General features: G+C 38.5%; 2 protein-coding genes across 2 annotated transcripts in view; both read right to left on the reverse strand.

Annotated features, from left to right (window-relative positions):
* Positions 1–10,986, reverse strand: part of LOC122805307 (latent-transforming growth factor beta-binding protein 4-like) — a 348,095-nt gene extending 337,109 nt beyond the window's left edge. The window contains exons 1-2 of the mRNA XM_044075395.1: positions 10,821–10,986; positions 9,868–10,011 (exon numbers count right to left, since the gene is read on the reverse strand). Coding sequence (XP_043931330.1) covers positions 9,868–10,011; positions 10,821–10,986 — 310 coding nt within the window. The remainder of the gene's footprint in view (positions 1–9,867; positions 10,012–10,820) is intronic.
* Positions 10,987–112,650: 101,664 nt separating this feature from the next.
* LOC122805308 (latent-transforming growth factor beta-binding protein 1-like) lies at positions 112,651–242,584 on the reverse strand. The gene is made up of 4 exons (XM_044075396.1): positions 242,454–242,584; positions 202,376–202,582; positions 169,162–169,236; positions 112,651–112,871 (listed from the first exon to the last, which is right to left on the reverse strand). The coding sequence occupies exons 1-4, from the start codon at positions 242,557–242,559 to the stop codon at positions 112,651–112,653; spliced, it is 609 nt and encodes a 202-aa protein (XP_043931331.1). The 5' UTR covers positions 242,560–242,584.
* Between the last annotated feature and the right edge of the window lie 14,575 nt (positions 242,585–257,159).

The following is a 257,159-nucleotide window of genomic DNA, read 5'->3' on the forward strand; positions in this document are numbered from 1 at the left end:
GGAGACAAAAGCACTGTTAATATCTAAGGAAACTATAGTCAGGTCTATGCATCAGAATTTACAATGATCAGTTAATGTTAAGATTATTTTAATATTATCATAGGTGTTTCTCCCTTTTATAAAACCTGTTTGATCTTCATGCACTAGTAAGGGGAGCAAATGTTTGATTCTGTTGTCGTAAATTGCCATAAACATTTTATAGTCTATATTTAGTAAGGATATGGGCCTGTATGAAGAACAACATTTTTCATCTTTACCAAAGTTTATTATTGGGGATATTAATGAATATTTCCAAGAAGGGCGTATACTTATGTCTTCCTTGGCTATAGTGCATACTTTTAAGAGTAAAACAAGGATTGTCCTGTCAAAAGTTTGTACAATTCTGGTAAGATATTGTCCAGACCAGGGGCTTTATTCATTTTAACTTTACTAATTTGTGATTTTAGCTTATTCATAGTGATTGCTTTATTAACAATATCTATTTGCTGCTGAGTTAACCTAGTGGAGATATTTTTATTAAGAAATGATTTAATATCATTGGTTGAAGAATTATGTGTATTATAATGAAGTCTGAAGGCTTCTAAAATGTTATTTAGATCAGTTACTTTCTTCATTGTGTATGGGATGTAAATTTCTTTTGTCTAGATTTATTTTTTTTTGTTCTATTTGCTAATTGTCTTTGGTTAACAGGATTTATGGAGTAAGAGTTTAATTTTCTCAAGATTGGTCATAGTTTTGTGATGTATTATTTCAGAATATTTATTATTAGTTCATACGAGTTCTGGTATTAAATTCGAATTGCCTTTTTGTATTTCTAATTTAAGCTTATCAAGTTTAATTTTTAGATCTAACATGTCTTTGTTCCATGTTTTTTTCTTGTTAATATACCAAGATAGTATTTTACCATAAATATATGATTTTAAAGAGTCCCATATATATATATTTTTGAGATCTCTTCAGTAGTGTTTATTTCAAGAAATGTCTTAATTTCATTTAGATAGAATTCTTTAAACTCTTTTAAGTTTGTTATATATTATATATATAGGTTTGTTATATATGATGGTATTCTAGTGACAGGTAAGAAATGAATTAGGATAAGATCTATTTCAAACACTAATGTGTTGTGGTCTGATAAAGGGCAGGCTATGACCTTAACCCCATCTAATTTTGTTATTTAGTCATCTGAAATATATACATTATCAATTCAAGAGTGAGAATTATGCCAATGTGAATACAAGGGAAAATAATCATTGATATCTTTAATAATTGCTGTGTCAATGAATTTCAAAAGTGCTCTTGACAGGGGAGATTTCTTTCGCTTACAATATGAGTCAGTATCTTTGTTATCCATGATACAATTAAAATCTCCCACCAATATTAAACTACCATTGGCAAAATGGGTTATATCTTCAATTTGATGATTAACTGTTTTAGCACAACTCCCGGGATCCAGTATATGTTAATTAAGGTATAAATGTTCCTGTTTATTTCAAGTGATACTAAGAAAAAATTACCAGAAGAATCATATCATCACTCTAGGAGAAAGAGTACTTTCTCTGAATAAAATAGCTACCCCCTTTTCTTCTGTTTAAATTAAGAGCTTGCTAATACTGTGTAATCATTAAAAATGTAACTTATGTCTTCATTTAGAAGGTGTGTTTCTTGAAGAAATACTAATTAAGGTTTATGTAAATTGAGGGTACGTGAATAAGCTTACATAAGCTTACATACATACAAATATTTCAAGCAGGGGGCATTAATGCTCTTCTAGCTTGTCAATATACCAAAACACTTGTTCCCATAATAAGTATCCAGGCTGTTCTTAAAAATATCTAAACTAGTACCTGCTTTAATATAATTTGGTAGTCTCTTCCATGCATTAGCTATTCTACCTGAGAACCAATTAGTACACTTCTCATTTCTATAGAATCTTCTACATAGGTTGTCTGATGATTCTCTAGTACTTTTTGTTAACCCCAAACATTCTCAGAAGTAGTTGTCACTAAATGCCTTATATAACTGAATAAGATCTCCCCTTAGATATCTGTAAGAGACACTGTACAAGTTCAGATATTTTAGTCTTTCATAACTTAAATGTTCATATCCATGGATACCCTTGGTATATTTTTGTTGTCCTCTTTCCAGTTTACTCATGCTTGTTTTCTTATAGGGTTTCCATATTGTTATTCCATACTCAGGTTTGGGTCTAATGTAACTAACAAACAATGACTTCATTATTTTTGATTTCCTAGACTTTATAAATCTTTTTATACAATTTATAGTTCTATAACTATCATTAACCAATCGGTTGATGTGATTAGAAAATCTCATAGCTGAATCTACCCATATGCCCAGGTCCTTAAATGAGTCTACAGTTTCAATATGTGTGCTGTATTAAACACTCACCTTTCAATTTATATCTAACAAATCTCATATGCTCAGGTTTTGAGTTTTTGATGTATTTATCAGCATATTGCTCTCCTGTGCCCAAATGGTCAATTTAGTCAAGTTATTTTGCAGACATGCCTTATCTGTAACACGTAATCAGTTTAGCCAATTTCAGATAGGGTGGCAAAAGCCAGGTTATCTTTTTGGCTAGGCTTGCATAGGCCCTAGGGTTGATAACCTAATACCTACCTATGAACCTATGAAATTTGCATCATGAAAATGCAGAGTAATAATAGAAAAGTACAGATCCATTACAAAAGCTTTGGTATATAACCACATCGGTATACAACACAGCATTATAAGTTTTATAAACTTAACATTTCAGATCTAGTACAGAGGCATTGTCTAATTCTCTAGTCTTTGAGTTTGTACTGATGAAATACGTCAAACTCAATTTTGCATAGCATTAAATTTGTTCTTTATGACAGACTGTGGAAATAGGTATAAAGTCAAAAAAAATTGTTATATGTTGAAAGGTCTAGTAAGTTATGTTTGCTATTCTGAACTTTCTAAACGTTTTTAATGATGGTTACACTGTAAAAGTGTATGCGTTCAGTTATAAAAGGACATTGCCAATAAGAGACACAGCACTTGTTCATGTTATATTTTGTCTAAACAAGTCATCAGCTTGTCACATAACAGTATGCTTCCCATCCAATAATTTAGGAACCAAATGTATTCATATAAGATAAAACTGAAAGGATTGAAATCTTTGTTGTTAAAAAAAGCGTACTTTAGCACTATGACACTTAAAGGTGTCCTATTTATTATGTTTGTCAGAACCACTAATGTAGTTATCATGTAATGTAGATAAATATAACTTTAAGTAGTGTTTACAAACAACATGCCATCCTAACACTGTGCATGAATACTAATGCAACAAGTAGTGAATCTGTATATTAGAACCCCTACCTATTTAACCCAATACACAGAGTTAGCCTTAGTAAGTATATGTTCTTTTCCTCCATTTTTACTTTTTTCATTTCCCTTTCCCCTCTTTATTTCCTTCTTTTCTTTCCCTTCCCTCACCTTCCTCTTTCTCTTCCCTTCTCCTTTTTTCTTTCCTCCCTTATTCAGATTGTGCTAATAATATATTAAGGCAATCCATGTTTAAATATCTGCACAATATTTTTATCTTGCAACTTTACTAAGGCTTAAACAATTAATAGTGATAGTCTGTACCTGAAGAACTGGAGGTGTAGTTCACACAGGGAGAGTCACTGCAATTGATACAATGCATTTCTCAATAACAAATAAAGCTAGATCATTTCTAATGCAATTAAAATTTAACATAGGGGAGAAAATTAACTGTTCTGTTGAATAAATCCTTAATTGCATGAAAAGCTTGACTTCTCAGCTTCACCACTTGATCCTTAAGCTGATGTCACTTTTGGAATGACTGAAACATCAGTAGAAGATCGTTGAGGCACTTTTGCAGCAAACTATTGTAATAGGACTGTAAGATAGCTAAGAAAGTGTCATGAGAGCATGGCAGTATGAGGGGCTCTAAAGAATAGAAAAGAGAAAAAAAAGACAAGTCTCTTGCAGACAAGGCACAGAAAATTTGTAGCTTGAAAAATAATGCAAACAACAGAGAAAAAAACAAAGGGCTACGGCCCAAATACTCGGAAGGCAGAATGCTCAAGACATCAGATCTACACATAGCAAAGTAAACAATCTGCTGAGGGCATGTCACCCTATAGATCGCAGATCTTGTCAAAAAGATAAAATACTAATTTAGAACATAAAATATTAAAAATTAAGTGAGTCCCCCCCAAAAATAAAAACAATACCCAAGGATTTAGCTCCATGCCCCACCCACATACAGAGGAGTGGAAAGACAAAATGAGAGTCTATGGGTCTAGAAATAAATCAGGAATATAATGATCCCTGAATTTAAGGCCATCAGCACTTTAATTTGATAATTTAAGATAAACAGAAGTATCTCATGAATCCAAAAACGGAGGGTATCAAGCATTAATAAACAACTATCACTGCTCATTTAACAACTCAAATAAATCCATGCACCAATAGACTGTATATGTATACCTATTTTTAAAGGAAGAGAGAGGGAATTAAATACATGCTTTTAGATTTTAACTGTATTGGCTTATGATAAAAGTTTCAGCCATTTAATAAATAAATAAAGATAAAAAAGATATCTGTATTAAATGATGATTACTAGAGAAGGAGTTTTAACAGTAGTACAATGTCATGGTAGGAATATAAACATACAGAAATTAAATTTTCATTTTTCCTTAAGTTTTTTTTCTTCTTTTGCTCTACAGCTTTCCATCCATTTGTTCAGCATATATTTTAGGTGTACTGTTGGACCAGTCCATTGCTTTCACTTGATCAAGTATATTATTATTAAGTAAATATTTTGTTGCCAAGTCCAGTGAGTTGAATATTTTGATGCCCTCAGGGATTTTTAGTCTGACTGGGAGCAATAAGTGTGTTTTTAGTTGTTTTTTATAATTCTTTTATGGGGGGGTCTCCTCTTTTTGAGACCACAGCTGAGAAGTAATCATGATCAAATCTAATTACAGAACTTTGAAATTTGACTAGAGGGTTAGCCCAGGCATTTTTAAAATAAGTTCTTTATACTGACTGGATAATAGTCTCACAGTTATAGACCTTGGTTTGTTTTTTGTTGAGATAAATGTTTCTGAAGTAATTAGGGTTCTGTGGGCTCGTTCTATGCTAAAAGAAAATGATTCAGGTAGTTTTAGTGTAGAAGGAATCAAGGATGTAAGAAAGTTAATTATGTTTTCTCCTACAGTTTTCTCAGGAAGCCCATAGATTTGAAGGTTGTTCCTCCTAGAACTATTTTCCAGGTAGTCTAGATTGTCTAATAAGTAGGTGTTTTGTTTTAATAGAAATTCTGTTTGATGTTCTTCAGAAAGTCTACTCTCCATGTCATTAAGAGATTGTTCTATGGCTGAAATCTGAGACTTTGGCTGCATGATAATTTCTTGTAGTAGTTCCAGTTGATGAGAGCATTTGTCTTTAAATGAGTCCAGTTTATTGTCCATTTTATCAATTTTTAGTGATAAATCCTGGATGTTTGACAGTAAAGAATGCAGTTCCTTTTTGAGAGTAGAATCCTGTGAAGAGGTTTTTGTATGACTCATTCTGAAGACCTGAGAGAATTGTTTTTGTACAGTTGAAAGTGAAAGGAATTTTTGGATGTCAAGAGATAAAAAGTTCTTCAATAGAACTTCTGATGATTTAGTATTAGATTGATGCTAAAATATACAGCCGAATATCATTTAGAGCAGAAAATTCCTTTCAGAAATAGTTTTAAGGTCATAGAGCTAGAGAAGTAAGCTGCTATTAAGTCACCATCTTGGCCATACTGGTGAGGAGATTATTAGGGACAGCGGGGTACTATAGAAAGTTTGTCCCCAATTATAGGGGTCTATATTAAAATTGCAAAGAGGAGTTACATCAAACGCCTCTTCAGCGACACATAAAGACCGAAGTCTGAAAATAGCGAAGGCTCAGGCCAGCGATTTTTTCCCAGGGAAAAAAAATCACTTGGCTTGAGCCATAGCATTGCCCTTTACCCCACTGTAGTGCAATCTTGGAGTTGGTATATTTAGTTAGGGAGGGTGTGGGGGAAATGAAGCACCCACTTATTTATGTTTTACATAGTGTGTGTGTGTGTGTGTGTGTGTGTGTGTGTGTGTGTGTGTGTGTGTGTGTGTGTGTGTGTGTGTGTGCATGTATGTGTTTGGTACTAGTAATTTCTTTCCCAGGCTGTTTTGACCATTTGTGGTTTAGTGCGTTCGGTCTTTATGTGTCGCTGAAGAGGCGTTCAATGTAACGCCTCTTCACGATTTTAATATAGACCCAATTATAGTACCATAGCTATATAGACCCAATTATAGTACCATAGCTGCTCCCCTCATAGACCTGATTAAGAAAAACAGGCCAGATAAGGACCCCAGCATGTGAGCAGGCATTCCAGAAGCTTAAAGGAGCTTTGGGAGGACCCCCTGTGTTAAACAGATTACACCAAAGAATTTGTTGTGCAGGTGGATTCTTCAAACCATGGGATGTGGCTGTACTTAGCCAGGTTTTCTCAAAGGAAGAAGAGTACCCAGTGGTATATCTCAGCTATAGACTTCAACCCGAGGAGGATTGTTATGCAGTTGTAGAAAAGGAATGTATAGCCATAGTATGGGCACTGCAGAAACTTCAGCCTTATCTATATGGAAGGAAATTCACTGTAGTTGCAGACCACAATCCCTTAACATGGCTACATAGACCCACCCAGCAAAATGACTAGTTATTAAGGTGGAGCTTAGGATTGCAGGCATAGAAAATGACAGATGGGCTCTAAGACATGGAATGGGGTAACATATTCCCAGATAGGCTTATTTCTCTCAAGCCACGTTTCTCAGGGGTCACTTAAAAAACTAGCTCAAGTCTTCAAAAGTGGGGGAGAGATGTGCTGCCAGAGATGGAGGTACTGCCAGCCATGTCAGGGAGAAGTAGGGCAGTGAATGCATGACTTGTGCCAGCACACCTAGCTGGAATTTTATAAATAATTATATGTATATTTGTATATCAAGTTGATTTGTACAGATGCTTGTGCTGAAAATGTATTTGTGAGCTATGCTTGTGTTAATTGTGTTAAAATGTATCAACAGTGCACCTTGCTGAAATGAGAAAAAAATGTACATGTATTATGGTATCAGAATCAAATGTATATGTTTTAACAGAGGACACTGACAAAGCAACAGTTGACCAGCTGGTTTATTTTAAGAAAAAATAAGGGAAATGTAAGTGAGCTGTTGAATCATTGAACATCACCCCACAGTGCTGAGTAAGCACAGAGATGGTAGGTCTGGGAGCAGATAGTATCTGTTAGGTTTTGTAAAGAAGGGGGGGAGTGTTGTAAATGTTTCTGGCTCCTAGGCATTGCCATAAAAGCTGTAGATGTGTAGTGTAGCAGTCTCCTAAAGTCCTGTCTCAAACTTCAGAAGGAGCTATTGTGGGAACCTAGTGTCAGATGATCAGATGAGGTCATTCTGCAAGTCGTCTTGAATATTATATTTTACAGGGAGTAATCTCGGAATAGAGAGTATTCTGTTTGGGAGCCTGACTAGAAAGACTGCTCACATATTTTGTCTTGCCTATCTAAGTAAGTTATTAGGGAACAGTATAATTCTCTTAGATTCAGTCAGGAATATAGTGAAGCTTAGTTTAGAGATTGTTTTTCTTTATTTGTATGAGTCTGTCTATCACTGTTGCCGCATATCCTCTAACAGTGAATGTGATACTTCCATTACTGCTGCTCTTCCCTTACACTGGTGAATGTTGTGAATCTCAAGCAAAGTCTGGTCCTTGATATCCCTAGCCTTCGGTTGAAGATTGGACCCTTGGGCCTGCCACCTATCCTCTAGCAGTGAATGTATGTGCACTAGTTTTTAGCATAGCTTATTAAGTTGTCTCTGTATCTCGGTCTCCCACTATGGTTCCCAGTTGTACAGAACCCCTCCTGCCTCCCATCCTCCCCCCAGTCTGCATTGTTCTATTTCCCCTGACTCTCATCCCAAACCTTCCAATTCCCTCTAACTGACTGCCTTAGTCTAAAGCTGATGCACCCTCCCTTATAATATTACTCTCCCATTTCTAGATGTCCTATCCTTCCACTCCTCAGGGCACCCCATCCCTTAATCAGTTTTTTCTTTCTGACTCTAAACCTAATCTGTTTGCCCCTCTGCCTCTGTTCTAATACACTGTGACACCTTTTATTCTTCAACTCTTGTATGAATCAGTTTGATATTTACAAATGGCATAATTATTTACAAAATTCCAGCTAGCTGTGCTGGCAGTAGTTTCTTTCATCAGAACACCAAAAACTGGGAACTTTGTATAGACAAAAATACTTCCTCAGCCACTCCACAAAACTATCTCTAGCCTCTTCCTTCCTACTGCCCTCTCTTCTTTATGGTGCATCTCTCCTGACCACTATTCAAGCCTCTCTCAAAGCAAATCTAGCCTCATGCTACAATAACATCACAAAATGCGTAACAGATGCAAGCTATTCTTCTCACCATTGCTCATCTCTGCACCAACTAAACTGGTTGGAATTATCACATCACCTGTCACTTATTCAATTAACCACTGCACACAAAATTATCAATAAACCATCTAACTGCCCTTCCTTCTCTTCCCTACTCACACAATATCATCCAAACAGACCTCTCCAAACCATTAACCAACTGCTCCTAAATGTAGTGAAACCAACCCATGGAGCAGGACAAATGCACTACTCCTTCACTGTAGCTAAACTATGGAATAATATCCCACAATCAATAATGTCTATCAGCAGTGCCCCTCTCTTTAAGAAAGCCCTGAAACAACACCTCACCTCTCCATGACAGTGTAACTGTACTATGGATGTAGTTCCTATAACTTGAACTCCTCATCTCCCTGTTCCCACCCCAGACTCTTCCCTTTCTTGTACTATATATCACAACCCATAATATGTTCTGTTCTGAAACCCTTTCCTTTTACATGTACTATCAAAAGTAAAGCTATACCTTTAGCTGCTCTTACCTCAAGACAGTGTTTCTCTATTCCTAACTTTCTCTTAAAGTTCAACCTTCTGGCATCTGGCCTAAACAAACTACCTAGTACTATCTTACATCATGTGTAGATATCACAACAAGCTCTTCCTATCACCAACTGGACCTACTGCTAAATGTATTGTTATGAGCCATTATCTACCTCTCTAAAGACTGGTCTTATATTGCTCTCCTCTGTATAGTGCTATATTGAATTTGTACTATGCTGCTCATATGTAATGTACTGCTTTATAGTATTTTTACAACGTTGTGCCATATGATGCTATGCATGTACTTTGTATTAGTTATACTATGTCTGGAGCTTTTCTCCCTGGGCCTCCACTGAAAATGGGCTCACTTAGGCCCAGCGAACTATATTGGTAAACAAATGCAAATAAATAAATAAATATGTTCATGTTTCTTGTGAAGTCCTGTTTAGGTCAGATCTTTAAAGTCTCTTGTAGATATCAAAAATCTCTACTTAATCTGCTGAAAATATATCAACATATGAAACAGAGACGTATACAAATGTTGCAGAAAATCAGCTCCAGCTTTTTTCCAGCATAACATTTTTCTGTCTTTTCTAATGACATGTAGCAGAATTACAATAGATTTTCAAAGAACCACTTTCATATTTTGCATTTTACAGCATGAAATTTTGCTGGTCATTTCTAATGGCACATATCAGAATTTCAATAGGTTTTCAAACAGTCACAGTTTCAGTCTGCTAGAAATAAAACACCGCTTCACAGTAGAAATGTACATCATCATGACTGGATAAAGCAAATATCCAACAACCAAACATCATGAAGGTATATACATTTAAAGTTTAATTTACCAAGAGTCTCAGTGGTGTTGGTAACGCACTTATGTTGGGAGCTGTCTAGAACCAGTGGTGGTGTACAGGTACAGTAATAGGATCCAATGGTGTTTGAACAACGGCCACCCAGGCAGGTATTTTCATCCTGACATTCATCATAATCTGTAATGGAGGAAAAAGGTCACATTTTACTTACAAGAGGTAACACATTTACTACATATAGCAGCATTTCCAAAAAAACATTTCTAGGTCACATTATATTTGTTTGACAAAAGGAGTCAATAACCCTATATAGTTTGCCTTTTAAGTGCATTTAACATTGCCCCAAAATTCTACACCACCTAACCATTCACTTTTTCTGCCCCTGTTCAATGCCTCTCTGAATTTTCTCTCCATCACCCATTTTAGTAATCCATCCATTGGATTCAAAACTCTTTATGAAGTAGTAGTTCTGGAGATGAAAAGGAGTCCCTACAATGGGTAGGCTGTACCCCATTTTTTTTCTCCTCTCTCTTTCATTTTTAAGGGATGCTCCCTTTGCATTTTTTGACATGATCATGTGCATGTACACATATCTCCATGTCTCTTCTCACCTCCAGTGAGATGAGTTCCATCTCCTCCTGTCCCTGATTGAGGTTTTTCCCCTGCATCCCAAGCAGTTTTACAGTGGCTGACGTTTACACTTCTTCCACCAACTGGATGTTCCTTACATTGTATTACATTCAGAAGTGCTCACAGTTTTCTAATTGAGGCTTAACCAGTACCAAGAACAATAGGAGCATTACCACTTTGCTTCTGAAATTTATCACCCAACACTCAGTTTGCTACTTCTACTGCCATCTCGTTTTGTTCCTGACAGTTCAGTCCAGGTGTCTTCAGTATGCTTAAATGTTTTCCTTGTTCTGTTGAAATCACTTCCATTTTCCTACCATAGACTTCATTACATGGTTGTTCTGCCCTGAATGCAGTACCTTGCTTTTGTCTGCACTGAAATTCAAATGTCAGATTTCTCTCTACGTTGTCCATTGCTTTTTCTTTCTCCAAATACTTCCTTTGACTATCTCCCATATCAACCGCTGCACTTAGCTTTGCATGTTCATTAAAGATGCAGGTTCTCTCTTCTTCTGAAATAAACATTCTATAGAAAACTGGATCTAGGACCAATTCCTGTGGTACTTCCTAATCACTTTCCTTATTCTTGACATTGCCTATTTTACCTGAACCTTCCATGTTCTACCATTCACTTATGCAGCTACTACTGTCTTATGCAGTACTGCCCTCAGCCCCATACATGTGGCTGACAGGAAGACTGGAGGAGTTGAGTCACAGTTTTTGATTATGTCTTGTTAGAACATGTCTACCGGTGTTCTCCTCTGAAACTGATCTGTAACCACTCATAAAACTATATCAAGTTCCTCCTTCTGGATACAAAAGAATTTTAGTTGCTCTCCTGGAGATAGTTGACCTCTAGTTGGAAAAACAGTCTTTATCAGGATTTTCTCCATGACTTTCTTTGACACTGCTGTTAAGCTAATAGTTACCCATTTTTTTCTCCTCCCCTGAACAAAGGAACCAGATTTGCTGCTGTTCAACCCTCAGGCACTTCTGCACTGGCCAGGGATCTGTTGAAGATCTTAGCTGGTGATCTGGCAGCAAAATGACCAGATTTATGCAGACTCTAGCAGGTAGGCTTTTGGCCAGTTGCTACCCCATCTACTCCCTCTTTATTCTGATGTCTACCCACTATCCTTCCACTTCATAATAGTTTATAAAGTGCATGCAAAGCACTGCAACTAGCAGATTGGGGAATATAATAATGTCATAGTTTAAGAAACAAAGAGGTAAGGGCCATTTTGCTATGTAAAATAGTACTATTTGATATTATAGCTGAGGTATAGTGCCTTAATATCCTGAACTCTAGTAATGTACAATGCTAAATACATCACTGTCAATATTATCACAACACATACATTAGTGTATATATTATCAGATCACAGATATCTGTGTATGTATTGTCATACCACATACAACAGTGCACATATGATCACACTACAGACAATGTACAAATTATTACATGACACAAATCAGTGTCAATATTATCACACTACAGACAACAGTATATATATATATTAGTACACCACAGGCATTCTTTGTAACAATTATCACACCACAGAAATATCACACCATAGACATTAGTGCACATATTATCATATCACAGTCATCTATTATCATGCACATCAATGTACATGTTATCATACTGCATATGTCAGTATAAATATCATTACACCACATGCATCGATTAACATTATTACCACAAATGCATCAATATACATTTTATCACATCATTGTCATTGTGTATAAATTAGTACACCACAGGCATTTTGTATAAATACTATCACATCACATACACCAATGCACATATCATCAAACCAAATACAGCAGTGTCAATATTGTCACACCACATGCAATAGTATTCTGCATTATCATACCACAGACATCAGTATACATACTGGCACATTGGGTACATCAATGTACATGTAGTGCACAGAGTACCCTTCTTATATCAGAAAGGTACTTTACAAATTAATATTTTTCTCTAGTTCCAAGCATAATTATTGCACTCTGTGCACTACTAGAGAAAAATATTAATTTGTGAAGTACCTTTCTGATATAAGAAGGGTACTTAATAAAGCTGAATTAACCACCTTTTTGCATCGTTAGGGCAATACATCAGCTGGCTCAGAACAATGTCCAAAGCATTGTCACAGCTTTAGAAGCTATCTCACACACACACACACACACACACACACGCGCGCACATACACACACACACACAGACACACACACACACACACACACACACACACACACACACACACACACACACACACACACACACACACACACACACACACACACACGCACACACACACACACACACACACACAGACACACACACACACACACACACACACACACACACACACACACACACACACGCACACACACTCTCATTTTCCTCTATGAGGAAAGAATGGAACCGGTTGCTAGGTTTATACAGACATGATTTATTACAAGGCTCCCCTGACTCCACAGAAACAACTGCCATGACAGAAAAAGATCAAGTGCATCACTCTTGATATTGTGGTTTCTAGTAACCCTTACTATTACCCTATTATAAAGAACCCCTTAAGGAGTGGGTGGTACACTCATCTTGCACACATACTACATAATATTTATTAGGAAAAATAATGCCTGAGTGATGTGAATATTTACATCTCGCCAAATAAGATGTCACATCTAACAATAGAATTTTCATTCTCCTACTCCTAAAATGGTCTTGGTGATAATACATTGCAAAAAAAAATGTTTTCCTCTGGTCTAGGCGCAAATGCGGCTATGGATCCTATCGCTGAACTTAACAACTAATTTCATAGAGAGATAATGATCTCAGCATTAATTAATTCATTTGGTGGTTTTTGCAATATTTGCCTCCTGCTGTGTACATTATTCAAGACATTCATATTATTGGTGCTTGTTGATGTCTTGGGTGACCGTCTCAAATTCTGTTGTATTGATATTTTAGAAAAGTATGTGGATTGTTGAGTAATTCGCCAGCCACCCACATGCTCGTTGCTGAGTATTGGTTCTTGTTGTCATTCTTCGATGTCGCAAGACCTTTTAGCTGTTCTGACTCTTATCCATTTTTGATGTCATGTTCTCTTTCAGCTTTCTCCTGTTCTGTGCTTCTGACCTGATTCAACTGGGGTTCTATCCCCGTGACCTCACTTTTTCCTGATCAAACCTCTTTTTGATTTTCCCTCATCTGCCAAGACTGAAACCATAACATTCCATCATGTCTTCTTCAATTCTGATGTTTTTCACCGGCCGTTTGACTTTGCCTCACTCAAGGTTTATATCCATGGCCCATTTTTACACTTTTTAATCACACTGAGAATCTACCACTGGCCCATAAACCGCTCTCTCGCATATCATAGCTATTCTGTCACCTCTAACAGTGAATCCATATCTAACCCTTATGAAGGAAGCATCTGTGAATGCAGTTTTGGCTAGAAATGCAAGAAAGACGATATTCTGAAGAGCCCAGCAGTTGAGAAGTGGGCTTTCTTCCCACTGGACTTTAAATATATTCTAGATTTTTCCCAGAACCCCATAACAGTAATGTTGCGCTTTCAGTGAACAAATTTGAGATTGTTTCATACGCCCCTCTCATGGCGTTAACCCAATGTTATGGGTTTGTGACAGGAACCCCATTAAATGCTTATGCAGGGGTGCGCAGCTGGGGTAGCTGCGGTCTGTCAAAACAACACAATTCAACACTACAAACATTGGAAAAGAACAACACAGAAAACAACACAGATGGAAATGTTCCACAGGAAAACAAGATTGTATTTTGTAGATGATATTTTATTTTGGCAGGGCACCAGTTTCCCTGAACCTTTTCGTTTCCTTTCATACTTTTAGATTTTTCATCCTTCTTTACCTTTTCTTAAATTCTCCATGACTACTGAGAAATATATATAATCAGTACTTTTAAATGCCCATAGGAAAAATGGCATATGCTAATGACATTAACAAAAGAAGGTTGGTTGGAATATTGATAGTCATGCACCCCGATTATATGTTTCTATATGTTTCCTCAAATGAGTGTTAGCTAATTCCACCATATGTCTAGATGATAAGTAGATTTTAATAGTTTTTCTAAGAGAGCATGGAGAGACACAGAGAGGTTTGAGACTGTAGAGAGGTTGTAATATTACAATAAAAAATTCTATGAAAAAATCTTCAAAAACTATAAGATCAATTGATTGACCTAAAGTCAAATGTCAAACTAAAACAGCAAACATCACTAGAAAAAATAGACATGATGGGGCTTATGATTTATGTTAGCGTGAAGATCAAGGATAGAAGAAATTGGAGAAGGATAATTGATTATAGTAGAATTCGAATGCAGACCGCTATAAACTGAAATTAGGCTATTTGGACGCATAGACTATTAAGAGATCTAATATACTAAGCGGAAAAAATCAGCCTCTGGTAGAAAGTCAAGATCAAGAAAGTATAGGATACAAGACATGCGTGTAAACATGCATGTAAGGCACATCAGTAGTATCAATATTTTAAACATCCAATCACAGCCAATGTATTTGAGGGAATTTAACAATAAAGTCACAGATGTAACATGTCCATTTACTCATCCTACGAAAATGTACAGTGTGTCCGTATGTATATTATGTAGGGATGTGAGGAATACAATGATAGGAGATCCTATCAGTCTTCACTGTCATTAGAAATAAAGATCACAATGCACAATGCAATTTATAGATATAACAACCCCACACACAAATCCAAATGGATTATAACATTGGGATCACATAGATATCCAGGCATTAATGAAATTGTTCCTTTAAAACCTGCCTTACAAAACAGGCGGGTAAGGTACTAGGAATGCTTGTTTTTGATTGGTTGTTAGTATGTTTAAATGTAAAGACCAGTGATATTTTATTTGTCTGATGAAGGTGGTGGTGAAAAAACCTTTTACCACTGTTTGGAGTTGCTGTTGTTTTTATTAAAACAGTATTTGTTTTTACAGCCTTGTCTTGCCAATCTTTCTTTCTCAAGTTTACATAATATTTATTGTGTGTGTGTCATGGAGCTAGCAGGTAATTTCTGTCACCTAACTGATCAATTTCACTGAGACAGTAAAATGGTACTTATTTACTGTGAAGAAACCCACTTCCTTTGTAAGCATTTGCACAGATGTGGATAGGTTTCTGATATGACCGAAGGCAAGCATCCTTAAGCCTCAATGTGAGATTAGTACCAGGATTCAATTTCCAGATATGAGGTCACATTTGTTTGCTGCATAGTTACATATTTTTGCGTTATGGATCTTATCCAGTATTGTATATCATGCACAATTGTATTGATTAATCAACATTAAAAATAAAGTGGTTGGTAAAACTGTGTGCAAACTTGTTTGTATGGTCAAAGATAACTTCAAGGGATTCATGCATGAATTGTACCATTTAATTATGCATTATTAATGCTCTAAATAAGGTGGTGGGGCTCTTGGAAACTTCCAAAACGTTTATCAAGTGGACAAAGGATGTGTTCCCTGAAGGAGGTACAGTTGATAGAAGAGGAACAGATTACATACTTTTCCATGCCCAGGGGATAGTTTTGTTTAGAGTTAAATGACTGGATTCTGTATAAAGTATTGTTACACAAGTTAAGAGTTTCTGGTATGCACGCAAAACCTGCAGAATATAAGGCTTCTTGCTATCTTCCTATAGTAGATATTCTCCTTCAGGTGGTTTAGGGTCCATATATATTTTTGTTGTTCTACTAGTCTGCACTGTATTTTTCCATCCTTCAAGGAGCAGACTACTAAAATTAGTGGTTATATGCTGATGGTTTCTGAATTTCTAAGACTCTTAGGATGCCTTCCCCAGTTTTTATCTTCTATACTTCTGGGGCTGGTGCCCTGGAGGATATTAAGCTTTAAGTTTTCTATTATGCAAAAAAATCTCTGTGATGTGCCTCAATGTACCTGGTCAGTACTACAGGATTCTTACTGATGTACACTGAGCTTTGTATTGAAGCTATACAAGCTGGTTAAATCCATTCTGGCAGTAGCAGAGGTGACATGCTACTCTTTGTGGGAACATAAGATTATACTGACAAGCAGCCAGAAATACTGGGGGTCCACCTTCCTAAGAAAGCCCCTTTCACATTGGTTCCTTTACACCAGGGTGTTCTGGACATTTCTCAGAGTGTATTACAACAGTATGGAAACTAGGTGAATCCCCAGAGCTCAGTGATATCAAGTTATGTAGCAATACTATCTAAAAGAAATTGTGTCTTGTACGAAGCAAATTAACATAGCAGGATGTTCATGTTATCCAGAATGCTTATAAACTACTTATGGTCACTGATAATGTGACATCCCGACCCTATGTAAAAAACAGAAAAAAAGAGAGTTGATGCCATTGTCAATAAAGTTAATAACACACTAGAAATGAAATGACAGTATTATTAGCTTTGCTCATATGTATAAATATACACAACAGAAAGGGAAAACTAGTTGACTGCTCTAGATATTAACAAATTAATTACTACAACATGCTACTGTCACAACTTCTAATGTAAGATTATTAAAGATAAAAAAAGGATTCAAGCTGGAATTGCTTGTTTAAACTATGGTTTATTAAGTTAAAACAAGGGATGAGCACTTCGCCTTTGTCAGAGCTTCGCCAGATCTAAGTTATACATAGTAGTAACAAGTAATATATACTTTTCTATTTTCAGTATACATAGCCATGTAAATTACAAAGAAGGCTTTACTCCAAGAACACTTAAACTGATCACATTCCGTGACAGTGACTGGAACACTGGTACATTCACAGTTTGCATCTTTATTATGATTAGTGCTGTTAACTCCTTATCTAAGTAAGTACAAAGTCACTGTATATCTATCTGGCTGTTGATCAGTGTGCTAGGTGTAATGTCAAACACAATGCAGGCGTCAGATCCTGCATTTTTATTACATTAATATAATATATAATGAAACAGATGGCAGTGAGACTGTACACTGTTTAAAATGCTGTGATGAGAGAGGGGAGGAGATTGATGGTTAACAGAATTCAAAATCAAAGGTTTGATGTTGAGGTCAGAGCAGAGATGCACTTAGGATTTATTGACTGTGTGTGAATCTAGGAAGTCTCAGTCAGCAGAGCAAAATGTCCTCAGGGATAGTATTAAGACAAGCTAAAATTAAGTGTGTGTCTGTGTGCGTGTGCGTGTGCGTGTGTGTGTGTGTGTGTGTGTGTGTGTGTGTGTGTGAAGGCTCCCAGAATCAGAAAACATAGGGGAAGGGAAAGATCAGAGCTGGGCCACATAACAAAGACAGAGTCATGCCAAACCAACAAATATGTAATTTGTATATCCATCTATCTTGATATATCTATGTAGATATATACACACAAACACAAATATATAGAAAGATACATACATACCTACACACATAAAGATAGATAGATATACATACATATACATAAACAGACACATATATCTACATAAAAGCCGTGAATATGGTTGCATTAAATACATACATATGTCAAACTTGTGCTCACCACAGAATAATTATTTTAAAATGCTTTAAAATGATTCTTTCTGCTAATAAAGTAAGGGGTTTCCTCAGATCTCTTTAAGCTAACATGTACCAGCATTTAATTCATACTAGTGATCAGACATATCATAATATGAACAATTCAACTTCACATTAAATTAATCCTCAAATTTCACATATGAATAAAAGAGCTGCAGTGGAAGTAAAATGTAACTTAAGCGTCATATAAAAAATAAACTAAACAATTAAACTTCTAGTGCTAAAGATAAAAAAATAAAACTTAATCTCAAGCATAGATATCAAATACTATAGCTATAACAAAAAAAATATTTGTATTTATTGTGCTTTAGTAAAAGTTGCTTTGTTCCAGTTTTTTAACTCTAGTATGCTCTTAATGAAGCATGTTTGATTGAGTCCAGGATTCCAATAAGTTTTAAGTCAAAGGTGCCATTCAAGCACTTTTTTCATCATCATCCTCCTCCCTTTTCCCATTTTCTACATGGGGTTGAAGTGTCATGTTAACTGTAGCTATCTCTCTTGATTCAATGCTACACTCCCACCCTCTTCGACACTCATGCAGACATTTGCAGATCTTCTCTCACACACAATCCATTCACCTCTTTTCTGGGCACCATCATTTCCTCTTATCTTCTTCCTGTCTTTCCCAAATCTTCTTCACCAGATTGTCTTGTGCATTTCTGCATATGTGCTTGAACCACTGTAATCTGTTCTTTTTGATATTTTCTTCAATTGGAACTACTTTGGATTCTGCTCTTATATCCTTGTTTTTTATCTTTCCCACAATGTGCATCCTATCATCCTTCTCAGGCACTTCATTTTCATCACCTCTAGCTTCCTCATCTGCTCTGCTTTCACTTCCCCAATTTCTTTGTCATACAGTAATACTGGTTGCACCACTGTTTTGTACATCTTACTTTTCAGCTTCTTTGGCATTTTTCTGTCATGCACTACACCTGACAGTCAATGCCACTTGGCTGCAAGCCCCTGTAATTCTAGCTTTGACCTTTCCATTCAGACTTCCTTTCTTGTTATCCAACCCTCCCAGATAATGGAAGTTATTAACCTGTTCAGCTATCTTCTCTTCTGTCTCAGTTCTTAGCTTCTTCTGATTTTCCCAGTTTGCTGCCATTACCACTGTCTAATCTGTACTTAGTTTCATACCATGTGCCTTTAGTTTTGTTTTGCATTCCATTCCCCTATCCTTTGCTCAAGTTTTTGCTCAGAGTCTGTCTGTAATGTCACATTGTTTGTATACACCAACTTTGTTGATCTGTCCCTTTCAAATTGCTTGCTAATGTAGTCCATCACCAGTATGAGCAGATCAGAACCCTGATGTATACCCACCCCCACTGGGAACCCCTCTGCGAGACTGAACAGTGCTTGTACTTGAATCATTGGCTACTTGTACATAGCTTGCACTAATCCTACCAGTGTTTCTGGGACTTTGGACCACAGCGGTATTACCCAAATCAGCTTTCTTGGGACCTTGTCATATGCTTTCTCAAAGTCTGGAAATGTCCAGCTGGAGTCTATCCTCATCTCTAGCTTCTTCTCAACTATTTACCTCATTGCAAACATTGGGTCAGTTGGGCTGCATCCTAATCTGAATCTGAACTGCTCATCACCCATCTTACTTTCTGCTACATTGCGTTTCCATTTATTAATCACACTCTCCAGAATTTTCATGCAATGTGAAAGGAGTTTGATATCTCTGTGATACCCCTGCACTGGCTTAGTAATCAAGGGCCCTCAATCTTCATCAATGGCAAAAGCTAGGGGGTGTACATACTGGAAGGATGACAAGTACACACACAAAGTGCGGAAGAAATTTACTGACCTTTGTTACTTCTTGGGTTCAGTTACTCCCTTTCCCATTACCTCTATGACTCTGGCGAAGAGTCAGCATGTCCTTTTCATGTTGCCTCTGCCTCTCCTTCTCCTCCACCTCTAGACATCACAGTTTCTCATTTTCCTCAGCCTCTAGATGTCTCAGTTTCTCTGTTGCTTCTATTTACAAATGCTTGGCATCCAGGTCTAGTCTGTTTATCTCCAGATGGATTTTTAAGTCCTCTGTGGAAAGGTTGAGCTGTCCATTTTCTGAGAGTTGTACATCTCCAAGGCCAACTTGGTTGTCCTCCTATTCGCTGGTCTGCGATGCAGCTGTGGCTAAAGCTACAATCATTTCTGCCTTAGTCAGGTTGGCATGCACCATTCCTTTAGCCTGGCACATCCCAACCAACTACTTCTTTGTCAGCTTGCCATACTCCTCTGTTGACATGCTTGCCTGGTCTCCCTGACTAACGTAGCATGTGAAACTCTGAATTTTCACTGCGTGGCTGATTGAGAGTGCAAACATCACTATACACAAGCTACAGGAATTCAATATCTGCACCACTACAAGCCAATTAATATGTTATATGGCTATCCCTCCACTGTCCACCAATTAATATGTGGCACCCCTGCACTGGCCCAATATTCACAGAGCCTAAATACTCACCACAGGCAACAGCTAGGGGATGTACACACTGGGAGGATGACAAGTACACACACACAGTAAAGTGCAATATCCCTTAATAGCACACATAGACCACAGTCAGTCTGGGGCTGGTTTCTCCCTCTTTCTCCAGATCCCCAATAAGATTCACCACTGGCACAGCTATAGGTTAAGATATCAACTGAGGGTCCAAGCCAAGAACCCCATCATCCTCCCTGTCCAACCAGTGCTTTGTGTCCCTGCCCAAGTAGCTGACACACACATGCTTTGAGATTTGGTTTATATACAAACACACACACACATACCTGAGGAAGGCTGTCACTGGTTTACTAGCTATGCCACTTTTCACCCAGACTATAACCCCTACTTATCAGCTACTATAAGGCCCTTACAAAAGGCATTCAATTCTACTGTGTAATGTTACTGTGAAGGCTTCCATCCTAACTAGATAGAATTTTGTAGATAATTCTGTGTCATCCACAGGCTTGTTTTACAAATGTAAAGAGAACTATATGTTATGATTCAACTATATGTTGTACTGAGCTTCAAAAATGTAACCACAGTGCATCCTGCTGGAAGAAAGCTGTTAAGTAAAGAATTACAACTGTGTTTGATCTCAAGCATGGATACATGATGTCTGGGCTAGCAAATTCTTTCTATTGCCTTAATGTAGGAGACAATTACTAAGGTTTTACATGTAAAAGTGTCTTTTATTGCTGTGGCTTCCTGGCCATGTGCAGCTTACAGAGAAATGTAACGTTTCAGTTTCTGTTAGCCTGGGAACTAAAAGAGAAGTGATAAAAATTATGTAATGTGAAATGACTCAGCAGTACTGTGTGTTATCAATTTAAGACTTTCTCAGAGAGAAAGACTGAGGATTATGTATTTGTCTTCAGATCTGACAACATCACCAGCACTTGCTTGCTCTGTATGTAAGTAGCATTTAGAACAGTGATTTCTCATCTCAGATTAGCCTAGTTGTTTACTATATTTATGTCAGACTATCCTACAATATTGTTTTAAAAGTTTCCTGTGATTTCTGAACTCTTGATTAGCACTGTGTTGAATTGATGAACTTTATCTTGTGGTTTTATTATTATTATTAAATATTTTTAAACCTTCAACTGTAGCTGTTTTGTGTAGAGATAATTTAAGCTCTAGAGTACTTGCATGTATTTGGTGATACTGTCCAAGCCACTCTAATAGTCTTGCTGCTCAGTCATACTTACTATTTGGATAACAGTAACATTACACAGTGAAATTGGTCATCTTTTGGGAAGGGCCTTATAGTAGCTGATATTACTGATTGGTGTCAGTTGGTACTACCTTATAGTCTGGGCAGAAAGGGGACACAGCTGGAGAAACTGTGCCAACCTTCCCCAGGAGTGTCTGTGTGTTTGTATACAACTGATATCTTAAAGTGTATGTCAGCTACTTGGGCAAAGCACTGGTTGGACGGAGAGGGTGCTGGAGGTTTTAGCATGATCACTAGGCAGGGATCTGGACCCTATAGCTGTGCCAGTGGGGAGTCTTATTGGGGATCTGGAGAGAAGGGTAGAAACCATCCCCAGACTGACTGTGATCTCTGTGTGCTGTTAAGGGAAATTGTACTTTACTGTGTGTACTTGCTATCCCCCCAATGTGCATGCCCCTCACTGGTGCAATTGGTGAGTACTGAGGCTCCTTGATTACTGGACTAGTGCCTGGGCACCACAGTTACTATTATCCAAATTTCAGTCTGACCAAGCAAGGCTATTGGAGTGACCTGTACAGTGTCACCAAATAGATATGTAAGTACTCTTAAGAGCTTAAATATGTCTCACAAATATCAGCCACAAAGATAAGTTTAAATATATTTAATAATAAATAATAAAAGAAGAAGACAATACTCAGTAAATCAACACAGTTACTTCAGAGTTCAAAATTAAAGGAATTATTTAAAACAACAATCCAGAACAGTTTCAAATAAATACAGAAAACATCTAAACTAATCTTTACTATATTCCTAACTGTATCTAAAAGAGATACTATGGCCTAAGTCTTACTTACAGCAAGACAAGTGCAGATGGTGATGATGATGATCATGATGAGTGGATGTTCTTGTTATATCCAAGACAAAATACAAAATGCACAGTCTCTCTCTGAGAGAGGTCTTAATTCAATATCAAATATCACTGCTGGGTTAGCTTGGATGATATCACCTTTTGTCACCTGACTTCAGTTCCCAGGCTAAAACAGAAACTAGCAGAATTTAACATCTCTGTGTTAAAAATACATATCTCTCAGATGTTTGCTCAGAACTTAAAGTCATAAAACAATAAAACACTTTGACATTTTAAACCTAGCAATTACTTCTTGTTCAAGAAATTACAAAAACTTCCAGTTATAGACATTGTGTCTGCTATACTGAAACTGAGAGAGAACATTTGTAGCACAACCGTAAAGCAACTTAATTTCAACTTATTTTCTTGAAGTTTTGTAAGTTAACTCTGTATGTTCTAGTTTTTATTGTTAAACCATTGCACAGGTATATAGTTTATATGCATTTCTGTTCTAGGTCAGCAGGGAATTCCGTGGTTACATTTTAGCTCAGTACATAACATACAGTTCTGTATAAATCATATCAATATTCACAAATGACACAGAATTATTTACAAAATTCTAGATAGCTGGGCTGGCAATCTTTCCCTGTATCACAACCTCTGCACTGCCTACAGTTGTGGATGTCCCCTTTGTTTTTGAACAGTGGCATGAGTATGCTTATTCTGCAGTCAGTTGGATATGCCTTTCTCTCCACACTGCTCTGAGAACCCTTAGGAGCCATTTCTCCCCTATCTCACCAAGGATCTTTATCATATCTGCTGTGACCTCATCTGTGTCTGCTGCTTTCCCTGACTTAATTTTCCTTACTTCTGTTCTTACTTCTTCTAGGGTGTGCTCCTTTTCTCTCATTGTAGGCTGTGTCTGGGACAATACAGATTCTGTGGGTTTTTCTTCATTTAGAAGCTGTTGGAAGTACTCTTTCCATCTCCTTTTGATGTGCTGTGGACTGCTGAGCAAGCTGTTGCTGGCATCCCTTATGAAGGGTGTCTTAACATCTTCTTTTCTGTCTGCCTTTGCCTTGCAGCCTGATATAGTTTCTTTGTGCCACCTACTGAGTCCCTTTTCAGAAGGTAGTAGAGTGCCTCTAATGCCCGATTGTTTGCTACTGCAACTCCTTTCTTAGCTTCTTTTTTAGCCAACCAGTATTCCTTCCTAACCTGGTCTGACTTTTTCCTGACAGCTTTTCTTAAGTACCTTGTTTCCATACATGGCTCAGCCACATATCTGTTCTGTAGTCCTTACACATGCTGCTTTGAGGCACTGTCATTCTCCTTCTTCAGCTCCACCTATTTCTTCATCTTCTTGGTGTGCTAGAGCCCTCAGTAATTCCTTGAACTGTTGTACTTTCCCTCCAGTGATCATTCAGGTCTTGAGCCTGGTCTCTGTTGACCTTACAACCTTCTCTGACCACTGCTAACAGATGATCATGACAACCAGTGGCTTATGCTGTGGGCCAACTGCTTCACTGGGAATGACTTTGCAATCACTTGATTCTACCCCAGTGCCCTTTCTATACTAGAAGGAAGTCTACCTGAGTTGCATGTTAGCTACTCTTGTATGTGATCTTGTGACTGTCTCTTTTTTTGAACCATGTGTTGGCTACTATCAAGCAATTTGTCAGACAGAAGTATAGAATGGCCTCTCTTTCTTTATTCCTGTTGCCCTCACCCATGTGCACCCAGGCAGTCCTCATATCCTGTTCTGTCTGTCCCAACATGTGCATTCAAGTCACTCATTATCAAGACCAATTCATGTTGTCCTGCTTTATTTAGTAGGTCCTGCAACTGTTGTATGAATTAAATATTTTCCTTACTATCACAACCATGCTGTAGGTAATATGGAGGCCCAAAATCTGGCCAGTCTGCCAAAGACCCCTGTTGCTTTAAAGGTACATCAAATGTCACCCAAATGCTCCTTGCATAGCGTAGGGCATAAAGGTGACATTCAGGCCTACCACAGTCAGAACGTCTTTGCTGCCAGTCCAAATGCATCTTTTCACTATCAGTTTGTTTACCTGCATCAATTTTCTGCCAGTTGAATACATTTTTGTACTTCAGTGACTACATATGCCTGTTTGCTAACTTTTTTGCAGTTGCAGATAAGTACCCCAATTGGGGTTTTTGTTGTTTCTCATCTTGTTTTGTGCTCTTTGGGGTTACTCTCAACCAGGAAGGGTAAATGCCAGTGTGGGAGATAGATCCCCCATAAACAGCACCATAATAAGAGTATTTTTTGTCCAAGAGCTTCTCATGACCAATCATCTTGTTCAATTTGTCAGGCATTCATCCCAAAAACCCTTTCCTTTTGTCTTGAAAACCGGCGTATTAAGCTTCTCACTACTAAAGATACAATGAAAGGAATCTCCTGCCCTGAGGGTCAGCTGTTAGGAAAGGAAAAGGTGAAAAAGGTACAACCAGAATCTTCCACTGTCCAGCCTCTGCCAGATGTTTCTCCTGAGATTGTCACAAACCCAGAGGCTCACCTGGTTGTGTTGTCAGATTTCTCTGCCATGACTGTGTTGGAGTCCAGTGATGATCCAGCTGGTAGAAAGTCCGAAGAGGCTTTGCATATGTCTGTCCCGGATGCTCGGCAGGAACCATTGTTGATTTTTTCTGAGGGATCTAGGAGACTTCCTCCACTTTTTGTTGGGGAAGAAGTTCCTACTGTGGTTCTCGACTGTTTTCCCTGGGTCTGAGCCTTCTCAGTTTTTTGGAGGGGACATTCACTAAAAATGAAACAAAAACTTAAACATGTTTCTTCTGCTCCTAGGGATCCACAAAGTGACTGGCAGAACTTTACTCAGGGGCTATTTACTGCTTTAAAACACATTGAGCCTCCTCAAGGGTTTCAGTTCCTGCTCCTCTTTAGAATTCTACGCCCCTTAAAATGCCTAGACAACAGGATTCTTCTGAGGATGAGTCAGAGTCTAATGACGAATCCCTGACTTATTCTACTCAAATTCCTTCTCCTTTGGACTATGGGTCAGAGAAGGAGGAATCTATTAATTGTGATGTTCCTTTTGAGGAAATTTTCTTTGGGAACACACTTTCTAGCATAATGGATTTTTTTTAACTGGGATTGTGCTCAGGTCTCTGATATTCATAGGAGGTACTATGAATTGCTGCAGTTGGAATCTCCTAAGCCTGCAGCTATTTCTCCTGCTCTGGCTGCTTTGTTGGATGCTTTTTCCAATGCCTCTCATGTGCCTGATTCTCTGCCCCCAAGAAATCTGACAGGTTTTATGAGGTGCCTGAGGATTGTTATTTTTCTATATAAATGTCCTGCTGCTGACCCCTCTGTATTGTCTGCAGCCTCTGATAAGCTCTCTCAATTGCTTCCTTCACCAAAGTTATTGCTTTCTGACAAGGACAGCAGAGCTATGAAATGCTGGTTAAGAAGGTTTAACACTTCTGCTACCCTAGCGTTTATGGCTATTAATTATCTGTTAGCTCTTCTTTCTCAGGCCTGTCAACTTATTTCTGATTTTCCAGACTCTGAGGGTAAAACTTCTGTTCTTTCTTTGCTAGGGACTTCCTCTCAAGTTGTTCATCAATCTATTAAATGTAGTTATGATGTGGCACATAGCTGTTCTAGGGCTGCTGATTTTGGTTCAGTGATGAGGAAGCATTCTTGGATTAGGCTTCAACCTTTACCTGATGATATTAAGGCTAACTTGATGGATGCTGCTCTGGATTCTAAGCTTTTGTTTGGGGAAGCTGCTGCTGGTTTGTTTAAGTCCCTTCAGGATAAGGGTAAGGCCTTACAGGAGTTTAAACGTGTTTGTTTCTCTTGTGCATAAATTTCAGAAAAACTACCCTGCTAATCCTGTCTTTGTTCATAGGCAATCCCGCCCTTCTACTAAAGATGCAAAGAGCATCAAACGGGCTTCTCCTGCTAAGGTTCCTCAGTTTTCAGGGACTCCAAAGCCTTTTTTTCCTGAAAAAACAGGTGCTGAATGACTATCCATCCCTTCCCAGCCACATTCCTTTCTCTTTGCCTTCAGATCACTCAGGATTCTTGGGTTCTGTCAATCATTTGTCAGGGGTACTTCATGGTGTGGAAATCCTATTCTCATTTTATGGGCATTCCTCAGCCTCCTTGGGAACAACTTCCCCTTTCTTCAAAATATCTTGACTCATGGTACTATTCAAGAGGTGCCTGTGTACCAAAGGGAGAAAGAGTTCTACCTAAGAATGTTTCTAGTGCCCAGGAAAGAGGGCACTTGCAGACCTATTCTAGACCTCTCAAACACTTTTCTAAAAGTGCTTTTCTTTTGGATGATGTCCCTTCAGATTCTGTTTTCTCTCTTGCTTCCTCAGGCCTACATGGTGTCTCTGGAGCTCAAGGATGCTTATCTCCATATTCTGATCCATCCCTTTTCAGGAAGTTTTTGCATTTTTCTGTTACTTCCTGGCATTTTCAGTTCTCTGCTTTGTCCTTTGGCCTTTCTACTTCCCCAATGGTGTTCACCAAATGCCATGCTCCTGTGATTGCTTTTTGCAGGCTTCAAGGGATCCAGATATTTCCTTACTTGGATGACCTGCTAATTCAGGCATCCTTTCCAGAGATCCTTTTGCAAAATATTCATTTTGCCGTTTCCCTTCTTCAGAGTCTGGGGTTCACTAGAAATTTCAAAAAGTCTTCTCTGACTCCTTCTCAGGATCATGTTTTTCTGGATTGCAGGATTCAGATGGTGCCAATGCTGGCTTCCCTGCCCCTTTTAAAGGCCTTAACTCTCATTTCTTTCTTTCACACACTTCTTCCTCTGGCTTCCATTGCCACCAGGGAGTTTCTAACAGCTCTAGTTTTCATGGAATCCACCATTCCAATACTCCCACTGGTGAAACTTCACACGAGGAAGTTTCAGTGGTTGCCAAAGTCAGTGTGGCTTCAACATGCACAACCTCTAGACTTTGTAGTTCTTCTTCTTCCTTGTCTCAGACAGGAACTGCACTGGTGGATTCAGCAGTTGTCTCTGAATCCAGAGATCCCTTTTCATCCCCTCTTTCTTCTCAGAAATTGTTCACAGAAAACATTTGGCTCCCTAAAAGTTCATGGTGTGTGGTCGCCTCATCAGCAGAAAGAGCACATCAATGTCAAGAAATTAAGCTCTTCTGCTGGCTCTTCAGGCCTTTTTCTTCTCTTTTTTCTCCAGCGTGTCTCAAGGTATTCATAGATAATACCACAGTGATGTAGTACATCAACAAACAGGAGGAACAAGATCCTATCTTCTTTGCTGTTTGGAACTTCTGTTATGGGATCTTGCTGTCAAGTATCAAGTGACTCTTCAGGTAGTTTATATCCCTTTCAGTCAGAACATTGTGGCAGACAATCTGAGCAGGTCCTGAACTCAGTCCCATGAATGGATGCTTTACAGGTGTTGCTTGTCCCTCTATACATAGAAGATGAAGCAGGCATTGTAGTTCATTTAATATTTTTTATTACATAGAAACACATCAGGATGGACAGCAGCTTCAGTAAATATTGAAAACTTATTAACAGACCTTACATACATACCTGCTTACATTTCAACAGCTTACTACAAGACTTGCATGTGCTCAGTATTTATACACTTGTGCAAGCCCTTGGATAGCTTCTTAAAGAGACATGCATACATTGATCTACATCCTCCCTCTTAAAAGATTGCCCCTTAATCTAAATGACATTGCAGTTAAACATGCATCGATATATACATTTAGAAACAAACCCAATGTTCATTTCCAAGTTGCCATGTATCTAGAACATGGTCTGGAGATGTGACTGGATCTTGTAACATAACAATCAAGACTGGATTTAGCAACAAGGACGGTCTTTGGTGAACAACTCATATCAGGAACTTTGGGATTCATCACAGGAATGGGAATACTCTCTGGAACTTCTTCTGGAACTGGAACACTGGGCAACTCAGTCTGAGATAAAGAGTTTTTCCTCACAGGCTATGTGCTGTAGTATAGGCTCAGACACCAGTATCAAATGCTTCCAATTCTGCCTAAAATGAACTCCTTGTGATTCCACAATGTACAATCTGAGCTCTGGGAAAAAGTTCTTTATGACTCCAATCCGATCATAACCTTTGGACGCTTGCATCCTTACCACTTCTCCCTCTCATAATGGATTGAGCAGTTTGCTGGTCTTATCATAATAGGACTTCTGAATTAAATGCTTCTTCAACAGATTAGCTTTCACTGACCTGTTGTTCTTGACACATGGAACCAACAATTGACTACTGATTGGTAATGTGGTTCTGGTTTGTCTTGACAGAAGTCTCTGAGCAGGTGGACCAAGATGTTTATCATGAGGAATGTTTCTAAGATTTAAGAAATTCAAGAAAACATCACTATTGTCTCATTTCGACTTCTCTAGTAACTGCTTTGCACGTTGACCTGCGCATTCTGCCAAACCATTTGACTGCGGATACTCTGGGCTACTTATGACATGAGTAAAGTCCCACTCTTCCACAAATCTTTTGAATTATTGGCTTGTAAATTGCGTGTCATTGTCAGAAATAACTTTGTGCAGACTACCATGGACTGCAAATGATGCTTCATCTTGGTAATGACATAGCAGATGATAGATCGGGAAGTAGGTCAATCTTGAACCAATTGGTATAAGAGTTTACCAGTACAAGTAATGTTGATTATTCCACTTGAAAATGTCAATGGCTACTGTCGATCAAGGCAGTTTAGGAATCTGGTTTAGCTGAAGTGGTTCTTTCTGTTGATGTGGCTTTGTACTATTACACACAGAACAAGATGAAAGTACTATCTCAATATCTTGTGACATAGAAGGCCAAAATACTAATCCTCTTGCCCTTCTTTTGGTAGAGTCTACTCCTGGGTTATCACAATGTAAGATAGTAATATACTCTTGTAGCAAAGACACTGGGGCAATAACTTTAGGACCTTCATAACGATACCATTGTCTGACAAAATCTCATCTCTGTATGGAAAATAATGTTGCATTTCTGGAGGTAAACTAGACTGCTTTGACCCTTCTTTGAGGAAGTGGTTGAGCTTCTGTAAAACTGGAACTGCATCTGTATGATCTCTAAGCTCATCAAGACATGTGGAAGAAAAAAATTCTCACTTCCATGACTTCAAAATCAAATCTCTCATTCTCATGCTGTTCAGTGGTTATTCTGGGTGATCTGGACAATATATCAGCAAGAAAAAGAAGTTTGCCTTTCTTGTAGACAATGATACTTTTGCAATCTCAGCATCATGCATTGCAATCTGATTGGAGATGTATGCATAGGCTTTCTCAAAATAGTAACTAGAGGTTGATGATCTGTTTCAATCTGGATAGGTCTACCATAAACATAATCATGGAACTTGGAACATGCAAACACAACTGCCAAAAGTTCCTTCTCTGTCTGAGCATACTGCATTTCAGCTTGGGTAAGAGTTCTGGATACGTAAGCAACAGGTTGACCCTCTTGTAAAATGACTGCATCAAAACCAAATTTCCAAGCATCCCAAGAAAGAGTAACTGGCTTGTGGATGCCATAGTATCTAAGAGTAGGTGGACTGGCAATTCTCTATTTCAGGACATCAAATACTCTCTGGTGTTGTTCTAACCAAGACCAAGATACATCTTTATGCGTTAGCTCTCTGAGTGGTGCTGATATTTGACTCAAGCCTGGAATGAACTTGCCTAGGTAGTAGACCATGCCAAGAAAATGTTGCAGGGCTTGAACATTGTCTGGGGCTGGCATCTCAAACATGGCTGTTTGTTTAGAAGGGTCTGGAAAGCCTGAATTGATAAATAAGTGAGCAACAAAAGTGACTTCTCATAGCCTGAATTTGCATTTCTGTGGGTTCAGCTTAAGATTCACTTGACATGCCCTTTCCAGAACTTTTCTGAGGTTTTTTCAGCATTACCTCCTACTAGTTTGTCGTCTACTATAATAGCACAAGGATACCTGGAAAAAATTTGCTGCACTGCATGTTGAAAGACTTCACTTGCTGAATGTATCCCAAATTCCATTCTCCCTACCAATCAAAGTACTGAAAGTAGTGAGCAATGAGGATTTTTTTGTCAAGCTGAATTTGCCAAAATGAACTCTTTGCGTGTAAGACAGAAAAAAAAAATGGCATAAAAACAGTGACTTCTTCGACTGTGCGCATTAGATGATAAGGTCTTTTTAGTACTTTCTTCAAATCTTGTGGGTCAATACATATTCTGATGTTGTCTGAGCTTTTCTTATGAGCTACCACCATGGAAGATATCCACTCGGTCGGTTCATCTACTGGACAAATCATACCCTGTCACACCATTTTGTCTAGTTCAGCTTTAACTCTGGTCTGCATAGCTATTGGAACTCTTCAGGCTGGCCTGATAACTGGAGTGACATCTGGGTCTAACTTCAAGTAGTACACAACTGGAAGCTTGACTAGGTTGTCTTCGAAAAGATCAGCATAGGTAGAAAAAATATACTGGGTGAAATTAAAGTAATGGTCTTTTAAGCTAACATGGTGGACTTCCTTGCTAAATGAAAGCAGTCCCATTTTCAAACTGTCTCTGAGGCCTAATAATGACAGGACATGCCTCTTGACCACATAAAATAATAAGTCGTAGCTTCTCCCAGCACAGTAACATGAAAGCATTACTGAGCCTTCCATCTGAATATCTTCACCACCATAAGCAACTTTGCCAAATCAAGCCTTTCACTAGCACATACTCTAGTAAATGTTTCTGCAGACATAATATTGCACTTTGAGCCAGTATCATCTTTGAGGTCTATGGGTTTGCTATTTATCTGAACAGTACAAAATACTTCATTCTTGGCCCATAAATCAAATGCACTGACTGTTTCACTAAGCACTGACACACCATCAACATGAAAATTATGAGACCCTGGGTCATGGCTTTCTAACTAATCGACTTGTTTCTTAAAATGTTCCCTTTTACAAAACCTTTTGAAATTATTCCAATTATTACATTTGTTGCATTGTTGACCAAAAGCTAAGCATTTCTCCCTTTTAGATTCATAACTATTACCGCAATTACGACAGTTGGTAATGAAATTGGGTGGGTAGGTGCCAACACACTTATGGTTACTTGGTGACTCACTCACTGAGGCTGTGTGAGCTATGGAACTTGCTAGAAAGCTTTGGGGTTTACCAGTGAGTGTTGCATGGGCTACAGTTGCTGCCATGTGATGGGGCATGTTTCTTTTAGCCATGTGCTGCATGCTATCAACGTGAGCTTTAGAAGGTAATGGAAACATACCTCTTTCATTTGTAAGCATATTCATATGCTCTTTTGTGAGCTCATATATCTAACAAGTCTCAGTGACCTTATTCAAAGTTAAATCACTGTCACAAAGCAAATTCTTTCTCACTGCATCATCTTTAAATACCACACACAAGTCTGTCTTTTATTAACTCATCCCTTAAATCACCAAAGCTGCAAGTTTTAGCCTTATTTCTCAAGTCGGTTATATATGCTGCAAAAGTTTCACTTGGCATTTGATCTCTTGTGTAAAATAAGTGCCTCTCCATTGTAATGTTGGTCTGAGGGGGGTTACATATTTCTCTAAATTTACATTTTAAGCACTCAGGGTCCTCCCTTGACTCAGCTGGTGCAACAATATGATGATCCCCCCTCTCCAGCAAAGATAGCAGGTGCATACACAAATAAACGCTCCCTTTCAATGGCTTCTGACCCAGGTAAATTAAGCAGAATAAATGCCTTTAAATGGGCATCTTTGTCATAAAATGCAGCCTGTATTTTGGACTTATCCACCAGTGGGGTACTCCTGAAGTGGATCTTTTTATCTCTCCTCTGAACAGACAAATTCCTCTGTTTTGTGCCAAAGTACCAGGTCTTCTGGTGTGGATGGTGGATGTCCTCTCATTTTCTTCCTCTCATTCCAAAAGTCCTGTTCAAATTTCAACAGGATGCTCCCAAAATCTTGTTGGTGACTCCCTTTTGGTTGCAACAGCACTGGTTCCCTTTTCTTATGCATTTAGCCAGGGGCAATCATCACAAGTTACCTCACAGGGTGGATCCACTCTCACAAGACAAGGGATCTCTCATCTATCTCCACCAGTCCATGCTTCAACTGACACTGTGGGTGATAGGCTTTTGATTCCTCATAGACACATTTTTCTGAGGATATGCTGCAAGTCCTTCAAGAAGACAGGAAATCTATTACTAGGAAATCCTACTTATCCAAATGGAAGAGATTTTCTATTTGGTGTCTCTCATGCAATCTGGACCCACTTACTGTGGATGCTCATTTGGTTCTCTCTTATTTGTGTGAGTTGCTCAATGCTGGTTTGGCCTATTCTTCTATTAAAACCCACTTATCAGTTATCTCTGCTTGTCTGCTTTTTTCTCTTCCCTTAGCTTCTAGATTTGAATTGAAACAATTTCTTAAAGGCATCTTTAATATTAGACCTCCCAAGAAGCCTGTTCCTCCTCTCTGCAATCTTTATTTTGTTTTGGAGAAGTTGACTCACTGCTGCTTCAGCTTCCTTGCCACATTGCTCCTAGAAGACTGTTCTTTTATTGGCGCTACGTTTGCCAGACAGGTGTCTGAGTTACAGGCCCTTATGGCTTGCCCTCCTTTTTTGATCTTTCATGAGGACAGAATGTCCTTGTGCACTACCCTTTCTTTTATGCCTAAGGTGGTTAATGAGCTATCACTTAATCAGTCTATTAATCTGCCTAGTTTTTTCCCTCTCCACAAACTGACAACGAGTGACTACTGCATACTTTGGATGTGCATAGGCATCTCAAGGTTTATTTGGATAAGACTGAGGGCATTAGAAAATCTGATCAGTTATTTGTTTCTTTTCATCCTAGATTTTTGGGACTTGCTGTATCCAAGCAGACCATCTCTTCTTGGATTTCTAAGGCTATTTCTTTTTGTTACACTTCTCATGTCAAGATCTTTCCCTCTTCAGTCAAGGCTCATTCTACTAGAGCTGTGGCTTCCGCTAGTGCTTTTCTCAAGGGCTTAGATACTAAAATTCTATTACTGAAGCAGCTACCTGGACTTCTGTGCATACCTTTACCAAGCACTACAAGTTGGATGGTATCTCTAGAGTTAGGGCTGGTTTTGCTAGTGCTGTTCTTCATGACTTTTTAGGGGACTGTTCTGCCCCCCCAAGTTTCCTCTTCAGCTTTGTCACTCTCCCATATGTTAAGAATATTGTAGCAGTGAATGTAAGGACATATTACAGGTTTGTAAAACCTTGCCATAATGATAGATGTCCTTGCTATCACTGCTGCAGTATTCGCTCCCTCCCTCCTTCCCCCCTAGTCCCTTGCCTTCCTGGATGTACAGATTACCTCTCGGGTTCCTTTAATTAGTGTTCCCACTGAGCCAATCAGTTCTGACTATACTAGGCCTGAATGTCACCTTTATGCCCTATGTTACACAAGAAGCATTTGGAGTCTTTGGTAGACTGGCTGGACATCGGGCTTCCCACAGCAGGGAATCCCATATGTTAAGAATACTGCAGCAGTGAAGGCAAGGACATCCATCGTTATCGTAAGATTTTACACAACTGTACTTTTGAATTTTATTTTAAGTACGACTAGCCCTGAGTTGGACAGATGTTTCCATGTTAACCTTATTGAAAAAGAACAGAGGTGCTAAACCATGGGTGAATTTACAGTTTCCCATCCATTCATGCAGATTGTCCTTTAATAGAGTAAGAAATGCACTTTGCTTTATGAGGACAGATAGACAATTCTAGAGAAGTGGTATTCTCTGTGATAAAGATCTGTACTTCCATTACTTTCTACTTATGTTGCAGAAGAGATTAAGATCTTTGTATGGGTGTTTATGTCAACATTGCATTTTCGTTAGAATAAAGACTTCCTTAGATGTATGCATACCTCATAATTGTGCCTCTTTTACACTGCTAGGTTTGAGCACTTTTATTTCTTCAAATTCTGATTTTGTTCATTGATTTTGGGAAGATGAAGGAACCACCTGATACTAGAAGTGATGGAAGAGAAAAAGGAGGAGAAATGAGCCAGATCAGGAAAATGATTGGCCAATTGACACAATTGATTGACTTACTCACCCTGGCCTGCCAATCAGTGATTTTGCTGGCTTCCAGCTTGCCTGGAAACCAGGAAATGTTTACTAATGGTGAAAATAGAGTGCAGAATGAACATAACTGCAATAGAAAAGAAATACCTTTAGGACAACACATTATTGGCAACAGAGCTGAATATGAGGGTTTTCCAAGTATTTTAATTGAAAACACAGGTGAAAGTAATCACGGAAGTGGATACGCTAATCCAGGGCATTCTAAAACAAACAACGGGTAAGGTGACTGTTTTATTACTGGTCTACAGCATACAAACATTGACTTTAATGCTGTCATTTCCAGAAAATATTTGTTTAATGACATGGTGCAGAATGAAGCTGCTTTGGACAATGATACTTATGCGAATAATTTGGCTAAACTAGATGATTTGTTGTACAAATATAAAATGTTAGATTTAGAGAATACATACCTTAGGGAATGTGTTAAATTAAACATTGTGCCAAAAGGATTAAGAGTTTATAAATATCCTTACAAAGTTAGGGAAGAGTCTGATTTTCATAAAGAGCTAAATCAAATTTTGGATAGATGTGGGACTGAAATAGTAAAAGCTATTATTAGGGAGAATGAAAAGGAGATGGATGAAATGTTTAGTAAGTTGGAACATGTTGACCAGAATATTATTAGTGATTTGATGTTTACAATTGACTAGGAAAAATTTAGATAGTATGCTATTTTGGAAAGGATTGAAGGGAGATGTAAGACTGTATATAGTAGAAAAATAAATAGAGATTTAAAAGAATACAGAGAGCAAAATATCTATCCCAGACCTAAGGAATATTGAAACTCAAACGTCTTATTTGAAAGAGAAGGGAGGGAGTATATTAATTATATATTAATTATAAAGAGCAAGAGCAGAATGAAGGTCATGCTATGAGAAGACCTTCTTATGATATATATGACCCTTTAGAGTTTCCCCCTCTCCGAAAGTCGGAGAGATTGAAAAACAGGCAACTAATTCATTACAACTACAATAAAGGGAAGGGGAAAAATTGGAGCACCCAATGGAACAGATAAATCATGGTTTTACAGGACAAGATAGTATTGTAAAGGAAGGATGCAAATTTACTTTTAAATGTTATCATATTTTTAACTACAGTAGTATAATATTAAATGAAACACATTTTTAAACTATTTTCAAAAGGTTTAAAGTTTATCCCTTGGAAGAAAGCTGACGTAAGTAAGCTTATTATTGATTTCAAAATTTTTTTAAGAAAAAAGAACTATTTTTTCAAGGACAGGGAGGAACCTTAATGACTGATAGTGTACTTAAAAGGAAAAGTACTTTAACCCACCTCTTCATCCACAGCTAAAGAATTTTGAGGCTTTATTGGAAAAAGAGTTAAGATTAGGTGTAGAACAGAGTAAGGTTGTACCCAACCTTTAGAGAGAAGAGAGACTAATATTAAATTAACTTAGAAACAATACATTTTTAAGAATAATGAGACCTGACAAAGGGGGTGGTACAGTTTCTATGGACAATATAATATATGAAAAAAATGATGGAAATATTAGATGATAGTACTAAGTATATAAGAGTTTCACTAAATGAAATTAATATTGCTAATAAAAAAAAATCTTTATTATTTTGAATGATTTATTGTTGGGAGGGGACGACTGATATTAACACATTTAATTATCTTCATTTAGAAAAGCCAAGGGTTCCCTCTATATTTGCTATCCCGAAGGTACATAAAAACATACTTAACCCATTTTGAGACCCATAGTGGCTTCTGAAGGTTCTGTTACTGCCCCACTTGCAAAGCTTTTGGATTCCAAATTAAAAGAAATATGTTTGATGAGAACTAGTGAACTAAAAGACTCTTGGGGGATTTGTTGTCAAGCATAAAACCAAACCTACACAGTGACAAAGTTATTTATATTATTATTAATATAGTGGATCTATTTACCTCGATACCACATGAGTTGGTTTGAGGAAGCTTTGGTTATGTATGGGATGTTTAGTAACAATGACTTTCACATGATTTTAACACTTATGGGTGTAGTTTTAAGAAACAATTTCATACATTATGAAGGTAAATTCTTTCAGCAACTCCATGGTGTAGAGATGGGGGCTAGCTGTGCCCCCATTTATGCCTATATTATTCTTTCCCATTAAGAGGAGAAATATATACAGAGGTCACAGTAAGCAAAATTCTGGAATGTTTACAAAATGCTACCTGGATGATATTTGTCTATTTTGGGTAAATACGGAGGAAAGATTCTTGGAATTTTTTAATTGGATTTCCAGATCTCCCTCCTTTTTAAGATTTACCTATAAATTTGACTATGAACAGATAACTATTTAGATATTACTATTAGAAAGAATGAGGGTAGCTTTGTTTTAACATAATATAGAAAGGAAACATTCTCAAACTCATATCTGTTTTACACTAGTGCCCAGCCTAAAAGGGGTATAGTGAAGGGACAACTTGTGCGAGGGTGCAAAATGACTCAAAATATAATGATTTCTTAAAAGAATGTGAATTTTTGACTTACATGTTTAAAGAGAGGGGATACCCTGACAGTTTAATAAAAAAAATAGAACAAAAAGTTGTAGACGGTAGAAAATATAGATTTGCACCTGTTCTAAGGAGTGAAAACACCCTGTCATGGATTCCAGGGATACAGTAGATATCAAGAATAATGAATTCAATTATGCCTTTTTTACTGATTAGAATTGAGATTCAGCTGTGATAATGCGGTATTATAGAAAAAGAATGGGATAGATTATTTCATACTTGGAGGTGATTTTTAAAAAAAAAAAAAAAACTTTTAAGTTTATTTATAAGAAAGGATTTTAATATTAAAAATATTCTAGAAAAAATAATGGTAGTCAAACATTATATAAGGAAGGAAATGTGGGCACTTATAAATGTGGCTGTTGCCCACAGTGTCCATTTCTTTACAAAGGGGAAACTATATATTTGATTAGTAAAGGCAAACTGATTAACAGTAGAAAATCTTGCAAATTGTAATACAAGTAGATTGGTGTACATAGCACTTTGTGACGTGTTCATCATTTTATATAGGAAAATTTGAAAGGAAATTAAGATCCAGAGTATACGAACATGACTATGATATAAGGAATAAAAAAAAGTATTAATAATGCATTATGCAAACACAAACTATCTTGTCAAGAAGCTTGTTACCATTTTTTTGTGCTAGAAGTATTACCAAAAGATATAAGATGGGGCCCATGTGAGACAAGACTCAAGTATAGAGAGTTATTTTGGCAATTAACTTTAGAAGCTATAAAGCCACCAGGGTTGACTGAAGCAGTGTCACTAGCCCCTGTCTTAAAGTTAAGAGCAGCAAAGCTGTAACATTATTATTTTCATTCTTGACCACTAGATGGCATACAATGATAATGATGAAAGAAAGGAATACTTAATTTTTTTAAATGTTTTAATGCTATCCATATATATTTGTTATCTTTAGTGTACATATTACTTTGTATTCATTGTATTGACTACTGAATAATTTTAGGGTTATTTATTGTAACATATAAGAATTATCGTTTTATTTCTATAGTGTTTTAATTATGTACTAATTGATTGATTAATTTATATAATTGGTAGATTTTTGTTGTTTTGAGTATAAATAAGGCACAATTATGAGGTATGCATACATCTGAGGAAGTCTTTATTCTGACGAAAACACATTTTGAAGTGTGAGCATTTGTGTGTGTTCGTTTGCTGTATTTCCAGCTTTTGCTGTGGATTTATTACAGGATTCTAGCTCAAAGTTTGGTGTAGCCTTCTGAAGTGCTCTTTTAACATGTTTTTATGTGAAGAGAGTTAATAAAATGTGGAAACTGAACATATAAAAGGGGGAATTTTTAAGACTGAAATTTTTACATAGTTTTCTCTAAGGACTCAAAAGATGGCAGATTTTTCAGATCACAGAGACGTGTGGGCTAGAAGAGGGGAAGACAGTGAAATAAAGGAGGGGAAGTGATAAAGCAATGAACTGCAGAGTTTAAAACAGAGGAAGAAAGGATAAGAGAAAATAAATATTATGGAAAGATCATACAACGAGTCCATTTTATAAAAACAGGATAGAGTGGTGGGTAGTATATAAGCAGAAGTATAAAAATATACTTGGAAGTGGAAAGAAGAATAAAAAGAAAGATGAAATATAAAGAATTTTTACAGAATTATGAGGAAGAGATAGAAAAAGAAAGTGACAAAATAAGGGAGATAGCAAAATGTATGCATAAAATGACTAGAGAAAAAGGAAAAATGATAGGGAAAAAATAATAATGAGAGAAGAAAGAATGGATGGATGCTATTTAGATGGCAGAGGAAATATAAAATGCAAACAAGAAGATATTATGGAGGTGGAAGAAAATATGGAAATTAATAGGCAAGAAGAATGGAAAATGAAAAAAAATATCCAAAAAAAAAAAAACTAAGACATTTTTAGAAAATTATATAACAATGGAATAAATAGAGAAGGCGATAAAAGAAGGTAAGAATGAATCAGAGCCAGGATTAGATGGTGCAAGTTATGAGTACTGAAATGAAATGAATAAAGATGAAAGAGAATTTTTTTAAATATTACATAAATGGATGAAAGAAGGTATAATGGAAGAAGACATATGTGGTAGAGTGATACAATGTATATGGAAAAGGGGTAAAAGGAAAGATATAAAAAATAGGAGGACAATAACATAGGGAATACTGACTATAAAATAGTTATGAAAATACTACAACAAGTGGATAAATTGCATGAGGTAGTAGGAGAAGGGATTTATGGTATAAAAGGAAGAGAGGTGAAAGAAATGTTAATTAATGTGAAAGATGTAGTACACATGATAATGAAAGAAAATAAAAAGTAAGAGTGATAACGTGACGTAGCTAAATCATTAGATAAAGTGAGCAATGAAGCAATGTGGCAAATTTTAGAGATATATGACAGAGGAAAAAATTAATATTAATGCAATAAAGAAATGTTGAAAATTCATGGGTACAAGTTATGATACATGGATGGATGGCAAAAATAAGAAATAAGAGAAGAGTACAGCAGGGATGCCCAATGAGTATGTGCTTATTTGTATTAATAATGAATACAGTAGAACTAACACACATTTATGAATTGAAGGAGGCAAGATGTGAGATGGAAGGAAATGTTATATTACCAATGTATATGACATATGCAAACAATTTAGTTCTAATAACAAAAAAGGGTTTATAAGTGAGGTTGTAATAACGATTGAAATGTTGCTAAAAAAGCTGGTCTGCAGTTAAACAAAATGAAATCTAAGGGATATGGTGAGATAAAGGAAATAGAATATATTGCACAAGAAAGGAAGTAAAGGCTTTGGGAGTTACATTTGATGAACATGAAAGTGTGATAAGTCAATATAGAGTGATACTGGAACAAATAAAAACATAAATGTTAGGTTTAGGGGAAATGTTTTACTCATCATTTTAGAACAAGACAGATATGCTGAATACTTAAGGAAAAACTGCAAATTTAGGGATCTCTCTCTCTCTCTCTGTATATATATATATATATATATATATATATATATATATATATATATATATATATATATATATACACACACACACGTATATATATATCATCATCATCGGCCCCCTTTTTCCATTTTTTTCTACACAGGGTTGGGGTATTGTGTTAACTGTTGCCAACTCTCTCGATTAAGTGCCACTCTCCTGCCTTCTTCAACACTCATGTCTGAATGCGCAGATCTTCTTTCACACAATCCATCAGCCTCTTTGCTGGACATCCTTGCTTGCTCTTACCTTCTTCCTGTCTGTCCCAAATCTTCCTCACCAGATTGTCTTCTGCTTTTCTGCACATGTCCAAACCACCGTAATCTGTTCTCTTTATCTTTTCTAAAATTGGAGCCACTTTGGCTTCTGCTCTAATGTCCACATTTCTTCGTCTGTCCCCCAGTGTGCATCCTACCACCCTTCTCAGGAACTTCATTTCCATCACCTCTAGCTTCATCAAATGTTCTGCCTTTACTGCCCAGGCTTCTGTACCACACAGCAGTACTGGTCAGACCACTGTCTTGTACACCTTACTTTTCAGCTTCTTTGGCATTCTTCTGTCAAAGACTACACCTGATACTCTATGCCAGTTGGCTGCAGTTACTTTGATTCTACCTTTGACCCCTTCATTCAAACTTCCCTTCTCCTCAACCACCCTTCTCAGATACTTGAAGCTGTTTACTTGTTGTTTCCCAATCAAATGGAAAAAGAGTTGTTAGAGATTTGTTTACCTTCATTTGGGGCTCAAGGATGAATTTAGTGAGTACAGGGACAATATATAATTAAAATAAGAAGGGGGTTGAATTTGAAAAAAAATTCAAGTGGTGCATTTAGCATCTCTGCTTTTTTTTTGGATAACGAGAAAGCAAAAAGAAATGATAGGTAAGATGCTAAGTGAAAAATATAAAAAGGGAAGAAAAATAGGGAAAAGAAAAGAAAAGAAAAAAAGGGACAGGATAGAAGGCAAAGAATATGACAAAACATGAAATTATGGAAGTTAAAAGTAAGTAAGGCTTATGAAAAAATTGTATAACATGAATTTAGAAAAAAAGAAGGTGTACCAATGGAAGGAATTAAAATAATATGAAAAAAGGCAATAAAAAAACAGAAAAAAAGTATGACTTTTTATGAAGCAGATGATTTTTTGTGAAAATTTTTATTAGAGAAGTTACAAGTAAAAAAGAATATGAAATAAAAGGTGATGAAGAAAAATGTGTTGCCTGATGGTTTTTTTTTTGGTGGAGAATTTTATTGGACAGGTTACCAGTCTTCTTCTTCTTCTTTCGGCTGCTCCTGTTAGGGGTCGCCACAGCAGATCAACTGTTTCCATTTCTTCCTGTCCTCTGCATCATGCTCTGTCACACCAACCACCTGTGTGTCCTCTCTCACCACATCCATGAAACTTATCTTAGGCCTTCCTCTTTTCCTGTTACCTGGCAGCTTCATCCTTAGCATCTTTTTCCTAATATACTTTGCATCCCTCCTCAGCACATGTCTAAACCAATGCAATCTTGCCTCTCTAGCTTCGTCTCCAAACCTTCCAACCTGGGCTGACCCTCTAATATACTTATTCCTAATCCTGTCCATCCTTGTCACACCCAGTGTAAATCTTAACATCTTCAACTCTGCCACGTCAAGCTCTGACTCCTGCCTTTTTGCCAATGCCACTGTCTCCAGCCCATATAACATAGCTGGTCTCACTACCCTCTTGTAAACCTTCCCTTTCACTCTTACTGGTACTTGTCTGTCACAAATCACTTCTAACACTCTTCTCCACCCACTCCATCCTGCCTGTACTCTCTTCTTCACCTCTCTTCCATACTCACCATTACTCTGAACTGTTGATCCCATGTATTTAAGCTCATCCACCTTCGGCACCTCTACTCCCTGCATCCTCACCATTCCTCTATCCTCCCTCTCATTTACACACATATATTCTGTCTTAGTCCTGCTGACCTTCATTCCTCTTCTCTTTAGAACAAAGCTCCACCTCTCCAGGGTCTTCTCCACCTGTTCCCGACTCTCACTACAGATCACAATGACTTCCGCAGAATATGCATTGCTATTAGAAAGTAGTTGGAAGAAATCACCCATTGCCACTCCCTCAGGACTTCTAGACACAGGGGGTAAGAGCTGGTTTCCCCCTTGTTTGTTTATGTACCAACCTGCCACCATGTTGTCTGTTTGGATTGCAATTGTTCTGAAAGAGGTTTGGAATGCTTACAACTCCAAAAGCAGTGCTCTCATTTCACTGACACTGAATGCAACCTGGCCTCTTCAGGGGACCATGAGCCTTGGACTATCTTCCCCAGAAAATACCCCCCCCCCACACACCCAGTTTGGGAAGCATCCTTGGTCATTATGGCCTTTGGTTGAGGGAGAATGAAAAGACAGTCTAGCAACAGTTATTGTGAATGGATCCACCAGGAAAGATACTGTTTGCATACCTGAGTTATTCTTAACTTGGTCGACATAGGTTGAGAAAGAACTGACCATTGTGTTTGTAGTATCCACTGCAGAATTCTCATGTGATATCCTGCTAAAGGTATTAATATTATTGCTGCTGACATTGATCCCAGGGGTTGCAGAATCAATCAGGCTGAAATCCCAGTATGACAAATTACTTTCCTGACCTTATTTCTTATTGTTTGTACTCTGGAAGTGTGAAGAGATACTACCGCAGGAACTGTGTTGAACATTGTACCTATGAATTCCAATGTCTGAGTAGGCTGTAATTGTGACTTGTTATAATTAATGGTTATTCCAAGGTTTGAACAAGTCTGTAACACTTGGTCTCATGCTTGTACAAGCTGATGCCTGGTTGGGGTAGTAATGAGCCAGTCGTCTAAGTATGGAAACATCCGGAATCCCTGCAGTGTCAAATGAGCTGCTACTACTACCATACACTTGGTGAACACCCTGGGGCTGTGGTCAGGCCAAAAGGCAGTGCTCTGAACTGGTAATGACTGGCTCCCAACTGGAAGCGTAAGTACCTTCTGGATTGTCTGTTCATTTTTATATGACAGTATGCATCCTGAAGGTCTATCAAGCACATCCAGTCATCCTTTCTCAGAAAGGAAAGAATGGATTGACCAGTGATGATTTGGAACTTGGTGTGTCGAACCAATTTGTTCAACATACTGAGATCTAAAATTGGTCTCCAGTCCTCTTATCTCTAAAAAGAATCTTGAGTAAGCTTCAGATTCTATTTGGTCTGGAGGGATCTCTTGGATAACACTTTTTCCTAGCAGCTTTTGGATTTCTAGTGCTGCTGCTTCCATCTGATCGGGTGGAACACTGGGGGTTTTCCTGGGTAATGGAGGTGGTTAGAAAAAGGGAATAATATAACCTCTGGAAATGATTCTCTGCACCCAAATGTCCTTCGTTTTGTCAAGCCAGGCTGCATCTAGAGGAAGACAATTGGGCCTCCCTTCAGGAAAGCTGAAATTGTCTGTCATGAAAGGTATCTCTAGACCCTCAGTTTTGCAGGCCTCCTCTGCCATGGGGGCATCTTCTGCCATTATCACTTCCCCCTCTGCTAAGAGGGGGAACTACCTTCACGTGTGTCCTGGAAAGGACCCTGAGACTACCTGAACCACATCTTTTGACCTCCTCTTTGATCCCTGGAAAAGGTCCGTTGAGGGGTCAAAAAACACATACCCACTGTAGACGGGATCTTTTCACCTGTAGAGTATCTCCTTTTCTGTGGGACCAAATTGAGAAGGACCATGAAAGGGAGCATTGATGAAATATGCCTTGAAGGACTCCCCAAAATCATACATATGCATCCAGGCATGCCTCCTGATGAGAATGCCTGAACCCACAGCCCTTGAGGCACCTTCTGCAGCATACGAGATAAACCTCATGGATGAATTTGCAATAGATTGAAGGGTAGCCAACTGTGAGGATACAGAAGTTTGAGCCTCTTCAGTAGTGGCCCCTGAAAGGGAGTTTAAGAGTTACTTAATCAAATCCCTTTGCAATCTCGTGAAGTGTGCCAAGTAATTCAGCGACTGGAAAGCAAATATCGCTGAAGCATAAACTCACTTCCCAAATTTGTCCAGAGCCCTAGATTCTTTATTGGGGGGATGGACAGTAGAACTCTATTCTGTGAGTTCCTTCTTGGCAGCTGCCACTATGACCACTGCTTCAACTTGTACATCCCTACTTCAATGTTCTCTGCCTACCGGTGGAGCCAGAATCCTGTCTGGTCTCTTAGGGATCGGCCTAATCACATCAGGTGCCTTTCATGCCTGCTGAAAAACTAAATCAATAAGTTCATTAGTGGATGGAGTGACTCAGGAACTAGATGAGCCAGTCCCAAAAGTTTCCAGAAATACTGACTCCTCAGGAGTTGGGTTTTGGGCAGACCAACTACCATTCTTTTTAATGATTTCAAGGATGTCTCCAAAGGAGACATCATCAAGTGGTGATTGGGAGACTTTTCTCCTTCATCAAAGTCAGTATTCCAAGTGACAGACTCCTGGGGGAGTCCAAATGCCTCCTCTTGCATGTCCTCTTCCTAGGGATGTCTTTGGTGGGATGATCCAGAGGAGTATCATAATGATCTGGATGCTTTGTGCTGGCTGTCTCCCTGGAGAAGAATGCTGAAGATCACGGTGAAAAGTCAGCTGAGATGTCAATGGAGGACTCGAGGAGGAATGACCCACCTGACCTGCCGTAGCAGAGAAAACCCTCTTCACAACCTTGAAAGCAGACCGCTCAGGAGACAAGGAAGGCAATGGAGCCAAGAAAGCTAGTTTCTGTCCTGCCAGCTTCCTCCGTTATGACAGCTATCCACCTGAGATGGAAGCTGGAGCTGAGCTGTCCAATGCCAAAGCTCTGAGATGAAGAGACAGTTCCAAAAACCTTGGAGTCCATCCTATCCTCTCAGATCCTATGCGGAAGCTCCATCTCCAACAGCCATCTGGATCCGAAAAGTCAGAGTCGGTGTACAAGGACTTCACAATGCATAATGAAATAAGTAAGAAAGTAAATGTATAATAAAATATTTCTTCCAGATGGAAGGAATGTATTTTTCAGATATAGATTTCTTTATCAATATTGAGACTGAAATAAATTGCATCTGCAGCAATTTTTTAAATAGTCTGAGGGGAGATGGTCAGCAGCTAAGGTGACTGGTTTTAGCGTACATAGGAGTATTTTATTGGTGATGGTAGGTAGTGGGCTGAAGTCAAATAGCCGAGGACATTTATCAGGGGTTGCAGGTACTGATAGGGTGGTGAAGTATTAATATTCTGTATAAAATAGTTGTTAAACTTTGCGGGAACTGATGCAATAGGATTGCTGGATGTAGGGGTGGGAGTGGTAATTTGACCTGGTTGTAAGAGATTGTTTATGCATGTCTAGAAGAGTTGTGGGTTGTTTTGATGTTTATTTTGAAGGATGTTATGTTTGCTCGTCATGCTTTATTTGGTATTCTGTCCTGTTCCTTAGATTTCGTTAACTCCTATACTAAGTGTAATTTTCACACAATCTGTATTCAGGAACATTCCTACCACATTTTCTGTGATTTCGACACACTCAAAAAGATAACACTAAGTGTACATGTAGTCTATATTTTGTGGCAACCTTTATAGATCCTCCCCCATATTTAAGGCAGCAGGAAAATCAGTGAGAAAGCTAAAATGAGGAGGAAGAAGGTGTGAGTTATGCTTGTGTTTGTTCATTCAGATAGATCTACACTTATTGCAGGTGTTAATGAATCTAGGAAGAAGTAGATTTTGTCTTCCATTTTTGAGCCACTCTTTCTGGACTTTATCACACTGCTGCATTCATTTCTTAGTTTCCTTTGTTGGCCACAGTGCAAGATTGGATTTATCCCTTTTAGTATGAACTGGGGAAAGGTTATTGAGAAGTTTTAGGAATATCTCATTGAACTGTGAGACTACAGAGTCTAAGGGCATAGAGTTTAGAAATTTCCTGTTATATTCCATTAAGGATCTGATAAAAGTGTTTGTCAAAGTTTTTTGAATTACGAACTTGGTTGTAAATTATATCCTTAGCTTGGATATTATAACTTCTCATAGCATAACTAGGTTGATGGTCAATAATCCACACAAAGCTGAGAAATCCCTGGAACTGGAACAGAAATCCAAGCAAAGAACAAACAACTGACCAGGAAGCCAAAGACCACAGCAAATGAATCCAACAATGGTAGAAACCACTCAGTTGTTGTAGAAAGAAACAGTCCATTATAGGTAAAACCACTGCAATTCATGGTTAAGTGCCTTCGTCTAAACATAGACTTCTTCAGAACCATGAAAACTCCTCTAGACTCTGAATTTAAAAGCTTAGAGAAGCAAAATCACAACCCCAGGAACATAGGCAGGCTGAACAAATCCCAGGAAACTTCTTAAAGGTGTACACACACTAAAACACACTTGCCACATAAAACAAGTATAAATAGCTAAAAACAAATTTAGAATGTCAAAATACTACAGAAAGCCATAACAATTTTAAAATTTTGTTCAAACTATGTTTGCTTTTTTTTTAAGTTCACTAGCAATGGAAATATAGTCATTCAATCCTTGTGGATTTGCTGCGTCTAAAGCCAGCTGCCAATACATCTGTGGTACCATGATGGGAATGGACCCCATTCCTAAGTCAATGTATGATTAAAGTTCATAATATTAGTATTGTTTCAATCTTTGATGTGAGCCAAAAGTGCTCTTCAAAGCACCTACAATGTGCCCAGAACTGACTCCGTCTGCAGTTCATACAGAGCTACATATATTGGTAGCATATCTAAATATGACAGTAAATTCTCTTTTGTGAGACGAGACCCATTGTTCCTACTGCAATTGGAACTATCTGTATATCCTTTTTCCACACTACCCTTGTTTTAGTCTACAAATACTGGTATTTTATGACTTTGTGTCTTTCTCTGTACATAAAACACTGTAATCACTGGGTATAGGAATTTTAATGTTCAATACTAATTTTGTTTTCTTTTCAGGGACTGCTATATCTGGTTTTCTTGCATCTATTTTTGAACTGCCAGTAATGGGAGATCCCATGTGATATAAATGTCATCATTTTCTATAATGCTTTGTGGCTCATGTTTCTAATAGTTCTCAGCTATTTCAATTTTGTAATGTTTGCACAATCTCCAGTAAAACAGTCTTGCCACATTATTATGCCTTTCAGTATGCAGGCCTTCTGCCATTAGTGTGTCACATCCAGCAACAAGATATGTGACTATTTCCAGTACTTATTTACTGGAACTGCATTTGTCTGTTTCTCCCACATGCTCAACAGACATTGTAAACCAACATGTACGTAGTCCACCAACCTGGGCCACCTTTCACCTCTGGGTTAAATTAATTTCTCTCTCCTTTACCATTCCTGCATTACTGATCAACATAAGGTTGTTCCAGGAATTTTCTGTACTTGCAACTATGTTTATGTCTTAGCAATAATAGATCCAAACTGGAGTCACCACACGGAAAAGCCAAGTAAAAAACGTCCTTTATTTTTCCATAAAAACACAAGCGCTTTCACGTAGATGTACTACGCTTCTTCAGGTGTAAATAACATAGAACAAATGAACTGTTTTTATACAAAGCCTTTCGGCGCGAAAATCAAAAATCCAAGCAGCAATTAACCAATAATTAAATTAGTTATTGTTGTAGTTAAATCGGCAATGACCAGTATCTGAAAAAATGAACTGTATGTCTAAGCCTGCATTCAACTACAAACTTATCAAGAAATCTACAGGTACATTGTATTAAATAGACAGTGCATGACTAAAATATAACAATAACACTGTAGCGCTAAAACGCTGCGAACCATGTTGACAGACTGCTACTACTGAATTATAACTCATCAGGCTCCAGTCGGGATATGCTAACACTATCTTCCTTGTATTGCTTAATAATTGAACAATCATATATACTTCAGCAAATATATTACCCACACATTATTAAATTCAAAATGCATATTCCCACATTCATAAAAGCTAAGCATTAAGAAATAACAAAATTTTATCACTTTAAAGCTATACTTCATCCGCTTAGGTGGTAGGCTTAAAGCAATTTAATTGGCTACTAAACCTGGTTGATTAGTATTCTTTATAAGGAGTTATTAAGGACTCCATGGAGACAGAAAACAGAAAAAGTAAATATATCAAATAAATTCAAGGGCTCAACATTATATAAAATGTCACTCGCATCCTTGACCTATTACTAATGAATACTCGTGTACACAATAAATAATAAAGCGTCGGAGATTTCATCACTAATATGCATCTCTGTTACGTCGCAATTAGCAGCATTTGAGAATCTAAAATCAAGATGTTACTGATCGTGCAGCTAATTCTTATTCGACCAGACGCATCAAAACCAAAGGAAAAATACAGGATAAATACTATTCTGTCTCCAAAATATATAGCAGAAGAAAACTGATTCCTCATATATAGTGCTCAAAAAATATCGCACTAATTCACGAATACTAAACTGTGATGATGTCATAAAAATACATCCAGTAACTAAGGAACTGTTATCAAAGAAACTAATTTATAAATGACTAGTCGCTTGTAAATGTTGCTGAGAATAAGGCAACATTAACACCGGATTCTGAATATTATAGTAAAGCCGGATGTCTTTAGCTCTGTGTTCTATAACCAGGGACATATAAATGATTTACTGACGATCCCCAAGTAGCTTCATCTAACGCTGGTAAACGATATGAAAATGTGAATAAATGTGAGTATAAAAAATAAAAATGTATATATGCAACAACAAATAAACTATGACCAAGTTCACATTTACCTATTCTTTAAAAGTTCTATAAAACAGAAAATCATCAAATTAACTTTATGAAAAATTGAAAATTACAATGACAAACACAATTCAAAACCTTCCTTATAATTGTATTAGTTTAAAAATGTTATCAGACCAATGATCGAGTACAATGCCCCATTCGGGATGTATCTCACCCGACATCTGCAGCAATTGGAGAGACCCCAAAAGTTCCTCACCAAAAGGATAAAGGGACTCCAAAATCTGTCATATGCTGCCAGATTGAAGAAACTCCAGCTCTATTCAGTCGCATACCGTCTGCTCAGAGGTGACATGTGCCTGACATACAAGGCCATGTCCAACCCGGAATTAATGGACATGCTCCACCTCAAAAAATCCAAATCCACCAAAACCACTAGAGCAAGCGACTTAAACCTTAGCACGGATATAAATGGACGTGCTGGAGGGATAGATTTATCACTCAGAGACTCCCTATGCTGTGGAATAAAATCCCGGTCCATGTGAGGCAGAGCACCTCGCTGACTCTGTTCAAGAGAAATCTAGACCTGTGGATGGGAGATCGTAGGTTTACCCCAGGAATCATCTCTGTGTCACTGCTGGACAGAGGCACAACAAACTAATGGGCACAGTATTTTTTCATATAAGGGGTGGCGTAAGCCACAATAATTTGGGCTAGGCTTATAAATGCCTTAGGGCAGATAGCCTAGTATAAACCTATGAACCTATGAACCTATGAACCTAAGAAAAAATATATAAAAGACTAATATATCTACTATTACCTAACATTAACTAAATCAACTATTAATTTATCAAAATAAGATATCAAATTTAGTAATTCTAATTATTAATCAATATTTCTTTCGATTATCTAAAACAGGTTTAACAGATACTGATTGATTAATCCCAGGAGATATATGTGCTTTTAGGGTCAAAATCCACTTTAACTCTCTGATGGCTAACTGATTATTGTTGTCTCCTATTCTGGGGTTTTGGGGTACCAGCTCCAATACTTTAAAGCAAAAACTATGGTTGTTATATTCTATGATATGTTTGGCTAATGCACTCGACTCTTTTTCTTTCCTGATATCGTAGCAGTGGTTATAAACCCTGTCACGTAACCGTCTCTTAGTCAAACCGACGTAGAATACGTCACACTGGTTACAGGTAGCCAAATATATCAAATTACTACTATTACAATTACTAAAAAATCTTGGAACAAATGTAAAAATACCTTCTGGATGTGTAAAATTAATGCATTTGGATATATATGGACACATAGAACAGCCACCACAGGGAAAAGTACCCATCTTATCATGGTTTATAAAATTATTTGAAAATGTACGTTCTAGACAGAGAATTTCTTTCAGACTCTGAGAGGTCTTATAGCTAAACCTAGGAAATTTGCCTACTATGGTCTTAGTAAAAGGATCTGTGACCAACACATTCCAGTTTCTGGCAATAATTTTGTTTAAATTAAAACTGTCACTAGTGAATTTAGTGACATAACTCAGTTTATCAGTGAAGTCATCTTTAACGGTGTTAAATTTTCTATAACCAATAGTATTTTTAGCTACAACAGTACCTCCAGTACCAAATAACTTATTAGAGACTTCTTGTTTACATTCTATAAACATCTTGGGGGGATATCCCCTTTCCCTGAACAAAACCTCTAATTTATTAAGTTCCCTATCCAGGGTATCACTATGTTTACATATTCTAAAGACTCTATACAATTGACTAGATATTATGCCTTCAAAGGTATGTCTCGGGTGCATGCTGCTAAAATGTAGCAGTGTATTCCTCCAAGTGGACTTTCTATATAAAGATGTAACAATTCTTTCATCTCTGAGTTGTAATTGTAAATCTAAAAAATGTGTCTGATTATAAGAGATGTCCACAGTGAACCTCAGAAAAGAAGAGGTCGTTTCCAGCTCTTTAACAAATTTGATACAGTCTGACTCAGTACCATCCCATACAAAAAGGACATCGTCCACAAATCTTTTATAGATTCTGATTTTTTTGAAATCTGGATGTTTAAATAGATGTTCCTGTTCCCAATTATACACTACAAGGTTTGCATAACTGTTCGCGCAGGGGGTGCCCATGGCAACCCCCCATTTCTGCAAATAAAGTTGACTCTGATACAGGAAAACATTATTATTAAGTATTATATGTAAAAGATAATTAATAAGAATTTTCCTGTTGTTGCTATAATTAGACAGAGTAACTAATACTTCATCTATCGCCTGTAGTCCTTGTTCATTGGGGATACAGGTAAAAAGGTTCTTAACATCCATAGTCACTAATAACAATGGTACATCCCTTCTACTAAAGTCAAAGTCTTTCAAAGAATCTATTAGTTGGTATGAATCACTAAGAATATGTGGAATACGGTCCACCAAAGGTCTTAAAACACTTTCAACAAATGAGGATATGGTACAAGTTACCCAGTTACTACTGGAGACTATCGGTCTCATTGGTATGGGACTAAGGCCTTTATGTATCTTGGGAAGGCCTTTAATCAAGGGGGTGGTAGGATATTCTATATGGAGATATTCATACAATTCACAGCTAATCTGCCCTCCTAGCAAAAGATCATAAAGGTCAGCATGTACAGTTTTAATAATCTTCTGATATTTTATGTCGCTAATCTTCTCATACACAGTATCTTCTGACAAAAGATCTTTCATAGTGAGACCATAGTCTAAGGAATTCATTATAACTACGGCTCCACCCTTGTCTGCAGGTTTAATGATAATGTTGGTATTTCTCTTTAATGCTAATAAAGAATCATGTTCTGCTTTAGTCATATTAAAAAAGCAGCATCTCTTCTTGTATTTAGTAAACCAATCATAAAAATCGGTCTCACACATTCTCAAAAAACTCTCAACGTTATGTGGCATGTTAGGTATAAAGCTGCTCTTCGCTCTAAAAAAATTTTTTACCTCATTGGTGTTGAAAGCACAGTTGTTCTTAAACAAAATTTTAAGAGAAACATTGCGACAGAACAGTCTCAAATCAACCAACACATCATTAAGGAGACTGGTTTGAGAAGGTATAAAGTTAAGACCTTTTTCTAAGAGAGAAATGTCCGAATCTGATAAGCTGTATGCTGAAACATTATATATGAGAGAGTTCAGTTTCGCTGTTTCCTTGATGTGGTGTATCTTTCTCCGGATCCTTTTCTTTTTCTTGGTCCTCTGCTGTGAGAACGACCTCGCCAGCCCATCTGTTCCTTCACTGGAAACGGTAAAAAAGTGTTCAATATAGGAGCAGAGTCCTTTGGTTTTGCCCCTGCCGAAAGAAAAGCAGCAGCTGCTTGTTGGTTAGGTGGGGGGGTGTCATTGGAACAATGAACGTCACTCGTGACAGCTAAAGAATAGGGGGGTTGATTATTGTGTGTTTGTGTTTTGTTCCTATGAATACTGGTGCCAGATAATGATGGCAACAAATCTGAAGGAGCAGTGTTCAGAGTCATATGAACAGAAGGCTCTGAAGCAGTATTGCTGTCTGGATTATTCGATCTAGGAGCTCCTTGTGAATGAGAATTACTGTTCCTTGGCCAAAGAAAGATCTGCCCTGTAGCAAAGTCATTGGCATCTCTCTGAATCTTTCTCTGTTTCACCATTTTTAGACGTTCGCTAAAAGAGTGGACTTGAGTCAGGATGTTGTCAAGCCTTTTAACAAAATAATCTGTAGAGAATTTGTCTAAAATATCTTTATGTTGTGCCTCTATCTTCTTCCTTAGTGCTGCTTTTAAAGGAGCAAAATATTCCAATAATAGATTGATGTAATTAAAACCAAGCTGTATATTTAAATCTTGCCACTTCCTCAACAATACTGGGTGGGAGTCACCATAGGAAGGCATACAGAAGACACGCATGCCTCTTGGAATAATTTTAAAATGAATGCATGCCTCTAGGTGCAGTCTCTGCCATGCGTATCTCTGCAATTGGTATAAATCATCTTGAAACAATCTCGTCAATTTGTTAAATTCAACTACAGACTCACCAGTAGAAGATTGTGGAGCAGCATTAACCGGGTTATTCAATTCCAGAGTCAATAAAGGATTCTCGGTATTGTACTTAAGAAAGTCCCAAGCAGTTGAAACTGATGTCCTCGTCTCTGGAGTAAAGTCTAATTCAATTTCCGTTTGTTCCATGAGTCAGAGTCACTGGCAGCACCAAACGAAGAAGAAAAAGTGTAGAAAACTGCAGCAACAAAACAAAGACTCCGTCTAGGAAAATATAAATAACGTAGCAATAATAGATCCAAACTGGAGTCACCACACGGAAAAGCCAAGTAAAAAACGCCCTTTATTTTTCCATAAAAACACAAGCGCTTTCACGTAGATGTACTACGCTTCTTCAGGTGTAAATAACATAGAACAAATGAACTGTTTTTATACAAAGCCTTTCATATGTTTATGTCTTGTACACATTTCTCAACTTCTCATCTGATCCTTCTCCTTATATTCTTTCTTTTGTTTTTTGGGCACATTCAGTTCCCTCCTGATTTTTGTCTGCTTTTGGTTTGATTTCCATTCCTGCTTGAAACTGACATGCTTCTGCTAAACTAAGCAGGGAAGTAATCTTAGATTTGTTCTACTCATGTTCTAAAATTTTCACTTTGTTTGGTTCTGTTTAAGCCAGCAGATATGTATGCAGTTGGGTCCACTTTTTAATTTCGAAATTCCACAATCCTGAAGTGCACAATAACGAACTCAAAACCTTGAAATTGTGAAATCTTGAAATTAAAAAAAAAAAAAAAAAAGGAAAGGAAGACATAAAAATATGGTTTTGCAAGGGAGTAAGCCCTTCCCCCGTACCCCCCTCACCCCCTGCAACTTAAATATACTAACTCTGAGATTGCTCTACAGTGAAGAGAATGGTAATGGAGATCGATATACAGTGTGGAATGGGAACATTACCCTTCTCTTCACTGTAGTGCGATCTTGGACTTAGTATATTTAAGTTGCAGAGGGTGCATGGGATGCAGGAAGGTTTGCCCTCCTACAAAACCATGGTTTTTATGTCTTCTTTTTCTTTCTTTTTTTTTTATTTCGAGATTCCACAATCTTGAGGTTTTGAGTTTGATATTCTGCACTACGGGATTGTGGAATTTCGAAATTAAAAAGTGGACCCATGCAGACCTATGACTGCAGATCTATACGTGTAATCAATTTTGAGGAGGCCCATACCTCCTTCAGAACGACAAGTATATAAACTTGGTATACATTGATTTTTATATATCCATTATGATAAGAATGAGGCATTTTGATTGTTTTCCTGTCCAAATGATCCAATACCTTTCAATCAATCACCCCAATACTGTAAGTTAGAACAGGAAGAGCAAATTGGTTTATAACGTGGACTCTGTTCCTAGATGTCAGGGCTGTTTTCAGTATTACTTTTAGTCATCTAAAAGACTCCTTTCTGACTTTTGCTCACATTTATTCATGTTTTATTGTCAATCCTTCATCATTTCCAAAATATTTATGCTCTGTCTCCTGCTCAAGTTCCGTTATATCACATTACTTTCTCAGACTGATATTTTCTTAGTACTGCAACTTTCCTGCTTTAAATGTTGCTTTTGCACATTTAGTGAGACCAAATTATATTCTTATATCATCTCTGAAAGTTTTAACCGCTTGCAGTTGTGCTTTCATCTCATATACAAAAAGAAGATGAGAAATCTTTGCACTTTGTTGTTTTCTGGGAGCCAAATTATATCCATGACCTAATCTGTTCAGTGGACAGCTTAATGGGTTAAAGGCAAGACAAAAGAGCAGCAGTAACAGAGTCACCCTGGAATATCCCCCTTTGAATCTGTATCCCTGGAATAATTATTTTTTCCTTTATCATGGCTTAGCTGCAAAGTGGTTTGCCACTGTTATTCAATTGATCAATGTAGGGTGTATCTTATATATTTGTAATCACTCCTTTATCCATGAACGTGGCATACTGTCACAAATGCTTTCTTGCAGCCTATCCATGCCATACTTAAAATTCTTCCCATTTTTTAAATTCTCCATTATGACTTTATTTAACAACAAATTATCCTTTTGTTACCCTTTTGTTCTACTGCCATGGTTGCTGTTTTCTTCTAAATGACTATAAACTCTGTCAGCATCAATTACAGTACATAGTTTATACATCGTAGGAAGTTAAGTTATTGGTCTATAGTTTTTAGGACAGCTTGTAGGTTCACTCTTAAGGACTAGTATTGTTTTTCTTGTTGTTAATCAGGTTGGCATCTGCTCAGGATGGGCATATAATTAGGTCTTACTCAGAGCTAAATCTTTTTGTAAAGATGTTAATACTTTTAGCCAGAGGTTACATGTGGACCTGAGGTTTTCCATTTAGTAGCTTTTCTTAATTTTCTTTCAATTTCTCTGGTTGTTACTTCATTCCATTTCACATCCTGAACATTTTATACTGTTTCTTTTACTTCTTCTATCCATTCAGCATCTTTCTTATGTTCCACAGGGTCTTCATGGATATTTTTTCCAAAATTTGTCTAATTTTTTTGCTGGTGTTTCTATTCCTTTTGCTTTGTTTCCTAATTCTCTATAAAACTTGTTAGGGTCATCAATGAATTCTTTATTTTGTACTCTTCCTTTATAATTTTCTGTATATATTCTGTTTTTCTGTCTATGCTGATATCTTTAGTTTATTATTGCAATAGTGTATGATAGAGCCTAGTCTGTTCTGATATTGTTCATTGCTTTTATCGCTTCTATCCTAAATATTTTGTTGATCTGCTCCCTCTTCTATACTCTTCTAACAGTGACACTTGTCTAATTTGCTAGTTTTCTCTATTCAGTGCTTCTATGATGGCATTTGATTTCTTCCCTAACTTTCTCTTATTGCTCTGTGTTCTTGAGGTAAGACTTTATCTGTTATTAATTTAGCTGCATATCAGTATATCCTATTTACTATCACATGATTTTCTGTTAATAGGCTCAACTACTGTGCTCATCTGTTTTGTCAATCTTCTAAAATTTTGGGTCTTATTTACTTTCTGTGATCTATTTCTTTCATCGATGTTAATATGTCTATCCATGTCTATTAAATAAAGCAACTCTTCCCTTAGAACATTTTCTTCTAAACTGAGGGCATATTCTTTGTACTCCATTTCCTGCAGGCATTATACAAAAAGTTTCAGAACATCTTCCTGTGACATTTTCTCTTCAGCTGCATCCTGCATCATCTGCTGCTCTTTCATATGGGAACTCACTGGCCTATCATTCCACAACATTGACAGCTTCAGACTTGCCACTGTTTCCCTTTCCTTCCCTTGCTGTGCAACTCCAACTGAATGTTTGTACTGGTTTTCTACTGAAGGCTCCAGAGCATTTTCAAGTGGCAATTGATCAGATGCTTCCTGTTCCACCTGTTTCTCCTTAATCTGGGACTCATTATTCCATCATGCTGTGATATTACTAGAGTTGGATTTTCTACTGTAAATCTTTGACTTTGTAGGGAATCCATAACTTCAGCTTCTATTTATTATTTGTTTATTTACATTTGATTACTGGGTAGTGTCCAGCTGGGCCAGTAGCCCATTTTCAGTGGAGACTCGGGGAGAAAACCTCCAAAGAAGTTACAAAGTTAAACATTTAGTACAAAGAATGTGAGTGAGAACCATCTAAAAGCAAAAAGAGGTTCAAGTAGTTATGTACGATATATCATTAACAATCAACATTAAATAAGAAAAATGCATAAACAATCATTAATTAAGACAATTCAAATAATTTTTACTATATATATATATATATATATATATATATATATGTAAATGTAAATGTGAGTATCAAAGGAAGGTGGAAGTCTCATTGCCAAGAGGATATGAGGTTAAGTGAGAGAATGCAGGTAGACAGTAAAGAAGGGTAAGAACAGATTAGTCTGGGGCTGAAAAGGAGCATAGCCAATGATTTGACAAGTATTCTTTTAGAGCCTGTTTGAAGTTATGTGTATCAGTGATGGATAGAATATGCTGGGGAAGAGAATTCCAATATTTGTCAATTTTGTGACAATATAAGGAGTCTCTGTGTGAGTTATGGGTTTTGATAACTTTAAGCAACACTTTATCAGCTGACCTAAGTGACTTAAGGTTAGTGTAGGGTTGAACAAGATCAGCTAGAGCTGGACAGCTGTCAGGTTTATACATGCCTGCATGGGCAATTAATAGTTGATTTAGCGTTAGTAAGTAAGGGAGTTCTAACCAGTTCAGCTGGTGAAGGGCAGAACAATGATGTGATCTTAGAGGCTGGTGTGAGGTGAATTTGGATATTTTGTTATAGCAAGATTTGAGGTTATTCAAATCTGATTTATGAAGGTTGGTAAATATTTGCGAACAGTAAGGTAGGGAAGATAAGAGGTGGGTTCTAGCTGCTGCAGTTCTGGCATGATTGGTGAGATCGGATTTGGCCCTGTAGAGAGCACCAAGTTTTACATGGACTTTTTTAATTGTTAGTGCTATATGTTTGTCAAACTTCCTTGCATTGACAATAGTGACACCGAGACGTTTTGTTTGTTTGATGGGTTCTATTGTAGTGCCATTGGAGGAAAAATTAGAGAGAGGTGGTTGGTTATTTAATACAGAGGTATATGAAAAGACAATAAGCTTGGTTTTATTGGGGTTTAGTATGAGTTGATGGACTGCTAAGTAGTTATAATATTTTGGAGGACAACCTGAGATTTTTCTTGAAGTTCATTGATAGTGGGGGCAGAGCAGATGAGGGAGGCATCATCAGCATATTGTATGACTGAGACAGGTTTAGTGGCGGAACTTAGGTCATAAGTAAAAATAATGAAAAGCAGAGGGCCAAGGCTCGATCCTTGTGAGACTCCTACAGAGATGGGAAGCTAGGAGGAGAGTTTATTCTCCCATAAGGTGGCTTGTTTTCTATCTCTAATCTCTATTTCTTTAACTTCTCCATTACAAATCCTCTTTTTTATTTAGTTTTCTTCTTATTTATTTATTTATTTATTTATTTTTGCATTGTGAAATTCTTTATCTGGATGCCTTTGTCTATATTTCTTTTGAAATATATTTGGTGCTGCTTTTTGTATTGATTAGGTGTGCTTTTTCCTTTGCATAAATATTGCACCATATTAAATCTCTTTTTCTTTACCATGTCCATATTTCTTCTTCAGATGTTTCCCATTCCACTTGTTTCCTCTTCACATTGGGGACTCATTGTCCCATCATGCTTTGACATAACCTGTGTTAGACTTTAACACCACAGGTATTCCATAATTTGTTTAACTTCTGCTTTACTAAACTTCTATTCTACATTCCTCCTTTGTCATCTTATTTTTGCTATTGTGAAATTTTCCATATCTTTTTTCCTTTTTCTGTACTTCTCTTCAAATATCTTTGAAGCTGTTTTTTTTTGTATCAATTAGTATGTCTTTCTATTTGCATAAATAGTGCACCTTATTAGATCTCTCTCTGTTTTACATGTCCATATTTCTTTTTATGCTTTTCAAAATTCTCTAGGTTTTGTTCTTTATCCTTTTGCATTTTTTCTGTCGCTTCTTTTTCCAAGGGGGGCAAGATTTCATTGTCTGTATAGTGGTTTTCATAGGGGTCTATATTAGATATTCGAATGCTTAAAAGTTTGAATCACTAAAGCTCAAACTTTAGTGATCGAACTTGCAAATGTTGGAATATAATTAAAAATTAAAAAAAAAAAAAAAAACTAAAGGGTGTAAGCAGGGGGGGGAAGCCCCCCCACCCCTGTTACTTAAATATATCAATTCCGAGATTGTGCTACACTGCAGGAAATGGAAAATTTTTCATTTACGCACTGTAGCACACTGAACTGAGATCTCGGAGTTGGTATATTTAAGTAGCCAGGGGTGTGGGGGTGCGGGGGGGGTTGTCCCCCTGCTTAAACCCTTTACTTTTTCTTTTTTTTTTTTTAAATAATCTGTTTTTTAGATATTCAAACATTTAAAAGTTCAATCATTAAAGTTCGATCTTTAGTGATCCGAACTTTTAAGCGGTCGATTATCTAATATACACCCTTGGATTTGAAGTATTTAACAGTTTTTGTTTTGTAAGTCTTTTTTTTTCCTCTAATTTCTCTCTTAATCTATTTGAATATCTTCTATCTGGGAATGCTGGGTTTCTTGCATAATAAAAATAATACATAATTTCTTCCTTATCCTCAGCAGTCCATAACATCATCTTTATGGCTCTTTTTTGTGGACTAATACTATTTCCTTCTACACCGGGGGGGGGGGGCATCCTCCCCCTGAGCCTGGGCTAACCCCATTGTAGAAATGTTTCCATGACTTATGGATTCTACACTGTCATTTTTCCAGTTCTGGTACTAGTGTGCATACCAGGATTGGGCAATTGTTTATCCTGAGATTTGTGCACCCAGCTGTCTTTTTTATTTTTTAACCTACCTCTGCCCACAAAACTATGCTATATATAATCTACTCTTGTGCATATGTGGTTATGTTTAGGGAATTCTTATAGTTGATGGCAGTTCCATCTGCCTGCCTACTTATTTGTCCTGTCAAACCTAATTATACTGAAACCAGGTAGGGTGATTTCATTGTACTTAATGTCTTTTTTTCAGCTAGGTTTCTGTAGCTATGATTTCATCTGTGGTATAAGTGGCAATATGAGGAGCAGTGCTGTAGAGGTTAGCATTGTTGCCTCACAGCAGGAGGTTCTCTGGTTCAATTCTTGGCTGGGTATCTTCTGTGCAGAGTGTATATGTCCTCCCTGCATTTTTGTGGGTTTCCTCCCACAATTGAAACACATGAGTCTGGAGCTTTCTCACTAGGCCTCCAATGAAAATCTGCTCTGTCTCAGTCAGACTTTTCCCAGTAAACAAATGCTAAAAAAAAAAAAAGTTTGTATTGGACTTTATTGCAAAAGTTTGGAATTAGGTGATGTGAGATGAAAAGATAATGGTGCATTTAATACTGTGCTACTTTTTTTTTCTGTTTTGTGGGGCTGATTTTTTGGTGGAATGTTATGAAGGAAAGTGTGTAGCCAAATGCATTAGTTTTATTGGACTTTATATGGTAAGCTACTTAGATTTAAGATACCTGTAATTGTAGACGTTTTCTTGGTACTTGTGGGTGCTGCGGTGATTGATAAGCTTAGTAACTGTTGGTATAGTGAAAATGGGTTTGCAGGAGTATTAATTATATTTATTTGAGTGGTAAAAGCCCTGATATTCACTTTGTAAATGTAAGTTGAATTCCCTCCAGTATTAGAAAATCACCTTTATTATATAAATAAATCAGCTTATTGTACACAATAATTAGGCAGATATATGCTATAAACAATGTTTTATAGAAGTCCACCTTCCTACTCTCACAGTTCTTGGTAATAAGGGCTACCACTTTCACTGATTTAGCCTTAATATTCCAGACATGGGTAGGCATAGAGATGATGATTTGCTCTGACTGGAGGCCAGAAGCTACATAAAAGGCATGCATTCAGTGTGAATTCAAAGATGGTGCCTATAGGAAATGACAGAGTTCAGAGGGATGGCTGGCTTTATTTATCTATCTATCTATCTATCTATCTATCTATCTATCTATCTATCTAAATATCTATTCATCCATCCATCTATATTTTACAGGAAAGTCCAACTGGATTGACACCATTTTCAGTGAATGCCTAGGGAAGAAAAGCTCCACAATTATTACAGATATAAGTACAGAGAACATTACAAAATACATACATAAAAGTAACATAGAAGGAATTTTTCATTGTACAAGGAGAAAAAGCTGTACAATTTTCACAATAAAATATAAAAGTTATTCACTTTATATACAAATCATTAAAAATGAGTAATACAGTACACAATTTACAAAAGAAAAGGTAAAAAACAGCATGTCAGTAAGTATCTATCTAAGGATGTTGGAATGCAACCTGTCCTTTCACTTTGCTGTGTCCTCCTCGTAGAGCAACAATTTCCCTTCCCCTCTTGTCTTTCTATCCAACCCATATTACTCTCACATTCTGCAATAGATCCAACCCATATTACTCTCACATTCTGCAATAGATCAGTCTCAGCATGGCACTGCTGCTTTTGCCTTTCCTTTGTGAAGTCTAAAATAAAAATATCAATTGAGTTCCTCTGCCCACATGCTGTCTTTTGTGCTGTTCCTACCATCATTACTCAGTCCGGCCAACTCTTTCCCTCCATTTAATTGGTCCTCCTTCCTGACCCACTCTGCAGGTTCCCTTTTAACACATTTGTGCTGTGCTCATCCCTTTGACATACTACAACACACCATCCTCTCTAGGTTTTGTATGACATCTCATTTGCACCTCATCATTGGCATCACATTGCTGTGCAGCCAGACTAGGCCTTTTTCTTTTTCCATCCTTCCCTGTTCCACAAACTCTTTTCCATCAGACTGAGTACTGCATCTCTGACCCATTCCCTTAGCTTGGTCGTCAAGTTCCTTTGCTGCCAGTCTGATAATTCATCTCCAGCCCTCTTCAGTAGTTCTAGAAATTCCTTATGCATATGGATGCTACCAACTTTGTGGGGTTTGTATTCTGAGTGCATCACTGGTCTCCTCAGAGACATTTGTCTGCATCTCTCTAACAGCAGTAACAACTGTATGTTTTTAACGTGTTACTGTCATTAATGCTTCTGCCTCCCCTGTGTTTACTGTAAACAAACAGTGCACTGACGTAAAATAAATGCAAACTGTATCAAAGATACCTCTCAACTGTCCAGACTTTTGCATTGTGTCTAGACTTTTGCCTCATATTTTTGGTCTGATCCACATAAAATGTGTGGTTTTCTGATAAATTATTAAGGACTAAATTCACTAAATAATGGTAGACATTTCAGCTTCTGACTCCACATCCTTCAGAAAATGTATGCTAATGCAAACCTATTATTCTTGCAACGTCCTTAATTTAGAAGAAAGATATTTAAAGTCTGTCCCTATTTTGAGGATTTTGTTTTCACCCAAAAAAAAAAAATGGCTTTACCCAGATTTCTTAAGAGGTTGAGAGGAATGGTATCAGCACTTGTAAATACTGAGAAGTGTGTGTGTGTGCGTTGCATGTACAGTCATGTGTCTCTCTGTGTATGTAATGCATGTGCACTAGTGAGGGTGTGTGTGTGTGTGTGTGTTGCTTGTGCAGTCGTCTCCTTTTGTGTATGTAATGCGTGTGTGTGTGTGTGTGTGTGTGTGTGTGTGTGTGTGTGTGTGTGTGTGTCTGTGTATCTGTGTCTGTGTGTACACGCCTGTTTGTAGGGTTGTGAGAGCCTGGACTTTCATGAGTGTCACAGCCTCAGCACTCAAGTGCTGTCTACTCATTGGATTCCTCTTGTTTTCAGACAAGTCATTGATCATCTTCTGTTTGTTACATCTGTGAGCAAACAAGCTGGTCTATATCACATCAGCGAATGCTAAAGATAGAGGACGCTGATATATCGAACTGAATTCCGAAGGCTGAAAGTGGCAAGGGAATAGATCAATGATTGTTTTCCTAGGGAAAAAAATTCGCTGATCCAAAAAAAAAAAAAAAGAGCATACAGTCAAACTTAAGTAGGGGGCTTTGCCCCCCCCCAACTTAAGTATACCAACTTCAAGATCGCACTACAGTGGAGAAAACAGCAAAGCCCGGAGAATGGCCCAGCAACATTTTTCCCTGGGGAAAGAATTCACGGATCTGTTCCTTTGCTGTTTTTAACTTTCGGACTTTGAATTTCTTTATAGCAGTGTTCTCTATTTTTAGCATTTGCTGATGTGATATAGACCCCAAACAAGCATATTCAGATTACAGGCAGCTCCGTGTTGTTATTCCTTGACAGAATACGTAATACTTCATTCCTAGCTTCAAGCTCTACCTTTAAGCGGCTGCTTTCATCCTACCATTTTTTTAACTATACAATATCATAGAAATATATTTCAGGTGCACAAATGGTGGAGAAATAATAAAGGTGCACTCATATAATGCTGTAGTTGTGAATATTATGCTAGTCCTACAATCATATATTATATAGAAATAAATGTGTATAATATACATGCTTATATAAACCTGCATTACAGGCAGTTATTTATCTTCTAGTAGAATGTGTTCCAGTGTGACACAGACCAAAATCTCTGTAAATAAGTATCACAACCTCCCCTTAAGCTACACAAGCATAGTCCAAAACTCTTGTGAGGCCTTACCTTTAGAGTCTGATACCAACTGATTATATGGGCTTAGCAGCCTTATTAATGTTGATGTTACCTCCATAGTAATAACTGAGGTGACAACCACTGCTGACTGTTGTGTGATAAGGTGACAACCAAGTCATTTTATCCGCTTCATTTTATAAACTTTAAGCAAGAAAAACAGCTTTGTTTACTTGCATGTAATACTGGTTATAGTGCTGACTGTCAAAAACCAGGAATCACTACGGAAACCAAATGTGAATCTCCAAAAATGGAATTCACCTAAATTAAATATTGCAAACTAAATATGCTTTTCACAGGGGGACAAGCCCCTATGCAGACCCGTCCCCAAATGAGAGGGCTGAGAACCACTACTTATTTACTCCCAATTCCAAAATTGTGTCACCCCCTCAAAAAGTTAAAAATGCAAAGATTCCTCAAAAGTCTAAGCTGGCACGACCTCTGTCCCAGGAATCCTGTTTTGAATGTTTATATTCTTAAATTTCATTTCAGAATTCTCAGTTTCAGCAAACTCAGAGAAAACATGTAATACTTGTTTACTAGCCTACAAAATCAGAAAATCATTAGTCCGTCTTCTTGTTTTTCCTATTGCAAGGAATCTTTTCTTCCAGGGTATCACCTAAAAATGGACCTTATTCCCAGTTGAGCTGGTGTTATATATTTCAGCAGGGACCCTGGGACAAAAGCTCCATAATCACAATATTTCAAAAATCAAGCATGGATATTTTCTGTGTGTGTGTGTGTGTGTGTGTGTGTGTGTGTGTGTGTGTGTGAGTGTGTGTGTGTGTGTGTGTGTGTGTGTGTGTGTGTGTGTGTGTGTGTGTGTGTGTGTGTGTGTGTGTGTGTGTGTGTGTGTGTGTGTGTGTGTGTGTGTGTGTGTGTGTGTGTGTGTGTGTGTGTGTGTGTGTGTGTGTGTGTGTGTGTGTGTGTGTGTGTGTGTGTGTGTGTGTGTGTGTGTGTGTGTGTGTGTGTGTGTGTGTGTGTGTGTGTGTGTGTGTGTGTGTGTGCGTGTGTGCGTGTGTGTGCGTGTGTGCGTGTGTGTGTGTGTGTGTGTGTGTGTGTGTGTGTGTGTGTGTGTGCGTGTGGTTACAGTATGAAACATTGAATGCTCACATGAGCAAACAGCTTTTCAGGCTGTAAATAACAGCGAATGCTCATATGGGCAAATGTTTTCAATGGAGTTTACGCTGGCAGCATTTTGTATGAGATCATGGTGCAGCAGGGTAAGGGAATTTGCAATCTCAGAATTGGTATATATAATTATCAAGGGGTATGGGTGCAGGGGGGCTGCCCTTACTCCACTGTAGTGTGATCTCAGAGTTGGTATATATAATTTGCAGAAGATGTGGGGGTGCAGGAGGGCTGCCCTTACCCTACTATAGAGTGCTCACACAGTTGGTAAATATAATTACCAGGGTGCGTCGGGTACAGGGAGGATTTGTTTCCCACAAAAAATAGTTTTTAAGTTTTGTTGTTTTCAATCATTTTAGATTAGATCTGAAATTACTGTTCTTTTTATGGTCAGTGTGATGTCCCCTACTCTAGGCCAGTAGTCAAGGAGCCTGAAAACTCACAACTGACACTGGAAAGGGATGTTCACTTGGAATACAAATGGATACACTCAGTATTTAAACATGCAGACATCTCTGCATCAAGAACAATTTCCCTTAAGAGCACACAGGGCGTACAATCAACCCGGGGGTCTGGGTGTCTCTATCTGTCTCCTTTCAGGTCACCAGTAAGACTCCCCACTGGCACAGCTGTAGGGTTAGCTCCTCAGCTGAGTGTCTATGTCAAGTCCTCCATCCTCTTTGAAAGTAGTGCTCCATGTCCCTGTTCCAAGTAGCTGAAACACGCAATCTATGAGATTTAACACACACACACACATACACAGCTGCCACAGATTTACTAGCCAGGCCACCTTCTGTCCAGACTATAAGGTATTGTCACTGCCACCAGTCAGGTATTGTAAGGCTCTTAAAAGGGTATCTAATTATGCTGAGTGAAGTTAATGTTAATACAAATGGCAATGTTGAATGAAGAGCAAGTGTTTCAGGAGTGGCCAGAGTTATCACCAAATGCAGTGCAGTGGAGGAGTATTTGCCCCTTCCTGGTTTCATATTTTTTGCATGTTTGTCACACAAGGGTGTTTCAGATCATCAAACAAACTTGAGTGTTAGACAAGGATAGCCCAGGTAAACACAGGATGCAGTTTTTGGGTGATGATTTTGTTTATTAAGGAAAAGACTATCCAGACCTACATGGTCTTATGTGAAAAAGTAATTGCCCCCTTGGTAAATCATGAAGTAACTATGATTAGTCACATTTTTGGGAAAGCTGAGTTCAGTTTCACTAGCTACACCCAGGCCTGATTACTGCCAGACCTGTTGAATCAAGAGATGACTTAAATAGAACTGGTCAGACAAAGTGAAGTAGGCCAAAAGATCCCAAATGAAGACATCATGCCACGATCTAAAGAAATTCTGGAACAGATGAGAAACAAAGTAATTGACATCTGTCAGTCTGGAAAAGGTTACAAAGCCATTTTTAAAGCTTTGGGACTCCAGTGAACCATGGTGAGAGCCATTATCCACAAATGGAGAAAACATGGAACAGTGGTGAACCTTCCCAGGAGTGGCCGGCCTACATAAATTACCCCAAGAGTGTGGCAACGGCTCATCCAAGAGGTCACAAAAGAACCCAGAACAACATCTAGAGAAATGCAGGCCTCACTTGCCTCAGTTAAGGTCAGTGTTCATGACTCAACCATAAGAAAAAGACTGGGCAAAAATGGCATGCATGGCAGAGTTCCAAGGTGAAAACAACTGCTGACCAAAAAGAACAAAAACTCTCCCCTCACTTTTACCAAAAAAACATCTTGATGATCTCCAAGACTTTTGTGAAAATATTCTGTGGACTGATGAAATAAATATTGAACTTTTTGGGAGGTGTTACATCTGACATAAAAGTAACACATCATTTCAGAAAAAGAACATCATGCCAACAGTCAAACATGGCGGTGGTAGTGTGATGGTCTGGGGCTGCTTTGCTGCTTCTGGACCTGAATGACTTGCTGTGATTGATGGAACCATGAATTCTGCTCTGTACCAAAAAATCCTGAAGGAGAATGTCTGGCCATCAGTTTGTGATCTCAATCTGAAGCACACTTGGGCTCTGCAGCAGGACAATGATCCAAAACACACCAGTAAGTCCACCTCTGAATGGCTTAGAAAAAAAGAAAATTAAGGTTTTGGAGTGGCCTAGTCAAAGTCCGGACTTTAATCCAATTGAGATGTTGTGGCATGACCTTAAAAAAGTGGTCCATGCTTGGAAACCCTCCAATATAGCTGAATTAAAACAATTCTGCAAAGAAGAGTAGGACAACGTTCCTCAACAGCAAAGTGAAAGACACATTGCCAGTTATCGAAAATGCTTAATTGCAGTTGTTGCTGCTAAGGGTGGTACAACCAGTTATTAGGTTTAAGGGGCAATTGCTTTTTCACATGGGGCCATGTGGGTTTGGATAGTTTTTTTTTCCTTAATAAGTGGGGTCATCACTTGGACTCCATTTTGTGTTTGCTTGGGTTGTCTTTGTCTGATGTTTGGGATCGTTTGGTGATCTGAAACATTTGGGTATGACAGACATGCAAAGAATGTGGGAAATCAGGAACAGGGCAGATGCTTTTCCATTGCACTGTAAATATATGCAATTATTCTCAAGACTTAAATATTTTTCTAAAAGGACCAGCCACAATGAGAAGTTTAAATGCATTTAATAATAATAAAAGAACATGAACATACTAAATATCTATTTATAATAAACACCAGAGTGTCAGTCACAGGAAATATTAAAAATAACACGTCTGGAAAGATTCCCACAGTTACAGAAAAATGATACTAAACTATTCTCACTATATTTTCCTAAGTGATTTAGAGAATTACTTTCCTTGGTCACTTACTAGTACAAGGCAAGATGAAGTACGTAGGTAAGTTATCCTTCTATGTCAGGTTTCAAAAACAGACTGCCCCCCGAGACTTCAGTCTCCTCTAATATTAAAACATTATTTCTCTACAGAATGACATCACATAGTTTCATAGTACTAGGCTATCTGCCCTGGGGCATTTGTAAGCCTAGCCATAGTGATGTGGCTTTTGCCACCCCATGAAATGGTACAAAAATGTACAAAATAAATTTAGAATACTGTGCCTCTGTCTAGTAGTGACACAATGAACGTCCCCTTATATAATATAATTAGTTTACTGTGCCCCTGTCTAGCAGTGACACAGATGTGACCCCTGAGGTAAACTTACGATCTCCCATCCACTCATCAAGATTTCTCTTGAAGAGAGTCAGTGAGGGGCTCTGCCTAATACGAACTGGGATCTTGTTCCAAAGCATGGGAAGCCTCTGGGTTATGAATCTATCCCTCCAGCATGTCCTATTCATACTTGTGCCGAGGTTTAAGTCTTTAGCTCTTGTGGTCCTGATGGACTTGGATTTTTTGAGGTGGAGCATGTCCATCAGATCCTGATTGGACATGGCCTTGTACGTCAGGCAGAGATCACCTCTGAGCAGGCGGTGTGCTACTGAATAGAGCTGAAGTTTCTTTAGTCTGGCAGAATAAGACAAATGTTGGAGACCCTTGATCCTCTTGGTGAGGTACTTTTGTGGTCTCTCCAGCTGTTGCAAATGTCGGGTGAGGTACATACCAAATGGGGCATTGTACTCAATCATGGGTCTGATGAGGGAGGAATATAGTGGTACAATGACATCCTTGGATCTGGATGTGAATCCCTTCATGATGAGGTGTACAAGGTAGAATGTTTTTCTAACCACTTTGGCAACGTGGGTATCAAATAAGAGGTCGCTGTCGACTTGGGTCCCTAGGTCTCTGATTACTTTTTCCATACTCAGTGGGTTGCTGTCTATGTGATAATTTGTGGGTACTTTGTTTTTCCCAAAGGGGATGACTATACATTTTTTGGCATTTAGTTTAAGGCCGTGACTCAGGCACCATCTGTCTGTTTCTGTGAGGCCTTTTTGTAGGGTGTGTGTGTCTGCTGGTGTATCGACTATGGCGCCTAGTTTGCAGTCATCTGCGAACTTTGTCAGCCACAGCCCTCCCATGTTTGCTTTAACATCTGAGAAATAAATGCCGAAAAAGAGGGGTCCCAGGACAGATCCCTGTGGGACACCACTTGTGACTGGCTTTGAGTCTGACATTGCTCCAGCGATTTTAACTTTATGTGTTCTGTCCTTTAGCCAGTTTGCAACCCATCTAGTGACATAAGGGTTTACTTTTAAGCTGTTGAGCTTATCTATGATGCCTGAGTGGGGTATTGTGTCGAAGGCCTTAGCCAAGTCCAAGTATGCTGTATGGACTGCTTTGCCCTCGTCAATGGCTCTAGTGACTGTTTCGAAAAAGTCAACCAGGTTTAAAAGGCAGGATCTGCCCTTTATAAAGCCGAACTGGGTGGGGTCAAGTGTCTGTAGGTCCCCTATGTCTCTGTTTATGAGTTCCATAATGATTCTTTCCATAGCTTTGCAGACCAGGCTGGTTAAGCTTATGGGGCGGTAGTTTCCAGGGTCTGTAGAGGCACCCCCCCTTGTGGAGTGGGACCACCACATCTGATCATCTGACTTTTGGTTGCTAGAATCTGTCTAGAGTTTATCACCTATGTGCTACCATATGCACAGATAGAGCTTTTCTCAGATCTGCTGCTGCTCCTGGAAGTCATAAAACAATTTCAAACCTCTACCCTCTCAGAGTAGCAATTAGCTCCCTGCTTAAGACAATAAAGAAGGCTTAACAATACTTGGTTTCCCAGACATCTTATCTATGGCTACAACCAGAACTGTAAGATACAGTCTTTATGGCCTAATTTAATTTTAGCTATTTTTCAAAGTTTGCTGCAGCTGGATTGTGATTAACCTATTCTCTTCCATTATCCTCTGTTAAAACATATGCATTTAATTCAGTTTTAATAATACATGTACATTTCTTTTCTTTCCAGCAGAGCACACTGTTGATGCATTTTAACACAATCAGCTTTACAAATGCCTTTTTCAGCACAACCATCTGTACAAATCAGTTTGATATACAAATGACATAATTCTTTACTAAATTCCAGCTAGCTGTGCTGTCATATGTTACACATTCACTGATCCATTTCTCTTGGCATGGCTGGCAATAACTCCTATTGTCACAGTCAGCATACTGAAAGTTCAGTGTTTGATGTGTGTGTGTGTGCGTGCATGTGTGTGTGTGTGAGATTCATCCAGATGTTGATAAGGAATCTTGTCTATGCATTATAATAGCTTACTTGATATTGTCCAATTTGTACTGCTTATTAAAATAAGTGAAGGTAAGAGCTCATTATGTAAGTTCTTTAATACTTATGAATGTGAATTTATATTCATATGACAAAAATCCAGGGGATCATCAGATACTGCCTTGTATCTAGCCAGTGACATTGTGAAAAGAAACAACCATAACCAGTTAATGAATGTTAGAAAATCAATTTCAGACAAACTGTCATAATCCTAATTTAGCCTATCCAATTCCCCACTTCCCCACCCAAGTCTGGTTTTTATTAGTTATTCCATGGCTGACACATTTCATCCAGATCCTTAAAGTACTGATTAGCATCTGGCAGCACATCACTGGTGTTTGTGTTATGAAATGCAACAAAGCTATATCAGAACTTGGGTATGAACCCTGTAATTTTCAGTCATATACCGAGTGACAATGAAAAGGCCACTCATTCTGATCAAAGCTTCTGAAGTACCTAAGTTTACATTCAAAAGAATTGCATTTAACTTACTAAGTTAAAAATAATGTCATTTTATCATGAATACACATTGCTGTCCTGGCCTGAAAAACTCTTAAGAGTGATTGTGACTTGAAAAACAATAAAAAAGCATATATACTGCACATCCAGAGTTAACTGTATAAAAATAATTGTATTACTTTAGTTCCACTAATAACTATCAAAACATTTGTGTACCACAGTTAAGATGGGATATCTTAAAATGATTTAAAAAATCATGCATATTTAATGCATTGTATCTGCTTATTTACTTCTCTGTTGTCTGTGTGCCTGCATTGATGCAGTACAGACTATTTTCAAGACCTGAGACTCAAGCACATCGAAAACAAAAAAATTGTATGGAGAGGGGAGTATGTAATTCAGATTTACAATACTGAGATATATAGCTTTGTCAGTTAAAATGGAGAGACGTTTGGTTTGTAGGTTAATAGGTATGTAGGTATTTACTAGGCTAAGAACACAAGGGCCTTTTAAAGTATAGCCATGCATCCCAAATCTCTGGCAACTTCTGGTACCCATGATAATTGTAAGCAGGGTCTTGGGAAACATCCCTCTCATCTGTACAGATTTTTGCAGAATGTCTAGATTTTTGCCTCATATTTTTGGTTAATTTTTCTTAAAATTTAGGTTTTTCTGTGAAATCATTGGCAAATTATTGAACATTGAAGTCAGTAAATAATGACAGATATTTTAGTTTCAGACTTTGTACCCTTAAGAAAGTTCATGCTATTACAAAACCTGTTACTCTATCAACTTTCTAAGTTTGTAAGAGCTATATTTAAAAATTGTCCCTATTTTGGGGCCTTTGTCACCCCATTATTTATGGCTTTGTCCAGATTTCTTGCTTTAAGACAATCAGAGGTATGTTGGGAAGTGAAACATTTATAAGCAGGGGCCTCAGAGATTAACCTTTTACAGGCCGTGTCCATTAGAGACATAGGTACCAAACCAAAGATGAATTTCCTGTTCCCCATCCAATTGTCCAAGTTACACTTGACTTGGGTGAGGGAGGAACTCTGCTTCACATGGATAGGGAGCCTTTTCCAGAGAAGGGGTAGTCTCTGGGATACATACCTGTCTCTCCAGCAGGTGATAATTGTATCACAGCAAGGTTTAAGTCTTTAGAGCATGTAATTGTGGTGTTTGTTTAATGGATATGCAGGAGGTCCATCAGAATGGGGTCTGACAATGCCTTGTTATGGCATACCTAGATCTCCCCTCAACAGCCTGTTGGAGACAGAATACAGGGATAGGGCCTTGAGACAGTCTGCATAGGACATATTAATTACGTCCTATATTCTTTTAGTGAGGAACCTTTATAGATGTTCTGATTTGTTGGATATGCCTGGTTAGGTACATACCAAAGGTGACATTATACTCAATGGCAGGTGTGATGAATGCTGAATACAGTGGAATAATGGCTTCCTTGGACCTAGATGACATGCCTTTGTTTAGAAGTTGTGCAACACGGAATGATTTCCTTACTAGTGTAGAAACATGATGGTCAGTGGCTAGATAACTGTCTATTTGTGTCCCCACATCCCTGACTACTGAGTCAACTCTTAGGGGTGTGTTGTCAATATGATAGTTATCAGGGGGTGGATGATTTCCTGAAGGATGCTATTATGCATTTCTTGGCATTAATTTTAGTCAATGGCTCTGACACCAGTTGTCTGTATGTGTCAGACCTTCCTGGACAACATTTGTGTCAGTGGGTGATTCAATGACAGCTCCTAATTTGCAATCATCTGCAAATTTAGTCAGCCAGAGGCCACTGACTTCAGAGAAGTAAATGCCAGAAAGGAGTGGTCCCAGGACCATTCTCTGAGGGACTGACCTGTTGTAGAGTTGGACTCCCCAGTTCTAACTTCCTGGGTCCTGTCTGTCCACCAGGTAACATAAGATTTTATACCTGACCTCTTGAGTTTGTCAACAATGCCCTAGTGGGTTATTGTGTCAAATGCCTTGTCCAGGTCAAAGTAGAGTGTGAGCCATTTTGCCCTCATACATTGTTTTTGTGATCTTCTCAAAGAAGTCCATCAGGTTAAGCCTGCATGGCCTACACTTGAAGAACAAACAAATTGAGTTAGGTCTAGTGTCTGGAGATTTCCTATGTCATTATTGCTCATTTCCATGATAATTCTTTCCATGGCTTTGCACATGAGACTGTTGAGACTTTTGGGTTTGTAGTTTCCAGGATTTGTAGATGGCCCACCTTTGTGGAGAGGGATGACTGTTGCTGTTCTCCATTCTTGAGACACAAAGCCTGTTTTGAAGATTACAGTTAAAAAGCAATTCCAGAGGGCCTGATAGGTTGTGATTCATGCTATTTAGAATGCATCCTGGGATATTGTCTGGGCCCATTGATGTGTTCTTGGCCTTGGATAGAGTATTAAGGACCTGTTCCGGCATTATATTTGATGGTATTTCCTGAGGGAAGGAGAAGGGGGAGAGGGGTAAAGTTGGAGGTGAATCTGCTGGCCAGCAGGTTTGCTATATATTCTGACTCAGTATAGGATGAGTTGCCTTTTGAGGTTGCAGACATAGCTAAACAATGCCTTGTAGATGTCCATAACCTGGGAGGTCAAATATACCTCCTCTGAGTTGTTTGTTTAGTTTGATGAGAGTGCTTTTATCCTGCTGTGTGCTGCACCTACTAATTTTTGCCATGATTTTTTTCCTTCGGTTATACAACCTATTGATTTTGTGATTCCACCAGGGTGGATTGTTTTTTGAGTTAGTTCTGTACTGCTTCCTTGTGGGTACAGCTGGCTCTATGCAGCTATTAACATGCTTGTATAGGGTTTCTGTGAACAGTTCCACATAGGCAACAGTGTTCTCAGGGTTTATCAGGGCTTGAAATTTTGCCAGGTTATCACTTAATTTAGTTTAATAATCTCCCAAACATCTTTCCTTCTATTCAATAAACACTAGGAGTATTCTGAACAAAGTAAGTGAGTTACATGCTTGGATCTCCCACCATACTCCTGATATCCTTGTTCTGACTTAAACCTGGTTGAAATCCCAACACCCAGACATAGAGATCTTGCCTTCTGGCTATAGCATACACCGTCTAGATTGACCAAAAAGGAAAGGTGGAGGCGTTGCTATCCTACACGCTAACCACCTTACCATTTCTAACACTACGTTTACATCCCATGCCTTCTCCCCAGCCGGAATTTTATTTGTAAACCTAAATATTAATAGCTATTCCACTACCACCATTGTAGCAATTTACATTCCACCAGGTGATAATATCCCCCTACTGGAAAATATGCTTGCTCATATCTCCCAACACACCCCAAATGAAACTATCATTCTTGGGGATGTCAACATTAACTGGCTATGCGTCTCCTCTCGAACTCCTCACAACACCTTAATCTCTATGGCTTTACTCAACTCATCTCTGATCCCATTTATTTCAATAACTCCCATTCAGCCTCATCTCTCCTTGACTGGATTCTTGTCTCTCACCCTTCCAAATACCATAACCCTGAAATGCTACCAAATTCCCTAAGTGATCATTGTCCAGTAAAAATACTAAGATACACACCCCATCAAGCTAAACCTCAAAGGTTTATCAAACACAGACAACTAAAAAACTTTAATCCTGAAACTTTCAAATCTTTACTATCAAGAGTGAACTGGAAGCCCTTAAAACTACTCCCTTTGGATGAAGCTGTCCACTTTTTTATCTCCACTTTCCTTAGTATTTTAAATTCTGTAGCACCCAACAGTCCTCAAAGTCTAACATAGCCCCATGGCTGACTGTAAACACACGTGCACTACTAAAAAATAAAGACAGAGCATGGAAAATTTGGACTAAAACTAAACATCAACCAGACCTCCAGAAATCTTGCCAAAAGTCACATAAATAAAGATAAGAAAAACTTTTATAATAATCCATCTTCTACTTTTAAATCCAACCCTAAAAAGTTCTGGCACTCTGTAAATCAAATACTACACCCAGGTACGCAAGCCTCCCCTAACTCTCATCCTGACAAAACACATGAGGAAACTGCCTCCATATTTAACTACTACTTTATAGACTCAATATCCAAATTACTAAATCAAGACACAAACCATCCCACCAACAATAATAGACCTAATAGCTCAAACTCTTCCATCAGTAGTAACCCTACCACTACCTTCTCCCTCAAACCTGTCTCCACTAACTATATTAAAACTCTGCTATCTAAATTAAAACCTTGCTCCACATCCGTAGACAACATTCCCTCCGCAATCCTTCAGGCTGCTGCTGATGTTTTTGCTTTCCCAGTTTCTATTCTAATAAACCGCTCCATTATGGAATCCACAGTCCCTTCCATCTGAAAGCAATTTTACACCCTACCAATACACAAAGGAGGAAACTCCAGATATAACTAATTTTAGACCCATAGCCATACTCTCACCACTCCAAAATTCTGGAAAAATGTATACACAATCAAGTCTTACACTACCTTCTGCAAGAAAATCTACTCACACCTACCCAACATGGCTTTCGTCCCATGCACAGCACTACAACAGTTCTCCTGTCTTTCCTAAACTCTGTATCACTGGCTAGAGACAGTAACAAACTTATTTCCTGTCTCTTCATCGACCTCTCTAAAGCCTTTGATACAGTCTCTCATACACTTATTCTCCTTAAACTAGCAAACTTGCACTTCTCTCCATCCACCATATCTTGGTTTAACAGCTATCTCTCTGATAGACTCCAATCAGTCAAATGGCTTTCAGCTTTCTCCCCTCTTCTTCCTGTTAAAACAGGTGTTCCACAAGGCACCATCCTTGGGCCCCTTCTTTTTAACATCTTTACTAACCTTCTCTACTCTTCCTGTCCTGGATCCTCACTGATACAATACGCAGATGATTCTGCACTTGTCACTAGCGCTGAATCACCAACTCAACTAAAATCAGACACACAGTCGTCTTTTAACTCTGTAGAAAACTGGCTATCTGAAAACCAACTTATCCTTAATCCAAAGAAAAACAAATTACTACTCTTTCTACTGAAAAACCTTAACCACATAAAGTACTCCTTCTCATACTGTCACAAAATAATACTCCAATACAGGTGGACACCAGTACAAAACTCTTAGGTGTTACTATTGATGATTGACTAACCTTTGATTTACACATCAATAATTGTATCCGAAAAATACATCTGAAGCTAGGTCTCCTCTATAGAAACAAAAAATATCTTACCAAAACAGCAAAACTAACACTTTCAAACCTCTTACCCACTTTACTTTATAGCTCCCAAATTCTCACCAGCCTCAACACTGGACTACTAAACAAGTTAGAAAGCACTTACAACAGGATTGCCAGATTTGCTGCCCAAAATTCTTACAAATCTCATCACTGTCTCTCACTAAAAGAACAAAATTGTCTATAATTACCTAACCTGCTTCGGTATAATCAGTTTCAGATTATTCACTCCGTTCTCTACAAACCCTCTTTCTGTCCAACTATCTCATCTCTAATCTCTCATTACCTATCCACTAGATTACTCTGCAGCTCTGAACAAGGCCTACTAAAAATCTACAAACCAAGGACCAAAATGGGTCACCTAGTCTATAGCTTTAACCCTTCCAAGGCTTGGAACAGCTTACCACTAGATATAAGATCCCTTGAACATCCCAATCAATTCAAAACCACTACAAAAAATACCTTCATGAAAAATGGACCTGCCAATGTAATTATCCCCCGTAAACACCCCCCTATAACCTTCTACTTCTCTTCTCTCTTCCTTCCCTTCAATAAACAAACTTACTACTTTATCTTCTCCTCTTGGTTCATCACTGTACAAACATAACTAGTAAAATATTTCAGCTATGTAACTATTGCACTAATATGTATATAATATGTAATTATGAATGTATCCCTCTGATGAATGTATTTCACTTGCCACAGTTTAATGTACAACATTGTAATGCAATAATCTGTGGTACTGATGAATGTGATGTGTGGCACTGTAATGCAGTAATCTGTGGTACTGATGAATGTAATGTATGACACTGTAATGCGATAATTTGTGGTACTGATGAATGTAATGTATAGCACTGTAATGCAGTAATCTGTCATACTGATGAATGTATTTCTATATGTATTTAAGATGTAAAATGTCTATTTTCTGTTGGAGATTTTCTCCTCAGGCCTCCACTGAAAATGGGCATTTGTAGCCCAGTCAGACAAACCTGGTCAACAAATATAAAATAAATAAATAAAAATAAACTTATATTAAAACATTATGGCAATCTGCGGTGGTACAGCAGTAGCGTTGTTATCTCACAGCAAGAGGTTCTCCTGTTCGATTCTCAGCTGAAGTGCCTTCTGTGTGGAGTCTGCATGTCCTCCCCGTGGTCGAGTGGCCTCTGAAAGACATGTGTGAATGGGTGTGCCTTCGCTGAAGGTTGGGCATCGGGCTGGCAACTCGACACCATAAATATCGACTGCCAATCATTAGTGGACCGGCGTTCCACTGTGGCGATCCCTAACCAGGAAAAGCCGAAAAAGACAAACATTAAAACATTATGGCACTTTTCCTTGTGAATCGAATATGTATGTACATTAAAAACAGCTGAAATGATAATTACAATATGTACTGAAACTTAATATGTACGGTTTCTAGAAAGAGAGATATATGTTTACAGAGATATGTTATAAATATGTTCAGATGTTATATGATTTAACTACTTTAAAAATGAAGTTTTCAGGAGTAAAATAAGTAGATAAGAGTTTGTAGATGAGGTTTTAGTTTTGGATGTTAGTATGTTTGGTTTATAAAGAATATTTAGTATGCAGTGAAACATCAGACAGGTACATAAACAGAGATGTAGATGATATAGGGAAGGGGGAAAGGGAGGCTGGATTATATGGGTTAGAAGAAGGTTAGCTATATATAAGAAGGAAGGAGTGTTTATGATTATTATGCATGTATTCACACACACACACACACACACACACACACACACACACACACACACACACACACACACACACACACACTATTCTGGAGTTGTCCACAGACACAGACAGTTATCTATTAGGTGTTTTTAGTGATGTTTTAAATACATGCAGTTTATCTATTTCCCTTAGTCCAGATATTCAGAACACATAAGATTAAAGTTAGTCGGTTGATTTTATGATAGAAAGTAGTGCTTTGTTGCTGGAAATGAGGGTTCTGGTTGTACCTTGTAGAGATGGCCATTTTTCAGGGCAGTATATTAGTTTGTGGGCTAGTGTGAGTAGTGAGCAGTTAAGATCAAGCCAGTTTAGATCTTTTAGGGGCATGCAGTGGTGAGTCTTTTTTTTTGGGGGGGGGGCCATATTAGGAGCAAATCTGGCAATTCTGTTGTAGGCCATTTCTATTTATTTATCAGCATTTGATTTACCAGGAAAGTCTGACTGGGTTGGGGCACATCTTCAGTGGAGGCTAGGGGGGAAAAGTTCCAAAGCATTCTAAAACATGTTAAGAAAATACTTTTACAATTTTATAAATAACTCAAAAACAAGAATAGTTTATATAATTATACCAAATTAGATATAATATGAAAACATTGGTTAAGAAGAGATACAAATTATATGATAATTATTTAATATTTAGAGAAATTTTAGCCTGTTTATAGAGAAATTAAAGAAAAGTTTGTATAATACAAACAGGAATTGTAATATGAAGTGAGAGAAAAGCAGGTTTATGTTATATTTAGAGAGAAAGTCAAGGAGAGAGAAATTGATAGAAGCAAGTATATAATTTCTAACCAGTTTAGGCTTTTAATGCTATACAGTGGTGGGATCTGAAAAAGGCATTTGTAAATTTAGCAACTTTATTATATGAATGCTCAAGTTTTGATTTTTGTGATGTCTGAAGGTCAGTAAAGATGAGAACACCATAGAGATGTGTGGGGAGGATATAAGTAGCATCAAATAAAACTCTCCAACAAATACAATACTTTTAAACCACTGCTTAAACAAAATCTCAACCAGTCTTGGTCCTGCCCATGCTCATCACCAGGTTAATATGTTGTGCTTACCTGTAATAACTCTCCAAATACTCACTTTAAACAGAACACTCAACCTCTCACTGAAATTACAAAACAATCCATTAAGTTGCATGTGGGCTTCTTCTTTAGTAACGTCTACCTCTGTAAAATTTTAGAATGTATAAATGTAACTGCTTTTGGTGTATAAATGTAAATAGAACTATAACTACTTTGTTTTAAACTGTCACTAAGTATAATGCAACATAAGCAAATGGAGTGTTTCTCCCCAGACCTCCACTGAAAATGGGTACTACCCAGTCAGACTTTCCTGGTAAACAAAAACAAATAAATAAAGAAATAAAGTGTAGCTTTAGTTGCAGTGATGAGCAGTTATGGGCTCTATGATGCATCCTTAGTTTTTGATGACATTTTCTTATGTAATTTTTTATATGCATGTTGGATTTAAGATTATCATCCACTATCATCCCTAATAATTTGCAATGAGAAGTCACTTCAGTGGTTGTATTATCAACAGAGGATTTTAAATTTTGCTTTTTCATGAGAGAGGGATAGGGGGGAAAATTAGAAGGCTTTTTTTTAAGTTGAACATTAGTTGTGAGTTACAAAGCCATGTTTCAGGGGCTGTTAAAGCTTCCTGAGTTATTTTTTGGAGGTGTGCTTTGTTGTTAGGTGTGCAAATGAGTGTGTAGACATCTGCATACTGTATTAGGGAGGCCTGTTATATGGATGTGTGAGGGTATTGGCGAAATTGTAAAAGGGTAGGGGATGAAGGATAGAGTCCTGTGGTACACTGGTAGTGACTGGGAAGTATGAAGAGAAGGGAGAATGCCATTTTACTGACTATTACCTATTGGAAGGATGGGCAGAGAGAGAGACTTAATGAGGGCAATTTGAAGTAGATGTTTTCTGTGACAAATTTTGTTGAAGGTGTGACGCCCGTGCCCTAGCCCAGCAATCAAAGAACCTCAATCCTCACCACTAACACCAGTGAAGGGTGTCTCATATAGGAGGAAAGGATAACAAATACACACAGTAAAGTGCAATTTCCCTTAAAAGCACACATAGATCACAGTCAGGCTGGGGCTGGTTGTTCCCTTGCTCTCCAGGTCCCCAATAAGACTCCCCACTGGCACAGCTATAGGGTCCAGATCTTAGCCTAGCGGACAAGCTAAAACCTCCAGCACCCTCTCTGTCTAACCAGTGCTTCATGTCCCTGCCCAAGTAGCTGACACACCCTGACACACCCTGACACACACACACACACACACACACACACACACACACACACACACACACACACACACACACACACACACACACACACACACACACTTTGAGAAGAGTTTATATAACCACACAGACACTCCTGGAGAAGGCTGGCACAGGTTCTACAGCTGTGCCCCTTTTTCCCAGACTATACAGTAGAAATCACTGCCACCACCCAGCTAATAATTATCAGTTACCCAAAGGCCCTTAAAATGGTGTCCAATTATTACTGTGCAATATTATTATCCAATTGGTAGTATAGTCAAGGCTTATTAGAGTGACTTGGTACAGGATCACTAAATACATGTAATGCACTCTTAGAGCTTAATTTATCTCTACAGAAAACAGCCACAGTTGAAAGGTTTTAAAATATTTAATAATAAATAATAAAAACACAAGACAATACTTTTTACTACACAGTGCTAGTCGAGAGTTCAGAGATCACAGGGAAATACTTAAAATAATTCAGTAGTACAGTTCTGACATCACAGAAAAATACTTAGTCTAATATTTCTAGTTTCTAACTATTTCTAAGAGAAAAAACAAATCTAAGATAAACTTACATATAGAGCAAGACAGAGCTGGTGAGTTGGATGGTCAAGACAAAAATGTTTAATGCTCTCTGATCCTCTCTGTTTTTAAAATCACATTCCTGGTTCATATTACATCATTCTTCATACTTCCCAGGTTCCCAGGTTAACAGAAACTACATTTAGTAAGCTCACACCAGGTCAGGATGCAAAGCCATTAAGGACATTTATGCATGCAAATTCTGGCCATTAAATCTGGCCTTGAAACAATAGCAAGAATTCCTTCATCTAGACCAGCCGGAGACATGTTTACATCAAAGGGTCACAACATGCTTTACTTGGTCAGAGTGCACTGTTGTTACATTTTTTCTAGTTCCACATGTAACACTATTTTTACCATTTAAGACAACAAGCCTGTGGTTTACATTAATATTTAAATATGACAGAATTATCTCCAAAATTCTATCTGGCTAGGCTGGCAGCCTTCATCTATCTTCACCCAATCTTTTGGTTTTGGTAACAGGTGCAGACCATGCCTGAATGGCTTCAACTTTGGCAGGTCCTGGCCTTATCTTACCACTCCCCACTCTATGTCCTAAGTAGGAGACCTCTGCCATACCCACTTGACATTTGCTCATCTTAATGGTCAACCCTGCCCTCTGAAGTCTGCCCAGCACCTCACTGACATGCTGAAGGTGCTCTGGCCAGTAATGGCTGTAGATGGCAATATCATCTAGGTAAGCAAGGGCAAACTCTCCTGCTCCTGCTAGGATATGATTTACCAGCCTCTGGGAAGTTACTGGGGCATTCTCCATCCCAAGGGCATATTTGTGAACTCATACAAGCCACAAGGAGTCACAAAGACTGACCTTTCTCTAGCACTGGGAGTCAAGGACACCTGCCAGTAACCATTGGTATGATCAATGGTTGTAAGATACTTAGCCCCACCCAGCTGCTCTAGGGCCTCATCTGTCCTAGGCATGGGGTAAGCATCTGACTCTGTGTGACTATTTAATTTCCTGTAGTCCACACAGAACTTGGTGCTGCCATCCTTCTTTGGCACCAGCACCACTGGGGAGGCCCAGGGACTGCTGGACTCTTGAATCACCCCTAGTTTGAACATCTCCTGTACCTCCTCCCTCAGAGTCTGTTTGACTCTGTCAGGCACTCTATAAGGGGCCTGCCTAATAGGCCTTTGGGATCCTGTATCCACCTGGTGCTGCCCCAGGTGGGTGCACCCTGGTTTCCCAGTGAACATGTCCCCAGATTCTTGCAACACTGCTTGGATTTCTCTAACCTGGGTAGGAGATAGCTGCTGGGACATTGCTACTCCTTCCACTGAGGTGTTAGCCCAAGTCTCACTGAGATCAGTCCCCAGATCTCCCTCAGACACCTTCTGCAATCCACTGCAAATGCTCAGCACAAGGGCCTCCCTATCATGGTAAGGTTTCATCATGTTAACATGGTACAATTTGTGCCCTTGCCTTCTGCCTAGCAGTTCCACCATGTAATTAACACTTACCTTTCTTACCAACTTGTAGGGTCCCTCCCAAGCTACTTGCAGCTTGCTGTGTCTGACAGTAATGAGAACCATTACCTGCTGCCCCACAGCATACTCTGTAGCTTGAGCATTCCTGTCATACCACACCTTTTTCTGTTGTTGGGCTTCTGCCAGGTTCTCCTGGGTCAAGCCCATGAGTTCCCTTGTCCTGATGTTTAGGACGTATGCCACAACAGACTCCTTGTGAGACTTGCACTCACCTTTCCACTCAGCTCGAATTAAGTCTAGAGGTCCCCTCACCTTATGTCCATACAGCAACTCAAAAGGTGAAAAAACTGTGGATTCCTGGGGAACCGCCCTGTAAGCAAACAACAGATGGAGCAAATATTTGTCCCACTCCCTCTTAAACTGATCTGCAAATGCCCGTAGCATGGACTTTATTGTAGAGTTTAACCTCTCAACAATACTATTAGTCTGGGGATGGTAGGGGGTGGTCTTCATGTGCTTCACCCCACAGGACTTCCACAGATAAGCCAGCAGGTCTGACATGAAATTGGCACCTCTGTCAGTCAGCATTTCTTTTGGGAAACCTACCCTGCTGAAAATCTCTAACAGAGCATTTGCCACCTTCTCTGCCTCAATGGAGGACAGAGCCACTGCCTCAGGGTATCGTGTAGCGCAATCCACTACCACTAGGACATACTTTTTCCCTGTGGAACTTGGCGTACTCAGAGGACCCACAATATTCATAACTACCCTCTGAAATGGCTCCTCAATCACAGGCAAAGGCATCAAAGGAGCTCTCACCTTGTCTCCTGCCTTGTCCACCTTTTGGCACTGTTCACAGGTCCTGCAGTACCCTGTTACATCTCTGGAAATTCCAAGCCAATAGAAGTTCTGCATAATACGCCTTTTTGTATGTTTTATGCCCATATAACCTGCAAAGGGAATATCATGCACTATAGCTAGAAGTGCCAGACAGTAGGCTCTAGGCATTGCCAACTACTGTACTCTCTCACCTTCTAGCCCTCCCTCAGAAGTCCACTCTCTGTATAGTAACCCTTATTCCCAGTATACAGATTCCCCCTTTCCTTGAGACTCAAATGCCTCCCTAGCTACCTGTCTCAAGCCTTGCAATTTAGGGTCTGAGAGCTGAGCCTGTCTCGACTCTCTCCTTGTAACCCTTCCCAGCTCCCCTTCCACAGGAAGTCTGGCATCCTCTGACAGTGGTGCCTCACTGTCAGCCTGTGTACTCCTACTCACCTCTACCTTTACAGTCACTCTGTCCAAGGGACCATCAGTACCTACAAGCAGCTGTGGCTCACATTTAGTCTCCCTGCTACAGAGTCGCTCCCTCCCTGAAGTAAGCACATCACCAGTCCTGGCTGCAAGTATGCAGTCTTTCTGGGTCTCTCCCCAGGCTACTAGACCCACATGCTTGTCTCCTTGTGTGTAACTGCATAAGCACATGATACTGTCTCATCCAAATCCTTCCCTATCAGGACATCTGCAGGATGGTAGTTCGGTACCCCTGTTGTCTCAAGACAACCTACTATTGGCATTTTGTCTCTCCTACTTACTGGCTCCCTCACCTTTTGTTTCCCACCTTGCCTCGGTGGACATCTGTATGCCACATGACCCCACTGATTGCATTCAAAATCATTTAACCCTAGCTCCTGGATGTGTACCTGGACTAGTGGCTTCCCCTGCTACTGGTAGATTCTGTTGGGGCAGTCTGTGCTGCCCACCCTGGGTTCCTTTAGACCCATGAGCAGTACTGGAGGTCCCTTTGCTGTGCAGGGCTGCCCTGCTTGACAGGTATAGTTCTCCCTTCTTCCCCAACTCATCTGAAATAGCACATTGTCTATCAGCTAACCAGATCCTCATGTCCTCAGGCAAAGTGCTAAGGGCTTGTTCCCTCACCAAAAGGTGACCTGACATCTACTCACCCACCTATGGAAATAAGTGCTCAGTTCAGCAAAATATTCACACACACACTTTCATCTGTCTTGCATCTATGCTCACAAAACTTTTTCCTATACGTTTCAGGTGTTAGCTTAAACAATTCTAACAAGTGATTTTTAACAGCAGTATAATCATAACATGCAACGTTAGACATTTTTGACAAAACAGGTACAGCTTTACCATGGAATAAGGGGGTCAGGAACCGTACCCAGATCCTTTGGTCAACACTATACTGTTTGCATACCCTCTCAAACATATGAATGAAATTATCACCATAAAAAGAACCACAACTTCTGCTCCAAACGGATTCACAAAGCACCAGCACTCCACTGTTCGAAATTCCAAATTCCAATGTACTACTTTATTAATACAAACAAATAAAATGAAAGTTAAGCGCTTTCATCTGATTAAGACTTCTTCAGAACTCTCTTTCTACATCTTACATTCACATTTTATACCTATAAAATATTAAAATATACATTTAAAAACATTTATCAGATAAATCAGAATACACTATGAGAGGGGGAATTGTAGGTCTACCAATTTGGTGTATCTGGCCACCTGCACACAGTGCCCCTGTTTTTATGTAGGGATGACCACCCGGTGTTTAAGGAACAGGATATACGATCACATGTATAGTATTAGGAAGGAGGATAGCAATAATGCCTTATGGAAACATCTGAATGATAATACAACATGTACAGGTTTTAAATTTGGAATTTTGGAGATAGTGAAACCAAATATGAGGGGTGGGGACATAAAGAAGAAGGTGCGTGAAAAAGAGGCCAGGTGGCAAATGAGGTTAAATGCATCTGAATATCCTGGGATCAATGAACACGTGTCAATTAAACCACTACTGGAAATTTAGGCTAAATAAATAAATATTTAAAGAACGTACAATGGGTTCTGTTAGATAAGAGTTTTTAAATGTATTAGCAGGTATAAGGAGTGTATAGTAGATGTGTATGTAATATAAAGTATATAGGTGTACATACATTATTTAATTAATTGTAGTTCAATAATAAATGTTTTTAAATGTATATTTTAATATTTTATAGAAGATGCAAGAAGGACATTATCAAATGTTTTATAAATGAAATATATGGGTATTATGTATATGAAGGAACTTGTGTATGCACTAGCACTTTAAAAAGGAACTGTTGGAATGTCATGTGATTATTAAATGGTATAAAATGTGAATGTAAGATGTAGAAAGAGAGTTCTGAAGAAGTCTTAATCAGATGAAAGCGCTTAACTTTCATTTTATTTGTTTGTATTAATAAAGTAGTACATTGGAATTTGGAATTTCGAACAGTGGAGTGCTGGTGCTTTGTGAATCCGTTTGGAGCAGAAGTTGTGGTTCTTTTTATGGTGATAATAGTCGGCTGTTCCAGTATAATTGTGATTGGTTATATGAATGAAATTATCAAAATTATCCCCCTCTTTAAACTGTGGAAGAAATTTACTGACCTTTTGTGCTTCTGGAGTCCAGTTACTCCCTTCTCCATTACCTCCATGACTATGGCAAAGAGTCAGCATTTCTCTCTCATGCCTTCTCTACCGCTCCTTTTCCTCGGCTTCTATCTCCAAATGCCTGGCCTCCAACTCAAGTCTTTTTAGCTCCAGATGAATTTTTAAGTTTTCTGCAGAAAGGTTGAGCTGTCTATTCTCCGAGGGTATTATATCTCTACTGCCAGTCTGATTGTCCTTCTGGTTGCTGTTTTCTGATACAACTGTAACCAAGGTTGCAATCAGATCTGCCTTAGTCAGATTTCCATGCACCAGTCCTCTAGCCTGGCACATCTCCACCAGCTGGCTCCTTTTCAGCTTTCCATACTCCTTTGCTGACATGCTGCCTGCTCACCCTGACTAACTAAGCTAATAAAAGAAATAAAACAATTGTGATCTGAACTCTGAGTATTCATTGTGTGGCGGAGTTCAAAACACCTTCAAAGCTCACTGGACACAAGCTACAGGAATTCACTCTATCCACGCCACTACAAGCCAATTAGTATTTGCCAACCAATTAATATGTGGTGTGGATATCCCACCACTGCAGACAATTAATATGTGACACCCGTGCCCTGGCCCAGCAATCAAGGAACCTCAATCCTCACCACTAACACCAGTGAGGGGCATCTCGTATAGGAGGAAAGGATAACAAATGCACACAGTAAAGTGCAATTTCCCTTAAGAGCACACAGAGATCATAGTCAGTCTGGGGCTGGTTGCTCCCTTGCTCTCCAGTACCCAATAAGACTCCCCACTGGCACAGCTATAGGGTCCAGATCTCAGCCTAGTGGGCAAGCTAAAATCTCCCGCACCCTCTCTGTCCAACCAGTGCTTCGTGTCCCTGCCCAAGTAGCTGACACACACACACACACACACACACACACACACACACACACACACACACACACACACACACACACACACTTTGAGAAGAGTTTATATAACCACACAGAGGTTCTCCAGCTGTGCCCCTTTTTCCCAGACTATATGGTAGAAAGCACTGCCACCACCCAGCTAATAATTATCAGCTACCCAAAGGCCCTTAAAAGGGTGTCCAATTATTACTGTGCAATATTATTATCTAATTGGTAGTATAACTAAACAGTCAAGGCTTATTAGAGTGACTTGGTACAGGATCACTATATACATGTAATGTACTCTTAGAGCTTAACTTATCTCTACTCAAAACAGCCACAGTTGAAAGGTTTTAAAATATTTAATATTAAATAATAAAAACACAAGACAATACTTTTTACTACACAGTGCTAGTCGAGAGTTCAGAGATCACAGGGAAATACTTAAAATAATTCAGTAGTACAGTTCTGACATCACAGAAAAATACTTAGTCTAATATTTCTAGTTTCTAACTATTTCTAAGAGAAAAAACAAATCTAAAATAAACTTACATATAGAGCAAGACGCTGCTGGTGAGTTGGATGGTCAAGACAAAAATGCTTAATGCTCTCTGATTCTCTCTGTTTTTAAAATCACATTCCTGGTTCACGTTACATCATTCTTCACACTTCCCTGGGTTCCCAGGCTAACAGAAACTACATTTAGTAAGCTCACACCAGGTCAGGAAGCAAAGCCATTAAGGACATTTATGCATGCAAATTCTGGCCATTAAATCTGGCCTTGAAACAAAAGTACAAATTCCTTCATCTAGACCGGCTGGAGCTGTGTTTACATCAAAGGGTCACAACATACTTTACTTGGTCAGTAGAGTGCACTGTTGTTACATTTTTTCCAGTTCCACATGTAACACTGTTTTTACCATTTAAGACAACAAGCCTGTGGTTTACATTAATATTTACATATGACAGAATTATCTCCAGAATTCTATCTGGCTAGGCTGGCAGCCTTCATCTATCTCCACCCAATCTTCACAGAAGGATTTAGAGAAGTCTTGAAATAAGGAGATTAGTTTACCATTATCACTAGCTTTATTGACAGTATCTATATGGGAAGAATTGAAGCCATATTATGTGGCAGATAGGAGTTCCTCCTGCAGAAGATATTTTAGCATTTGTTTTTGAATATGTTTTTTCCAAGTATTTTGGAGAGGGAGATAATGCTAATATAGGTCTAGAGTTAGTAATGTCAGCAGAATTTCCTCCTTTGTGCAGAGAAAGAGAATGTGTAATTTTTTTTTCCAGAGAGAAGGAATGCAGGATTCCTGGAATGATTTATTTATAAGGACTGAGACAAGATAGGCAATCCTATTGGTTGCTATTTTAATGTACTTGCTTGGAAGGTCATCAGCTGAAGTAAAGCATGGTTTGAGTTTGTATAAAAGTAGTTTTACATAGGATGTGGGAACAGGTTTGAAGGTGAAAGCGGATGTAATTGATATGTGGCTTTTGGAAAGGAGTTGGGATTAGAATTTGGAGAATCCTTGATTAGAGATGCAATACTATCTACGAAATAAAACTTAAATTATATTGTGGTTTCGAGTGCTGAGTTATTGGGAGAAAAGTTAGGGTTGAATTTATGACCTGTTTGCAAGATTTGTTTAATGGCTGTACAGAATTTTTTAGGGTTGTATTTACTATTATTCTGAAAATTATTATTATGTTTTTTGTCTTCATTAATTTGCCTTTTAGTACAATTGCAAAGCATTCTGATGTTTTCAGAATATTGTGGTGTTTTATATTTTTGCTATTCTTTCCATGCTTTTTCTCTATCCTGCATTAGCATTCTACTCTTCTGGCTAGCCAAATTGCATTATTTATTTTATATAATTTCCTTCTAATAGGTGCAAGACTATTTAGGATATTCAAGAATTCATTTATAGCATCATCTAAGGGGAGGATGTTTAGGAAGTTCCAGTTAGATGGCAGGGTAGTAATGAACATTTCTGGGTTAAACTTGGAAAGACTGCAATTTGTTTTATAAACATGCCGTTTAAGTGGATGTTTGAGATGTTTGGTTGTACAGATTGGGAGATGATTGCTGAGACAGTCAGACATTGTACCTGTGGTGGTGCATTTGTTAGGGTCTGATACCAGGGTCCAGTATAGTAGAGATTTTGATGTCTTATAATGTGTGGGGCTATTAATTAGTTGTGTGAAACCAAATAAGTTCATGCTAGATGTAGGAGAGTTAATGTCTAACCAACAGACATTTATATCACCTAGAAGTATTTTTTTCTTGTGGAATTGTTATGGATATCCAGTGTAGGATATCTTGCATTATAGCTGTATTGTCACAAGGTGGGATGTAAAGAACAGTAATACAGATTTGTTTATAATTGTTTAATTGTGAGAAAGTAAGAAGCTCCGCTGAACTGTATTTTGGTATTGGTGTGTTGTAAGGGGAAATGTGGTAGTTGTGAAATATTAAAGCAATGCCACTACCTTTACTCTTTATACAGTCATTATGGATGATATTATAGCCAGGAAGGTGTAATTACAGAGTCATTTATGGTAGGTGTAAGCCAAGTTTCAGTTAAAGCAAAAATATCAGGGTTATGTTGTGTAATCCAGTATGTAGTTCAGCAATTTTATTTCTTATGCTTCTAACATTTAAGGCAGCAAAACATAGATTATCAGGGTTGGGGTGGACCATTGTAATGTCAGAGAAGTGTGTGGGAGAGAACTGTCTTGATGTTCATTGTGTCCAGGATTAGGCTGAATATCTCCACCTATGAGGATTTTAGTATATTGAGGAATTATGGATACTTGTTTTTGTAGAGTATTTTTCCATTTAATTTTCTTTTGGATTGAGTTCACCCACCCTTGGGTCAAATTATAACACAGAATAATAAGTTTATAGCCAGTAGAACACAATTAACAGAGAGATACAAAGTAGAAAATGTTTCTTTCATTTCCTGAATGCAGAAACCTGGCAGCCAGGCAGACAAAGTAACTGACATGCACAGTGTAAGCTAATACTCAAGAGAAAGGGCAGTAGCCAATTTAATAATTAATCCTTAGAGTGCAAGGACTACTCTGTTGGAAGGGGGATTTTAAAGCCAATTTCAAGCACAGGCAGACATGCATTTGACTATAGGAAGTTAATAAACAGCAAGGGTCCTCAGGTTAAATTTGCTTACACAGTACAATGACCAAATTGTCAGGGAAAACATTTGGGAGTTGGCCCTCGTGACAGAATTTGTGTGGTATTGGGGCAAGATATAATGAACACAGGCTATTGTACAATGAAAAAATTCTGCGTGAACACGTTTATGAGTTGGGCCTTGTGGAAGAGATCCGACAGCATTGGAGTCAGAGGTAGTGAGACCAAAGTATATTGTACAATGACAAAATTCTCAGACAAAATGTTTGGGAGTTGGTCCTTGTGGCAGTGTTCCTGCAGTATCTGGGCAAGATGTCGTGACCACAGACTACTGCACAATGACAAAATTCTCTGTGAAAACATTTGGGAAATGGGCTTTATGACAGACCTCTGGCAGTATCAGGGTTGGATGTAGTGACCAGAGGCTATTGTACAAAGAGAAAAATCTCAGTGACCAGTTTTGGCAGTTGGCCCTGTGGCAGAGCTCTTTCAGTATCAAAGTCAGATGTAGTGACCACAGGCTATTGTAAAATGACAAAATTATCTGTGAAAATGTTTGGAAGTTGGTCATTGTGGAAGAGATCCTGCAGTACTAGTGTAAACAGGAGTGACCAGAGGCTAATGAACAATGATAGAATTTTCATGGAAAATATTTGAGAGTTGGCCCTTGTGACAGAGTTGCTGCAGTATAAGGGGTGGATGTTATGACCATAGGCTACTGTACAATTACAAAATTCTCAGTGAACATATTTGAGAGGTGGCTATTGTGACGGAGCTCCTGCAGTATTGGGGTCAGATATAGTGAACTCAGGCTACTGAACAATGAAGAATGACAACATTTTCAGGAAAAATATGGGAGCTGGGAGCTGGCCCTTATGGCAGAGATTATGCAGAATCAGGGTGAGATGTAGTGACCAGAGGTTATTTTACAATGACAAAATCTCAGTGAAAACATTTGGAGTCTGCTCTTGTGATAGAGCTCCTGCAGTACTGAGGTCAGAGGTAGTGATCAGAGGCAACTATACAATGACAAAATTCTCAGTCTAAATGTTTGGGAATTGGTCCTTGTGGCAGAGCTTCTGCAGTATCGGGGTCAGATGTATTGACCAGAGGATATTGTACAATGGTAGAATTCTCAATGAAAATGTTTAGGAGATGGCCCATGTGACAGAACTCCTGCAGCATTAGGGCTCATATGTAGTGACCATAGGCTATTGTACAATGACAAAATTCTTAGTGAAAATGTATGGGAGATGTTCCTTGTGGCAGAGTTCCCGCAGTATCGGGACTGGATTTACGGACCACAGGATACTGTGCAATGAAAAAGTGAGCACGTTTGCAAGTTGGTCTTTTTGGCAAGCTGCTGCAGTATTGGGTTAGGATGTATTGATCAAAGAATGCTGTACAATGCCAAAATTCTCTATGAAAATGTTTGCGAGATGGCCCTTGTGGAAAAGCTCCTGTAGTATCGGGTTGGATGTAGTGACCATAGGCTACTGTACAATGACAAAATACTCAGTGAACATTTTTGGGAGATGAACCTTGTGGCAGAGACCCTGCAATATCAGGGTCAGATGTAATGACTGCAGGCTATTGTATACTGACAAAATTCTCAGTGAAAATGTTTGGGAGTTGAACCTGCTGGCAGATCTCCTGCAGTATCAGGGTCAGATGTGGTGACCACAGGCTATTGTACAATGACAAAAGTCTTAGTGAAAACTTTTGGGAGTTGGCCCTTGTGGCAGAGATCCTGTAGTATCAGGGATGGTCATAGTGACTGGAGGCTATTGTACAATGACAAAATTCTCAGTGGAAATGTTTGGGAGCCAGATCTTGTGGCAGAGCTCCTGCAGTGTCGGGGTCAGATGTAGTGACCACAGGTTATTGTAGAATGACAAAATTCTCAGTGAAAATGTTTGGGAGCTGGGCCTTGAAAAGAGCTACTGCAGTATCAGGGTCAGATGTAGTGACCACTGGCTATTGTATAATGAAACATTTCTCAGTGAACATGTTTGTGAGTTGGCCCTTATGGCAAAGCTCCTGCAGTATCATATTCAGATATAGTGACCACAGGATATTGTACAATGACAAAATTCTCTATTCAAATTTTTGGGAGATGACCCTTGTAAAAGAGCTCTTGTACTATCGAGTTGGATGCAGAGACTTCAGGCTACTGTACAAAAAGAAATTCTCAGTGAACACACTTGGGAGTTGGACATTGTGGGAGAAGTCTTGCAGTAGCATGGTCAGATGTAGTGACCACAGGCTATTGTAAACTGACACAATTCTCAGTGAAAATTATTGGGATTTGGCCCTTGTGATAGTGTTCCTCCAGTATCTGATCAGATGTAGTAACCACAGGCTATTGTACAACAACAAAATCTCAGTAAAAACATTTGGGAATTGGACCTTGTGGCAGAATATCTGCAATATCAGGGTAGGATGTAGTGACCACAGGCTACTGTACAATGACAAAATTCTCAGTGAATATGTCTGGGAGATTGCCCTTGTAGCAGAACTCCTGCAATATCAGGGCCAGATGCAGAGAACACAGGCTCTATGGCCTTTGTACAGGCACAGTACAATAACATGCTTGCCAGTGAAAACATTTGGGAGATGGCCCTTGTGACAGAGCTCCTGCAGTAGCAGGGTTGGATGTAGTGACCAGAGGCTGTTGTACAAAGAGAAGTTTTTTTGTAAGCACATTTAGGAGATGGCCCTTTTGGCAGAACTCCTGCAGTATAGGGGTCAGATGTGGTGACCACAGGTTATTGAACAATGGCGACATTCTCAGTGAAAATGCATGGGAGTTGGCTCTTGTGGCAGACCTCCTGCAGTACACAGGTTGGATATCATGACCATTGGTTTTTGTACAATGACAAAATCATCAGTGAACATGTTTGGGAGATGACTCTTGTGGCAGAACTCTTGCACCATCAGGATCAGTTGCTTGATCAAAGGCTTTTGCATAATGACAAAATTCTCAGTGAAAACATTTGGGAGTTGGCCCTTGTGCAGAGATCCTGCAGTATTGGGGCCAGTGGTAGTGACTACAGGCTATTGAATATTAACAAAACTCTCACAAGAAAATGTTTGGGAGCAGTGTTCCTGCAGTATCTGGGTCAGAAGTAATGACCACAGGCTATTGTGCAATGACAAAATCTCAGTGAAAATGTTTTGGAGCAGTGTGCCTGCATTATCTGTTCAGAAGTAGTAACCACAGACTATTGTACAATGGCACAATCTCAGTGAAAATGTTTGGGAGCAGTGTTCCTGCAGTATCTGGGTTAGAAGTAGTGACCACAGGCTACTGTACAATGACAAAATTATTTTTAAGGATATTTGGGAGTTGACTCTTTTGGTGGACATCCTGCAGTATCGGTATCAGATGTAAGTGACCACAGGCTAATGCACAATCACAAAATTCTCAGTGAACATGTTTTGGAGTTTGTCCTTGTGGCAGAGCACCTGCAGTATCAGTGTCAGATATAGGGACCACAAGCTACTGTACAATGACAAAATTCACAGTAATCATGTTTAGCAGTTGGCCCTTGTGGCAGAACTCCTGCAGTATTGGGGCCAGTGGTAGTGACTACAAGCTATTGAATATTAACAAAACTCACAAGAAAATGTTTGGGAGCAGTGTTCCTGCAGTATCTGGGTCAGAAGTAGTGACCACAGGCTATTGTGCAATGACAAAATCTCAGTGAAAATGTTTTGGAGCAGTGTGCCTGCATTATCTGTTCAGAAGTAGTAACCACAGACTATTGTACAATGGCACAATCTCAGTGAAAATGTTTGGGAGCAGTGTTCCTGCAGTATCTGGGTTAGAAGTAGTGACCACAGACTACTGTACAATGACAAAACTATTTTTAAGGATATTTGGGAGTTGACTCTTTTGGTGGACATCCTGCAGTATCGGTATCAGATGTAAGTGACCACAGGCTAATGTACAATCACAAAATTCTCAGTGAACATGTTTTGGAGTTTGTCCTTGTGGCAGAGCACCTGCAGTATCAGTGTCAGATATAGGGACCACAAGCTACTGTACAATGACAAAATTCACAGTAATCATGTTTAGCAGTTGGCCCTTGTGGCAGAACTCCTGCAGTATTGAGGTCAGATGTAGTCTCTACAGGCTACTGTACAATGAAAAAATTCTCATTGAAAACATTCAGAATTGGCCATTATGGCAGAGCTCCTGCTCTATCGGCGTCAAACATACCGACTGGAGGCTATTGCACAATGACAAAATTCCCTATGAAAATATTTGGGAGTTGGCCCTTGTGCAATAGCTCTCAATCTCTTGGAGCAATAAATCTGGACAAAGGGAAAATAGTGGGGAACAAAGACCAAACAATAGGGAACAATTTTAACTACTGCACTTATAAACTTGGAAAGTTGCTAGAACAATAGGATTTGTGTTAGCATGTATTTTCTGAAGGGTTTGAAGTCTGAAACTCAAATATATATCATTATTTTGTGACTTCAGTCCATAGTGATTTGTCAGAAAACCATAAATGAGAAGCAGACCAAAAATATGAGGCAAAAATCTGATCATTCTGCAAAAATCTAGACAGTTGATAGGTATCGCTTCTACAGACTCTTGGTCAGATGTAGTGACCACAGGCTATTGTACAATGATGAAATTCTCTGCAAAAATATTTGAGAGTTGGTTCTTATGGCAGAGCTCCTGCTGTATTGAGATTGGACAAAATATGAAGTGAAAACGTATCAAGATTGGATGTAGTGACCCCATGCATTTTGTACAATCATAAAATTCTCAGTGAATTTGTTTGTGAGTTGGCCCTTGTGGTAGAATCTCCTGCAGTATTGAGTTCGGATGTAATAACCACAGTCTATTCTATAATGGGAAAATTCTCACTGAACATGTTTGGGAGTTTGCCCTTGTGGCAGAGCTCCTGCTGTGTCGGGATTGGATTTAGTGACCACAGGCTATTGTACTATAACAAAATTCTTGGTGAACACATTTATGTGTTGGCCCTTGTGTCAGAATCTCTTACAGTATCAATGCTGGATGTAGAAAGATCACAGGGTATTGTACAGTGCCAAAATTCTCAGTGAACACATTTGTGAGTTGGCCCTTGTGGCAGAGCTTATGTCAGATGTAGTGGAATGAAAAAATTCTCACAGAAAAATTTGATATTTGGCCCTTGTGACTGATCACCTACTCTATCGGTGTTGGATGTAGTGACCATATACTCTTGTACAATGACAAAATTCTTAGAGAAAACATTTGGGAGTTGGTCCTTGTGGCAGAGCTCCTTGTAGTATTGGTCAGATGGAGTATTTACAGGCTATTATTGCACAATGACTAAATTCCCAGTAAAAACATTTGGGAGTTGGCCCTTTTGTCCGAGCTTTGACAGTATAATGGTTAGATGTAATGACCGCAGACCACAGTACAATGACAATATTCCCAGTGAAAATGTTTGGGAGTTGACTGTTGTGATAGAGGTGCTGCAGTATTTGGGTCAGATGTAGTGATGACAGGGTACTGTAAGAAAGCACAATTATCAGTGAAAATAATTGGGAATTGTTACAAATCTTCTGCAGTATCAAGGTAGGATGTAGGGACTACAGGATATTGTACAATGTCAAAATTCTCATTAAACTTGTTTGGATATTTGCCTGTTTGGCAGAGATTCTGCAGTATCCTGATGTAGTAACCACGGATTATTATTGTACAATGACAAAATTCACAGTGAAAACATTTGGGAAACAGTCCTTGTGTCAGAGCTCCTGCAGTACTGGGGATGGATGTAGTGACCACAGGCTGTTGTACAATGAAAATGACTTTGTGGGAACACGGGCAAAATTCTTGGTAGCTTATAAGTGTCACTGGGCCAATAGCCTAGTATCATCCTATGAACCTATGAACCTATGACAAACTTCTCAGCGCAATTGTTTGAGAATGATCCCTGGAGTTTTGTAAAGAATTATATGCTTTTTGAATATCAAACTGATTTATACAAGATGCTTGTATTACAAATGTATTAGAACTGTATGGCATTTGTATATCAAACTGATTTTGTACAGTTGCTTGTGCTGAAAATGTATTTGTGAGCTTTTCTTGTGTTGAAATGTATCAACAGTGCACCGTGCTAAAATGAAGAGAAATGCACATGTATTATTGTAGCTGAAATGTATATGTTTTAATAGAGGATACTGGCACAGCAGAGGTTAACTATAAGAAAAAATAAGGGAAATGTAAATGAGATGTTAAGCCATTAAAAGGCACCCCACAGTGCTGGCTAGGACCAGAGATGCTGGGTCTGCAGAACAGCCTTTGACCATTAGCTCGGTGAAAAGAGAGGTGGCCCTAGGCACTGCCGTAAACATTTGGATATGTATTGTGGCCATCTCTGCTAACTTCCTGTCTCAGATTCAAAGGGGAATACTTTGAGAACCTCGAGTCAGGTGACCAGATGAGGTCATTCTGCCAGCCCTCTTGGAACTTATATTTTAGATATTATAAAGAGAAGTTTCAGAGTATTGAGTATTCTGATTTGGAAGCCTGACTAGAAAGATCCTCACCCATAGCATCTTCCCCTGTGGTAGTAAGTAACTTAACTAGGGAACAATAATTCTTTTAGATTAGTTAGGAATGTAGTGAAGCTTAGTTTAGATATATATATTTTTAATTTGTCTGAGTCTGTCCATCAATGCTCTTTTCAATATTTCCTGTGATCTGTACTCTCTGGTTTACTGTGAATATATATTCAGTATTTTCATGTATGTTTATTATTTATTATTAAATATATTTACAACTTTTATTGTGGCTGATCCTTGTAGAAATCACTTATATATTTTCATGTACTTTTATTATTTATTATTAAATATATGTAACTGACCGGTGGCAGTGAATTTACCTTATAGTCTGGGCAAAGCTAGTAGAGTAGATAATCCGTGCCAACCTTTCCCAAGTGTGTGTGTGTGTGTGTGTGTGTGTGTGTGTGTGAAAATTAAATCTTAAAGAGTGTGTGTGTCAGCTACTTGAGGCAGGGACATGAAGCACTGTGTTTGCAGAGAAGGTGTTGGAAGACCTGGCTTGGACACTCGGCTGAGGGCCTACCCCTACAGCTGTACCAGTGGAGAATCTTACTGTGGACCTAGAGGGAGATAGATATAGAGACATCCAGACCTCAGGCTGAGCGTATTCCCTGTGTGCTCTTAAGGGAATTTGTATTTGATGCAGAGAGGTCTGCATCTGGAAATAGTGAGTACAACCATTTGTATTCCAAGTGCACATCCCTCTTCAGTGTCAATAGTGAGGATTCAGGCTCCTTGATTACTGGCAGAGCATGAGGATGACACATATTGGTGCCAATCACATATTAGTAGCAGTGGTGGGCATCACATTGATCGGTGGCAGAGTAGGATCATTACATGCTCACATATTGTTGAGCAATGGTATGGATATTAAATTCTTGTAGGCTGTAAGCAGTGGTAAAATGTTTGTACTCTCAAGCAGCCACATGGTAGACATTCAGAATTTCATATCATAATAGTTTTATTTACTTTTTGTTAGCTTAGTTAGTCAGTGAGAGCAGGCAAGGATGTCAGCAGAGGAGTATGGCAAGCTGACAAGGAACCAGCTGGCTGAGATGTGCCAAGTCAAATGACTGGGGCATGCCAACCTGACTAAAGGGGAAATATTTGCAGCCTTAATCACACCTGCATTACAGACCAGCAACTAGGAAGACAACCAGACTGGCACTGGGGATGTACAGCTCTTAGAAACAGGACAGTTCAACTTTTCCTCAGAGGGCTTAAAATGCCAAAAAGCAGGCAAGGCAGGAGAAAAGGTCAAAGCTCCTTTAATGCCTTTGTTTGTGATACAGGAGCCATTTCACAGGGCAGCTATGAATATTGTGGGACCTCTGAGTACTGCAAGTTCCATAGCGAAGAACCATATCCTAGTAGTAGTGCATCATCCTACTAGATAACCTACGGCAGTGGCTCTGTCCTCTATCGAGGCAGAGAAGGTGGCAAATGCTTTGCTAGAGATTTTCAGCAGGGTAGGTTTCCCAACTGAAATACTGACTGACAGACATACCAATTTCCATGTCAGACCTGTTGGCTTATCTGTGGGAGGCCTGTGGGGTGAAGCACATAAAGACAACCCCCTACCACCCCCAGACTAATGGTCTTGTGAAGAGGTTAAACTCTAAAGACCATGCTATGGGCATTTTCAGACAGGTTTAAGAGTGGGAAAAATATTTATCCCCACCTATTGTCTGCTTTCAGAGTGGTGCCCCACGAATCCACAGGTTTTTCACCCTTTGAGTTGCTGTATGGGATAAGGTGAGGGGGCCTTTAGACTTGCTTCATTATGAGTGGGAGGGTGAGTGTGAATCCCACAAGAAGTCTGTTGTGGCATATGTCCTATACCTCAGGACAAGGCTTAGGGAGCTCATGGGACCTGGCATGAACCCAACAGCAGAAAAGGTCTGATATGACACAAATGCTCGAGCCAGGGATTATGCTTTGAGAAAACAGGTGATGGTTCTGATTCCTTTCAGACACAATAAACTGCAGGCAGCTTGGGAGGGACCCATCAAAGTGGTAAGGAATGTCAGTGATGTTAACTACATGGTAGAACTGCTAGGCAGTAGGTAGGGACACAAACTGTACCATGTTAAAATGATGAAGCCTTACCATGATAGAGAGGCCCTTGTGCTGACTATTTGCAGTAGATGGCAGGAGGAGTCTGAAGGGGATCTGTGACTGATCTCCTCAGTGAGGCTCAGACTGACACCTCAGTGGAAGGGGTAGCAATGTCTCAGCAGCTATCCCCTACACAGCTTTGAGAAATTTGAGCATTGTTACTGGTGTTTAGGAACATGTTCAATGGGAAACCAGAGTGCACCCACCTGGTGCAGCACCATGTGGATACAGAGTCCCAAAGACCTATAAAGTAGGCCCCTTACAGGGTGCCTGAGTGAGTCACATAGACCCTGAGGGAGGAGATACAGGAGATGCTGGAGCTAGGAGTAATCCAGAATATAGCAGTCCCTGGGCCTCCCCAGTGGTGCTGGTAACAAAGAAGGATGGCAGCACCAGGTTTTGTGTGGACTACAGGAAACTAAATAGTCACACAGAGTCAGATGCTTACCCCATGCCTAGTACAGATGAGGCCCTGGAGCAGCTGGGTGGGGCTAAGTATCTGACCATGACTGAGCTTACCAAGGGCTACTGGCAGGTGCCATTGACTCCCAACACTAACAAAGAGGTCAGCCTTTGTGACTCCTTTTGGCTTGTATGAGTTTAAGAGGACTCCCTTTGGGATGAAAAATGCCACAGTGACTTTCCAGACGCTAGCATATTGTATCCTAGTAGGAGCATGAAATTATGCCCTTGCTTACATGGATGATATTAACATCTACAGCCATTCATGGCAAGAGCACCTTCAGCCTGTCAAGGAGGTATTGGGCAGACTGCAGAGGGTGGGGTTGACCATTAAGCCCAGTATGTGTCAGGTGGGTATGGTAGAGGTCTCCTACCTGGGACATAGAATGGGGAGTGGTAAGATCAGGTTACCACTGAGGTCAGAACCTGGCAAAGTGGAACTCATTCAGGCATGACCTGCCCATGCTACCAAAAGGCAGGTGAGGGCATTCTTAGGGACAGTGGGGTACTACAGAAAGTTCATCCCCAGTTATAGTATCATAGCTGCTCCCCTCACAGACCTGACAAGGAAAAACAGGCCAGATAAGGTAGTGTGGACCCCAGCATATGAGCAAGCATTATAGGAGCTTTGGGAGTACCCCCCATGTTAGCCAGTCCAGATTACAGCAAATAATTTGTTGGGCCTGTGGATGCTTCAAACCATGGGCTGGGGGTTGTGCCTAGCTAGGTTATGTCAGAGGGAGAAGAGCACCCAGTGATACATCTCAGCCATAGACTCCAACCCAGATAGGAATGTTATGCAGCTGTGGAAAATTAATGTCTAGCCATAGTATGGGCACTGCAGAAATGCCAGCATTATCTGTATGGAAGGAAATTCACTGTAGTTACAGACCACAATCCATTAACATGGCTATATAGAGCCAGCCAGCCAAATGTCAAGTTATTAAGGTGGAGCTTAGGACTGTAGGCATATGACATGACAGTACACCATCCTAGTGGGGTCAGCAATGCCAACGCAGGTGGGCTCTCATGACAGGGGAATGGGGTAACATATTCCCAGATAGGCCTACTTCTGTCAAGCCATGTTTCTCAACGGTCACTTGAAAAAACAGCTTAAGTCTTTAAGGGGGGGAGAAATGTGATGATATGGGCAAATGCCAGCATAGCCAACTGGAGTTTTGTAAAGAATGATATGTTCTTTGAATATCAAACTGAGCTATACAAGATGCTTGTGTTACAAATGTATTAGAATTGCATGTCATTTGTATATCAAACTGATTTTGTCAGATGCTTGTGCTGAAAATGTATTTGTGAGCTTTGCTTCTGTTGAAATGCATCAACAGTGCAATCTGCTGAAATTAAGAGAAATGTACATGCATTATTGTAGCTGAATTAAATGTATATGTTTTAATAGAGGATACTGGCACAGCAGAGGTTAACTTTAAGAAAAGTAAGGGAAATGTAAAATAGCTGTTTAGCCAGTAAAGAGCACCCTATAATGATGACTAGGACCAGAGATGCTGGGTCTGTGGAAGAGCCTTTGTCCATTAGCTCAGTGAAAAGAGAGGAGGCCCTAGGCACTGCCATAAACATTTGGATGTGTATTGTGGCCGTCTGTGCTAATTTCCTGTCTCAGCTTCAAAGAGGAATACTTTGAAAACCTAGAGTCAGTGACCAGATGAGGTAATTCTGCTAGTCATCTTGGAACTTATATTTTAGATATTGCAAAGAGAAGGTTCAGAGTATTAGGTATTCTGTTTTGGAAGCCTGACTAGAAAGATCCTCAAACACAGCATCTTCCCCTGTGGTAGTAAGTAACTTAACTATGGAACAATAATTATTTTTAGATTAGTTAGGAATATAGTGAAGCTTAGTTTAGATATTGCTTTTCTTTATTTGTCTGAGTCTGTTTATCAATGCTCTTTTATTTCCTGTGATCTGAACTCTGTGGTTTACAGTGAATATTTATTCAGTGTTTTATGTACTTTTATGATTCACTGTTAAACACATTTAAAACTTTTATTGTGGCTGATGCTTGTTGAAATTACTTAACCTTTGAGAGTGCCTATATTTATCTGGTGACACTGTGTGGGACACTCCAGAAGGCCTAGCCATCTTGGTGAACTACTACCATTTGTATTAGTATTAATATTACACAGTATAATTTGATACTCTTTTATGAGCCGTATAGTAATTGACTGGTGGTAGTGAATCTACCTTATAGTCTGGGCAAAGCAGGTAGAGCAGGTGATCTGTGTCAGCCTTTCACAGGTGTGTGTTTGTGTGTGTGTGTGTGTGTGTGTGTGTGTGTGTGTGTGTGTGTGTGTGTGTGTGTCTGTGTGTGTGTGTGTGTGTGTCTGTGTGAAAATTAAATATTAAAGAATGTGTGTATCAGCTACTTGGAGGAGAGACACAAAGCACTGCCTTGGACACTTAGCTGGGGACCTAACCCTACAGCTGTACCAGTGGGGAGTCTTACTGGGGACCTGGAGGGAGACAAATAAGAGACATCCAGACCCCACACTGAGTGTGTTCCCTGTGTGCTCTTAAGGGAAATTGTACATGATGCAGAGAGGTCTGCATCTGGAAATACTGACTGTATCCATTTGGATTTCAAGTGCATGTCCCTCTCCAGTGTCAGTGGTGAGGATTCAGGCTCCTTGATTACTGGCCTGGCATGAGGACAACACATATTGGTGCCCATCACATATTGGTAGCAGTGGTGGGCGTCACACCTTGCAGCATGCAGTATTGAGGTTGGATGAAGTGAACATAGGCTAGTGTACACAGACAGAATTTGCGGAAATGTACTGACCACAGGATATTGCCCAATAAAAAAATTATCAGTAGAAATCATTAAGAGTTGGCCCTTGTGGCAGAGCTCCTGCAGGTTCAGGGTCAGATGTAGTGACCCCATGCTATAGTACAATGGCAAAAGGCTCAGTTAACATATTTGGATTTAGGAGTTGACTCTTGCGGCAGAACTCTTTCAGTATCAATGTCAAATGTAGTGACCACACAGTAGTGTACAATTACAACATTCTCAGAATAAATGTTTGAGATTTGGCTGTTGTGGCAGAGATGTTGCAGTATCTGGGTCAGATGTTGTGATCAAAGGCTAATGCACAATGACAAAATTCCCAGCAAAAACATTTGAGAGTTGGACCTTGTGGCAGAGCTCTGACAGTATCATGGTTAGATGTAGTGACCACAGGCCACTGTACAATGAAAAAAATTCTCAGTGAAAACATTTGGAAGTTGACCCTTGTGGCAGAGCTGTTGCAGGAACTGGGCCAAATGTAGTGACCACAGGCTATTGTATAATGACAAAATTCTCAGTGAACAGGTTTGAGAGCCTACACTGGTGGCGGACTCCTGTAGTATCAGGGTCAGATGTAGTGATGATAGGCTATTGTACAAAGACAAAATTCTCAGTGAAAACATTTCGGAGATGGCCCTTGTGACATATCTCCTGCTCTTTGGGGTTGCATAGAGTGACCACAGGCTATTGTAGAATGACAAAATTCTCAATGAAAATTGACTGTTGTGACAGAGCTGCTGCAGTATTGGGGAATGATGTAGTGACCACAGGCTACTGTAGAATGACAAAATTCTCAATGAGCATGTTTTGGAGTCGGCCCTTGTGTCAGAGGTCCTACAGTGTTGGAGACCGATGTAGTTACCATGGGCTATTGTATCATGACAAAATTCTCAGTGAAAATGTTTAAGAGTTGGTCCATGTGGCAGAGGTCCTGCAGTGTCCTGGTCATGTGTAGTGACCACACATTATTGCATAATAGGTTCATAGGTTCATACTAGGCTATCTGCCCAAGGGCATTTATAAGCCTAGCCCATAGTTATGTGGCTTTCGCCACCCCTTTAGTTTGAATAAAAACTATGCCTATCATTTTTCTGTGCCTCTGTCAAGCAGTGACACTGATGTAATCCCTGGGGTATATCTGCGATCTCCCATCCATTGGTCAAGATTCCTCTTGAACAAGGCCAGCGAGGTGCTCTGCCTCACATGTACCGGGATTTTGTTCCACAGCATAGGGAGTCTCTGGGTGATGAATCTGTCCCTCCAGCACGTTCTATTTATAACCGTGTCAAGGTTTAAGTCTCCCACCCTTGTGGTTCTGAGGGATCTAGATTTTTTGAGGTGAAGCATATTCATCAAATCTGGGTTTGACATGGCCTTATATGTCAGGCACAGGTCACCTCTGAGCAAGCGGTATGAGACTGAATAGAGCTGGAGTTCTTTCAGTCGGGCAGCATAAGACATATTTTTGAGACCCTTTATCCTTTTGGTGAGGAACTTTTGGGGCCTTTCAAGCTGCAGCAGGTGTCTGGTCAGATACATTCCAAGCGCGGCATTGTACTCAATCATAGGTCTAATGAGTGATGAGTACAGGGGGACGATGACCTCCCTTGATCTAGATGTGAATCCCTTCATGATCAGGTGGGCGATATAGAAGGTTTTCCTAACTACTTTAGCAACATGAGTGTCAAACGAAAGGCTACTGTCAACTTGGGTCCCCAGATCCCTGATGACTTTTTCTGTGCTCAGTGGATTGCCACCTATATGGTAGCTAGGGGTAACCTTGTTTTTCCCGAAGGGTATGACTATGCATTTTTTGGCGTTTAACGTCAGGCCATGGCTCTGGCACCAGTTATCCGTTGACTTATAATGACAGAATTATAAGTGAAAGCCTTTGGGAGTTAGACCTTGCGGCAGTACTCCTGCAATACTGAAGTTGGATGTAGTCACCAGAGGCAATTGTAGAAAGTGAACATACTCAGTGAGCACGTTTGGGAGTTGGCCCTTGTGGAAGAGCTCCTTCAGTAGCAGGGTCAAATGTAGCGACCACAGGCTATTGTGCAATGACAAAATTTTCAGTAAAAATGTTTTGGAGTTGGTCCTTGTGGCAGTGCTTCTGCAGTATCAAGGGGTTGAATATAGTGACCATAGGCTAGTGTATAATGACAGATTTCTCAGAGAAAGTGTTTGGGAGCTGACCCTTGTGGCAGAACTCCTGCAGCACTAAGGTTGAATGTACTGACTATTGTCCAATGATAAAATTCTCAGTGAAAGTCTTTAAGTGTTAGTCCTTGTGGCAAAGCTCCTGAAGTATCAGGGTCAGATGCAGTGACCACAGGCTATTGTACAATGACAAAATTCTCAGTAAAAACATAGCTAGACCTTGTTGCAGAGATCCTGCAGTATTGAGCAGGATGCAGTGACCTCAGTCCGTAGTACAATTGCAAAATGTTCACTGAACATGTATGGAAGTTGGTCCTAGTGGCAGAGATCCTGCAGTATCGGGGACTGATGTAGTGACCACAAGCTACTGTAAATGACAAAATTCTCATTGAAAATATTTGGGAGTTGGAACTTCTAGCAGTGGCACTGCAGTATCAGGGTTTAATATAGTGACCACAAGTTATTGTACAATGACAGAATTCTCAATGAAATTCCTTTGGGGGTTAGCTCTTGCAGCAGTGCTCCTGTAGTATCGGGGGTAGATGTAGTCACCACAGGTGATTGTACTATGACAAAGTTCTCAATGAAGACGTTGGAGAGTGGGCCCTTGGTGCAGACCTTCTTCAGTAGCAGGTTTGGATGTAGGGACCACAGGCTTATTACTGATATAATAATACGATGACAACATTTTCAGTGAAAAGATTTTGGAGTTCATATTGTGGCAGATTTCTTATATTTCCAGGGTCAGATGTGACCACAGGCTACTGTTTAATGAGACATTTCTGAATGAGCAGGTTTGGGAGACGTCCCTTCTGGCAGAGCTCCTGCATATTGGGGCCAGATGTAAAGACCACAGGCTCTTGTACAATGACCCAGTTCTTAGTGAAAACATTTGGGAGCTGGTGTTGTGGAAGAGCTCCTGCAGTATCGTGGTTGGATGTAGTGAACATAGGCTATTGTACAATGCGAAAATTTGCAATGAAAACATTTGAGAGACTGCCCTTGTGGCTGAGCTCCTTTACTAGTGGGGTTGGATTTAGTGACCAGAGGCTATTGCATAATGACAAATTTCTCAGTGAAAAAGTTATTGAGTTGGCACTTGTGGCAAAGCTTCTGCAGTATTGGGGTCAAATGCAGTGACCACAGGCTATTGTACAAAGACACATATAATGACAAAATTCTCTGAAAATGTTTGGAAGTTGGCCTTTGTGGCAGTGCTTCTGCAGTATCGGGGTCAGATGCAGTGACCATAGGCTAGTGTACAATGACAGAATTCTCAGAGAAAACATTTAGGATTTGGCCCTTGTGGCAAAGCTCCTGCAGTATCAGGGTCAGATGTAGTAACCTAAGGCTATTGTAGAATAACAAAAGTTTCAGAGAAAACATTTGGGAGCTGAACATTGTTGCAGAGCTCCTGCAGTATCTGGGACTGATGTAGTGGCCGCAGGCAATTGTACAATGACAAAATTCTCAGGGAAAATGTTTAGGAGCCGCCCTTGCAGCAGAGCTCCTGCAGTTATGGGTGCAGATGCAGAGACCTCAATAACAAAATTGTGGGTGGAAATATCTGGGAATTGTCCCTTGTTGCAAGGTCCTGTAGTACTGGGGTCAGATGTAGTGACAGCAAGCTATTGTGCAATGACAAAATTTTCACTGAACATCTTTGGGATTTTGACTTTGTGGCAGAGCTCCTGCAGTATTGCATTGGATGTAGTGAACACAGGATATTGCACTGTGACACTGCCAGCCCAGTTATCTGGAATTTTGTAAATAATTATGTCATTTGTGAATATTGATATGATTTATACAGAACTGTATGTTATGTACTGAGCTTTAAGAATTTAACCACAGCATACCCAGCTAGAACATAGAAGATTAACTTACAAAACTTCAAGAAAATAAGTTGAAATTAAATGCTTTACGATGTGCTATAAAAGTTAATTTCAATGCAGCATGAAGACATGATGTCTAGAGCTAGAAGTTTTTCTATTGTCTTAGAGAGAAGTATTTACTATGTTTAAACTGTAAAGTGTTTTATTACTGTGTGACTTCCTAGCAGCTGCACATCTGAGAGATATGTATTTTTGACAGAGTTGTTAGTTTTTGGTTTAGCTTGGGAACTAAAGTCAGGTGGCAAAAAGTGATGCCATCCAAGCTAACCCAGCAGTAATACGTGGTATTGATTTAAGAACTCTCTCAGAGAAAGACTGGGCATTTTGTATATAGTCTTGGACCTAGAAATCACCATCATCACCATCATCTGCACTTGCCTTGCTAATAGTAAGTAAGTAGGGAAAAGTAATTTCTCTTAGAAATAGATAAGAATATAGTAAGGATTAGTTTATCTGTTTTCTGTATTTATTTGAGACTGTCCTGCAATGCTGTTTTAAAATATTTCCTGTGATTCTGAACTCTGAAGTGACTGTTTTTATTGAGTACTGTTTTGTTCTTTTATTATTTATTATTAAATATATTTAAACCCCTTAATTGTGGCTGGTTTGTTTAGAGATATTTAAGCTCTTACAGTACTTGCATATGTATTTGGTGACACTATAAAGGCCACTCCTAAATAGCCTTAGTCTTGGTCACACTTACCATTTGGATAATAGTAACATTACACAGTAGGATTGGTCATCCTTGGTAAGGGACCTAAAGTAGCTGATAAAGAGCTGGCTGGTGGCAGTGATAACTACCTTATAGAGTGGGTAAAAGGGGAATAGCTAATAATCCTGTGCCAGCCTTTCCCAGGTGTGTGTGTGTGTGTGTGTGTGTTTGTATATAAATCAAATTTCAAAGTGTGTGTGCGTCAGCTACTTGGGCAGGGACATGAAGCACTGCTTTGACAGAGAGGGTGCTGCAGGTCTTAGCTTGGCCACTCGGCTGAGATCTTAACCCTATAGCTGTGCCAGTGGGGAGTTGTACTGGGGATCTGGAGAAAGAGGGAGAAGCCATCCCCAGACTGACTGTGATCCGTGTGTGCTCTTAAGGGAAATTGTAATTTACTGTGTGTGTACTTGTCATCCTCCCATTGTGTACATCCCTCACTATTGCCAGTGTTGAGGATTGAGGCTCCTTGATTACTGGGCCAGTGGAGGGGCATCACATGCACAATGACAAAATACTCTGTGAAAATGTTTAGGAGTTGGCCCTTGTGGCAGGGTTCCTGCAGTTTCATGTTCAGATGTAGAGGCCACAGGTTATCATACAATGAAAATATTGTGAGTGAAATCATCTGGGAGTTGTCCCTTGTTGCAAGGTCCTGCAGTATTGAGGTTAGATGTAGTGACCACAGGGTATCATCCAATGAGAAAATTCTGAGTGAAAACATTGGAGAGTTGGCTCTTCTTGCAGAGGTCCTGTAGTAATGGCACCTGATACAGTGACCACAGGCTGTGAACATGTTTAGGAGTTGGTCCTTGTGACAGAACTTCTGCAGTATCAGAGTCAAATGTAGTGGCCACAGGCTATTGAACAGTCACAAAATTTTCAGTGAAGATGTTTAGAAGATGGCCCTTGTGGGCAGTGCTCCTGCTATATCAGGGTTGGGTGTAGTGACCTCATACTATTGACAACGAGAATGTTCTCAAACAACATGTTTGGAAGTAGTTCCTTGTGGAAGAGCTCTTGCAGTATCAAGGTCAGATTAGTGACCATAGACAATTGTACAATGACAAAATTCTCAATGAGCATGTTTGGGAGTAGGGCCTTGTAGCAGAGCTCCTGTAGTGTCAGGGTTGGATGTAGTGACCACTAGCTATTGTGCAATGACAAAATTCCTAGTGAAAACATTTGGGATATGTCCCTTGTGGCAGAACTCCTGCAGTATCAGCATTAGATGTAGTGACAATGACAGAATTCTCAGTAAAAACGTTTGGGAGTTGGTCCTTGTGGCAGAGCTCCTGCAGTATCAGGGTGAGATTTAGTATTCACAGTCTATTGCCCAATGAGAACATTCTGAGTTTTAATATTTGGGAGTTTGCCCTTGTTTAGATGGTCTGCAGTATCAGTGCTGGATGTAGTGAATATAGGCTACTGTACAATGCCAAAACTCTCAGAGAAAATCTTTGGGAGCTTGTAGTGGTGTCAGAGCTCCTACAATATTCAGGTTGGATGCAATGACCACTGGCTATTGTACAATGACAAAATTCTCAGTGAATATGTTTGGGAGTTGGCCCTTGTGGCAGAGCTCCTGTAGAATTGGGGTCAGATGTAGTGACGACAGGCTATTGTACAAAGACACATCAAACAGACCCTATGTAGTCTCACAGAATCAGGTCAAAACATCACATTCCAAAGAGCAGAACGTCAATCCAAAACATTTAAGCAAATGAGTTTATTGGCAACTCCATTGATAGAATAAAAGACTTGTTAAGTGTCTCTCAACATAAGCAAGCTCTTCAGAACAGCCATTACAAAACAAAAACCTTCCTTTTATACTAGATCACTCACCTAATTAATTCACCCAATTCAATATTTAAAGTGACCAATGCATTTATACCTAATTCTTCACAATAATTTACATAAAAAACTACCCAAAACTTTGACTAAAAACCAACAAAAAAATGCACAAAAAATGTTATATATTGTTAAAATCAATAATAAAATTTTGTAATAAAATTTGTATTTTTATAAAATGTTAAAAAGTTTGTGCTGAAATGTTTATGCTAATATGAAAAGACCCCAATATTGAAGTACATACTGTACTATAAATGACATACTATATAATTGCATAAAACTTAGTATATTCTGTGAATTAACTGAAAACAGCCAAAGTAGATAGTTACAAATTCCAACAGGAAGAACTTGATATTTTTATAATTTTAATGCCCCATTTTGGAGTATTGGTAGTAGGGAAATATTGTTGTTAATACCAGGGGCATTAACTGCGTTCAACCTAATTTGCCATTGCAATTCAGTCAAGTCTAAATTCAATTTAGACCCAGGAGGTACTGGGGTTGGTAAACAGCGCAATGTATTGTCGGAAGTATTAACTAATCAGAGAGACTTCTCTGTGTCATCATTTGAATGAAGGGAAAGGCCAGAGGTGAACACTGCTTCCAGAGGACGCCAAGCAGAATTGGGACTTTGCAACAAAGATGGTTTTAATTTCAAACAGTGGGTTAAAATGGCCATTTATTTTTCTAGCCATAAAAGTATGAGCATCAACAGGCAAGTGGCTAAAACTATTGACAACAAAATGAAAGATTTTGAGAGCAAACTGTTTAAAATGAAAGGGTTGCAATGTGACAATTTGTATTTAACTGAAAGCCTCAAAAATAAATGGGTTCCTAGGGGATTGAGGCTTTATAAATTTCCAACTGGTTTGAAGGCAGGAAGTGTGGAAACTTAATTACCATGTTTGATAGATTTGAATATGAATTAATGTCCTTTATTATAAGGAACAATAATGTGAAAATTAATACATTACTAGCTGAATTAAATGTGCTTAGTGATGAAATTATGAACGCTCTAATGTTTGATCTTAATGTTGCCAAATATGATAATTTGGTCAAAAAAAGTTGAAAATTATGTAAAGGTTAATATAGACAGGAGAAAGAAAAAAATGGCTAGGGATGAAAGTGAATACAATAAAAAGACAGCATACACATTACCGAATTCACATTTTGAACAAAACGGTGTGAAAATTGATTACAGTAGGCCGTATTCTGAACAAGAGTAGGAATATGAAGGGAGAAACAATTTTAGGTCTGATGAGGAGATAGATAAATATGAGAGGGAATATCCACCTTTAAGAAGGTCGGAACGGTTAGAAAATAAAAATTGACAAAATAATTTTTTTCAACTCCGGTCCCTGGTGGGGGGGGGGGAGGATCAAGGTTTGTGAATTAATAATGAATTCAACCTTGACGTGAATTATGTAAATGAGGAGAGGAGGAAAGTGTGTTGAAGTATGGAAACTTTAACATCTTTAATTAGACTGGTTTAAAGGTGGACAGGAATGTTTTTACTTTGTTAAATAAAGTGTTTAAGTTTGTACCCTATTATATGGCTAGTTTAGTAGATGTCATGACTGAATTAAAATTGTTCACTAGGAGGTTAAATTTGAGAGCATTTTTTAAAAGACGAAAAAATTTAGAATTCAGGGATTAACGTAAAGAAGAAAAGTTGTTTTAACCCCCTATGCGCCTGACAATATCAGCTTTTGAAGGGACATGTTCAATAGATTTGTATTTTTTAATGTATGGTAAAGCCAGTAAGAAGTTAAAGAAATATTATAATATAACCAAAGATGAAAGTGAACTTATTAAAATGTTTCATAATAATGTTGAAATAAGAGTGATGAAGCCTTAACAAAATAGATTACATAAATTGTTTACTTTAGATTTTTTATGACTGATAAATATCATGAGGTCTTCAAGAGTAAAATATACATAGCTCACAGGAAAATTCAACTACTGTTGGAGGACTTTTTATTTGAGTTTCTAAAGAGTGAACACATACTCATTCCGGTGGCTTTTTGCCATACCTAAGGTTCATAAAAGTACAGTAAACCCCTTTTTAGAGTAATAATATCAGCACAAAATGGTCCCACATATTCACTGAGGGTGTTTATAGACAGGATAGTTAAAAATGCCATAGCGCTGATTGATTATATGCTTAAGGATTCTTGGGACCTATTTTCTAAAATAGAAAATGGGTGGTACAGTGAAACAAGTAGGTTTTGTGACAATTGACATTATTGATTTATTTACATCTATCCCCCATTAGGAAGGTTTACATTTGTTCAAAGAAGCAATTCGGAGCCTTACTAGGTTAGATGAAACTCTGATTAAATTTATTATTCTGGCTATGGAAGTGATTTTGGCTAACAACTACTTTACCTTTGAGGGAGTTTATTTTAAACAGCTAAAGGGAGTGGCTATGGGTGCAAGTTATGCACCCATATTCATGAACTTGGTTTTATATGGATGGGAGGCCAGATAGATATTTAACAGTAATTTTTCTGACAAATGGATAAGTTATTTTCGTTTACTGGATGACAGTCATATAATTTGGAGGAATAAGGATGACAATAATGAATCTTTTTTAGAATATATTAATATTCCATCTTTTCTTACGTTTACGGGCAATTTTAATGATGAGGTTATCAGCTATTTGGATATTACCCTTAGTAAGGACAACACAACGTTATGAAGAAATTTACAACAACAATGTATAGAAAGGAGACCTTTTTAAACAATTATTTAGGTTTTTAGTGCTGTCACCCTGGGTATACAAAGCAAAATATCTATAAGGGACAATTAGTGTGCTCTGAGTTGGAACTATTTGAAACAGAAATAGCTAAAATGAGTTCAATGTTCATAGAAAGAGGATATCCTAGAAAATTAATAGCTGACATTAGTAGAGAGTTAAAAAGTGGTTGAGGAACAAAATTCAAGCCACTTTTAGGTAGTAGGGAGTTAGTAAGAATAGAGAATAATCCTGACAAAGAATTGCAGTATACAAAAATGGGGTTGGTGATCCCCTATGTGTCAAATAGTAAGGAAGTCAAAGAAATAATGGTGAAAAATTGGACTATTTTCAAGGGGAACTTTTAATTATGAAATATGTTGATGGGGAGCCTAATTTTATATACAAGACAGGTAGGAATTGTAAATCATTGTTCGAACAAAACATAATTAGAGACATTGTACCTATCAAGGATTTGTGGCGCTTGTAATCAATGTGAGTATATATTAAAGGATAGTATTTTGGTTCTAGAAGGGATACTCTTTGAAATAAGTTTACAAAAGGGTAATTGTAATACGAGAGGCATTGTGTACATTGGAATATGTGTAGGATGTGGGCAGTATTATGTTGGTAAGACAGAAAGACAATTTAAATAAAGAATATATGAACATGTGTATGCCATGCAGAGAGCGAACACTAGTAATGCCCTACACAGTACTGAATGCACAAATTTTCCTAGATTTAAATTTGGTATATTGGAGGTAGTCCCTAAACACCCTAGAGGTGGATGGTAGGAACTGAATTTATAGTTGACTGAATTACAATGACAAATTAAGTTGAATGCAGTTAATGCCCCTACTACCAATACTCAAAAAGAGGACATAGGTTCATAGATTAGTACTATCTTCTTCCTGTTGGATTTTGCAGCTTATCTACTTTGGCTTTTTTCAGTTGATTCACAATATGTACTACGTTTTATGTAATTATATATATATAATGGGAGGATGGCATAATGGTTAAGGTGTTTACTTTACAGACACAAGGTGCAAGGTTTGATTCTCCCATGGAGTAATTGGCTAGGCTTGAAATGGCCCAGAAGGGTAGTAAGCCTAGTACTAATCTATGAACCTATGAACCTATATCATGCTATTTATAGTACAGTATGTACTTCAACATTGGGGTCTTTCCATATTAGCATAAACATTTAAGCACAAACTTTTTATTTAAGCACAAACATTTTATAAAAACACAAATTTTATTACAAAATTTTATTATTGAGTTTAAGGGACTATATCATGTAGTCGAAATAATGTAAGTTTGAACACCATATGTTCAAATCTATATGTTTGAACTTACAGAATTTTGAAGACGTAAAAAAAAAATAAAACAACAAAAAAGAAAATAAAGGGTTGTAAGTAGGGGGACAAGCCCCCCTGCACCTCCCACATGGGGGGCTGCACCCCAACCCCCCAGCTCTTTAAATATATCAACTCCAAGACCGCACTACAATGCGGTAAAGGGAATTTTCCCTTTATTGCACTGTAGCATGGCTTCGGAGTTGGTATATTTAAAGAGCGGGGGATGTGGGGGGGCACTTAAAACTGTCAGGAAGTTGTTCCTGTTTTTTATTTATTTATGTATTTTTTGAATTTGAAGTATGACAACTTCGAACATATGGTCTCGACCATATAACGTTCGAAGTTGTCATACTTCGACTGTAATATAGACCCAGTTTAACAATATAGAAATTTCCTGTGCATTTTTTGTTGGTTTTTACTCAAAGGTTTGGGTAGTTTTTTATGTAAATTATTGTGAAGAGTTAGCTATAAATGTATTGGTCACTTTAAATGTTGAATTGGATGAATTAATTAGGTGATTGATCTAGTATAAAAGGAGTGACAAAAGCACTTAACAGTCTTTTATTCTATCAATGGAATAGCCAATAAACTCATTTGCCTAAACGTTTTTGCTTCAAGTTCTGCTCTTTGGAATGTGATGTTTTTGACCTGATTCTGTGTGACTACATAGGAGGTGTTTGCTGTTTGATGTGTTTCTGTTGCCTCCTTGTTGCTGGTATAGTGGATTGTATTGTACAAAGACAAAATTCTCAGTGAAAATGTTTGGGAGTTGGTCCTTATGGCAGAGCTTCTGCAATTATTGGCTCAAATGCAGTGACTTCAGGCTTTAGACTGTGAGGAAGTGGGTAACTGAGTAAAACATGTTATCTTTCTCTCATTCATCCAATTATTTTTTTCTACAGTTATCTGAAAGTGTAGCTAATGACATGTAAACCATTTTCCTATCTTTGAGTCACCTCTTTGGTAGGGCACATCATTGTATCAAACAGCACGGCAGCCCTTAGAAATATTATGCTAATGCTATACATTCTTCAGGTGCTTCAAGCAAAATGCATAGCCTGAGAACATATCACACTGAGATCTTTATAGAACAAGTTAACATAAGCAATACAAGTACAGGAATATCAATACTTGATAAGGGCTTGATGCCCTTGTTTTAGACAGTGACCACGTTGTTTGTCAGACGAGTCTCTTTAAGAAGATTTACAGTGCATGCTATGATTATGGTGATACTGGCAGTCTCATTACCTTTACATTCTAAAAGCAGGCTGTTGTAGTAGGAACCAGTAGGGCAGTAACAGCTATAGCCAGAAAGATGGTTCACACAAATTCCACCTTTACAGAGTGTAGGATGAAACAGTTTGCACTCATCAGCATCTGCAAGTGAAAAACACTAAGTATTAGTAAAACTAGTCTGCACTCATGATGTTTGCTTTGTAGCAGAACTGTATTAGATTGGTACATGCTAGTTATGCACAAATAATATGTCAGAAATACCGAAGTGTGACAACAAATTATATAATAAAGATCACTAATGCATGAAGCTGCACCACATACTAAGAGATTTATGACTGATTTTCAAAATGACAATATTTAACTGACTGGTTGCACTGCTTATTCGGTGTCCATAAAAATACTTCATGCACAGGTCATAACATGTGCATGCATGCTGACTGCATTAACAAATAAATTAACGTGATCCAAAATTTAACATTGATACTGATAGTTTCATTCCTTGTTATCTTTTCTGCTACACCCTGCATTCCTTATAATGGAGTTATGAAGACATATGCAGTATTCATGACAAACTACAATCTTTTTCACAAAAGGCAAACAGATATAACAAAAGGTGGGGAATTCCAAATTCCAAATGCCATGCGTCTCATTCTGCAAAAAAGTAGGTGAAGGCAGGCTGCAGTCTGTCTTACCTAGGTACAATATTAGGAAGCAGACAGACTATGTATTTATTTTTTTAGAAAATTACTGTACACTTCTTGGGGGGGGGGGGGGCACAGCAACCAAAACACAACTAATGGCCAGTTTTGCAGTATTATCATATAAAGGAAGGTTTTCAAATGCAAATATAGCTCCTTTCCTCTCAGATTTACTGCCCAAGAATTATAAGATTTCCATGTTTCTCCAGCCATCAATAGGTCTTCCCTACCATTCTTTGAGGGCACTTTGGTCAGCATCGAACATCCTGATCACATTGTTTCAGTTATACATGAAAGCTTTTTATATTGTAATGTATGCAGTATAGCACTGCTGTTTCTGTGAGTTCACTTTGCACTTTATTACAGTTTCCACCCTGTTGTATGACAAAGGAGTTAGTAAATATTTAGGTGAGGTGGGGCTCGCCACCTACACAATCAGTGTTTAGAAGATGTACAGATAGAGTGTGGATGTGCTCCTAATCAAATGCAACTGATGACCGCGTCTCAGCTGATTATAGGTGAAATGATTTCTTTCAGCACTGCACCATAAAATGCAATGAATGTTGCCAGATTTAGGAAAACAAAATTACTGTTATGACAAATATTCATAAAGTAACCACTCTCAGCACTTTTGGCCAGTATTTTTCAAGACATCATTTTGGTCATGTCACCTAATGAAATATACCTGGGACTTGGAGCACTTTGCCTAAATGACTGATGATACATTTTTACTGTGTGAAGTTACCTTTTGAACAGTATTTGAAAGCTTTTACCAGCAAAACTTATTAGAGGAAATTTTTAAGATTGCTACATTTAAAAGTCAGGGCATAATACTGAAAACTCATGCCTACACGGAAACACAGACTTTACACCATTTAAGTACTACTTGAGCCATAAAGCTTACTTATTTATTTGCCTACTCATTATGCCTTATGAATGCTAAGAAGATATGGTTAATTTGTTAAATGTGTTTGTAATTTCAAAACCTCCAGTATTTTGGCACAAAAAATATAAAATAATAAGTTATCTGGTTAATTTCACAAGAACAGTAGCAGTCATAAGTTTTTTTGGTTGATACCAAAATTGTGCCCCTCTACTTATCACTCATACATCACTCATCAGACCCATCATAGAGTACAACGCCCCATTTGGGATGTACCTTACAAGACACTTGCAACAACTGGAAAGACCACAGAAGTACCTTATCAAGAGGATCACTGGCCTCAAACAGATGCCCTATGCAGCTTGACTGAAGAAACTACAGCTGTACTTGGTTGCATACCGCCTACTCAGAGGTGATCTCTGCCTGACATACAAAGCCATGTCCAACCCAGAATTGATGGACATGCTCCATCTAAAGAAAACCTTATCCCCTTCATGCCACATGCTCTAGGGATCTAAACCTCACCACAACAATAAATAGAACAAGCTGAAGGGATAGATTCCTGTCCCAGAGACTTCCCATGCTTTGGAACAAGATCCCAATCTACATTAGGCAGAGCTCCTCGCTAACACTCCTCAAAAGAAATCTTGACGAGTGGATGGGAAACAGAAAATTTACCTTGGGATCACTTCAGTGGCTCTGCTGGACAGAGGCACAGGGAACTAATCTAAGGGGGCGGCGAAAGCCAACACATTCTGACTAGGCTTATAAATGCCTTCGGGTAGATAGCCTAGTACCTACCTATGAACCTATAATATGACTGAAGAAAGAAATAGCATAATAGGTTCATAGGTTGGTACTAGGCTATCGGCCCTAGGGCCTATGCAAGCCTAGCCATAACAATTCCCTGGATATTTCTTCCTACAATATTTACTTCTCTGGAACCCTGTCTAGCAGGGTGACTGACATGATCCCCGGGGTGAATTTCCTATCTCCATTCCAATCATCACGGTTCCTTTTGAAGAGGGCCAATGAGGCGCTCTGCTTGACATGTATGGGCAGTCTATTCCAGAGTATGGGGAGTCTCTGGGTCAGGAACCTATCCCTCCAGCATGTTTTGTTCATTGTGATGACAAGGTTTAGATCCCTGGAGCATGTGGCTCTGAGGGATTGGGATTTCTTTAAGTGGAGCATGTCCAACAGTTCAGGGTTTGACATGACCTTATATGTTAAGCAGAGATCGCCTCTGTGTAGACGATATGCCACAGAGTATAGCTGGAGTTTTTTTTAGACGGTCAGCATATGGCATCTGCTTTAGGCCTGTGATTCTTTTAGTGAGGTATTTCTGTGGCCTTTCCAGCTGTTGCAGATGTCTTGTGAGGTACATACCAAATGGGGCATTATACTCTATAATGGGCCTAATGAGGGATGAGTACAGTGGGGCAATGACCTCCTTTTTTCTGGATGAAAAGACCTTAGTGATGAGGTGTGCCACATAGAAGGATTTCCCGACTGCTGTGGCGATGTGGTTATCGAAAGTGAGACCACTGTCCACCTGTGTCCCTAAGTCTCTTTTCACACTTTCGATGTTTAGTGTCCTGCCACCTATGTGGTAATTCATGGGTACATGTTTTTTTCCAAAGGGGATAACTATACATTTCTTGGCATTAAGCTTGAGCCCATGGCTCTGGCACCAGGCATCTGTTTCTGTAAGGCCCTTTTCTAGAATATCCACATAATTTGGGGATTCAGTAATGGCTCCCAGTTTGCAGTCATCTGCGAACTTTGTTAGCCAGAGTCCCTTAGTGTTGCCCTGTACTTCAGAGAAGTAGATGCCAAACAAGAGTGGTCCCAGGACTGAACCCGGAGGTACTCCACTTGTCACTTGTCTGGAGCTGGATTTGGAGTCGGCTACTTTTACAGTGTGGGTTCTGTTAGTAAGCCAATTGGCAACCCATCGAGTGATGTAGGGATTTATGCCCAGCTTAGTAAGTTTATCTATGATTCCAGAGTGGGGGATGGTGTTGAAGGCCTTGGCAAGGTCCAGATAGGCTGTGTGGACTGCCTTACCCTCGTCCACAGCTCTGGAGACTGATTCGAAGAAGTCAATCAGATTCAGGAGACAAGATCGGCCCTTCACAAACCCAAACTGGGTGGGGTCCAGTGCTTGAAGGTTGCCAATGTCTTTGTTTATAAGTTCCATGATAATACGTTCCATGCCCTTGCAGATCGGGCTTGTCAGACTGATGGGATGGTAGTTTCTGGGATCTAAGGTGGATCCTCCCTTGTGGAGCAGGATAACTGTAGTTGTGCACCACTCAATGGGCACAAAGCCTGAGGTGAGGCTATGATTAAACATGACACTTAGGTGAGGTGTCAGTTCATTTTGTAGTTCATGTAGTACACAGCCTGGGATGTCATCTGGTTCCATGGATGCTGTATTCTTAGCTTTGGAGAGTGCGGTTTCTATCTGTGTGGCCGTGATTACTGGAATTTGGCAATCTTTTGATATTGAGATGGGTCTTTTAGGGCGGTGAGAGGGGAGGGGTGAAGTTGGCACTAAATCGATCTGCCAGGATATTGGCAATATCCTTGGGATCAGTATATTTAATGCCATTCTGTTGTAGCTCAGAGCAGATCTGAGCGTTGCCATTTAGATTCTTGACATAACTATAGATTGCCTTGTGGTTGTCTTTGGAATCTTTGGCAATTTTATTTTCATAACTAGCTTTTGAGGATTTTATGAGGGATCTCAGCTTCTTACTGAGGCTGTTGAGGGAGTTTTTTGCATCTTGGGATTTTCCTCTTTTCTGCAACAGTTTCTTCCTTCTGTTGTATAGTTTGTTTATATCAAGGGACCACCAGATTGGCTTCCTTTTTCTGGAGAAGAGCATCTTGGTTCTATTTGGGATGGCATGATTCATGCACAAGTGGATGTGTTCATACAGTGCCTTTGTGTAGGATTCTGCAATCGAACTTCCTGATCCCGTCTGCGTGGGTGTCATGAAGTTTGTCACTTCTGACTTCAGTAGCATGAAGTTGGCTTTGGAGAAGTTTTTTTAAGGAGGTTTCCTTACTGGGGAGTGGGGGTGGGATGTGGATGTCAAGGGAGATTTGCTTATGGTCAGACCTGACCAATGAGGGGGTGACTACTGGTGAGAAGCATCATCTCCCATGTTGGTAATGACCAGGTCTAGGATACTGGAGCCCATGGGAGGGAGACTCTAGGCAGAAATTTAGTATTCAGAAGTATACATCACATTTGGCAATTGGCTGTAGAACTATTATATATATCAAAACACAGGACACAACATATGTTTTTCTATACTAACCTATTTTAAGTCCTTAGGTAAATAAAATACATAGATATGTTTTGGAAAGCATTACAGTATGTGTTGAAGAAAAAAATCTGTAAAGTGCTTTCCTTTGTATGTCATATTTTACAATGCTGTTTGAAGTATTATAATATCGGTACAATGAACATATCCTCAATTTATATTGCTTAAAATTGTGTACTCTACTTCTTAATATAGTTTATGATTGATTGCTTCTACTAGTGATTGTTATGAGCCTAACATCAAAATATCCCTACAGCATTTCCTACACACACACATACACACAGAGTCCCAAAAATCATAATTTTACTTTTATATAGAATTACTGTTGTATTTTACTTAAAAACTAAAAAGTAAAAAATAAAAATATAAGTAAAAAAAGATATTTTAATAAAGAATGCTTTCTATTCAGTCACTCTAAAACGTAAAATATAAAGAACAGTGAACACTTTGCAAAAGTAACACAGACAAGCTGATTTCAGAAAAGCATTTGAGGTTGGTTTTGCTGATTCTGGTGATAGGGTAGCAGAAGTAGTATCAGTAATCAACAAAACCAACCTTGAATGCATTTCTGAAATCAGGTTGTCTGCGTTTCTTTTTTTTGGCAAAGTTTTCATCTTCTTCCTTATTTTTTACTTTTTAGAGTAAGTAAATAAAAAATAATTCTTTATAAAAAAAATATATATTTTTTACTTATATTTTTGTTACTCCAGGAATTTTATTAGCCTGCCAGCAGTCTAGAATGTGACACATACTTAACTGACTGCCTGTAGGCATTAATGAGTTAAGAAAGGAATAATTCTTTAGTAAACTGGAGTACATATTTGTTGATCATCCAGTTTAACTGTCTAAATCCACTATGTCTTGATGGAGAGCCTTCTAGGCCCATGGGATGTGAAAGACTTATGTCCAGCCTCAACTGTGATGTGATGAGATGGACAATGCTTAAAGGGTTGGGCAGGAACTCCTCCAGATATGTACACTAGTTACCATGTTATGCTCCCTTTTGTGGATGTATTAAATAAAGTGTTTTACTTTGTTGGTGGTTTTCATGTTCATCAATCTTGTTCCAGATGTGCTGCAACTCCCTATCTGAATACTTTACCTAGATGGTTGGCTTGATCTTCAGACCAATAGGCTTGTGTACATACAACATACTCCAACAAGATAGATTTTATGTCACATTATGTAAGAGTTTAATTGTACAATGCATTCTCATTTTTTATGGCTGCAATGTCCTTCAGTACTTTGCCATCAATAAAGTCGGTCTAATTTTATTAAACTGCCCATGGATCCTACTTGTGTGGGCACCTCACTGAAAGAGTCTAAACAAGCTACTATGCCTTCTAAACCCATACTCTTGGTTTTCTGACATGATTAATGAAAATAACACCTTAGGATATGAGTAACAACTGACTTATTTCACTGGGTTAAACTATAGTCGTACTATGAAGATGAAAAGAGGGATAAAAATGGCACCCCTCAAAAAAACAAAACAAAAACATGGAGATCTGCAAAGACAATTCTGATTCCATGCTTATTAGTTATCACATCACTCAATAAGTGACCAAACCCAATTTTTAATATTGTTAATTTATTTTTAATATTTCATAACCAGGTCAGAAATGATGTGACATGACATGGGACATTCCATGCAAGAGGGGTCTGAATGGACAGGTGATTGGGAGTACAAATGGACTGATGATTAAAACAGCAGGAAAAGAAGATTGGTATTTCTGAAACTGAATTCATCATCAAGTGTTGGTGCATACCTTCATGTGGGGGACCCTGTTTTCACAAAATCTCACTAAAGTGACACTGATATATAGACTGTATTGTATATACCATATATCATGGACAGAGGTAGGTTAAAAATAAAAAGACAGCTGGATGCACAGGTCCAAGATAAAAAAGTGCCCAATCCTGGTATGCACATTGGTGCCAGGGCTAGAAAAAATGTCAGTATAAAATCCTCAAGGTATGAAAACATTCACACAACAGTGTTAGACCAGGCTCAGGGGGAGGATGGCCCCTCTATTGTTCAAGGAAATATTAGTCCAGAAAAAACACAAAAACTGACAGGACAAAAAAGAACCATAAAGATGATAGAGTGGACTATTGAAAGTAAGGAATTAATTATGCATTGTTAATATTATGCAAGTAGTCTAAAATTTCCAAACATGATATTCAAAAAGATTAAGAGAGAAATTAGAGGAAAGAAAAAAAAAACTTGCACAAGAAAAAACTGTCAAAAGCTTCAAATGCAATTTTGTGTTCATTAATACAACATATCAATGAAAAACATGATATAGACCAAAAAAGTTTGGACCATTTGGAAGAAGAAGCAACAGAGGAAGTGTGAAAATATAAAGAAAAAGTAGAGAATTTTGAAAGGTATAAAAAAGAAAAATGGACATGGAAAAGAAAAAAAAAAGATCTGATGTGGTGCAATATTTATGGAAAGGAGAAAGCCAAAGAAATCAACACAAAAAGCAGCTACAAAGAAATCAGAGGCATCCAAATATGGAAAATTTCACAACACAAAAAATGAGATCACAAAGAGGAATGTAGAACAGAAGATCAGTAAAGCAGAAGTTAAATAGAAGCTGAAGTTATGGAATACGTACAAAGTGAAGGATTTAATGTAAAAAGTCTAACACAGGTTATGTCACAGCATGATGGGACAATGAGTCCACAAAGTGAGGAGAAACAGGGGGCATGGTAAACATCTGAACAAGAAATATGGACACAGGAAAGGAAAAGAGATTTAATATGATGTAATACTTATGCAAAGGAGAAAGCAAAACTAATCAATACAAAAAAGCAGCATCAAAGATATTTGAAGAGAAATACAGGAAAAATAATCCAGATAAAAATTTTCACAATACAAAAATATAAGAAAACAAAGGGGGAAAACAGAAAAAAAGGATTAGCAAAGGAAAAGTTAAACAAATAGAAACTGAAGTTATTGATTACTTGCAAAGTGAAAGAATTAGTATAAAAAATTCAACTTTAGTAATGTCTCAACATGATGGAACAATGTGTACCCAGATTAAAGAGAAACAGGTGGATCTGATCAATTGCCACTTGAACATTCTTAAGAAACCAGTAGAAAAGTTCAGTTGGATTTGCACAGCAAGGGAAGCAATGGAAAACAGTGGCAACTCTGATGTAGTCAATGTTGTGGAGTGATAGGCCAGTGAGTTTCTATATAAAAGAGCAATGGATGATGCAGGATGCAGCTAAAGAGAATATGTCACAAGAAGATGTTCTGGAACTTTTTTGTAGACTGCCCGCATGAAATAGGGAAAAAAGATTGTGCTTTCATTTTAGAAGAAAATGATCTAAGGAAAGAGTTGCTTGATTTAAAAGAGATGGATAGACGTATTAAGATTGATGAAATAACTAGATTACAGAAAGTCAGTAAGACTTCCTTTCTGCACCATATCCAGCAAGAACTAGCTTCACTGTTGAGCACCCTATTCAACCACAGCCTAAGTACAGGCTTTATTCCAGCAGAGTGGAGAACTGCCATTATCATCCCCTTGCACAAAGGTGATGCCACTACAGATCTGAGAAACTATTATCCCATTAGCTTGACAAGTCTGATCTGCAAAGCCATGGAGTGTATTATTATGGATCTCATAAACAAAGACATAGGCAATCTCCAAGCACTTGACCCCACCCAATTCGGATTCATCAAGGGCAGATCTTGCCTGTTAAACCTGGTTGACTTCTTTGAGACTGTCAGCAAGGTCCTGGATGAGGGAGAGTCAGTATATACAGCTTACCTTGACTTGGCCAAGGCCTTTGACACAACCCCCACTCGGGCATCATCAAAAAGCTAACACGACTTAGCATAAATCCCCATCTCATCAGGTGGATGGCCAACTGGTTCACTGATAGGACCCACAAGGTCAAAATAGGCACCTCCCCCTCTGATAGCAGACCTGTCACTAGTGGTGTTCCTCAGGGATCTGTCCTGAGACCCCTACTGTTTGGCATCTACTTCTCAGAGGTCCATCAAAGACAAAGGGCCTGTGGCTGACCAAGTTTGCAGATGACTGTAAGTTGGGTGCTGTCATTGACTCCCCAAATGATGTTAACGTACTGTAAGAGGGTCTCACAGCAACAAATGACTGGTGAAAAAATCATGAACTTAAGTTAAACACAAAAAACATATCATCATACCATTCGGCAAATACATGACCCTTACTGATTACCACATCAACGGCAACCCCCAAAGCATACAACCTGTGGTGAGAGATCTGGGTACACATGTTGACAACAATCTCACATTCCACCAGCAGTGGTCAGAAAAGCCTTTTACTTGGTTCATCTCATAAGTAAAGGGATTACATCCAGGAAAAAAGAAGCTTATTACCTCTCTGTACTCCTCTCTCATTAGTATAATGCTCGGTTTGGTATATGTACCTCTCCACACAACTGCACCAACTGGAACAGCCACAGAAATACCTCATAAAGAGAATCCATGGTCTCTAACATCTGGACATGTGGACAGGCTCAAGTCACTATCACTCTACTCAATATTGTATAGATTGCTCAGAGGTGATCTGTGTCTCACCTACAAGGCAATATTGGACCCTGCCCTACTAGAGATGCTCCATATCCATAAGTCTAACTCCTCACACATTACCCACTTGAAAGGCCTAAATCTAATATGCAACATCAACAAACTATGTTGGAGAGACAGGTTTGTCTCCCAGAGGCTGCCCAGTCTCTGGAACAGACTTCTCATACATGTCAAACAGAGTACCTCACTGACCCTCTTCAAGCGCAACCTTGATGAGTAGATGGGAAACCACAAATTTGTCCCAGGGGTTCCACCTGTGTCCCTCAACCCCCTGTGTCCCTCAATGAAAGGGGTGACAGATGGTAACTAATGTTTCTTTTTTGGGGATAAACTCTTGGCTAGGCTTGTAAGGGACCCAGGGCCATTAGCCTAGTAACCTGCTATGATCCTATGAATACCCAAAATATTAGAAGTTTATAAAACATGAACACAGTAATTGAACCTGTTAACAGGCAGCAAACAGAATATACTACTGTGCAGCTAAATTAATAATAGATAAAGTTTTACAACTAGAACTCAGAGCAATAAGGGAAAGAAAGGGATGAAATCAATGCCATTAACAAAAGAAGTGTCACTGTTAGAAGAGTATAGAAGAGGGAGCAGATGAACAAAAATACTTAGAAGCATAGTCATGATAAAAGCAATGTGCAGTATCAGAACAGATCGGGATCTATCATACTTCTAAATAATAAACTAAAGCTATCAGAACAGGAAGAAAAACTTCAAAGATATACCGATAAATATAAAGGAAGAGTCAAACTACAGGCTGTAGGTCCCCCAATATGACCCAGGAAACCCATACAATGTATTTAAACTTATTGAAAACACTCACCATCCAACCCAATACCATATTTATGAGTGACTTTAATTATCCCACTGTTAACTGGGAATCATATACAATACCAAATGTACAGGCACAGTGATTCCTGGATTTTGTAAACACAAACTCCCTGGACCAAATACACCAACAAGGGAAGCTGCACACCCCCTAGTGTAATGTCCTCTCTGGTAAGGTCAGACCACAAAATGGTCTCCTTTGAAGTAAAAATAAAACCTGGAACCCCAGCTAACCCTGGAATATTCAGGAATTTCTCTAAGGCTAACTTCCTACTATTAAGTGATAACCTAGCAAAATCTCAAGCCCCCCAAAACCCTAAGAACACTGCTGCCTATAAATAAATGTTTACAGAAACCCTGTACATGTTAATAGCTGCATAGAGGCAGCTGTACCCACCAGGAAGAAGTACAGAACTAACTCAAAAAACAAGGCAACCTGGTGGAACCCCATCAGTAGGCTGTATAACAGAAGGAAGAAAATCATGACAAAAAGTAGGAGGTGCAGCACCCAGCAGGATAAAAGCTCTCTCATCAAACTAAACAAATAACTCAGAGCACAAATAAAGTCTACCAAAGCCAAACTTGAGGTAAATGTGGCCTCCCAGGGCAAGGACAATCATAAGGCATTCTTTAGCTATGTCTGCAACCTTAAAGACAATACACAATTGTTTGCAGAGTTCATTGTAAATAGAGACACCTATATTGAGCCCAAAGATATAGAAAACCTCCTGGCTGATAAATTCATTTCCATGTTTACCACTCTCTCCCTCTCAACCTCCCCTCAGGAACTATCATAAATATAACTCCCCCTGCTATCACTAGAGAACAGGTCCTTAATGCTCACTTTAAGACCAGGAACACTGAATCAGTGGGCCCAGACAGTATCCTGGGACGTTTTCTAAATAGCATAAAACATGATGTACCAGACCCACTGGAGTTGCTATTTAACTGCAACCGCCAAACAGGCTTTGTGCCTCAGGAATGAAGAACATCACAAAGGTGGGCCACCTACAGACCCTGGAAACTATAGACCCATAAGTTTCAATAGTCTCATATGCAAAACCATGGAAAGAATTATCATGGAAATGATCAGTAATGATAGGAAACCTCCAGACACTGGAATCAACCCGATTTGATTTCCTCAAGGGCAGATCATGCCTACTAAACCTGGTGGACTTCTTTGTAAAGGTCACCAAAGCAGTGGATGAGGGTAAAATGGTTCACATTGCCTATCTTTACCTGGCCAAGGAATTCAACACAATCATCCACTCAGGCACTGTTGACAAACTTAAGAGGTGAGGTTCAAACCATTATGTCACCTAGTGGATAGCCAGCTGGCTCACAGACAAGACTCAGGAAGTTAGAATTAGGTAGTACACCTCTAGAAAGGGGCCAGATTGCTCCTTTTTGGCATTTCCTTCCCTGTAGTCAAGGCCAATATCAATGACCTCTGGCTGACTAAATCTGCAGATGATTGCCAATTAGGAATTGTCACTGAAACACCCACTGACACAAATGTTCTCCAGGAAGGGCTTACACAGAATGCAACTGGCGCCAGAGCCATGGACTAAAACTAAATGCCAAGAAATGCATAACAGTATCCCTCAGGACATCATCCACCCTGGAAACTATCATATTGGCAACATACCCCTAAGAACTGATCTGGTAGTCATGGACTTGAGGACACACATGGACAGTAATCTAGCCTTTGATCATTACGTGTTTACAGTAGTGAGGAAATCATTCTGTGTTGTGCAACTTATAAACAAAGGTATGACATCTAGTCATCCAAAGAAGTCATTGTTCCACTGTATTCATCATTCATCAAACCTATCAGTGAGTACAATGCCCCAACTGGTATGTACCTAACCACGCACATCCAACAAATGGAACACCTACAGAGGTTACTCATTAAAAGAACACAGGGAATAAGTAATATGTCCTATGCAGAGAGCTTGAAGGCTGTATCTCTGTATTCTGTCTCCTACAGACTGTTGAGGGGAGATCTATGCCTGGAATACACAGCATTGTCAGACCCCACTCTGATGGACCTCTCACATATCTCCAAAACAAACAGCACCAGAATTACTAATTCTAAAGACTTGAACCTTGCCTGTGATATAAACAGGACCTACTGGAGAGACAGATATGTCTTCCAGAGACTACCCCTTCTCTGGAACAGGCTCCCCATCCATGTGAAGCAGAGTTCCTCCCTAGTCCAATTCAAGTGTAACTTGGACAACTGGATGGGGAACAGGAAATTCATCCCTGGTTTGGCACCTATGTCTCTAACAGACACAGGCAGCCTGTAAATGACTCATCTCCCGGGCCCCTGTTTATAAATGTTTCACCTCCTAAGCCCCTGTTTAGATTTATCAAGGGTATCAGAACTTGTCAGAGATTTGGGATGCATGGTTAGGCTTAAAAAGGCCCTTGTGGTCATTAGCCTAGTACACATCTATGAATATATGAACCTATGAACAAAATAAGGAATTCCCTGAAGACCCAAGCAAGCTTTATAGAGAATTGGGAAACACAGCAAAAGGAATAGAAACATCTCAAAACAACAAGAAATAGACACATTTTGGAGAAATATCTATGAAGACCCTGTGGAACATAAGAAAGATGCTGAATGGGTCTCAGAAAACATTCAAGTGTAAAGACTTTTCATTTTCTTTTTGTGGGTGATTTAAAACTGTATAGTCCATAAGATGAACTGAAAGCACAACTGCAAATGGTTAAAGCATTCTTAGATGATAGAAAATGTCATTTGGTCTTGATAAATGTGCAAAAGCAACATTCAAAGCAAGAAAGCGGCAGGAAAAGAAAATATCAGTCTGGGACAGGATTGTATTATAAATGAACGTGAGTAAGGAGGAGTGTATAAATATTTGGGAACTGATGAAGTATTGTCAATAAAGCATAAGCAAATGAGAACAAAACTCAGTAAGGAATATCTTAGAAGACTAAAATTAATACCGAAAACAGCTCTGATATCTAGGAACAAAGTCCAAGCTATAAACTCCTGTTCTAATTTACAGTTTTGAGGTGATTGACTGGTCCCAAAATGTATTGGATCAGTTGGACTAGAAAACAAGTATAATGCTTCATGCTTATTAAATTATATATGAAATCAGTGTATACCAAGATTATATATTCCTCATTCCGAAGGAGGTATGGGCCTCATTGAAATCCATTACATGTACGGATCTACAATTGTAGAACTGCAAACATATCTGATGACTTCACCAAATCCAAATATAGTGACATTTTTAAAACATGAGGAGAACAAGTCTAAGCTGACTTCCTTGCTTTGTTTAGCAGAAGAATATCGGTGTCCAGTGAGAATGGAAATCAGCAGATAAAATCAGGCAGCAACTGAATGTGCTAAAAAAAAAAAAAGAAAGAATGAGACGAATTATATGAGAAAGCAAGAAATGTGGACAAGGGATAATACAGATGCAAGTACAGAAAACTCCTGAAACAACCTCATGTTGATCAGGATCTGATACAGGAATAGTTAAGGAGAGGTGAATTTTAATCCAAAGATAAAAGGTTAATATTGTCATCTCAAAATAGTGGACTACAAACACATTGGTTTACAAAGTCCACTGAACATGTGGGAGAAACAGACAAATACAGGTTCTGGAAAACAGAACTGGAGCAATCTCACATCTTGTTGCTGGGTATGATACATTAATGAATGGCAGAGTGCCTGTATACTGAAAGGCATAATAAAGTGGCAAGACTGTTGCTTTGAGGATTGTGCAAACATTACCATATTGAAGTAGCAGAGAAGCATGGCAACATGAGCCACATGAGATCACACACTACCAATAGTTCAAAAAAGTAGATGCAAGAAAACCAGGCATAGTAGTCCATGAAAAGAGGACAAAAGTAGCATTGATCATTGAAATTACTACACACAGTGATTATGTGTCTTATGTACTGAGAGACACAAAGTCATACAATACCAGGATTTGCAGGCAGAGATGAGGGCAATGTGTGGAAGAAGGATACCAAGACAGTTGCAATGGTAGTAGGAGAATGAGTCTCAGAAGAAAGAATTTACAGTTGCATTTAGATATCCTACCGATACATGGAACTCCATATGAATTGCAAAAGGAGTCAATTCTTGGCACACTGCGGGTGCTGTGAAGAGCACGTTTGGCTAACTTCAAAGACTGAAACAATACTAATTTCATGAACTTTAATCATAATTTGACTTGGGAATGGGTCCATTCCTGTCATGATACTTGAAACACAAAAGACTTGGAGAAATTAAAAAAAAAGCAAGAGATATAGCATACAGTGTCAGAAACTTTACAAGGTACTTCGGTATTATCGCAACCAGATTTTTCACGGCAGTATCGGTTTCTTCCTGATCATGAAATTTGTTTATTAATGTTGGTAAAATGTTATATAGCATGTTTTCTTTACCTCTTCAGTTTGTTTTCTGGAGTGTAATCCAAAAAATGTTAACAACATAGTGTTGTTGTTTGTTTTTCCACTTTACTGACAGCATCTCGCTTATTTTTTTTTTCACGACACAGACTTTGTAAAGGTGAGCAGTGCAGTAAAGAAGTCAGAGCAAGACCTAAAGGAAACTAAATCTCTTGTATTTTACACAGGATATGCAGTCAGAGAGTGATAGTGTAGTGTTTAATTCTTAATGTAATAAACTATTAAATCTGATGTGCCCAAGTTGCAGTTGGGGGAACTCAGTAAGTGCTGGAAGTTTGCAGTGGTGCACTCACTGATACTGACAGAGCTGCGACTCACTGTATTGTTTCAGACATGCAGCCCAGCACTTGTTAACCAGTATTTGAAGACATACATTGATCAATTTATGAACAGTACACATAACTTGCATTGACATACCAGGCTACATACATCTCGTTATAGCTAGTTATTCATACATGTAACTAGCTTTCTTTTTAGTAGTCCATGCCAGCGTTTCTGTTCTTCAGAAAGAGAGCATCCATGACAATTCAAGTGTGTGTGTGCACATAAAACTGGTTAGAGGTTTTTTCAAATATTTGTCATCCTGAAGGTAATCCAAACTTAATTTTTGGCAATAACAACTTTGAATAACACCTAATAGTGTTTCCTGAAGTTGTCTGGATTCCAGGATGCGAATTTTGCAATTGCGAAAATCTGGTCGCAATAATACGTAAGTACTCTTTACACATTATGTAAACACTATACATAGATAACACACTGGTCCAAGTAAAATGTAATATATGTATTATGTAAGGATTTATTTATTTATTTCGGTTTGATAACCGAGGAAGTCCACTGGGCCAAGAAGAACCCATTTTCAGTGGAGGTCCGGGAAGAAAAGCTATAGTAACAATGAGAATTACAATATAAGTAAAAAATATTTAACAATAACAATTAAAACATACATATCAAGCAGAGCATGTAAGACATGATGACAGTACAAGTAACAAAGTAGGAAGAAAATCAAGCATGAGTATATAGAGTAACTGTAGTATATAGAGTAGTCTGTAGCAACTGTAGATAAATATTCAGTATGAAAATATACATTCTGTAAGAGAAGTGATACTTGGTAAGAATGTACAGATGCAGGCATTGTGCATCAATGAAATGATGGGAGTTCAGATGACATTCAGGCATAGGATTTTGTCCCATGATGGGGTTAGTAAGTTAATTACATAAGAAGAGAATTCTGTTGGTATAGGTTGGTAGTAGTGTTGATAAGCAAATAACTTGTAAGGAAATACAAGCACACAGGGAATTCCACAGGTGAGTAATTTCAAGACAACAGTAAAAGTGTTTACATGGAAATTAAATAGCAGGTGGTGGGATGAGGGTAGGATGCAGTTCTTCAGGTGAGCCATTTCTAGATATGAGTAAGAGTATTTACATGGAAGTAAAATAGCAGAGAATGGGATGAGGGTAGAAATGCAGTCCTGCATGTAATAACATGAAGGTAGAAATGTAGTTTAGTAATGGTTGCAAAGTTGTGCAAGACAAGAGAAAGGTCAGATGGTGGTATTAAGCAGATTTCAGGAGTTGAAAGGGAGTGTCAAAGGGATAGGCTAAAGGGTTCAAGTAGGGAAAGAGCAGGGACAAGTCCATTTAGAGGACAGGTAGGAGTGTAGGAGGGATTTAAAAGTGGGGAGGTGCGGAGTAGTTCGAAAGGGGGAGTGGAGTGAGTTCCAAAGTTTGGCTAGGGAGTATAAAAGCAGAAAGTGGCCTGGGGGTTGGGAAGGTTTATGGACTTGTAGGAGGTTTTGGTTTTCAGATTGTAATGGATGGTTTGGAATATAAGGGGTTAAGGTGGTGCAGAGAGCAGGGCAGCTGGATGGCCTGAAGATAAATTTGTGGGCTGTGGTGAGTTTTAGGAAATTAAGGTAGTTAGGCAGTTCTAGCCATTGTAGGGGTTGGAGGGAGAGGCAGTGATGGGAAGATGTTTTGGAGTGTGTGGTGAATTTGCTTATATTATTGTAGCAGGATTCTAGTTTGGACTGTAATCCAAGTTGAATGTTGGTGAGCAGGGGGTGCCGTATAAGAGAGATGGGAGAAGGTTGGAGGAGGCTAGGGCTTTTCTGGTGGATGGGTGAGGAAGTGATTGTGTTGGTACAGGAGACCTAGTTTTTGATGTTTTTTTTATGGCAGTTTGAATATGGATGTTGAATTTTGTGTGGTTATCAGTGATGACACCAAGCAGGTTTGTATGTGATACAATTTCAACGGGGATGTTATCCTGACTTAGTATAGTGAAGGAGGCTTTGTCAATGGTGGTGGCTCTAGAGGGGGTAAAGATCATTAGTTTAGTTTTGGTTGCATATGTGCATCCAGATTTTTGTTTTAGTAAAAGCTGACTGTTTTTAACTATAGGTCGGAGGGGGAGTCAGCAGTGCAAATGATTGTAGAATCATCTGCATACTGAATTAGAGAGGTGCTTGGGATGGAGTGGTGGTAGTTGTTGATGAATATGTTAAAGAGTAGGGGGCCAAGAACAGATCCCTGGGGGATGCCATTGGGGGTGGGTAGGAAGGCAGAGATAGAAGATTTCCATTTTACAGCTGGATGTCTATTGGAGAGGTAGCTGGAGAACCAGGCTAAGGAAGAGGGAGATAGGTTGGGACAGGATAACTGAGATAGGAGAGGTGGTAGACGGTGTCAAAAGCTTTAGAAAGGTCAAGGAATAGGGTAGATACTAATTTGCCAGAGTCACGGGCATGGTTGATGCATTCCAGGAAGAATAGAAGGACAGTGATTGTGCTGTGGCCAGGACGGAAACCATGTTGAATGGGGGTAAAGAGGTTATTGTGTGTTAGATATGACATCAATTGAGTATGTATACATTTCTCAAGGATTTTTGATAATGGGGAGAGGATAGCGATGTGCCTGAATTCAGAGATTATTAGTATTATTCAGAGATAATACATTAGTGCAGGGAATAATACAAGAAATAGATAATTTAAATGTAAAAAAAGCAGAAGAGTGTTGCACCACAATAAAATCACTGGAGCCAAATAGAACTTCACAGTACGTTGTTCATGAAAAAGCATAAAAAGCTTATAAGAACCCTTCTTGTAGAAAAACAGATGGACAAGTGCTTTCAGCTATTCAAGCCTTCTTTAGATCTGATAAATCATCCGGGTTCAGGTGTTTAAAAGCTATCTGCATCCAATGAGGCTGACTCCACGTAATGATAGAGTCACAGCCAACCAGAATGGGTCAATTTGTACACACCTCCAAACTATAGCTGCGAACATATTTTCATAGAATTTCCTTATGATCTTTATTGATCATTCATTAAAATTCCTTTTATTAAAAGTTATAAAAAGACAATCAATATAGACCAAAGCATAACTAGATAAAAACCTAATCCATAGTGACGAGCCCATTCATAGAAGCAATTACACAATACTTCTACTTTTCTTTTCTCCTTAAGGCGGGATCAATCTAAAACCCATGACAAACAAAAAACCATGAAGTTGCATACTTGTAGTTACTACAAATGGTCTGACGAACAGAACTACAAAGAAACATATTGAATAGCTCTCCGATTCTTGAGAAAATGTTTTAAAGGAACACATCCATTGAGACCAGGAAGGCAATCAGCTCTCAGCCTCATTATCCATTTAGCTTCTTCCCTTTCAGTCAAGTTAACTAAATCTCCTTCTCTTGGAGTAAGCTGTAACAAAGAAATGACCATGAAGATAAAACTATGTCCCTCGTGGTCACAAATGTGTATAAATAGAGAGTTGGTTTCCTTACAAATATCAGAATGGTGTTTACCAATTCTTTCTTTAAGTCTCATGTTCGTTTTTCCAATATAGAATGCCGTACATGAAGTACAGGTAGCAATGTAAACAACACTGGTGCTTAGGCAATTGGCTGATCCATGGAAAACACATTTTTACTTAGTAACAGGATGTGTAAATGTATTGGTGCAATTAATAACGTTACAAACTTTGCAAAAACCACATTTCTTTGTTCTCAACAAGTTGGTATAAACATAATTGGTATGTGAACGTGTGCCATCATTCTTACGTAGTATTCTTTTAAGATTCTTTTTATTCTTAAACAAGAAACTTGGGGCATCACCTACAATTCCTTTGATCTTTTTATCAGAAGTCAAAATCGGACAGTACTTTTTGACTACCTGGCAGACGTTGTCATGATCCATCGTGTAGATTAAGTTAACCTTCATAGTAGATGTTTTCCTTCATGTGGCAGAAGGATGAGATACACTATCACCTTCAGGAATCCTAGAAGAGTAATATGGTCTGCATTTTCCTTTTCGTATACCTATAATCATATCATTATTCAGATCCAACTTCTCCATATCATAACCACGTTGACTAAAGTTGTTAATAAGTCTCTCTTCTTCTTCAAGAAAGGTTTTCTCTTCTGTACATAATTTAGATATCCTGCCAACCTGATTTATAACAATGTTATTAAAAATATGCTTGGGATGCATACTAGAGAAATGAAGCATATGGTTCTGCCACATAGACTTCCTATAAAGACTAGTTTCTATTCCTTGGTCGAATCTAGGGATAGTCTTACATCAAGAAATTCAATAGTTTTTCTAGATGTTTTTACATCAAATTTCAAAAAAGTGGTTGTCTGTGATAAGAAGTCAACAAAGGACCTCAGTTCTTCTTCTTTTTCTTTCCGTACAATAAAAGTATCATCCACAAACCGGTTGTAAAGGATAATCTGGTCATTCCAATTATTGTTTACATCCTTTTACCATCCTCTCTCCCACATTGCCAGAACCAAATCTGCATAACTAATGGCAAAGGGGGTCCCCATGGCAAACCCCCATCTCTGCCAGTAGTAACTGTCATCATAGGTGAACACATTGTTTTCCAGCACTATCTCCATGAGGTCACAAATCAAGTTTGACTCCATCTTCTCTTCAATTAAAAACTCTCTTATAGCCTCAATACCATAACCATTCGGTATAGAAGGGAAAGGACTGTTGACATCCAATGTAACCAGTATTAGGGTATCAAGATCAGCTCTACCCTCCATAGCTGTATGCAAATGCTCTAGAAATTCAGCAGTATCTTTGATAACATTAGAGGCCTTAGGTAGCAACCTTCTTTAGTTCTTTTTCAATGAACGTAGAAATAGACTCAGTCAGCCATCCTCTAGCAGCCACCATACAGCGTAGAGGTGGACACTTAGTGTCCTTATGAATTTTCGGTAGTCCACTGATAGTTGGCAAAGTAGGGTGGTCAGTAACGAAAAGATCATATAATTCCTCATTAATTTCTCTTTGTAGCAACATGTCATAGAGAACACGATGAATTTTTTGTTTCAGAATGTTGATTTCATTTTACTGATCAGTTGGTAGGTCTTCCTATCATTTAATAATTCTTTCATCCACTGCACATACATTACTGCATCCAGTACCACTACAGCTCCACCTTTATCAGCAGGTCTAACCACAATGTCATTCCTTTCTTTAAGCTCTTTGAGTGCCTTGTTCTCTTCTTTTGTTAAATAAAGTAGGATTTCCCCTTCATGAGCCATTCTTATTTTTATTATTTCGTTTTCACCAGCATGAATAAAAGAATCAACAGCTGGATGATTAATGGGAACAAAAGTACTAAGTTTCTTAAACATAGTGTTTCCCTTTGTGAGAGATGGATCATTTCCATTGCCAAAAATATATTTCAAAGTGAGATTTCTACCAAATAGTTTGAGATCCAGTGCAAACTCATCATGTATAGACCTGGCAGCTGGAATAAAACTGAGACCTTTCTCTAGTAAATCTAGCTGGGATCGAGTAAGCTGAATATTCGAAATATTAACAACCAGAGAATCTATTGTGTCACTTTTCTTTTCTTTCTTTCCCTGTTTAGAGATCTCCCTGTTCGAGAAGTTTTTTTCAACATTAAAAAAGGGAGCTGTTCTGTGATCGGAACATGTAGTGCTCCTTTCTTTGGTATCGTGCCTATTAGGTGTTCATTCATCCCAGTATTGTTAGAAGGAATGGTATTAGATGTCATGTCAATACAGTCCAATGTATGGCCTTCTTCAATAGTGCAAGCACTCTCATTAGTACATACACACCCATTGGTAGCTTTCTTAGTCACAGTTTCCTGTTTGTTCCCCTGATGAACTTGTGTACTAACCAACAGGTCACGAGGTCTATGGTTAGTAGCATTAACAAATGTTGATGTATCCTTCATTTCTGAATTCCTCTCTCCCTTCCGCGAATATTGAGCATTGTTGTCAGCTCTTGGCCATTTGAATAGATTTCCTTTCCATATATCATTAAAATCCCTCAATAATTTCTGACTCTTAATTCCTTTCAACTTCACCTCATAAGCTGCCAATTTATCTTGTAGATTCTCCAGCTTCATAAAATTATTGTCAGAGAGATTCATGTTTTCCAATTCTTTTTGTTTATCTTCTATCAAGGTGCTAATTTCCTCTTCTTGAGGCTTAAAATTTTTTTTATCAACAGCTTCATGTAACTAAAGCTGGTCTGTATACTAATAGTTTGCCATTTGGCTAGAAGCTCAGGGTAGGTGTTCTCATAACTGGGCATTCAACTAACCCTAAGAGCTCTCTGTATAACTTGATGATGGAGGCAGGCTTCCATATGGAAGCACTGCCATTGTAGCCTCTTTAATTTGAAAGCAGCATTTTCTACAATTTTAAAAATAGGCTCAAAGCCTATATCAACATTATCCACTTTGGCAGCCATAAAATTTGTTGTTTCAAGGTTTAGATGTATCAGGGGATTAAGCATACCAGACATAAACCCTGTTGCTAGCTTCTTGCTTTCCATATCCAATGTATCAGCTGGCATAGCGTAGGTAAACAAAGTGCGGAATGAAGCGTAAAACTGTGTGCGAAGTACACAACAAACACTAAAACAAAATACAAAAAAGAAGTGACCTCCGCTAAAGAACGCTCAACAAAAGACAACAAATGTAAAAAAGCAGAAGAGCGTTGGATAATTTAAATTACACAATAGTAGCTCATTAGTATTCAAAAACATGCACATTGACTGGTTAGCCCAACCAGCATGCCTGCGGCAAATCAAGCATATACCGATAGAAAAAGTCTGATCACCCAGACTTTCTTCTATTAATATATGCTATTACACATCTCTTGAATAACAGGTTGAGAGGTAGCTACAGAGTGCAGAGAAAATACAATGGAAATCAGGTACATTTATTCAGTTTTGCATAACACACCTGATTTTCCTTCAGTATTTCAGTATGTTTAAAAAAAAAAAAGCAACGGAGATTTGTGAAATCTGGACAGTTTAGAGATTATTATTAAATTATTACTTTCATTTGGCCATCTTTCTCTATTGTATTTTTCATATCATTAGAACTATAGCCCATATTTCTATGAATTTATTATTTACACATGAAAAATAATCTACTCACTAAAAAGCAACGGAGATGTTCCTTTGTCCGTTGCTTGCTTTCCAAAGCAATGATGTACTATGTAAGCATGGGAACGTAAGTCCCATACACATATGCAATACATCAACAAAGCAGCAGAATGTGGAAACAACATGGAAGAACACCATGGCACTGTTATACAAACATGTTATTTAAGAAACAAAGTAAATTTTTTTCTTAAATACTGTCACTGTATAATATTAATAACTGACTTGTGGGTATATTGAAGATTTATCCATGGTTGCCTTTGTTTAACCATGGATACATATTCAATATACCATGCCTACTTATCGGTTATTGCTAAAATATACATCTGAATGGATTACAAAATACTGAAGTGACAATATTGTTAATTTTAATGCTTAGAAGAGGCAAAATGTGCAGAAATACCCAGTACTGGTCTGTTTCTGTGAGTTTGTTGGTTTGCATGTAATAAGCACAGCTATGGCTTCCATCATTACCCACACTTCTTTATTTTTATCTTGGAAAAGGATAGCAGCTGTGTTCTTTCCTTCTCATGGCTCCCCCAAACATCAGAGTCCCCTCTGCTGAAGAATGAAATTGAACCATGACAACACAGAATCAGACATTTATTAAAAAAACTCTAAAGAATGAAATATGAACTTGTTGGAGTTACGGTCAACTGTCTTGTGGCACCATTCTTTCAAAAGTTATGGATATCAAGGCTCTAAATCCATTAAATATAAAAATCTAATTTTTAAGAAAAGTATTTAATTACAAATATGTATATAGCATCACCTTTCACATGTGACATTACTGTGAATCACACTGAGGTATCCCTGTGAAGGAAATAATATTAGTAAGGTAAGAATGTTTTAAGCTGCAGGAATCCCCAAATGCAGAGTTGTTTTGTTCCTTATATGTAAGGAATGAAAATGCAGTTTTCTGCAGGTGTGGATTTGGAATTGCAAACAATTACTAACTGGATAACGCTGTGCTGCAAGCCACTGGAATTAATTCATATTCTTTTCTGTATTAGTTGAGTGAGCTCTGATTCAGGTGGGCCTTGCAATAGGTATGCATCTCTTTTTTTCAAAAAATACAGTGACCTTAGAATTAGTAACAATATTTAGTGGGTACATGCTTTGCACAAAGGACGTGGGAGACATACCTCTCAACCTCTAACAGCAAGAAATCGGGACAAAGCCACAAATAAAAGTGAGGAAAAAGGCCAAAAAGTAGGGACAATTTTTAAATATTGCCCTTAGAAGCTTAGAAAGTTGATAGAATAACAAGTTGTGCATTATCATGAATTTTCTGAAGGGTATGAAGTCTGAAACACAAATGTCTTTCATTATTTTCTAACTTTAAGCTTTAATGATTTGTCAATACTTTGCCAGAAAACCACACTATTATGAAAAATGGACCAAAAATATGAGGCAAAAGTCTGGACATTCTATGAAAATCTGTACAGTTGAGAGGTATGGGGAGGACTCTGCCTGCACTTACACTTTATAAAGAGTTTTTATGATTGTTTTGTATGGAACAAATCTTAGTACGATTTCACTTAAATTGCTTTCATTGAATCAGATTTTGTTGTCAGTGTTTTTTAATGAGTTTTCATCAGTAAGATTTTACTTGGTGCTGTGGCTGGCAATGGGATGGCCTACCTCCCTTTTAAAAACCCATGCTTGATTTAGCATGTTTTTATGTTGTGCATTTGCGCACTAGTTTTGTTTTCATTCACAAATAAAACACTGCACTGCTTGTATGGATAAAGAAAATGTTGGATCTGAAACACATTTAGCACTTAACACATAGTTGCTGTTATTAGAACAAACATATTTACATTCTGCAGGCAAATTGCTTTAATTTTCAGTATTTTTCTGCTTCAGTACTAAACTGTTTACCAGTAGATAAGAATATTTTTAAAATACTTCCTAGATATATGCGTGTTTTACACCGAGGCTTACTGACATAATGATGTCCTAAGTGGGTAATCAGACTGTTACTGTCATTACTGTTTTGATTTATGGCTGAAAGGATCAAGAACCTCAAAGTTAAAAGCTGTTTGCAAAGAGACAGATTGATTTCCTCACACCAGTCAAATACATGTTCTTTGGCTAAAGTAATTAGAAGAAAGTTACATGGGTAAAAGACAACTCATTCATTGATGGCCACCATGTTGCTTCCGTGGTATGGAAAGCCTTCTACATGGCCCACCTCATAAGTAAGGATATCTCATCCAAGGACAAGGTGGTCATAACATCCCTGTATTCTTCCATTATAAGGCCCATTATTGAGTACAATGGACCTTTTGGAATGTACCTCGCAAAGCACATGCAGCAGCTGGAGAGACCACAGAGGTTCCTCAAAAGGAGAATCCAGGGCCTCAAACATCTACCATACACAGATAGGTTAAAAGCCCTATCCCTCTACTTAGTTTCATACAGACTCCTCAGAGGTGACCTCTGTCTGGCATACAAGGTGATCGTGAACCCCACTTTGATGGGACTGCTGCATATCCGGAAGTCAAGCTCCACTCAAGTAACCTGCATGAGCGGCCTCAACCTGGTCTGTGACATCACCAAGACTTGTTGGCAGGACAAATATGTGTCACAGAGACTCCCTCATCTATGGAATAGACTCCCTTCTCCACATCAAGCAGAGTACCTCTTTACCACTTTTTAAATGCAACCTGGATAACTGGATGGGAAACAAAAATATACCCCTGAGATTCCACCCATGTCCCTGCTGGACAGGGGCATTGGGTGCTGATTTGTCTAAACATGGGCTAAACTCTTGGCTAGATGTATAAGGGCCTCAGGGCCAATAGCTTAGTAACCTCCTATGATCCTATGAAACTGTAAGGTAGAAACAATAATTACTGTGACACCCAATAAAGGACAAGCAATAAACATATATTAAGAATGTAGACAGTGTGGCCCCACAGAGCTATCAGTACATAAAAGGACAACACAAGTGTTCCTGGAGTAAACATTTTGGTTGGAGGTGGGAGTACATAAAAGGGCAACACAAGTGTTCACAGCTCCATAGATGGTATTTTGCTACTTTTGTGCAAAAATGGTGAAACTTAGGAAAGTTAATAAGATGTATTTAATAACTTCTACAATGGATCATAATATTAATGGTCTGCAGTATTTTGTGACAAAACATTTTGAATTCTTATCTTATCTTATGGTTCTGTATCATGATATTAGTTGTAGGTTTTGCAATTCTGTTGTAAAATACAATTTTTACTGTCACTGTATAAGTGTTTTTTGTCTAAAATCATCTTTCAGAATAAAAACTTCTTAAGAGCACCAAGTCGTTAATTCACAAGTGAGCACTTAACAAATTTAAAATAAAAATTTTCAGATGTATTGAAACTGGAAGGACATGTTTTTGAAATTAAATATAAACTTAAAACTGTCAAAGTTAACATTCTAAGATGAAAAAGATATTCAAGTGACTTCAGAATCTCATACCCTCCTACAATTAGAACATACATTTTTCCCTTTTATTACAAAGCCCTTTAAACGGCGGCTGCGGTGGTGCAGTGGTTAGCATTGCCACCACTCAGCAAGAGGTTCCCCGGTTTGATCCCCAGCTGGGGTGCCTTATGTGCGGAGTCTGCATGTCCTCCCTGTGGTCGCATGGGTTTCCTCCGGGTGCTCCAGTTTCCCCCCACATCCCAAAGACATGCTGTAGGTGGAATGGACACTCTAAATTGGCCCTAAGTGTGAGTGCATGCATGTGTGTTACTTCTGTGGAAGGTTGGGTGCCGGGCTGGCAACTCGACACTATAAAACTGCACTGCCAATCATGAGCAGACAGGTGATCCACTGTGGTGACCCCTAACTGGGAAAAGCCAAAAGAAGAAGAAGATTACAAAGCCCTTTAAACAAAAAAAAACAAAACTGGCTCACAAAAGAACTAAACCTCTAAAGCTCTGCAAGAACGTATGGTAAAAAATAGAAAAGAGACCCTAACAAGAAAGAACTAAAACCATTTCAAGTCTCTTGGTAACCTAGTTAGACAATCAAGTAGAAGGCACAAGGCCAATCTTCACAAGGTCAAAGTACAATTGTGTACACTTACCATAAATGTAGATGTTTGAGTGTCTTCTCTGTTGCAGTCATCACATTTGGGTTGTCCCTGCCAGGGTAGCCCTCGGCTGGCCTGAATACCAGAGACCTAGTATTTCTGCGTTGGTTGCTGTCGCTTGAGGACTGATGTTAGGTCGTCCGTATTATAAACGAAGGCAGCTGGTGCCATTACATCAGTTTTTCTTGCCCTAACCTGTCAGGAGCCCCAAATGTAGGAGGCCAGGTTCTGGTGGAAGAACCCCACCAGTGGAAAATAAATACCAATATGTCCCTTGTAAGGAAAGGAGAACAATAAGGAAGAATGGTAACAAAAGGAGAAAGAGAAGAAAGGGGGGTGGAGGGAGGGTAACCAGGACTGCAACAGTGAATACACTTGACCTTCTATATTTATGGTAAGTGTACACAACTGTACTATGTTCTTCATGTTTCACTGTTGCAGTCATCACATTTGGCTAGATTCCCAAAGCTGAGGAGAGGGGTGGAGGCAGACAAGGAGGGGCTGGCTAGGATGCTCTGCAAGACTGCAGAGGCAAACCCTGCCCTGGATTTGGAGAAGAGATGTAGGTGGTAATGCTTGGTAAATGTGTGAACAGATGTCCAGGTGGCAGCCTCCAGGATGTCCCTGGTGGGGACCCCTCTGAGGAAAGCTGCAGAGGTGGAGGCTGCTCTGGTGGAGTGTGTCCTGACCCACTTGGGGGGAGGCTTGCATGTTGTTTGTAGCAGAAATGGATGCAGTGTGCTATCCATTTGGAGATGGTTTGCTTGGAGATGGCTTTGCCTTCTACCCCTGAAGCAAATCTAAACAGCAATTGATCAGACTTTCTGAAGGGTTTAGTCCTGTCCAGGTAGTATCTGAGCTGTCTGTGCACATCTAGAGAGTGCAGAATTCTTTCCCATTGTTTTGGAGGTTAGGAAAGAAGGTGAAGAAATGAGTGGATTGGTTGAGAGCCACACTAGACACCACCTTGGGCATGAAGGATGGGTTAGTTCTGAGGGATACCCTGTCTGCATGAAAGATGATGAAGGGTTCCACAGCCATGAGTGCTTGCAGCTCAGAGACTCTTTTAGCTAAAGTGATGGCCAGGAGGAAGGCTGTCTTCCAGAAGAGAAAATTTAGTTCTGCAGAAGAAGCTGGTTCGAAAGGAGGCAGGTGAGCTTTTCCAAGATAAAGTTAAGGTCCCAAGCTGGTGTTGGTGCTCTTCTGGGGGTCCTCAAGTTGCTACCCCCTATGAGGAACTGTTTAATCAGAGAGTGTGAGAAAAGAAACATAAAATCCATGAACAGGAATGTATTTGAAAGTTTAGTATGTAAAAACATTGAAACTTGCTATGGTAATTTTGTAAGGACATTCTGTTCTTATAATCTTAATAAAGGAGAAAGGCAGGCTTTGCAGGAATTAAGGTCTAACTTGGATAGGATAGTATACAAAACAGCTGACAAAGGAGTTAACCTGGTGTTGATGAGTGTGGCTCAATATGATGAAATGGTGTTGAAAACATTGTTTGAAGATGGGTATTATGATAAGTTACAATATAATGGGTCTATATTACATAAATGAAGTTTCAGAACTTTGGGTACCATATGGTCGACACCATATGATCAAAGTTCTGAAACTTCGAAACTATAAAAAAAAAAATCTACTAAACAAACAAAACTAAATGCTTTAAGCAGGGGAGCAAGCCCCCCTGCACCCCCCACACCCCCGCTACTTAAATATACCAACTCCGAGATTGCGCTACGGTGTAGGAAAGCCTTTCTGCTCCATTCTCCGTCAAAGTGCAATTGCCATTATGCCATTATTTACATGGGGGATTCTGAAAGTCAGTTTATGGTGTTGGAAGTCTATTTTGTAAAAAATGCAATTTACTACAAAAGATACATAGATGATTTGTTATTTATTTGTAAGGGTAGTGAATTTGAATTTAAAGAATTTGTGGAAGTTTTGAATAACAATCCACATGGACTGAAATTCACTTGGGTCACAGATAGATTTAACATTTAATTTTTGGACGTAACTTTTTATGTAGATAATAAAAAGAGGTTACAGCACAAATCATATAGGAAACCTACAGCTGTTAACAATTTTTTGCATGCCACTAGTATGCATCCGTCCACCTTATAGAGTCATTGCCATATGGAGCATTTAAAAGGATTTTCATGAATACCTCTGAAGTAAGTTTAAAGGAATCGTGTTTAAATGAGGTGTATAATAGATTAAGAAACAGAGGATATGATGATAGAACATTACATAGGGCAAGGAATAAAATTATGGGTATTAGGGGGGATCGTACTAGGGTGGTTAGAAATTGTAATGAAGGAGAAATCATGTACAGGAATAATGGAGAAGAAGAAAGATTATTTTTTGTTACTAGATATTCTGAATTTTCCTCCATTTTGGAAAGGATAGTCAGACAAGCATGGGAAATTGTTAGTGGAGATCATATCATTGGCTCTTTGTTTCCTAAACACATTGTGTTCTCTTATGGCAGGTATAATAATCTTAAAGAATTATTGAATAAAAAATGTTTGAAACCTACACGTCAGAGCACGATGGGTAGAACAGTACGAACTTATAGTTGTGGAAACTGTATGCAACATGGTTTTAGAATTCATAGAAAATTGTATAGGGCCAATGAATTCTATAACTGTAACAGCTGTGGTGTAGTCTATATTATAGGATGTGACTGTCATCCCATTTCCTGGTATGTTGGTCAAACTACCAGGAAGGCCAAAGTTCGAATTTTGGAACATTTAGGTGATGTCAGAAGGCCGAAGTTAGAAAAGTCCTGTAGCTATGCATTTTGTGTCTAAGCATCAAGGTTCAGATAGTAGTCTATTTTTAGTGTTCTAGCACGACCAATCAATAATAGGGGAAACTTTAAAAAACAATTGAACTGACTAGAAAGCAGGTTGATCATTAATTTCCATACTTTATATCCCAATAGAATGAATCTGGAAAATAATCTGAGCATTTAAAATAAGGAGGGTAAAATATAGCAGGCACCATATATTATCTATGAAAATAATTTTTCTTAACACTTTTTGATGTATTTAAAAGCATTTATTTATTTGTTTTATTTATTTATTTCAGTTTGATTACCGGGGAAGTCCACTGGGCCAAGAATAACCCATTTTCAGTGGAGGCCCAGGGAGAAAAGCTCCAAAGGCAGTACAATCAAGGATACAATGCATGAGATAAAATACAGTAGAATGTCCACACAGCAAGAACACTGCAAATGCTAAATAACAATTTTTTTTTAGGTACCAACATAATTTGCAATATTTTCATACTGAGTCAGCTAAAACGATTTAGCTAGAATTAGGGAGCAGAAAGGTGCAGCAGTACAGGGGCTTAGTGTAGAAAAACCTTGAAATTATGTAGGGTGAAAGCAGGAACATTTCCATTTGGAAGACAGGTGTAAGAAGAGTTGGGTTTTGAGGTATTCCGTGTTAGGTATGGTCCTAAGTGAAGGAGGGAGAGAGTTCCATTTTCTACCTAGAGAGAAGGATAGTAGTTGCTGGCCAGCGGGACGTTTGGGTTTGTGAATGGAGATTAGATTTTGGTGTTCAGAGCTTAATGATCGGTGAGGTATGTAAGGGGGAAGGATGTTGGATAATGCTGGGCATTTTTCTGGGTAGAATATTAATTTATGAGTGATTGTTAGTTGCAGATAGTCAAGGTGGTTGGGGAGTTCTAACCAGTTTAGAGATTGAAGGGTGAGGCAGTGGTGGGTTGAGGTTTTGGATTTAGTGGCGAATACGATAGAAAAAAATAACTATTTAGTTATCATAATTTGTTAATAAGTATTACATAATATGTTATAAAGTTGTTTGGATTATTTATGTTAGTAATAACTGCATATATTGGGATATGAATTATAGTTATATTTATATTTACAAGTGTAATTTAAATTGTAATAAGGAAGTTAGCACTATATAATACAGTAAAATATTTTATGATAATCAGATAGTAAAGATATATAATATTGAATATATTTAATACCATACATGGTTATATATTAAACATTGTCCTTTAAAAAAGTGTTTAAAAAGTGTATTTAAAAGATGTATTTATATTTATTGTTTAAATATTTGATGTTATAAGGTTTACAAGGGAAGTGCAATAGCGTGAAGGTTTGGAAGTGTTTGTTTGAAGTACTGTTCTCTTTAAGTACTGATTTAAGTAGTGCTTTATTTGTTAATTGATTAATATAACAATTGGAAGAGGGGGTATATAATGGGACAAAATTGGCAAGGAGCCGAGGTACCAGAATCTGTTAATAAAATAATTTGCTTTGTCCTGCAGTGGTGTTCCTGTTTGTGGATTTTATGTTTATTTTAGGAGATATTATGGTGGTTTGATGTATATGCAGGTGTGAGAAAAGAGGCTGCTCAGTGGGGAAATGAGCAGAGATAGCAGAGGCATGACTTTTTATAGTGGAGAAAGACAGACCACTGTGTAGTAGGTCAGCTAAGTAATCCAGGATGAAAGGGATTGAAGGCTGTGCCGTATTGGCCCCCTTAGCCTAGATCCAAGTGCAGAACCTTTTCCATTTATCTGCATAAGGCTTTCTGGTGCTAGGGCATCTGGCCTTTCGGATAACATCCAGAACCTGTTTACTGAGGATGGCAGATTGGTCAGGGGTTAGGGAATAAGCCAAGCTGCCAAACTGAGTGTCTGCAATCATGAATGCATGAATTCCCCTTCCCTCTGGGTTAGGAGGTTTGGAATCTGAGGAAGATTCCATGGAGGCAGCAAGGGGTAACAATGCTGTCTGGGCCAGTCTGGAGCTGTTAGAATGGTCCTTGGTTTTTCCTCCCTTATTTTGAGCAGTATCCTGGGGATGAGAGGTACGGGAGGAAAGGCATAGACCGAGAGGTTTACCCAGGGGAAGGACAGGGCATCCACTTTCCAAGCCATGCATTGATACTCTCTGGTGCAGAATTTGCTGAGCTGATGGTTGGTGTCAGAGGCAAAGAGGTCGACCTCCAGGGTTTCCTATTTCTGAGTTATTAGGAAGAAGGTACTTCTGTTGAGTTGCCATTTGTGTGTGTCCAGAAGCTTTCTGCTTAATTGGTCTGCCAGGGAGTTGAGAGAGCCTGGTAGGTATTGTGCTAACAGGTGTATTTGCATGGATGAGGCTGTGAGCCAAAGGGTCATGGTCAGCCTGCACAGTAGGTAAGAGTGAGTCCCTCCCTGCTTGTTGATGCATCACATCACAGTGGAGATGTCTGTTTTGATCAGGAGAACCCCTGGAGAGAGAAGGGGTTTGAAAGCTAGCAAGGTGTGCTGCACAGCCATCACCTCTTTTAGATTGATGTGCAGGGGGATTTGCTGTGGGTTCCATTGGTCCTGGATGCACCTGCCATCTAGGTGTGCACCACATTCATAGTCTGGTGCATCTGTGGTGAGGGTCTGGGTGGCGGGAGAAAGGCAGTCTCTTGTTGAGGGAACAGGCTGTTGCCCACCAAAGATATTTCTTCTTCAGGCAAGGAATAATAGGTAGAAGAGTTTCCAGATGTTGAGAGTGTTGACACCAAAGGCTCTTTAGGTACCATTGAAGTTTGCTCATATGCAGTCTGGCATATGGAATGAGGAGTATGCAAGATGCCATGAACCCCAGGGCTTGCAGGATTTTCCTTGCAGAAAGGTTGTGTCTTGTGGCCAGTTGGGAGAAGTAAGCTGGCAGAAAAACTTTTTTCTCTGGTGAAAGGTATGCCATCTGGGATGCTGTGTCCAGACTTGCTCCCAGGAAGATTATCCTTTGGGTGGGTACCTGTTTGGATTTCTTTTCATTGATTGTGTACCCTAGGGAGGTTAGTAGTTTTTTTTTACAAAGGCCAGGTCTTTGAGCAGGTTTTCCTGGCTGTCTGCCTGAATGAGGCAGTCATCTAAGTAGGGGTAAATTTGAATATTTCTTTGTCTGCAAAAGGCAATGGCCGGAGGCAGGCACTTTGTGAAAACTTTGGGAGTAGTAGATAAGCCAAAGGGAAGTGCAGAGAAGTGAAAGTGTTGAGATCCTGCCCTGAAGCGGTGATATTTTCTGCAGGACTCCCTGATAGGAATGTGGAAGGAGAATATGTACCCCTGAGACACAATGTTCAGAACCCATTGGTCCTTGGTAATGGTGGTCCAGGTGCTTGAGTGAAAGGAGAGTTTTCCTCCTAGGGGTATGTAAAGGTGGGCAGAGGGAAGGACTGGAGAAAACCTCCACTGAAAATGGGTTTCTGACCCAGTGGACTTTCCCGGTAAACAAATGTCAATAAATAAATAAATAAATAAATAAATAAATAATCACTAATTCCATCTCCACACTGTGCTTTTTCTGTGGTCCAGTTTGCATTGTTCTTTTTCATTATAATCTAATTTAATTTTAGTATCTCAATTACTTGGTTATTACTAGCAAAAATTATTAACCCCTTTAAGCCAAAATGTTTTGCATAAGCTTTTGTAAATAGATTTATAATCTATTGGGTTTGACAATACATTTTAGAATCTATACACAGTTTATTGATTTATATGTTTTTACTCTATCCACATATTATGTATCTATAAAATGGTTTCTTATTATGTACAATATCTTTATATAAATTTACTTGCAATTTTTATGGATCTTGTCTAATACTATGTTTGATTTGTCTGTTCAGTTTATTTCATTTATTTATTTCAGTTTTTAAAATTATAGATTCATCTCTTTCATTTCTTGTACTTTTTCTCTATTCTTATAGAAATATATTCTTCTGTCTTTTCCTCCTAGAACCTGATGTTAAAGTTTTTCTTTTGATTTTTGTGTAGCCAAACAACTTCTCTTTCAAAACTTGCCACATTCCTTCTGCAGTATTTCCACTGAAAACATTGTTCTAATACTGACTGTTTTACTTTCATATAGTCTGTTATTAATCTTCTGTGCATTGATTTAGATTTCAGTTTGGCAGAATTATCTAGCAGTAATTTATCCTTTATAACCCCATGATCACTGCACTTCAAAGATGTTAAAACTTGATACCAAGTGACAATAATTTACTCATTAATAAAATGTCCAGTATATTATGCACCCTGCAGCAAATATTGCTCTTGAACATGCAATGTAAATAATTTCCTTACTAATGTATAATCAATATTATTCTGGCAAATTTAATAACTCAGCTACTAGTTTACTTCCTTTTTTTCATATAAGAAATGTATGAATTCCTCTAGGTAATCAGCACTTTACTTTGGTGGTCTATACACTCCAACAATTGTAATCAGTTCCAGTGCTGTTTTTAATGTCACAATTACACAATCTACAGTACTGGTGTTATCATCAAACAATTAGAATACAAAACAAAATATCGAATTATAAAGAAAGAAGATGGATAGTAACGTTGGGTCTGCTACTGAATCATGGGTTGAATGAAGAATAATATGGCTGTTGTTTTTGTAAGCTAAAAGATTATACAAGGTAAATGTTATAGCAATAACCCATGCCTGGGTGTGGGAAATGCTGGATTTACCCACGGTTGGCATGGTTTGGTCCTGAGGGCGAAGCCCGAGGGACCAAACAAAGCCAACCGTGGGTAAATACAGCATTACCCACACCCAGAAGTGGGTTATTGCTATTATACCATGACATTATTTAAGAAAAGAAACTATTACTTTTCTTAAATAATGGCATAGTATAATGCCTGTTTACTGCCCTTCCGCAGATGTCTGGCATACGTGGCAGTTTTGATGTACTGCGCGCCTGCGCAGTACATCAGAGCTGTGGGCAAAAGCAATGGAGAAAGCAAGATCTCCGTTGCTTTTTTTTACTATTTTCACTATGTTAAATGGGTTTAACATAGCGCGACAGTTTTAAAATAAGCAACGGAGATGTCCGCTGCTTATTTTAAAACTGTTTCGCTATGTTAAACCCATTTAACATAGCGAAACAGTAAAAAAAGCAACGGAGATCTTGCTTTCTCCGTTGCTTTTGTTTTAAAACCTGTCTCGCTATGTTAAATGGGTTTAGCATAGCGAGACAGCTTTAAAATAAGCAACGGAGATCTCGTTTTGGGGGGGTCATGGTATAATTTGTATTAATACTAAGAAAATCCACCAGATGACAGTGTTGATACATGAATCTGTAGCAGTTCTGCGGCAAAGCTTTTTGTTAATGACAGCATGTTTTGATTGTTTTTGTGGTGAATGGAAACAGCTGAAATGTAACTGCTATTTATGTTTATAAGAATGGAACTCTCAGCATAGATAAAGCTTTGATCAAAACCTTTGGTCTTGGGTCTGTTGTGGGATGGAGCTATTGTCATTTGTTATGAGATGCATACAAGAAATACTGGATTTATGTTTTGCTGGGTCTTTTGTTGGTGAGTTTATCATGATTGCATGCACTATAACACTCTTTTTGTTCAGTCTGTGTCTTCTGTTGAATATTGGAATCTGCTGAAGGAGAAGTATGTCCGGTTTAAATTTTAAAGAATGGAACAGGACTTCATGGCTGTTGTGACATACAGATGTCTAGGCTATCTTTTGATCCAGAGGATGATACATGGTAGAACCAGCTGTTCCTGCCGTAGGAGTGACCAGTAAACTGGGTGCCCCACACAAAATGAGTAGAGGTGCTTTAACTATTGAAATGGCATTTGTTGTACTTACAGTTAATATGAAATAAAAAAAAAAAACAGGGCTACTACTGCATGGCACGTAAAGACTCTGAAGGCGTATTATAAACAGCAGATGGTACCACATAGTTTATATGTTTATACGGAGCTGGGAGTTGGAATGGAAGATGCTGGCTTTATCAGTAAGTCACATACCATACAGAATATAATCTTCCCTTATGTTTTGTTAATTTTTCTGTGGACTATTATGAAACCATTTGAGATATTTTTATTGCTGATATAATTGCCTGTGTTAATTAATTTATCAGTTTTGTTAGTGATATGAAATAGCCACAGTTTCTTTATGATTTTAAAAAAAGAAATTGATAATTTGGATGTTGAATTAAAATATAGAAAACTTAATTTTAAAAGTGACTTGTAGATTAACAAAACAATTCAACATTTGTATCACAGCAGCAGAAGAAAAAGAGAGATGCAATTTGCTAATGGGTTTTCTGGTGTTAAAAATAAAATCAGAAACAAGAGGAAAAGAGAATTGACAAGTACTTCATCTAAAAGGGGATATTTGACTCTAATTTATTTTCCTCAAATACAAATGTAGACAATAGCTTAATGGATACTTTACCCCAATTTAAAGGGGCAGACTGCACCTAAAATGTGTGTGTGTGTGTGTGTGTGTGTGTGTGTGTGTGTGTGTGTGTGTGTGTGTGTGTGTGTGTGTTTGGGGCCAGAAAACACAGAAGTCAATAAAACATGTTGAAACTGTTTTAGGCGTTGATGCAATAAACAGAGATGTGCAAAATCACTGATGTTTCAATTTCTAATTTATTTATTTTATTTATTGCAGTTGGTTTACTAGGATTGTCCATTGGGCCATAAAGAACCCGTTTTCAATGGAGTCCTGGGGAGAAAAGCTCCAAAACAAAATGTACATTCAACATTTGACAGTGACAATGTAGGTACAGACAGTTATTAATAGTATGAAGGCAGACTAAGAGTAAAACTTATCAATTATGGAATATCAGTAATAACAGTAAATACTTTGAGAAGAGACATACTAGTAGTAGAACAAATGTAAACATTAATACAGATTAGAGAACAAACAAAGTAACTAAATAAAAGTAGGATATGGTACTGAAGGATATTAGGTAGTGTTAGTTATGTAGGGTGGGAGCAAGAGCATTCCCACTGTGATGCTAGATGTAAGAAAAGAGACTTTTTGAAGGTAGAGTGGTTCGAGATGGTGCGGATGAGTGGAGGTAGGGAGTTCCAGAGACGAGCGAGGCTGAAGGAAAGAAGGTTTTTGCCTGGGGGATGAGTAGGTTTGTGCACTTCTAGTAGATTTTGATTATTTGACCTTAGAACTCTGTTAGGTAGGTGCATTTTAAAGGCAGAGGAAAGGGAGGGACAGAGGGAGGGGTTTAGAATAAGCTTATGGGCTAGAGTTAGTTGAGTGTAAGTTAGTTGATTGGGAAGTTCTAGCCATTTTAGTTTATGGAGGGATAAACAGTGGTGAGTGGAGGACTTATGGCCGGTGGCGAATTTTGCGATTTTGTTATAGCAGGAGGTAAGCTGTTTTTAAAAAGGACTGGAGATTAGTTAGTAGTGGGGCGCCATAGAGAAGGGAGGGGATAAGGAAGGAAGTAGAGAGAGTAATTTTAGTAGCAGATGTGAGGTAGGCATTCTGTCTATAAAGCATGCCAAGTTTTTGATGTGTTTTTTTGATGTTTATTTGCAGGTGGGAGTTAAATTTAAGTTGGTTGTCTATTTGGACCCCAAGTAGTTTGGTCTCTGACACTATTTCAAGAGGTGAGTTGTTTTGACTAGTAATTAAGAATGTATTCATGTCGGGAGGAGTGACGTTAGAAGGAGTAAATAACATTAGTTTGGTCTTGGTAGCATTGAGAGCTAGATGATTACTTAGCATCCATTGCTCTGTGGAAGAGAAGGCATCTTGAGTGAGTTTTTGTAGTGTAGCGATAGAAGAGGCAGAACAGATGATAGTTGAATCATCTGCATATTGGATGATGCTAGAGAGTGGGATCGATTTGTGGAAGTCGTTAATAAAAATATTGAAGAGAAGAGGACCCAGTATGGAGCCTTGTGGAACTCCTGTAGGGGTACTAAGGAAAGAGGAGGTGGCTTTTTTCCATTTTACAGCTGGATTTCTGTTAGACAGGTAAATAGAGAACCAGTTCAAAGAGGAGGAAGATAGGTAAAGTTTGGAGAGTTTAGTTAAGAGCAGGCTGTGTGAGATAGTATCAAAGGCTTTGGAGAGGTCAAGAAGTAAGGTGGAAACAATTTGTTCAGAGTCACGGGCTTTGTTTACAATTTCAAGGAAGGAGAGGAGGGCAGTCATAGTGCCATGATTGGGTCTGAAACCGTGCTGTGTGGGAGTTATAAGATGGTTGTCTAGGAGGTGAGGAAGAAGTTGAAGTTGGACACATTTTTCTAGGATTTTTGAAATGGGGGACAGGATGGCTATGGGACGGAAATTAGTAATGTTATTATTGTTACCACCTTTGTGTAGAGGTATAATAAAGGCTTGTTTCCAGATTTGGGGAACTGTGCATTCTTGTAGGGAGCGCTTTATTAAGATGCTAATGGGGTAGGCAAGAGTATCAGCAGCTATACTGAGAAAGTAAGAAGGGATATTATCAGGAGCATTCGTACATGGTATTCAATTCAATAATGAATGTTTATCACTGTTAAATTAAGGATTGCAATATAATTCTTCACTGAGCAGTTCACATTTAGATGCTATGTTCTTAATGCCTTCTATAGAAAGTTGAATTTAATGTAACAGCATGAAACACAGCCAAAGATGGGAATGGGGTATGATGTGGATGTATTGAAATTGAATAAATCAGAATATAATGCACCCTATCACCCTACAGTTCATATTTTTGAGAATGCTGTAGTGAAAGAGTTTGTTCAAAATGAAACCATATTGTTAAGGAATTATTCATCTAATTTGTCATCTAAAGAATGGCAAGCTGTGGGACAGCTGAGGGAAAATAAAAGCACAAACATATGTAACATGGCTGATAAAGGCGGGGCAGCAGTAGTTTGGGGAAAAAGACAACAGAAGCAGAAAGACAGTTCTTTGATAGAAAGGAATATTCTGCATTGTTTTTGGACCCCACCTCCTCTTTTGTAAAACAATTGGATGGCTTTTTACTGATTAGTATCGCACAAGGAATAATTACTGATAAATGACACAATTTATAGTTGAACACCCTGGAAAACAGATCATATATTTTAGTCCAAAAATTCACTAAAATATTTTTCTATCCCCTTGGATAACTATAGTATCAGGAAGAGGCTCACTTATAGAACTTATCTCCGCCTATTTGGACTTTTTATTTTATGTTAGTTTTTGATTTTATTCTAGCAAGGTTGACAGATTCTTCGCATTTACTAAACATTTTAAAAGATAAAACTGTGAAAGATAAGAGAGTATATGGTCACACTGGGTATAACTGCATTATATACCAATATTCCACATGAAGGAGGAATATGGGCTATAAAATATTTTCTTCATAAGCATGGACTGTGTGAACTTTGCTTTAATTACTTTTTGGTTAAGTTATTGCAGCAAGTATGAACTAAGAATGTTTCTTTTTCCAGGAAGAATATTTGTAAATTAGTGGAATGGCAACTGGGGGCAAATTTTGCTCCTATTTAGGTAGATATTTTCAAGTTTTTTTTTTTTTTTTTTTTTTTTTTTTTGAGAAGCTATATGTCTGGAATGGTGATAATAACAATTTTCTAAGATATATTGGCTAATGGTTTTGATTTTTGGACGACTACTTGATTTGGAAAGGAGGAGTAGATGAGATGAAAAAGTTTGTGGTGTTCTTGAACCAAAATGAGTATGGTATTAATTTTGAGAGAATATAATCTCTCAAAGAAAGTTTGTTTTTTTGATATTTTAGCAACTATAAAAAACAGATGGAATAGTATATATAGGAAACCCCTCCAGACTACCACCCAAAATATATATATCCAAACATATTCCTAAATCTCAATTTTTGAGAATAAAAAGGATATGCAGTGAAGACTGGATTTATGACAGAGAGGAAGACAATTTGGGAGTAGTTTTATACATGGGGATACAATATTGACTCAGTAACAGAAACTACGAGGCAAGTAGCCTTGATTTCAAGAGAGACTACTTTAGACTACAAGTATAGTGCAGGTAATAGATGTTATTTTTCTTACAGGAAAGGTAAAACATTAGGGTCACTTTTTTCTCACTACAAGAAAACAAGGGTAACTGAAGACAATCTCAGTCAGAGAACACTCACTGGGGATAAACTCATAGGTATTTACCCATGTGGACATTGCAGCTTTTGCAAATACATCTTTAAAACTAGTAGTTTTATGAGCAGGAATACTGGACAAGTATATCATATACAATTCTTTGGGAATTGCAGTTCAGATTGGATCATCTATCTGGCCACTTGTACATGTCAAGCATTTTATATAGGCCAAACTTCCAGACAGTTTCGTATCAGAATTTCTGAACATCTAGGAGACATTAGAAACCAAAAATTAACTAATGCACTATACAGGCACTCCATTAAACACCCCACGGCCAAATATACATTTACCATTATTGATCACATTATTGGTAACCGATGTTTTAAAACAGGCTGGCATGACATTTTAAATGCCAAAGAAAAGAGGTAGATAATCAAACTTGGTGGGTTATTTCCGCCTGGACTAAATGACAAATTATAACTTCTGTTTGCTCACTGTGTTTATGTGGGTTTTTCATGGTATTATGTTAGGAACCAACTATTTTGCATCCCAGCTCAGTGTTTTTTGTCTTTTGATACTTAGATATAGAATTGTGTTTCATTTCATTTATTTACAATTATGGACATAATAGCCAAATATATTCCTCATGTATTTTTTATACATTTGTGATGTGGTGTATACAGCCCTATTTAGCTATATATTATTTTTTGAGCATTATGTTCCTATATATTTTTCAGTACATATATATTTCCATACTGCTTTTGGATATCTTGACACTGAATTGTATTTTATTTTATTTTATTATTTATAATTATGGGCATTATAGCCTACTTCATTCCTCATACCTTTCATATATTTGTGATGTGGCATATACAGCTTTATTAAGCTATTGTATATTTTGAGGATTATGTGTCATTTTTCAGTACACATATATATACTTGTATTCTCTTTTTTGTACTGAAACTTTTATGCAATGAATTAACAGGAAGTGATGTCATTCTAATCTAATTATGAACATTATATAAGATGATGCTTCATTGCTTTTGACTACTGCACTACTGAAGAAAGCCTTGCGGCTGAAACCGGTCTAGTTACTGTGTTTAATAAAACTATATTGATCTTCCTTGGTGCTGGCTATTCTCTTTTTTTGGGTCTACTAAGCACACTTGCCGTGCACCTGCCTAACTTGCTATCTCACTTTTTATACATTGCCTTCTCGTTTTTGCTGGCTGTTGGCGTTTGGGGGATCTACCAGTCGGGTGGCCATCTTTGTGTCTGCTGCTGAAGAATTTTCGTTACCAGACTCTGTTGGATATATGGCATCCTGGCTGCGGTTTTCTTTTTAATTATTCAAGCATTGGCTTTTGGCTGTCATCTTTCGAATTATTATGTTCGTGAAGATTGGCTTGTGAGTATTTTTGGGATGCAGTTGAGCTACGTGTGTTTTGGCTTCTACATACACGTGGCTGTGAGCAAACTTTCTACCTTTTTTCATTTGGCATAAGGTTGCAGAGGCGAACGCATCATTTTTTTACTATTTACAGCTTGTCGCCAAGACTTTGGGAGCATTTTTGGAGTCTGTGTGTCAATTTGGTGCTATATTGGCATCATATTGTTATTCGCATTTGACTTTATATGTGGCAGTGAGTACATTTTCATCTTTTGGATTCCGATTGGGATATCTAAGTGTCAGTGTGGTTTATGCAATACCTAGAGTTAATCGCCGGAATATCGTGCACATCAGTTGACTGTATTTTTTAACATCTGGCTATATTGGCCTGATTTCTACATTTGTATATTGTTTTGAGCTCTGCATTTAGTATTTTTGGATGCATTGAGGGTACGCTGCGCTTTCTAACATCGCGATTACTTGGAATAAAGCCTTATGTGAATCCTTATTGGGTCTATAGGTATATTTTTTGGTTACTAAGACTGTAATTCAGTTTGGATATTATTTTTACTTCTGGAAGAACTTTCTGAAGGGCCTAATCTACAATATTCTTCCATGTACTGTTTATATATTTGTGTACCTGGTCGGATTGACATTATTATCTTTGCAACCTTTTGGATGATGTCGGCCGAGTCGCTGTAACGGACATTCGACCAAGAAGAATTGTTTGAACACTGTACAAACAGTGACTGAGTTTGCGGTTACAACTTTTGTTCATATTGTGGATTTATATAGTTGTCTGACATATTTTTACATATCAATCTGTCTATTAGTTATAACAACCAGATCAATAGACTGTTTATATATAACAACAGTATGTGTATATACATTTTCTTATGGGCCAATTTACTAGTTATATAGGATTTATGAATGTTTAAAACCATTTTCTATAAAAAAGCCTCTGTCTATACACTTATATTGGATTATTTGTTATAAGTCATAACAGCAGGGTATTCAGTTACATTTAGCTTTCAGGATTTTTACAGCAATTGTGTTGTTAACAATTTTTGCTTGATTATGCTCATGATTTTTGGTCCTACATTATTATAGCCAGTATTAATGTTCTAATTATTGGGATACTCATATAGGACTATCTCAGTTATTATTAATACTTGTGAGTACTGGTTCCTTATGCACTCTTGGTTTTTTGCTTGCATTTGGGCCATACATCTATGGTACTATATTTCTATGTGTGACCTGACCTATTGTATTAATATTAGCCGAACTTAACCAGGTTGATATTGATTTAGTCCAGTTGTTCTCAGGTTAACTGTATTTTGAACAGCAATTCTTTTACATTTGCCTTGCTGATTACAGTTGTTATATGCCTAATATAACTTTATCGTGGGGTATTATATTTGTTATTGATGCATGTGGAACATTATTTTGGTTTTCCAATATTTAGGATAAGTTCTTAGTTGCCTAAGTTATACAAACTATTCTAGGATAGACTTATTATATCATAGAGCTTAACATTATAATGAATGATTTAAGAATGTTTAATCATTTTTTATATAATGCCTCTGTCTATACACTTATATTTGATTATTTTCTATAAGTTATAATAGCAAGATATTGAGCTATATTTAGCTTTCATGACTTTTATAGCAACAGTGTTGTTCATATTGTTATCTATATATTAGCATTGTTTGATTGTGCTCATGATTTAAGGTCCAACACAATTATAGCCAGTATCATTGCTCTAATTGTTGGGATACTCATATTGGACTATCACAGTCACTATTAATACTTGTGACTACTGGCCTCTTATGCCTTTTTGGCTTTTTGCTTTTGTTGGGCCATACAGCTATGGTACTACATTTCTATGTGTGACCTGACATATTGTATGATTATTAGCCGAACTTAACCAGGTTGATATTGATCTAGTCCAGTTGTTCTCAGGTTAATCATATTTTGGACAGCAATTCTTTTATATTGGCCTTGCTTATTACAGTTGTTATAGGCTTAATATAACTTTATCGAGGGGTATTATATTTGCTATTGTTGCATGTGAAACATTATTTTTGGTTTTCCAATATTTATGAGAAGCTCTTAGTTGCTGAAGTTACACAAACTATTCTAGGATAGACTTATTATCTCACATGGCTTAACTTTATAAGTTTTGGTCTTTGATTTAAAGTATTAATAATAGGGATCATTCTTTATTTGACTAAGACTATGGTACCTAGTATAGGACATTGACCATTGATTGCTGTGGATTCATATCTCACAGGGTCAGACAGCCATTTGTTGTGCACGATACAAGTATAATCTCTATACATACATCTCATATATATATTTTTGGCCACATTTATCCAGATTGGGCATTCATTTCAACTAGACTGGCTGAACATCTCTAGTCCAAGTTTATTGAGATCACTTTCTCTTATAGTGAGTTGGGTCTATTTGCAGCCTTAGCCTCGTGTGATTCAAATTAACTATTTGACTTTGAAACTTATCTTTTGCTTAGTCGAACCCCTAGTATTTTTGTTTAAGGCATCCACTTCTTCCTTGCTTATATTGGTTGTTGCAACTTATTGTCATGGATCTTAACAAACTCCTTACTGGTCTATGTTCGGATAAGGATGATTTAAAAATTTTTGGTATTGGTATTGGCAATACGGAATTGGACAATTTGGAAAATAATGATCCAGTTGACGGTTGCGAGGATCTATTTTTTAAATTGGGAAAACAAATTAAGATCCTCAGAACAAACATCTGGCATAGTAAATTGTTTAAGGCATACCAAGCACAGAATATATCCCCTAGAGGATTGAGATGTAAAATCCAACCACTAGTGGGTACACCTGATGAAACCCTGTTGAAAGACTGGCAAGAAGCACAACAGGATGCTGCCATGACTAGAGTCAATATCCTATCCTCATTTTATGAGAGAACAATACAAAATAATATTAAGGAAGTGGAACAAACTTGTAACAATCTTAAACAATTTGAACAAGATACTAGTTTTCAGGGTAGTCTAAGCAAATTATCTAAAGAAATTTCAACTTTGGAGAATAGTCTTAAGAATAAAAATTGCACAAATTTGCCGGGATAAAGATGACTATGACAAGGGCAAACAATTTGAATCACACAGAGGTGTGAGGTTTGCTTATGGTACTAAAAATGGTTCTTCTACGCGTAGAAAGAGACCAAGATCCATTCTCAAAAAGAAAGGGTCCAATTATATTAGTTCTGGTGAAGAATCTTCAGCAACAGATACAGAGATGGCTAACACTGGTGATTCCCCAAATGCCAAAAGGGGCAGAAGGATTGAGTCCCCTTTAGGGGGAAAAACACAGGGCCGGTAGGAAGCACAGGGGTAACAAACTTAGAAGAGCTGTTTTTGTCAATAGTAAAGTAAACAACCTATGTAATAATGTTTTAAACATATCCAAACATGTCTTGACTGATGATCAACATTCCCTATTGAATAAAGGCCTTGGTTTTATACCTGGTTTCTTTATTGATGAAAGTATCCTTGTTTCTGATACAATTGACTTTTGTAGGAAAATTAACCTTAAACTCTTTTTCAAACAACAGGATCAAACTGATAATTCTCAAAGATCATCTGATTTCAGATTCCATAAATCTACATTTAACCCACCCATGGATAAACATGTAGTGGTTTTCCAGCAGGCTGTTATAAAGGATATACACTTCAATTTGGGGTCTGAGGCAACTAAGAGGCACAATATGTCTAGGAAGGAACAAATTGCACTTACACAACTTAGAAACAATAGAGACATTGTTATTACTTCTGCTGATAAAGGGGGAGCGGTGGTGGTTATGGATACTGAGTACTATGTGAATGAGGGTCTTAGACAATTATCAAACCATCATCACAATATGAAAATGGAGATCGATCCCACACCTGGTTTTGCTTCTGAAATTAATGAATTTCTTGAGGAAGCGGTGGAGTCTGGAATAATTTCTGAAAAAAACAGAATTCATTTAACTGTTAAAGATCCTGCTAAACAACAACTGTATTTACTTCCTAAGATCCATAAATCCATAGACCAGCCACCAGGTAGACCAATTGTATCCGGCATTGGATCACTAACAGAACCCTTATCGGTATTCTTAACTGAAAAACTTAAACCATTATTGACATGTATAAGAGCAAGAATAAAGGATACAACAGAATTTCTGCAGATTGTCTCCGAATCACAACTTGACCCGGATTGGCTTATGTGCACTCTTGATGTGTCCTCACTCTACACCAGCATCCCTCATTGGGCGGGTCTTCAAGCCTTGGATTATTGGCTCAATAAAACTAATTTATACCCCCCTGGGATGAATACACATATTGTGTATGGTCGAACATGTACTTACGAAGAATGTCTTTTATTTTCAGCAAAACTGCTATTGGCAATTACAAGGCACGGCTATGGGTGCGTCCTTTGCACCCATATATGCTGATTTATTTATGGGTTATATTGAGGACATGATCATATATGATCCCATGCATAATATCTACATACCAGAAATAGATATATGGAGGAGATACCTGGACGACTGTTGGCTCATATGGAAAGGAGGTGTTGAATACCTCAAGGAATTTATTCAACACTTGAATGGGAACATCTGGGGTATCGAATTCACTGTTGAATACAGCCTAAATGAAATCAGTTATTTGGATGTACAGTTAACACGACAGAGAGATAACACTCTCAAAACATCTGTCCACAGAAAATTTCCACAGTACAACACTCTTTTGCATGCAGAAAGCTTTCATCCAAAACATATTATCAAAAATATACCAAAATCTCAATTTTTGAGGATGAAAAGAATTTGTTCTTCAGTGGATGATTTAAGAAACCAACATACTGATTTGACAAGGAGATTCTTATCTAGAGGTTATTCTGCACGCACAATTGAGTCAGCAGTCCAACTAAGTCATGACAAAACCAGGGAATCTCTTCTCCAATATAATACTAGGATTAATAATCAGGAATCTGATGTATGCAGATTTATTACCACTTTTGGTAGGAATAGTGCCAATTTAGTCAACATAATAAATACACATTGGAATATACTTAATTCACATCCCCTGTTGGGTGATTATCTAGGTGATAGATGTTATTTTTCTTACAGGAAAGGTAAAACATTAGGGTCACTTTTTTCTCACTACAAGAAAACAAGGGTAACTGAAGACAATCTCAGTCAGAGAACACTCACTGGGGATAAACTCATAGGTATTTACCCATGTGGACATTGCAGCTTTTGCAAATACATCTTTAAAACTAGTAGTTTTATGAGCAGGAATACTGGACAAGTATATAATATACAATTCTTTGGGAATTGCAGTTCAGATTGGATCATCTATCTGGCCACTTGTACATGTCAAGCATTTTATATAGGCCAAACTTCCAGACAGTTTCGTATCAGAATTTCTGAACATCTAGGAGACATTAGAAACCAAAAATTAACTAATGCACTATACAGACACTCCATTAAACACCCCACGGCCAAATATACATTTACCATTATTGATCACATTATTGGTAACCGATGTTTTAAAACAGGCTGGCATGACATTTTAAATGCCAAAGAAAAGAGGTGGATAATCAAACTTGGTGGGTTATTTCCGCCTGGACTAAATGACAAATTATAACTTCTGTTTGCTCACTGTGTTTATGTGGGTTTTTCATGGTATTATGTTAGGAACCAACTATTTTGCATCCCAGCTCAGTGTTTTTCGTCTTTTGATACTTAGATATAGAATTGTGTTTCATTTCATTTATTTACAATTATGGACATAATAGCCAAATATATTCCTCATGTATTTTTTATACATTTGTGATGTGGTGTATACAGCCCTATTTAGCTATATATTATTTTTTGAGCATTATGTTCCTATATATTTTTCAGTACATATATATTTCCATACTCGTTTTGGATATCTTGACACTGAATTGTATTTTATTTTATTTTATTATTTATAATTATGGGCATTATAGCCTACTTCATTCCTCATACCTTTCATATATTTGTGATGTGGCATATACAGCTTTATTAAGCTATTGTATATTTTGAGGATTATGTGTCATTTTTCAGTACACATATATATACTTGTATTCTCTTTTTTGTACTGAAACTTTTATGCAATGAATTAACAGGAAGTGATGTCATTCTAATCTAATTATGAACATTATATAAGATGATGCTTCATTGCTTTTGACTACTGCACTACTGAAGAAAGCCTTGCGGCTGAAACCGGTCTAGTTACTGTGTTTAATAAAACTATATTGATCTTCCTTGGTGCTGGCTATTCTCTTTTTTTGGGTCTACTAAGCACACTTGCCGTGCACCTGCCTAACTTGCTAGCTCACTTTTTATACATTGCCTTCTCGTTTTTGCTGGCTGTTGGCGTTTGGGAGATCTACCAGTCGGGTGGCCATCTTTGTGTCTGCTGCTGAAGAATTTTCTCTTTTCTCTTTTTTTTGGGTCTATAGTGCAGGTAACCCAGCAGTCTGAAAAAGGTGGATTTTTATTAACTTATTGAACAAACACATTCAAATTAAAGAGGTGATATAAAAGCACTGGGATATTATAGGAAACAATAGATATTTTGAGAATAGGGTGACACAGAGAGGCACATTTGGATATAAAACTGGTAAAATTTAATTTTCTAGCTATAAAACAGGCTTTTGGGGGCAGCTGAGGACACAAATAGAGCCACAACAGGATGTTCACCTTGTGGGAACTGTGTTTATTGAGATTATGTTACAAAAAATAAGCATTTTACTTCATTCACTATTTCAAAGGTTTTTATAATTCAAAATTTAATAAAGTTTTATGCCTTGGATTGCATAGCTGGCAGTATGTTATTATGGAAGGTTTTATGTGGAACAAATTTGCTTCCTTGGACTTTTAGAATGGCTATTCATTTAATTGATATTAGATGCACATTATATAAACATATGCTTCAACATAACTCAGCCAGGTTCACTCCTCTTGGTAGAGACAGGGTTTCTGAAAGTGCTACTAAGAATATGAAACAAAATATCGAATCATAATGAAAAAAGATGGATGGTAATTTTGGATGCACTACTGAAACCTGGGTTTACTGAGTAATTCTAATACTATTTAAATTAATATAGCTGTTGTTTTTGTCTAAAAGATAAGTAAATATTGATACAAAGTAAACATTTTGTATTAACAATATTTAAGAAAACCACCAGATTAAAGTGTATGAACATATAGCAGTTCTGCTGCAAAAGATGTTGTTAATGGCAGAATGTTTAGACTGATTTTGTGGTGATTGGTAACGGATGAAATGTATCCCAGCCACTGGGGATGCACAAGTCAGTGCATTTCTTTGTGCCAGCCCCAAGCCCTGATAAATGGGGAGGGTTGCATCAGGAAGGGCATCTGGCATAAAACCTCTGCCAAATGGCTTATGCGGATAACATTTCATATTTCCATACCAGATCGGTCGAGGCCCAGGTTAACAATGACTGCCACCAGTACTGTTAGCCAACAGGGTGCTGTCAGAAATTGGGCTAATGTTGGACAAAGGAGAAGAGGAGGGGGAAGGCATGCCTGAAGGCAGGAAGAGAGGAGGAAGGTTAGGAGTGTAGTAGTGAGGGTAGGAACTTTTAATGTTGGCAGTATGACTGGTATAGGGAGAGAGCTAGCTGATATGATGGAGAGAAGGAAGGTTGATATATTGTGCGTGCAAGAGACCAGATGGAAGGGAAGTAAGGCCAGGTGTATAGGAGGCGGGTTCAAATTGTTCTATTATGGTGTGGATGGCAGGAGAAATGGGGTAGGGGTTATCCTAAAGGAACATAAGTATGCCAAGAGTGTTTTGGAGGTGAAGAGAGTGTCTGATAGAGTGATGTTTATGAAGCTTGAAATTGATGGTGTAATGATGAATGTTGTTAGTGCATATGCCCCACAAGTTGGGTGTATGATGGATGACAAAGAAAAATTTTGGAGTGAGTTGGATGAAGAGGTGGTGAGTGTACCCAAGGGTGAGAGACTACTCATTGGAGCGGACTTCAATGGGCATGTTGGTGAAGTGAACAGAGGGGATGAGGAAGTGATGGGTAGGTATGGTGTTAAGGAGAGGAATGCAGAAGGTCAGATGATTGTGGATTTTGCAAAAAGTATGGACATGGCTGTGGTGAATACATATTTTAAGAAGAGGGAGGAGCATAGGGTGACGTACAAGAGTGGAGGAAGATGCACACAGGTGGATTATATCCTATGTAGGAGGGCCAGTCTGAAGGAGATTGGAAACTGTAAAGTGCTGACAGGGGAAAGTGTAGTTAAGCAGCATAGAATGGTGGTCTGTAGGATGACGTTGGTGATCAAGAAGAGGAGGAGGAGTGTGAAAGCAGTGCCAAGGATTAAATGGTGGAAGTTAAAAAAGGGTGATTGTGAGGTGGAGTTTAAGGAAGAGTTAAGACAGGCACTGGGAGGCAGTGAAGAGTTACCGAATAACTGGGTAACTACAGCAGAGCTAGTAAGGGAGACTGCTAGAAAAGTGCTTGGTGTGACATCTGGACAGAGGAAGGAGGACAAGGAGACCTGGTGGTGGAACGAGGAAGTACAGGAGAGTATACAGAGGAAGAGGCTGGTGAAGAAGAAGTGGGATTGTCAAAGAGATGACGAAAGTAGCCATGAGTATAAGGAGATGAGGCGCATGACAAAGAGAGAGGTGGCGAAGGCTAAGGATAAGGCATATGGAGAGTTGTATGACAGATTGGACACTAAAGAGAAGAAAAGGACCTGTACCGATTGGCTAGACAGAGGGACAGAGCTGGGAAAGATGTGCAGCAGGTAAGGATAATAAAGGATAGTGAGGGAAACGTACTCACAAGCAAGGAGAGTGTGTTGAGTAGATGGAAAGAGTACTTTGAAGGGCTGATGAATGAAGAGAATGAGAGAGAGAGAGAGAGAAGGTTGGATGATGTGGGGATAATGAACCACGAAGTGAAACAAATTAGCAAGGAGGAAGTAAGGACAGCTATGAAGAGGATGAAGAATGGAAAGGCTGTTGGCCCAGATGACATACCAGTGGAAGCATGGAGGTGCTTAGGAGAAATGGCAGAGGAATTTTTAACCAGATTGTTTAATTAAATTTTTATTAAGTCAGAGGATGCCTGAGGCGTGGAGAAAAGTGTTTTGATACCTATCTTTAAGAATAAGGGTGATGTGCAGAGCTGTAGTAACTACAGAGGGATACAATTGATCAGTCACAGCTTGAAGTTATGGGAAAGAGTAGTGGAAGCTAGGTTAAGAAGGGAGGTGATGATTAGTGATCAGCAGTATGGTTTCATGCCAAGAAAGAGCAGTACAGATGCAATGTTTGCTCTGAGAGTGTTGTTGGAGCACTACAGAGAAGGTCAGAAGGAGTTGCATTGTGTCTTTGTGGACTTAGAGAAAGCATATGACAGGGTACCTAGAGAGAAGTTGTGGTATTGTATGAGGAAGTCGGGAGTGGCAGAGAAGTATGTAAGAGTGGTACAGGATATGTACGAGGGTAGTGTGACAGTTGTGAGGACTGCAGTGGGAGTGACAGATCTGTTTAAGGTGGAGGTGGGATTACATCAAGGATCAGCTCTGAGTCCTTTCATATTTGCAGTGGTGATGGACAGGTTGACAGATGAGATCAGACAGGAGGCCCCATGGACTATGATGTTTGCAGATGACATTGTGATCTGTAGTGAGAGTAGGAATCAGGTTGAGGAGACTCTGGAGAGGTGGAGATATGCTCTAGAGAGCAGAGGAATGAAGGTCAGCAGGGCTAAGACAGAATATATGTGTGTAAATGAGAGGGAGGGTAGAGGAATGGTGAGGATACAGGGAGTAGATCTGGTAAAGGTGGATGAGATTAAGTCCTTGGGATCAACAGTTCAGAGTAATGGTGAGTGCGGAAGAGAGATGAAGAAGAGAGTACAGGCAGGGTGGAATGGGTGGAGAAGAGTGTCAGGAGTGATTTGTGACAGACGGATACCAGTAAGAGTGAAAGGGAAGGTCTACAAGAGGGTAGTGAGACCAGCTATGTTATATGGGTTGGAGATGGTGGCACTGACAAAAAGGCAGGAGTCAGAGCTGGATGTGGCAGAGTTAAAGATGTTAAGATTTCACTGGGTGTGACTAGGATGGACAGGATTAGGAATCAGTATATATGAGGGTCAGCTCAGGTTGGACAGTTTGGAGACAAAGCAAGAGAGCCGAGATTACATTGGTTTGGACATGTGCCGAAGAGGGATGCTGCTTATATTGGGAAAAGGATGCTAAGGATGGAGCTGCCAGGTGAGAGGAAGGCCTAAGATAAGGTTTATGGATGTGGTGAGAGAGGACATGCAGGCAGTTGGTGTGAAAGAGCAAGATGCAGAGGACAGGAAGAAATGGAAACAGATAATCTGCTGTGGCAACCCCTAACAGGAACAGCCGAAAGAAGATGATGGTAACAGCTGAAATGTAGTCCTTATATATGTTTATAAGTATGGAACTCACAATACTGAATAAGCTTTGACTGAATTCTTTGGTCATGGGTCTGTTAGGGGATGGAGCTTTTACCATTCAGTGTGAAATAAATACAAGGGATTTATATTGTGCTGGGTCTTTTCTTGGTGAATTTATGTTGCTTCTATGCACAACAATACAATATATATATATATATATATATATATATATATATATATATATATATATATATATATATATATATATATATATATATATATATATATATATATATATCCCACTCAGGCATAGTATGAAAACTAAATAAACTGGGAATAAACCCCTATGTCACTAGCCAGACTGTTAAATAGCTCACAGATAGGATGCAGATAGGCAAAATAGGGGAAGTTACCTCCACAAAGAGACCAGGCATCAATAGAATTCCTCAGGGTTTTGTGCTGGATCTCTCTTGTTTGGCATCTACTTTTCTGAAGTAAAAGTCAACCCCAAAAAGCTCAGGCTGACTAAGTCTGTAGATGACTGGAAGCTGTGAGCAGTCAATGAATCCCAAAATGACTTAGCCACCCTGCAAGATGGTTTGTCTCAAATAAATAACTGGTGTGAAATTCATGGCCTGAAACTAAATGTCAAAAAATGCATATTTGTTTCATTTGGAAAATCATTTACTACACTAATAATATGCCCCTAAGAGCATATCCAGTTGTTTGGGATTTGGGAACTTACGTGCACAGTGACCTAACCTTTGACCAACATTTGTCTATCGTTGTAAGAAAGTCCTTCTACATTACACAGCTTATTAACAATGGGACTGTGTCTAGAACTGGAGATGTCATTGTCTGTCTTTAACTCATCCCTCATTAGGGCAATCATCAAATAAAATGCCCCCTTTGGCATGTATCTGTCCAGACACATGCAACAACTGGAATGCCCACAGGGACTGTTTAATAAAAGGATACAAGGCCTAAACAACTCCAAGCTGCTATACTTGGTATCCTACAGACTGCTAAGAGGTGATCTGGGTCTGGCATACATGGCATCCTCCAACCCAATACTGATAGATTTACTGCACATCAGCAAGTCAAATGGTACCAGTAATACTTGGTCTAGGGATGTAACCTTCTTCCACAATATTAACAGAATGTTTTGGAGGGGCAGGTATATTTTTCAGAGGACACTGCTGCTGTGGAACAGATTCTCCATCCACATAAAACATAGTTCATCCCTGTCCATTTTCAAGTTAAGCTTAGATCTATGGGTGGGAAACAGAAAATGTACCCCAGGACTGCCCCCTGTACTACTAATGAAAAGTTGCAGCTCCTAAAAGCTTTATTTCATGCATGGGTCCTCTAAAATGATCTACAGAATGACCCCAGTTATTATCATTGGGGTAATATATAATTAGCAACTATGGGATGGATAAGGCCAATCTATAACCAAATAGGATAAGTTATTTCAAGCACAAAAAGGGAAAGTGGCTAGGCTTAAAATGGCCCACAAGGGCAGGTAGCCTAGTACTTACCTATGATCATATTCATCTTTATATATATGTGTGTGTGTGTGTGTGTGTGTGTGTGTGTGTGTGTGTGTGTGTGTGTGTGTGTGTGTGTGTGTATGTATGATGAAAAACTAGACACCTTCAGTATCCATTTCATCTTGCAGTGATGTATAGCCCAGTGCTCTCAATGTCAAAGTGATAAACCACTGGAGTAACTATGAATCTCTTAAGGTAACCAAATGCCTCTTCATTTAATGAGAGAAATGTCCCTACCTATTATCTAGTGATATCACAGCCTAGAAAAAGGGTTTGGTAAAATCAGCGAGGAAAGAAGACCCTGTTGAGCTTGACTCTAGTCTGGCATTGTGTACTCCATGTAGAGATACTTAAGGAAGCATGTACTCCATGCAGATATAAGTAAGGAAGGATGTACTCCATGTAGAGATACTTAAGGAAGCATGCACTCCGTGCAGAGATAATTAAGGAAGCATGTACTATGGAGAGATAATTAAGAAGCATGTATTCCATCTATAGATAATTAAGGAAGCATGTTTTCCATGTACATGCATGTACTCTTTGACTTTCTTTACTACTTTGTTCTACATCAATGACCCACTCTACAGACCAGTTTTATAGCTGGTTAACATTAAAACTGTCAGGCTGACTGCTTTGTTTCAATTAGTTTTAAAAACTTTGGCCAATTAAATATTGAAAATATTGGCATGCCTATGAGTCATTCCTGACTCTCCCATTGTGTGTCTTCAGTGCAATGGTGTTTCATCTTGGCAAGTTTCATTGATGTGTAATGTATTGTGCAAGCAGGCAGTATGTTTTTTTATTTTTCCATCCCTTTTTTTCATGGTTGTGCAACCGGCAACCATGGAGTTGATGTTTATAATTTTGGGTGATGTTGGGGGCTTGTCCCCCATTGGGAATGCAGGGGGGCTTGCCCCTCCCAAAATGGTATTTTTTTATGTTGTTTCAACTCACTGCTTTTTGGTATATAATTTGAAATGAACACAAAGCCAATACAGAGTAATTCATCTTTACTTAGGTAAACCAAAAATTTCACCCTGCTGACACTTAGTAAGCTGATAGTGGAACTGCAGCACACCAGTTAGCAGAGTTAGGCTGTGGATCAAATCAGTTATTGGAGAGTTTCAGGTTTAATGTGGAGCTAAGTAGAATCCTAAGCCTTGCGAAAGCAACACCTGCTGATTAACAAAAATGCCATATGGCCAAGATATAGTGTTTAAACTGAAGAACAGGAGCAAACCATGATATAACTTACACACATAGCAATATGACTATTTCTTACTAACTCTGATAGTTATAGTCCATACAAAATGAAAAAAAGGTTAATGGCTAAAAACAACTGCACATAATACTGAAAACTCATGCCTACATGGAAACACAGACTTTACACCATTTAAGTACCGCTTGAGCCATAAAGCTTACTTATTTATTTGCCTACTCATTATGACTTATGCATGCTAAAATATATGGTTAATTTGTTAAATGTGTTTATAATTTCAAAATCTCCAGTATTTTGGCACAAAACATATAAAATAATAAGTTATCTGGTTAATTTCACAAGAGCAGCAGCAGTCATAAGTGTTTTTGGTTGACACTGAAAGCAAACTGAACAACATCCAGTTAGGCAAGATAATATGACTGAAGAAAGAAATAGCATAAAGGGAGACTCTAGGCAGAAATTTAGTATTCAGAAGTATACATCACATATGGCAACTGGCAGTAGAACTATTTTATATATATATATATATATATATATATATATATATATATATATATATATATATATATATATATGTATATCAAAACAAAGGACACAACATATGTTTTTCTATACTGGTCTATTTTATTTAAGTCCTTAGGTAAATAAAATACATAGATATATTTTGGAAAACATTAAAGTATGAGTTGAAGAAAAACAGCTGTAAAGTGCTTTCCTTTGTATGTCATATCTTACAATGCTGTTTGGAGTATTATAATATCGGTACAATGAACATATCCTCATTTTATATTGTTTAAAATGATGTACTCTACTAAATATAGTTTAGTATTGATTGCTTGTACTAGTGATTGTTACAAGAGCCTAACATCAGAATATCCCGACATCATATTCTGCCCATTATTACCTATGATCAGATCCCATATCCAGGACACTCTTCAATTTATCCTACTAATATCAGATATAGAAATAAACTGCAATTGGTATGTTTTCACACTTGACATATACATAACAAATATCAAAGCATTTCATGAATGAAGTATAAAAGCAATTAAAAATTGGCTGGAAGAGAAAAATCTCTCACCACTGAACCAACTGAAACTTGCTCCTCCATCTCACTGAACCAACTGGAACCTCCCCCTCCCTCAAGCAACTGGAACCCCCCTCCCTCTCCCTGGACTGGAGTGACTCTAACATTCCAACATTAAGTGTCTTATCAAGTGCCTTCAGTGCAGTGGGGAGGGATTCACACACACACACACACACACACACACACACACACACACACACACACACACACACACACACACACACACACATACACACACACACACACACACACACACACCAAGATATGGAGATTTAAGTCACACTTTATTCTTTTTAGTCATGTTAACAGAAATGTTACAAATATTTAACTTATCACTGCGTATTTAAATGTTGAGTTTACCTTTAAATATCCTGTAAGAGTAGTTCTGAATACAGTTAGTTTTTACTGATTCCTGAAGTAAACTGGTATACATATATCATGTTGGGTGCTATTATCTAGTGATATCACAGCCTAGAAAAAGGGTTTGGTAGAATCAGCGAGGAAAGAAGACCCTGTTGAGCTTGACTCTAGTCTGGCATTGTGTACTTAGCTTTCCAACATCAAGTGTCTTATCAGTTCATTAAGAAGGTGAAATCAAATGACAGTAAAATGGCAATTTGATGTGATCTGTGAATCCCATTTTCTGAGCTACAGCTGGTTCAGTGGTGAGGGATTTTTCAAGGGAATAGACTATTTGAAAATTGTACACAGCATAATTTTGGACAATTTATTTGTTTTGTTAGTTTCCAAGGATTTTTAACTACACTTTTTGGGTAAATAGTTCCTAGACGGTATTTAGAATGACTATAGTTTGCTGCAAAATGAGCAACATATGAGAATATAGTGCTGCTGTACACATACTACATGAAAATGCTGTGTAGAAGTAATGTCATGTGTCTTATGTGACAACATAGTACAAATAGGTAAAAGTGGAATGTACATATATGGTTCAAAGTCAAATTACTCTCTCTCATAAATATCGAAGAAGTTTCTAAGGGAATGTAATCACTGTAGAGACAAACGTCATTCTGTTTCAGCTACTAAGACATTTTTTTCCAACCACAGATTGCAGGGGTTACTGCCAAAAAAGAAATATCAATATTCGTAACAGCTTAATGTAAATATTCTAAAGGCATTATTATTCGGGTCCATTGTGATGTTTTGCTACTAAGACTGGGTAAAATATTTAAGTACATGGATTTTACCACTCCTAACTGTCCATAGAAAGTTCTCAAGAATGAAGCTCATCAGAAAAATGAAATATTCTTCCTGGACTTTGGCCACACTGAAGCTGGATGTGCTAACTGTGTGTTTCAGTAGTAAAACCATGCTAGCCAGGTGTCCCTACTCTGTTGCGGAAAAGGTCATGGCCACTACTAAGTATAACTGAACAGCAAGCTGCAATGTAATGATGCCCCCCATCACTCCAAAAGACCACATTAAGCTGTTCAGTAAACGTCTTTAATAAATTCAAGACATGCAGAAATCCTACTCACCTGTGTATGTTGCAAAAGCTCCTCTTCCGGTTAAGATAGATCCTGTTCCTCCAGGGCAAAGATGCTGGTATTCATCTGGAAGACAGGAATGTATAATTTTTCAGTCATAACAACAATGAGCTTAATAGTCATATACATGCTAGGTGTTTTCTTGTATGAACTTTAAGGATACCTGTGCACTGCCTTAATTATACATTTCCATCAGTTGCTTGTGCTTTCTTCACTGCTTAATCATTTACAGGACTGTTACATCATTAACAAGTATCCTTTCACTTAATAATTCTATCACCTGTTTTGTTTTAAGATTTATCACTCTGATTATCAATATGGTTGCCTCAGTCCAGCTGAATTATTTTCCTTGTAAACTAAAACATCCAGAACTGACTACTCTAAAATATTTTTCTCGTTTTTTTTCTACTGATGATTTATTAATTACATAAGAACTACTGCTGTTTACACATTATTGTGGCACAAAATATCACAGCTAGAACACTGGATATTTATGATGTTTATGCTTTGCCTATGTTGAAACTAGGTATTGTGCAAATAGCGTGCTTTGTATTTTAATCACAGAAGTCATACAACATGGAAAATGAGTTTTAGCTTTGTCTTACACTCTTTCCCTTTTTTCAGTTTGCATGACAGTATGCATAGAGATCAGGGGATGTGGGGGTAGAGCCCTTATATCTGGAGTGTAAAGACAGATTGAGGGGTAAGCTCCTGCAAAAAAAAAAAAAAAAAGTTCTTAAGTAGTATGTGGAGATTTTTTTTCCTTGCTATGATTTGCGTGTGTAAATGTGAATATTAACTGTTTTGGTTATGATTATTTTTGACTTGAGTAAGTGAGATGTGACTCTCACAGTAAATCCATTTCTTAAATTTTCTTTCTGTATTTTAATATACAGATAAATCCTACTTAGCCAAGCACTTTCAGAAGTGTATGAAGAGGTAAAATATTTATATTCTGAATTAACACAGAGATGGGTCATATCAGTCTACTTGATGAGCATACTTCAAAACATTAGCAATTAGTCAAACAAAATAGGAACTGCACTGACAAATAGGGTGGATTCATTTACTGAGGCATAGTCCTTTGAGTCGACTTGACAGAACAAACTCAGTATAACAAATACTTTAACCTTCTGTTCTAGGAATGATACTATTAGTTAAGGTAGTTCAAGTGGCAAAGGCCCTGCATGGGGGATGCAATAATTTGGTTCACTTCAATCAGATGGATATGAAGGACTGTGACTCACTTTACAGAGTCAGGAACTGTGCTCCAAGTCCATATCTGGTATCATAACCCAGAACCACACAATGTGTACAAAATTTACTGCACATAGCAAATATCATTTGTAAATGCTTAACTAGCTCTTGCATGTGTTTCAGGTCTGTGTATGCATGCATGTGAGTCTTATATGTATACATACAGTGTATATGTGTATATATATATATATATATATATATATATATATATATATATATATATATGTGTGTGTGTGTGTGTGTGTGTGTGTGACAAAGGGTGATACTGCCAGCCCAGCTATCTGGAATTTTGTAAATAGTTATATGTCATTTGTGAATATCAACATGATCTATATGGGTTGCTTGTGTTACAACTGTATTAGAACTGTATATCATGTGTATATCAAACTTGCTTGAATAAACATATGTTGAAAAGGTTTTTGCAAAGTACTTGAAATGTATCCAGAATGTGCCCTACTAGAACAGAACAGAAATGTACATGCACTATTGTAACTGTTTAAATGTATATATTTTAACAGTGGAAAATGGAACACAGGAAATTAACTACAGTCCAACACAACTTCAGAAAAATAGCTACAATTTAATTACTTTATGGCTATGCAATAAAAGATGATATCTTTCAGTTTCAATGCAGCAAGGACACACAATCTCTGTGCTGAGAGGCTTTTTGTATTGTCTTGGAAGTGTTTTATTGTTTTATGACTTCCAGCAATTTGCCAAAGATCTGAGGAAAAGCCCTTGTCTATGTATTTTTACAGGTAGATGCTAAGTGCTACCAGCTGCCATCAATGGTTGTTTTGGACCTGGGGACTAGAAGTCAGATGACAAGCAGTAATATCTGAGATATTAATTTGAGAACTCTCTGAGAGAGACACATCATTCTGTATTCTGATTTGGACCTGACAACTACAAGATCCATTCACCACATCTGTCTTGCTCTGTAAGTAAGTTTCTAGGGAATAGTAACTCTCTTAGACATAGTCAGGAATATAGCAAAGCTTAATTTAGATATTTTTCTTTATTTATTTGAGACTGTTCTGCAATGTTGTTTTAAATATTTTCTGTGACTTTGAACTCTGATGTCACTGTAAATATATATTTAGTCAAACCTCAAAGAGTGTGTATGTCAGCTACTTGGGCAGGGACATGAAGTACTGGTTAGACAGTGAGGGCACTGGAGGTCTTGGCTTGGCCACTCAGCTGAGATCTCAACTCGATAGCTGTGCCAGTGGGGAGTCTTATTGGGGATCTGGAGAAAGAGGGAGAAACCAGCAACAGACTGACTGTGGTCTCTGTGTGCTCTTAAGGGAAATTGCACTTGATGCAGAGAACTGCATCTGTTGCTACTGTGTGTCTACCTTGTCATCCTCTCAGTGCACATCCCCCACTGGTGCTAGTGGTGAGGATTGAGGCTCCCTGATTACTGGTCCAGTAGTGGGGCATCACAATATATTTCAAAAGTAAATAGTAATAAAAGAAATAATACCACTGATTGGTGTGATGTGGTGTAGCGAACAGTAAAGAATCACAATGTAAGAAATATATGCAACAAATAAACAGTTACTCGTTTGCAGTCACACCTGGCAGTCAAAAAATTCTTTCCACGTCTCTTCAGACCTCAATTCTTGGAAAAATATAATCCAAAGGGACAAAACAGATCCAAATGAATTTATAAATCCACTCTCACTTCTGAGCACGATAAAATATGTTTATTGTAGTACACAGTTGGCAAGCGCTTTCGCTAAATAAACAGCAATAATAATAAAATAATAAACCCATTCTAAAAAATAGGAGGTTCAAAATGAAATGAAGTTAGTTGTAATAATCTTTTTTTTAATCAATAAGGATTTATATAGTATTTTAATAAATAAAGATTTAAATGGTATGTTTATTTATTTTATTATTATTTATTTTATTTATTTATTTATTTATTTATTTATTTTATTTTTTTTAGTATACACTACATGGAGTAACATATGTATGTTTTTAAATATATATATATTCTTTGTACTTTATTTATTTCATCATTTTTTAAGCATTTACCTTTAAGGATTGCTGTTAATTGAATAATTGTTTTATTTTGTAGTATATAAGCATCTTTTTTAGAATCAGTTGTTATTGGTTTGAGAAAGCTATTTAGCGAAAGCGCTTGCCAACTGTGTACTACAATAAACATATTTTATCGTGCTCAGAAGTGAGAGTGGATTTATAAATTCATTTGGATCTGTTTTGTCCCTTTGGATTATATTTTTCCAAGAATTGAGGTCTGAAGAGACGTGGGAAGAATTTTTTGACTGCCAGGTGTGACTGCGAACGAGTAACTGTTTATTTGTTGCATATCACAATATATTTGACATTTGTTTACAGAGAATGTTCAACTAGGCCAGAAAATGTCCATTTACAGTGGAGGCCTGTGGAGAAATGCTCCACCATCACAATATTTCAAAAATCAAAAACAGATACTTTCAGTCACAAAGTATGCTACATTGAAAAACATCAAGTGCAATTATTTTAAATCACACAGTATCATGTTACACTACAAAACATAAGAATATAAAAAATGTTGCAATGAGAAAAACATAGAACATATGTTTCAGAGTAGAGTGCAATGAACATGAGATGAAGAGAACATGTGAGGAAAACTGATTAATTGTTACTTAGATTAGTATGTAATAAATGAGACCTGAGACAATTCTAATAAGATATTTAAAGAGATATCAGAGATTACATGATTACAGATAGTGAGATGAAACTGAGTCATGTCTTAGTATGAGAGATATGTTCATATTACGGTTATAGAAGGAAAAACAATGGAAAGAAGGAAATTATATGTGAAGTGCAAGGCAGGGCAAGGTAGCTTCAGGTAGCTTAGGTGAGTAGAGAGGAAAGAGAAAGAGGTAGAAGAAAGGTCTGCAGAGATGAAGTAAATAAGGTAAGGTAGTGGGAAACAAAAAGGAGTGAAGTAGGAGGCTGGAGAGGGTTGTAAATGTCATCTAGTTTGAAGGGAGGCGAGTGAAGAACAGTGAGTAAGTTCAGCCTGGACTGGCATAGGAACAGGTCCAAGATTTTGTAAAGTACTCTTTTAGGGAGCATTTAAAGGTGGGTAGGTTAGAAATAGCTCTGGTGGTTAGAGGTAAGGAGTTCCATTTTTTTTTGCTACTGAATACGAGTATAGGCTTTGTTCCAGGGCATTTATTTGGTTTATTTATGGTGAGAAATTGTTTGTTTTCTGATCTAAGGTTCTTTTAAGTTGAATGTAGGAGAGGTGGAGGGTGAGTTCCAACCAGCTAAGGGCATGCAGACCTTTACAGTGATGGGTAAACAAAGATGAATTAGTAGCAAACTTGGCAATTTTGTTGTAGCAGCTTTTAAGTTTGTTTTTTTAATGGAGGATTGTAAATTAGTTAGAATTGGTACCCTATAGAGTAGGTAGGGCAGAAGGTAGGTTTTGGCTAGAGTAATTTTTGTGTCAGAAAATGTTTGTTTATGTATAGCATGTCTAGCTTTTGATGGGTTTTCGTGATATTGCTTTAGATGTGTAGCTCAAATTTAAGATCATCATCTATTATGACTCCTAATAGTTTGATATGGTGGACTAATTCAATTTCAGTGCAATTTGCTAAAAAGATTTTCAAAGATGCTTTGTTAGGCGTATGAGTTTTTTGGGTAAAGAGTAGGAATTTGTTGTTTGGGGGGTTGAACAGGATTTGTGCCATCTTAAGCCAGGTTTCAATGGAGATGACAGGTTGTTGACTGATTTCTTGGCGGTGAGTTAAGGTGTTTGAAAAGAAAACAATTGTAGTGTCATCTCCATATTGAATCAAGGTGCCTTCACAAGAAGATGAATGTAGCTTATTGATAAAAATATCGGACATTAGAGGGCCAAGGATGGATCCTTGTGAGACTCCTGTGGAAGTGGGAAGGTATGCAGAGATGGTTCCTTGCCATTTTACAGCTTGTTGCCTGTTGGCAAGGTAGTTAAAGAAAATAACAAGAAAGGCAAACTGGCTGTTAATACTCCACACCATTTTATTGTATAGTGTAGAATATTAACAGCCAGTTTGCCTTTCTTGTTATTTTCTTAGTTTGTTTGAAGTTTGGAGTTTTTAAGGTAGTTAAAGAACCATTAAACATGGAGATACTAGACCCAGGGTGGAAAGTTGATTGAGGAGTTTACTGTGAGAGACCATGTCAAAGGCTTCTGACAGATCTAAAAACACTGCAGATACAAGTTTATTAGAGTTGTGAGCTTTATTGACAGCGTCTGTAAATGATAGTAATGCAGTAGAGATGCTGTAAGGGGGCAATGTGGTCCATTTTCCACAAGTTAGGGACACAGGATTATGTTATCGATCTATTAATAAGAATGTTGATTGGACATGTTATTGCATCTGCAGCAAGATTTAGGTAATCCAAGAGAAGGTTGACAGCTGATGAGGAACAAGGTTTTAGTTTATGTAAAAGTTGTTTTTATGAGAGTTATAGAAACTTGTTGAAAGGTAAAGTGGGTGGAGTTGTCTGCAGGTGTATTGGAGAGGTTACAGATAGGTGAGTTTTGTGAAGGAAATATGGTAGGGTCTAAGGTAGGGGAAGTTGGCTGTATGGAAGGGGGTGTGTCAGGTGAGTATGAGGTTAGGTTGGTTATGCATTCTATGAAGTATGTATAGAAATCGGTAGCTGTTTGAAGAGGGGCAATGTCTGGGTATGGGCTGGGATTCTTTTTTATACCTGGGCTGATGATAAAGGATATGGGAGACCAGATTTTTTAAGGTTGTTTTTATGGTGATCTTGTAGCTGAGTATAATAAGACTTATCTCTAAAGATTCAAAATAAACTTTATTGTCATTTAAGAAACACAAGTGCAACCTAAATGGAATTTTGTGCATCAGCTCATCATCAGAGTACAGAGGCAATTGAAATATAAAAAAGAATAAGACATGACATATACACAACTATTCTAATGACTAATACATGTAAAACTACTCCTTATAACCGATTTCTGGTCAGGTAAAACTGCCCATACATACAAATCTAAACATGTGAACAAATAATACACAGAAAAAGAGAAGAAAAGGCAGTTTCGTTAATATTGCACATGAGGAATTATTGCAATCTATTAACCCGTTTCTTAACTTGATTTTGTAGCTGTCTGAATAGTTGCCAATTTTTTCCATTTTTATTCTTTTGCCATTTAATCCATGCCTCATCTCTGTCTTTCATAAGCAGTTTGCAATGGACAATGAGCCATTGGGTATGGCTGTTTTTAATCCTTTTTGTATACTATGAAGTTAAGGTGTTAAGAATATTTAGAAATGCTGCACTGAAGTATTCAACTGCATCATTTAAGGGGAGTATTTTTAGGATGGACAGTTAACTGCTTTCAGAAATTCTATGAAGGACTCCTGGGAGAATTTAGAGTGATTAAGCATAGTTTTGAGCTTATGTTCCTTTGTTAGTTGTCTACTACTGCTGTGGGGATAAGCTGGCAGGTGATCACTTAGTGTATTGGGGAGGGTAAAATTGGATGGGTTGATAACCAGAATCCAAACCAGGATAGACAGTTGGGAGTTATTTTTGTCATATTTTGTTGGTGTATTAATAAATTGAATGAATCCAAAGAGGTTCATGCTGTTGATCACTGAATTTGCAGATTAAGAGGAGGATATTTTCATTTGTGATTGTATCTGCTATCTGGGATAATATGTTTTCATGTATTGTTATGTTTTGTCCTGGGGTATATAGCAAAGCAATCCATATGCTGTTGGCTATATTAAGTTTTAGGAATGAGATTAGGATTTCTGCTTTTCCAAAATGTGGGATTGTGCTTGTATAGGGAGTTACTATGAACATATTTGGGAAGATTATAGCTATTCCACCTGCTTTTTTATTGAGCCTAATAATATTATAACCAGGGGGTAGTATTTCAGCATCTTTTATTTCAGGCTTTAACCATGTCTCTGTTGTGGCTAAGATGCCTGAGTTGCATTGAGTCATCCAGGCATGACAATCTGTGATTTTGTTGCATATGCTTCTAATGTTTACAGTGACTATTTTTAAACCTTTAGGGTGCATTTTATGGTTTGGGTTTGATTGGGACCTGGGTTGGGGTGGATGTCACAATACTGATGTATAGTGGAGAAAGATGGTTTGATTATTATGGCATTTTTAGCAGAGATGGGTAAGAGCATTACCTTAACATTGGGACTGACAGTTTTTAATATTTTAGGGTTACAACAGCAGAATGAAGTTATGGGAAATAAGCCTATAGAGATTTTTTGAGTAGTTAATGGGAAGATGGTTGATAGCTGACAATGCAGTAATGGTTGAGGTGTGCTTATTTATTATTACTATTGGTGGGGATGTTAGGAATGAGGAGGAGGATGAATAAGGTGATAAAGGTGGGAAACAGCACGGTTAATGTCGTAAAATATTATAGTATGGTGAGGTGGGGTAATGAGCCATAATAGTAGTGTGGAGAAATAGGTAGGTTTTGATGGGGAGGGAGCAGAGTGAGATTTGAGTAGAAATTTAGAGCAGAAGTGGGTAGGAATGGTATAAAGAGAACAGTTTGTGATTGGATAGAAAGTTAGGTACAGGATAGGAGAATGAGTAGGGGAGGTGGAGTAAGTGAGGTATAAGTGTAGATGTAGTCAGGGTGGATGGGAAATGGGGTTATGGCAAGGGAGCAGACTGAAGCTCGAGAGTAGCGAGGGCTGAATGAAGCAGGTTGGCCCATGATAGAGTAAGTACTAAGAAAGCTATCAGTAAATCTGCAGAAAAACAAGAGGTAAGACAAATCCTAATAATTTTAAAGACAGTAACACAAGCTGGTAGATTGTTGTTAACATACACATACGTTAACTACAACAAGCAGTATTGCAAAGACTTTGGCTTGAGATGATGCTACACTAGCTGGAGAAACAACTGAGATGAGGGGTGGGCCAACCGTGTACTTCAGTGGAGTGCAGTTAACCCCCCCCCTCCCCACAGATGGTTTACCACCTAAAATAAGCAATCAGTGAGGTAGAATGTTTATGGATACAAAGGCAAGGTCTTTGAACTCTAAATATTTGATATCAGTCACAGCATTTCATCTTATGGTTCTGGGCTGTTATTGCCTTTCCAGGGATTTTTTCCACTGTTAGTGTAAAATATGCTGTAGTGTTACTTTAACTTCACCTTCAGCAGTAAAAGGCCTGTGGGTGTAGGAGGGTGTGTCCCTCCAGCAGATCCAGCACTACAGTGAATAACACACTAGTGCAAAAGTGAAAGAAAACAATTATGTTTTGTTTGATTCTTGGAAATTGTCTTACATAGATTTTAACTGAAGCTATTATTTCTTTTGAACTTTTGCAAATGGAGGTGAAATCCAGCTATACAAGTTCCTTTGGTAGTGTGATTATGTTAACTTTTCAGTAGTAATTGTCAGACATACTATGTGCTCAGTACACTTACTGTAGACTGAAGTAGCTCGGTGGAGAGGAGTCTTGGGTCATGGGGTTGAGAAGTGACATATATATATATATATATATATATATATATATATATATATATATATATATATATATATATCCAACAAGGAGAAAACTGCTTCCAGTGCCAATAACTAGTCCCCGACTCCACAATTGTGTAGAACAACACTTTAATTTTAAAACTTCTTGAAAAAACAAAAAGGGTCAAGCGCTTTCATCAAAAATGACTTCATCAGAACAGTAAAACAATATGTTGGAACTAGTTTAAAACTTAATTAAAAGTGGTTTAAAAATAATATTTAAATTATAATCTACTAGCACTAAACTTTAATTCAGGTTTGATGCTGATGGCATCATTTATACCAGGAAACTGTCAGTTTCTGAAGAAGCCAGGTTGCTGGTGAAAGCATATGCTTAGTCTGTTGGTTGAATAAATCTTCGTGTTTCAGATCTTGAGTATTCATTCAGTGCACACTGTGGTTCGAATTTCATTTCATTATACCAGGAAACTCAGCACCATTTAACCTAAGTTGCCATTTGGTTTCAGCCCTTAATAACTTGTTAGTCTAATCCCCCCTCTAAATTCCACATAAATCACTTCCAGAATACCAAATTTAAAACTATGGGAGGGATTAGATTTAATGTGCTTAAATAGAGCATTCCTTTCATCCTTTTTCCCAATACTATAACAGTGCTCGTAGATTCTACAATTTAATTTCCTTTCCATCTTGCCAATATAATAATATTGACAAGACGTACATAGGGCTAGATAAACAACACCAGTGGTGGTACATGAACCTGTTGCAAAAACTACTTCAGTATCAAAAAAACCCAATTTTACCTTAGGGCCCTCAAAAATGTAACTACAATAGTCACATGTTCCACATTTATGGGTACCTTTCCTTCTATTTTTCATTATAGGTTTGTTCTCCAAAATATTTTTCAGGTTGTTACTAACTCTAAAAGTAAAAAGGGGTTCTGGACCCATAACATTTAAAACATCCCTATTTCCCTTGAACATAGCCCAGTTGTTCCTAATGATCTTTTTCACCTCATTAGAGGTTTCACCATAAGTTAAAACCATAGCTTGAAAAAAATCCTTTGGTTCACTAGGAGTCACAATTACTGCCTTTTCACTAGCCCCCAATAATGGTTTGTATCTAATGTTGCATTCACTCATCACTTGATCTCTGATTTTCTTTAACAATTCAAATGGGTAGCCCCTGTGGAGGAACAGGTCCATAACTAACCTAGTTTCATCTTCCACAAGGGTTATGCTGGAACACATCCTTACTATCCTAACCAACTGTCCCTTAACTATGTTCCTCTTGGTATAAGGTGGATGGTTGTTCGAATATTCAAGATAATCATTAGAAAAAGTGGGTTTTCTATAAACCTCAGATTGAAAAGAATTGTTATAAACATCTTTAAATAATTTTACATCAAGGAAGTTATCTCCCTCGAATTACCGTTACCTGTGAATTTAAAATAATCACAGATGTTATTAATATACTCGAGAAAGGGTTCAAACAATGTTCCATTTTTCCACAAAATGAATAAATCATCTAAAAACCTTAGATACAAACATCATTCATTTTTATAACAGGAATTAAACACAAACTGATTTTCCCAAAAATACATAACTAAATTTGCAAAAATGGGGGGCACAGCTGTTACCCATAGCCACCCCTTTTACTTGTCTGTAGAATTCCCCCTCAAAAGTGAAAAAAATATTTTTCAACACAATCTCCATTAATTCTATGATGAAGTTGATCAAATTACCACTTAGGTTAGTTTTTTTCACTAATACTTCATTAAAAAATTCCAGTCCTACATTGTGAGGAATGGAAGTAAAAAGATCAACTACGTCTATGGTTGAAAAATAAATATCGTTACTAAAAAATTCTTTCTTCACTTTCCTCAGGAAATCCCATGAATCTATAAGTACATGGTCTATAGGTGCCAAGGCCTGTTTAACCATCCGATCAATAAAAAACCCCAATGGGTAAGTTATACTATTATGTCCAGAGATTATGAGCCTATGGGGGGGGGTCTTCCAAGTTCTTATGGGTTTTAGGGATTCCAAAAGCAATGGGTATGACTGGATGTTCCACATGAAGGAAGTTGTATGCCTCTTCATTAATGACTCCTTGATATAAGGAATCTTCCAAAAGAAATTTTATCTTTCTATAACTCAAATGAATTTCATTCCTAGAGGCTACCTCGTATTTAGTGTTGTCATTCAACATACTGGTAATTTTGTTATTGTAATTTTCCACATTCGTAATGACCATATCCCCCATCCTTGTCAGGTTTCATAAACCTGACATTCTGGTTATCCCTTAACTCTGAAAGCAACTTTTTCTCAACCAAAGGGAGGTTGTGTCTCCTATAACAATGTGTCCATAAGGCCTTAAAAATCTCCTGACAACTGACATTTTCAAAGGAATGCAAAATGGGCACAAGGGGGGATTATAACAACTTCTCTTATATGTTACAGAATTTCTTATGACATCTAAACTTGTTTTTTCCTCTATTCAAAAGTTTTAGGTGTAATTTTCTAACAAAAATCTTGAAATCAGTTAAAATTTTACTACTTTCATCCCCAGTGGAGGGTACAAATTTCATTCCCTTCATTAAAAGATGAAAAAGATTTTTACAAACTGGAAAATCTGCATAATTATAAATCTTAAAACCCTTATATAAATAAACAATATTGTCATTGTTGGTAATAACATCATCGTCTTCCTTACTACTCCTCTCAACCTGACCTACTCGTAACTGTTCTTCCTCCTGTAAGGGGAATTCCTGTACTTCTGTCTCACCCCTCCTTCCCCCCGGGGGCCTAAAAAGGTAGTAGGGAAGATGATGATGTTATTACTAACAATGACAATATTGCAGATCCATGATTTACATAGCATGCATACACAATTAAAAGTTTCACACACTAAAACACACACAATTAAAATATGCATCAATATGATATCCAACTGTAGAAAACACAGCTACATATTTCTAATGGCAAAGTAAAGAGCTGCATAAAATTATTACTATTACTGATGATGAAGGACACTACTAGTTTTGTATAACAGTACTATTAATATTATTAATGACTACATACATTACTACTTCTACATAACAATGCTACCAGTACTTACAACTAAGTACATTACTGCTTCAACATAACAGTACTACTATTACTTGAAAGTACATTAGTACTTCTACATAACAATCAGACCTCTTAAACAATTGGGGACAAATTTCAACAGAATCAGGGACAAGTCAAGAAAAAATCAGGGACACTTTTAAAATATTAATTTTAAAATATTAGTGCTATTAACTTGAAACATTGACAGAATCAAAGCATATGAATTAATACACATTTTCTGAAGTAAAAGAAGTTTATAACTCTTAATTATTGTTATTATTTATTAAGTGTAATTCACCACCTTTCTTCCAAAAGTCACTAGTTTTAGGAGGGATTAAGAGGGATGGAGTTAAAATTTTTGTCAAAATCAGGAACGTCCCTGAAAATCAGGGACAGTTGAGAGGTATGATAACAGTACCACTCATTTTAACCAAGTACATTGCTACTATTACTTATGACTAAGTACATTATTACTTCTACATAACAATACTACAGTACTACTACTTATGACCAAGTACATTAGTACTTCTACATAACAGTACTTCAGTACTACTAATTATGACTAATACATTACTACTTTTACATAACAGTACTACTACTTATGACTAAGTACATTACTACTTCTGTATAACAGTACCATTACTTATGACTGGGCATTGTTATTTCTGTGTAACAGCACTACTATTACTTATGACTAAGCGCATTACTATTTCTACATAATAGCACTGCTATTAATAGTGACTAAATACATTACTACTTCTACATAACAGTACTACTACATAACAGCACTTCTATTATTACTTATGACTATGTACATTATTACTTCTACTTATAAGTACATTACTACTTCTATATCACAGTGCTACTGTTACGTATGTCTAAGTACATTACTACTTCTGTATAATCAGTACTGCTATTATTTATGACTAAGTATAAAGTACAGTACTACTTCTGCATAATGTGGTAGCAATAGGATATTACTATATCCTTAACGCTGAGTGACATGTTTATTCTTGCACCTATTTATAAACTTTTTTACTTCAGTAGTCTTGTGATTTGATGGTTGCGATGGATTGCTTAGGGTTTGATTTAGTAACTCTGTGTAGAAAGCAGACAGGTGCAGCTGGATTCCTGTCGGTGTATGGGCTTGTTCTAAACAAGGGCATATTGTTTCTTTTGCCATATCTGAGGGGAGTTGGTTTCTGTTGGCTGGAGAAATTTTAGTAAACAACTTCTCATCAACTGCAAGGAAGAAAGGGGTCCTTGTAAGGTAAGAATATTTTTCTCTGTAAGCTAGAGTATTTTTATTTTGTGTTGCAAGTCAGTATGGGAGGGTTTAACAGCTAGCTTATTGGCAATAGAGGGACAGTGGCTATTATTATAATTATCAACTTAAAGGTAAGGCTGGAGAGGAGCAGTGGGCTTCTACCTGCAAAATGGTAGTCACATGCCATTATTAAAGGCTATGGTATTGTTTATTTCTAAGGATCAGATGATGAAGATACAGATTTTGTTAACTGTTCTTTTGTAATATGTGGGTACTGTGGGATGAATTATGTGTTAAGACTTGAAAGACATGCTCATGTACTCTGAAAGGGGGGAGAATGTGTTAATAGCAAGTATAGTCCAAGACTTAGTGTAAGATGGATATAAATAGAGTAACAGGCTTATAGTTGTTTGTTTATTATTTTCTGTAATGAACTTTAAATGAGAGGTTATGATTCATCAGTAGGCCCAGACAGTTGTCCTGGAACATCTGAGCTATTCTATTGGAAATTATATTGTTCAGGGGATACATTTGCTAATTTATAAGGTATTCTGAACAGGACAGAGGCAGCTGAAGTAACAATGAGTAACATATTGTTGTTAGAGAACTAATAACAAAGTTGAAATTATTTTGCAGCTGTTACTGTTACACCACAATACTCATAATATTATACAGCTTACACATATAGCTCACAGCTCTCTGTACAACAAAACGCACTAAATACTTACACCTGTTCATTTATTAGTTGAAATGTTAATTATTCAGTTCCTGTACATTTGGCATGTATAAATGTTTTACTTAGTTGTTTGAAGTTTAAAATTAATTTAAATACCTCTCTATAAATTTCCTGTATCACTGTCATATGTGCTACAATCCACATCTATAATATTTAGCTTATATTTTAACGTATATTTAAGTGTATCAGCTGTTGTAAAAAAACAAAATATTACTGTCATATACATTTGTGTCTTTGGACTGGGTCATGTCTGAAACTTTTCTTTTGGTCCAGTCTATTTACTTGGTTAAGAAATATAAGTAAATAAATAAGGTATAATACCAAGCATTAGCGTCAGAAAGTGTGGATGGAGAAAACCACATAGAACGTGCAGACCTACAGGACTGCAGTCAAGGTTAATATGAAAGGAAAACCAGCCGGGTGCTACCATGACCTATGATTTAGCTTTGGGAAAAAAATGAGATAAAGTGATATGTAATGCAAATCAAATAACAAAACATGTTAATGGAGCATTACTAGCCAACAGATAACCACCAAACCCTATAGACTCTGCTGATAGGATTGCTCACTGAGTATTGGAATGGATATAAGAAAACAGGGGTACAGACAAGGGTGCTTTTTTTATTAATATATAGAGTATTCGTAGTAATGATGAACATTCAACACCTGCCCTCACTTGAATACATTTGGGAATATGGGAGAGGAGTAATAAACATTTTTCCACACTTTAAAAAGATCCACAAACCTAGAGCACATTTGAAATATAGGCTTAACACAACTAGAATGAAAACAAGTCAGAGAAATGCATGTTTGAAGATCACATTACATTTGCTGATGTGAGAAGAAAAAAAATAATATTATCTAGTCTGCATTTTAAATTTAACTTTCTGCCTCCACTCAACCCCTGTTCTTTCATCTCTTCACCTGTCACACTTCCTCTGTAGATTCCCTCTTCACCATGCATTCTGGTAACCTATTCCATGTGGTACTTACTCCTTTCTGTGAATAAATAATTGTGCAGATTCAGGGAATAGTTGATCTTTACAATCTCCTTTCTGTATTCCATTGTCCTTCTCTGTTTTTCCTGTTCAGGATGATCTCTTCATTTATCTAAAACAGAATCTTGTGCATTGTATCCTGTTCCTCTGTTTTTTCTGATCATTAATGAGAAGAGCTACTCAACTCTCTGACCACATTCTTTCATCTCCATTTCATATAGGCCTCTGGTGGCTTTCCTCTGGATCTCTTTGTAGCAGCTGGACTACAGTGTACTAGGACAATTATTAATGCCAGCAGTATAAAATTAATAGTTTATTAAAAGGTTTAGTGTTTTCGTTCCTTAATTTAATCGAACTTCCTCAGAACCCTCGTTTCATTTTAGGGTTTTTACTCTGGTTTTTCAGTTTGTAAAATCTGTTTGTAGAAGCTTCCAAAAACTATACACAAAACTTAAAATTTAGCATGGCTGAGGCACAGGACATTGGAAACATTACTTATGTAATTCTGGAGTCTGTCCCATTGAAGACACACCCCAAGTATTTTACTTGCTGCCCACACTGCTTCTGGTCATACCATTTAGGTATAATCACATACACAAACACACACACACACACACACACACACACACACACACACACACACACACACACATACACACACACATCTTTTTTGTTCTGTTACTGTCACTTCAACTTCATCCCTAACTTGTTGATATTGCACACACCAGAGTTGCCATGGCTCAGGTACAACAATCTGTATTTACTGCCATGGAAACTGAGCTGTCACCATTCTTCCCTCTTAGTCTGCATTTCCAAATCCTTTTCTAGACTCTTTTATCTCTTACTTCACTGCTGCACCCAACTGTGTGTCATTAGTAAAGAGAGAAGATTCTGTTTTCCATTCCCTCAGATATGTCTAAAATGACTGGAATGAAGAGTACCACATGGCTTGGACCCATGACTAACATCTGTTTTAGTCTGGCAGTTGGACTTCTAGTGTTTGACATTGTTCTACTTACCTCAACTTTTTCTGACTTACCATTCAACCAACTGCAGTCCCATTCCTCAGTCTTGATCCTAGCCTTAATTACTCTAGTTTTCTTAGCAACCACCTCCATGGAACAAAGTAAAATCTGACAGTATTTTCTTGTGAACCTCTCCTGAATCTCGGCCACAAAACTAAATTATATCTGACTGAAAATTTCTTCTGGTTATGAAATAGCACTGGTTGCTGTCTTGGAGATTGTTGCTCTTCAGGAAAGTGATTGTCCTTGCCCTCAGAATTTTCTCAATGACTGTTGTTAGATTAAAAGGTGTGTAGTTTCCTTCTCCTCCCACACATATAAGGGCACCACAAGTGCTGTTTTTCTAGTCCAAGGACACTTCTTCACTGGTGACTTGATCTGCTGAAGACCTTCTGTCTTGATTCCTGACAACTCTGACAGGGAGCGGATCTGTTCTATTCTATTCTAATGTCTGCCCACTGCTCTTTCCACTCTGCCTTACCTTTCTCCCAACATTCCATTAATTTTATTTTTATTGACTGAAGCAAACTATTCTTTTAATAGCTCTCTTTGTCCCAGTCTTCCACAATTTATCTCCCATATCTGCATAGCCAGGTAAGGTCTGTCCATCCGTAATTTCTTTCTGTTGTATACCTAAAGAAGCCAGTGTTTCCCTTGATCTGTTTTCACAGATCTCTGTCTGCATGTACCTTTGTTGCCTTAATCTCTTTTGTTGTTTTTTCCTCCTGAGGTAAGATGGCATCGGCAACTTAAGGGAGGGTGTTGAGGATGCTATGACAGGTTTGTGTTATTAAATGACCATTGCTGAAAGGAAGAGGATTCCCAGTGTAGTACATCAAGACAAACAAGATAGTTCATGAAGCCCTTCTCTTTTTTCACAGCCTATAAAATCTTAAACTTCCTTTACATTTAGTTTGTGATTAACATCCCTCAAAATTATAAATGGTAATCAGAATCCATTGTTATTTAATTGTTGAGTAAACAACCATTGCTGCCTATAAAAGAGGTTAAAAAAAGTGTCTCACCTCTTGTATCACTTCCTTCCCCACCTGATGACATGTGCATCGTTACTTTTTCATAGTCACCTGTCGTGCAACTGGACACAGTACAAACATGCTAAGTATTGCATACAATGCAACAGTTAGGTAAATATATAGATATACTGCACACAATGTATAGGTCAGAATGTTGCAGAAATATTGAAGAAAGCAGTCATTAATACCTGATGTCATCTAAGGTCAGTGGGTAGCAAAAAAGCATAATTCAGCAGTAATGCCATCTCTGTGTGAAAATTAATAATAAATAAAGCACTCTCCCTTACTTATGCAGCAATTTATAAAATATATCAATGGCATACCTTAGAGAGCTTCTCTATTTTTCCAGTCTCCCATCTTCCATTCATTGTCCCCATAGGTTGATAAGTTCTTACTGAACTTACAGCCAAAACAGGCCATCAGGAAGCTTAGCCATATCATCCAGTCCTGGTTCTGTCATTAAGCAGACTTTCTCTGCATATTTCCATTAAAATTTATAATCACCCATCTAATCATCAATGCTGATTTTAAAGTTTGCTAGGGAAGTGCTTTGCTTGAAAGGTAGACAATCCCAAAAACAGAGAATGCAATGGGTTTTTAAATACCATCATTGGTAGAATCACATAACTGACATAAACCAATCAATTACCTTTCAGTGTTTCAATCTACAATTACTTTATACAGCTTTAATGCAGTACCATTCACTTAAACCCAGATCCATTGGAGCATTTAATCTAGTAATCCAATTGGATTCAGCAATTTCAGTACATGATTTAATGTCACCACCCCTATATCTATTAAAAATTACTTGCAACATCTTAAACAAAGTGAAGGCCCAATACACATCACGTCGCATGTTTTTCAAGTGCATTATGCGAGTTGGCTTTCTTAATATCATAAAGAAATTGGTAAAGTTGCTCTTTAAAACATTTATTCATTTTACGAACATAAATTTTTTTATAACTAACACATGAGGCAATATAAACCAGATGCTGTGTATTACAGTTTGCATAATTATGGACCACATATTTCACACCCATTCCTGGATGCATAAAATAACCCTTCTGTAATAAATAGTTACAATAATTAGTCTCTACATGGAGAAGTGGGTCTCCTACAGATGATCGAAATCCCAAAAAGTCGACTTTCATATGGCCGAGACCATATGATTGACTTTTAGAATTTCGAACGTTCAGAATGGACATATCCCTGCAGTGCAGAATGGGAAGATTTCCATCTTTGTAGTACAATCTCAGAATTGGTATATTTAAATTGCAGGGGGTATGGGAGACGCAGGGGGTTTGCCCCCCTGCTAGCAACATGTAGGTAAGATTTTTTTGTGTGTATTTTTTTTTAAATGATGTTCAAAATTCCAAAAGTCGATCATATGGTCTTGGCCATATGAAAGTCAGCTTTTTGGGATTTCAATCATCTATAGTAAACCTCAAACATGGAAATTTTTGATAATGTCATTGCTTCTTAAAGTTTCATCTATTCTTGAAAGCAAAAGACGGCCTCTCACAAACTATAACTTGTATATTAGTATGATCTGATAAAACCTTCCAATTATTTTTAAGACTTTTACAATACACATTAATTTTCCTAGCAAAAATTTGTGAAAAATGTAGATTATTATTTATTACTTGTCGCTCTCCAACTTTCGATGCAATAAAAGAGTATTTGTGGGTTCTGTTCAAGCAGCACTATTTTTCACAACCGCATCACTATAGAAGTTTACTGACTTTAACTAAACTAACTTGTATACAAACTAACAACTGCGATCACGCATGCTCGCTGTCTGGCTGCTTTTTCAAAATGGCACTAGGGATTGCACATGTCTGGAATTTATACGTGCACATACAGTCTTTTACATGCTTCTTAAAAACACAGCACATACACTCTGATCTACATCTTCCCACTTTGAGAACTAGATCATGCAATGTTATATGTCTGTTTGGCATGCAGAGATCACAGGTAATTCTTTGTCATGCATTATACAAGACTAGGTACACACACACACACATATATATATATATATATATATATATATATATATATATATATATATATATATATATATATCAGTTAAGTCCACATTGCTGCATATTCACATTGGGCTTAGATATTTGTCCATATCGTGTGACATAAAACTGGGAATTGGATTTAGCAACTGGAGTTGTCTCTACAAAATGTTTGGCCTTTGAAATGTTTAGAACAATTTCAGGAATGGAACCAGTGGTTTGAACACTCACTGGTATGGGAACAACATCTTGATTTGCTCTTAGATTTGGAGTCTACATCACAGAAACAATATTGTGATGATGATGATGATTCTGGTACAGGAAGATGGTGTCTATAATTTCTCCTATAATCCACACCCTTGGAGTTTACAAGGTAAGATCCTGGCTCAGCACAGATGCCTGTAATCTGACCAATTCAGTCAAAACCTTTTGTCGTTTGGATTCAGACTGTCTCTCCTTCCCTCAATGAACAAAGTAATCTGCTCGATCTAATGTAACTGGACTTCTGGATATTACACTTCTTGAACAATTGAGCCTTGATGGTTTTATTGTTCTTAACTTTAGGCCTCAATAAACTGGAATTAATGGGTAGCGTAGTTCTAGTTTATCTGGAAAGTAGTCTTTGAGCAGGTGAGCCAAGAATATCGTGACGGGGTATGTTTCTGAGATTAAGCAAATTCTAGAACATAGCGGTATTGTCACACTTTGACCTTTCAAGTAATTGCTTTGCACTCTGCACTGCATGTTCAGCTAGCCCACTTGACTGAGGATATTCAGGACTGCTAGTAACATGTACAGAGTCCCATTGTCTTGCAAATTTCTGAAACAACTGACTAGTAAATTGAGTACCACTGTCAGAAATAACTTTGTGTGGACTACCATGGACTGTGAAATGGCATTTCAACTTAGTAATTACAGCAGTGGATGTTAGGTTAAGTAGCAGATCAATCTCAAACCAATTCGAATAAGAGTCTACCAAAACCAAGTAGTGTTGATTGTTCCACTTGAAGATATCAGTTGCTACTGTTGACCAAGGTAGTTTGGGAACTGGACATAGCTGAAGTGACTCTCTTTGCAAATGCGGTCTAGTACTATTGCATAATGAACAAGAAGAAAGTACTTTAGCAATGTCTTCAGTAATGAAGGCCAAAATACCAATTCTCTCACTCTTCTCTTAGTAGATGCAGAACCTGGGTGACCATGATGCAAAATCTGTATATATTTTTGTTGCAAGGAAGCAGGAACAACAATTTTAGGACATTTGAAAATTATGCCATCTTCCATCAACAATTCATTTGCATTTCAGGTGGTACACTAGATTGCTTGACAGCCATCCAACATTAATGTAATGATTGAGCTTTTGCAAAATTGGATCAGTCATTGTGTGATCTCTTAATTTATCAAGTCTAGAGGTAAGAAAATTATGCACTGCCATCTCATCAAAGTCAATATTCTCTGCGTCAAGCTGTTCTGTTGTATCTCTCGGCGATCTGGATAAGGTATCAGCCAGCAAGTTGCCTTTTGTGTAGACCATTTTGAAGTTGTACTTTTGCAATTTGAGCATCATTCTTTGTAATCTCGCTGGAGCAGAATTACTAGGCTTCTTTAGAATAGTGACTAGAGGATGGTGGTGAGTTTCAATCTGAATAGCTCGACCATAAATATAATCATGAAACTCGGAACATGCAAATACTATTGCCAAAAACTCCTTCTCAATTTCAGCTTACTGCATCTCAGTTTGGGTAAGTGCTCTAGATGCATAGGTACTGGTCTGCCCTCTTGAAGTATAACTGCGCCAAGATCAAATTTTGAGGCATCACAGGAAAAAGTGAGTGGTTTGTTCACATCATAGTATCTTAATGTAGGTGGGGTGGCAATTTTCTGCTTAAGGCCTTCAAATGCCTTCTGGTGCTGTTCCAACCATTACCATGCAACATTTTTGTACATTAGCTCTCTTAAAAGTGCCATCAACTCACTGACGTCTTGCATAAACTTGTCTAAATAGTTGACCATGCCTAGGAAACTCTGTAGAGCTTGTACATCGTCTGGTGCTGACATCTCAAGAATAGCTGCTTGCTTGGTCAGATCTGGTCTCAAGTCAGTCCTGGTAAATAAATGACTTACATATGTAACTTTTGAAAGTCTGAATTTGCACCTCAGAGGATTGAGCTTCAGGTTTACTTCACGTGCTTTCTCTACAACTTTCTGTAGGTTTCTGTCATGCTCTGCTTCACCATTGTCGCCAACCAATAAATCATCTACTATTATAGCACAAGGATAACCCAAAAAATGTTGCTCCATTGCATGCTGAAAGACTTCACTTGTAGAATTTATTCCAAATGGCATCCTTAGGAATCTGTATCTGCCAAACAGAGGACCAAAAGTGGTTAGAAATGAGGATTTGTGATCAAGCATCACTTGCCAAAATGAACTTGTATCCAAGACAGAAAAAACAATGGCATTCGGTATTAGAGCTGCGACCTATTCAACTGTGCACATTGGATGATATGGTCTCTTCGATGCTTTGTTCAAATCTCTTGGGTCAATACATATTCTGATTTCATCTGAGCCTTTTTTATGAGCTGCTACATGGACGACACCTAGTCAGTTGGTTTGTGACTGGACAAATCACACCTTGCAGCATCATTTTATCCAACTGGCCTTAACTTGATCTTGCAATGCTATCGGAACTCTTCTCGCTGGTCTGTCTACTGGAGTGACCTCTGGGTCTAACTTCATGGAATACACAACTGGAAGTTTGCCCAACTTGTCATTGAAAACATCAGCGTACTCTGAGAAAAATGGCTTCAGAAAAAATAGAACTCGGAAATGCACTTAAGTGATAACTTCTTTAGCAAAAGAAAGCAGATTCATTCTCAAACTATCTTTGAGACCCAAAAAAGACTGTACTGGTCTTCAGACTACATATAATAATAAGTTGTAACAGTTCTTGGCCAAATAACATGAAAGCATCACTGAGCCTTCGGTTTGAATTTCTTCTCCCCCATAAGCAGCAAGTTTCGCACTACTGGCCACATGGAGTTGTTCATTGGTTCTCACTTAGCAACTATGGCTGCTGATATAACATTACACTTTGAACCAGTGTCTACTTTAAGCTTTGTAGATTTTCCATTAATCCAGACAGAACAACACACTTCGCTCCTTGCTAATAAATTCACTGCATCAACTCTTTCATCAAGCACTGATACACCATCTATGCAGAAAGGTGACTGCTTTGACTCTACTTGATCAACTTGCTTCTTTATGTGACCTTTCTTTACAACTGTGTGAGGTTTACTTTATTTGCAAAACTTTTGGAAATGGTTCCATTTTTTACACTTGTGACATTGCTGACCGAATGCTAAGCACTTTTCGCTTTCGGACTCATGATTTGCACCACAATTATGACAATTAACAATAAAGCTAGATTTGAGTTTTGCTGATTCATGCTTATACTGCACTGAGCTTGCTCCCTTCTTAGAACTTGCTAGAAAGCTATGTGTCCTTCCAGGAAATCCTGTAGCTGCCATGTGCTTGGGCCTGCTTCTGTTTGCCATGTGCTGCATGCTATCTACATTTGCACTGGAGTCTACTGAAACAATGCTCTTGTCACTTGCAAGCATACTTGTGTACTTTTCTGTCACCTCAGTTTCTATTACCTCATGGATTTGGCAAACCTCTATGGATTTGCTCAACATTAAATCACTGTCACGAAGCAAAATCTTTCTCACAGCAGCATTATTAATACCACACACAAGCCTGTCTTTTATCAACCCATCTTTTAAGTCACCAAACTGACACGTTTCAGGTCAGTTATATAAGCTGCAAACGTTTCCCCTGGTTTCTGATATCTCGTGTAAAACAAATGTCTCTTTAATGTAATATTTGTCTGGGAGTTACACATTTCTCTGAACTTGCACTTCAAACACTCGGGGTCTTCTCTTGACTCAGCCTGTACGCCAATGACGGTTTTCACCTTCTCCTTAATATACTGCTGGTGCACACACAAATGAATGCTCTCTTTCTATGGCCTCTGACCCAGCTAGGTTTAGCAAAATGAATGCCCTGGTGCGTGCATATGTATCTGCATAAGCTGCTTGTATAAAAATATACTCTTGTTCAAATATTCTCCAATTCTCTGCAATATTCTGATCAAATACAAGAGGTAGGGGCTTTCACAATCTGTCTGCCATATTAACACATACCAGTGAAGGGTTTTGCAAATAAGCACAAACATACACACATGCACATATGCCAATAATTCATGTCAGTATTTGTAACTTTGTCCAATGCCTTTGTGTTTCTGAAATTATACCTTTTGGGCTTCTCAAAATTATGCTATTAGACAAACAAATAATACCTTTGAATAATTGGACTTTGCGACTAAGTCTCTCCAGCACTGTAATACTTTTGTAATTATTGCACTGCTAAAGTCATTTATCAACATTTAAAAAAAAAACATTTCAGATAATTCCATGATGCGAATGAACTGGGCTTCTCTTTTCCCAAATTCAATAACATTTCAAAGTAATTTCATTTTGCTAATAAATTGTACACAACACACTAAAGTTTCCCCAAAATGGCAGCACCTTGCTAGGCAACTCTAACAGTGCAAGAAACACTCTGTAATGGCAACACTTTGCAAATAGACACTCCCAGCACAATAAACTTTTCAAAATGGCTATACTTTAACTGTATTTCATGAAATAGTTGCACTTTGCACACAAATAAACTTTTCAGAATACATGCACAGTAATAAGTACACACTGTCAGCACTTTTTACACACTGTGAAATACTTCAAATAACTGTAGTTATGCACTTGATACAATACGAAGTAGTAGTTATGCCAAAACACAGCACTTTGCCAAATAACATGCAGTTGCCTTGCTTTATTTATGCTTAATGTGCCCTTTTTGCTCTTAATATATTTGTTTTGCTCATTTAATCTCTTTTCATGCCCATTGTGCTTTTCTTGTGCTCATTTTACTCTAAACATGCCCAATCTGCCTTAAACACACTTGTTTTACTTTAAACATGCTCATTCTGTTTTACTGTTTGTTGTTGTTGTTGTTGTGTCTTTCGGCTTTTCCCGCTTAGGGGTTGCCACAGTGGAACTCTGGTCTGCTAATGATTGTCAGTAGATTTTTACGTGCCGAGTTGCCAGCCATGATGCACAACCTTCAACGAAGGTACGCCCATTCACGCATGTCTCCACACAGAAGACGCTCTAGCTGAGAATCGAACTGGACAATGTCATACTGTGAGGCGACAACGCTACTGCAGCACCACCACCGCAGTCCATTCTGTTTTACTGTTAATCATTTCATCAAATACCTTTGTTTTAAACATTTCCCTTAGTTAATGAACCTTTTGTTCCTCCCGCTTGTTTAATAATGAGGTTTATGCCCTTGTAATGCTCCGTTTTACCTTTTTTATAAAATAAGCGGTTTGTGCGAATTCTCATTACCTTTGATTCTTTTCTGGCTCTTTTTCCTGCTCGTTTCTTTTAGTTTACCTTCACTGTTATCTCTGCACCTCATGGCTCCAAATATTATTCTCTCCAATCCCGGTTCTGACACCATGTCACTCTCCTACTTTGGACACAACAGAGGAATCTTTGTGGGTTCTGTTCAAGCAGCTTTATTTTATACAAACATATCAGTATAGAAGTTTACTGACTTTAAGTTAAGTAACTTATATGAGGGTGGCCACGGTGGTGCAGTGGTTAGCATTGCCGCCTCACAGCAAGAGGTTCTCTGGTTTGATTCTCGGCTGGGGTGCCTTCTGTGCGGAGTCTGCATGTCCTCCCTGTGGTCGCGTGGGTTTCCTCCGGGTGCTACAGTTTCCTCCCACATCCCAAAGACATGCTGCAGGTGGATTGGACACTCTAAATTGGCCCTAGGTGTGTGTGTGTGAGTGTGCCTTCTGTGGAAGGTTGGGCGCCGGGCTGGCAACTCGACACTGTAAAACTCCACTGCCAATCAATGTGCGGACATGGTGATCCGCTGTGGCAACCCCTAACTGGGAAAAAGCCGAAAGAAGAAGAAGAAGAAGAAGAAGAAGTTAAGTAACTTATATACAAACTAACTACTGCAATCATGCATGCTCACTCCCTGGCTGCTCTTTTTAAATGGCACTAGGGATTGCATGTGTCTGGAATTTATATGTGCACATATAGTCTTTGACATGCTTCTTAAAGACACAGCACACAGCACAAACACTCTGATCTACATTACTGTTTCAAAAGTCTTCATGGTTGCCTGCTAAGAAATTTTCATTCTATCACCAATGAAGGGTTTAGATCCATTATTCCTGTTGCTTAAAACCTGTGTAACAGTCGACTGAAATTTATCTTTTTGATATCCCCTTTGCATGAAATCTAACTTTGTTTGCCCAAATTAATCAAACAAATAATTAAATTAAATCAGCATCATTATTAGTAAGGCATGCTGATATGATAAAATTTTTCCTTGAGTACATTACCACAGATAAATATGGGGTGCATACTTTTTCTATATAATATAACATTTTCTGTACATCCATCCATCTACCTACAACCCCTTTTCCCATAATTTCTTAAAATATTTGGTATTAAATTACCATCAATATGACATGATATGGTAACATCTTAGAAGTCTATAGCAGATGATGCACTATTCATTGTAAGTACTAACAAATAGTAGATATATGTAAATACACTAAAACATATCAATCATATCTTTACTACCTTTCCATGCAAGAAAATCATTGTCCACTAATCTAAAATAGCATACAATGTTGTTGAAAAATTCATGTCCCCAAAACAGCAAGTACAATGTTGGCATAGCCGTTTTCATAAGTCGTGCCCATAACAACTTCCATTGTTTATAAAAAACACTTGTTCTCAAAAACAAAAACATTGTTCTCCAGAATCAGTTCTATCAAATAATATAATACATTAATCCTAAAATTTGAATATTCATTGCTACTACCATTTGATAAATAATGCCATATATTTTCTATACTATACGTGTCAGTTATGACAGTAAATAAAGATTTAATGTCAGTTGTAACCAACAGGTAATCTGTTAGGCTTACAACCAAAATGTTGAGGTCGTTTTCCTCGACAATTAGAAGGATAAAATGGAGCAGCAGAGAAGCAAAACTGCGAACACAATTCCTGTCAACTGTGAAACATCAATAAGGATATTGAGTTTGTAGTTTGGAGCACCGGTGTTTTAAAGGGCATCGCATTACAGTGGGATTGGGAAAATTACCCTTTTCCTCACTAGGAGGACATTTTCCACCTCGTAGCAGATGTTTTTTTCAGGATGGTGAGTGGTCGAATGTTGATTCTTTTCTTCAAAAGAATCAACATTCTAAGCAATCGTTGTGATTCTTTTTTGTTGTTCTGGGTCAGGGATGTGAATGGTTGAGGTAAGTCACCTCTACATTTTGATAGTAAACCAATCTGTTAAACAGATATTATGGGACCATTCATATAATCCATCTAAAAAGTGCTTCGTATCCCTTAAAATGTGTGGGATCAAGAGCTCATGGAGCCAACTAGACCCAAAGACAATGGGTCGTCTTGATGGGTCTTCTTATGAATATTTGGAAGGCTATAAATAATTGGAATCAGAAGATGAGATACATAAAAACAGTCAAGCAAATCTGAACTTAAAAGTCCATTCATATACATATCATAAAACAAACTCTTAATATTTGATATAATTGTCTCAGCATCATAGGATATGTTTTCTCATCTGACAATAAAGCATTGATCTTATCTAGCTAAAATTATATATCCATTGCAACGATGGCCCCACCATTATCAGCTGCTTTAATTTCAAAAGATGTATTACTTTCCAAACATTGTAAAGCATATTTTTAATTTGCTGTAATATTATAAAAAGAACTTCTGTGCTTACCTTTATAGTTAAAGGTCTCATAGATATAATTTTAAAATGTTTAAAAAAAACTTAAAAAAATGGATGATTATGTGGAATAAAAGAGCTCAGTTTAGGGTCTATATTATGTGATCGAAGAGTCAACTCTGCGAACACACATTCATCGAGTAGTAGAAGAAGTGTTATAAAATAGACAATTAGACCTTGCATGTTGCATGTGACCCCCTCCTCTGTGGTGCCTCCTCAACTTACCTCGATTAGCTAAACATTGTCTGTAGTTTGAGATTGTCACTGACTCTGAAAGTATTGCAAGATCTAAACCAAGTAAGTATGGTACTTCTTGCATAGCCTGTAAATCAGTGACATGAGTATGGCATGACTATTACCACCACAAAACCAGAACTCTCATCGGCCTGTAATGAATGGGTGCATATATAGGTTGAAGATTGCTTTTTCAGCCAAGAAAAATGATGGTTGCATTTAAAAATCATTATTGTCCCTTTGTAATTTCCTTTGTTTCATAGCTTTGAGGCAGCAGTCAAAAACAGCAACAGTACTTACAGCATCAGTGTATTTACCTGATACTACTTCATGAGTGAGGTGTACCTTTATGTCATTATCTAGAAGCTTAATCTGGTACAGATATTTACTTTCAGTGGATACAAAACAGCTAATTCAGCCTCATATAATCATTACCAAAATGGCAGTTCAGTTATTGGCATTTCTTAAGAAGTTCAGAAATGCAATTACAATATGTCAACACCTTCAGAACGTGCAAGCCTCATGATATAGTATGAGTTGTCAAATATGCTTCAAATGGCAAATGCTGTCATTGAAGGCATTTATTTATACTTAATCATAATATCAACCATCAAAGAAATGTTCTTAAAAGCAGATTGTTGTACCTCACTGTGGTCATCAGGTATAGCCTCATTCACCATGGTGGAAGATACCTTTATCTTGTATCATCAAAAAAGGGTTTCCTACGGAATATAATCTATTGAAACTCTGCCACTAAGAAGTGACAGAGCAAAATCCATTTCAATATCACTACCATCTGCCATGCTGCAATTGCAAGCCAACAAAATCAATTGAACTAAAAGAAAAGAGCATCTGGGTTAAATCCTAATGCAGTAACAACAGATGTGACACAAAAAACTCCAAATTGCAACTGGGAACCACGTAGAACAAAATACCTTTATTAATATTCAAAACATACTAACACTTTCACACTAACGTATGTGCTTTTTCAAATATTACATTTAGAGAGAGGTATGACTATAATGAGGTATACCTTATTATTAGCTCATTAACACATTTCTGAATTGCACTTTTTACCACTAGCACTGTCAGATCTGTGACAATGGTAGTGTTGGCAAAGGAACCCGTCTATATACACCCAGGAGTGCAGGTGTAAGTGTGCACACACACTCCCCACAATCGACTGGATTTGTGGACAGATTCACCCATTCACCACAAACACACACATATGTTATGATGCGGACAGTCATACTCTCGATTTCCTACCTAGCCCCCCCACTGCAACCATCCAGGCAGATATATATATATATATATATATATATATATACACACACACACACACACACACACACACACACACACACACACACAGACACACACAGACACACACACACACACACACACACACACACACACACACACACACACTCATCCATTCATTCTACTTCATTGATGCCACTACAGACACTTCCACACACATACACAATCTAACACCCCACCCTCCCTCATATCTTCAACCAACTTTGATGAACTATGCTATGCCTTGAGTGGTTCCACTGAGTGGCATTGACTTTTAATGGTGTTACATTTTTCATGCAACTGTGTAAATTTACAAACCCAAGTGATTCCTTTAACTGCTTTTCATGTAAGTCGGGACCACAAGTATTTCCGGGAAACAGCAAATGGCTAATTAGCGTTAGTTGCTTCCCTGTATTGCCTCATTAACAAGAAGCTCAGACAGTGTGACCTGCCCCTTCTGCTGCTCAGTGATAGGGTGGACTATGAATCAGAAAGGATTACCATGAGGGAAGAGCCACTCATGTTAAAGCAATCCTTTCTGAACTTCAGGAAATACGTTTTTTAGGATGTTTTATATCTGCTATTATTAGGAACAAAGTATTACTTTAATCTATTGAAGGTATCAGCCTTTTTCCAAATCTTTTATATGTCTAGAAACAACTTAATAAAAAATAGTACTTAGAACATAATACTGATTAATGCAAGTAGTTTGAATAATAAACTCTCTGAACTACATTCACTATTGTATTCAAATTAGGAGGATTTTTGTCTAATTACAGAAACAAGGTTCAGGATTAGGAATAATATAATACCAATGGACAGATGCACATCATGCCATAAATGTAGGATGGCTACATGTGATGGAGGTAGATCTACTTGTATTAAAAACAACATAAAGATTAAAAATAATAATTCTATTTTATCAGCAATGTATTATAAATTAATTATTACTATAAATTGTGTATTGAAAATATTGAGCTAGATATAAACTGATGTATTAGACAACAGTTTGAATTATAGTAACAGACTATACAAAAAATGGAGGATTATCCCTGAGGCACATTTCTCAGAATTTTAGGCTGACATAAGAACATTGTGTGATATTATCCATTTACAAGACAACATAAGAAATCTTTCCCCGGGATTTAATGAGTATGAAGTTTATACCGATTTATCCAAAATTAATAAAAGTATAAGAGCAGAAGGACTTCAAGTCTATCACCCACTTAAAAGATGGACCTTCTGAAATATTACATAATTTATTTTAACTTAAATTAAGGAATTGCAATGTATCATCATTACATAAAAAGACTGAAATCACACCATTATATTAAAAAAATCACTGTGGACAATGTTTTGTTTATTAATTAACCTGGGCATTGCAGTATAAATTGACTACATTTGTTTTTTTCTGTCTTGTTTGGTTTAGGGTCCATTGTACAACTTGTCCAGCTTGATCACTTTGTTACTAAGTTGTCTACTCTTTCTGTGCTCGTTATATAGTACCACTTTTTGTCACATCAAGTTTATTTTAAAAGTTTCACCTTATAGGCATTTAATTTCCTTACACCCTGCTAAGTTGGTGTAAGTTACATATATTTGGCCCCACAGGCAATCTTAAGGTTGGACAACTACAGTATTTATCTACTTCTACAGTTTACTATTTGTGAGTTTATTCTATGCAGTGTATCTAATATTCACTACTTCTAAAACCTTTTTCCTCTGTGTATGTAGTGTTTAACATTTACTACTTCACACTCTGTTTTCTCCACTTCAGTGCTTTTTCTCATATCTACTGCCTCTGTCATTTCCTATTATTACAGAACAGTGTAAGAAACGTCTCTGTGTGGAAGATTTTCAATCCCTATATATCTAGTCAATGACGGTATATTAATCAGATTGGATAATGGTAGTAGAAGTAGCAAACTTAAACTCATCCTAAGTCAAAAAATAATAACAAATATATAATTTGCAATATTATACAGAATCACTAAGTATTCAAAAGCAATCCAAGCAGGGTATACAGTCTGTTTCCAGTCAAAAATCCTTTATTAAGTACACAGACTTCCCAGTCATTTGTTTAATCTCTTCTTTCCTTTTATAAATCTGGTAATTTCTTCTTTATTTCTCTGGCTTTTTTTTAAATTGACTTTTTGTCTATGGTCTTACACTTTTTTCCTTCTCTTTTATTTCCTTGTTTCACTGTTTCTTTTATTATTACATTTCTGTTTTCACATCCTATTATTTTTTGTCTACGTTTTACTGCATTTTTAATGGCTGAGTTAATTCTAGCCATAATGTTCATGATAAATTCAGTCTTTTAGGTTTCTGTTCTTTCATTTCTTCCAGTTTGCCAACTCCCAACTTTTATCTCCGCAAACATTTGCATGTTTTACACAAGTATCATGCTGGTCATTGCAGGTGACCAAAGTGGGCAGTTCTGGGTGCACATCTCTGTTGGGTTGGCAAGCTTATGGCATGTTCCTTAAGATTAAACACCTTTTTTCCTTTGGATGATACCACTTTTCCAACCACTGCTAGTGACTGGGACTCATTCTCCTATGATCCCTTTAGGACATTATCCTAGCTACAACAAGCATGGTATCATTCAAACATACTGTGTGCTACTGAGCTTGCATTCACTGCAGAGACCTGGACTAAAGCCAGTTTCAACCATCCCTGGGCTGCTGCCATTCTATTTTTTTTGTAATTCAGCACCCTAGATAGGGTGGTTGCTCTTTGCTATGGCTCTGGGCTGCAGTTGGACAGGTTACCTCTTGGATGACCAACATTTTGAACACGCCTTTGCTGTAGGAGCAAACTGTGGGTTTCTCCTTAGCTATCATCCACCCAGTTGCATGACAACTTTTCTACAAAATGTTATTTACTTCTCATTGATGGAGCATTTGGTTACTGTCTGGCACCTTGCTGTTCTTGTTGGCTTCGGAATCTGACTTAATGAGTTTCACCAAAAGTTTTACTGGATTATGAAAAGCTTTGGATTTTCTCATATAATTACATCTGTAACACAGGAATATGGACATACCTTGGGCTTGATATTTGTGTTAGACATGAAGGCCTCAGACTTGGTGGTGGGACCAAGCTCATGATCTTATCATTCCTGGCCTGCTTTGACTAGGAGCTACTAAATTTCAGCCCCCAACTTGAATCAATGGCAGTCTGCTTTCCTAGTCATATCACTCCTGATGTCTTGTCATCCATACTCCATTTCCTCTCAGAGGATGGTGTAGCCTCCTTAGATGTCCTGAATGGCAACTACAATCAATCACTAGCTGTGTCTTCCATTTGCCCCAAAGCGCTTTCTGGTTAAGTGATGGTTAAATTGCAGAGTAGGTAAATGGAGGCTGAGGGAATCAAACACTGGTCCACACCAGCTCAAGGAAAAAAAAGTTCAAACTACCATGTGGATGGTGTTTGATATTCTGATTGTTATGAGCTACTGGCTATGATCTAAGGCATGTGTTCTACCACATTCAGTTTGGATCCTTGCCCATCAAAGCTAGTTCATGTCAGTCTCAAATGGGATAATTAACTAGGCTTAAAATGGCCAACAAAGGCAATTAGCCTAGTACTAACCTATAAATATATGATATAGTAGGTCCAACAATTTATTGGATATTGAGCTCTTCTTTGAGAAATGTCATCTTTCCATCAGCTTTGAAGAAGGCACTTTTTATTCCTGTTATCAAAAAGCCATCCCTTGATGATAACATTCTTGATAACTACTATCCTTTAACATTCCCTTCCTTGACAAGGCTATCAAGAAGGTTGTTTAAGCACAGACTGAGCACTGCTTCACAGCCTATAGGCTCATGATTCACTACCACTCTTAGTTTCACTTGCATCACATCAATGAGGCTTCTCTTATTCAAATACTTATATTTTCCTTATGGCTATACACTAGTACTGTTATTCAGTTTTGGTCCTGCTGGATACACAGCATGGGACATTGACACTTATTCCATCTTGCTTGAACAATTATAGTTGTACTATGGTATCTCCTTCATGATCCTATATGGTTCATTTTCTATCCCTGGGGGGACACTCAGCGGATGTCTTAGGGTATTAATACTTGTGTTCCTTACATCCTTGACTGCAGAGTGCTACAAAGCTTGAGTTTTACACTTCCCCTGTGAGAGGTCTGCCTCACCACTGTTATGCTGATGACACCTAGTTCCACTCCTTTCTGTCTCAGGAAGATATAGTGAATGTGTATGTCATCACTGAAGATCTGCAGACTATTCACCAATGGATACATAACTGGTTGACTTTCTGCACTTCCAAAGCTGTGATTATGGTGGCTACCTTCAGAGACTGAGCCACTGTACCACTTTGTAACCAAATACTTTACAGAGGCAAAACTTTTACATTTCTTAGCAATGGGTAAACCAATATCCTCCTAGACAATTTTACAATAAATATATTAGACACATTGCATACCTTAGGATAAAAGTCTAGCACTTTAAATGATTCAACACAACTTTATTAAGTAATCCAGACTCCAAGGCAATGGCAATAATAAGAAATGGTGCATGCCATTGCTTAATATCTTAGAAAATTCTGGAAGCATAATACAGAAGAAAAAGATAATTGGAGAGGACTGCATACAAAGTGTAAGGTTTATAAACCATCTTTACTTAAAACAAATACACCAACTAAGCTTAAGCACTGAGTATGACACATAACTACAATATGGTTAGATTTTGTACAGTTTTCAGGTGATAAAAAATGTTCTGACAACAAAAGTGTTGTGCCCTCCTCAATAATTAATCTTACCTGAACCTGGGACAGGGCAGGGCTGCACCTGGCAGTTGGCACCCCATCCTTGTCCAGCAGTGCAGCAACACACTTCCCTGCTGATGTTTCTTGCAAGTATGTTTGTGCAAACACTGATATCATTTATATGGTAGTAACAGTCACTGGAGTTAGTACTGGACTCAAAAACACGTGAATCTCTTGTTCTGCTTGTTGATATTTGTACATCTGAAATACAGAAGGAAAAACAAAATCAGTTATTGTAATTAGTGATGGCTGCACTGTTAAAAGTGATAAGACTGATATATAACCTGGAATATGGTTCACTTCAACTATATTGTAAAACTAATTGTTGACATATTTCTTTTATGCAATGCAGCTGGAGTAAATGTTGGCTAGCTGGACAGCATTTTTCCAGCTGCAAAATGGAAATAGCACCCTTGGACAGCCATGAGGAGAAAGAGAATGTAAAATATGGAGAGGAAACTGACCATCATTATGGAGGGAAAAGGATAAGGAAAAGACGCTCTGCCTCCCAAATTCCTCAGAAATCTGATCTGACCAGTGTGTTGGCTGTCTCCTTTACAAAGATGTTCACAAGATTAATTGCCAGTGTAAATGTGCCATGGAAGTGGAAAACAACTGCAGTACCCTTGGATGATGGGGTGGGATAAAAATATGGGAAACTACAAGCCTGTTTTCTTAACAACATTGGCAGGAACGTTCATGGACAGAATCTTGTGGAGAAGTCTGACAGCATCTCTAGAAAACAGCAACCAATATTGGCTTGTGGATGAGCAGAACAATTAGAACTGAACCAATTCTATGACTGGATTACAGATGAACTTTACAGAGGAATTCTAAAAGATGCAGTCTGCCTGCAAGGCCTCTCACTTGATCCCATACAAAAACTGGAGGAACTGGAAGGAGGAGCAGAACTGAAAAAAATGAACAGTTTAATGGCAGGTCTTACAGGGTTGAGGTGAGAAGCACAGAGTCTAGAAGTAGGAAAGTAAATAGTAGAGTATCATAGGGGTTGTTCTTGGTACAGTACTTTTTAGTGTGTTAGTCTTAGACGTGTGTGGGAATCAAGAACAGGCTCAGCCTCTTTGCTGATGACAGCAAGACAACTACACTAGTAAACAATGGAGGCAATGTCTAGAAAAGGATTTGGAAAAACTGAGTATGTGGGCAGCAAGGTGGCAGCTGAAATGCAAACATATGCAAAGCACTGCACTTAGGCCACTACAATCCCTTTGTAAAGTATCAGCAGTGGAGAGAAACTGAGAACAAAGGCATAGGAGAACGGTCCTGGGAGCATCCACTGGAAGAAGAGTGAGTGGCAGCAATAAAAATAATCTTGGGGAGTTAGATTTTGTAGGCTGAGACATAATACATCACTCTAAAATGTCCGGGTTAGATTACACCAGCATCCAGTTCTGGATGCCATATAATTAATGGGATATGAGGCTGCTTAAAAGAATCCCAATGAATGCTACCAGAAAAATCTGTGGGATGGAATGGAAGACATATGACCTGAGGAGCAAGAGGTCTTTACATCTGAAACTGTAAAAAAATGGGGGCAGGGGATAACATGATATTTATACACAAAGTCATGCCAGGTGATGTGAATAAGTGATTCTGACAGAAAGCATGGAGACAGAAGCACAGACAACAAATTAAAGACAGGGTTATAGATCTATGCAGTAGAGTACAATAATGGGTGATGGACAGGGTATCCACACAAGCTTTCAGGATGGTATGAGACAGATGGAAAATAATTAGGGCTGAGGCAGAGATGGGTTATAAGTAGAATTAATTAAAAGGGAAGACTACATAGGTTAATTGTCTCCATTTGCTGTCAAGCAAATGTGATACAAACAAGTGAAAGGTGGTGACATCTTAAGAATGAGCACCTATAACATGATAGTCCTAGACAGACAAGGTCTCAACTGTAGGCTAATGAGATGCAGTGGCAGTACACTACATTTTCTTAGTTATAAGCCTTGGAACTATGTAGCCTTGGAGCAACTGTGTAGTGCAACTAAATATTACTTTTTTGTTTGTCCCCCCCTCCATAGCTGACCAGCAACTGTTCCCTTCATTCACTGCATCTACCAAACTGCCACGCTCTGAGGCTGATGAGACATCAGGGACTCTGGACCTGTGTAAATTGACTGCTAGGTACTGTACCGTATGCTCTTTTCACCCCATGGCAGTCTTGCGAGTTCTACAACTAATGCCTTCAGGAGGCACATGGGTCCTTCCACATATGTACAGCCTCCCAACCAAGTGGGATTCTTTTTGCAGCATGGAGCCTGCCCCGTTCCTAATGTTACTACTACAGCGAACCTAGGCTGCCTCCCTACCCCAGGATGCATGAGCCAGCATTGGCCACTCACTCCCATCCTTCTACCATTCCCTCTTTACTCAAATCCATAAGCAATTATGCTTCATCGATTATTCTTTACCTAACTGAAGATACCACATTGTGTTTGGAAGACTGCAGAAGGAGACAATAAATTTGTCTAGGCTGCTGTTTATGTGCATTAGCACTGTCCACCTTTACACTTCAAAGATCCCCATCTTTCCCCTCACCTCTTATCCACTTGTTCTATGTTCTCTTGAAAGCCCTAGTGGATTCCATTCACTGGATTCGCAGCTATCTCTATAAAGTATTACTTCCACAGTTCAGGAATTTCTCAGTCTCTGTTATCTACTGTCAATGACCCTTCTTCCAATCTATGTCCTTCCCATTTAGGGTGACCTCTTGAAATCATCCTTACATATTGCCCTATCTTTTATAATCTCCAGTAAGAAGAGCTCCAACTCTTCACCTCTGTGGTCAAATTATTGCCCCTTCCATGATATACTTGTTTCTGGTTTGTTTATTCTATATAATTCTAAAGTTTCTTTGTATAATCTCAGAACTGTTTACATAACTTTATGTGTGGGCTGAATAGGGCATAGTAGAGTGGAATTATGATGTCTTTCTTTCTAGAATATTCCCATCTTGAGGGTACAATTCAGGCTTGCTCAGTCCTTCCATGTGCTTTTCCAGCTCTGCTCCATGACTTTCACTCTCCCAGGTGTGGTAATGCAGCTCAGGAGCTGCTCCTAAACTCAAATGCCGCCTTTTTGTCTACTTATAATCTTTCCCAAATCCTACACGGCACTATTTCACCCAATTCTGCACTGTTGCACTTAACTCTGTTCATCATTGAACAGGCTGACCTAGTCCTTTTTTTCCTTTGATATGAGAATAAAGAGTACTGGATCCAGAACTCACTTTCCAGTATTTCACTAGTCATTTTCCTTGTATCTGATATCATCTTCGCACCAGCGCTCTCAGCATTCTGCTCATTAGTATACAATGATTGAGTTTCACAGTCTGAGTCCTACCTACAACCTCCCAGTCTTCTTTGCCACCATGTATGTGGGATCAAATAAAAGGCTTTAGTGACATCCCAGTGGATCATGTCTTTTGCATCTCCTAATAAGTTGTTCTGTGAATTAGACATAAAACACGATCAGGTTCGACTGCCTAATTTTTCTGGCTGTGAACTCACATTGATTGTTGATCATTGCCTTAAAAGAAAACCTATCACGAAATAACTGGACAACCCTACTTCGAAACAATGTCCAAGAAAGCATCATAGCCTCCTCGACAGCAATTATTTTCCCCTAAAGAAAGAAAGAAAGAAAAAACAGCCCCCCCCCCAGTCTCCTGTTCCTTCAAAAGCAACCAAAAACAATAGATTAAATAGATTACAAAAGAACAGACATCCCTCTACAAACTAAGGGATGAGGGACAGGCAAATAGGGTCAGAATATGTCAAGTTGGGGGCCCCCTAGACACTTCCTGTCCAAGTATCACACTGTCATTGTTAACCCTCCTAAGCAAGCTTTTAGTTCAAGCTGCAGTGTTGTACAAGTAGCGTGCACAGGCTGAACTGCAGCGACAATGCTCTTACATTACAGCAGGCCTGTGTACCTCACTATGTTGGCACGTCTCATCACAACTGTACAGACAGGGCTAGACTTAGGTTTAGTGATGCACTAGGCACTGCCTTCTGTTTCATCACACACACACACACACACACACACACACACACACACACACACACGCATGTACACACACACGCACACACACACACACACACACACACACACTCCAGTGCTCCCATGTTTTTCCTGACCATCTTTTGCTCCCCACAACATGTACATTACTTTTCTCTTTTTCTCATATTTTGCCTTACTCTTCAGATTTTTCAAAAAAACATGACTTTCTATATGCTCTGAAATACATTTTATATTCTTTTTTTTTTACACAACCATTTAATTCAATGATGGCTTGACCAGAAATTATGACTGAGGAAAGAAAGTCAGTGTTGCTGTTCAACTTAAGTTTTCTTGCAGCTTTAAAACACACCTTTCCTGACTAAGAAAGCACAGTGATAATCATTTAGGTAAATAAATTATACCTGGGCCCCCAGAAGCCGTAGGGTTATAGATGCCCTAGGATGCATTTTAGGGCATTTTTCCCAAACTTTTAATCTTATGGTAGTCTGAATGAAAATCATGAGTAAGAAAAGAATTTTAGTCTTGTTTTTTTTTTTTCTTTTAGTGATGACATATGTTGTTCCAAGGCTTAATGTTCAAAGCTGACAAATCAGTAGTTCACAATAAACTAAAGAGACAGTTGCGAAGATACACAAAAACTAACTGGGAATATTGTCTGCCCCCCCCCCAAGAAAAAGAGTCACTGCCTGTGCATCCCACTGTTGTTAGACTGAGTTGAAAGCAAAGTTTCAAATGGCCACAGTCATCTATTTCAAGTGACTGCTATCACACATGTCCATAGTATACCTCTTCACGCCTCACCATTAACCCCTAGAGGCATCTACCTGTACATGTGCCTGATGTGTGATTATGAAGAAAGCAAAACAATAATGATTACAGTAATGTATTGCACTTTGTTGCTCCTAGACAGTACACTCCCACTACAAGAGCTATAGTAACCTTCTTTGTACACCTCTGAGGTCTGTGTGAAAGAAAAAGAAACAATGACCACACTGTCCCCCTCTAAAGCTGTAATGATCTCCTGTGCACACCTCTAAGGTTTGATTGTGAAGAAAACAAAAGTAGTAATGACTACACAATCCGCAGCTCTCCATATAACCCACAGCAACCTTCTGTACACACATCTGAACAGGGCTGTTTTAGAATAGGTGCATTCAAGGCAGAGGCTACTATTAAGTCCATGTCAGAAATCCATTTATATAGTCTAGATTATGGGGGCTGCAAACCTGCAAGAATATCTAAGTGTCTGAATGTGATGTGATATATTTGTAGCCTTGCTTTTGAAATATAATTACTTGTTAACTGCAGTTTTCATGGTACCAATGTGTCCTGGGATCATTATGTTTGTGAGGATGGGTAAATTCAGTGAAATCACACACACACACACACACACACACACACACACACACACACACACACACACACACACACACTTTCTCTCTCTCAAGCATAATGGCAATGCCTATTGTGCTGGAAAGTGAAATAAATTATTGCCAGCTTGTTACTCTTATACTGCAATGCATGCATGCATGCGCACACACACACACACACACACACACACACACACACACACACAAACACACACACACACACACACACACACACACACACACTCATGCACAAAAGCCATAGCAATACTAGTTTTGCACTTATTTCATCAAATAGTTATACATTGTGCAGCACTGGTACTACCACACCAGATCAGTGACTATTGCTTAGCAGCTATCAAACAACAGCAGGATTAAGTCAATTATTTACCTCATTGAGGAGTAATGTATACTTGTCACTGTCCCTGATTTTACAGACTGTCACTGTCTCTCACAAAAAGTTTTATTTGCTGGTATATCATTCAGTATTATGTACAGTCAGTGAGTCCAGACACAAGTTTCTTACTTATTGTCCAAAAATACATGTTGATGCAAAATGTGTTTTATTAACTTTTTAAGTGAATTACTGTAATATTTAGTGTTCCTGATTTTGAGTCATTATGCTGCTACTATTTTTGGCTTTGCCCACAATTCTCTCAAGTAAAGAAGTGGTGTTCTGCCAGTACCTATAAAACTCCCTGAAAGAGAAACCCATCACTGAATGTTGAAAGCTTCAGCTCCTCTTAAAAGCCAAGTTATGCATTGAGATCAGTTACTCCAGGCCGATGATCTCTAGTGCTTATCGTGTACATGTTCATTCACTGATTATCAGCTTTAACCTAACAGGGGGCTCATATTACACCCCTGTTTCAGTTAAAGATTGTAACTGGAAAATTAATACATTTTTCTTTTTTGTTTTTCCTCAACCAGCAGCAGCAGCTTTTGGGCCCCCCTCACAGTCAAGGATGATTATGCCTCTCCCCCACCCACCTCAGCCACAGGTACTGCAGGTGCCTAAAGCTGGTATGATAGTTTTAGTGGACATAATGTCCACCAGCAGGATTTAACTAAGTCAAGGGCACTATGTCAGTGGTAAAATATTTAATGAAATTGTGAAGCCTGTTACTTGACAACACACTGTTACTATAACCAGAGATATCTTTAAATTTCAAAAGAATGTATTAATAAGAACCTTGTTTAAGTATACAAGATTGCTTTGCTAGCTTTTGCTGGTTGGACAGACATGATACAAAATATCAAAATAACTTGCTTTGGTTGGGGACCCCAAGGACTGGGCTCCCAGTGACTGCAACGCTTGCTGGTGCCTAAACCAGGCTGCATAGACTAAGATGGAAAATCCAAAAAGAAAAATTTGTGGTATTCCTCAAAATCTCAGAAAACCCAGTATGCAATCTATACTGGATCAAAAACAAACCAAGAAGAACATTTGCAGTGTGGAGGGTGTGCGTGAAGTTCACTCCTTGAATTATGTTATGCACCTAGTTCACTAACAAAAATCAAACTGGAAAAAACTTGCTACAAAATAACCTGAATACATATAAATAATGAATGTTTTGGATGATTTTCATTATACTCAACTAGGATCACTTGTTTGTGTGTTTCAATAAAGGATATTCCATTTTAACTCAACTGTGGACTGCCTACTATTTTCTATTTTATTATTTTGTGGCAAGCATTTTCCAGTTTGATTTTTATTAGTGAACTAGGTGTATAACATAATTCAAGGAGTGAACTTCACACCCTCCACACTGCAAAGTTTCTTCTTGATTTGTTTCTAAAATGGAAAATCACATCACATTTTCAAAAGAAAAACATTACCCTAAGAAATAAAATAATAATAAATAAATAGCTACAATATTTAAAGCTTGCCCCCTGAATCCACATAATAATATAAAACATGGTGATTAATAGGCCAAAATAGCTTTAAAAGAAAAGAAAAGAATTTACAAAAGCAGAATATTAATACTCTGGAGACAGGTAATGATGCAACTGCAGAAATGGTTTTATATATATTAGAATTGCAGTTTGTAGATGCTGTTCAAACAAAAGGCAGAGACAGTATGTGTAAAAATCACGTGCGTGACAAAAAGACTGCAAAATAAATGAGAATTCCTATTCCACAAAGTTTTTTAGGTTAGTTGCCTTTGCAGGCTAGTTTATGCCTTGCTTTGGTGTTTGAATTAACCTATCCCATTTGTTGTTAAACTGGCCTTGCCCATCATATATATGAGAATTATATACTACCCCTAGAGAGAATAACTGGAAGGAACCCATGCAATGGATAAAGCATTCAGGAGCTGCCTCATCCATTAGTAGCAAAGGGGCGGTCCTGGAGTAAATTTTGTGCTTCACATCCATAGATCCAAGTTGCGCTTGAATATGGACAGGGATAGGCTTTGTTTTATGTGGATGGGGAGTCTGTTCCAGGGCAGCAGTATCCGCTGTGAGATATACCTGCCCCTCCAAGCCATTCTGTTGATTTTGTCGAAGAGGTTTGGATTACTATACTGAATATTTTTTATGCCATTTGACTTGGTGATGTGCAGTAGAGCCATCAGGACTGGGACAGACTATGCCTTGTATGCCAGACACAGGTTACCTCTTAGTGGTCTGTAGGATACTGATTATATTGACAGGGCTTTGAGTCGGTCCATTTAGGACATATTGTTTAGGCCTTCTATGCTTTTAGTAAGGTAACTCTGTGGGCATTCCAGATGATTTGTGTGTCTGGATAGACAGATGCCAAATGGAGCATTATACTCAATAATTCACCTAATGAGGTCTGAGTAATGGGGGACAATGATATCCCTAGATCAAGACTCTTTGTTTATAAGCTGTGCATTAAAGAAGGACTTTGTTACAACACATATTGGTCAACGTTAGGTCACTGTCCACATAAGTTACCAAATCCTGAACAACTGGGTCAACTCTTAGGGGTATATTGCCAGTGTACTAGTTACTTGGGGTAGATCACTTCCCAAAGGATACAATAATGCATTTTTTTGGCATTTAGTTTCAGTCCATGATTTTGGCACCTGTTATTTATTTGGAACAGGACAGCTAAGTCATTCAGAGATCCACTGATTGCTCCTAGCTTGCAGTCATCTGCAAAATTAGTCTTTTGGAATTGTTTCTTTTGGACATCATTGTCAGAGACATCAAGGCATTGTTTCGACTTTGGCATGCAAGCAGTGTGCAGTAGGCTATGTCTGCCACCTGATGGTAAGCTCTACTGGGCTGACCACTATAGACTGATGGGGTTGTCAAACCAGATTTGATGGCTGCTGTAGCCACACTGTTTACAAATCATGGACTGTTTACAAGCCCCATACATGGAGTGACTGGTTAGGCATTTATTTTCGACCCTTGCAGGACACATCCTGCTGCAGTACCTTTTTGTTTGGCCTCCACGTTGTTTTTTGTTTACCATGGCTGACTTAAAGTGTTTTACTCCTTCTGGGTCAGTACAACTACTCAGTGTAGCACATATTACTGATAACTGCTTTTGCATGTGTGTGTCTCTCCTTTTATCACTGTTGTCTTCATCTCTTTGATGTTATTTTTGTAGTTTGTCCTTTGTTACTTTCCTTCTATCTACTTATGTTCATATTTTATGTACTGTCTGATGTGACAATGGATGTGGTGCAGCAGTGTCCATCACACCACTTAGCTGCCTTGCAATCACCTGCTGGGTCCCCAGAGGTCTACAGGCCTGCCTTTGTAAGGTGATGTATGTAATTCAGCAGGGGCAACCAGGAGGGTTCTCATAGGTGGTCTGTCACTGGTAGGGGGGTCAGAGTCTCCCCATTGGGGGAATGCTTTGTGTCCCAGTATGTCACTCAGCAGAAGGTGGACGGATAGTTTTGATAGACCAGAAGTTGGACACTCACAGTGACAGCTTGGAGTGTGTGTTTGTGTGATGGGCACAGTTTCTCTGCTGCCTGGCCTTGACCAACAGTCTGAGAGTGGTTATCCCCAGCTATGGACATGGTTATGGAAGTTACTGATCTCAGTCTGAGTTGACTGTAGCACTGTGCAGAATAGCAGTCAGCCAATACCCCACACTATCTCTCCTTATGGTGTTCTCTTTCCTTCTGTGTCAGTTCTCTACCCAATTATTTGTCCAGTCCTTATCATCACCGATTGTCATCCCTCAATTTGTCTATCTGTGCCTGCCATTTGTGGGCTTCCCATTAGTGTTAGCAACTGCCCTGTTGGTCTTTGTCTTTTGTGTTTATTTGTCTCCCCTGCTTCCATCTCTATATCCTCTTTTCTGCCCACATTTTCCCCATATTACCATCCCCTCTCTATCCTTCTTGAAATTATAAAAGAATGGGTACTTAGCCTCTCCCCAAAATACTTTGGATTCCCCACTCTATATCACTCTTCCTTTCCCCATGCCCATCTGTGGTTTCCATTGCTTCCTCTTCCAACTTTCTGCCTGTTATGTATACCCATTCCCAACTACTTATATTAGAGAAGTAGTCAGAAGTCTTCTGTACAGCTATTAATTGGGACAGCTGCTGTTCTTATGTTAACACATTGGTTTGTGGATGAGTGTGCATCATGGCAAGCACACTACAAAGCAAAGCTGCTGAGATCATGAAGTTGTGCGACTGTTGTAGTACTGCCCTGGTCGTAAATGGCCTGTCATGCTTTTAGCAGTGAATTATTTACTTATTCCCCAATGCAAAATATCACCCCTACTGCATAGTTATTTTGTCCCTTAAGCAGATGTATGAGTGATTTTACTGAATCCAGCCCATCGTTTAATTTGTAAAGGTATTTCCTTTATGGAATATGAATTGTTCTGCTTTAGCTACTGACCTCTAGCTCAGCTGATTTAGCAAAATATCTTCACTAGGCTGGGATGACTGTGGTTCAGTCTTACCTGGCATTACTAACCATGCAACAAACCATGTTCTTTAGCATCCATCTCATTAAATAGCAGTAACACTTTTCCTTCTATTTTAAATTAAAGTTTCTCCCTTTGTATACCAAGCTAAGCAGCCTTTCACTGTAGCATAAATTATTAGTTATTTTTTGTCTCCTTTATTACCTGGATCTAGTGCTGCTTTCTTTACTTCTAGTATGCAAAAGTCACCATATAACAAAATGTAAATAAATAAAAATGGTTGTGCCAATACACATTCTATATGCTTATTTGCCAATATTCACTTTGTACACTGTATTTTCTGTTGATACTCCTAAGAGAAATATTTTTTTCTCAGTCACTGGTAACTACTTTTCTCTTAGAAGAAAATACTACAATTTTATTTATCTTATCCCTTATATTCCGAAGTAATCTACAGCTCTTTTCTTGTTGGAATCAACTCACATATTGTCTGTCTAGTAGATGTCCCCAGTGATGGGATCATATCTGGCCAGCATCCTATGGGATGTCTGAGCTGCCCAAAAGCCACTCAGTTGGCCAGATTCCATAAGGTTCGCATAAGCTATTCGCAGACAGTGCAATACACCAAAGGAGGACTTCGGTGCACCTGTTGCGGACGTGATTTCAGAAGACACATTGAAGGCAGCTGGAGTACTTAAGTATTCAGCATAGGATAGTTAGGGATTCCACGCATGCTAGTCTGATTCTAAAACACAATGCAACTTAAATGTGACAAACCACCATGCTGACTGAGGGCAGCATTCTAGCAAGGTGAAATACTTGAGGGACTACTACTAGGTAAGTACAGGAGCACAGTTAGGATGGAAGCTAAGGATAGCCCTCATGACAATATTCATCCTGACTGCATGTGTTTCCAATCTCCACAGCAGGTGACTGTTGTTGTCCACTTGAGCCATGGCTAATGACATTGTACAGTGATCCATTCAACCCTCTAATGAGGCCTACAATAGAGCATACGCAACAGTCAGAACACCATAGACTGCTTGTTTGATGTACTGAAAGCTAGGTTCAGATGTCTGGACACATCCAGAGGTGCACTGCAATGCACACCTGAAAAGGCAGCACAGATGATAATGGGTGCACTGTAAATAGAGCACATGGCAGTCTTTCAGGTACAGGTGTGAACCCCAGATGTCAGAAGAAAACATCCCACAGGTATCAAAGGAGGGCATAGGGGACACAAAACACAGGTGTAGGCAATGTAGGGTGTGATCACAAGTGCAGGCCCAGGCAACACGGCAGCGTCTGACCCACATCTTTGAGTCATGACAATAAAGGAACATGTACATGAGTATACAGATTCCACCACAGCAACACAGATTACATTTAATGGTAATTGCCCACTAGATGTACACACTGAGCATCAGACATGCACAAAATCGTGATGACTGAGGTAATCCACCATGGTCATTGTATTCGTTGAATTAGAATACTTTTTAAATGCAACAGTAGAATTTACTCCCCCAAACCCCCAGGAAAGATGATATGAAGATACAGAATCTCAGATGACACATCAAGAAAATCACACAGAATAAGACCGACACAGAAGACTGCTGCACTGCAGGAATATTGTTGCTCGCAGCCCCCTGTGCCCCTCTTTAAATAGTCACTTTATTTGCAATGACACATTGCTGTAAACTGTAAAGGGCCACAGAGGAGATAAAGAGGTTGACATAATGGTTAAGGTGTTTACCTTACAGACACAAGGTAGAGGGTTTGATTCTCATATGGGGTAAATGGCCCAGAAGGGCAGTTAGCCTAGTACTAATCCATGAATCTATGAACCTATGAACACAGACCAAAGCAGTCAACTAATCCTGAATATGGTGTCAAGCCATTGCAGGAGGCACACACACCTGTGGGTAGTTTGGAGGCTTGCAGTTCAGATAGGTGAGAAGAAACAGCAACACCTAGTGAACCCCCCCCCCATAGATATGGAGAGCATGTAGATGTCACATAGAAAGCACCCCAGACAAGAACCAAACTACAGAAGTAACTGCTGTTAAATAGTAACACTGACCACACTGTGAGAGACAAAATGGATTTGCTGTTGCAACCTAAAAACACCTATTTCAATCAATCATTTTGTTACAAAGCACTAGCGTGTAAACAGTTGACTTGATGCAAATGTGGGTGCAGTTATCAAAACTGACTTACAATCCCTAAACTAAGTTTCTACCCTTGATGTACTTGGTTATCCTGTGCGCTCCTGTCCAACAAGGAATAAGCAACTCTGGAACTAAACAGTACAGCCCCAAAGATACTGTCGACTGCTGCAAAACTACAGAGTAACTGTGTATGTTACAGCCTTTTGTTGTACAAATAGGAGAAGTACACACTCGATCAGGCCAACGCTGAGCCCTCCCTGCACTCTCTTAGCAAACCCTCACCCATCACTATTCCTGCATTCCAGTTTCAAAACCCTAGCTAAATTAATCACAGTAGTTTGGCTTTAAAGTATAGAATATTTCAGTGCACAAATAATAATATGGTTCTGTGCAGAATATTTCAGGGCACAAATACTAATTTAGTTCAGTGCACAATCAATATTATAGTATGTGTTACACTTACCCTGCAATCATTAGCCTGTCATATATGTAGCTCCTCCCCAACTAAGCTATCATATAGTACCAACAACAAGGTGCCATTTTCAAAACGGCGACCTGCATCGAGTATGTACTCCCTTTATGTTTTTATTTTTTATTTTATTGTTTTTCACTGCTTAACTCACTGCTTAATCTATGTGCCTAGAATTAGACTCTGGTAGTGTTGTATCTGCATAGTATGTGCCACATGTTAGTTAAGACTGTGCATCAGTTTTGTCATATACTGTTTCTTGCTTGTACCTGCTTTTTCGCACTGTTTACAGCTGAATCTAATTATCTGTTTGTTGCCTAAAGCACAGAATAAGTGCCTAGTTAATGTATTAACAACTGTTGGTTTCTCTCCTCTATTAGCTGACATCAGTGTTATAACCTAATCAGTCACTCATTTAACTGCTATAAACCGCTGAAATTGCAGTAAATGTTATTAACAGCATCAGCACAATAATGCAGCTTAGTAAGCCTCTCTATAGACAATTGCAGCCTTAGAAGTGTTTATCTGTTAATGCATAGAGTACAGTAGAGTTACAAGCATTTCTGAATTTTATTTTAAACTATAATGTGCATTTTCAGTAGTTGTAGCTGCCTTGTTAAATTTCTAATGTTTTGCTTAAAACTCTTTGCATGGTTATGAATAGCCACTATCTGCATAACGTTAAGAACTGTAAAATTGTACCTCTATTTTTCACACCTATCTAACTAACTCTATTATCTTATAGGTTCATAGGTTCATACTAGGCTATCTGCCCGAGGGCATTTACAAGCCTAGCCCATAGTTTTGTGGCTTACGCCACCCCTTTAGTATGGGGAACTATACCCATTATTTTGCTGTGCCTCTGTCGAGCAGTGACACTGAGGTAATCCCTGGGGTATATCTGTGATCTCCCATCCATTGGTCAAGATTTCTCTTGAACAAGGCCAGCGAGGTGCTCTGCCTCACATATACCGGGATTTTATTCCACAGCATAGGGAGTCTTTGGGTGATGAATCTATCCCTCCAGCACGTCCTATTAATAGCCGTGTCGAGGTTTAAGTCCCCCGCCCTTGTGGCTCTGACGGATCTAGATTTTTTGAGGTGAAGCATATTCATCAAATCTGGGTTTGACATGGCCTTGTATGTTAGGCAAAGGTCACCTCTGAGCAAGCGGTAAGCGACTGAATAGAGCTGGAGTTCTTTCAGTCGGGCAGCATAGGACAGATGTTTGAGACCCTTTATCCTTTTGGTGAGGAACTTTTGTGGCCTCTCCAGTTGCTGCAAGTGTCGGGTCAGATACATTACGAATGGGGCATTGTACTCAATCATTGGTCTGATGAGTGATGAGTATAGGGAGACTATGACCTCCCTTGATCTAGATGAGAATCCCTTCATGATAAGGTGGGCAATGTAGAAGGTCTTCCTAACTACTTTAGCTACATGGGTGTCGAATGACAGACTACTATCAACCTGGGTCCCCAGGTCCTTGATAACTTCTTCTGTGCTCAGTGGATTGCCACCTATTTGGTAGCTAGGGGTAACCTTGTTTTTCCCGAAGGGTATGACTATGCATTTTTTGGCATTTAACTTTAGGCCATGGCTCTGGCACCAGTTATCCGCTTTCTGTGAGACCCTTCTGAAGGATATCTGTGTCAGATGTATTTTCTACTATGGCCCAGTTTGCAGTCATCTGCAAACTTTGTCAGCCATAACCCTCCTGTGTTTGCTTGTACTTGGAAAAGTAGATGCCAAACAAGAGTGGGCCCAGGACTGAGCCCTGTGGTACACCACTTGTGACAGGCTTTGAGTCTGACATGGCGCCAGCAACTCTGACCCAGTGGGTTCTGTCACTCAGCCAGTTTGCAACCCATCTTGTGATGTATGGGTTAACATTTAAGATGATGAGTTTTTCAATGATACCCGAGTGGGGTATTGTATCGAAGGCCTTCGCCAGATCGAGGTAGGCTGTATGGACTGCCTTTCCCTCATCAATGGCTTTGGTGACTGTTTCGAAAAAGTCAACAAAGTTTAGAAGGCATGATCTGCCTTTGACAAAGCCAAACTGGGATGGATCCAAAGTCTGCAAATTCCCTATGTCTTTATTTATGAGGTCCATTATGATGCTCTCCATGGCTTTGCAGATAAGGCTTGTCAAGCTAATGGGCCGGTAATTTCCAGGGTCGGTGGAGGCACCGCCTTTGTGAAGTGGGACCATAGTTGCAGTGCGCCACTCCCTGGGTACGTATCCAGAGGTAAGACTATGATTAAACAGCTGTCCTAGCTGTGGGTTTAATTCCTCGTTGAGTTCGTGGAGCACACAGCCGGGGACACCATCAGGTCCCATGGATGCTGTGTTTTTTGCTTTGGAGAGAGCAGTTCTCACTTGGGCATTGGAGATGTTTGGGGGGCTGCAATCGCTTGGTATAGATATCTCTCCTTTTGGCCTATAATGCTAATAACCCCTAACTCTATTCCCTTCTCTCCATCCCAGTTTCTGCCCTTGATGTACTTGGTTATCCTGTGTGCTCCTGTCCACCAAGGAATAAGCAACTCTAGAACTAAACAGTACAGCCCCAAAGATACTGTTGACTGCTGCAATTAGTTTTACTTTTGTAAACATGTATGTTACAGCCCTTTCTTGTACAAATAGGAGCAGCACACACTCAATCAGGCCAACGCTGAGCCCTCCCTGCACTCTCTTAGCGAACCCTCACCCATCACTATTCCTGCATTCCAGTTTCAAACCCCCAGCTAAATTACTCACAGTAGTTAGGATTTAAAGTATAGAATATTTCAGGGCACAAATAATAATATAGTTCAGTGAAGAATATTTCAGGGCACAAATACTAATTTAGTTCAGTGCACAATCAATATTATAGAGTGTGTTACTCTTACGCTGCAATTATTAGCCTGGGGTTTATTGCCCGCTCTGTTTGCTACACTCAATGTTCTCCCTCCCCTGCCCCCATATCCCACCCACCCCCACAACATCCACATTTACTGCAACCTTAGAAACACTCCCACACTCAATCCACCTATCAATCCACATCTCAAAAATATCTCCACACCTCTACACCACCCACCATCTAATACCACAACCCACCCAACATAAGCATGTCACTACCAAACACATTTCTAATCCTTACCTGCACATTTCCTTCCTACATTACATCCTACCATTGTAATACAGTGAAAACCCTAACCACTTTCAGTCCGCACTCACACCAACCCCCCTCAAACATCCATTACATAATTTCACCACCCAAATCACAAAACGTCTCTTCCCGGCACAACTTCTAAAGTATCAGACTCCCTACCCTTATCAACATAAACTATCCATACAAGACAACAAACTTTTCAACACATATATAAAACATATACTCAGCACTCTCTCCAAACTCATTCTCAGTGGAGATGTGCACCCCATCCCTGGCCCCAAACTCACCAACCCACCCACAAACCCCCACCAATAAACCCCACCACCCTAATCACTAACAATAGAAAACCTAATGACCTCCTTATAATGTCTTTCAACATTAGAAGTATCTGTAATAAAGTCCAAGACCTCCAATCCCACATAAACCTGTACTCCCCTAACATCCTTCTCCTAACAGAAACCTGGCTCAAACTTCACTTCAGAAATGAGGAAATTCTTCCACCTGGATGTAACATCCTCTGCAAATACAGACTATCCAGGAAAGGAGGTGGTGTGGCACTAACGCACAAACACTACCTCAGTATACAAATTCTCACCAAATCAGACCTCAGTTTGACAAGGAAGAAATCCTATACACCTCCATCAAAATAAACCCTAAGAAAACAATCAACATTATAGAGTGCTACTTCCCACCAGGTCAAAATATTCCTCCCTTAGAAAACCTCCTACTTTGGTCACATCTCTCTCTATCCCAAAAAACTGTCATCCTTGGAGATTTTAACATCAGTTGGCTATCCTACAATAACAAACACCTAGCACTCCACCTAAATCTTCATGGTTTCTCACCGCTAATACAATCCCCCACCAGGATAAATAAAAACCCTAAAAATCACACCATTCTTGACTATTTCTTAGTAAACAAAAACCCTAACTCTTACCTGTCTGGCTGTCTCCCTCAGCAACCATTCCCCTACTTTTCTACTATGACATCACATAAAAAATAGCAAACCCATTATCTACAGATCTGTCCACAGTAAAACTAATTTTAACCCCAACTCCTTTATCTCCTCCCTTCAAGAAATTAACTGGGGACCTCTAAATTACATCCACCTAGAAGAAGCAATTCATTTCTTTAATAGTACTTTCCTCAACATCCTTAACACCCACCCCCCCAAAGAAAAAACAAAATCAGAACAAAACCTCCCCCTGGCTACAAAAAAAACACCTTGGTCCTTATGAAAGCCAGGGATAAAACATGGGAATGCTGGCACAAAACCAAAAACCACTCAGATAGACAACTCTTCCTTGAACTGTGAAATAAAGTCAAAAAGCAAATAAAATCAAACAAAGCCTTTTTCTATCAGACATCCTTAAACTCTTCCCATAACAACCCCAAACAATTCTGGTCCACTATTAACTCTATTCTCTCTCCAGGAAAAGTAAACACCCCTACCAACCACCCCTCTCTCCGCCAATAGCATAGCTAACTCCTTCAATACACATTTCACAGAAACCGTACTACCCTAACCAAAAAACACTTTCCTACATCTACTTCCCCCACTGTCAACCAAAATCCACCCCTTCCTGCCTTCATCCTCTTTACAGTACCCACCTCCTGCATAAGAAAACTCCTAACTAAACTAAAACCGACTAGACTTGTAGCAGACAACCTACCCGCTGAATACCTAAAAATAGCAGCTGATGTCCTAGCCTATCCAATCTCCATATTAATAAACTGCTCTATATCTGAATCCTATGTACCCACACTATGGAAAATATCCCACATCATTCCCCTGCACAAAGGTGGCCCTTTCACTGACCTCTCAAACTACCCCCATTGCCATCCTGTCCCCTCTCTCCAAGATACTCAAAAAATGCATCAACTCACAGGTCTCCAAATATCTCCTAAACAACAACCTCCTCACCAATACTCAGCACGGTTTCAGACTACAGCACAGTATGACTACAGCTCTGATCTCTTTCACAAATACTATGCTTCAGCACAAAAACAATGGCCTCCTCTCCTCCGCCATATTTCTTGATCTATCTAAGGCCTTTGACATTGTCTCTCACAACTTACTACTCTCTACTCTTTCAAACCTTTCCTTCTCCACTTCAGCCACAAACTGGTTCCATAGCTACCTACATGGCCACCAGTAATCAGTTGTCTGGGACAATAATATATCCCCTTCCCTCCATGTTACCCTCAGAGTTCCCCAAGGCTCCATCCTTGGCCCCCTTTTCTTTTCCATTTTCACAAACAACCTACCCACTGCTACCAAACATGCCTCCCTCATACAGTATGCCGATGACTCCACCCTCATCTGCTCAGCTCAAACACTAACAGAACTCCCAACAGATCACACAAGAATCCTTTTCCTCCATTGAAAGCTGGCTATCTAATGCTCAGCCTCTCCTCAACCCAAAAAAGACCAAACTCCTCATATTCCAACCCCCCAAAACCACCATAAACACCTCTCATTTCAATATCCAAGCCAAGGATAATACCTCCATATCACCAAATGCCCACACTAAACTGCTTGGCGTACAGATAGACAACAGCCTCAAATTTGACACCCACATATCTCAAACAATAAAAAAGTTCACCAAAAACTGGGTGCCCTATACAGAAATGACCAATACCTCACCAAACCAGCTAGGATTTCTATCGCCAATTCTCAACTTATATCCACCCTACTCTATGCATCACCCATACTTACAACCTTCTAACCTAAACAAACTCAAAGTCTGCTACAATAAAATCGCAAAATTTGCCACCTGCACCACATACCGCAACCACCACTGTGTCTCCCTTAGGGACCTAGACTGGCTTGAGCTCCCTCAACTCCTTCACCTAAACCAACTCAGCTTTGCTCATAAACTGTTAACCACCCTCTCAATACCCCAGCTCTTCACACACTTCTCCAGCCCACCACTCCTCCAGACCCCTACACTCCTGGAATAAAAATCTGCTCCAAGTCACCAAATCCAAAAATTCTGAGGGGAAGCACTGTTCTCCTGCGCCATATCCAAGCTCTGGAACAACCTACCAACTAACATTACTACCCTCCCTAGCCATCTTTTCAAGTTTGCTCTTAAATCGCATCTAAAATCTCACTGGGTCTGTCCTTGCCAAAACCCCAACTAAATCCAGGTTTTACCAACAAATTTTTTATTTCTTCTTTGATCATAACTCTAGTGTCAGATAAAGTGTTTTCTCTGCATTCTTTTACCTAGTATTCCTGTATTCTGTTCTGTATATATATATATATATATATATATATATATATATATATATATATATATATACTTAAACCTTAACAAATCTTCCATTGTACTTGTCATGCTAACACTTTTTACCACTGTAAAATTATACTGTCTAGGCTGTATACCATGTTATCTATATGTAACTTTCTGTGGAGCTTTTCTCCCCGGGCCTCCACTGAAAAAGGACTTGTGTCCAGTCAGACTTTCCCGGTAAACAAATATAAATAAATAAATAAATAAATAAATAAATAAATAAATAAATAAATAAATAAATAATAATCATAACATATTACAAATTGAACATATGCAAATGTGTCATAGCAGGGATCATCTGTCAGAGGTATGCATACACACTCAGATTGTTGTATCACTGTATGGAAAACAGTAAGGGACACACATCAGTGCTACATATTCCTATCTCTACAATATAATAACATGAAAAAAGTGAAATCACACAGGGCATAATGCAGAAATTTTAATAACAGATGACACATATCACAGTAAAGTGATAATTCAATAATACGAGCCAGCTATATGTATTACATCACTGAATACAGTCTAACGCAATCTAGGGTGGCCTTGCAGACATATCACACCATGGTCTGCTCTGCCCCAATCATGTACACACACATAATGCTCTGGGTGCTCCACAGATGAAATGGATGGGTTAAAAAACACCATGTTGAGATGAAGGACCACAACTGCAAGTTGAAGGCCTTGTTTCTGGTGGGATCACAGCAGATGGGCCAGCAGTTGAACTCTGTGCAGGTTTGACCACAGACAATGATTCTCAATGGCCACTGTTGGTTCTGAGGAGAGGCACACTGCCTCTCCCATGTTGCAATCTGCTGACCACAGTCAAGGAACACAGAATGTTGCTGGTAGTATGACACTGACACTGCTGCAGTACTGCAGAGGCCAGGCTTTCTACCAATTGTGCCACGGCTAGCAGACTCTCATTCTGAGAGTCTAATGCAGCCATAATCTCACTATGTCCTTCATGCATGAAATGTAGCTGGTGTGCCACATAATCTGAGGCACGGGCAAGTGCATAGATGTCTGACCAATGCCATTGCTGTGACCATTCATTTGCCTGCAGCAAGAAGCAGACACCCTCTGACACCTGGCCATGCACAACATCTGCTCATCTACATCTACCATGATGTCCTGTTTATGGTTGTTGTGTAGAACTGCCATCAGCAGTGGTCTCAGCTGGTGTCTGTTGAACCTTGTTCAACATCCTCTATGCTAGCATTCTCAGAATGGCTAGAGAAGTTGACCTCCACGTCTGAGGCTACAACTGCAGCAACGTCACTGTCAACTTCATGGATGGACTTTACAAACATCTCAAGTTCCTGTGTGTTAGAGGTCATACTACCATATTGAGGCACATCTTGAAAAACATCATGATTGCTAGATGGGTTGCTGGATGATACTGATAGCTGATGTGCTACAAGATACAAAGACAAAGATCAGGACAATGTGCTTACATCACACGATGGATATCATTACTATATAATGACATAAACATCTTACTTCAGTATTACAAATAATAATGACTTTACACAAGGTCTACTGTATGATTTAACACAAGACAAAAAAGAAGCATTAGGAATGCACCATTTCTCACTATATTAAAGACTTTACTAAAACACAAACAAAGCTTTCGAGCAAAGCTCTTTCTCAATGCATAAACACATACTAGTAAAGTTACATTCATTTAAAACCACAGCCAACCAATCAAAACAGGCAATAAATTAATAACAATTATTTAAAAGAGCAATAGTACCATTTTAAAAATGATTAATATAAAACTGTATCACTACGACCTAATAAGATATAGTAATGTCAAATAATACACTCTATTTTTAAGTATAGGTTTGATGCTATTGTGTAAATTTAAACCAGATTTAAATTCAGGGTTATTCAAGTCATGCAATTGGCTATATGGGGGGGGGGAGTGATATCATCAATAATACAGATGTTATAGAGTACAGATGGATAAACTACTTTAGAGTACATTTTTCCTCTTAGCTGGGCTTGCTTTAGCTTCCAAATGTGTTCTCATTTTGTATTTTGTTTATTGTATGTTTCACAGACTACATACATGAATATAATTTGGTTACAAGACCAATATACATGACATATAAGGAATACAAAAAAAGCACACACCTGACAACCCCTCATGGAAAGATGGTGTTGTTGAAGAGAGATGAATTATAACTATTGCAGGGAAAAAAACAGCATTAATGATCACATCACTGACACCATTAACCAGGTGAACACAGCAAAACATACAGAAGGTGTGAAATACACACACCACTTGTATGTGCACTCAATGACATTGAGGCAGACTGGCCTAAGAATGGGAAGAAGGACTCAGTATTAATGGAGGGCAACAACAGGATTGACAGCAATGGCAGGTATGAAACATAGTTAATAGCATACCACTGACAGACTCCTGCTGTGCAGAAGTTGTGGGTTGTACTGTGGATCCTGCATCTGGAAAATAAAGAGCAAGATAGCACAGTCATGTATTTAATAAAAAAGAATACTGACAGCATCACACATACAACACAGATGAGGTGGATGAGGTGACAACACCATGTTGAGATGAAGAAGCATGACTGTGAGTTGAAGGCCTTGTCAGCTGCATGAAGGATCATGCCCGAGCAGCGTCATCTACAGGCATCACGGGACTGGTTGTGGCCTCCAACTATACTGGTCATGTTTGTGAGGTCAGTCCAGATTTCATGTCTCCAATCCATATCACCTAAATGGCCTAGGAGTCTGCATCCATGTTGCGAGAGATCATCAATGATGATGTCATTTTCCTGGGGAAGGAGTTGTCACTCCCTAGGACCACTGGCCATCTGAAAGACAGTGATACACACATGAAACAATTCATGTGTGAGCCCATTTATGCATTTGATTTTGTGAGCAGCATATGTCAACATAAACAGTATGCATTCCTGTGCAATACAATGATAACATGATGAATAAAAAGTAATAATACCCTCATACATAACATTTGTAAAATCAACATAACTTGTAATATCTTTACAGTTAGTGAGTGGGATTAGAACCTCTGACACTATATATATATGTTGACTGGAGGTCCAAAGACAACAGCATCATACCACACGAGCCTGCTTGCACTTCATGTTGAAATACTACAGCAAATAACGATTGAACAATTTACAGAAAGCAGCAGAATACTTCAGGATCTGTAGGAAGGCCACAGACAGTACGGATCCTTAGTTTATTGAATCAGTAGTGATAACACCTTTCTTAAGCATCAATGAAGAAATATCCATAGCAGCAACAGCTTATGCTTTTAACAGTTTTGTTAGGAAACATGAATTAAGAAATATCTGTAATATCAGCATCAAATATTAGATCCGGATAGTGACACAATCTGTAGGTTTCTGTAGTTACACTACAGAGTGCAAGGAATTACCAGTAAGAATTGTGGATGATCCATAAATCAGCTTTCATATACTGTTAAGATCTGCAATATAAGTCTGTCTATACAACTGCATATTGGACTGAAATCACTTATTTAAAATAGCAACACCTGTATGCATAAAGTTCAAAATAACATAATTTCAGTAATTTATAACAAATTCTGTTAAAGATAACATTGGAAATGACTGACTTGAAGAGATGTATTAATCACCAAAACAGAAATGTTACCAATTGCCAATATAACTCTCATTTTAATCCAAATCACAGAATCAAAGTGCATATAATGTGTACCCACCTTTAAGTACCATTTGTGCTATACATAATTAATGCGGTTCATTAAAATTCAAATTTTTGGAATCCCATTTGCACACCTCCATGTAAACTGGCTTCATGTGCTATAACACCCAGTTGTACTGCATAAACACCCAATAGGTAACGATATGTGTGGGAAGTGCCCCTGTTATCTTCAATGATCTGATAATATGACATTAGCCACTTTCAAATATTACTGATCAGACCATTGCTAACTACAAAGTGAGTGGTACCTCAGTGAGCATTTCTCTGTGCTTGTTTTTTTCCAAACTTCTTCAGCTTGAAGATTGTGATTGCTACTTCAATGAGGCTGAGACATATCCATGCACCCAACTGGACCAATGAGGAAACAACCCAGATGTTGAATGTGCACACCATATTGGAGAAGAGGATGGCAGCCAGACCCAGGAACTTCACCATGATAGATGTATAGAACTGGATGATGAGAGCACCAAAAGAGGACAGTCATTCACCGCACTGGAGTGCAGGTTCACCACTAGTATGACAACCTGCATTGGAGTGACACGGAGGATCTATGATGGAGGGTTGCCAAGGTGCAGAGGCAGCCCCTAGATCCCTACAGTAAAGTGTCAACATTCTATGCATACCTGAGCATTTCTACAGATTTTAGAGCTATTTCTCTGTCCCATATATATCAGATAGATGTTTTATACCCCTCTTTAGTAGCTGCTGTGAGAATTATCTCATGGGGATAATTAAGCGAACTTGGTAAATACAGACCTAATAACTGTGGGCTCAATTCCCATGCTGTTTATTTATTTAATAATGTTTATAATATTCATAGTTATGAACTTTGTAGATGTAAATATGTTGCACTACAACTAATAACATAATTTCACATGCCCACTATTATTGTGCATCACTGATGCCTATAGCGCCTGGCCGCAAATGATTAAGCACTTCATAATTTTCCATTATAGTAAGTTCATAGGTGATTAATATGAACTTATAATCACAATTTACACAGGGACTGACACATGTCCATCATATTCTGTTGTGCTATGAAATTCATGGGACTGTTCTGTGTGATAAATCTTTGCTTTTCTTTTCTGATGTGCTTTGCAATTGATCTTAAAACAGCATGGAATCAGTAGATATCCTCTGAATAAGAAGATGAAGAGTGCATGCTAGCTTCCCGCCACAGCCTTCCGAAGATGATGGTGATGATGAGGAACCTGGACCTGCCCCTTCCCAAGCAATCATGCCTGCACCATGGAGGTGACAATGTCATGACTATAATTGAGATGATTATCAGGAGAAGATCTGGGAGGTCATGACCAATATGTTTCAAACCCAGATGAGGGACATAATGGGGTCCTTCTTTGAAGATATGGCATGAGGTATGCGGGATTTGTTCAGGGCAATAGTTCGCGAGGTCATTCTGGGCTCTGAGCCCCATCAGCCCGGACCCTCTGGTCCATCAGTATTGTCTGTGTGCTCCACTTGTGTTATGCTGTCAACATGGTGATTGCCAATCTATTGACTGGACTGTATATACACTCTTATGCATGCATACCATGTATCTGACATGCTTATCTGTTACTGGCATGTGACATTTATTTCTGTTTCAATGTGTGCAGGACACACATTAAGACATTACACTTTCCTCCCACATTCAACTGTCCATGCATTGTGGCTGTTAACCTGCAGCTAGTGCTGCAAGAGGCAGCCTGTAAATAAGTTTTTTACTGGGGTGACTGACAGACAACATACATTGTCCATACTCCATCAATAACAGTGTGATATGCCTTGGAATTGTGTTTTACCATATCAGGTATGTGCAACAGACAAGACATGTTATTCCACTTGTGCTTTGGATGACAGTTGTCATAATGCCCAACTGGCATAATGTTGTGTTGCATGTCATGGGTTGGCAATACTGATGCCATGTGGGATCATATACAGGTTTATCCTGTCTATGTGCAGTCCTCCTTTTCTAACTGCATCAAACAGCAATGTAGAATTAATCTATACACAGTGTTACAGACAGCACATTCTTTAACAGTACATTACACCATGCTTGTTGTATGTAGCATTTCCTAATCCATTACACACTGACATCAGTTTACACCTTCTGCAAATAGTTGTACATGTTAAATGAATGTATGTGTGAGTGCACATAGATACATAATGACACTCAAATGTACCTTTGGCATATTAGCATTCACTGTGTTACTGCTGATGTGCTGTAATGATGCTCACAGGAGTGTCATCTGGTCCATAATGAGCAGGGTGGTTGACATACACCTGCATTTCTTTATTCAACATTTACTTGACAGTATATGTGTATGTGCTTGTAATTTTTAGTTTGTTTACCTATGGATGTTGATGTGCTATGATTGCATGTTATTGTGTATGTGTGTTTTATACATGTCCAGTTCTGTGGACATCAGCATTCTGGCCATTTGATATACATTTTCCATTTGTTGTCATAACTGAGTCAATACATTCCGTAGGTGTCCTTAATGTTATTGGACAGATTCTGTTACATTTATGTCTGTATAACTATCATGATGCTTGAATTGTGATAATGTTTTCTACAACTGTGTTACTGTAAAACGTGATTGGACAACCATTTCTTATTACTTATGGACTACTTGCAGATTTGTTTAGTGCACCATTCATATTCTATATGAATATGCACTCTATATTGCACTGACCATTTCTGAATTTCTAGTAGCTGATATCTGCATAATGTACCAGATTCTGTGAGCATTTCAGAATCCAGCCAGTGTCTCTGCCCCATTCTCCTTTAGTTAGCTTTTCTGACAACCAGGCCCACTACTCAAACCCAAATTAGCAGGACTGCAGTAAAGACTTAATTCCTCTACACAACAAAGTCAGTCAGCCACATTCAGGTTTTATTCTAGCACAAAGCTGTTTGCACGTGTTGGACTATTTCACTTTTCTTTTCTTTCCTTCCATGTACTGTTGACATTTCACCACATAGCCTCTATAATTGCTGTTCATATAATCAGGATTCACTGACAACTGTTGTGCCAGACATACTCTGGCATAACATTATATAACAAAAAGAAAAAAAAATACATAGTGTTAGAATGACAGGCATTCTTGCATTGCACTTTATAACCAGCATTTATATTATCAAATATAAGTAAAATACTGCATTTTTCTCCAGATTAAAAAATAACTAATTAAGCTGAAAGCAATACACAATATTTTGCTAGTATTTAACAATGTCAACTACATCTAAAATAATTTTATTTGAGCCAAGATGAAACATCCTAAAACTGAAGTTTATGATCGTGAGAAAACTACAAACATAAATTTGTTCTCAATAATGCTTTTAATAATGAAATGCATTGCTTTTGCAAGTGCTGTCAGGCTTAAGCAGCAAGTTGTTGATTTCAAAATTACATTGCTTTAACAAGCACTATCAGAGGTTTTCGCAAACAAGTGAAACTAATTTTGCATGATGCAAACAAAAAGGCAATCACAAGGAAATAATGTCATGCATTTTGTTCTAAGTAAGAAAAACAATTTTAATGCTTTCACAAGCACCGTTTGAAGTGCTAACAAATAGCATTGATTTTTCTTCCTTTTTTGTAGTTTATGATTCTGAGAAGCAACATACATCATTTTAAAATTGTTGTGTGGAAGTGGTATACAATATTTTGCAGTCAGTTATAGCTCAGTCTAATTTTGCCAAGATGACTTGAACCATTCTTGCACCATAGTTTATGACTGTGGCAAAACAACAAACAGCATTTGCTCTAGATGAAAACATAAACAAAATGCATTGCATTGCATTCTCTGAGACAGTCAGAAGCACTAGCAGACATCAGCCAGAGACTCAAGACTTATGCAGTACACTGTTGACTGAGAAAATATATTTCTTTTGCAAACACTGGCAGAAGTAGTAGCAAGCAATGAAGCTTATTCTACATGACTAGAAAAGATGACCACAGGAAGCAATATGCAGCATTTGCAGCTAATAAGAAGACATCTATACTGCTTTTACAAGCACTGTCAGAAGCACTAACCGACAACTGAAACTGATTTTGCCTGAACTAAACTATTTTTATTTTGTAATTTATTATCCACGGAGAAGCCATAAGCAATATGCAGCATTTTAATTATGATAAAAGCCTTTACTAAATGGAAACATCATTTATGTGCAGTCTATGTTATAAGTGAATATATTGCTAAATGACAGATGAACTGGGCTTTTTCTTTTTTTCATTGCCCTTTATAATTACTTGTAAAACAGACTGAATGTAAAGAAGCTTTACCAGAAATGCTCATCCAGACTCTGCCACACTTTGCTGTGAAGGAAAGGTTAGTTTGCTTAAATTTTTTGTATTACTGCATTGCCTTTCTATATTTTGAATACTGTAGTTTGTTTTCTTTACCTTGTGTTTTGCTTGCATTCTGTTTTAACAGCATATTAAAACTTCAAAAGAGACCACAGCTCTCTCTGTTCTGAGTCAGGCAGAATTTTTTCCCACCCTCTCACCCATTTAAGTTGTCTTGTTAAATACCGCTGTCTTTCTAGTTGCCCGCCTCTTATGTTAATCTGACCATATATCTCATTTCTCTCTACTTTCACTGGCTTATGTGAGTAATCACAAAATCATCATTTTTGAAATCCCACCCCTTCAATTATTTAAATTTATTGGCCATCCTACAGTATTTCATAGTACCAAAATACAAAAGTGACCACCCCTTTCAATCCATCTTGCTGTTTTAAAAATAGTAACTCTCCACTAAACCTTAACTTTTTAAACAGGTAAAACTCAAGTTACCTACTTTCACATCTAACTTCTCTAGTGCACACTGCAGAGTGCATTCTTTTCAATCTTACCTTTAAGCATCCCTGTGACTAGCACTTTCTCTAATACCTGCTGGTAAGCACTAGGAAGCCTTAAACTCATACAAACACTCAACTCTCCTTGTTAATAAGGAGAAATTAATAGTAGGCACTAAGCCTATAATTGCAAAGTACCTTGCTAAGGAAACAGCTCCTATACTTTACAAAGGGAAAAAAAAGCCCCAAACCAGGCATGTCCAAGGGTCAGCTTCCGGTGATTTCTCCTGTCCACCTGGTGAATCTGGGCATAATGGGGCAATGCAGCAATTGCCTCATGTACACAGAAAACCCTCTCCTCCTACCACCCAACACTACAACCTGTGAGAGATGCACTTACATAGCCAAAATGGAAGCAAAGCTCTCTCCACCCAAGATTGTACTAAACAGTCAAGAGGAGAAGGTTAACACCCACACTACACCTCAAGCAACACATAGCCCTTCTAAACCCGCACCACCAACACCCACATATAGCAACACTAAATCCACATATGCAGAGGCCCTTAACTGAAACCTGCCCAAGCAACAAAGACCTCTGCAGCTGAAATGCAAACAAACACCAATCACAACCAATGTGTCACATAGTTCACAACACCAGTGTGCCTCTCAGCAACAGCCCATAAGGCAAGACAATGTACCTAACACTTTAGTCATAGGTGACTCTATAGTCCGACACACTGATGTCCCTCTCACCAGGTTGAATAAGGAGAAAATTACTGTCAGCTGCCTGTCGGGTGCCAGGATCCACCACATAACGCATGCACTCAAGTCACTCCACAACAAGTACAAATATGACTCTGTCATTGTCCATATTGGAGTGAATGACTTGAGATGTACCTCCCTGGACTACATGAAAAGAGACATGGAAGAGCTCTTGGATCATGTGGCCCAGGCAGGTATGACCCTAGCCCTGAGTAGCATCCTGCCTTTGCCCAGAATGATACCACAATATAAGGATAAAATGATTGACTTCAACAATTGGCTAAGCTTATGGTGTCATTCAAAGGGGATCCAGTATCTGTCTGCCTGGGATGACATGATTGACAGACCACGATGCTTTGCCAGAGATGGTCTGCACCTGTCGCCCCTGGGATTCAGGTTACTGGCTAAGGTTCTTGCCACCCTATAGTGCCTTTTTAGGCAAACTTCAAAGGACAAAACCACCACCGTAACAGGTACAAGCGTGCAAAATCTGAAGGTAATGCTACTCAATGCTAGAAGTCTAAACCTCAAAATGCACTCTCGGGGCACTCCTAAAATGGAGAACATCGATATCTGTGCAGTAACTGAGACCTGGTTCAAGGCTCCAGAGAGCACCCCTGCAATACCAGGCTACAACTCTTACCACACTTTTCGCCACCAAACCAGGACCGAAACACTAAAGGTGGAGGAGTGTCAATATTCACCAAGGATATTCACACCACCAGGCTAGTTGGCCAACACAATGTGTCTGAAATTATCCAAGTGCAACTAACACTAGGTAAGACTGCAATCCAAATTGTAGCTTGCTACAGATCCCCCACCATACCCCAAAATTCTCACTACACCTTTCTAAACATACTGGAAAATATTAAGATAGAACCAAACACCCTAATACTGGGTGATTTTAACTACCCTGCCATTAACTGGGAAAACTACTCATGTCCCAACACCTTTGCGCAATGGTTCTTGGAATTCATAAATTCCAACGCCCTGGATCAACTAATCCATAGTCCCACCAGGGCTCCAATATCCTAGACCTGGTCATTACCAACATGGGAAATCAATGCTCCATACCTATGGTCACCCCCTCGTTAGTCAGGTCTGACCATAAGCTAATCACCCTTAACATCCACATCCCACCCCCACCCCCCAGTAAAGAAACCACCATAAAAAACTTCTCCAAAGCCAACTTCATGCTACTCAAGTCAGAAGTGACAAACTTCATGACACCCATGCAGACGGGAACTGAAAGTTCAACTGCTGAATCATACACTAAGGCACTGTACGAGCACATGCACTCATGCATGAATCGTGCCATCCCAAATAGAACCAAAATGCTCTCATCCAAAAAAAGGAAGCCAATCTGGTGGTCCCCTGTCATAAACAAACTTTACAACAAAAGGAAGAAACTTTTGCAGAAAAGAGGAAAATCCCAGGATGCAAAAAACTCCCTTACTAGCCTCAGTAAGAAACTGAGATGCCTCATAAAATCCTCCAAAGCTAGTTACGAAAATAAAATTGCCAAAGATTCCAAAGACAACCATAAAGCATTCTATAACTATGTCAAGAATCTAAATGGCAATGCTCAGATCTGCTCTGAGCTAAAACAGAATGGCATTAAATATACTGATCCGAAGGATATTGACAATATGTTTTAGATATTTACAGCGCTACAATTCTAATCAGTTTCTGAAAGAAATTATTGCATTTTATTTTAACTTGGCCACCCACTCTGAAAAACCTATACTGTGACAGAATCTACTAGTTTAAATATTTAATTGGTTAACTATTTTATTGGATATATTTAAGATGATTAACTTTAATTAATTCAACGAATGTAGAGTATTTAAATGAGTGGCCAAACCACAAGGATTAGGATCTGAAGAAGCATACATGGTGTATGTGAAAGCGCTTATCCGTTTGTTTGTGTCATAAATAAAAGCCTTACGTTTTGGAATATTTATGCCTACTGTTGGTTTGTCCTGAAATTACAGAGATTGACTTTTTCCGTGATTGTTCACCAGTCTTATTGGTTCCTGATACTGACAATATCCTGGCAGATCGATTCGCTGCCAACTTCACCCCCCTCTCACCCCCTAAATGGCCCATCTCAATACCGGAAGATTGCCAAATTCCAGTAATAACGGCCACACAGGTACAAAACGCACTCTCTAAAGCCAAGAATACAGCATCCATGGGACCAGATGACATCCCGGGCTGTGTACTACATGAACTACAATATGAACTTGCACCTCACCTAAGTGTCATGTTTAATCATAGCCTCACCTCAGGTTTCATGCCCACTGAGTGGTGCAGAGCTACAGTTATTCCAATCCACAAGGGGGGATCCACCTTGGATCCCGGAAACTACCGTCCCATCAGTCTGACAAGCCTTATCTGCAAGGCCATGTAGCGTATTATCATGGAACTTATAAACAAAGACATTGGCAACCTTCAAAAACTGGACCCCACCCAGTTTGGGTTTGTGAAGGGCCGATCTTGTCTCCTGAATCTGATTGACTTCTTTGAATCAGTCTCCAAAGCCATGGACAAGGGTAAGGTGGTCCACACAGCCTATCTAGACCTTGCCAAGGCCTTTGACACCATCCCCCACTCTGGAATCATAGATAAACTTACTAAGTTGGGCATTAATCCCTATGTCACCCAATGGGTTGCTAAATGGCTTACTGATAGAACCCACACTGTAAAAGTAGCCGACTCCAAATCCAGCTCCAGACAAGTGATAAGTGGAGTACCTCAGGGTTCAGTCCTGGGGCCGCTCTTGTTTGGCATCTACTTCTCTGAAGTACAGGTCAACACTAAGGGACTCTGGCTAACAAAGTTTGCAGATGACTGCAAACTGGGAGCCATTATTGAATCCCCAAATGATGTGGATACTCTACAAAAGGGCCTTACAGAAACAGATGCTTGGTGCCAGAGCCATGGGCTCAAGCTCAATGCCAAGAAATGTATTGTTATCCCCTTTGGGAAAAAACATGTATCCATGAATTACCATATAGGTGGCAGTACACTAAACACAGTAAGTGTGATAAAAGACTTAGGGACACAGGTGGACAGTGGTCTCAACTTCGATAACCACATCGCCATAACAGTCAGGAAATCCTTCTATGTGGCGCACCTCATCACGAAGGGCTTTTCATCCAGAAAAAAGGAGGTCATTGTCCCACTGTACTCATCCCTCATTAGACCCATTATAGAATACAACGCCCCATTTGGTATGTACCTCTCAAGACATCTGCAACAACTGGAAAGGCCTCAGAAATACCTCACTAAAAGAATCACAGGCCTAAAGCAGATGCCCTACGCTGACCGCCTTAAAAAACTCCAGCTATACTCTGTCGCATATCGTCTACTCAGAGGCGATCTCTGCTTAACATACAAGGCCATGTCAAATCCAGAGCTGTTGGACATGCTACACTTAAAGAAATCCCAATCCCTCAGAGATACACGCTCCAGGGATCTAAACCTTGTCATCACAATAAACAAAACATGCTGGAGGGATAGGTTCCTGAACCAGAGACTCCCCAGACTCTGGAATAGATTGCCCACACATGTCAAGTAGAGTGCCTCTTTGGACCTCTTCAAGAGGAATCTTGACGATTGGATGGGAGAAAGGAAATTCACTCCAGGGATCACGTCAGTCGCCCTGCTAGACAGGGGTCCAGGAAAGTAAATGTGGGAAGAAATAGCCAGGGAATTGTTATGGCTAGGCTTGTATAGGCCCTAGGGCTGATAGCCTAGTACCAACCTATGAACCTATGAACAAAGAAGTGAAGCTCATGACCCTTTGTTGTATGCAAGCCATTGATGTTGAGGGCAACTGCCATCTTCAAATTTATGTAGCTGAGCATAGCTTTCTGCTAGCCATTGTAGTTACAATGTTTCAGTTAGAAGAGCTAACCAGCAAACTAATATTCCAAACAGATGAAAGTGTTTCTGAAGAGGACAGTAGCAATTGTTATTTCTGACTCCAAGGTACACCAGATATATTGGCATGCACATACTCAATAAAGCCTATACAAAATTGTAACCAAAGAACAAGGCAGAAGCCCTCACAGTCCTAAACGCAATTTATTAAAACAGAAAATCACAGCGTTTTCGCCACACACATATGGTGGCTTCTTCAGAGGATACAAAGGCAACCAAACACAAGCAGTTAAATACTGAAAGTTAATTGAAGTCAACTGCTATCAATTAACCACAAATTATGCAACAAGATCCTGAGGGCTTCTGCCTTGTTCTTTGGTTTCCTTGCTTTCAGACGTTTGTGGATTTTTTCAAGTGTATACAAAATTGTAGTTATGTTTCTGTTTTTGTGTTGTACTTGACTTTCTGTATTTCATTTTGTTGAGTAAAAACATGAAAAAAGGTAAACAATGTTTACCAAGAAATGAACTTCAGCCAAGAGCGTTATGTCATAATAGGCCACAAATGGTTTGTTTTTAAATAGAATCCATACCTCATTTACTAGTATTAACTCAGACATTTCCCTTGACCCTTGTCTAAACATGTCAATGCACACCAGGAGTATAGTGGTAGCGGTTACCTCCACTGCATTACACAATTCATCACTCCAAAAAGAAGAAACATAATAGGCTAAATGAATGTATGACTTCACAGCATGCACTGCTCTGTCAGTATGTAACTAAGAATCTTAAGGTTTGCTGTGTATATTCAACCACAAATGGAATCTGTCCTACCTGTCCTAGACTACATCTCCTATAAAAAGCTTTAGCAAAATCTGCAGATTGACACTAATTTCAGTGAAACAAGAACACCACTGTGTGCCAAATGATTTCCCAGGAAGGAGACAGGAAAAGTACAGTTTTGTACCTACCATAAATGTAGATGTTCGAGGATCTACATTGCTGCAGTCATAACCTGTGGGTAGTCCGCTGTCCTTGGTCGGCCGAATACCAAAGAGCTAGGCTGGCGTCGGTCATTGTCGCCCAGAGCTGATGTCAGTACGTAGTAGTACTTAAGCGCATGACCGACGCCATATCCTCAGTCTTTCTTGCCTCAGATGTCAGAAGGCCTAAATATGAAAGGCCAGAGCCAAAATAGTAAACACCCAACAACCACCAGTGTGGAAATAAAGAGTATCCCAAAAAGAAACACAGCAACCACAAACTATAGAGGGGAAGGAGGGAGGGATAATAGGACTGCAGCAATGTAGATCCTCGAACATCTACATTTATGGTAGGTACAAAACTGTACTATGTTCTTCGTCTCACATTGCTGCAGTCATAACCTGTGGGTAGAATCCCAAAGCAAAGGAAAAGGGAGGCTGGCAAACTAAATAGCATTAGGAGCTGCTAACATGCCCTGTAAAACTGCAGTGGCAAACCCAGCCCTGGACTTGGAATAAAGAGGGAGATGGTAATGCTTAGTAAAAGTGTGCACTGAACTCCAAGTAGCCGCCTCCAAAATATCCTTAGTAGCTACACCCCTTAGAAAAGCAGTAGATGTGGCAGTAGCCCTAGTAGAATGAGGTCTGATCCCAGCAGGAACATTCTTCCCATGATGAGAATAACAAAAAGCAATACATTGACCAATCCACTTAGAAATAGTCTGCTTTGAAACAGCTTTCCCTTGTGAACCCAAAGCAAAGGAAACAAATAACTGTTGAGTCTGTCTGAACTCTTTAGTTCTGCTCAAATAATAACGTAGCTGCCTGTGGATATCCAAAGAATGCAAGACTTTTTCCCCCTTATTTTGGGGATCAGCATAAAAAGTAGGCAAATGAATAGACTGGTTCAAGGCCACATTAGAAATCACTTTAGGCATAAAAGTAGGGTTAGTACGCAAAGAAACTCTATCCTTATGGAATATCAGAAAAGGTTCAACTGCCATGAGTGCCTGCAATTCAGATACCCTCCTAGCAGAAGTAATGGCCAACAAAAAAGCAGTCTTCCAAGACAAAAACTTCAACTCAGACGTAGCTGCAGGTTAAAAAGGAGGTAAAGTAAGTTTTTCCAACACAAATTTGAGATCCCAGGAAGGAGTAGGAGCTCTACATGGGGGTCTTATATTCTTTGCCCCTCTAAGAAATTGTTTGAACAAAGGGTGAGAAAATAAAGGAGGGTCACAATCATAGTGAGCAGAAATGGCTGCAGCATGAACCTTCACAGAAGAGAATGACAAACCCTTGTCCAGCAATTCAGTAAAATACTGTAGTGCAAAACTCAAATTAGGTACTGAAACATCAAAGCCCTTTGCTGTGCTCCAAAGAAAAAATCTCCTCCATTTATCAGCATAAACTTTTCGAGTACTAGGCCACCTGGCTTCCAAAATGACATCTAAAACCTGTTGAGGAAGCTGAGACCCCACCGGCTCTAATACAGAATACGCCAGGCTGTTAGATGCAGGGACTGCACCCTGACATTGAGAAAATGATTGTTTGACTGGGATAACAAATGAGGTATCTGTGGCAAAGGCCAAGTAGGCTTCTAAATTAAACACCGCAGCAGAGGATACCAATGCTGACGTGGCCAAGCTGGTGCTGTTAGAATCATGCAAGGCTTGTCCCGCCTGACTTTCAAGAGAACCTTGGGAAGAAGAGGCAGAGGGGGGAAAGCATAGACGTGAAGGTTGTTCCAACTGAAAGATAGAGCATCCACTTTCCAAGCATTTGGGTGGAACATCTTTGTGCAAAATTTTGGCAGTTGGAAATTCAGTGGAGAAGCGAACAGATCTATGTCTGGAGCTCCCCAAGCCACGGTCAACTGTTTGAATACCTGAGGGTCCAATTTCCACTCGTGGGGATCCACAATTTGTCTGCTCAATACATCTGCTAGGGAGTTCTGTGCTCCTGGCAGAAACCGTGCTTGAAGATTGATGTGCAAACTCAGAGCAGTCTCCCACAATATCATTGCTTGTCTGCAAAGAGGGTAGGAATGGGTTCCCTCCTGCTTGTTGATGTACCACATGATTGTTGTGTTGTCTGTTTGAATCAACACCCGGCTGAAGTAGGTCCTTGAAGGCCATCAAGGCAAATTGGACTGCTAACATCTCCTTCATGTTGATATGCAAATGTAGTAGTTTGGGAGGCCACATGTCTTGTATCCATTTCCCATTGAAGTGTGCTCCCCAAGCCAAGTCCGAGGCATCCGTCATTAGGATCTGGCTCGCCTCTGGTCGGGTCACAGAGAGTCCCCTGTTTAGGTGACATTCCTGAGCCCACCACAAGAATTCCTTCTGGATGCAAGGTATAATCCGAATGACAGTGTCCAGACCGTGGCAGTGTTGAGTCCACACACTTTTGAGATACCATTGTAGCTTCCTCATATGCAGTTTGGCATTGGGAAGTACTAGAATGCAAGATGCCATGAACCCCAAGGCTTGAAGGACTGTCCTTGCAGTCAGCCTGGACATTACTGATAACTGCTGGAAGTATAGATGAAGAGTTCTTTGTTTGTCCGGGGTCAGAAATGCCATCTGAGAAGCTGTATTCAGTCTCACACCCAGAAAGCACATGTCCTGAGAGGGCACTAGACTGGACTTTATTTCGTTCACAGAATACCCTAGGCACCTTAAAACTGCCATTACATACTGGAGACGTTGTAGTAACTTGTCTTTGTCTTGAGCAAGAATCAGGCAATCGTCCAGATAAGGATAAATTTGTATTCCTCTCAGTCTGAAGAAAGCAATTACAGGAGTCAGAACTTTTGTGAATACCCTGGGCACAGTAGATACACCAAAGGGCAATGCAGAGAACTGATAATGAGAAGTACCAGCCCGAAATCTCAGGAATCTTCTGCAGCTGGGTCTGATAGGGATGTGAAGATAGGCCTCTTTGAGATCCAGGGTTACCATCCAGTGATCTTTGCCTAGCATAGGCAGAAGTTGTTGTAATGTTAACATCTTGAACTTTGGAATGTCTAGGTAGGTATTGAGAATGGACAAATCCAGAATTGGCCTCCAAGTGCTTCCTTTCTTTGGCACTAGGAATAGACGGGAATAAAATCCTAGGCCTACTTCTGACGGAGGGACCACCTGAATTGCCCCCATCTGCAAAAGCAAAGAAATTTGCTCCTGAGCCTCCCGCCTTTGCTGAGGAGGCACATCCGGCATGCCTTTGAAAGGAGGAAAAGTGTGAAAATAAAACTTGTAACCTTGATTTATTATATCCAACACCCATTTGTCCTGGGTGACCAAATGCCAGTTTTGTTTGAAAAGTCCCAACTTTCCTCCTAGAGGAGCTGCCAGTAAAGAAGGGTCTGGCAGCTGAAGATACAGGTCATTGGGTCTGTTTATGAAAGGGCTGACCCCTGCCCTCACCAGAAGACTGTGCAAGAGAACTCCAAGTCCTAGGTCTGAAAGAACCCTGAGCGTGAGCCCTGCCTCTACCACGTCTAGACCTGCCCTTAGACTGATAATCCGAAGAAGGATAAGACCATCCTCTAGCAGGCCAATTCCTACTAAACTTAGGGGGCTGCACCTGCATAAAATCCTTGACCGCCTGAATAGACTTAGCCTTATCTTCCATCTTTTTCAAAACTGATTCCACAGGAGGACCAAAAAGTACTTCAGATTGAAGAGGAGCATCCAAAATCTGAGCCTTAACATGCTCTGACAAATTTTGATCCTTAAGCCAGGCATGTCTACGAATAACTGAACCTGTAGCATGCAACCTTGGATGAAGCCTGAAGAGCATCGAAACCACACTGCAAAGAATGTTTGCCAACTTGATCTGATGCATGAACCAACTCCTGGAGCTCCTTACACTCTATACCCTCAGATAAAGCATCCACCTTAGATTTCAATTGGCCTAACAAAAAGTTCTGATACTTCAGCATATGAAATTGGCAATTCAAAGCCCTCATAGCTAACGAGAGGAGAGAGGAGGTGTACACTTTTTCCCCCACCTATCTAACGCTCTAGAATCTTTATCCAAAGGAACTGGATTCTTAGCCACAGAAGCCCTAACACCCTTCGGACCTTGAATAATAGTTTCCGGATCAGCTCTAGGACTCTTGTACAAATACTTATGTGCTTCTGGAACTCTGTAATATCTGTCTGGCTTAACAGGGGCAGGAGGCAAAGAATCAGGATTAAGGGAAGATTCAGTAAAAACATCCTGAACAACATCTAAGACAGGAGGAATAGCCAAGGGCCTATGTTGTGGCAGAAACAAAAATTCCCTAAGCCTTTTCCGAGAAACTGAAAAATCCTGACCTTCCCACTTGAAATGTTCCCTCATGGAATGTAAAGTCTCAGAAAAAGAAAAATCCTCTGGAGGAGAAACAGAAGGACAGGAGTCCTCTGCATCTGAATCTGAATAGGAAGGGAAATCCTGAATTTCTTCAGCTGAGGAATCAGAGTAGTCTGAAGAATGATCCATTCCCTCTAAATCTGCCTCCACCCTAGGCCTCTTCTGTGGGGGGGGCATAGAACCCCTGATCAAAGTAATCAAGTCCTCTGCCATTTTCAACATATGCTTTTTAGGAACGGGCTGGAGAGCTAGAACTATGACCAGAGCCAACAAGACAAGGTTTGGCCTTAGCATGGCCTTTAGCCACTGAAGTAGAAGGCCTAATAACCTTTTGTAAAGATGGAACTACAGATACCTGAGAAGCACCCTCAGCCGGGCCTAACTCCTGAGAGGCCAACTCCTGCAAAAGTAAAGGTTCCCCCTGGGATTCAGCCGAACCCTCGGCAGGATCCACAGATTCAACCGGAGGCTCCGTAGAACCGTAGGTCCGCAACGGACGACTCATCCGGTTTAGACCTCAAAGATTTATCCTTACGCTTTTTAGCGGTAGCGGGCGTCGGAGGATCCGACGGCATGTTATAGTTACACCGTTTACCGAAAACAAGCCTGGCACAGTCCAATCTTCATTTAATGGTGCGCTTATTAAATCTAGCACAAAAGCGACACCCGACCATGTCGTGCTCAGGCCCCAAGCAAGGTATACAGAAAGAATGATAATCCCTATGAGGTATCTGTTTCCCACAAGAAATGTAATTATTAACTTTTTCTGACATCCGGATAACTGAGGCAAGAAAAGACAAAAATTTCCCCAACGGGGTACTTAGCCCAACTTGGTCTTCAGTCTGAAACTCGATAAATGAAAATTTCAGAATGCCGAACGGCACTTGCAAACGCTGCTTCTGCTTTGGACCACGTGGCAAGAAAGACTGAGGATATGGCGTCGGTCATGCGCTTAAGTACTACTACGTACTGACGTCAGCTCTGGGCGACAATGACCGACGCCAGCCTAGCTCTTTGGTATTCGGGCCGACCGAGGACAGCGGACTACTCACAGGTTATGACTGCAGCAATGTGAGATGAAGAACATCCCCCTACTACTCAGCCTGGTTAATAAAATCCTCTTTCCTGATCTTACCTCCCAACTCAACAATAAAATAATTGCCAGAATCATTTCATGCCAATTTTGCTCATAGACCAACAATGCCCAGGTTCAAGCCTGGCCTATAAACTCACGGTTTTCAATTGACCATGCCTTATCCATCATCACATCTTATTAATGGGATTCCTTCCCCCACAGATCTCTATTAACATATCCTCATATACAAAATTCAGCAGCATCTAGCCACCATCTACATAACCGAGCTTCCTGCAAATGCTCTCAGTCATTCCCTGACAAACATGTCCAGTACAGCATATAAAATAACCACATGCTCCTCCTACATAGCAGTATCTCTTCTGATTTTAATTTCTGGAGACAAATGCCTACCCACTAAAGCAGTAAGGATATGAGTAGAAACCTATATGCCCTGACTAAACATTTATACAACTGATAAAGCTCATGCCATTATCGCAGTCTTCACTTTCACAACCGTTTCTCTATTACCTCTCTGTTAACTCTCTCCCCAATCTCTCTCATTATGTTACTCTCTAACACACCTCACCACAAACCAACAAGTTTGCTGCTCTGACCTTTTGCTATAAATATCGGGTTTATCTTCTGGGTGTAAAACAAAATTCAAAGCTGTAACTCTTCACAGCATGCATTGCTCTGTCAATATGTTACTAGGAATGTTAAGCTTAGCTGTGTATATTCATCTGGAATCCTTTCTTATTGCACTATTTCAATCTATAAACCCTACTGCTGATGCTGCTGGACAGTATATAAGTAGAGTTTACAGATTGAAATACTGTCCTGCAGCTGATGCTTTTCCAGAACTATGCTAACTTCTCCACTGTCTTCTGTAACTGAAGTACTATGGGCTTAAATGGGTCCATCATGGACTGATTATTGTGGATTGGGCCACTACCCTGGCTAACAAAATAAATAATACTTGAATGAAAATTATGATGGAAACAATTGACAGTGTAGGTTAAATGCTACCTCATTTAGTATATTTACTTTTTAATTATTATTTAAAAAGATTACCTGTTTGAGTAGGATGGTTGCATTTTCCAGTTATGGGGTCAAATTCTTCCTTCTCATGTGAGCAGATACAAAGAAATGATCCTTCTGTATTTTTACAGGTTGCCATGCCACACACACTGGGTACAGTCTTACATTCATTTATGTCTGTGAAAACAACAAAGAAATTAAAAGGGCCAGGTGACAAAAAGCTTTAATTTATTACAATAAATTTCAGGAAAGCCACAGAATTTTAATAGGGACACACAAAAATAAAGCAAAAACATCATTGCTTTCTTTTCTGGAAATATATTTTCAGTTTAAAACAACAACAAACAGTATTTACAAGAAAGTAGGCACCTCAGATTCACATAATTTCTATTCTAACACAGAGAAATCGGGTTAATTTAATATTGTAGTGAGAAGTGATCTGAATAGTTAGCTTCAAAATGAAAGCACAGCTGTCCACATTGTTGTTAAAATAGAATTTGTTAGCTGTTGTTGCTCAACATCATTTAGCAATTACTATTATTATAAGGAATGAAAAAAATATCATATGGAACCAAAAGTCACATTTTTAATACATCTGGATTAGTGATTGCCCAGATAAACTGTATCAGCATGATCTGCAAAAACATGGCTAACTTTAACATGCTTCTGGCACGAGGTATTCCATGATGTATGTTGCTTTTCATACAACAGTAAACAAGGTTATAATTATTAGTTATGTACTCACTATAACTTGGTATCTGTCTTGTCCACTTTCATTCTTCCTCGCCAATGGGTTCAGATCTGATCCTCAGATCTGACGTGGTCAAATACACTAGACTTTGGATCCAGCTCTTGAGCTTCTCCCTCTACCCATAATGCTCTACTCCATCCCAAACACATCAAACTGAGTTTGCTGCCTAATCTCCCATGTTATAGCACAGACAGACTTACTCAGAAGAAAGGGCAGGGCTCAACCCCCAGAACTGAATAGTTCTAATATAGTCTAACAGGTACTTCCAGGAGTGGCATGGAAGAGGGAAGGATGGGAGGGAAGGTGAGGAAGAATGAAAATGGACAACACACATGGTGAGTACATAACTGATAAATGTGAGGATGTTCTTTTCATTCTTCCTTACCAATGGGACAGGACCCATTGGTAAGGAATGAACCACTTAGGAATGAGCCACGTATTCTCCCTTATTTGTAAATTATGGAAAGAACACTGGCAATTGTATAGACTGGTCAGTGTTATTTTCAGATGCTACCTTCTGAAGAAAGGAAAGGTTAATCTGTAGAGACACTTTGTCTTTATGGAAAACAATATAAGGAGGCTTCATCGATAGGACCTGGAGCTCAGACATTTTTTTTATCTAAAATAATAGCTACTAAGAAGATCATTTTCCAAGAAAGATACTTCGTATCACATTTGTCTACAGGTTCAAAGGGCTTCTGAGCTAGGCCTTGAAGGACCACAGTAAGGTCCCAAGGAGGAGAATGGTCCTTTATCGGGGGGCTGAGGAGAAAAATGCACTTCAAGAAGGCCCTACACAATCTGGGTGAAGCCAGAGAAAAAGGTTTTGTTTCCAAAATGGAAATTTGAAATAGCTGCCAACAGGAGTTTAATCATAGAGAAACTAGCCCTTCTTCAAAAATAGTTGTAAGAAAGAATGGCTGAAGTTGGTGCTGAAAAAGGATAAATATTCTGAAAAGAGGCCCAAATAGAAAACCTTTTCCATTTGTTTTTGTAGACTTTCTTGGTAGAAGCTTTCTGGGAGGCCAAGATAATCTCGCAAACTGGGGAAGCAAGCCTGGACTATCTATTACCGGAAGTGGAGAAACCATGTGGTTTGCTTGAGGGCATGGAGAGCGGGGTGTTATATTCTCGATGGGTGAGATAGGAGGTCCTGGTGGGTTCCAATATCCATGGAGGATAACTAAGGCCACAGGAAGGGGAACCAAACATGCTGAGGCCAGAAGGGGCAATGAGGATGACTGAAGTCTTCAGCCTGCTTGCTTTCTGTAAGAACTGTGAAATCAGAGGAAGAGGAGGGTAGGCATTCAAGAGACCTGGGAGCCAGTCATGAATAAGCACATCTCTCTGTAACTCCCTCAGAGGGGGGATCAGAGCAAAGTACTTGCTGCACATGTTGTTGAGGGTTGAGGTGAATAGGTCGCAGCAAGTCTGGTCCCAGCAGCTGAACATCATATTCACTACCAGTTGATTGAGAGACACTAGTGAGGCATCACAATGTATCTGCTGAACTGGTCAGGTTTTCTCTGGTATTTGTGTTGCAATGAGAAAGTGGTCTGAAGAGATCTCCCATTCTCAAACCATTATGGCCTCTCTGCACAGTGGGTAAGATTCAGTTCCTCCTTGCTTGCTGATGTACCAGACTACTGATATGTTGTCTGTCTGGATTCCAATAGCCTCTTGAAATGCTTACAACATTAGAAGGACTGTTCTCATCTCTAGGGCATTGATGTGCAACTTGCTCTCTAAAGGGCATCATGTGCCTTGGACCATCTGTCCCAAGAAATGCTCCCCCAACCCTGGTTGGGAAGAGTCTGTAGTCACTGTGGCAACTGGGAGTGGAAGAATGAATGGTCGGCCCAGAAATGATCATCTGACTGAATCCATCAATAAACATGAAGTTTGCAGATTGGAGTGAGTTTTATGGGAAATTATAGAGGCTGATAAAGAATGGATCACTGTACCACCAAGGCTCATTGAAGAATGCACATAAAGAATCATGTCAAAGGGACCAAAAGTATGGCCGCTGACATTGACCTCAGAGCATTTTGTACTAATCTCGCTGGAGGAGATGGGTGAGAAAGTATAGACCAAACCTGAAGTCTTAAAGACATGATGTGATGGAGATGTAAGGAAGCCACCTGATATGCAGTATTCAAAAGCATCTCTCAGAATTTCAGATTCTATACCGGGACTAGATTTGACTTGGCATGGCCTACTGAGTTGCCCAAGTTGCTGTAAACCTGGAGCAAGTAGTTCCTGGCTTGTAAAACTTAATGCCTGGATGGGGCAATGAGAAGCCAATCATCAAGATATGGAAACACCTGGAATCCCTTGAATTTCAAGTGAGCCATCACAACTGCCATGCATTTGGCAAACACCATGGGGGCTGTGGTGAGTCCAAAGGGCAGTAGTCTAAATTAGTAATGACTTGCTTCCAGCTGAAAGAGTAGATATTTCCTGGATTGTCTGTCTATTTTTATGTGATAGTACACATCCTGGAGATCTATAGAGCACATCCAGTCATTGCATAGAAGAGGTAGGATGGAATAAATGATGGCGATATGGAATTCTGCCTACTTTAAATACTGGTTCAACTTGCTTAGATCCAAAATGGGTCATAGGTCCCTTGTTTTCTTTGGTACTAAAATGAAGCGAGAGTAAATTCAATCCTATTGGGTCAGGTGGGACCTCTTGGATGACTCTTTTTTTGTTAGCAGGTTTTGGATTTATTGTGCTGCATCCTTCCTCTGACTGGGTGGAACTTAGGAAGTTTCTTCTTTTGAGGAGGGGGAGGAAGGGAGAATGGTTCATAGTAACCTCTGGATATGTTTCTTAGCACCCATGAATCTTTTGTAATATCTGTCCTGGTGTCTAAGTGCAAAGAGAAATGACCCATGACTGCCTCCAGAGTTGGACAGTAGGGCCATGCTTCAGGAGTGCTGATAGGGCCTATTGGAAAAGGAATCCATAAAGGCCTGGTTCTGCAGGCCCCCTCTGCCTCTAGAGTGATGTCTACCATTAAAATGACCTCCTCTGCCTCTGGAGGAATTATCCCCTTGCGAATCCTGGAAAAATTCTTGAGATTTTTGGAACCACATCTTCTTACCACCGCGTTGGTTTCTAGAGGAGGTATGTTGAGGGATAGAAAATTTGATTCCTATGGCAGATAGATGGTCCACAACTGAAAACCTCCAGAAACAATGATTCTTCAGGAGAAGGAGATTGGGAAGACCAGCCACCCTACTGTTTGAGGATCTCAAAGATATCTCCAGCCTGCATTTAAATGCTGGAACCTGTGTTCTGAGAGACTACCTTCCAGACTATCAGCAAATATACAGAGCTGAGTAAAAATGTTTTTGGTTATAGAGTTTAATTGTTGCTTAAATCTCTGTTGAAACTGTAGTCTCCTTGTTCTGAGAGACTGATCTGCAAATATACAGAGTTGAGTATATTTTTTTGGTTTTAGAGTTTGTACTGTTAGTTGTTGCTTAGATCTGTGTTGAAACTCCCCCCCCCTTATTTTCTGCCGTGTCTTCAGTTGGTATAACTGTTTTTTACAACTTGTGTGTTATCTAACTCAAGGATCACTTGCATAAAATTTGACCTGTTAGTAACAGCCTGCATTTCATTTCTGTAACCCGTATTCTCAGAGACTGCCTTCCAGACTATCTGCAAATATACAGAGCTGAGTATATTTTTTGGTTATACAGTTTAATTGATGCTTAGATCTCTGTTGAAACTGTTATCTTCCTGTTCTGAGAGACTGATCTGCAAATACACAGAGCTGAGTATATTTTTTTGGTTTTAGAGTTTGTACTGTTAGTTGTTGCTTAGATCTCTGTTGAAACTGCCCCGCCCCACTATTTTCTGCCATGTCTACAGTTGGTATAACTGTTTTTTACAGCTTGTGTGTTATCTAACTCAGGGAGTACTTGCATAAAATTTGATGAGTTAGTAAAAGCCTGCATTTAATTGCTGAACATGTGCTCTGAGAGAGTGCCTTACAGACTATCTGCAAATATACAGAGCTGAGTATAACATTTTTGGTTATAGAGTTTAAATGTTGCTTAGATCTCGGTTGAAACTGTTGCCTCCCTGTTCTGAGAGACTGATCTGCAAATATACAGAGCGGAGTTTATTTTTTTGGCTATAGAGTTTGCACTGTTAGTTGCTGCTTAGATCTCAGTTGAAACTGTTTTTCCCACCCCCCCCCCATATTTTCTGCCATGTCTTCAGTTGGTATACCTGGGTTTTACAGCTTGTGTGTTATCTAACTCAAGGATCACTTGCATAAAATTTGACCTGTTAGTAACAGAATGCATTTAATTGTGGAACCTGTGTTCTGAGACACTGCCTTCCAGACTATCTGCAAATATACACAGCTGAGAATATATGTTTTGGTTATAGAGTTTAATTGTTGCTTAGATCTCTGTTGAAACTGTTGTCTTCCTGTTCTGAGAGACTGATCTGCAAATATACAGAGCTGAGTTATTTTTTGGTTTTAGAGTTTGTACTGTTAGTTGTTGCTTAGATCTCTGTTGAAACTGCCCTCCCCCCATTTTCTGCTGTGTCTTCAGTTGGTATTCAGTTGGTATAACTATTTTTACAGCTTGTGTGTTAACTAACTCAAGGATCACTTGCATAAATATTGAGATGTTATTAACAGCCTGCATTTAATTGCTGGAACTTGTGTTCTGAGAGACTGTCAGCCAGACTATATGCAAATATACAGAGCTGAGTATATATTTTTGGTTATACAGTTTAATTGTGGCTTAGATCTCTGCTGAAACTGTTGTCTCCCTGTTCTGAGAGACTGATCTGCAAATATACAGAGCTGGGTATTTTTTTTGGTTTTAGAGTATGTACTGTTAGTTGTTGCTTAGATCTCTGTTGAAATGGTCCCCCCTATTTTCTGCAATGTCTTCAGTTGGTATAACTGTTTTTTTACAGCTTGTGTGTTATCAACTCAAGGATCACTTGCATAAAATTTGACCTGATAGTAACAGCCTGCATTTAATTGCTGGAACCTGTGTTCTGAGAGACTGCCTTCCAGACTATCTGCAAATATACAGAGCTGAGTATATTTTTTTGGTTATAAAGTTTAATTGTTGTTTAGATCTCTGTTGAAACTGTTGTCTCACTGTTCTGAGAGACCGATCTGCAAATATACAGAGCTGAGTAAATTTTTGGTTTCAGAGTTTAGATATCTGTTGAAACTGTTGTCCCCCTGTTCCAAGAGACCGATCTGCAAATATTCAGAGCTGAGTATATTTTTGGTTTTAGAGTTTGTACTGTTAGTTGTTGCTTAGATTTCTGTTGAAACTGTTCCCCTCCTATTTTCTGCCGTGTCTTCAGTTGGTATAACTGCTTTTTACAGCTTGTGTGTTATCTAACTCAAGGATGACTTGCATAAAATTTGACCTGTTAGTAACAGCCTGCATCTAATTGCTGGAACCTGTATTCTGAGAGACTGCCTTCCAGACTATATGCAAATATAGAGAGCTGAGTATATTTGTTTGGTTATACAGTTTAATTGCTGCTTAGATCTCTGTTGAAACTGTTATCTCTCTGTTCTGAGAGACTGATCTGAAAATATACAGAGCTGAGTTAGTTTTTGGTTTTAGAGTTTGTACTGTTAGTTGTTGCTTAGATCTCTGTTGAAACTGACCCCCCATTTTCTGCCATGTCTTCAGTTGGTATTCAGTTGGTATAACTGTTTTTTACAGCTTGTGTGTTATCTAACTCAAGGATCACTTGCATAAATATTGGGATGTTATTAACAGCCTGCATTTAATTGCTGGAACCTGTGTTCTGAGAGACTGTCATCCAGACTATATGCAAATATACAGAGATGAGTATATATTTTTGGTTATACAGTTTAATTGTTGCTTAGATCTCTGTTGAAACTGCTGTCCCCTGTTCTGAGAGACTGGTTTGCAAATATGCAGAGATGAGTATACTTTTTTGGTTTTAGAGTATGTACTATTAGTTGTTGCTTAGATCTCTGTTGAAACTGTTTTCATTACCCCCGCCCCCATTTTCTGCCATGTCTTCAGATGGTATAACTGTTTTCACAGCTTGTGTGTAATCTAACTCAAGGAACACTTGCATAAAATTTGACCTGCTAGTAACAGCCTGCATTTAATTGCTGGAACAAGTGTTCTGAGAGACTGCCTCCCAGACTATCTGCAAATATACAGAGCTGAGTATATATTTTTTGGTTATAGAGTTTAAGTGTTGCTTAGATCTCTGTTGAAACTGTTGTCTCCCTGTTCTGAGAGACTGATCTGCAAATATACAGAGCTGAGTATATTTTCAGTTTTAGAGTTTGTACTGTTAGGCGTTGCTTAGATCTCTGTTGAAACTGTTCCCCCCTATTTTCTGCCATGTCTTCAGTTGGTATAACTGTTTTTTACAGCTTGAGTGTTATCTAACTCAAGGATCACTTGCATAAAGTTTGACGTGATAGTAACAGCCTGCATTTAATTGCTGGAACCTGTGTTCTGAGAAAATGCCTTCCAGACTATCTGTAAATATACAGAGCTGAGTATATTTTTTTGGTTATAGAGTTTAATTGTTGCTTAGATCTCTGTTGAAACTGTTGTCTCACTGTTCTGAGAGACTGATCTGCAAATATACAGAGCTGAGTACATTTTTGGTTTCAGGGTTTATACTGTTAGTTGTTGCTTAGATCTCTGTTGAAACTGTCCCTACCCAATTTTCTGCCATGTCTTCAGTTGGTATAACTGTTTTTTACAGCTTGTGTGTTATCTAACTCAGGGAGTACTTGCATAAAATTTGATGAGTTAGAAAAAGCCTGCATTTAATTGCTGAACCTGTGTTCTGAGAGATTGCCTTCCAGACTATCTGCAAATATACAGAGCTGAGTATATTTTTTTGGTTATACAGTTTAATTGCTGCTTAGATCTCTGTTTAAACTGTTATCTCCCTGTTCTGAGAGACTGACAGGCAAATATACAGAGCTGAGTATATTTTTTTGGTTTTGGAGTTTGTACTGTTAGTTGTCGCTTAGATCTCAGTTGAAACTGTCCCCCCCCCCACATTTTCTGCCATGTCTTCAGTTGGTATAACTGGGTTTTACAGCTTGTGCGTTATCTAACTTAAGGATCACTTGCATAAAATCTGATCTGTTAGTAACAGACTGCATTTAATTGCTAAAACCTGTGTTCTGAGACACTGCTTTCCAGACTATCTGAAAATATATACAGCTGAGTATATATTTTTGGTTATTGAGTTTAATTGTTGCTTAGATCTCTGTTGAAAATGTTGTCTTCTTGTTCTGAGAGACTGACCTGCAAATATACAGAGCTGAGTTATTTTTTGGTTTTAGAGTTTGTACTGTTAGTTGTTGCTTAGATCTCTGTTGAAACTGACCCCCCATTTTCTGCCATGTCTTCAGTTGGTATTCAGTTGGTATAACTGTTTTTTACAGCTTGTGTGTTATCTAACTCAAGGATCACTTGCATAAATATTGAGATGTTTCTAACAGCCTACATTTAATTGCTGTAACCTGTGTTCTGAGAGACTGCCATCCAGTCTATATGCAAATATACAGAGCTGAGTATATATTTTCGGTTATACAGTTTAATTCTTGCTTAGATCTCTGTTGAAACTGTTGTCTCCCTGTTCTGAGAGACTGATCTGCAAATATACAGAGCTGAGTATATATATTTTTTGGTTTTAGAGTATGTACTATTAGTTGTTGCTTAGATCTCTGTTGAAACTGTTTTCCTTACCCCCCCCCCCCATTTTCTGCCATGTCTTCAGATGGTATAACTGTTTTTACAGCTTCTGTGTTATCTAACTCAAGGATCACTTGCATAAAATTTGACCTGTTAGTAACAGCCTGCATTTAATTGCTGGAACTTGTGTTCTGAGAGACTGCCTTCCAGACTATCTGCAAATATACAGAGCTGAGTATATTTTTTGGTTATAGAGTTTAGTTGTTGCTTAGATCTCTGTTGAAACTGTTGTCTCCCTGTTCTGAGAGACGAATCTGCAAATATACAAAGCTGAGTATATTTTTTTGGTTTTAGAGTTTGTACTATTAGTTGTTGCTTAGATATCTGCTGAAAATGTTCCCCCCCATTTTCTGCCATGTCTTCAGTTGGTATAACTGTTTTTGCAGCATGTGTGTTATCTAACTCAAGTATCACTTGCATACAGACTATATGCAAATATACAGAGCTGAGTATATTTTTTGTGGTTGTAGAGTTTAATTATTGCTTAGATGTCTGTTGAAACAGTTGTCTCCCTGTTCTGAGAGACTGATCTGCAAATATACAGAGCTGGGTATATTTTTTTGGTTTTAGAGTTTGTACTGCTAGTTGTTGCTTAGATCTCTGTTGAAACTGTTTTCCCTACCCCCCCAATTTTCTGCCATGTCTTAATTTGGTATAACTGGATTTTACAGCTTGTGTGTTATCTAACTCAGGGATCACTTGCATAAAATTTGACCAGTTAGTAAAAGCCTACATTTAATTGCTAGAACTTGTGTTCTGAGAGACTGCCTTCCAGACTATCTGCAAATATACAGAGCGGAGTATATATTTTTTGTGTTATAAAGTTTAATTGTTGCTTAGATCTCTGTTGAAACTGTCTCCCTGTTCTGAGAGACGCATCTGCAAATATACAGAGATGAGTATTTTTTTTGGTTTTAGAGTTTGCATTATTAGTTATTACTTAGATATCTGTTGAAACTGTCCCCCCTATTTTGCGCCGTGTCTTCAGTCAGTATAACTGTTTTTTACAGCTTGTGTGCTATCTCACTCAAGGATCACTTGCATAAAATTTGGCCTGTCAGTAAAAGCCTGCATTTAATTGCTAGAAACTGTGTTCTGAGAAACTGTGTTCCAGACTATCTGCAAATATACAGAGCTGAGTATATTTTTTTGGTTATAGAGTATAATTGTTGGTTAGATATTTGTTGAAACTGTTGTCTCCCTGTTCTGAGAGACTGATCTGCAAATATACAGAGCTGAGTATATTATTGTTGGTTTTAGAGTTTTCTAGTTGTTGCTTAGATCTCTGTTGAAACTGTTTTCCCCACACCCCCATATTTTCTGCCGTGTCTTCAGTTGGTATAACTGGTTTTTACAGCTTGTGTGTTATGTAACTCAAGGATCACTTGCATAAAATTTGACCTGTTAGTAACAGCCTGCATTTAATTGCTGGAACCTATGTTTTGAGAGACTGCCGTCCAGACTATCTGCAAATATACAGGGCTGAGTATATATTTTTGGTTATAGAGTTCAACTGTTGCTTAATACTCTGTTGAAACAGTTGTCTCCCTGTTCTGAGAGAGTGATCTTCAGATATACAGAGCTGAGTATACTTTTTTGCTTTTAGAGTTTGTACTGTTAGTTGTTGCTTAGATCTCTGTTGAAATCCCCCACCCTATTTTCTGCAGTGTCTTCAGTTGGTATAACTGTTTTTTACAGCATGTGTGTTATCTCACTCAAGGATCACTTGCATAAAACTTGACCTGTTAGTAACAGCCTGCATTTAATTGCTGGAACCAGTGTTCTGAAAGACTGCCTTCCAGACTATCTGTAATATACAGAGCTGTGTATATTTTTTTGGTTAAAGAGTTTAACTGTTGCTTAGATCTCTGTTGAAACTGTTGTCTCCCTGTTCTGAGAGACTAATGTGCAAATATATAGAGCTGAGTATTTTTTTGGTTTTAGAGTTTGTACTGGTAGTTGTTCGTAGATCTCTTGAAACTCCCCCCACCTATTTTCTGCAGAGTCTTCATTTGATATAACTGTTTTTTTACAGTTTGTGTGTTGTCTATCTCAAGAATCACTTGCATAAAGGTTGACCCGTTAGTAACAGCCTGCATTTAATTGCTGGAACCTGCGTTCTGACAGACTGCCTTCCAGACAATCTACAAATATAGAGAGGTGAGTATATTTATTTTGGTTACAGAGTTTAATTGTTGCTTATATCTCTGTTGAAGCTGTTGTCTCCCTTTCTGAGAGAGTGGTCTGCAAATTTACACAGCTGAGTATATTTTTTTCGTTTTTGAGTTTGAAATGTTAGTTGGCGCTTAGATCTCTGTTGAAATGGTTCCCACTGCCCTCCCTATTTTCTGCAATGTCTTCAGTTGGTTTAACTGTTTTTTATACCTTGTGTGTTATCTAACTCAAGGATAATTTGCATAAAATTTAACCTGTTAGTAGCAGCCTGCATTTAATTACTGGAACCTGTGTTTTGAGAGACTGGCATCCAGACTATGTGCAAATATACAGAGCTGAGTATATTGTTGGTTATAGAGTTTAATTGCTGCTTAGATCTCTGTTGAAACTGTTGTCTCCCTGTTCTGAGAGAATGATCTGCAAATATGCAGAGCTGAGTATTTTTTTTTTTGGTTTTAGAGTTTGTACTGTTAGTTGTTGCTTAGATCTCTGTTGAAACTGCCCCCCCTCTATTTTTTGCCATGTCTTCAGTTGGTATAACTGTTTTTTACAGCTTGTGTAATATCTCAAGGATCACTTGCATAAAATTTGACCTGATAGTAACAGCCTCCATTTAATTGCTGGAACCTGTGTTCTGAGAGACTGCCTTCCAGACTATCTGCAAATATACAGAGCTGAGTATAATTTTTTTAGTTATAGAGTTTAATTGTTGCTTAGAACTCTGTTGAAACTGTTGTACCTTGTTCGGAAAGACTGATATGCAAATATACAGAGCTGAGTATATTTTTTTGGTTTTAGAGTTTGTACTGTTACTTTTTGCTTAGATCTCTGTTGAAACTGTTCCCACCCTATTTTCTGAGGTGTCTTCAGCTGGTATAACTGTTTTTTACAGCTTGTGTGTTATCTAACTCAGAGATCACTTGCATAAAATTTGACCTGTTAGTAACAGTCTGCATTTAATTGCTGTAACCTGTGTTCTGAGAGAATGCCTTCAAGATTATCTTCAAATATACAGAGCTGAGCATACTTTATTTGGTTATAGAGTTTAATTGTTGCTTAGATCTCTGTTGAAACTGTTGACTCCCTCTTCTGAGAAACTGATCTGCAAATATACAGAGCTGAGTATACTTTTTTGGTTTTAGAGTTTGTACTGTTAGTTGTTGCTTAGATCTCTGTTGAAATCCCCCACCCTATTTTCTGCAGTGTCTTCAGTTGGTATAACTGTTTTTTACACCTTGTGTGTTATCTAACTCAAGGATAACTTGCATAAAATTTAACCTGTTAGTAGCAGCCTGCATTTAATTACTGGAACCTGTGTTCTGAGAGTCTGGCTTCCAGACTATGTGCAAATATACAGAGCTGAGTATATTTTTTTGGTTATAGAGTTTAATTGTTGCTTAGATACCTGTTGAAACTGTTGTATCCCTGTTCTGAGAGACTGATCTGCAAATATGCAGTGCTGAGTATTTTTTTTTTTGGTTTTAGAGTTTGTACTGTTAGTTGTTGCTTATATCTTTGATGAAACTGCCCCCCCCCTATCTTTTGCCATGTCTTCAGTTGGTATAACTGTTTTTTACAGCTTGTGTATTATCTAACTCAAGGATCACTTGCATAAAATTTGACCTGATAGTAACAGCCTCCATTTAATTGCTGGAACCTGTGTTCTGAGAGACTGCCTTCCAGACTATTTGCAAATATACAGAGCTGAGTATATTTTTTTGGTTATATAGTTTAATTGTTGCTTAGATCTTTGTTGAAACTGTTGTCGCCCTCTTCTGAGAGACTGATCTGCAAATATACAGAGCTGAGTATATTTATTTGGTTTTAGAGTTTGTACTGTTAGTTGTTGCTTAGATGCCTGTTGACACTGGCCCCCTCCCTATTTTCTTCTGTGCCTTTAGTTGGTATAACTGTTTTTTACATCTTGTATGTTATCTAACTCAAGGATCACTTGCATAAAATTTGACCTGTTAGTAACAGCCTGTATTTAATTGCTGGAACCTGTGTTCTGAAAGACTGCCTTCCAGACTATCTGCAAATATACAGAGTTGAGTATATTTTTTTGGTTATAGACTTTAATTGTTGCTTAGATCTCTGATGAAACTGTTGTCTCCCTGTTCTGAGAGACTGATCTGCAAATATTCAGAGCCTAGTATTTTTTTTGTTTTAGAGTTTGTACTGTTAGTTGTTGCTTAGATCTCTTTTGAAACTTTTTGCCCACCCCCAACCCATTTTCTTCCATGTCTTCAGTTAGTATAACTGTTTTTTACAGCTTGTGTGCTATCTAACTCAAGGATCACTGGCATAAAATTTGACCTCTTAGTAACAACCTGCATTTAATTGCTGGAACCTGTGTTCTGAGAGACTGCCTTCCAGACTATCTGCAAATATACAGAGCTGAGTATATATATTATTTGGTTTTAGAGTATGTACTATTAGTTGTTGCTTAGATCTCTGTTGAAACTGTTTTCCTTACCCCCCCCCCCCATTTTCTGCCATGTCTTCAGATGGTATAACTGTTTTTACAGCTTCTGTGTTATCTAACTCAAGGATCACTTGCATAAAATTTGACCTGTTAGTAACAGCCTGCATTTAATTGCTGGAACTTGTGTTCTGAGAGACTGCCTTCCAGACTATCTTCAAATATACAGAGCTGAGTATATTTTTGGTTATAGAGTTTAATTGTTGCTTAGATCTCTGTTGAAACTGTTGTCTCCCTGTTCTGAGAGACGAATCTGCAAATATACAAAGCTGAGTATATTTTTTTGGTTTTAGAGTTTGTACTATTAGTTGTTGCTTAGATATCTGTTGAAAATGTCCCCCCCCTATTTTCTGCCATGTCTTCTGTTGGTATAACTGTTTTTGCAGCATGTGTGTTATCTAACTCAAGTATCACTTGCATACAGTTTGACCTGTTAGTAACAGCCTGAATTTAATTGCTGGAACCTCTGTTCTGAAAGACTGCCTTCTAGACTATATGCAAATATACAGAGCTGAGTATATTTTTTGTGGTTGTAGAGTTTAATTATTGCTTAGATGTCTGTTGAAACTGTTGTCTCCCTGTTCTGAGAGACTTGATCTGCAAATATAAAGAGCTGGGTATATTTTTTTGGTTTTAGAGTTTGTACTGTTAGTTGTTGCTTAGATCTCTGTTGAAACTGTTTTCCCTACCCCCCCCCCAATTTTCTGCCGTGTCTTAATTTGGTATAACTGTTTTTGCAGCATGTGTGTTATCTAACTCAAGTATCACTTGCATACAGTTTGACCTGTTAGTAACAGCCTGCATTTAATTGCTGGAACCTCTGTTCTGAAAGACTGCCTTCCAGACTATATGCAAATATACAGAGCTTGGTTATAAAGTTTAATTGTTGCTTAGATCTCTGTTGAAACTGTCTCCCTGTTCTGAGAGACGCATCTGCAAATATACAGAGATGAGTATATTTTTTTGGTTTTAGAGTTATTACTTAGATATCTGTTGAAACTGTCCCCCCCTATTTTGCGCCATGTCTTCAGTCAGTATAACTGTTTTTTACAGCTTGTGTGCTATCTCACTCAAGGATCACTTGCATAAAATTTGACCTGTCAGTAAAAGCCTGCATTTAATTGCTAGAAACTGTGTTCTGAGAGACTGCCTTCCAGACTATCTGCAAATATACAGAGCTGAGTATATTTTTTTGGTTATAGAGTATAATTGTTGGTTAGATATTTGTTGAAACTGTTGTCTCCCTGTTCTGAGAGACTGATCTGCAAATATACAGAGCTGAGTATATTATTTTTGGTTTTAGATTTTTCTAGTTGTTGCTTAGATCTCTGTTGAAACTGTTTGCCCCACACCCCCATATTTTCTGCCGTGTCTTCAGTTGGTATAACTGGTTTTTACAGCTTGTGTGTTATGTAACTCAAGGATCACTTGCATAAAATTTGACCTGTTAGTAACAGCCTGCATTTAATTCGGGAATTTTTTAGAGCTGTAATTTGAAATATAAGGGGGGAAAATTTTTTTTGGGATGGTTCCTGTTTTTAACCTGTTGAAACGGGGTTTTTTTT

The sequence above is a fragment of the Protopterus annectens genome, chromosome 6.part1 (genome assembly GCF_019279795.1).
Source record: "Protopterus annectens isolate FY-2018-M chromosome 6.part1, PAN1.0, whole genome shotgun sequence".
Taxonomy (NCBI): Eukaryota; Metazoa; Chordata; order Ceratodontiformes; family Protopteridae; genus Protopterus; species Protopterus annectens.

Bases quoted from the DNA above. Each gene is read 5' to 3' on its own strand.
- LOC122805308 (XM_044075396.1), bottom strand. From the start codon at position 242,559: ATGGCAACCTGTAAAAATACAGAAGGATCATTTCTTTGTATCTGCTCA. The intron at 202,583-242,453 runs GTAATCTTTTTA...TCTGTATTTCAG, and splicing joins CAACCATCCTACTCAAACAG to ATGTACAAATATCAACAAGC. The intron at 169,237-202,375 runs GTAAGATTAATT...CCTGTCTTCCAG, and splicing joins CTGCCCTGTCCCAGGTTCAG to ATGAATACCAGCATCTTTGC.